At 48.0% G+C, this 288,358-nt stretch overlaps 1 protein-coding gene across 1 annotated transcript; it reads left to right on the top strand.

Annotated features, from left to right (window-relative positions):
- Positions 1-104,699: 104,699 nt before the first annotated feature.
- Positions 104,700-262,261, top strand: RASGEF1A (RasGEF domain family member 1A). The gene is given in 14 exon segments (XM_060241033.1): positions 104,700-104,817; positions 200,413-200,592; positions 223,892-224,020; positions 232,311-232,448; positions 240,466-240,483; positions 240,485-240,688; positions 241,989-242,063; positions 246,380-246,472; positions 250,079-250,181; positions 250,847-250,926; positions 255,782-255,973; positions 257,749-257,872; positions 261,367-261,439; positions 262,092-262,261. Coding segments are annotated over 14 exon segments (1,476 nt in total). The 5' UTR covers positions 104,700-104,775; the 3' UTR covers positions 262,117-262,261.
- The last annotated feature ends 26,097 nt before the right edge of the window (positions 262,262-288,358 follow it).

Raw genomic sequence — 288,358 nt, 5'->3', positions numbered from 1 at the left:
AGGTAAAGGAGACTGTGACCGCTCTGAGATTCAAAGTATAGAGCGGGATATAAATCCAATATCTTATTCTCCTTCCTTCCTTCCTGTTTTGTGTCTCTCAAACATCTGTTTATTCTACGTGGCTCCTACATTAAAGAAGTTAGACCATGCCTAAGAGTAAGAAGTTGGCAACCTGTACCATGGCCCAGTGGTTGAGCATCTGCTTTGCTTGCAGTAGAGTCCAAGTTCAGGCCTTGACATCTCCAGTTAAAAGGATAAGGCAACTGGTGATGCGCGTGTGTAGGCAATATAGACCTTGACAAACCAGTGATCTGCCTCAGCACGAGGCAGCTACAGTTGTTCGTGCCTCTCAACTCTTTTTCTGTTCTACTCTGTGTGCAGATAACCTTAAAGACTCTTTGGAAGTCACGCCTTTAGCAACGCTGGCCTCCTCGGCTGAGTGTCAGAAGTGTGCAGATTCCCTCAGGATGCGTGGGGGTTACTGCCAATGTTCCCTCCAAGCTGAGTTAGTGTGAGCCAGCTCACCGTTTTTAGCCTCCAGCTCACACAATTTTGTCTCAGCTCAGGAAAAAGGGCCCTAGAGCAAACTAAGTGATGCAGGAGCTCACCACTTTAATGCCAGTAGCTCACAGAGCAGAATTTTTGCTCACAAGACTCCGCAGCTGAGAGGGAGCATGGGTTGCTGCACGTCTGAATCAGTCCTTAGCAAATGCCGTCGTCCACCACCACTCCCTACCCAGAATTCACATCACAGAATGTACTGAACCCACCTTCAAATGAGCGTCAGTTCTAAAGCTCTCATTCAGGCAGGGGCCTCAAAGAGTACAACTCGAGGGAGCAGAACTGACAATGTCCCTAGAAATCAAAGAAAGGGCTGAGAAGGCAAGAGCAAAAGCGACCGGCAGGACGGCAGTGAGAGACAATCCAAAGCTGTAAAAGAGCTTCTTTAAGCAGACGTGTGTGAGAATAGACCCTAAGTCCACGTTTTGTTAATAAGAACCTCAACATGGCGGAAACGGTGTCATCACATCAGGGAGGTCGCACCAGGGACATGCTAGGATTTGCAGTAAAATTCTACGGTACCATAGAGGTTTTACCGCAAGTCCTAGAGCATCCCTGGCACAAAATCCCTGGCGCCTTAATGTCACTTTTGGGTAATGTCATCACGCCAAGGACTGCATGCGGCAACGGGCTCTTTGGGGGCAAGGATCCCCCCAGTAGCCTGCTCCCTGCCATTGGGTTAGGGACCTCCAGGCTAGGGGATACCTTACCCCCCCGGTGGAAGTTCGGCAGCTCTAATCTTCTCACTTCACCAGATATTGCTCTATAGGGGAAACGTTTTAGGGGGAGGGATGCAAACGAAACTTGCAGATGGAACTTTGCAAGCTCTACTTAAAAGGGGGCGGGGAGGGTAAGATGAAATCTGAGCACACCAGTTGGGGGAAGTAGGGAAGAAGTGTTGCCAAAGTACTGCAACCAAAGCGACAGTTGTTGGTCGGTTTTGATAAGCGTTCCAGTCACAAAGAGCCGTGCATGCTGTCACGTTCTCAGGGTGCAGGCAGGCAGGAGTCCAAAGCCAGTCCAAGGTCAAAGTCCAAAAAGTCAAGCAGGAGCCAAGTCACCAATGCGGAATCACAAACCGGAATCAGAAGTCAATGTCCAAAAGCCACAAGGTCAGGGTGCCAAGGAAATCAAGCAGGTCAGGATCAGGAAGGAGCGTGGATACAAGCTGGAGAATAGACTTGCTGCTTCCACAAGATTACCAGGTCCTGGGTGGGAGCTATATGGGAGTCTCAATCAGCCTGTTCCCTGGGTGGCAGTGACTCTGCTAGAACTCAGGGCTGAGAGATCTGAAGCACCGGCGTGCCTCATGTCTTCGCTCTGAAAGTTCTTTCCGAAGCCTGCTTCGAGCTCTTGAGATGGGAGGAGGAGAGCTTGAAGGAGATTGATCATCAACAGCTGACACTGGTGCCTGGAGAGTGATTGATGGGCCAGCTGCTTTTTGTTCAGTTGAGAAACTGGCTGGCAACTCTTCCAGGTTGGTTAACCCTTCCAGCTCTTCCTTGTCAGGGCTCATGGCACATGCATAAAGGTGGGTGTTAACCGTAGCCGCTGCAAAACAACCATTACACCATGTTCTTGTGCAGTGAACCAGCAAACGTCTATACTTTCACAAAATTTCAGGGAAGGGGGAGGACATAAAGCCACCTTCTTTTGTCTGCACCTTCCGTATCTATTCCTCTCCCCAGACACAAAAGATCCACTCACAGTTTCCACATCCCTGTAACATTTTGACCCTCCACTGGTTGCCCTCTATATTTTAGCTGACAATGCACGTCAGACTTTTTATGATTTGCCTCCTATCTGAGACCAGACTGATTTCAGTGGTGCAGTCTGACCTCAAAACAGACCAAACATATTTTCCAGGTATTTTTAGAGACCAAAAAGCAGTCACATAAAGCTACTTGTTATTCTGGATTCTGCTAAGAGCTTCCATTTTTTAAGGAGGATTTTAAATTTCCCAGATGATCGGAGCCAGGGGTCGTTTTGTAAAAAAAGAGATGCCGGCACTCATTAGCACAACTCCTGAACACAACTCGTTTGCATATGTCACACACCCCTGGCATCACCAGAAGGTGGGCTAAATTATATCCGCTCAGCATATACCTTAAAATGCTTCTTGAATTAGAATTGTCATCAAAAAATCTTACTCCCGCCCAGTGTTCCCTTGGAGCTGCAGAGTCTCGTGAGCAAAAATTCTACTTTGTGAGCTATTGATCAATCAATCAATCAATTTTTATTTGTATCCCGCCCCCCCGCCGAAGCAGGCTCAGAGCAGCTAACAACATAATCAATACATTAGTTTAACAAGGTATTTAAACATACTGTTTATACACATACAGTAGTTGTGAGCTACTGGCATTAAAATTGTGAGCTTCTGCCTAAATGATTGAGCTCTGGAGTCATTTGTCCTGAGCTAAGACAAAATGTATGCGCTGGAGGCTAAAAATCTATGCACTGGCTCATGCTAGCTCAGCTTCGAGGGAACCCTGCTCCCATCATACTTTTTAAATTGCTTTCTCCTCTGTGGCCACAGGGGCAGGAGGAAGAATTCCATCTGTCTGCTTTAGATGTTTTGGTTCTTTTCCCTTTTCTGTGGAGAAAATATTAGAAAGTTTGTCAAATCTTAAGAGTTCAGCAACATTCTCACAGGAGTTTGAACCATGGAGCCCAGAAATAAGGGTGCTTTTTTTCTTTAAGAAAGAAAGAGCCCAATAAAATTTAGAGGTTCTGGAGCTCTGCTCCTGTGAGCTCCTGCCCAAAATGAGGCCTGATTGGAGCTGTCTTTAAACATACAGGGAGGGAGATTTTGGATCTCAGATTGTAGAAAGATATCATACATATTTACTCACCATGAACACACATGAATGAACACCATGAACACCATGAATTTGCCAAATACTGAATCAGACCCTCAGTCCATCAGACTCAGCACTGTCTACTGAGACTGGCAGTGGCTCTCCAGGGTCTTTGTCTGAAGTCTTTCACATCACCTGCCAGTTTGGTGTAGTGGTTAAGTGCGCGGACTCTTATCTGGGAGAACCGGGTTTGATTCTCCACTCCTCAACTTGCACCTGCTGGAATGGCCTTGGGTCAGCCATAGCTCTGGCAGAGGTTGTCCTTGAAAGGGCAGCTTCTGGGAGAGCTCTCTCAGCCTCACCCATATCACAGGGTGTCTGTTGTGGGAGAAGGAGATAAAGAAGATGGTACGCTGCTCTGAGACTCTGATTCAAAGAGAAGGGTGGGGTATAAATCTGTGCTCTTCTTCTTCTGCTACCTATTACTTTTGACTGGAGATGCTGCGGATTGAACCTGCTGGGACCTTCTGCATGCCAAGCAGATACTCCATTCCACTGAGCCATAGTCCCTCCATATGGATCAAAAAATCTTGACAATGGTACCCAGGGCTAAACAATATATTGAGGGAGGCTATCCCTCCCCATTCTAATCTGCATGGCTCAGGCCAGCCTGATCTCATCAATTCCTGACAGCTAAGCAGGGTCAGCCCTGGTTAGGGTTGCCAAGTCCAGTTCAAGAAATATCTGGGGACTTTGGGGTGGAGCCAGGAGACCTTGGAGGTGGGGGCAGGAGACATTGGGGGCAGAGCCAGGAACAAGGTTGTGACAAGCATAATGGAACTCCAAAGGGAGTTCTGGCCATCACATTGAAAGGGGCCGCATACCTTTTAAATGACTTCCCAGAGAGAGCCAGTTTGGTGTAGTAGTTAAGTGTGCGGACTCTTATCTGGGAGAACCGGTTTGATTCCCCCCTCCTCCACTTGCAGCTGCTGGCATGGTCTTGGGTCAGCCATAGCTCTGGCAGAGGTTGCCCTTGAAAGGGCAGCTGTTGTGAGAGTCCTCTCAGCCCCACCCACCTCACAGGGTGTCTGTTGTGGGGGGAGAAGATAAAGGAGATTGTGAGCCGCTCTGAGACTCTTGAGTGGAGGGCGGGATATAAATCCAATATCTTCTTCTACCTCACAGGGTGTCTGTTGTGGGGGAGGGAGATAAAGAAGATTGTGAGCCGCTCTGAGACTCTTGAGTGGAGGGAGGGATATAAATCCAATATCTTCTTCTACCTCACAGGGTGTCTGTTGTGGGGGAGGGAGATAAAGGAGATTGTGAGCCGCTCTGAGACTCTTGAGTGGAGGGCGGGATATAAATCCAATATCTTCTTCTACCTCACAGGGTGTCTGTTGTGGGGGAGGGAGATAAAGGAGATTGTGAGCCGCTCTGAGACTCTTGAGTGGAGGGCGGGATATAAATCCAATGTCTTCTTTAGTGTCTTCTAACATGCGATCGAAAGCCAAGAAAATGTGTGACAAATGCATACAGGGCTGCCAAGTCCAATTCAAGAAATCCCTGGGGACTTTGGGAGCGGAGCCAGGAGACATTGGGGGTGGGGCCATAAGCAAAGTTGTGACAAGCACAAGTGAACTCCAAAGGGAGTTCTGGCCATCACATTTAAAGGAACCGCGCACCTTTTAAATGCCTTCCATACGTTAGACATAATGAAGGACAGGGGCACCTACTTTGGGGGCTCCTAGAATTGGACCCCCTGCTTCAATCTTTTTGAAACTCAAAGGGTATTTCGGAGGAGAGGTGCCAGATGCTATTTTTGCAAATTTAGTGCCTCTACCTAAAAAAAAAAAAAAAAACCAGCCCCTGCAAAGTCCCAGATACCCAAAGCTTAATTCTCCATTATACCCTATGGAAATTGGTCTCCATAGGGAATAATGGAGTGCCTGGTGAGCATTTCTCCCATCCCCCTCTTTCTGATGACCCTGAAGCGGGGGAGGGCCTCCAAACAATCCCCCACCCCGCCTGAAGGAAATTGACCATACTGGATGGAAGCGATGGCAAGCGACAGCATTTAAATTGTAAACTGTGTTTTGGAAGCTCGTACAAGCAAGTGCGAATCATGCAGGGCTTTTTTTCGAGCAGGAACGCGCAGGAACGGACTTCCAGCTGGCTTCCTGTCAGGGGGTGGGGCTTAATACCGTTGGAATAGTCACCTGCACCCATCTGACAAGAATGCACGGACAATTATTTGTTTTCAAGTGGCTTTGGGTGAGGGGGCTGGCATTCCTTTCGCCGTATCATTTGTAAATATTTGGCTATTGAGTATTGGGGAGCTATTTTGGAACTTTATAAATTTGTAGTCAATTTGCTTATAATTCCGGAGGCTGGTTTTCGCAGAGGTTAACGTAACCTTTCTTTCTGCTCTGTCTGCGTTGCTCTTTGCTGGTTGCTCACCTGGGGATTGGCAACCCTAGCCCTGGTTAGTGCTTGGATGGGAGACCTCCAAGGAAGTCCAGGGTTTCTGTACAGAGGCAGATGATGGCCAGCCACCTCATAAGAACATAAGAGAAGCCATGTTGGATTAGGCCAATGGCCCATCCGGTCCAGCACTCTGTGTCATTCAGCGACCAAAGAAACCAGGTGCCATCAGGAGGTCCATCAGTGAGGCCAGGACATTAGAAGTCCTCCCACTGTGGCCTCCCAAGCACCAAGAAGATAGAGCATCACTGCCCCTGACATAAGAACATAAGAGAAGCCATATTGGATCAGGCCAATGGTCCAACACTCTGTGTCACACAGTGGCTTATATATGTGTGTGTGTACACACACACACACACACATATATATATACTGTGGCTAACAGCCACTGATGGACCTCTGCTCCATATTTTTATCCAATCCCCTCTTGAAGCTGGCTATGCTTGTAGCCGCCACCACCTCCTGCGGCTGTGAATTCCACATGTTAATCACCCTTTGGGTGAAGAAGTACTTCCTTTTATCAGTTCTAACCCGACTGCTCAGGAATTTCATTGAATGCTCACGAGTTCTTGTATTGTGAGAAAGGGAGAAAAGGACTTCTTTCTCTACTTTCTCCATCCCATGCATAATCTTGTAAACCTCTATCATGTCACCCCGCAGTCGATATTTCTCCAAGCTAAAGAGCCCCAAGCGTTTCAACCTTTCTTCGAAGGGAAAGTGTTCAAAACCTTTAATCATTCTAGTTGCCCTTTTCTGCTAGCCTCTTGCCTTGGAAACCCTGGGTTGGCCAGGTCAGCTGCAACTGTTCAGGTTCTGAGTTAGGGATAATGGTGATCAACATCATATCATTGTTTTAAAACGCAATTCTATTTTATTTTTAGCATATGTGGCCAAGGGTGGAATTCTAGCAGGAGCTCTTTTGCATATAGGGTTGCCAAGTTCAATGCAAGAAATATCTGGGGACTTTGGGGGTGGAGCCAGGAGCAAGGTTGTGACAAGCATCATTGAACTCCAAAAGGAGTTCTGGCCATCACAGTTAAAGGGACCGCACACCTTTTAAATGCCTTCCCTTCCATTGGAAATCATGAAGGACAGGGACGCCTTCCTTGGAGGCTCATAGACTTGAATTCCCTGGCCCAATCTTTTTGAAACTTGGAGGGTCTTTTGGGGAGAGGCACTGCCCCCAGAGCCCCAGATACCAGTGAATCAATTCTTCATTACCCTATGGGAATCAGTCTCCATAAGAAATAATGGAGTGCCCAGCAGCCATTTCCCTCCCCCCGCTGCTTTCTGAAGACCCTGAAGCAGGGGGAGGGCTCCAAACCAGGGGATCCCCTGCCCCCCATCTGGGGATTGGCAACCCTATTTGCATATTAGGCCACACACTCCTGATGTAGCCAATCCTCCAAGAGCTTACAAGGTTCTTTTTTGTAAGCTCTTGGAGGATTGGCTACCACAGGGGTGTATGGCCTAATACGCAAAGGAGCGCCTGCTAGAATTCCACCCCTGCACGTGGCTTTGAATACTTGGAGATGGAGAAGTCGCTAACAAATTTATGTGTACAATTTGCTTCTTGGGAAGATGTATCAACGGGAGCCGACATAAAAAGCACACACATAGGAAACCGAGTTATGTGGGAGGCTTTGGACTTGTGCTCCTGGCTGGGGAATAAAAGGAGGATATTCAAGTCCCTTGTAGGATGCAAACGTTCGACAGCCCCATGAAAAGAGCACCATCCCCCCCACCCCCTTGGGGATGCGTGGAAAATAAAAGGGTGGGAAATAAAAGGCTCTTGCAGGGCCAACGAACAGGATTCAGCATGGCAAGGCAGGCAGAAACCTTGACAAGTGAGCAAAAGGCCCCCGGATATTGTTCCAGCTCAAAGATGACTGCTTGATGAATCAGAACTGCAGGTCTGTCTGTAAGGTCCACAGAACTGCCGGTTGCCTATAACATGCGATCGAAAGCCAAGAAAATGTGTGACAAATGCATACCGGGCTGCCAAGTCCAATTCAAGAAATATCTGGGGACTTTGGGAGCGGAGCCAGGAGACATCGGGGGTGGGGCCATAAGCAAAGTTGTGACAAGCACAAGTGAACTCCAAAGGGAGTTCTGGCCTTCACATTTAAAGGAACCGTACACCTTTTAAATGCCCTCCCTATGTTAGAAATAATGAAGGATAGGGGCACCTTCTTTTGGGGCTCATAGAATTGGACCCCCTGGTCCAATCGTTTTGAAACGCGGAGAGCATTTTGAGAAGGGTCACCAGATGCTATGCTGAAAGTCTGATGCTTCTACCTCAAAAAAACAACCCCTCCAGAGCCCCAGATACCCCCAGATCAATTCTCTATTATACCCTATGGGAATCGATTTCCATAGGGAATAACGAAGTGCCCAGCAGACATTTCCCTCCCCCCCCCCGCCTTCTGACGACTCTGAAGCGAGGGAGGGCATCTCTACTCACCAGTTGCTGAATTTCCAACTTCTTTAAAGTAACACGGAGCAACCAAAGGTTCAAGCTTACCTTTCCTATGCAAAGGACCTCTGAAAAGATTGTGCAGCCAATGGAAAGTCTGGACTGTTTTCACAGCCACTGGGAGCAGCCTTGTTGTTCTGCCTACTCCCCCTGCCCCCCTTCAACCTTAAAGACACAAACACACCATCCCAAGAGGAAGCCTTTCCAACTGCAGACTGGAGCCTCCGGAGGTGGAAAGGGACATGGGGGCTGTGGGAGCAGGGCTTCCCCCCGCTGGTCAGCTGACCGGGGGCGGGAAGGAGCCTGGGAAAGTGGAAGAACCCCTGCTGGGACCTGGGGATTGGCAAGTCTAAATGCATACCAGGAACCATAAAACGAGAAAAACCATACCAAGCAACCATAAAAATATTCCTCTACAAGAGGGGATTGAGTGCTAAACGAGGGGGCTTTGGATAAATAGCTGGAGGAGGAGGATGATAGGTCACATTTTTTACCTCTTCCAGGGTCTCTTTAACGTGATATTAAAGATATATCATGTTAGAGGCAGATGCAAGTCCAGCAGCACCTTAAAGACCAATGAGATTTCCAGGGTGTAAGCTGCCTCATATGCTAGTATCTTATGAAGGGAATATTCAGGGCTTTTTTTGTAGCAGGAACTCCTTTGCTAGGCAGTGAGGAGAGCTAGGTGAGAATAGGAACCACTGAGGAGGAGGAGGGTGTAGTGACAGCCACAGGAATAAACAACTTTAAAGGAGGATTTGATAGACTCATGGAGGAGAAATCTATCAATGGCTACTTGTCCTGGTGACTGAGGAGGACCTCCACATTCAATGACACTAATCCTCTGAATCCCAGAGCCAGGAGGCAACATCAGAGGAAAGTCTCAGCCTCTCTGCCCTGTTGTAGGCCATCCAGACGAACTGGTTAGCCACCGTGTGAGACAGGATGCTGGACTAGATGGACCACTGTGCTGATCCAGCAGGACTCTTCTGATGTTCTTCTGAAGGCTGGGCCTCCATGCCCTGTTGTTTGCCCTCCAGAGGAACTGGTTGGCCACTGTGTGAGACAGGATGCTGGACTAGATGGACCACTGTGCTGATCCAGCAGGACTCTTCTGATGTTCTTCTGAAGGCTGGGCCTCCATGCCCTGTTGTTTGCCCTCCAGAGGAACTGGTTGGCCACTGTGTGAGACAGGATGCTGGACTAGATGGACCACTGTGCTGATCCAGCTGGACTCTTCTGATGTTCTTCTGAAGGCGTGGGCCTCCATGCCCTGTTGTTGGCCATCCAGACGAACTGGTTGGCCACTGTGTGAGATAGGATGCTGGACTAGATGGACCACTGTGCTGATCCAGCAGGACTCTTTTGATGTTCTTCTGAAGGCCTGGGCCTACATGCCCTTTTGTTGGCCCTCCAGAGGAACTGGTTAGCCACTGTGTGAAAGAGGAGACTGGACTAGGTGGACCAATGGTCCGACCCAGTGAGGCTCTTCTGATGTTTTTATGAAGGCCTGGGCCTCTATGCCCTGTTGATGGCCCTCCAGACAAACTGGTTGGCCACTGTGTGAGACAGGAGGCTGGACTAGGTAGACCAATGGTCTGACCCAGTGAGGCTTTTTTGATGTTCTTATGAAGGCCTTGGCCTCCATGCCCTGTTGTTGACCCTCCAGAGGAACTGGTTGGCCACTGTGTGAAACAGAATGCTGGGCTAGATGGACCCTCCCTGGTCTGATCCAACAGTGTGTCAAGACCCCACACTTCCAGTTACCAACACAGTCCGTGGTTCAACAAGAGTTATTTATTGGAACACTGAAAGTGCAAGGCAGGATGGTCCTTGTGAAAACTGACAATGGCAGGAACTCATCCCTTCATATACCTTAGGTTAACCATCACATTTCAAAGCTAAAGGTGCCGAGCTGCTCAACCTTTCCATTCCCATGCCCATTCTCAGGCGCAGACGTACTTCTTGGGAACCAGATGATGACCTTGGTCTCCCCAGAAGCTTGTGCTTGTAACAGAAAAGAGACAGTGCTAGCAAGCAGGGAGGAGATGCAAGCAAGGGAAAGGGACGAGATTACCACAATACATTCAGCAAAATAAACAGTGGCAAGAGACCCCCTTGACACATGGCTGCTCTCATCAGCAGAAGGCCTCGGCTTCTATGCCGCGTTGTCGGCCCACCATAATAACTGGTTGACCGCCGTGTAAGGCAGGAGGCTGGACTAGGTGGATTATTGGTCGGATCCGACAGAGATCTTCTTTTGTTCTTAAAATGACAGTATTTTTCTTTGAAATAATCCACCAGTCCTTGGGTTCCAGACAAGGTTGTCAATTCTGGGATGAGAAATACCTGGATATTTGGGGAGGGAGGAGCCTGTGGATGACAGGGTTTAGGGAAGGGAGAAAATGCAATGCCATCATTACATAGAAGTCACCATCCCAAGTGACCATTTCCTCCAGGGGAACTGATCTTTGCATTTTGGAACTCAGTTGTGATCCTGGGAGATCTCCAGCCACCTCCTGGAGCTTGGCAACTGGTGAGATGCAGCACAATCCATCTCCTGAAAGAGCCAGTCTCTCCTCTGTGCTTTTTAGAAGTCTAAATCTTGAGGGTACATTTCATTTTAACCATGTTGTGGGTCAGGGAACTAAGAATAACATGTCCTTAATCAGCAAAGTTGCAACATGCTTTCATGACTGGATAAATGAAATAAATTCTTTTTGCTCCAGATTCCTCGCTCACAGATGTTAGAACATCTTGAGTTCCAATACACCCACACTTTGCACACTTTGTTCAGTTTCAGCTTTTCTGTTATGCCCTAAAAGAATCCCACAGGAGAGAATGAAGAAGCGGAACTCTTCAAAAAGATCTCCGTGCAGTTTTTGTCTGTTAACGATACCTGTGACACTAATTCAGGTGGGCAGCCGTGTCAGTCTGAAGCAGCAGAATAAAGTTGGAGGCCTGTGGTACCTAGAAGAGCAAGAAGTGTGTGTGCGCACGAAGGCGTATGCCTTGAATAAAACGTTGTTGGTCTTAAAGAGAGCCAGTTTGGTGTAGTGGTTAAGTGTTTGGACTTTTATCCGGGAGAACTGGGTTTGATTCCCCACTCCTCCACTTACAGCTGCAGGAATGGCCTTGGGTCAGCCCAAAGCAAAGGTTGTCCTTGAAAGGGCAGCTGCTGTAAGAGCTCTCCTAGCCCCACCTACCCCACAGGGTGTCTGTTGTGGGGGGAGAAGATATAAGAGATTGTAAGGTGCTCTGAGTCTCTGATTCAGAAAGGGGTGGGGTATAAATCTGCAGTCTTCTTCTTCTTCTTTTTCTTCAAGGGGCCCCTGGATTTGAACCCTGTTCTGTGTAGGGTTGCCAGGTCCAATTCAAGAAAAATCTAGGGACTTTGAGGGTGGAGCCAGGAAACTTTGGGGGTGGAGCCAGGAGACTTTGGGGGTGGAGCCAGGAGACATTGGGAGTGGAGCCAGAAGCATGGTTGTGACAATCATAACTGAACTTCAAAGGGAGTTGTGGCCATCACATTTAAAGGGACTGCACACCTTTTCAGTGCCTTCTCTTCACTGGAAATAATGAAGGATGGGGGCACCTTCTTTTGGAGCTCATAGAGCCCCCTAGTCTAAACGTGGTCTGATCCAGCAGGGATCTTTTTATATCCATATGACTTCCTAAGTTGGAAAGGCCACGTGGCTTCAGTGTCTTGAAAACAATCTGAGAATGAAAGAACCATTAGTGCTGTGAGGTCAGATTTTGAGGTGGAAGTCTGGGGCCCCAGCTCATGACTCACCAGACAGAGGCCAAATGGAGGCTGTTGGAGACGCTTGACATAAAAGACCAATTGTAGGAACTCCAGTATTGGTTTCCCCTACTTTAGGGTTGGAGGGAGTAGTGTCTTTGTGACATCAAGCAAGAATCTTGTGACATCAGTGGCTGTTCCACCAATCCCTAGCCACAATCTGGAATTGATTTGCATGCCTAGCAACCAGCACAGCTGGGGAAAGGAGCAAGGAGATATCATCAAGGTGACTGCTGATGTCATAAAAGCAAGGCTTCCCCCCTGACTTGGCCACAGGACTAGGTTAGCCCTAGATGAGGACTCAGGAGAGGCAAAGAGGAAGCAGGACCCAGATGTACAGGATTCCCATAAAGCAAAAAGGTGAGAAGAAGAGGTCATGGTGACTAAAGGGTGGCGACAACTAGCCATGGTGACTATTCAGTCTCTGAATCTGAGTGCCAGAAGGCAACATCAGGGGCAGACCATGGCCACCATGTCATGTTGTTGGCCCTCCAGGGGAACTGACTGGCCACTGCATGAGACAGGCTGGACTAGATGAACCACTGGTCTTATCCAGCAGGGCTCTCCTGATGTTCTTATGAAGGCCTCAGCCTCCAGGCCCTGTTGTTTGCCCTCCAGAGGAAATGGTTGGCCACTGTGTGAGACAGGAGGCTGAACTAGATGGACCACTGGTCTGATCCAGCAGGGCTCTCCTGATGTTCTTATGAAGGCCTCAGACTCCATGCCCTGTTTGTAGGCTTCCCAATCCCCAGGTCCCAGCGGGGGATCCCCTGGTTTTACAGGCTTCCCCCCTCCCCCAGCCAGCTGGCTGGCAGGGGAAGCCCCACCCCCACAGCCATTATGCACCTCCATGAACGATTCTCATAGGGAATGATGGGGAATTGATCCGCGGGTGTCAGGGGCTCTGGGGGGGCTGTTTTTTGAGGTAGAGGTGCCAAATTTTCTGTATAGCATTTAGTGCCTCTCCCCAAAATACCTCCCAAGTTTCAAAAGGATTGGACCAGGGGGTCCAATTCTATGAGCCCCAAAAGAAGGTGCCCCTATCCTTCATTATTTTCTATGGAAGGAAGGCATTCTAAAAGGTGTGCTGTCACTTTAAATGTGATGGCCAGAACTCCCTTGGAATTCAATTATGCTTGTCACACCCTTGCTCCTGGCTCCACCCCAATGTCTCCTGGCTCCAACCCCAAAGTCCCCAGATATTTCTTGAATTGGACTTGGCAACCCTAGTTGTTTGCCCTCCAGAGGAACTGGTTGGCCACTGTGTGAGACAGGAGGCTGGACTAGATGGACCACTGGTCTGATCCAGCAGCGCTCTTCTGATGTTCTTATGAAGGCCTCAACCTCTGTGCCCTGTTGTTGGCCCTCCAGAGGAACTGGTTGGCCACTGTGTGAGACAGGAGGCTGAACTGGATGGACCACTGGTCTGATCCAGCAGGGCTCTTCTGATGTTCTTATGAAGGCCTCAGCCTCCAGGCTCTGTTGTTTGCCCTCCAGAGGAACTGGTTGGCCACTGTGTGACGGTTGTAAACAATTAATACACAATGGAATCAAACCAGCATTCAATTCTAAAGACATCTTTAGAATTGAATGCTGGCTTGGTTCCATTGTGTATTAATTTGTACTGGATGGGAAAACTGGAATAACAGGAAGATAGTAAATATAATTCCTGGAAGCCACTACATGAGATTAATCAGAAAGGCACACTTAGGAGCTAAGTGTAAATTAATTCGACATTTGAATTTACTTGATTGAAGCCCATGCCACTGTGGAAGATTGAAATAATTGAAACAAAGTAAATAAAACCTGGGATCTTCGTATAGACTTTTAGGCTGAGACACAATGCAGCGTGGGACTCATCATTAATATATTGCCTAGTGTCAGTTTTTTTTTTTCTTCTTTTTCTAATTGGCCACTGTGTGAGACAGGAGGCTGGACTAGATGGATCATTGCTCTGATTCAGCAGGGCTTTTCTGAGGTTCTTACCAGATGAAAGCCTCAGCTTCTATGCCATGTTGGCCACTGCATGAGACAGAATGCTGGATTAGATGGACCGTTGGTCTGATCCAGCAGGGCTCTCCTTATGTTCCTTGACAAAGGGAGCTTTGACTCTCAAAAGCTTATACACTGGAAATCTCGTTGTCCCTAAGGCACTGCTGGACTCTGATGTAGCCATTCTGCTGCAAAACAAAATGGCTACCCTCTAAAGCTGGAAATCAATGATAAGAGTTTGGGAGTGATCCGGGATGCCTTACTTTCTAAGGAGGCCCAGGGCACTGCAGCTGCTGGGTCTGCCTTCTGCCATCTGCGACAGATCAGGCAGCTAGCACCATATCTATCACCCCAAGTCCTGGCCACAGTGACCCATGCAACGGTCACTTCCAGACTAGATTACTTTAACTCTGTCTACACTGGCTTGCCCTTGAAACAGATCCGGAAACTGCAGCGGGTGCAGAATGTGGCTGCTCGCCTGCTGACTGCACGGGTGAGCATACAGCCGATGCTCCGCAGACTGCATTGGCTGCCTATAGAGTACCGGATCCGTTTCAAGGTGTTAGTTTTGACTTTTAAAGCCTTACGCGGCCTGGGACCGACATACCTGCGGGACCGTCTCTTCCCGTATATGCCCCGGAGGTTGCTTCATTCAGCCTCCCAAGATAGGCTGACCGACCCTGGCCCAAGGGACGCCCATCTTGCCACTACCAGGGCCAGGTTCTTCTCAGCCCTCGCCCCAACCTGGTGGAATCAGCTCCCTATGGAGATCCGGGCTCTACCTGGCTTGCTGGCCTTTCGTAGGGCCTGTAAAACGGAGCTGTTCCGCCAGGCTTTCAGGTGAGGTGGCAGGCATCAATCCATTAGATCGGTTGGCCTTCCCTACTCTACTATCCTACTGCGCTGATTTGCTGAACTGTCCTGCTGTACCGTCTTATTATATTGTCCTGCTGGACTATCCTGTTGTACCAGATATTGTAATTGGTTTTTATTGTCATGCTGTTGTGATTTTATTATTTATGCTGTACTCCGCTCTGAGCCCCTATGGGGGAATGGGCGGAATATAAATAAACAAATAATAATTAATAATAATAATAATAATAATAAATTTATCCTGCTAATGAAGCAACAGAGGCTGGTCTGACTCAGCAATGGAGGGTCCAACTCTGTACATGTTGCAAATGTGAATTTTCAATCTACAGCAGAAATGGGGGACTTGCTAGGTTCCGTTATTCCGATTCCACGCACAGAGACTCTCCAAACACTCTGTGGACATCTTACTTTGACAAGGCGAGACTGACAGCCAGAGCTCTCCAGCGGCTGTTTCCCGGAGACATGCAAAGAGATTAGAAGGTTATCTGAGCGCCGTCCTTAGAGGGTCTGGTGTAATGCTTGCTTTTCCTCTCCAAACTGTCAGTTTACAAGGGTGCAAGCAGATAATTAAGTGAGCCGAGAGTGTTCAGCTTTTGAAAAGCAAAATGTCAATACACTCCACTTGGCTGAGCAAATGTGGCTACGCTTAGGTTAGGTTCAAAGTTGTCCCTCCGCAAGAGGAGTGGCCCAACTTCTAATGAAGAAACGGATGTCAAGTTTCTCATCCGTCTGTCATTCCTTCCAGCACAACCCATCAAATCTTAAACAAAAGCTGCATAAAGAATGGGAGATTAGCAGGGCTTTTTGTGTAGCAGGAACTCCTCTGCCTATTAGGCCACACACCCCTGATGCAGCCAGTCCTCCAAGAACTGACAATAGGCCCTGTAAGCAGAGCCCTGTAAACTCCAGGAGGATTGGCTACATCAGGGGTGCCTGGCCTAATATGCAAATGAGTTCCTGCTGGAGTTTTTTCTACAAAAAGCCCTGTGTGGAACAATGGTGAGGTCAGGGGGTGTGGCCTAATATGCAAATGAGTTCCTGCTGGGCTTTTCCTGCAAGAGGATGCCCTGCAGCTCAGCATCTACCTTCAAATGCTGCTTGAATTAGAATTGTCGTCAGAAAATCTTAACTCCCATCATACTTTATAAATGACTTTCTCCTCTGTGGTCACAGTGGCATGAGGAAGATTTCCATTTGTCTGCTTTCTATGTTTTGGTTATTTTCCCTTTTGTGTGTGTGTGTGGGAGGGAGGAATATTAGAAATTTTATCAGATCTTAAGAAGATGATGAAGAAGAAGATATTGGATTTATATCCCGCCCTCCACTCCAAAGAGTCTCAGAGCGGCTCACAATCTCCTTTACCTTCCTCCCCCACAACAGATACCCTGTGAGGTGGGTGGGGCTGGAGAGGGCCCTCACAGCAGCTGCCCTTTCAAGGACAACCTCTGCTTGAGCTATGGCTGACCAAAGGCCATTCCAGCAGGTGCAAGTGGAGGAGTGGGGAATCAAACCCGGTTCTCTCAGATAAGAGTCCACACACTTAACCACTACACCAAACTGGCTCTTAGAGTTCAGCAAAATTCTCACAGGGCCCCTGAACAATGGAGCCCAGAAGCAAGTATGGGGAAGGAGGGGTAAGAAAGAAAGAGCACAATAACATTTAGAGCAGGGGTGCCAAACTCATTTGTTATGAAGGCTGGATCTGATATAAATGAGACCTGGTTGAGCCGAGCCGTTTTGGACTGGGCCGTGTGTGTACCTATTTAAGATTAGGTAGCAGAGATATAAAGTTTATAAAGGACACAGACAGGTCTTAAAGGTGCTTTCTTTGTGTCTTTCCCAAGGGATCCAAAGAAATGGGCAAAGGAAGCTCTGGCTCTTTCCTTCCTTTCCTAGGGGACCAGGAGGGGGGAAAGTCTTAGCAAATAGAAGGAAGAAGAGGCTTGGCTCAGTTGCTCTACTGTGCAATTGAGAGAGCCTGGCAAAGCAAGCTCTCCCTCCTCCTCCTTCCTCCCCAAGGGAGGAGCCTCAGCCAACGGAGAAAATAGCTCTGTAGCTCCTGTGGAATTAAACAAGCCTTGCAAAGCATGCTGTCATGCAGAAGGAAGCAAAATGACAGCCAGTTGCTCGGGGGCCTGATAGGAGCCCTCTGGGGGCCGGATTCAGCCCCTGGGCCACATGTTTGACACCCCTGATTTAGTGGTTCTGGAGCTCCGCTCTTGTGAGCTCCTGCCCAACATGAGACCTGATTCGAGGGGATCCCCGGGTCCCACTTGGAGATGGGCACCCCTAGGAGCGAATTTTTGACATGACGGAGAATGCAAGCATGGTGTCTTCTGGCTGCGTTCCGAAGAGATACAGCCAAGGAAATATACACCAGGGAAGATGGCACGTCTCATGTTTCCCCTCGCCTTAAACCGACCAATCTCTAATAGCAAAGCAGAGGCATAACAAACGGCAACCGTTCTTGCAATAAAATACATCAGAGCAGAATACAGCCGGCAAAGCATTTATGCTGCGCTCCGTGATAAATCTCCGTCTAATGAACATTTTCCAGGCCAATACATTTAACCTTCCAGCACTCACAGGATGCAAGAAGACAGATAGAGAAAAGCCGCAAAGACTATGAATGTTTTTTAAAAAAATGAAAATAGACAAATAATGAACAAAAGAATCTTGGAGATTTCATGTCCTTTGTGATTTAGTAAGACTGGTTATCTGAAAACATCTGCATAGATGACAGGTACAGGGATTAGCAATTTAAAGCTAGAAACTGTTTATAATATGTCACTTTTGATTTCGCTGTGTGAAAGCTATTGCCATATACCTCCACTGGAAATGCATGTGCAATTTCTTCTGCGTTATAGCTTGGAAGAGGAATTCCATTCCTCCTTGTTATAAATCTGCCACTGGATGGGTAGTAGATCACTGTAATACAAGGATTCCTTGCCTCGAGCTAGCAGTAGACGCTCTTTGAACTCAAAGACTGGCCTTATTATAAGAAGAGCCCTGATGGACCAGACCAGTGGTCCATCTAGTCCAGCCTCCTGTCTCACACAGTGGCCAACCAGTTCCTCTGGAGGGCCAACAACAGGGCATGGAGGCTAAGGCCTTCATAACAACTCAAGAAGACCCTGCTGGACCAGATCAGTGGTCCATCTAGTCCAGCCTCTGGAGTCCTGTCTCACATAGTGATAGGGTTGCCAAGTCCAATTCAAGAAATATCTGGGGACTTTGGGGGTGGAGCCAGGAGACATTAGGGGTGGAGCCAAGATCAAGGCTGTGACAAGCATAATTGAACTCCAAAGGAAGTTCTGGCCATCACATTGAAAGGGATGGCACACCTTTTCAATTTCTTCCTTCCATAGGAAATCATGAAGGATAGGGGCACCTTCTTTTGGGGCTCATAGAATTGGGCCCCCTGGTCCAATCTTTTCGAAACTTGGAGGGTATTTTGGGGAGAGGCACTAGATGCTATACTGAAAGCTTGGTGCCTCTACCCCAAAAAACAATCCCCCAGAGCCCCAGATACCCGCGGATCAATTCTCCAAGATTTTCTATGGGAATAAATCTCCATAGGGAATAATAGAGTTCCCAGTAGACATATCCCTCCCCCCGCTTTCTGACGACCCTGAAGGGGGGGGCCCTCCAAACCGGGGGATCCCCTGCCCCCACCTGGGGATTGGCAACCCTACATAGTGACCAAACAGTGTTCCTCTGGAGGGCCAACAACAGGGCATAGAGGTTGAGGCCTTCATAAGAACATAAGAAAACCTGCTGGATCAGACCAGTGGTCCATCTAGTCCAGCCTCCTGTCTCACACAGTGACCAACCAGTGTTCCCCTAGAGGGCCAACAACAGGGCAGAGAGGCTGAGGCCTTAGTCTGATAAGAACATAAGAAGAGCCCTGCTGAATCAGACTAATGGTCTATCTAATGGACGAATGGTCTATCTGTTCCAGAACTCAAGGCAACTTACTGTTCAAATGAAAATAAAAACAACTATACAAAATCATTGAAAGTCACAGTTTAACTCCAAACTATGTCCACCAATAAATAAAACTAAATCAAATGCAGTCCTAAATAAAACTGTCTTTATCTGTATCCTGAAGATCAAGTGAGGGGGGCAGGTGCACCTCCCTGGGGAATTTTTTCCATAATTGTGGGAGCTGCCACCAAAAAGCCCTCTCTTGTGTGCAGGCTTGGCCTGAGGGCGCATGGTGCCCCAGGCATCCTGGATGCCCACTGCCCCCTCGTGCCGCACCCCCTGCCATGGCACCTCCCCTTCCCTCCCACCCTCCCAATTTTAACGCCCAAGGAACTGGTGGCGAAGTGCCAGCTCCCGGGGCTCTTTCAAGTTGCCCCCCTCCCCCGCCGATCAGCTGATTGGCAGGAAAAGCAGTGGGGAGGCCGTCATCTCCTATGCCAGCCTTCCTGCGCTCTCGGGTCCTTTGGCGCTGGGGCAGCAGCAGCAGGGTAAAGCAGCAAGCCGCTGAAAAAGCAGCCGCCGCTGCTTCCTCCCCACTTCCTTCCCATGCAATCTGGGGAGGAAGCGGTGGCCGCTTCCTCCCCAGATTGCATGGGAGGGAAGTGGGGAGGAAGCAGCGGCAGCTGCTTTTTCAGCAGCTTGCTGCTTTCCCCCACTACCACCACCCCAGTGCCGAAGGTCCTGAGAGTGCGGGCTTTCTCCCTGTGGCTTTTCCTGCTGATCATCTGATTGGGGGGGGGGTGACTTGAAAGAACCCCAGGAGCTGGCGCTTCACTGCCAGTTCCTCGGGCATTAAAAATTGGGAGGGATGGAGACAGAGGCAACTAGGGATTTTCCCAGGGGGTGGGGGCCGATTTTGGCACCCCAGCCCTGCCAGCACCCTTGGCAAATGCCTAGCTTGCCTAGTGGGCGAGCCGGCCCTGTTTGCGTGCCCACAAGACAAGCTTCTCTGATTGGTCTGAGGGGGGCTCTGCTTGTGATCTTAATAATAATAATAATAATAATAAATTTTTATTTATACCCCGCCCTCCCCGCCGAAGCAGGCTCAGACTCATCTTAATTCCCTGAAAGAAGAGTTTTGTGACAGATTGAATCCTGATGACCCTGATCTAATTTTTACAGCTACCATGCATGATACCTATAAATCTAAAGCGACATTTCCTTCCCCATCTGCAGATGGCTTAGGGCCACACCGACAGTAAAAAGATTTTCCTGCAAACTTGGGGTATGCGTTGGGGAGGCTGAAAAAAACTGAAATGTTTTTAAAAGCACGTGGGGGGAGGGGTTAAATTTCCCCCAGAGTAAAAAAAAAAAAAGCATTGTATGCGCACGCACAGACAACACACATACCAGAGTGACATCCGCACCGGGAACATCGCACAACAATGGTCTGGTATTTTGAGGAAACTCTATGATTTTGTGTAGTGGTTAAGTGCGCAGGTTCTTATCTGGCAGAACAGGGTTGGATTCCCCACTCCTCCACTTGCAGCTGCTGGAATGGCCTTGGGTCAGCCATAGCTGTTGTAGGAGTTGTCCTTGAAAGGGCAGCTTCTGTCACAGCTCTCTCAGCCCCACCTACCTCACAGGGTGTCTGTTGTGGGGGGGGGGGAGGTAGAGGAGATTGTAAGCCGCTCAGAGTCTCTGATTTAGAGAGAAAGGCAGGGTATAAATCTGCAGTCTTCTTCTTCTTCCTTCTTCAAAGCTGGCAGGGCCTACTCCGGGAGCTGCTCTGGATCTGGCCACGGTGGATGCCAGAAGCCACTCCAGGCTCAGAGCAGCCCTGAGACACCAACACTGCTAGGATTGCCAAGTCTGACTCCAGAAATATCTGGGGCAAAGGTGTGACAAGCACGATTGAAATCCAAATGGAGTTCTGGCTATCACATTTAAAGGGACCATGCTCCTTTTAAATGCCTTCCTTCCATAGGAAATAATGGAGGGTAGGGGCACCTTCTTTGGGGGCTCATAGAATTGGACTCCCTGGTCCAGTCTTTTTGAAACTTGGCATGTGTTTCGAGGTGAGGCACCAGATGTTATGCTGAAATTTGGTGCCTCTACCTCAAAAAATAATCCCACTGGAGACCCAGATACTCATGGATCAATTCTCCATTATACCCTATGGGAATCGATATGCACTTGCACTCAGTGTATGCTGCAGGCATCACTCCACACTCTGAATATCCAGCACAAAATCCAGTTCCCAACTTTTCTTCTCTGATGGGTGATGTTGTCAGATAGCACTAGAAGACTGCAAACTCGCTGTGTTTCTTTCAAAAAATAGGCGGCAACACGAATCCCAGGTTGCCTTCATGTTTCTGTGATCCTTCTTCTTGGCCGCAACTAAGTTTTTAACCAGTGCTTCTTAAAGTCCTTACTCCGGCTTTACACAGCTCTCGGTCTAGGGTTGCCAATCCCCAGTTGGGGGCAGGGGATCCCCCAGTTTGGAGACCCTCCCCCTGCTTCAGGGTTGTCAGAAAGCGGGGGGAGGGGAGGGAAATGTCTGCTGGGAACTCTGTTATTCCCTATGGAGATTTATTCCCATAGAAAATCATGGAGAATTGATCCGTGGGTATCTGGGGCTCTGGGAGGGCTGTTTTTGGGGGTAGAGGCACCAAATTTTCAGTATAGCATCTAGTGCCTCACCCCAAAATACCCCCCAAGTTTCAAAAAGATTGGACCAGGGGGTCCAATTCTATGAGCCCCAAAAGAAGGTGCCCCTATCCATTATTTCCTGTGAAAGGAAGGAATTGAAAAGGTGCGCCATCCCTTTCAATGTGATGGCCAGAACTCCCTTTGGAGTCCAATTATGCTTGACACAGCCTTGATCTTGGCCCCACCCCTAAGTCTCCTGGCTCCACCCCCAAACTCTCCTGGCTCCACCCCCAAAGTCCCCAGATATTTCTTGAATTGGACTTGGCAACCCTATCATCGTAGCACTATAGTGTAAGTGCATGGGACTGTAACTTTAAGAACTTTGATAAGAATTTTATGTTTCAAATACAATGATATGAATGACGAACGTGATATGAGAAGCATAATATGCTCTTTTGATGTGTTCTATGAATATACTAGAATCGGATGTGATTTAAGTGATCTTTAAGACTTTTTCACCAGTTATCAGTGTTGTTCGATTCATCTGCGGGGGTTTCCTGTGTGTGTGTACACACTTGGGGACTGGCAACGCTAAACACTGCTGTGGCTAGTTTCCACAGTGGGTGGTGAAACTTGGAGCTGGGCTGGACTGGGCTAAGTTGTGTGTGGGGGGGGGGTGGAGACAGGATTCCCCGCCCCATGAGTCTCACGGGCCCCCACTCATTTTAGTTTATCCCTTTAATGTACTTGTACCATACTTTTATTTTGTGAGCTTTCTGTGAGTTTGGAATTGCATTCGTGCCCATATTGCGACTTACGGAGTGCCTGCAATGGACGACCAGCTTGCGACTGTCTAACAAGCCATTGTGCTTTATGGACTATGCCGCTGAGAATACTAGTGGGAACAACGAGCTTCCTTGCCTTATGTTCCTCCAGCACCGCAGCAGTTGCGTTTCCGTTTTGAGGCCTTGGGCGAGGAACGAAGCAATGCGCATGTAAAATATTACCCTCGTGACTGGCGCCGTAGAAGCGCTCGATCACACATTATACGAGGCCGTCGCTTCGGGAAAGAAATCATGTTATTGAAAAGATGAGCAATGAATGACGGCTCACCTTACCCGTGAGTCTTAAAGAGGCTATAATTGCAGTGCTTCCCCTATAACTGCGACTGTAGTTAGCGTATGCGTCGCATTGTGCTTTCTTAGCAAAACAGATGATTTGCAAAGCTCTTTAGCGGGCAAAAAGAAAAGGAAAGGAAAGGAAATCGCTAGCTGAGCTCCAGGAAACTCAATCAAACGCCAGTTCGGGTCACAACCTGTCTGCAAGTTGCAAGGTTTGACAGACCATTTACTTGCTTTCAAACAGTTTGGGCATGATACTTCAAATTAAAAGAGAGCCAGTGTAGTATAGTGGTTAGAAATAACGGTCCCTCTATGTTGTGGAGTCTTGTGAGCAAAAATTCTACTTTGTGAGCTACAGGTATTAAAGTTGTGAGCTACTGCATCAATTAGTTTGCTCTGCGGCCATTTTTCCTCAGCTGATGTAGCCAATCCTCCAAGAGCTTACAGGGCTCTTAGTACAGGGCCTACTGGAAGCTCCAGGAGGACTGGCTACATCAGGGGTGTGTGGACCAATATGCAAAGGAGTTCCTGTGACAAAAAACACCCTAGTCCTCACTACTTGTTTTAAGTGACTCACCCAGGAAGTTTCTCAGTGGAGTGAGAATTTGAACCCAGCTCTCCTGGATCAGAAGACAGCCCCGTGGTGCAGAGTGTTAAAGCTGCAGTACTGCAGTCCTAAGCTCTCCTCACGACCTGAGTTTGATCCCAGCAGGAGCTCACAAGAGCAGAGCTCCGGAACCTCTAAAATTTATTGTGCTCTTTCTTTCTTAACCCCCCCTTCAAAAAAAAATATTCTTGCTTCCTGACTCCATTGTTCAAACCCCCTGTGAGAATTTTGCTGAACTCTAAGATTGGACAAAGAGCCCCATGCCGCAGAGAGGTAAAGCTGCAGTCCTAAGCTCTACTCATGACCTGAGTTCGATCCTGGAAGAAGCTGGGTTCAGGTAGCCGGCTCAAGGTTGACTCAGCCTTCCATCCTTCCAAGGTCGGTCCAATGAGTCCCCAGTTTGCTGGGCGGGAAGTGTAGATGACTGGGGAAGGCAATGGCAAACCACCCCGTAAAAAGTCTGCCGTGAAAATGTTGTGAAAGCAATGTCACCCCAGAGTCAGAAACGACTGGTGCTTGCACAGGAAACCTTTCCTTTCCTCCTGGATCAGAGTCCAGCACCCTAACTGCTGCTGCATGGTAACCTGGCAACACGAACAAAAGACCAATGAGATATTCCCAGAGAAGACTCAGCAGGCCAAGGAGGATGGTGGCTGGAGAGCTCCTGGGATTATAACTGATCTCCAGGCAACAGAGATCAGTTCATCTGGAGAACACGGACACTTTGGAAGGGGGGGTGCTGGCGTTCTCCCCTTCCTGCTATTACACTTGCTCAGACGATCAAGATTAGTTCCCCTGGAGAAAATGTCTGCTCTGGAGGATGGACTGTATGGCGCATTGTTCTCTGCTGAAGTCCCTCCCCCTCTCCAAGCCTGTCCTCCCCAGGCCCTGCCCCCAAAATCTCCACGTATTTCCCAACCTGGAGCTGGCAGCCCTAGGGCAAAGGAGCCCTAGGACAAAGGAGCTGGCAGCCCCAGAGCACTCCTCCACTTGCAGCTGCTGGAATGGTCTTTGGTCAGCCAAAGCTCTTGTAGAAGTTGTCCTTGAAAGGGCAGCTGCTGTAAGAGCTCTCTCAGCCCCACCTGGAATCACAGTGAGAATCATAGAGTTGGAAGGAGCCATACAGACCATCTTGAAGATGGTGATCATATCACCTCTCAGCCACCTCGTCTCCAGGCTAAACATCCCCAGCTCCTTCAACCTTTCCTCATAGGAATTTGTCTCCAGATCCCTCTTCTTCTTCTTCTTCTTCTTCTTCTTCTTCTTCTTCTTCTTCTTCTTCTTCTTCTTCTTCTTCTTCTTCTTCTTCTAACTCTAATCCTTCTTCTAATTCATCTTCTTCAACTGTCAACACATTCTTGGGGTTATCCGGTCGGGGCCCGCTCACTTCAAACATTATTCTTTGGGGCTGCAGCTTTTTGTCACAAAGGCTTGGCTTGAAGAAATCAGAGTAGCGCTCGACCTTGGGGGAGGGGGGCTGTCCTCAAACAGGAGCATAAAGCTCCGAGCGCAAGTTACGGCCTTAGCGCCCTCTCTTCTATATTTGTGATCGCCTTATAAAAATTATACGGCACCAACATATCACCGCGTCCAGCTGCCAATGCTGCAATTTCCCCAAAATATGGGGCTGGCTTCTTCCCATTTGAGGAGCTTTAGTCCCAAAGTGCTTGTACAGGAGGAGTTGTAAACTATACATGCGCTGAGCGACAGGGGTTGGGATTTGTTAGTGTCGCATCCAAAGCCTGTCTCCAGAAAGGGGCATGGACAGGTCCAAAGATTACTAGCAGATTACAGTGGGTTTTGGAATCATAGAGTTGAAAGGAGCCGTACAGACCATCTAGTTCAATCACCTGCTCCATGCGGGATCAGCCTAAAGCAAGGGTGGCCAAACTTGCTTAATGTAAGAGCTACAGAGAATACACGTCAGAGGTTTGAGAGCCACAAGACATAAACGGCAGATGTTTGAGACCTGCAAAGGAAAGAAAGGAGGGAGGAAGGAAGGAAAATAGATGGAGGAAAGAGGAAGAGGTGGAAAGAAAGCAACTTTAATTTTAAATGCATTCTCCAAGCTGCTGGCTGGCTCGGTTTGGAGAAGTGACATAGAGAGAAATGCCTTCTCCAAGTCAGCCAATGGGGCGGTGGGGGCTTTGAGAGCCACGCAAGATGTGTGAAAGAGCCACATGTGGCTCCCGAGCCGCAGTTTGGTCACCCCTGGCCTAAAGTATCTCAGCTGAAAACATTCCTCCTTCCCTGTGGCTTAGAGAGGGAGATAAAGCCCTTTCCCCTGGTCTAGTGTTGCCAATCTCCTCGTGGCACTCAAAGATCTCCTGCCAGCTCCCTTGGAGGATGGTTTCTAAGGGTATAGCCGGTGGAAGCACAGACCTGGAGAGGCTGAGCGGGGGTGGCACAGCTTGCAGGTGCTCGGGACCACGCCGCCTGCCACTGCCGTGTTCACACTCACTCCCGCAGGCACAGAGGCGGGGGCGGGCCAGAGGTCTAGGGTGCCAGAAACCCTTGCGCCTGCCCCGCTCCTACCAAAGGGCCCCAGAACAGGGTTTGTAAAAGAGGACGCATTTTAGGAGGTACCTCCCTCTCACAAGTTCACCACGACTGTGAGGACTGTACTAAAGAGGGCATGCTGAGGAGCCTTCCGGAACGCCGGAGCCCCAGTTGCTGCGGCGACGTTGTCAACAGAGAAGCGCTCTCAGAACAGAAGTTGGCTTGGCAGTTGAGGAGGGGAAAGGAGGCTATGCTGGACAGGTGCCTCTGAGGCTTGTCAGAAGAAATTGAGATGAAGGCCCCAATCCTGGAACTGCCACAGAAGGAACAGAGAGGTGGCATTTGGGTAAGTACATGGCGAGAGACAAACAAAGAGGGAAGAAAAAACCTAACCCCAAATCTGTTATTAAGAACCTAAAAGGTTAATACACAATAACGGCCAAAAATTGAAAGCAGAATCTAAAATGAAATCATAACCAAAAATATGTGCATAAGAACGTAAGGGAAGCCATGTTGGATCAGGCCAACGGCCCATCCAGTCCAACACTCTGTGTCACATAGTGGCAAAAAATTTTATATATACACACACACTGTGGCTAATAGCCACTGATGGACCTGTGCTCCATATTTTTATCTAAACCCCTCCTGAAGGTGGCTATACTTGTGGCCGCCACCACCTCCTGTGGCAGTGAATTACACATGTTAATCACCCTTTGGGTGAAGAAGTACTTCCTTTTATCCGTTTTAACCTTTCTGCTCAGCAATTTCATCGAATGCCCACGAGTTCTTGTATTGTGAGAAAGGGAGAAAAGTACTTCTTTCTCTACTTTCTCCATCCCATGCATTATCTTGTAAACCTCTATCCTGTCACCCTGCAGTCGACGTTTCTCCAAGCTAAAGAGTCCCAAGCGTTTCAACCTTTCTTCATAGGGAAAGTGCTCCAGCCCTTTAATCATTCTAGTTGCCCTTTTCTGGACTTTCTCCAATGCTATAATATCCTTTTTGAGGTGTGGCGACCAGAACTGCACACAGTACTCCAAATGAGACCGCACCATCGATTTATACAGGGGCATTATGATACTGGCTGATTTGTTTTCAATTCCCTTCCTAATAATTCCCAGCATGGCGTTGGCCTTTTTTATTGCAAACGCACACTGTCTTGACATTTTCAGTGAGTTATCTACCACGACCCCAAGATCTCTCTCTTGGTCAGTCTCTGCCAGTTCACACCCCATCAACTTGTATTTGTAGCTGGGATTCTTGGCCCCAATGTGCATTACTTTGCACTTGGCCACATTGAGCCGCATCTGCCACGTTGACGCCCACTCACCCAGCCTCAACAGATCCCATTTATTAAAAGAATGTTAAAAGCATATAGGGGCCCATCATGAGCCTCCTTGCTAAGTAAAATCATACAACCGCAATGGGAAAACCACTTGACCTGATGCGTTTCGATGTGCAATGGTCTTCTTCAGAAGTCCGACAAATAGATACACATACAGGCTCATATTACAAAACACAATAAATCGAAAAAAAATCAGTGCTGGGCCAAAAAGAAAGTCGTTTCTGTAATAAAGGAAGAAAAAATGGAATTGGTAAAAATGATTTCTACCACATTATTAAATAAGGATACTACAGAATTGAGTAGTTTCTTGGCGGGGAGGGTGGGGTATAAATCGAATTAAACATTAAACATTAGTTACTTACAATAAACTTTCTGTAATAGATATATGTATTTTGGACTATGATTTTATTTTAGATTCTGCTTTTACTTTTTGGCCCTTTTGTTGTTGTTGTCGCACAGTCAAGTCTGACTCTTTGGGACCCCATGGACAAATTCATGCCATGCCCTCCTGTCTTCCACCATCCTCTGAAGTCTGCTCAAATTCGTGTTTGTTACATCAGTAATGCTGTCCAGCCATCTCATCTTCTGCCGTCCCCTTCTTCTTTTGCCTTCTGCCTTTCCCAGCCTCGGGGTCTTCTCCAGTGAGGATTCCCTTCTCATTTGGTGGCCAAAGTATTTGAGCTTCAGCTTTAGCATCTGACCTTCCAGGGAACGGTCTGGGTTGATTTCCCTTAGGACTGACTGACTGGATCTTCTTGCTGTCCAAGGGACTCTCAAGAGTCTTCTCCAGTGAGTTCTCCCTTCTCATTGGGTGGTCAAAGTATCTGAGCTTCAGCTTCAGCATCTGACCTTCCAGGGAACAGTCTGGGTTGATTTCCCTTAGGACTGACGGACTGGATCTTCTTGCAGTCCAAGGGACTCTCGAAAGTCTTCTCCAGCACCGCACTTACTGGCTCTTACAGTATATTAACTTTTTAAGTCTATGTCGAGGCCACTTTAAAGATGGACTCACCTTCACTGCAGCTTCATATATTTGTTCAAAATCAATTTCTGCTTCGAGGACAGATGCAGATATCTGACTTTATGCCAATAAGAGCATAGAAATATGTAGGCTGTTTCCAGAAAGAGCAAAAACGGGAGTGACTGAATCAAAATACCTGGTTACAAGAATGCCCAGTTTTCAAAAAGATACTGCTGAGATGTACATTATATGTTCTAGGGAGGCCAGCCTCCAGATGTGTAAAGACAGCACGGCCGAAGTTATAGTGACCAAATAACGAAGAATGTATTGAAACAAAATCATACAAATATGCTCCACAGAAGACTAATTAGCAATAACGATTCCCCAAAAGTTTCGCAGTTCCATTCTATTGGGGAGGGACGGTGGCTCAGCGGTAGAGCATCTGCTTGGTAAGCAGAAGGTCCCAGGTCCAATCCCCGGCATCTCCAACTAAAAAGGGTCCAGGCAAGTAGGTGTGAAGAACCTCAGCTTGAGACCCTGGAGAGCCGCTGCCAGTCTGAGAAGGCAATACTGACTTTGATGGACCAAGTGTCTGTTTCAGTATAAGGCAACTTCATATGTTCATCAAAGGAGTCCCGATGAGCAGGAGGTCGACTGGATTATTCCTCCTTCGAATCCTCTTCTAGCACAGGGGGCTCCAACCACATCTCTCAACCAAAGGCAAAAGCTCAGAAAAAATACCAGCGTTTCTGATGCAGCAATACATTGCAAAAAGTTGCAAAACCCACAGGATTCTTTTTCAGTGCGTCCAAAGACTGCACGTAGAATTCCCAATGGACAAAAAAAAAATGGGACAGAAAGCCTCCAGTAAGATTTCAAAATGGCACTAAACTCCAAAAAGCTCCTTGAGAGATGTGGTTGGAGATAACCCTGTGCTAGAAGAGGATTCGAAGCAAAAAATAATCACGTCGACCTCCTGTTCATTGGGTCTCCGTCTCTTTTGATGGAACTGTGAAACTTTTGGGGAATTGTTATTGCTATTTAGTCTTCTATGGAACATATTTGTATGATTTTGTTTCGATACAGTCTTAGTTATTTGGTCAGTATAACATTGGAGAAATACAAAGAAAGCACCTTTAAGACCAACAAGTGCTAATATTTTAAGCATGTGGGTTTTTAAAAATCTTTAATTGTATTTGTCTGTGTCCCTCTATTGGAAATAGACTTATTTTTAGAATTTGGAAATCCTTTAGAGAAACTTTTATGTAGATTTGCCACCACTATTATTGTTTTTCACTCTACTTAAAAAAAAAAAAAAAAACCTTGTAAGAACATTATTCAGTAGCTAGATTTTATTTTTTTTCCTTGTTTTGTTTTGGTTTTTTTCCTTTTTGAAAGAAAGTAATTTAGGGAGGGAGAAGGCCCAGCCAGGATATAAACAAGAGCGACTTAATCCAGCTGTAGCTGAAAGAAGCTCTGTCAAAGGATGCCTGGATTAAAGGATCACCATTACAACAGAGATAAGCATTACTCTCTTTTACATTCGCTTTACATAAAAAGATGTCCCTATTTATTAAAAAGAGAGAATCCAGCCACAGCTAAATCCTTCCAAGTGACTTGATTTCACTGGCAAAAGTTTCACCTTCCCGTCAAAATTAAGGGAACTTGACGTAGATTGTGCCAAAACACTATATTTTGAAAGGGGGGGGGCAGGGAGCAAGTGAGAGCCAGTTTGGTGTAGTGGTTAAGTGTGCGGACTCTTATCTGGGAGAATGGGGTTTGATTCCCCACTCCTCCGCTTGCCCCTGCTAGCATGGCCTTGGGTCAGGCATAGCTCTGGCAGAGGTTGTCCTTGAAAGGGCAGCTACTGTGAGAGTCCTCTCAGCCCCACCCACCTCACAGGGTGTCTGTTGTGGGGGAGGAAGGTAAAGGAGATTGTGAGCCGCTCTGAGACTCTTCGGAGTGCAGGGCGGGATATAAATCCAATATCTTCAGTGGAATGGAACCAACAAACGTTACAAAAAGCGAAAGTAACATTTCAGGAGGGATAAAAATCTCCCCCACGGAGAGACTACACAGAGTGTGTATTTAAAAGTCTTACCATTTTTTAATTACTCAGTGAGGAGCTGATTTAATTTCCCTAAGCTACTCTTTAGCAGAAGCTAGCATTATGAATGTGTGTTAATAAACTAGGATCAGAGAACGAAATTAACCTTGACAGACTTCAATTGCATGCAGCATTCCTGGTGGGCTCGTGGATGTTCCTGCAGTGTGGCCTAGCAGTTAGAGCATAAGGCTTAAGAGAGAGTCGCCGGCTGTTGGCTGGGAAATACTTCTGAGATTTTGGAGGTGGAGTTTGAGGAGGCTGTGGTTTGGGGAGAGAAGGGACTTCAGTGAGGTGTGATGCCTAGGGTTGCCAATGCCAATCCCCAGGTGGGCTAGGAGATAACTGTGCTTGAGTAATACTAATATCACTAGCAATTAAACTGGTTCAATATACTTGTGGAGAGCCAGTTTGGTGTAGTGGTTAAGTGTGCGGATTCTTATCTGGGAGAACCGGGTTTGATTCCCCACTCCTCCACTTGCACCTGCTAGCATGGCCTTGGGTCAGCCGTAGCTCTGGCAGAGGTTGTCCTTGAAAGAGCAGCTGCTGTGAGAGCCCTCTCAGCCCCACCCACCTCACAGGGTGTCTGTTGTGTGTGAACTGGCAGAGACTGACCAAGAGAGAGATCTTGGGGTCGTGGTAGATAATTCACTGAAAATGTCAAGGCAGTGTGCGTTTGCAATAAAAAAGGCCAACGCCATGCTGGGAATTATTAGGAAGGGAATTGAAAACAAATCAGCCAGTATCATAATGCCCCTGTATAAATCGATGGTGCGGTCTCATTTGGAGTACTGTGTGCAGTTCTGGTCGCCGCACCTCAAAAAGGATATTATAGCATTGGAGAAAGTTCAGAAAAGGGCAACTAGAATGATTAAAGGGCTGGAACACCTACCCTATGAAGAAAGGTTGAAACGCTTAGGGCTCTTTAGCTTGGAGAAACGTCGACTGAGGGGTGACATGATAGAGGTTTACAAGATAATGCATGGGATGGAGAAAGTAGAGAAAGAAGTACTTTTCTCCCTTTCTCACAATACGAGAACTCGTGGGCATTCGATGAAATTGCTGAGGAGACAGGTTAAAACGGATAAAAGGAAGTACTTCTTCACCCAAAGGGTGATTAACATGTGGAATTCACTGCCACAGGAGGTGGTGGCGGCCACAAGCATGGCCACCTTCAAGAGGGGGTTAGATAAAAATATGGAGCATTTTGGACTGGATGGGCCATTGGCCTGATCTAACATGGCTTCTCTTATGTTCTTATGTTCTTATGAGGAAGGGAAAGGAGATTGTGAGCCGCTCTGAGACTCTTTGGAGTGGAGGGCGGGATATAAATCCAATTTCTTCTTCTTCTAAGTAACCAATTATATCATAGAGTCAAGCAATTGCTAATACTTCTTTATGAACATACATCAGATGACTGAACAAGATGTACAAAACAAACAATTTCTATACATCCGCTCATAAACAAAGAGAGAGCACCAACAATGCTATTTGTAAGTAATTGACCAGCAACTTGGTGTCTAGTTATTGGAGCATTGGTTCCGGGCTTGAATTACTATCTTGCGGCTACGGCCGCTTAAGAGAACCGTTACCTTGGATATTGGCATGCATTTTGAATGTATTGAGTTGTGGTTCCAGAAAAGGTACTAATTTTTGTCAAATGAAGAGTTGCCATCATTAGAACATAAGAGAAGCCATGTTGAATCAGGCCAATGGCCCATCCAGTCCAACACTCTGTGTCACACAGTGGCCAATACACACACACACACTGTGGCTAATAGCCACTGATGGACCTCTGCTCCATATTTTTATCCAATCCCCTCTTAAAGCTGGCTATGCTTATAGCCGCCGCCACCTCCTGTGGCAGTGAATTCCACACGTTAATCACCCTTTGGGTAAAGAACTACTTCCTTTTATCCATTTGAACCTGACTGCTCAGCAATTTCATTGAATGCCCATGAGTTCTCGTATTGTGAGAAAGGAAGAAAAGTACTTCTTTCTCTACCTTCTCTATCCCGTGCATAATCTTGTAAACCTCTATCATGTCACCCTGCAGGCGACGTTTCTCCAAGCTAAAGAGCACCAAGCGTTTTAACCTTTCTTCATAAGGAAAGTGTTCCAAATCTTTAATCATTCTAGTTGCCCTTTTCTGCACTTTTTCCAATGCTATAATATCCTTTTGAAGGTGTGGTGACCAGAATTGCACACAGTACTCCAAATGAGACCGCACCATCGATTTATACAGGGGCATTATGATACTGGTTAATTTGTTTTCAATTCCCTTCCTAATAATTCCCAGCATGGCGTTGGCCTTTTTTATTGCAATCGCCTTTAACGGAAACACGACTTTAACTGAATCGCATCACAGTACTACAAATTCTGGATTTATAGACTCTGGCACCTTGACAGAATGCGGACCTTTTGGTCTGTCTTAGTCAGTGGCCCATATAGTTTTCTTTATGAGCGGATGTATATAAATTGTTTATTTTGTACATCTTGTTCAGTCATCTGATGTATGTTCATAAAGAAGTATTAGCAATTGCTTGACTCTATGATATAATCGGTTACTTAGAAGTATATTGAACCAGTTTAATTGCTAGTGATATTAGTATTACTCAAGCACGGTTATCTCCTCGTCTGCAATCTTCTGTGTTTCCCCCCGTTTTGTTTTGTCTAAATCCCCAGGTGGGGGCAGAGGATCCCCTGGTTTGGAGGCCCTCCCACCCCCGCTTCAGGGTCACTAGAAAGCAGAGGGAGGAGAAGGAAATGGCTGCTGGGAACTCTATTATTCCCTATGGAGACTTATTCTCATAGGAAATAATGGAGAATTGATCTGTGGGTATCTGGGGCTCTGGGGGGCGGGTTGTGTTTTGAGGTAGAAGCACCAGGTTTCTAGTATAGCAGCCAGTGCCTCCCCCCAAAACACCCACCCAGGTTTCAAAAAGATTGGACCAGGGGGTCCAATTCTATGAGCCACAGAAAAAGGTGCCCCTATCCTTCATTATTTCCTATGGAAGGAAGGCATTTAGAAAGCTATGCGGTCCCTTTAAATGTGATGGCCAAAACTCCCTTTGGAGTTCAGTTATGTTTGTCACACCCTTGCTCCTGACTCCACCCCCAAAGTCCCCAGATATTTCTTGAATTGGACTTGGCAACCATAATGATGCCATAGAGCCCACCGGGGCTTTTTTGTAGCAGGAGCTCCTTTGCATATTAGGCCACACCCCCTTGATGTAGCCAATCTTCCTGGAGATGACAGGGCTCTTCGTACAGGGCCTGCTGTAAGCTCCAGGAAGATTGGCTCCATCAGGGTTGTGTGGCCTAATATGCAAAGAAGTTCCTGCTACTAAAAAAAGCCCTGGAGGCCACCTGCCATAGCAGCCATTTTCTCCGGGGGAACTGATCTCTGTCACTTAGAATCATAGAGTTGGAAGGGACCTACATGATCATCTAGTCCAACCCCCTGCACAATGGAGGAAACTCACAAACACCTCCCCCTAAATTCACAGGATCCTCGTCGCTGTCAGATGGCCATCTAGCCTCTGTTGAAAAACCTCCAAGGAAGGAGAGCCCACCACCTCCCAAGGAGGAAGCCTGTTCCACTGAGGAACCGCTCTAACGGTCAGGAGGTTCTTTCTAAGAACTTCCTGGCGATCAGTCGTAATCCCTGGAGATCTTCAGCTACCACCTGGAGGTTGGCAACCCAAGCTAGGATCTGTAGTTTCAAATCCCCACCATCATGGAAGCACGCTGAGGCACTTCGGACCGAACACACCCTCTTCAGGGTCCCAGCCCCCAAGTCCTGGCAGAGGTTTCATTCGCTTTGAGGGTCTTCGGCTCACCGCGGGCCAGCTGGCCAGCAGGGAAAACCCCACCCCCAAACAGGGATGTCATTATGCAGCATCCCCAGGGCAATGATACCACTTCTGCATGACAACAGCCAGTTTGGTGTAGTGGTTAAGTGTGCGAACTCTTATCAGAGAGAATCAGGTTTGATTCCCCACTCCTCCACTTGCAGCCACTGGAATGGCCTTGGGTCAGCGATAGCTCTCGCAGAGCTGTCCTTGAAAGGGCAGCTTCTGGGAGAGCTCTCTCAGCCTCACAGGGTGTTTGTTGTGGGGGAGGAAGATACAGGAGGTTGTGAGCCACTCTGAGATTCCGAGTTTAGGGTGGGATATAAATCCAATATCATCGTCATCATCACCATCATCGTCATGATGTTGGAGTCATCACGTGCAACATCCCACCCAACCAGGGAACTGCCCCCCCCCCTCAAAATCTCCCCACCATTACCAAGAGGGGACCTGATAACAGTTGCCAAGTACGACCCAGGAAATATCTGGGGACTTCAGCTGAGAAGCCAGGAGACTTTGGGGGTGGAGCCAGAATACTTGGAGTGGAGCTAGGAGCAAGGGAGTGATAAACACAACTGAACTCCAAAGGGAGTTCTGGCCATTATGTTTAATGGGAACATACTCCTTTTAAATGGGGTATCAACAGAATGGGCTGTATCAATAGAAGTATAGTGTCTAGACCACATGATGTGGTGGTATTGCTTGACTCTGCTCTGGTAAGATCTCACCTAGAGTACTGTGTTCAGTTTTGGGCACCACATTTTAAGAAGGATATAGACAAGCTGGAACGGGTCCAGAGGAGGGCGACCAAGATGGTGAGGGATCCGGAGACCAAGTTCTCTGAGGAAAGGTTGAAGGAGCTGGGGATGTTTAGCCTGGAGAGGAGGTGGCTGAGAGGTGATAGGATCACCATCTTCAAGTACTTGAAGGGTTGTCATACAGAGGATGGTGTGGAATTGTTTTCTGTGGCCCCGGAAGGTAGGACCAGAACCAATGGGCTGAAATTAAATCAACAGAGCTTCCGGCTCAACATTAGGAAGAACTTCCTGACGGTTAGAACGGTTTCTCAGTGGAACAGGCTTCCTCGGGAGGTGGTGGGCTCTCCTTCCTTGGAGGTTTTTAAACAGGGGCTAGATGGCCATCTGACAGCAATGAGGATCCTGTGAATTTAGGGGGAGGTGTTTGTGAGTTTCCTGCATTGTGCAGGGGGTTGGACTACATGACCCTGGAGGTCCCTTCCAACTCTATGATTCTAAATGCCTTCCATTGGAAGTAATGGAGGATAATAATGGGGGCACCTTCTTTTGTGGCTTATAGAATTGCACCCCCTGAAAGTTTGGTACCTCTGCCTCAAAAAACAATCCCCCCAGAGCCCCAGATGCCCATGGATTGATTCTCCATTATACCCTGGGGAGACCAGTCTCCCTAGGGGATAACTGAGCGCCTAGAGGCCATTCAAACCCTGTCCCCACCCCTGAAGTGGAGGGAGGGCCTCAAAACCAGGGGATCTCCTGCCCCCAACTGGGGATTGGCCATCCTAGGACCTGGCAACCCTAAACCCTCTCAGTCTAGCCTGCTTCGTGGGGCTGTTGTGAAGGTAAAATGAAGATAAAACTATTGCAAACCCCTTGGCTCACCATGGTGGATTGGGGTGGGGTGGGGTACAATACAAATGAAGGAAATAAATGTGTTTCATATTTAAGAACATAAGAACATAAGAGAAGCCATGTTAGATCAGGCCAATGGCCCATCCAGTCCAACATTCTGTGTCACACAGCAGCCAAATATATATATACATATATACATACATATATATATATATATATATATATATATATATATATACACACACACACACACACACACACACACACACACTGTGGCTAATAGCCACTGATGGACCTCTGCTCCATATTTTTATCTAACCCCTTCTTGAAGGTGGCTATGCTTGTGGACGCCACCACCTCCTGTGGCAGTGAATTCCACATGTTAATCACCCTTTGGGTGAAGAAGTACTTCCTTTTATCCGTTTTAACCTGTCTGCTCAGCAATTTCATCGAATGCCCACGAGTTCTTGTATTGTGAGAAAGGGAGAAAAGTACTTCTTTCTCTACTTTCTCCATCCCATGCATTATCTTGTAAACTTCTATCATGTCACCCCTCAGTCGACGTTTCTCCAAGCTAAAGAGCCCTAAGCGTTTCAACCTTTCTTCATAGGGAAGGTGTTCCAGCCCTTTAATCATTTTAGTTGCCCTTTTCTGAACTTTCTCCAATGCTATAATATCCTTTTTGAGGTGCGGCGACCAGAACTGCACACAGTACTCCAAATGACACCGCACCATCGATTTATACAGAGGCATTATGATACTGGCTGATTTGTTTTCAATTCCCTTCCTAATAATTCCCAGCATGGCGTTGGCCTTTTTTATTGCAAACGCACACTGTCTTGACATTTTCAGTGAATTATCTACCATGACCCCAAGATCTCTCTCTTGGTCTGTCTCTGCCAGTTCACACCCCATCAACTTGTATTTGTAGCTGGGATTCTTGGCCCCAATGTGCATTACTTTGCACTTGGCCACATTGAACCGCATCTGCCACGTTGACATATTTAGAGTTGCCAACCTCTAAGTGCTGGGAAGAAGAAGGAGGAGGAGGAATTATATCCCGCCCTTCTCTCTGAATTAGAGTCTCAGAGCGGTTTACAATCTGTATTATCTCCTTCCCCCCCCCCCCAACAGACACCGTGAGGTAGGTGGGGCTGAGAGAGCTCTCCCAGCAGCTGCCCTATCAAGGACAACCTCTGCCAGAGCTCTGGCTGACCCAAGGCCATTCCAGCAGCTGCAAGTGGAGGAGTGGGGAATCAAACCCGGTTCTTCCAAATAAGAGTCCACGCACTTAACCACTACACCAGACTGGCTCTCCCAGAGATCTCCTGGGATTTCAATCAGGGCCAGTGGAAGGCCATGTGTTGAGAGGGAGGGAATAAAGTGAGAGAGAGAGGAAGGGCCAGAGGGCGGATTCCGAGTTAAGACAAAGAGGCAGCCCATTCAAGGAGATAACACCTGTGCATACTTACAGCGATGCAGTGCACCCCCCCCCACACACCAATATCCCAGAAAGGTGAGTTGCTCACTTCAACCCTGAGGTCCCTCTCTTCCCCAAACCCCACCCTCTTCAGGTTCTACGGCTAAATCCAGAGCCGGCGTGTCCACTAGGCAACATTTGGCAGTTCCCTCGAGTGCCGGCTCTTGGGGGGAGGCGCAAGGCTCAGCTTCCCCCGCCCTGCTTTGCAAGAAGCCTCGGCTTTCCCTGTCTCTGGCCTGCTTGATGACATCACTTCAATTTCCGGCCGGGGGGGGGGGGGCGCTGCCTTTAGCGATAGAACCCCTAGCGCTGGCCCTCCCTAAATCTCCAGGGGTTTCTCTGCTATGGGGTTGGCAAACCGAAGAGGCAAGCTGGGAGACCAGCCCTGAAGTTTAGCAATAAGCAACTAGCGAAGCTAAAAGGCAAACAACGCTGAGGGGGATAAATCCCAGTAGGCAGCCGTGTTGGTCTGAAGCAATAGAACAAAGCAGGAGACAAGCGCACCTTTAAGACCAACGAAGTTTTATTCAGAATGTAAACTTTTGTATGCTCTTAAGCAGACTTCATCAGACAAAATGGGAATGGCAAGCAGCAATTCTTAATATAAGTGGGCAGTGAGTTGGCACATAGAATCATGGGAATGCTTTTAGCAGATTAAAAGAACCACAAATAGGGATCGGTGTTTGTTAGTGTTAGGACAAGGCAGGGCTGAAAAAACACTGGAGGGTGATAAAAAGCAGACTGCTGTTGTAGGCGCGAAGTGCCATAAATCTAGGTAACACTCCGGCTTTGTTAGTTTAAATAGAGGGCATGGCTTCTCAAGAGGTTATAACATCCATTATAGTTTGCCATTAGAAAAAAAGGAAGACATTAAAATACAGTGGAGATGGGGAGCTATTCATAAGTTGAGACTCAGCTGCAGGGTTATATAGGGCAGGGGTCCCCAACCCCTCCGCCGTGGACCGGTACCGATCCGTGGCCTGCTTGCAACCGTTGTATAGTTATTTTATTATATATTACAATGTAGTAATTTAGTAATTATGTAATAATGTAGTAATTTCATTATATATTACATTGTCCCTCCTACAGTGATAAGAAGACATTGGATGTATATCCTGCCCTCCACTCCGAATCCCAAAGCAGCTCACAATCTCCTTTATCTTCTCCCCCCACTGACACCTTGTGAGGTAGGTGGGGCTGAGAGAGCTCTCCCAGAAGCTGCCCTTTCAAGGACAACCTCTGCCAGAGCTATGGCTGACCCAAGGCCATTCCAGCATCTGCAAGTGGAGGAGTGGGGAATCAAACCCAGTTCTCCCAGATAAGAGTCCGTGCACTCAACCACCTCACCAAAATAAAGTGCACAATCATATCATCCCAAAACCATTGCCCCACCCCAGTCCGTGGAAAAATTGCCTTCCACAAAACCAGTCCCTGGTGCCGAAAAGGTTGAGGACCGCTGACATAGGGAACTGACAGCGCCTCCTATCCATAGACAGGGCAAAGCCCCTGATCCTGCCAGTATCTAAAAAACCCTGAGCCTGGTGGGAAGCTGCAGGTCCTGGGGCGGGTGGAGAAAGAATCCCACCGAATAAACTACTCCCGGCTCAGCTCGCGGGGCAGATGGAACGTTGCCCTGTCCACCGCGCCATCCCATTAGGAAACAGCTGTTCAGAGGCTCGCTCAGCCTGCGGGGCTGGGGAGAGCAACTTCTGCCAAGATTTGCTTGGCTAAGAAAAAAGAAATGATTTCTATATTTATCGAACGGCAGCAGATGTTGCCGAGGAGAGGGTGCTGCATCAAAGTGTCACGGCGGCAGGCCCCCGGTGGCCTCTCCGCGGAAGGCTCGGAGTTGTCGCGCTCGCGGCTCGAAAGTGAAAGGCCTCGTCCGGCCGTCCAAGTTCCCCAAATTCTCAGAATACTCCTGGCGTTGGAAGCATCGTACTTGGAAATCCTTTCACAGCACATAAATGCTTCAGCTGCTCCTGTTTACCAAGGACAATTCTGGGATGATGTCACTATTGATTTACTTCCTTTGTAACCCGTCGTTCTCTGCAGTGCTCTGAACCTGTATAGTTTGGATTTGTTGTTGTTCGGTTGCACAGTCGAGTCCAACTCTTTGCGACCCCATGGACCAAGTCACGCCAGGCTCTCCTGTCTTCCACCATCTTCCGAAGTCTGCTCAAATTCGTGCCAGTTACAGCAGTAACGCTGTCCAGTCATCTCCTCTTTTGCCGTCCCCTTCTTCTTTTGCCTTCTGTCTTTCCCAGTATCAGGATCTTCTCCAGGGAGTGCTCCCTTCTCATTGGGTGGCCAAAGTCTTTGAGCTTCAGCATCTGACCTTCCAGGGAACAGTCAGGGTTGATTTCCCTTAGGACTGTCTGATTGGATCTTCTTGCAGTCCAAGGGACTCTCAAGATTCTTCTCCAGCACCACAGCTCAAAAGCATCTATTCTTCTGCGCTCGGCCTTCCTTATGGTCCAGCCCTCACAGCCATACATTACTACTGGGAATACCATCGCTTTGACTATACGGACTTTTGTTGGCAGGGTGATGTCTCTACTTTTTATTATACTGCTCAGGTTTGCCATAGCTGTCCTCCCAAAGAGCAAACGCCTTTTAATTTCATGGTTTTAATTTCATACTTGGGATTAGCCTGATCTAATTAGATCATAGAAGCTAAACAGGGTTGCTCCTGGTTAGTATTTGGATGGGAGACCACCGAGGAAGTCCAGGGATGCTGTGCATAGAAGGCAATGGCAAGCCACCTCTGAATGTCTTTTGTCTTGACCTGGATGGCCCAGGTTAGCCCAATTTCGGAAGCTAATAGGGTTGCGATTCAAAAAATATCTCGGAACTTTGGGGTGGAGCCAGAAGACATCGGGGGGTGGAGCCAGGTTGTGACAAGCATAATTGAACTCCAAAGGGGGTTCTGACCACCACATTGAAAGGGACAGCACACCTTTTAAATGCCTTCCCTCCACTGGAAATAATGAAGGATAGGGGCACCTTCTTTGGGGGCTTGTAACATTAGACCCCCTGGTCCAATCCTTTTGAAAACTGGAAGGTGTTTTGAAGAAAGATACCAGATGCTGTGCTGTAAATTTGGTGCCTCTGCGGGCAGGGGGGGGGGGGCTTGCTTTGGGGGCCAGACACACTGAGGCCAGGCCTGACGACTTGACATTATTCTCCCCACTGGGGTCTCAAAGTGGCTTGAGGTTGATAATGTGAGGGGGAAGCGTTGCAGAATTGGAGAAGTGTCGATTAAATGAGCAAGCTGTAGCTGAGATAAAGCAACTGGGCAAAACAGGAAGTAAGACTGGTATTGCCTGTCGCACTATAGAGGCTACTGCTGGTTCTCACTTTATCAGTGTTGGAAATACTGTTGAACTTGAATATAGAATGTTTCCACACTTGTGTGAAGTTGTATTGCTTAGAAAATAAATCAAGATGAATGGAAGTTTAAATCGTTTCATTGGACGTTACAACTTTGAGAGAGTGGTAATTGGAGCCTCTTGTACACGGAACAGCTGCTTGTTCTCAAGGACCACTCTGGTAAGGGTCTGGCTGGGAAGGCCCAGATCATCCACCTGACCGCTGTATCTTCCCTATCAGCAAGTATCTTTTAACCATGACCAAAGAGACGTGAGAACCCAGGCAGTAGAACAACAGGTTTATTATAAGTGCTCAAGAAGAAGGTTCACCACTCCTTGGGTGAGGGAACCCTTCTGACCGCAGCCTCGCCAGAGAGAACATACTTCCCTCTCTAGCCAGGCCCATTTATTCTTTCTTCCCAGGCCCCACCCACCTGATCTTCACTGGACAAGTTTTCCCTTCTAAATCTTTGCCACCTGACCAGAGGGACAGAAGGGATCCTGGGGGATATAGGCCCTGTAGCTACTCTGATACAGGCTTCCCTGGAGTCTGTAGGCCTCACGAGGCCTAGGATCGTGACATGCAGAGAGAGTGTGGCTTGCCCGGTAAGCTAGGGATGCCACCTCCAGGTCAATTTTATTTTTTTTAATGATGATCATAGCAAGCAGTTCAGATACAGGTTGTTATCCAGCACCATGCTTTACTGGACAACAAGTACACCATGCTTTACTGGACACACACATAGTTTGCCAAGTCCCTCCACCACTGCAGTAGGGACTGTTCTCTCATGCATGCAAAGTGTGCGCGGCATGATGATATCACCTGGAAGTGGCATTATCGCACTGGGGACATCGCACCAGGGATGCTCTAGGACTTATGATATAACTCTATGGTACCATAGACTTGCCGCTCCCCAGTTGGGAGTGGTTTTGTGGGCTCCTGCCTGCTGCCAACCAATTGGCTGGTGGAAGGAAATCCCCCCTCCAACAGCAGAGTCACACAATGTGCCTATGTCACCTGGAAGTAACATGGGCATGCCAGAGGTGACATTCTAGTTTTTTTGGAAAATCTCTATGCCTTGAGGGTGATTTTACCATAGAGTTTTGCCCAAAAACCAGAGGATCCTCCTGTCAACTTGTGTATATCACTTTTAGGTGACATAGGCACAGTGCGCGATGTCACTTCCAGTGATGTCAGCAGGACAAGGAGAACACTTCTGGCTCCCAGAATGTCCCTCCTACTCATCCCTGCCAGTGTCTCAAATGGACCTGGCAACCCTAGCACAAGGAAAGGTGTTGCTATGCACCATGGAAACCCTGGGCACCATGTTAGCATAGGCATAAAGTACGCGGAGGCTGGGGGGCTCCAGCCCCCCCACCACCGGGATTTTCCCACCGGGGCTAAGCCCTCGCTGGGCAATCAACACAGGACCTGGGGCTTCAAAGCCATGAATGGATTTTACCTCTGAGCTTCAAAGTCAGTGAATGACTTTATGAATGACTTAATGACTTTACAACCCAAGCTTAGCTCCTTAGAAATGCTAATTGAGCTTCTGCTTTTCTTGCCTTGAAAGTCTCATGAGGTGGAAAAGATGATGAACCAATCAGCCTTGGACAGGGCAGCAATTGTCAAGATAATTGTCAAGATTCAGCAGCAATTGTCAAGATAATAGTGACACTCCTTCCCCCTCCACTTTTAATGCACCAACAGTCAGACTGCAGGCTCTCTTTGGTGGACAGTGTTCCCTCTAAGCTGAGTTAGTGTGAGCTAGCTCACAGATTTTTATCCTCCAGCTCACACATTTTTGTCTTAGCTCAGGAAAAATTGCCCTAGAGCACAATAATTTATGCAGGAGCTCACGACTTTAATGCCAGTAGCTCACAAAGTTTTTGCTCACAAGACTCTGCAGCTTAGAGGGAACATTGTTGGTGAATTCAAAATACTTGTTTGGTTCCAATTTACATTTGGGGGGAAAGTGAGATTGAGTGTGGTCATGAAGATCAAAAGCCTTTAAGAACAAAATCTGAGGCCAGTGGCACCTTTAAGAACCAACCAAGTTGTATTCTGGGCATCAGCTTTTGCGTGCATGTACACTATTTCATTTAGATTGCACACACACACTTGTTTTATCTGGCATGAGCCTTTTTTTTTGCTATTAATCATTGATCTTATTTATTGTTTTGCTGCTGTTGGTTTTATGATGTGAGCCATCCTGAGCCCATTTTGTGGGTAGGGCAGGATATGTGGAATATATGAAATGAAATGAAAGTTTGATTTCTGAGTATGTGAAAACTGAATGATTTAGGTGTCAAGCCCCGATATCAGCAGCAGCTGTAAACTGTAGCATATACTGAACCCAACATATAGTCAGTGACAGCCAGTTTGGTGCAGTAGTTAAGTGCACGGACTCTTATCTGGGAGAACCGGGTTTGATTCCCCACTCCTCCACTTGCACCTGCTGGAATGGCCTTGGGTCAATCATCATTTTTGTAGGAGTTGTCCTTGAAAGGGCAGCTGCTGTAAGAGCTCTCTTAGCCCAACCTACCTCACAGGGTGTATGTTGGGGAGGGGGGGTGGTAAAGAAGATTGCCCTTCAAGGTCATCAGAAAACAGTGGGGGGAAGGGAAATGTTCCCCTAAAGCTTTTCTATATTGCCTTTTACTGTCAAATTTGTGACCACTAGTTTGTCCTATGCACATGATATGTATATTTGCAGATCTTAAAGTGACTATTCTAAAAGTGAATTTCAAAAACAGGACACAGCAAGAGGCCTCTGAGATACCACTATAACCACTGGCCAACTCCCACCTTTTCCTGGGTTTTGCCCGCTCCATGGGCATTGTTGGGGGGGGGGGGGCGTGCTCCCTAAATTTATGGAGAGGGAGCTTCTCCATAAATTCATAGGTAGTGATAATGGAGGCCCCTCCCTGTGATGTCACTGGCTCCTCCCTATGATGTCACCGGATCAAACATCTCTGGCAGGGCCCCAGCCCCGCCCCCCCCCCCGGGAAATTGAAAAGTCTACGGCCCTGCGTGTTAGGGGTCCCTGCCCCAGGAGAACTGATCACTGGAGTTTAAACATCAGCTGCAATTCTGGGAGATCTCCAGGCCCCATCTAGGGCTGGCAACCCTAGCTATGGCTCCTCCCCCTAAGAGGATCCAGCCTTATTAAACTAAGATCATGGCATCCGGCTCCATCACACCTTGGCAAATAGAAGGGAAGTAGTGACATGGAAGTAGTGATAGACTTTACATTTCTGGGATCCAAATTCACTGCAGGTGGTGACTGTAGCCAAGAAATTAAAAGGAGAGTTAGCTCCTTTGGAGGACAGCTATGGCGAACCTTTGCGGTATAATAAAATATATACATCAATCTGCCAATGAAAGCCCATATAACCAAAGCGATGGTATTCCCAGTAGTAATGTATGGCGATGAGAGCTGGACCATAAGGAAGGCCGAGCGCAGAAGAATAGATGTTTTGAGCTGTGGTGCTGGAGAAGACTCTTGAGAGTCCCTTGGACTGCAAGAAGATCAACTCAGTCAGTCCTAAGGGGAATCAACCCAGACTGTTCCCTGGAAGGTCAGATGTTGAAGCTGAAGCTCAAATCCTTTGGCCACCAAATGAGAAGGGAGCACTCCTTGGAGAAGATCCTGATGCTAGGAAAGACAGAAGGCAAAAGAAGAAGGGGACGGCAAAAGAGGAGACGGCTGGACAGCGTTACTGATGTAATTTGAGCAGACTTCGGAGGATTGTGGAAGACAGGAGGGCCTGGCGTGACTTGGTCCGTGGGGTCGCAAAGAGTCAGACAAGACTTTGCGACTGAACAACAACAACAACAAGCTCTTGGAGGATTGGCTACATCAGGGGTGTGTGGCTTAATGTGCAAAGGAGTTCCTGCTACAAAAAAAGCCCGGATCACATTTTTAAGTTCCAGCAGCTTCAGTCTCATTTTGTTAATGCAGGTTCTGCTTTAACAGAAGGTTTGCACAATCTGTTGAATGGACATCGTGGTAAAAAAACACATCTCTCCCAGCCTTTGAAAATACCTATAAATGTTTTCATGTGCTATTAAGCACAGGGGACTGCTGAATGATTTTCACTTGCTTTTTGCTTAAATAAAGAGAAAGAAAGCTGTTCTCCGCAGGAATTGGCTGGAGTCATTCTGCGCTCTTGCCATGGCAACTTGGAGAACGTCGGAGCATTTTGGAGTAAGACAATGCCACGCCATTTAGAAAATAATGTTTTGAGCACACTTCATTTGTTCTTCTGTTTTTCTTCCCCTGTTGAAAACTGAATGAAGCATTTACGAAGCTCTTTGATAAAGCGGGAAGAGAGGGGAGGAGAACAAAATAGACACACAAGGCTTTCACAGAAGGTCATGCAAAATAATACAATAAAAAAGCATTACAGACATGCAAGCCTATATTCTTAAATCTGATGAAAGAAAAGAACCTTGGAAAAAATATTTCAACGATGATTCTACTACTTAAGAACCTAAGAGGACACAAGAGAAGCCATGTTGGATCAGAGCAATGAATGGCCCATCCAATCCAACACTCTGTGTCACACAGTGGCCCAAACCCAGATGCCATCAGGAGGTCCACCTGTGAGGCAGGAGCTCCAGAAGCCCTACCACTGTTGCCCCAAAGTACCAAGAATACAGAGCATCACTGCCCCAGACATAAGAACATAACAGAAGCCACATTAGATCATGCCAATGGCCCATCCAATCCAACACTCTGTGTCTCACAGTGACCCAAACCCAGGTGCCATCAGGAGGTCCACCAGGAGGGCCAGAACTCCAGAAGCCCTCCCACCTCCCCCCCCCCAAGCAGCAAGAATACAGAGCACCACTGCCCCAGACCTAGTGTTCCACCTATACCTTGTGGGTAAATAGCCACTGATGGACCTCTGCTCCATATGTTTAGCCCTCTTGAAGCTGTCTACGCTTGTAGCTGCCACCCAGGGCCGTAGCCAGGATTTTAGAAGTCAGGAGGCTTTTTAAAAAGGCAGGGGGCACCCTTTCCCATCCACTGTGGGGCTTCCTTCCTGCTTCTCAGAAGCTTTCTAGGCTAGGAGCAAAGCTGGAGGCTCTGAATGTGGCCAAGTCCAGGCAGCCAACCCTAAAACTTTGAAGTCGATAAGGGACTTGCGTGCAAGCAGAAGGGTTTCCTTCCACCTCCCTCTCCCCACCCAAGCACTTTGCAGCCAGCAGCTCCATCCTTCCCCGCTCCCTGGCCCATGCCATGTTGGCTTCCTCCCCCTTCCCCCTCTCCACCTGCTGCTTTTAACCGCTGCAGTGCCCTGTGCCCTGCTCAGCTCTCCCAGCTCTGGCTGCCACTGATGATGCTTTGCTGGCTCAGCCATGGCAAAAAAAGAAAAGAAAAGAAAAAAGCAGGCTGCGACCCCGGAGGGCCCCCCTGCGGTTCAGGGGGCCCTGCGTGGAAGTCAGGGGGTCAGTGCCCTCACAGCACCCCACCCCGGCCACAGGCCTGCTAACACCACCTCCTGCAGCAGTGAATTCCATGTGTCAAGCCCCGAGATTCCTAATAATGAAGTCCTTTGTTTTCTTTCAAATAGAATTTAGGAATTCAAAGGTGCTACAAGGAACAGGGTCCTTGGAAAGACTGAGATACCAGAGGTTACATGCTTGCTATATAGGGTTGCCAAGTTCAATTCAAGAAATAGCTGGGGACTTTGGGGGTGGGGCCAGGAGACTTTGGGGGTGGGGCCAGGAACAAGGCTGTGACAAGCATCATTGAACTCCAAAGGGAATTCTGGCCATCACATTTAATGGGATGATGCTCCTTTTCAATGTCTTCCCTCCATTGGAAATAATGAAGGACAGGGGCACCTTCTTTGGGGGCTCATAGAATTGGACCCCCTGGTCCAAACTTTTTGAAACCTGGAGGGTATTTCGAAGAGGGGCACCGGATGCTATGCTGAAAATATGATGCCTCTACCACAAAAAACAGTTCCCCCAAATACCCGCAGATCAATTCACCATTATACCCTACGGGCATCGGTCTCGATAGGAAATCATGGAGCGTTTAGCAGACACTTCCCCCTCCCGCCCCCTCCCCGCTTCCTGATGACCCTGAAATGGGGGGAGGGCCTCCAAACCAAGGGATCCCCTGCCCCCACCTGGGGATTGGCAACCCTCTTGCTATATAGGGTATCATAAACCATTACAAAAAGACACTTCATTTGAATCTAAGGTTCAAAGGATACAGCAGCAGCGATCATTTTCACTGCAAAAGCATTCTCACACTGCGTCGCGAACTGATAAGGGAGCATGCAAATTTTAGGGAGTGTATCCTTGAAACGCAGCAGGCCCTTTGCAATACCATAAATGTTCTTCTGCCAGATGGTGATGCCTCCGTGTTCTCTAGGTTGTAAATAATAGGGGAAGGCCAGAGTATTAACCTGACATTTGCTCAACCACCTTTTAAGAAAATAATCGAGCTTGACAAGTTAGTAACTTTAAATTGGGGTGGGTCCTTGGGAGCCCCTGGAATGGGTCCTTGGGAGCCCCTGGAATGACAGCTCATCTCCAGACTACAGAGATCAGTTCCCCTGGAGAAAATGGCCGCTTTGGACAGTGCTTGCCGTAGCTCGAGTCCTCTCTGAATCTCCTGGAGTTTCCCAACCTGAATCTGGCAACCCCACTTTTCCCAAACCCCGAGGGTGGCCAGGGGGGACCTGGCGACCCGACTTCACATGCTCTAGTTGCCACCATTTTCTGTCACCGCCAGTGTGGTACGGTGGCTGCAGTGTTGGGCTAGTACCTGAGAGACCCAGTCTTGAATCCCCTGCTCTGCCATAGCTTGCTAGGTGACCTAGGGTTGGCAGCTTCAGGCTGGAAAAAACCTGGAGAGTTTGGGGGTGGAGCCCGAGGAGGGCGGGGCTTGCAGATGGCGGGACTTCAAGGCAGTATGATGTCATCAAGTCCACCCTCCAAAGCAGCCAATTTCTCCAGGGGAACTGATCTCTGGAGAGCCAGTCTGGTGTAGGAGAGCCAGTCTGGTGTAGTGGTTAAATGTGCGGACTCTTATCTGGGAGAACCGGGTTTGATTCCCCACTCCTCCACTTGCACCTGCTGGAATGGCCTTGGGTCAGCCATAGCTCTGGCAGAGGTTGAAAGGGCAGCTGCTGTGAGAGCCCTCTCCAGCCCCACCCACCTCACAGGGTGGCTGTTGGGAGGGGAGGTAAAGGAGATTGTGAGCCGCTCTGAGACTCTTCGGAGTGGAGGGCGGGATATAAATCCAATGTCTTCATCTACCTCACAGGGTATCTGTTGTGGGGGAGGAAGGGAAAGGAGATTGTGAGCCGCTCTGAGACTCTTCGGAGTGGAGGGCGGGATATAAATCCAATATCTTCATCTACCTCACAGGGTGTCTGTTGTGCGGGAGGAAGGGAAAGGAGATTGTGAGCCGCTCTGAGACTCTTCGGAGTGGAGGGCGGGATATAAATCCAATCTCTTCATCTACCTCACAGGGTGTCTGTTGTGGGGGAGGAAGGGAAAGGAGATTGTGAGCCGCTCTGAGACTCTTCGGAGTGGAGGGCGGGATATAAATCCAATCTCTTCATCTACCTCACAGGGTGTATGTTGTGGGGGAGGAAGGTAAAGGAGATTGTGAGCTGCTCTGAGACTCTTCGGAGTGGAGGGCAGGATATAAATCCAATATCTTCATCTACCTCACAGGGTGTCTGTTGTGGGGGAGGAAGGGAAAGGAGATTTTGAGCCACTCTGAGACTCTTCGGAGTGGAGGGCGGGATATAAATCCAATATCTTCTTCTTCATCTTCTCCGTCACCTGGAAATCATATATAATCCCAGGAGATCTCCAGCTACCACCAGGAGATTAGCTACCCTAGCACACAATAGGTTTGGAGGCCCACCCACTGCTTCGGGGTCATCAGAAAGTCAGGGGGAAGGGAAATGTCTGCTGGGTGCTCCATTATTCCCTATGGAGACCAATTTCCATAGGGAATAATGGAGAATCCGTGGGAATTTGGGGTTCTGAGCGGGCTATTTTTTGAGTTAGATGCACCAAATTTTCGGCATAGCATCCAGTTCCTCTCCCCCAAATAACCTCAAAGTTTCAAAAAGATTGGACCAGGGGGTCCAATTCTATGAGCCCCGAAAGAAGGTGCCCCTGTCCTTCATTATTTTCAATGGAGGGAAGTGCATTTAAAAGGTGTGCGGTCCCTTTAAATGTGATGGACAGAACTCCCTTTGAAGTTCAATTTTGCTTGTCACACTCTTGCTCCTGGTTCCACCCATAATGTCTCCTGGCTCCACCCCTAAGTCTCCAGATATTTCTTGAATTGGACTTGGCAACTCTAGCACACTCTCACAAGCCTAACTTTCCTCATGGGATCATAGAGTTGGAAGGGACCTACATGATCATCTAGTCCAATCCCCTGCACAATGGAGGAAACCCACAAATACCTACCCCAAATTCTCAGGATCTCCGTCGCTGTCAGATGGCCATCTAGCCCCTGTTGAAAAACCTCCAAGGAAGGAGAGCCCACCACGTCCCGAGGAAGCCTGTTCCACGGAGGAACCGCTCTAACGATCAGGAAGTTCTTCCTAATGTTGAGCCGGAAACTCTTCTGATTTAATTTCACCCATTGTTTCTGGTCCTACCTTCTGGGGCCACAACAGATTACTGTGAGGATAAAATGGAGGAGAGGAGGAGGATGTAAATCACTTGGGTTCTCATTGAGGGAAAGGTGGGCAATAAATGAAGGAAATATATAAAGAAATCTTGGGACAAGGGGGGAGGGAGGAGGGTCTCTAGATGCCTTTGTAGTGCAATGCGCTCCCCTGGACTCTAGAAGTCAAGTCTGAGTGTGAAGGGTCATCTTTGTCTTTAGGTCACAGGGTCGGTTCCAGGGTTGGAAAGTGCTCTGCAAGATCCCGTCTGTAGGTGCAAGACACCGATGTGCTGATTGAGGCCCAACATAAATAGCAGCATGGCAGCATCAACTGGTGTGAGTAGGGCTGCCAATCTCCAGGTGGGGGCAGGGGATCCCCCGGTTTGGAGGCCCTCCCCCCACCCCACTTCAGGATCATCAGAAAGTGTGTGGGGGGATATCTGCTGGCCACTCCATTATCCCCTATGGAGACCAACTCCCATAGGGTATCCTGGAGACTTGATTTGCGGGTATCTGGGGCTCTGGAGGGGCTGTATTTTTTAGATAGATGCACCAGATTTCCAGCATAGCATCCGGTGCCTCTCTTCAAAACACCCCCCCCCCCCAGTTTCAAAAAGAGTGGACCAGGGGGTCCAATTCTAGGAGCCCCCAAAGAAGGTGCCCCTATCCTTCATTATTTCCAATGGAGGGAAGGCATTTAAAGGTGTGCAGTCCCTTTAAATGTGATGGCCAGAACTCCCTTTGGCGTTCAGTCATGCTTGTCACACCCTTGCTCCTGGCTCCATCTCAATATCTCCTGGCTCCACTCCCAAAGTCCCCAGATATTTCTTGAATCGGACCGGGCAACCGTATCAGAAACTCTCTGGCTAGAACTTCCTGTAAGTACCCGAGACCTTCTTTTGCTTTTTTAATGTTTCTCCCCAGGATCATCACGTCTATTGCCCCAGTTTTCTCCCACAGATCGGTTGAGCATCAGTGCACAAGGCTGCAATTCACTGGCGGTCTCCTGCCAGGTGAAGGCAAGTTGTCTGTGGCTGAGGAACCTCTGACAATTCTTGAACTGTGCAGGCACGGTTCTAGGATGAAAAAGTCGGTTTTGTCTCTCCGGACAAAGAAAGAAACCTGCCCTTGATCTCTCTGAACCTCCTTCGGGACCAAAAGGAGAGAGAAACAAAGGAAGGTATGGGCAACGTGCTCTGCACAAAGGGCCCAGATGACAAAGTTCCTGAGGAGACATTTATCAGAGGGGGGGGAAACACTAGGACAGCCTCTTAACTATAGTAAGGAACAGGTTGAAGTAGAGGGAAAGATGTGTCTGAGAGGCAGAGCTGGGCACAATGGGGCAGGCAGGATGAAAGAACCACAGAAGGAACTACGGAGAGTATATCAGAGGGGAGGAACCGGAGGGAAAAGTAGCAAGCAAGTTTTTCGGCAGTACAGTAATTTTCTTTTCTACGTGGATCTTCAGAACGGGGGTAGCCTCGTTCTAGAAACGCTTGGCTTCAGGTAATTTTAAACTTGCTTCATTTTTTTTAAAAAAGACACCCTGGCTCAAAGCCATTGTCTGTGAATAAGAGATAGGAATGACAAAATCGAGCCGCAGTTGTATAAAAAGCGGGGAAGTGTAGGATGCCTGTGTGACTCAGCAAGGAAAAACTGGATTGGGCGCTCTGAGGTTACAAAGAAAATCTCGCATGAGCTGATGACGTTCCCGTTGGGTGGTTAGGCCATATTTGGCACCCAGCAGGAGCTTTAGAGACAAGAGCATGGGGGCCTGATAGGGTTGCCAAACGCCAGGTGGCACCTGGAGATCTCTGCTGTTATAATAGGTCTCCAAACAACCATGATCTGAGGGAAAATGGCCGCTTTAGTGGGTGGGCTGTATGGCATTGTATAATACAGGGTCCTTTCTCTTCCCAAACCTTGTCATCCCCAGGTTCCACCCCGAAACTCTCAATATATTTCCCAACCCTGAGCTGGCAACTCCATGCCGACATTGCATGTGCCATGATCTCACTTCCAGGGGAAACATTGCTCTAGAGAACACCTTAGAGCTTCTTGTAATACCTAGGGTGATGTGACTTCACTTCCAGATTCCACCCCCCCTACCCCCCCCCCCCAGAAGTTAGATTGCCAGCCCCCAGATGGGAAACAACATACATATGAACATATGAAGCTGCCTTATACTGAATCAGACCCTGGGTCCATCAAAGTCAGTCTTGTCTACTTAGACTGGCAGCGGCTCTCCAGGGTCTCAAGCTGAGGTTTTTCACGCCTACTTGCCTGGACCCTTTTTAGTTGGAGATGCTGGGGATTGAACCTGGGACCTTCTGCTTACCAAGCAGATGCTCTACCATTGAGCCACCGTCCCTCCCTGTGTGACCGTACAATGAGAGAGGTCACACAGGAAACCAACAACACAAACCCAAAGGTTACTGTGACCAAAATTACTAAAATGCATACAGTATTTATTACGATGACAGGCAAACCATAGAAATATTATTCACACAAAGAAATTCTCAGTCCAATCCTTCTGAATACAGTTCGCAGTACTCCTGTAAAATCCACCGTCACAGTACTCCTGTAGAATTCGCAGTATTCCTGAAGATATCAATGTATCCCCTACATGTAGTAATGTTCCATCTCCAGAAATCCCATGAAAATATAATGTGTGCAACAGGACAGCCGGTATTCCTGTCTCAACCCTGCTTTTCCTTCGGCACGGGATTACAATATTATTTTCATAACATCCTTAAAGATACAAACTCAATACATAAGCTGATGTTGGACAATGTGTCTCTTCCTACATGCTTCCCACAGGCAAAATGCTCAGTTGGCTCAACGCTGCTGCACACAGTATATCTTCATGGGATTTCTGGAGATGTATGGGATGCATTGGTATCTTCAGGAATACTGTGAATTCTACAGGAGTACTGTGAACTGTATTCAGAAGGACTGGACTGAGAATTTCTTCATGTGAATAATATTTCTATGGTTTGCCTGTCCTTATTGTAATAAATATTGTATGTATTTTAGTAATTTTGGTAACAGAGTGGTCAAGCTGCAGTGCTGCAGTCAGAGCCCTCTGCTCACGACCCGAGTTCGATCCCAGCAGAAGCTGGTTCAGGTAGCCAGCTCCAGGTTGACGCAGCCTTCCATCCTTCCAAGGTCAGTCAAATGAGGACCCAGCTTGCTGGGGGGGAAGTAGATGACTGGGGAAGGCAATGGCAAACCACCCCGTAAAAAGTCTGCCATGAAAACGTTGTGAAAGCAGGGAAAGGAAAGGTCCCCTGTGCAAGCATCAGTCATTTCCGACTCTGGGGTGATGCTGCTTTCACAATGTTTTCACAGACCTTTTTACGGGGTGGTTTGTCATTGCTTTCCCCGGTCATCTACACTTTCCCCCCAGCAAGCTGGGTACTCATTTTACCGACCTCGGAAGGATGGAAGGCTGAGTCAACCTGGAGCTGGCTACCTGAACCAGCTTCTGCTGGAATCAAACTCAGGTCGTGAGCAGAGGGCTCCAACTGCAGTACTGCAGCTTTACCACTCTGCACCAGTGTTACCTCAAAGTCGAAAACGACTGATGCTTGCACAGGGGACTATCTTTTTTGTTAACCGTTGGGGTTATGTTGTTGGTGGGAGCCTCCCAGGTGGAAGCAGGAGATCCCCTGATTTTGTGGGAAGCCAAAGCCCTGCCCCCAACAGCTATGACCCCGGGGCAATGTCCCCAGTGTGATGACATCTCATTGTGACATTGCAGCAGTGCTCTAGTATTTGGCCCAAAACTCTTAAGGTTACACGCTGCAAATAATTTCGCCACTGTCCAGTGACATAGCTTGGGCTTTTTCACTCCCGGTAATCCCGCTCATCACACACACATGCCAGTTGCTCGGAGCAAGGTTCCCTTTCCCCCACCCCAGGCAGGAGTTCCCCTGATTTTGGGTTCTCCAACCCGCTGCCACAGAACTGGCTGGCAGGGGGAGCCCTGTCCCTGAAGAATGCTGATGTGCCCAACATGCCCAATGTGATGACATCCCCCGGAAGTGACATAATTGCGTCAGGATGCTCTAGCATTTGGGAGAAAAACTTTACGGTTATCATAGAGGTTTTTCTCCCAAATGATAGAGCATCCCCACGTGATGATGTCACGTCTGGGTCATGTCATCATCGTGTGTGTGCTTCGCGCAGGCACAGAGCATCACAGAGAAGAAGACTATTGTCCCCTGCTGGCGGCCAGGAGAGACCTGGAAACCTTAGCCAGGAGAGACCTGGCAACTCTACAACCAGGTGTCTCACGCTGCTCTTTCCTATGTGAAGACAACAATTTCTTTGTAGGAGCGTAGACAGGAAGGCTTTTGCAGTAGATTTAAACCGATTTCCTGTACTTGGACACCTCAGGCATTGAGAACCGAGCTGCTCTGATTGGAACGCGCCATCCTGGATGGTGTTTTGAACATGATGGACTAGAAAGTAAACCAATACTGGCTTTGTGTCTTTTTTCAAGATATGGTATTCACAATAGGCCAGCACGGCTTCGGTCTCTAGCGGACCGCATTGCAAGCAGCGGTGTTGTACAGCCTAGCTATATTCAGGCCATCCATAAACTCAGAGGGGAAGATGTATTACGATGTGTGTGCTTGGGTAGCGTCCAACTCCTATTCATCTTTGCGAAGATCAGTCTCTTTCACTTTCAAAACGCTTGGCTTGCACGTCGAGCGGAGCTGAAATCAGCCCCACAAGCTGCTGGCAGTGAACAGGAGCATCAAAGGCTCTGAAAGCAAACTGCTTAGAAACTTTAAAAGGTAGTCCCTTGTGCAAGCACCAGTCGTTTCCGACTCTGGGGTGACGTCGCATCACAACGTTTTCACGGCAGACTTTTTACGGGGTGGTTTGCCATTGCCTTGCCCAGTCCTCTACACTTTCCACCCAGCAAGCTGGGGACTCCTTTTACTGACCTCGGAAGGATGGAAGGCTGAGTCAACCTTGAGCCGGCTACCTGAACCCAGCTTCCACCGGGATCGAACTCAGGTCGTGAGCAGAGAGCTCGGACTGCAGTACTGCAGCTTTAACACTCTGCATCGCGGAGCTCCTGGGGCTTAGAAACTTACCACCCCCAGAAGCCTTTTTGTCTATGTAGGGGTGTCAAACTCATTTGTTACAAGGGCTGGATCTGACATAAATGAGACTTTGTTGGGCCGGGCCGTGTGTGTCCCTATGTAAGATTAGGTAGCACAGATATAAACTTTGTAAAGGACACAGACAAACACAATTAAATATTTTTTAAAAAAAACCACTTAAAGAGCACTTGGTTTTAAATGTGCTTTCTTTGTATTTTTCCCATGAGATCCAGGGAACTGGGCAAAGGAAGCTCTGGCTCTTTCCTTCCTTCCCCAGGGGACTGGTGGGGGAGGAGCCTCAGCCAATAAAAGGAAGAGAGGCTTGACTCAGTAGTTCTGCTATGTGATTGAGAGCGCCTAGGAAAACGAACTCCGCCTCTTCCCCCCGTCCAAAAGGGAGAAGCCTCAGCCAAAGGAGTAAATAGAGGTTTTGCTCTGTAGCTTTTAAAATGTATGTTTTTAAAGGGGCATCTTCTTCCCCCCTTCTAAAGTGTTGAAGCAGAAGCCCAGTTTTGAAGAGGACAACTAACCGCTGAAGAGTTGAGCTCTCTCTGTCTTCTTGCATGGCTCCAAGGCAAAGTGAAGCAGCATAATCCAACAATTTGTACTTAGAGTTATCTTGTCCATTAGAGGTCTGAGCAGGACTTTGTAAAACCATCCATTCCTGTTAAACCATGGAGAGAAGAGAAGGGAATTATCTCTCACCGGATGCTCTTTCTTCAGCCTTTCTCATTCCCACAGCATACATTCTGCCCAATATTGTCACTGAACAACTGTATGGCAGCTTTTAAACAGCATTCTTTTGTTGGCAGAGCACAAGCGTTTTCCAAAGAACATCTGCTTTTGCTCTTAATTTGCCATGCTTCTTTTTTAACGTCTCCAACATGCGGGCCCCATTTGTTTCTCCTAATCTGACTAGAAGAAATTATATATCTATAGATATAGATTTTTAAAATAAAAAATAAAAACAACAACATGCTAAATGAGAGACACAAGTCAGTAATGTACCGTGGCAGCTTTGTTGATGCTTTCAGCCATGGTAATTTATGACTTCGGAACGCTCTCATTAGGGGGAGGGCTGGCTTTGCATATGTGCGTTTTAAGGATATTTGTTATGCTTTGCCACAACCGTATGGCTCTGGGATTTAATGAGTCAGTGGCAAGATTTCCAAGCAAAGCAGCCAGTAAGACAAGGGGTGTAAAGTTTCACCCAGATACTATCATAAGTACGGTTGCCAGGTCCATTTCAAGAAATATCTCGGGGCTTTGGGAGCGGAGCCAGAAGACACTGGAATAGAGCCAGCAGGAATGTTGTGACAAGCATCACGGAACTCCAAAGGTTAAAACGCTTGGGGCTCTTTAGCTTGGAGAAATGTCGACTGCGGGGTGACATGATAGAGGTTTACCAGATGATGCATGGGATGGAGAAAGCAGAGAAAGAAGTACTTTTCTCTCTTTCTCACAATACAAGAACTCGTGGGCATTCAATGAAATTGCTGAGCAGTCGGGTTAGAACAGATAAAAGGAAGTACTTCTTCACCCAAAGGGTGATTAACATGTGGAACTCACTGCCACAGGAGGTGGTGGCAGCTACAAGCATAGCCAGCTTCAAGAGGGGATTGGATAAAAATATGGAGCAGAGGTCCATCAGTGGCTATTAGCCACAGTGTGTGTGTGTGTGTGTGTGTGTATTGGCCACTGTGTGATGCAGAGTGTTGGACTGGAGGGGCCATTGGCCTGATCCAACATGGCTTCTCTTATGTTCTTATGCTCTTAAAGGGAGTTCTGGCCTCTTCCAGCAATAGGGGGCTCCAACCACATCTCTCAACCGAAGGCAAAAGCTCAGAAAAAATATCAAGGTGTTTCTGATACATCAAAAAATTGCAAAACCCACAAGATTCTTTTTTCCAAAGGCTGCATATGGAATTCCCAGTGGACAAATGGGACAGAAAGTCTCCAGTAAGATTTCAAAATGGCGCTAAACTCCAAAAGTCCGTTGGGAATTCTATGTGCGGTCTTTGGACGTGCTGAAAAAGAATCTTGTGGGTTTTGCAACTTTTTGCAACTTATTGACGCATCAGAAACACCTTGATATTTTTTTCTGAGCTTTTGCCTTCGGTTGAGAGATGTGGTTGGAGCCTTCTGTGCTAGAAGAGGAGTTGAAACAGGAATAATCAAGTCGACCCCCTTTTCATCGGGACTCCTTTGATGGACCTGTGAAACTTTGGTGGAATTGTTATTGCTATTTAGTCTTCTGTGGAACATATTTGTATGATTTTGTTTCAATACATTCGTAGTTATTTGGTCACTATCACTTGGGTTGAGCTGTCTTTATCCTACCTCTCTCCCTTTACCACTACCTGGAGGCTGGCCACCCCGCCAGAGGTGAGTGAGGGCAAAACAACTAGAAGGCTTGCCCTCGTCTCAGTGAGGATAACGCTCGTCGATTGGCAGCTTCTCCTTTCAGCGTATAATTAAGTGAATTCAAGGAATTTCCAGAGGATCATTATGCACTGGCAGTTTCACAAAGTTGCAGAATTATGCATGCCGTAAATGCCTGTCAGAAACCATTTTGCATTAAGCTCGTATTTCCCCCCAATTCTCATTAGGATATAAGCACATAGAAAATGTCAGGTAATGATCTTGTTACCTGCTTCAAGAAAGGGGCAGGGTACATAAGGTTAATCTTGTACTTTGGCACAACGGCTGGATTCACCAGAAATAATGAGAATTATTTTTTTTTGTGTTACACTTTGAAGTTGATTTTTAATAGCTGCCTGAAATGCTTGAAATGACACCATCAGCCAGGGAATAATCGGTTTATCTACAAGACAGACAGCTGGGCACAGGATGCCTTCCATTTAACTGTCGCATCTTCCGTCCTTTGTTCAAGAAGTTGCCCCTTGAGGACGAAATGGCCTCCATATCTTTGCTCAATCCAACTCTCGCCTCCCAAGGACGCTCACATGTTTCTTCGTCCATCTCTATCATGGAGATTTTACATGAGCAAAGAAATAGAGAGCTGCTCTTTCGACAGAGGCAAAACGGTGGGCCTTGAGAGAAAAGGTGGTTTCTAAAGATACAAATCAAAATCATGTTTTCTAGGCCTCCAGATTAAAGTTGGTGCAGGAATTCGGCTGTCCATAGGGTTGCCAATCCCCAGGTGGGGGCAGGGGATTCCCCTGTTTTGGAGGCCTCGCCCCCCGCTCGCTTCAGGGTCATCAGTGGGGAGGGAGGAAAATTGATCTGTGGGTATCTGGGAGATAGGGGGGGCTGTTTTTTGCAGTAGAGGCACCAAATTTCCGGCATAGCATCCTGTATCTCTCTTCAAAACACCCTCCAAGTTTCAAAACGATTGGACCAGGGGGTCTAATTCTATGAGCCCCTAAAGAAGGTGCCACTATCCTTCATTATTTCCAATGGAGGAAAGGCATTGAAAAGGTATGTGGTCCCTTTAAATGTGATGGCCAGAACTCCCTTTGGAGTTCAATTATGCTTGTCACAACCTAGCTTCTGGCTCAACCCCCAAACTCTCCTGGCTCCACCCTCAAAGTCTCTTGGCTGCACCCCCAAAGTCCCCAGATATTTCTTGAATTGGACTTGGCTGTCCACTAGAATTGATTAATGCTCATCTGATAATAAGGTCGTTCCAAGATTCAGCACCTTTTCCTCAAAAATGACTTTTGAAACTGAAGGACTCGCTATCCAGGTGGGACCTGGAGCTTACAGGGCTCTTCGTACAGAGCCTACTGTCAGCTCCAGGAGGATTGGCTTCATCAGGAGGGGTGTTGCCTAATATGCAAAGGAGTTTCTGCTACAAAGAAAGCCCTGTTGAAATGTAACCCTACGTGGTCAATGGACTTGGAAAGATGTCACTCTGCTTAGGTTTGCACTGTTAGGCAGTGAAGCGTTTGCCAGGACAGAGCTAAGGTAGTGAAAAGTTTCATCACTCAAACGAGGGAGGTCGATTTTATAACCAGAGGGACAAGTCTAGAAGAAGAAGACTGCAGATTTATACCCTGTCCTTCTCTCTGAATCAGAGACTCAGAGCGGCTTACAATCTCCTATATCTTCTCCCCCACAACAGACCCCCTGTGAGGTGGGTGGGGCTGAGAGAGCTCTGACAGGAACTGCCCTTTCAAGGACAACTCTGCCAGAGCTATGGCTGACCCAAGGCCATTCCAGCAGCTGCAAGTGGAGGAGTGGGGAATCACACCCAGTTCTCCCAGATAAGAGTCCACACACTTAACCACTACACCAAACTGGCTCTACACCAAACTGATAATTTTTTAAAACTACCGTTAAGAAATCAACCAGCTTCTTCAGTGTAAAATTTTAGGAACGGAGCAATAGCGCAGCAATAATGCTCCAAGACGACGCAGTGATCCCATGAGATTATCTCCCATTTCCATGAAATAAATTGGTGCAAGTTGGTGCAGCCGGTGGGAAAACGCTCAGCATTAACAGCTGAACGGAACATTAGGAGAGAATTGGCAAGATCAGTATTCATTATCTAGGTTTCCGTATAACGTTCAGACTGCACCAGATGTTGGAACAAGGTAACTTGAGAAATAAGCCTGAAGACACCCTTAACTCCAGAGAGTCTTTCAGATTATTATTATTATTATTATTTTTTGCTGCCTTTGCTTATTCAAAAGCATGTTGTAAGCCGCCCTGAGTCTGCTTGCGGAGAGGGCGGGATATAAATGGAAAGTAATAAATAAATAAATAATAAAAAACTGGGCCGCATTTAACAGTGAAATCTAACTCTTAACGTTAGCCTCTGAAGGATAGACAAACCACGTTTGGCAGAGACCGGAGTTTGATAATTTTGTAAGATCCGCAGGCAATCCAAAGCAAACAGCGCTGGAATGGTGGCAAAGTACAGAGAGCTCTGCTTGTCTTGCAAAGCATGGATCTGGTATTTTTGGGAGCAACGAAGGATGTGTGCCCCTCTCCTTCCAGCTTTGAAAATTTCACCAATTTTTCTGTTGTATTAACAGAAGTCTAGTGTCCAGATCACGTGAAGTGATGGTATCGCTTTACTCTGCTCTAGCAAGACCTCACCTGGAGTCTTGTGTTCAGTTTTGGGCACCACATTTTAAGAAGGATATAGACAAGCTGGAACGGGTCCAGAGGAGGGCAACGAAGATGGTGAGGGGTCTGGAGACCAAGTCCTATGAAGAAAGGTTGAGGGAGCTGGGCATGTTTAGCCTGGAGAGAAGGCAGCTGAGAGGTGATATGATCACTGAGGTGTTATGATCAGCTGAGAGGTGATATGATTCAAGTTCCTGAAGGGCTGTCCTATAGAGGATGGGGTGGAATTGTTTTCTGTGGCCCCAGAAGGTAGGACCAGAACCAATGGGTTGAAATTAAATCGAATGAGTTTCCGGCTCAGCATTAGGAAGAACTTTCTGACAATTAGAGCGGTTCCTCAGTGGAACAGGCGTCCCCAGATATTTCTTGAATTGGACCCGGCAACCCAAAAGCAGATTCAGGTTTCGAGCAATCCAGTTTGGGGATGCTCTTTGGGGTACATCTTTGCCTTGATTTTCAAAGCATGCCTTACCAGCGTGAGCTCACCGTTGTCATTTCCCCCTGCTCCACTGCATTCTTTAGAATATGCTTCAGCGCCACTGCTAAATTAATCAATATTAAATCAGCAAACTTGCCTTTTTTTCTTCTTCTTCTCAGCCGGACGTTATTGTAGCAATCTTGTTTTCCTTCGGGTTCCGCTTGTTTATCGCACCGAGTTATTGTCACCGTAAAAGCAACATTGACTCTGCATGATTGAGAATGGCTGTTAAGAAGGAACCGAACTGGCGAGCTCGTGATGAGCCGAATAAAAGAGTATAGAAACTAATCAAAAGCAGCATTAAAAACCCATTTATGCAGTAATCACTTTTACCTTTAGCGGGTACTGCTGCCGCTCTCTGCAGAGACTCTGATTTACATTCTGTTTAGCAAAAACAAATATGAACCCCTAATCTGCTAGCAAAAAGGTAACGAAGATTAAATCTTACCTCTCTTTATTGAACTTTCCCCACACAGCGATCAAACTCGAAGCAAAGCAAAGGGATGGTGGCTCAGTGGTAGAGCATCTGCTTGGTAAGCAGAAGGTCCCAGGTTCAGTCCCCAGCATCTTCATCTAAAATAGGCATGAAAAACCTCAGCTGGAGACCCTGGAGAGCAACTGCCAGTCTGAGTAGACAATACTGACTTTGATGGACCAAAGGTCTGATTCACTATAAGGCGGCTTCATATGTTCATATGGCTAAGGGGAGGAATGGTGGCTCAGTGGTAGAGCATCTGCTTGGTAAACAGAAGGTCCCAGGTTCAACCCCCAGCGTCTCCAACTAAAAAGGGTCCAGGCAAATAGGCGTGAAAAACCTCAGCTGGAGATCCTGGAGAGCCGCTGCCAGTCTGAGAAGACAATACTGACTTTGATGGACCGAGGGTCTGATTCAGTATAAGGCAGCTTCATATGTCCATATATGACTGGCTTGACTACTGGCCAAATGGTTGTCCTCCATTGGGAGGGACGGTAGCTCAGTGGTAGAGCATCTGCTTGGTAAGCAGAAGGTCCCAGGTTCAACCCCCAGCATCTCCAACTAAAAAGGGTCCAGGCAAATAGGCATTAAAAACCTCCGCTTGAGACCCTGGAGAGCCGCTGCCAGTTTGAGTAGACAACACTGACTTTGATGGACCCAGGGTCTGATTCAATAGAAGACAGCTTCATACCTATGGAACCGCCTCTCCCTGTATGAGCCCTATAGGTCTTTATGATCAGCAACCCAACAACTTCTGGTGATACCCGGCTCCAGAGACATCCATCTGGCCCCTTCCTGGTGGAATGAGCTCTCCCTGGAGATCCGGGCCCTTTGGGATGTACTTCAATTCTGCAGGGGCTGTAAAACAGGGCTCTTTCGCCAGGCTTTCAGCTGAGGCAGTGAGCATCACTTATTACCGGCCTCCCCTCCTCATTCCATCCCAGGGCTATAAGACCTGCTGGACCTGGACAAGAGGCCATGTCTGTGAGGCAGAACCTGCCATTTTAGTACCTATTGCTCTCTGTAATTTTAGATTTTATATATTTTAAATTGGGGGGGGGCGGGGTTTACTGTTGATTGTTTTTACGATGTAACCCGCCCTGAGCCTGTTCTATGGGAAGGATGGGCTAAAAATTGAATAAAATAAATTTAAAAATGAATATGTTCAAAGGGTGAGAATTGATCAACGGCATCCTTGTTTCTAGGGTTGCCAGCCTCCAGATGGGGCCTGGAGATCTCCTGCTTTTACAACTGATCTCCAGATGGCAGATATCAGTTCCCCGGGAGGAAATGGCTGCTTCAAAGGTGGACTCTGTGGGTGTTTTTACACTAACAGTTTGTGACTGTCTATCATTACATTGGAAACTCACCGTTTACATTACCTAATGTTCTCACAACTGTTTTGCATCGTTGCTGCCCGAAGCATCTACATTTGTTTCGGTGAGATGAGTTCCGGTGCTGCTGCTGCAACATTTTTCTCAAAACTAGTTTTGCTCCGGTCATTCCTCTACAAGCGTTTCAAACTTGTATTGTAGAAGTTTTCATGCTTTTTAAAAGACTCCTCCAAAAGCCACAAGGTGCAGTAATTTGCATGAGAACTGACAGCACTTGAAATTTTTACATACCATTGCTTGCCTCATCTTGTAATTTAAATTTGTATCATTTTTGCGGTGTTGGGTTTCAAACAATTTTATTAGTAACATATGGTGATAAATTTCAATTTCTTACATCATTAATAATTACTTTTTTTAATCTATCCCATATATTACTTTCTACCCACCCCTCCCCCCGTTACTTGATCCCCGCTGGTGTTATATACTTAAAATCTTAATATTAAAGGTACCCTTGATTAATAAGAACCAAAATTAATATCCTCCTCCCTCTTGTACTTAGTCATTATCAAAAATTGTCCAATGTCCTTTTATTTTCCACTCTTTTTCTACGTATCTTCTGAACTTTTTCCACTCCATCTGAAATACTTCTAAATTATAGTCTCTTAAGGTTCTTGTTAACTTGTCCATTTCACTCCATGTCATAACTTTTACAATCCAATCCCATTTCTCTGGTATTTTTTTTTTGCTTCCACAATTGCACATACAATGTCCTAGCAGCTGAGAGCAAGTACCAGATTAAAATTCTATCTTCTTTTGGAATTTTTTCCATTTGTAATCCCAACAGAAAAGTCTCTGCAGCTATGTTAAATTCGTATCCCAAGATTTTAGAAATCTCTTGTTGAATCATCTGCCAATACTTTTTCGCTCTTTCACAAGTCCACCACATATGGTAGAAAGAACCTTCATGTTTTTTACATTTCCAACATCTATCTGGCATCTTATTGTTCATCTTTGCCAACTTTTTAGGAGTCATATACCATCTGTACATCATCTTAAAACAGTTTTCTTTAATACTTTGACATGTTGCGAGTTTCATAGAGTTCTTCCACAAATATTCCCATGTGTCCATCTGTATTTCTTTATTTACATTAATTGCCCACTTAATCATTTGAGATTTCACTACTTCATCATCCGTAGACCATTGTAAAAGTAACTTATAGATTTTCGAAATTAATTTTTCATTATCTCCAAGCAGAACTTTTTACACCGTTTTTGCTGTGTTGACACAATTTCCAAGCAATCGTATACATTTAACTAAGCACTGGTATTCCGTCTGCCCTGATCAGAGACACACACACACACCCCAAATTGAAATGCTTTCAGCAGGAAATAGAGAAGTTTGGCTATGCAAAATGAGCACAGCAAATCCACCAACGTAAAAGGAAAATAATTAAAGCGGAACAGTGGCAGGTGATTTGAAGACTCTAAAACTCTGGATCAAACTGAATGTAAAAACACCCAGGGGTAGAAAGTGTGTGTGCCTTTTGGAAACTGAATATGTCTTAGTTTGACGTCATTATTGTGAGTTTCCAGAATGGCTCTTGGATGAAACTTGTACCTTTGGGGCCTTTATTTTGGGAGATTGGATCAACCACATGTTGTGAAATTGACTGTGATTGAATTTCCAGGGGAAGCCTTTTGAATAAACCTTTTGCATTCTCCATGGAATTTTCTTGAAAATTATTGTGGAATCCATTCCCTCATGAAATATAGTTCCTGTGTATTTGGGGTATCTTTATAAATTATTTGGACACTTTATTCTATAGTTGTTCATTCATTTTGTTTTTGCACAGTGGTTTTGCTTTAATCCCCCATTGGGGGCAGGGGATCTCCCAGTTTGGAGGCCCTCCCCCCTTTTCAGGGTCATCAGAAAGCAGGGGGGCGGGAAACATCTGCTGGGCATTCCATTATTCCCTACGGAGACTGATTCCCATAGGGTATAATGGACAATTGATATGTAGATATCTGGGGCTCTGGGGGGGGGCCTGTTTTTTGACATAGCATCCAGAGCTGCTCCACAAAACATCCTCCAAGTTTCGAAAAGATTGGACCGGGGGGGTCCAATTCTATGTGCCCCCAAAGAAGGTGCCCCTGTCCTGAATTATTCCAAATGGAGGGAAGGCATTTAAAAGGTGTGTGGTCCCTTTAAATGTGATAGCCGGAACTCCCTTTGGGGTTCAATGGTGCTTGCCACACCCTTGCTCCTGGCTCCACCCCCAAAGTCCCCAGATATTTCTTGTGTCAGACTTGGCAACCCTACTACACACACACACACACATACACACACAATATACACACCATATATAATTTAAACAAAAACATTGATCTATTATGTCTCTTTCATGATATCAACTTATCTTGTTTTGCAGTCAAATATTTTTTCTTTAAGAAAACACAATAAATTTATCTGGCATTCCCACATGCCAGAAATTTAGCCATACTTGTCAGACATTGGAACTTACCTGTTTAAATGTGCCTTAGACTGTTCATGTCCCCTTGCCCTAACTAACTCCATTTTGAATGACTCCCATGGGAATGCCTTGCATAGCACTAACAAATGCAACAGGGCTTTGAAGATAGTGAGCCTCAAGGTAACCAGCAGGGTTCCCTCCTTGAGAAAGAGATAAGGAGGCCTAAGAACTGGCTATTGCCTCCTGAAAGTGTGAGAATGGTTTTATGGTTTAGCTTTTGATGTTAGAGTTTAAAATAGCACGCTCTGCTTTGAATTGTATCACTCTCAACTCGTCCCTGTCCAAGACAACTAGTTCTCAAATAAATGGATTAAGCCGCTACAAACTATGGTCCGTTTTACTTTGAAGTTCCAAGTCTGACAATACTATTCCAGATATCCATCAGGATTCAGGGCTCTATATTTTTCTCCATTCCCTTTCTAGAACTAACACATTCTGGTAAAGCCAAGTCACCACAGTGCGGGAACATTTCCTGATGTTCCTTTTTGTTGTGGTGGTGCTGTTTGCAGAGAACACCAGAGAACTTTGAAATCTGCATCACATTTAAACATCTGTTTCTAAATGCTGTGGGGGGTTTTGTTTTGACACGGGGGGAAGAAAAAGGCGTTCTGTGAAGGGCATGTGACTCATAACCACAGCGTTCATCCACAGACACTCACACGGGGAGCTCTCGAGTGAGAAAGGAGCCTCACATTCTTCTCGGTCAGAGGTTCTCCGTTTATCCCTGGGCAGCAGGAAGGTAAAACAGAACATCTAGGTCAGGGGTGTCAAACTCATTTGTTATGAGTGCCGGATCTGACATAAATGAGTCCTTGTTGGACCGGGCCATGTGTGTACCTATTTAAGATTAGGTAGCAGAGATATAAACTTTATAAAGGACACAGACAAGCACAAATATATATTTTTTAAAACTCAAAACATGCTTAAACCGTTAGCGCTCATTTGTCTTAAGGATGCTTTCTTTGTTTCTCTCCTGTGGGATCCAGGGAACTGGACAAAGGAAGCTCTGGCTCTTTCCTTCCTTCCCCAGGGGACTGGGGGTGGGGAGGAACCTCAGCCAATAAAAGGAAGAGAGGCTTGGCTCAGTAGCTCTGCTGTGTGATTGAGAGAACATGTTATCAAAGATTTCAGGTTTTCACGGCTGGTAACATCATTAGGGTTTGTAGAATCTTTCGGGCTCAAGTGCCGTGTTCTACTGGAGAAAGTTTTCTTCCAGAGAGAACATGGCAAAGCAAGCTCTCCCTCCTCCATTCCCCCCCCAAAGAAGAAGAAGAAGAAGATATTGGATTTATATCCCGCCCTCCACTCCGAAGAGTCTCAGAGCGGCTCACAATCTCCTTTACCTTCCTCCCCCACAACAGGCACCTTGTGAGGTGGGTGGGGCTGGAGAGGGCTCTCACAGCAGCTGCCCTTTCAAGGACAACTTCTGCCAGAGCTATGGCTGACCCAAGGCCATTCCAGCAGGTGCAAGTGGAGGAGTGGGGAATCAAACCCGGTTCTCCCAGATAAGAGTCCACACACTTAACCACTACACCAAACCGGCTCTCAGTTTGGTGCCTCAGCCAATGGAGAAAACAGAGGTTTTGCTATGTAGCTCCTGTGCAATTAAGCAAGCCTTGCAAAGCAAGCTGTCATGCAGAAGGGAGCAAGAGAGAGGGAGAAGGAGAAGGAAGCAGGTGACAGCCAGTTGCTCGGGGGCCTGATAGGAGCCCTTCAGGGGCCTGATTCGGTCCCTGAACTGCATGTTTGACACCCCTGATCTAGGCTGTCAGCCTTTTCATTGTGTCACCTTGTGAAGAAACAAGGCCTCACAGAGGCTAGGGTTGCCAAGTCCAATTCAAGACATATCTGGGGAATTTGGGGGTGGAAAGAGGAGACTTTAGGGGTGGAGCCAGGAGACATTGGGTTGGATCCAGGAGCAAGGTTGTGACAAGCATAATTGAACTCCAAAGGGAGTTCTGGCCATCACATTCAAAGGGACCACGCGCCTTTTAAATGCCTTCCCTCCATTGGAAAGAATGAAGGATAGGGGCACCTTCCTTTGGGGCTCATATTATTGGACCCCCTGGTCCAATCTTTTTGAAACTTGGGGGATGTTTTGAGGAGAGGCACTGGATGCTTTGCTGAAAATGTGGTGCTTCTACCTCAAAAAAACAGCTCCTCCAGAGCCCCAGATACCCACAGATCAGTTCTCCATTATTCCCTAAGGGAACTGGTCTCCATAGGGTATTATGGATTCCCCAGCAGATATTTCCCTTCCCCCCCACCACTTACTGATGACCCTGAAGTGGCGGGAGGGCCTCCAAACTGGGGGATCCCCTGCCCCTACCTGGGGATTGGCAACCCTAATAGAGGCATATGGAGGAGCTCAGATGATAGGACCTAAATTCTTGCCCCTGGACCAGTCGTCATGGGCCTATTGGAAGTCTGCGCAAAACTCCACTAGGTGGCGCCATTCTTATTGTGCTGAGGGCTTTTGAGATAAAGACCGCTGCTTTCACTCTACTCAGGATCCTCCTCAGGTTTATTCTGCCCCCAGATGTGATAGGCAAAACTTCCTCGCCCTCCAAAGAGGAATCCTGGCCCATTGTGACTTGACAAGTGACCCTCGGGAGTCTTCTGCTGATACTGCCGAGCAGGTAGATCCAGGTGGGCAGCCATGTTGGTCTCAAGCCATAGAACAGGGGTGGCCAACAGTAGCTCTCCAGATGTTTTTTGCTTACAACTCCCATCAGCCCCAGCCAGCATGGCCATGCTGGCTGGGGCTGATGGGAATCGTAGGCAAAAAACATCTGGAGAGCTACCGTTGGCCACCCCTGCCGTAGAACAAAGTTGGTGTCCAGTTGCACCTTTAAGATCAGCAAAGTTTTGTTCAGAATGTAATGCCAAGTATCCCCAGATAAGGGCTCCTAGCAGACCTCGTTTTGGGCAGGAGCTCACAGGAGAACTCTGGAACCTCTAAATTGTATTATGCTCTTTCTTTCTTAACCCCCTCCCCCCCCCCCAAAGAAAACCTTGCTTATGGACTCCACTGTTCAAACCCCCTGTGAGAATTTTGCTGAACTCTAAGACTGACGAACAATGGAACTACGGTCTAGATTGAGAAAAACACCGTTACAAAAACCGCGTCCTCAAATTATGCACTCAGTTGAATTCCACTTCTTTATCACTTGTGTTATTTACATTCCACAACTCTGTTTAGCACAGCTCCAACATAAATGATGATGTGGTATAAATCATTTATGTTTGAGTTGTGTTCCTCAAACTCTAAGACCGGACAAACTTTCTAATATTTCCCCCCACAAAAAAATGGGGAAAGAACCAAAGCGTACAAAGTAGACAGATGGAAATCTTCCTCATGCCACTGTGGTCGCACAGGAGAAAGTCATTTTAAAAGCATGATGGGAGTCAGGTTTTATGATGACAGTTCTAATTCAAGAAGCATTCGAAGGTAGATGCTGAGCAGACATAATTTAGCACACCTTCCGGTGACGTCAGGGGTGTGTGGCATATGCAAAGGAGTTATGCAAAGGAGTTGTGCTAATGAGCTCCGGCACCTCTTTTTCTACAAAACGACCCCTGGCTCCTGGAATTACAACTGATCTCCAAGTGACATTTCCCCCCTGGAGAAAATGGCTCTTTTTGGAGGTGGGCTCTATGGCATTAGGCCCCCATTGAAGTCCCTCCCCTCCCCAAACCCCGCCCTTCTATGGCTCCGCCCCCAAACATACCTGGTGCCAGGGCTTTTTTTTAGCAGGAACGCACAGGAACACCGTCCTGGCTGGCTTGGTGTCGGAAGGTGTGGCCTAATATGGAAATGAGTGCCTGCCAAGCTTTTCCTACAAACAATGGTAATATCAAAGGGTGTGGCCTGATATGCAAATGAGTTCCTGCTGGGCTTTTTCTACCCAACAAGGCCTGCCTGGTGCCAAGTCTGCTTCTTGGCCACAGGTAGTGTCACTGGGGTAGATTTCTGGCCTCTTTGCCCAGCCACTCGCAATTTGTGGTTCCCAATACATGTGTTGTGTTTCCCCCTGCCTGGGGTTCCCAAGTCCCCTGCAGCCTCCAGCACAGTGATGACGCTTGCAAGTGACATCATCACGCTGTACCATAGAGGTTTCCCTCCGAAATTGCGATAGCGTCCGGGGAAACCATAGAGTTTTCCCGGAAGCTCCTAGAGCGACTGGCGTGCGATGGTGGCGGCACGATGATATCACTTCACGTCAGGGGAGGATCCCCCCACCCACCCACCCCCGCTGGCCCAATGCGGGCCAGCGGGTTGGGAACTTCTGGGATGGGGAAAACCCCACCCAGCCTGGGAACTTGGCAGCTCTACCACCCACCCCAGTTTCTTTGTGTTTACATTGGGCTGATCCAACAATGCCATCAGTCTATGCACAACAGCACCCAAGGGACTAATAGCAAGTCACAGCCTCCCCACAGAGAACGTCTTGGTTGGATCTCTAAGCTGAATGGCTTAGGTTTGCCAGCCTCCAGGTGGAACCTGGAGATGTCCTGTAATTCCACCTGATCTCCAGACTACAGTTCCCCTGGAGAATATGGCTCCTTTGGAGGGTGGACCCTGTGGCATTCTACCCCATTGAGGTCTCCCCCATCCCCAAACAACATCTCTCCAGTATCCAAGCCTAAAATATCCAGGAATTTCCCAATATAAAGTCAGCAACCCTAGAATTACATAACCAGCAGAGTCAAATGGGAAGATCCCAGAGAAGAGCCAGTTTGGTGTAGTGGCACAGACTCTTATCTGGGAAACCAGGTTTGATTCCCCACTTCTCTACTTTCAGCTGCTGGAATGGCCTTGGGTCAACCATAGCTCTTGCACAGTTGTTCTTGAAAGGGCAGCTTCTGGGAGAGCTCTCTCAGCCCCACCTCCCCTCACAAGGTGTGGGGGAGGAAGATAAAGGAGATTGTGAGCCGCTCTGAGACTCTGCATGACGGTTGGGGTATAAATCCGCAGTATCATCCTCTTCTTCTTCTATGCAGTGAAGATGGAGAAGAGCATAATTCTATGTTCATCCACGTGCAGTGACTCAAAGTTGTTCAGAAAGGAGTCTCACATTCTTCTCCCCTCATTCAGAGAAGGTAGACCATCTGTTCAGTTTGACTGGAGAGTTTTCCTGACACATCTCAGCTTTTTTATGTATTACGTTTTCATGGATCTTTAGTCGCGCTCAGAGTCCTACAAGTCCAACCGCCATATCATTAAAATATATCACGAGAACCGGCAGCAAGTCCATCTCTAAGAAAACAGATGAGGAGTAAAAGATTCCAAATGCGTTTATGCGATGGACCCTGAAACCACAGAGAAGTAGCAGAAGACATTAATGGACTTTTAAAATGACATTTCCAAGACTGAAGGGCCCAAGGTTTTGGAATTCATCAAACAGCAAATCTAACACAAGAGCTTGTGAGTGGTTTAGCGGTTCTGTCAAACTCACCAATCCCAATCCAGCCCTACAGAACTAGTGATTCTGGGTTGGGGAAGGACATTCCTTATCACCAAGGTCTGACTGGGCCATGAGATGAAGACACACTTCCTTATACACCTTCGCATCAGTCATAATGCAGGGACCCTCTGCTTTTTTTGTAGCAGGAACTCCTTTACATATTAGGTCACACACCCCTGATGTACCCAATCCTACAAGAGCTTACAGGGTTCTTCTTATAGGGCCTACTGGAAGCTCCAGAAGGATTGGCTACATCAGGGGTGTGTGGCCTAAGATGCAAAGGAGTTCCTTCTACAACCCCCCCCCCCCCAGTGATCATCCAGGTAATGAACTCTCAGTGATTTAACATATCAGGTGATTTCTAGATGGTACCTAACCCCTGCTCAGCTCTCGCACTCGATCCCTGACCTGCCCCCCCACATTGTTGGTTCAAGTTTTGTTTCTGGGGCAACCTTTTTTCATGCTTGGTGGTCTTGCCCTGTGATTACCAATCCAATGCATGGTTATAGGATGGGGGAGACTTGTCTTAGCAGTAGTATGTGTAAAAAGGATCTAGGGGTCTTAGTGGATCATACACTGAACATGACTCAACAGTGTGATGCGCTGGCTAAAAAAGCAAATACAATTTTGGGCTGTATCAGCAGAAGTATAGTGCCCAGATCACGTGATGTGATGGTATTGCTTTACTCTGCTCTGGTAAGACCTCACCTGGAGTATTGTGTTCAGTTTGGGGCACCACATTTTAAGAAGGATATAGACAAGCTGGAATGGGTCCAGAGGAGGGCAATGAAGATGGTGAGGGGTCTGGAGACCAAGTCCTATGAAGAAAGGTTGAAGGAGTTGGGCATGTTTAGCCTGGAGAGGAGGCGGCTGAGGGGTGATATGATCACCATCAAGTACTTGAAGGGCTGTCATATAGAGGATGGTGTGGAATTGATTTCTGTGGCCCCGGAAGGTAGGACCAGAACCAATGGGTTGAAATTAAATCAAAAGAGTTTCCGGCTCAACATTAGGAAGAACTTCCTGACCATTAGAGTGATTCCTCAGTGGAACAGGCTTCCTCGGGAGGTGGTGGGCTCTCCTTCCTTGGAGGTTTTTCAACAGAGGCTAGATGGCCATCTGACAGCAATGAAGATCCTGTGAATTTAGGGGGAGGTGTTTGTGAGTTTCCTGCATTGTGCAGGGGGTTGGACTAGATGACCCTAGAGGTCCCTTCCGACTCTATGATTCTGTGATTCTACCATGTTTTTGGAAACAGGTGATTAAGGAAATTTTCAAGATCACAAATGTTAAGATTCCATTTTCTCCAAGTTTGATTCTTCTAAACCTATGAGAATCTGGTTCTGCCTCAAAACAAGATAGAGAACTTATAATGAATTTACTTACAGCAGCTAAAGCGATCATCGCTTGTAAATGGAACAATGTGCACTCTTCTAATAGTCAGACTTGGTATCTCAAAGTTTGGGATTATTTTACTATTGATAAGATCACTGATGAGGTGTAGCCACGTGCTCTAGAACACCTCAATATAAGTCTGGAATGGAAAAGTGGTCGCCTTTTTTAAGAATTCCTTTTGCTAATGATTTCATTTCGTTTTAATTTTTTGCGTTATCGATGTGTGGAATTTAAGTTGTATCGTATTTTGAAGCTTTATGATTTTATGTAAACTGTTTGAATTTTCAATAAAGAAAATTTTGAGATTTTTTTTTTAAAAAAAACCTCTCCGTGAAGGATGCAGGAATACACCAGTTGTTTCTTTTTGTACACTGTTGTTGCCAAACTCACCTTCCCTGCCCTGGGTTTTTAATTGTTGTCTTTAGGTCTTTGTATGTATTTTATCTTTGGTTACCATTTTGTTGTTGTTCAGTCACACGCTCGAGTCCGACTCTTTGCGACCCCCTGGACAAAGTCACGCCAGGCCCTCCTTTCTTCCACCATCCTCCGACGTCTGCTCAAATGGTTACCATTAAACAGCACTGATTTGACTGGGATATTTGAACATATTCATGAACATATGAAGCTGCCTTCTAGCAAATCAGACCCCCCTGGGTCCATCAAAGTCAGTCTTGTCTTCTCAGACTGGCAGCGGCTCTCCAGGGTCTCAAGCTGAGGTTTTCCACACCTATTTGCCTGGACCCTTTTTTGGAGATGCCAGGGATTGAACCTGGGACCTTCTGCCTCCCAAGCAGATGCTCTACCTCTGAGCCACCGTCCCTGGTTACTATATAGCAGAGTTTGCCCCGTCATAGAATCCCGATACTGAATTCAGTGCATAAATCTCCCAAAAATATATATTGCAAAAAACATAAACCCACGTTTATTCACCTAGATCCAGTTCATCTTCAGATTGCAGTCAAAAGAAGAGAAAGAAGCGTAATCTAAAGACCGCATGGCTGCCCACCTGGGTCTAAAGAGTACTTTACCCAGGGCTTTTTTTTGGTAGAAAAAGCCCAGTGTGAGCTCATTTGCATATCAGGCCACACCCCCGAGCATCACCATTGTTTCACACAAGCCTTTTTGTGGGAAAAGCCCAGCAGGAACTAATTTGCATATTAGGCCACACCCATTGACACCAAGCCAGCCAGAACTGCCTTCAGCTTCAAAAAAGCCCTGACTTTACCTGTCACAAAGGGCCAGGATGTCCAGTATCGTGTGTGGGGGAGTTATGACAGCATTGTATTGACAGGAGGGACCTGCAGAGACACGTGTCTCCATGGAAGGACATGTGCAGAGGGGGAGAGGATAAAGCAAGAGAGAGGAGGGGTCAGAGGGCGGCTTCCAGGTTAAGACTAAGAGCAGCATCTCATTCGAGGGGATGACACCTACTTGCATAGAGAGATGTAGTGTCCCCCAATGTCCCCCATGCTGAGTTGCTCACACCGATTTTTTTTTTTAACCAAACCTTGCTGTTTTCTTAACCCTGCTATTTTCTTAGCAGTGAGTCCATGGTCCTGGATAAAGCGTGCATCAGAATTGGACTGACAGTTGAAACTAGAAAGAGAGTCTTGCAGACATACTTCTGATGGCTTAAAGTACCTCGCTGTTCGAAGAATCCAGGGGTATTTCCCAGATGATTAAAAACAAAAAGGACGCAAAATTCCTGCATGGCAGCTCCCTTGGAGGTGTTTTCCACATGGGGGCATGACTGTGTGGCTTCCCTGTAGCTTTTGTGGTTGACAATACAACACAGCGGCTTCCATGCAGTGGCCACTTCCCTAACATTCCCCTATACCAGGGGTGGCCAACAGTAGCTCTCCAGATGTTTTTTGCCTACAACTCCCATCAGCCCCAGCCAGCATGGCCAATAGCTGGGTCTGATGGGAGTTGGAGGCAAAAAACATCTGGAGTGCTACCATTGGCCACCCCTGCCCTATACACATACACTGGCCACCAGAAGGCTTTTTTATTTTAATGCAATTATATTGTTATGACATTATAATAGTTTGCCTATCAGGTTCCTAAATTCCTAGCTTTCATGTTAAAAAAAAAAGCACCTAGCTCTTTTCATTGTGGAGATATAAAGGGAAAGGGATATCTCTTTAATAAAAGGGGGACAGAGACTTGGGGTTTTTTTTAAGGAAGCTGAAAATTCAGAGGACTAGAAAGGAGGGGTGTTAAGTCATTATAATGATATGACAACCGATTTGTTTTCTTACAAAGTTTCTTGTTACAGCAGGAAATGGTTGCTTTGGGAGACAGAAACAGGGAAAATGGCACTGAGCACGCCCAGGACAATCTTAACTTTCCCAGCCAGTTTTGCTGTGGCTTTGCCAAAATGTTGCCACACAACAAGTCTGGAAAGATCACGGGAAAGAGAAGGAAGTGCAGAGAAGCACTGTCATGCCAAGAAGAAGCTGGAAAATCTCTTGCAACCTGAGAGCAGAATGCAAATGCCATTAAAAAAAATAGCCCACATAAAAAAGAAGAAGTTGATTATATTGGATTTATATCCCACCCTATACTCGGAATCTCAGAGCGGCTTACAACCTCCTTTATCTTCTTCCCCCATAACAGACACCCTGTGAGGCGGGTGGGGCTGAGAGAGCTCTCACAGCAGCTGCCTTCTCAAGGACAACTCCTGCGAGAGCTCTGGCTGACCCAAGGCCATTCCAGCAGCTGCAAGTGAAAGAGGGGGGAATCAAACACGGTTCTTCCAGGTAAGAGTCCATGCACTTTGACACTACACCAAACTGGCTCTCTTCCAGGCCTGAAGCCACAGGGGGGAGGCCTATGGAGGCACTGCCCCCCGGCTTCCAGGCAGGGCCCCTTGACTTTCAAGGGGCCTCCGGCACACAGTCTTCTTTTTTCATTTTCTTCTTGCCATGGCTGAGCCAGCAAAGTGTCACGAGTGGCAGCCAGAGCCAGGAGAGCTGAGCAGGGCGCAGTGCAGTGCCGCAGCAAAAGGAGCAGGTGGAGAGGAGGGAGGCAGAGGAAGCCAGGTAGAATGGGATGGGAGGGGGGGGAAAGATGGAGCTGCTGGCTGCAAAGTGCCAGGGTGGGAGAGAGCAAGGTGGAAGGAGCACGCCTCCCCCCCCTGCTAGCACGCAAGGTGCAGTTCCTTTTTCAATCCAAAATTTTCGGGTTGGCTGCCTGAATTTGGCCACATTCAGAGCCTCCAGTTTTTGCCCCGACCCCAGAAAGCTTCTGAGAAGCAGCAAGCCCTGCAGTGGATGGGAAAGGGGGCCCCCTGACTTTTTAAAAAGCCCCCCAACCTGTAAAATCCTGGCTACAGCCCTGCTCTCTTCTCATTTGAAGCTAGGCTTGCCAGTCCCCTCGACCACCCCCAGTGGGGGATGGAGAGTTAGGATTGCCAATACCAGGTCCAGAAACCCCTGGAGATTTAGGGGTGGATCTCAGGGAGGACAAGGACCTCAGTGAGGTATAGGTTGCCAAGTCCAATTCAAGAAATATCTGGGGACTTTGGGGGTGGAGCCAGGAGACATTAGGGGTGAAGCCAAGATCAAGGCTGTGACAAGCATCATTGAACTCCAAAGGGAGTTCTGGCCATCACATTTAAAGGGACGGCACACCTTTTCAATTCCTTCCTTAGGAAATAATGAAGGATAGGGGCACCTTCTTTTGGGGCTTATAGAATTGGACCCCCTGGTCCAATCTTTTTGAAACTTGGGGGGTATTTTGGGGAGAGACACTAGATGCTATACTGAAAATTTGGTGCTTCTACCTCAAAAAACAGCCCCCCCAAAGCCCCAGATACTCGTGGATCAATTCTCCATGATTTTCTATGGGGATAAATCTCCATAGGGAATAACAGAGTTCCCAGCAGACATTTCCCTCCCCTCCCCCCGCTTTCTGACGACCCTGAAGCGGGGGGAGGGTCTCCAAACCGGGGGATCCCCTGCCCCCACCTGGGGATTGGCAACCCTCGTGAGGTACAATGTCAGAGAGTCCACCCTGTAAACCAGTCGTTTTCTCCAGGGGAACTGATCTTGGTAGTCTGGAGATGAGCTGTAAGACCAGGGGATCCCCAAGTGCCATCTGGAGGCTGGCACCCCTATTTGAAGCACTAGGCAATGTTTCCAAGAAACTTGATCATTGCTCTTAACTGGGGTTGATCCGAAGCGACTCATAGCCAGATGCCGCCTCCACAAAATTGCAGTCGATATCTGAATCGCTAGACTGAAACCAATACAGAGGGAGGGCTTATTTATCATCATCTAAGCCTCATAAGAAAAAAAATGAGACCCTATGGAGGTGCAGAAAGAACGGTATCAGCGTGAAACAGGATGCTATTAATGAGAGTTGGAGGAAGAACTATGGGTCTCTCTCCACCGTTCAGTCCGCATTCCAAAGTGACAAATGACCATTTGTACACAGAAACATGCCTGCTGAATCTCTTTGAAGCCATGAGAATTTCAGAATGTTCTCAATGAAGGTCTTCACAAATCCTGCAACACAAAATTTCGTTCTAAAGAATGAATGGTTGCGAACCTGGATGCCATCCATTCCACTCAATATCCATCACTGGATAAACACCGATGAGGGGCCCTCCGGATTTGACTTGCCACATAAAGTATGGAAGACAGCTAAGAGAATATGAGCAGGCTTTGACAGCTGTGCAGACCTGTTGTTTAAATGCGGCAATATGCCAGGACCCAAATGCGATCGGGGTGCAGCCCTGCAGACTGTTTTCCATCTGCCACAGGAACGTGAGCATTGTGCTTTCCAGGGAGATGTGTTGGAGCTCTTTGAACTCTCCCCAGCTATAACTGAGTGGATTGAAGAAGACGACACTGGATTTGTACCCCACCCTCCACTCTGAATCGCAGAGTCTCAGAGCGACTCACAATCTCCTCTACCTTCCTCCCCCACAACAAACACCCTGTGAAGTGGATGGAGCTGAGAGAGTTGGGTGGGGCTGAGAGAGTTCTCCTAGAAGCTGCCCTTTCAAGGACAACTCTGCGAGAGCTATGGCTGACCCAAGGCCATTCCAGCAGCTGCAAGTGGAGGAGTGGGGAATCAAACCCGGTTCTCCCAGAAAAGAGTCTGCACACTTAACCAATTACACCAAACTAGCATCTAGAGTATAGATATTACCGTTTAGGGGGATTTCCCAATCGGTCTAGATACCAGTTTTATCACCTTGATTAAAGAAGAAGAAGAAAACTGTAGATTTATACGCAGCCCGTCTCTCTGAATCAGAGTCTCAGAGCGGCTCACAATCTCCTTTATCTTCTTCCCCCACAACAGGCACTCTGTGAGGTGGGTGGAGCTGAGAGAGCTTTCCCAGAAGCTGCCCTTTCAAGGACAACTGCAAGAGCTATGGCTAACCAAAGGCCATTCCAGCAGTTGCAAGTGAAGGAGTGGGGAATCAAACTGGGATCTCCCAGATAAGAGTCCGCACACTTAACCACTACACCAAACTATATTATTATATATTTCCTATGTGTAGCTCTGACATACAATAAATAAATACCAGGGCTGACCCTGCGTAGCAGCAAAGATCTAACAAAAGTGGGCTAGACTGACCCTCTTGGTTAGGAGTGAGTAGAGTTAATGTCCTTCCACTGGGTTTAGAAGAGAGTTCCAGATTACACAGCTAGACTCCCCACAACGTTCTTCTCACTGAAGTTAATGACAAAAATAGCATAACTCCAGAAAGCTGTCAATGGATGGCCAGTCTGTGACATCAGAAACCACAAAAGGGAAGTCTGAACAGCCAGAAAAATGACAGCCAGAGTAGTTCCCCCATTTCTTTGTTTTGGGCCCCATTTCAGTTTTGGGCACCACATTTTAAGAAGGATGTAGACAAGCGGGAACGGGTCCAGAGGAGGGCGACAAAGATGGTGAGGGGTCTGGAGACCAAGTCCTATGAGGAAAGGTTGAAGGAGCTGGGGATGTTAAGCCTAGAGAGGAGGCAGCTGAGAGGTGATATGATCACCATCTTCAAGTACTTGAAGGGCTGTCATATAGAGGATGGTGGGGAATTGTTTTCTGTGGCCCCAGAAGGTAGGACCAGAACCAATGGGTTGAAATTAAATCATAAGAGTTTCCAGCTCAGCATTAGGAAGAACTTCCTGGCCGTTAGAGCGGTTCTTCAGTGGAACAGGCTTCCTTGGGAGGTGGTGGGCTCTCCTTCTTGGAGGTTTTTAAACAGAAGCTAGATGGCCATCTGACAGCAATGAAGATCCTGTGAATTTAGGGGGAGGTGTTTGTGAATTTAGGGGGAGGTGTTTGTGAGTTTCCTGCATTGAGCAGGGGGTTGGACTAGACGACCCTGGAGGTCCCTTCCAACTCTATGATTCTTTGCAGGATATCAATTTTATAATAAATGGGCCAACGAGTAAGCAACTGGAAACCCTTAATGCACAATCGTCTAACTTCCCTTTCAACATATCCTAGCTGTTGCTTCACTGCAGAGCGGCTACCATGCTTAGGTACAGCCCAAATAACCACACCAGTTTGAACACCAGTATGTTGGTTCATTGAGAGTACAGTCAGAGTCATGGATGGGTTAGGTTCCAAACTGATATGACCCCAATGACCCGGCAGTGAGTGAGGATGAATGGTGAAATGTTTTGGAATCCGTTTTGCCTGGAAGGAAGAATTGCATGCGAAGCGGCCCATGTGTTGCAACGTCACTGCAACCGCAGGAACCGGCCAAGACTCCTGAATGACACAAGCAAAGTTCTCGTGGCGAGGAAGAGTCCCAACAAGAAAATTAGAGCTGTGGAAATTTCTGCCTGGCTACCCCGTAATTACTGAATGTAGGTCTGTTGCATATACACACCACCCAACACAAATTGGTATTTGTCCTCTATCCTACCTTTGAGTGAACACATTCAAGATGGCTAAGGAAAATCGCAGTTACATCAAGACGCCCTCTTTGAAGCCATGAGAGATGGAATCCGCAGACAAAGAAGAAGAAGACTGCAGATTAGGGTTGCCAAGTCCAATTTAAGAAATATCTGGGGACTTTAGGGGTGGAGCCAGGAGACTTTGGGGGTGGGGCCAGGAGATATAAGGGGGGGAGCCAAGATCAAGGCTGTGACAAGCATCATTGAACTCCAAAGGGAGTTCTGGCCCTCACATTTAAAGGGACGGCACACCTTTTCAATGCCTTCCTTCCATAGGAAATAATGAAGGATAGGGGCACCTTCTTTTGGAGCTCATAGAATTGGACCCCATGGTCCAATAGTTTTGAAACTTGGGGGGTATTTTGGGGAGAGAGACTAGATGCTATATGGAAAATTTGGTGCCTCTACCTCAAAAAACGGCCCCCTAGAGCCGCAGATACCCACAGATCAATTCTCCATTATTTTCTATGGGAATAAATCTCCATAGGGAGTAATAGAGTTCCCAGCAAACATTTCCCTCCCCTTCCCCTGCTTTCTGACGACCCTAAAGTGAGGGGGGGCCCCTCCAAACCGGGGGATCCCCTGCCCCCACCTGGGGATTGGCAACCCTACTGCAGATTTATACCCCGCCCTTCTCTCTGAATCAGAGACTCAGAGCAGCTTACAATATCCTGTATCTTCTCCCCCCACAACAGGCACCCTGTGAGGTGGGTGGGGCTGGAGAGGGCGCTCACAGCAGCTGCCCTTTCAAGGACAACTTCTACAGGAGCTATGGCTGACCCAAGGCCATTCCAGCAGCTGCAAGTGGAGGATTGGGGAATCAAAGCCGGTTCTCCCAGATAAGAGAGCTATGGCTGACCCAAGGCCATTCCAGCAGCTGCAAGTGGAGGAGTGGGGAATCAAACCCGGTTCTCCCAGATAAGAGAGCTCTGGCTGACCCAAGGCCATTCCAGCAGCTGCAAGTGGAGGAGTGGGGAATCAAAGCCGGTTCTCCCAGATAAGAGAGCTATGGCTGACCCAAGGCCATTCCAGCAGCTGCAAGTGGAGGAGTGGGGAATCAAAGCCGGTTCTCCCAGATAAGAGAGCTATGGCTGGCCCAAGGCCATTCCAGCAGCTGCAAGTGGAGGAGTGGGGAATCAAACCCGGTTCTCCCAGATAAGAGAGCTCTGGCTGACCCAAGGCCATTCCAGCAGCTGCAAGTGGAGGAGTGGGGAATCAAACCCGGTTCTCCCAGATAAGAGAGCTCTGGCTGACCCAAGGCCATCCCAGCAGCTGCAAGTGGAGGATTGGGGAATCAAACACGGTTCTCCCAGATAAGAGTCCACACACTTAACCACTACGCCAAATTGGTTCTCCAGGAGTTCTCCACCTACCACCCGGAGAACAGCAGAGCTTGTTACAGCATTTTCATACACATAAACACACACACACACACTAGGCTTCCCAAGTCCCTGCCAGGGGTGAGGGTTTCCTCAATTTGGGAGCCTCCAACCCCCCCTGCCCCATAACAGGGCAGTGGGGGAGCCCTGCCCCAAAGAGCTCCAACATTCCTGGCATGATGACATCACCCTCAAGTGCTGTTATCGCACCAGGCACATCATGTGCATGACACTCTAGCAATTAGGTAAAAAAACCTCTATGGTGCCATAGAGTTTTTACTCACGTGCTAGAGCGTCGCACGCACAACGTGACCAGCAGGGCTCTTATTGTAGAAAAAGCCCAGCAGGGATTCATTTGCATAATAGGCCACACCCCTTGACATCACCATTGATTCACACAGGGCTCTTTTTGTAGAAAAAGCCCAGCAAGAACTCATTTGCATATTAGGCCGCACCCCCTGATACCAAGCAGTTGGAACTGCAATCCTGTGCATTCCTGCTCCAAAAAACCCCCTGGTGCCCAGCATGATAACGCCACTTCCAGGTGATGTCATCATGCCACATGGGCTTTGTGCATGCAAAAACAATCCCCGTCCTGGAGTCAGGTAAGACTTGACAACCCTACACACACACACACACACACACACACCATACATCACACGGTTGTCAACCTCCAGGTGGTGGCTGAAGATCTCCTGCTATTACATCTGTTCTCCAGGAGACAGAAATCAATTCCCCTGGAGAAATGGCTGCTTTGGAATGTGGACTCTGTGGCATTGTCCCCCATTGAAGTCCCTCCCTTCCACAAACCCTGCCCACTTTAGCCTCTGCCTCCAAACCCTCCAGGTATTTCTCAACCCAGAACTCAACGATTTATTCATATAATAAAATCTCTACGATGTACCTGAAGCCCCAGAGGATATCCACAGAGTAGGGTTGCCAATCCCCAGGTGGGGGCAGGGGATCCCTGGGTTTGGAGGCCCAACCCCTGCTTCAGGGTCATCCGAAAAGGAGGGGGAGGGAAATGTCTGCTGGGCACTCTGTTATTCCTTACGGAGACAGATTTATGTCTTCTGTGGCCCCAGAAGGTCGGACCAGAACCAGTAGGTTGAAATTAAATCAAAAGAGTTTCCGGCTCAACATTAGGAAGAACTTCCTGACTGTTAGAGTGGTTCCTCAGTGGAACAGGCTTCCTCGGGAGGTTGTGGACTCTCCTTCCTTGGAGGTTTTTCAAAAGAGGCTAGATGGCCATCTGACAGCAATGAAGATCCTGTGAATTTAGGGGGAGATGTTTGTGAGTTTCCTGCATTGTGCAGAGGGTTGGGCTAGATGACCCTGAAGGTCCCTGCCAACTCTATGATTCTATAATTCTCATAGGGTATAATGGAGAATTGCTCTGTGGATATCTGGGGCTCTGGATGGTGGTGTCTATTTTTTGAGATAGAGCCACCAAATTTGCAGCTTAGTATCTGGTGCCTCTCCACAAAACACCCCCAAGTTTCAAACAGATTGGACTGGGCGGGTCTAATTCTATGAGCCCCAAAAGAAGATGCTCCTATCCTTCATTATTTTCAATGGAGAGAAGTTGTGCGGTCCCTTTAAAGGGTGTGTGCAGTCCCTTTAAATGTGATGACCAGAACTCCCTTCGGAGTTCAATTGTGCTTGCCACACCCTTGCTTCTGGCTCCACCTCAAGGTCTCCTGGCTCCACCCCCACAGTCCCCAGATATTTCTTGAGTCATACTTGGCAACCCCACCACAGAGGCATTCTATCTGAGCCTTCGGGAAAGGAAAGAAGGGCAAATGAGGGCAATTTTTTAATTCAGAAAAAAAAGATGCCAGAACTCTCAAGAGCGAAATGAAGGAAACACACACAAGTGCCCCTCATGAACTTTTAAAGATTTTTTTTAATTATTGGATTTATATCCCACCCTCTACTCCGAAGAGTCTCAGAGCAGCTCACAATCTCCTTTACCTTCCTCCCTCACAACAGACACCCTGTGAGGTGGGTGGGGCTGAGAGGGCTCTCACAGCAGCTGCCCTTTCAAGGACAACCTCTGCCAGAGCGATGGCTGACCCAAGGCCAGGCTAGCAGGTGCAAGTGGAAGAGTGGGGAATCAAACCCGGTTCTCCCAGATAAGAGTCCACACACTTAACCACTACACCAAACTGGCTCTCCCAGTTTGATAATTTTGTTCCCACAAAGGGATTTCGGAATTCCGTTCTGCCACGTTACCCTAGAAAAAAAGCCCGGTAGAAATCTAAGAAAAAGGTAAAGGTAGTCCCCTGTGCAAGCACCAGTCGTATCTGACTCTGGGGTGACGTCACATCATGACGTTTTCATGGCAGATTTTTTAACAGGGTGGTTTGCCATTGCCTTCCCCAGTTCTCCACAGTTTCCCCCCAGCAAGCTGGGTCCTCATTTTTCCATCCTCGAAAGGATGAAAGGCTGAGTCAACCTCGAGCCGGCTACCTGAAACCAGCTTCCACCGGGATCGAACTCCGGTCACGAACAGAGCTTGGACCGTAATGCTGCAGCTTTACCACTCTGCGCCGCGGGGCTGCTTGAAATCTAATGCATCAGTTTAAAAATATTATCTTTATTTTTTAAAAAAAGCCAACACCCTGGTACCAGTTAATTTCCGGCCAATTAACTGCCCTGCTTGCTTTCCCAAGCATCGGACCAATGGGAGGTCATCCATTCAGCAGTTAGTTTCAAAAACTGCGATTGCCTTGTTAAAACAGAGGGCCGAGACGTTTCCACAGTACCACAAGCCTCTACGTGAACTGCCGGCAAACAGACCTGGCTGCCCAGTGACTCTGATTAATTGGGAGAAAGGGTTTCCAAAAGAACCTTCTTTTGGGAGTTTTCTTTGAGCTTTGCCAAAAAAAAAAGCCTCAGCACGCCCTCCGAGAGGCACTCGAAGTAACTCGAATCCCCAGGAAAGGAAACAGTGAAGAATCAATGGCGGAATCTGCATTACAATGCAGGAGATGTGATCCACTTCCCAAGACTTGTTGGTGAAAAGGTCAGATCAAAGATGCGGAGCTGGAAGGAGGGAGAGAGAGAGGGCAGTGCTTCTACAGCTGCTAATAAATTTGTCTCGGCAAATTAACTCTCCGAATCGTGATTGTAGGACTAAAAGGCAGTCTACGAGTACAAAAAAAAAAAAAATGGGCAGGGGGGGGGAGAGAAACGTGCACTTTACAGTTAACTAATTAATTAAAATCCCATTTGAAAACCCTCAGTGCCGGCGGTGTCAAACTTATTTGTTATGAGGGCCGAATCTGAGATATATGAGACCTTGCCCAGCCAGGCCATATTGGGCTGGGCCGAGCCATGTTGGACATGTCTGCACCTATTTAAGAGTAGACTGTACAGCCATACATTTGATAAAGGACACAGTCAAACACGATTAAATGTTGTTGTGTTTTTTTAAAAAAAAAAATCCAAACATTAGCACATTTTAAAGGTGCTTTCTTTGTATTTCTCCCAGGGGATCCAGGGAACTGGGCAAAGGAAGCTCTGGCTCTTTCCTTCCTTCCCCAGGGGACTGGGGGGGGGGGGAGGAGCCTCAGCCAATAGAAGGAAGAGAGGCTTAACTCAGTGGCTCTGCTGTGTGATTAAGAGAGCCTGGCAAAGCAAGCTATCCCACCTCCCCTTCCTCCCCAAGGGAGAAGCCTCCACCAATGGAGAAAATAGCGGTTTTGCTCTGTACTTCCTGTGCGACTGAGCAAGCCTTGCGAAGCAAGCTGTTACTCAGAAGGAAGCAAGAGAGAGGGAGAAGGAAGCAGATGACAGCCAGTTGCTCGGGGGCCTGAGAGGAGCCCTCCGGAGGCCTGATTTAGCCCCTGGACTGCATGTTTGACACCCCTGCTCTATACTTAACATGAGTAAGGGGTCAGGGCTGTTTGGAATCAAGCCCCTCTCCAGGTGGGATTGGGGAGGATTTAAGGCAGGGTCTCAAACGTGTGGCCTGAGGGCCGAATCAGGCCCCTGGAGGGCTCCTATCAGACCTGCAAGCAACTCACTATCGCCTACTTCCTTCTCTCTCTTTTGTGTCCTTCTGCATCACAGCTTGCTTTTGCCGGGCTTCCTCAATCACACAGGAGCTACAGAGCAAAGCCTCTATTTTCTCCATTGGCAGACCAGCACACAAAGCAACTAAAGCTAATAATACCCAGCCATTTCATTGTTTCCCCCTGGGTCTTAGGCTCAAAGCATTGACCATGAGATTTCTGTAATGAGTGTCAATGAATCAAAAGTAGGTTTGCAACTTATAGGCACACACACCTGAACAGCATACTCAAGATTGCTACAGCACAGACATCGCCTCCAGATTTTGATGCAGTAATTCAGAGCAAGAGGTGTCAGGTATCAGAATGTAAAATAAACACATACTACAAGAATGCTAATCTTTTAAGCATACTTTAAGTTTTTTGTAGAAAACTTTAATTGCGTTTGCGTCCTTTATAAAGTTTACATCTCCACTACTTGGCATTACATTTTATGACACACCTGGCCTGGCCCCAAAAAGGTCTCATTTACGTTGGATCCGGCCCTCATAACAAATGAGTTCAACACCCCTGATTTGAGGGCTCTTGAAATGGGGGTCAGCAGTTTGGAGAACAAGTTGGAATCCATGCAGGACGAGAGGCTGGCATCTGAGAGGAGCGGAGAGGTGTCGCTTCTCCGGGTCTAACCCTGTATTGGAGGAAAGATTGGTGGGAACTGTTTGGGGGAGCACGCTGCTTGAGGTGACACAATGTGGTAAAGCTGCAGTCCTGTAGTATGAGCTCCCTGCTCATGACCTGAGTTCGATCCTGGCGGAAGCTGAGTTCAGGTAGCCAGCTAGAGGTTGATTCAGCCTTCCATCCTTCCGAGGTCGGTCAAATGAGTACCCAGCTTGCTGGGGGGAGAGTGTAGATGACTGGGGAAGGCAATGGCAAACCACCTCGTAAAAAAGTCTGCCGTGAAAATGTTGTGAAAGCAATGTCACCCCAGAGTCGGAAATGACTGGTGCTTGCACAGGGGACTACCTTGACCTTTTATACTCTGAATCTCAGAGTCTCAGAGCGGTCACAATTTCCTTTACCTTCCCCCCCCCCCCCACACACACACACACAACAGACACCCTGTGAGGTGGGTGGGGCTGAGAGAGCTCTCCCAGCAGCTGCCCTTTCAAGGACAACCTCTGCCAGAGCTCTGGCTGACCCAAGGCCATTCCAGCAGGTGCGAGTGGAGGAGAGGGTGAATCAAACCCGGTTGTCCCAGATAAGAGTCTGCGCACTTAACCATACACCACACTGGCTCTCCAGGTGCCGCTTGCTCTTTTCCACAAGAGGATCGTGCCACTGAGTTGCTGCCGATGTGCAGCAACCCTGTGTAGCTTTCAAGGCAAGAGATGTGTAGAGATCACTTGCCTGCTTCTGCGTAGCGACCCTGGACTTCCTGGGTGATCTCCCATCCAAGGACTAGCCAAGGTTGACTCTGCTGAGCTTCTGATTTGACCAGATCAGGCTGGCTAGTCTGGACCCTCCAGGTAGGATTGCCAAGTGCCCCCTAACTGTTGGCAGGGGATGGGGGGGGGGGTTGCCGAATCCTGGTTGGAAACTCCTGGGGATTCGGGGATGAAGCTTGGGGAGAACAGGGACCTCAGGGGGGTAAAATGCCGTAAAGCCCCCCCTCCAAAGGGATTCGCTAACGGGGAAAGGGAGGCATAAGGGAAGTAGCGCAAGTGGGAAAGATGCAGGGGGAAAAAACAAGTGGAAGAGAGCCAGTCTGGTGTTATGGTTAAGATCTCATCGAATCATAGCATTGGAAGGGACCTCCAGGGTCATCTAGTCCAACCCCCTGCACAATGCAGGAAACTCATCAACACCTCCCCCTAAATCAGGGGTGTCAAACTTGCAGTTCAGGAGCCGAATTGGGCCCCCGGAGGGCTCCTATCAGGCCCCCAAGCAACTGGCTGTCATCTGCTTCCTTCTCCCTCTCTCTTGCTTCCTTCTGCATCACAATTTGCTTCTCAAGTCTTGCGTAATTGCACAGGAGCTACAGAGCAAAACCTCTATTTTCTCCATTGGCTGAGGAAGATGGGGGGGGAGGAATAGCTTGCTTTGCCAGACTCTCTCAATTGCACAGTAGAGCTACTCAACCAAGCCTCTCTCCCTTCTATTGGCTGAGGCTCCTCCCCACCCCAGTCCCCTGGGGAAGGAAGGAAAGAGCCAGAGCTTCCTTTGCCCAGTTCCCTGGATCCCATGGGAGAAGTACAAAGAAAGCATCTTTAAGACCAATGAGTGCTAACTTTTTAAGCATGTTTTAAGGGGTTTTTAAAAATTGTTTGTCTTTGTTCTTTATAAAATTTGTATTTCTGCTACCTGAACACATGGCCCAACCCGACATGGCCCAGCCCAACAAGGTCTCATTTATGTCAGATCTGGCCCTCATAACAAATGAGTTCGACACGCCTGCCCTAAATTCACAGGCTCTTCATTGCTGTGAACTGTAATCTGGAGAACGGGGTTTAATTCCCCGCTCTTCCACATGCAGCCAGCTGGGTGACCTTGGGTCAGTCATGATTCTCTCCGAGCTGTTCCCTCAAGAGCAGTTCTCTCAGAGCTCTCAGCCCCACCTACCTCAAGGGGTCTTCGGACGCTAGCCCGACCCTCTCGACCACTGAAGCACACTGGCTCTCTTCCACTTATTTTTCTGTAACTTTCCCACCTGCGCGCCTTTTGTCAGACCTCCCCCTTTCCCTTTCAGAGAATCCAGACAATCTCCTGCTTCCTCCTAGAAGCTTCCGGAATGACACATCCGCAGATCCAGGTCTTGGGACAAATGTTCCATTTGTTCCGTGAAAAGGCCTACCTGGGCAAGTGGGGAAATGTCCTATACAGGGGTGGTTTTGTAGGAAAATAGGTGGTGGAGCTCACTAGCGTATGCCACCCTCCCACCAGGCAAAAGCAACCCGATGCAAGTAAAGAGAGCCCCGGGCGAGAGAGGCCGTCTTGGGCTGGCTAGAGATCTAGCCAGCCCAAGCAGGCCTTGCTCACCTGGGGCTCTCCTGGGCTGCCCCTGCCCCAGTCAAAAGGCCAGCAAGCCAGCCACCGCCCAAAATCACATCAGAAGTGGAGAAAGGGTGGCGTGAACTTCTCCATGGGTTAATGATGGCTGCTGGAGGTGTGGCAAAGCCCCTGGTGGCTGGCTGGCTGCCCGCTCTCCTAATTAGGGTTGCCAAGTCCAATTTAAGAAATATCTGGGGACTTTGGGGTGGAGCCAGGAGACATTGGGGGCAGAGCCAAGAGCAAGGGTGTGACAAGCATAATTGAACTTCAAGGGAGTTCTGGCCATCACATTTAAGGGGACTGCACAAATTTTTAAATGCCTTCCTTCCATAGGAAATAATGAAGGATAGGGGCACCTTCTTTTGGGGCTCATAGAATTGGACCCCCTGGTCCAATCTTTTTGAAACTTGGGAGGTATTTTGGGGAGAGGCACTAGATGCTATACTGAAAATTTGGTGCCTCTATCTCAAAAAACAGCCCCCCCCCCCAGAGCCCCCGATACCCATGGATCAATTCCCCATCATTCCCTATGGGCATGGAGGTACATGATGGCTCTGGGGGCGGGGCTTCCCCCGCTGGCCAGCTGCCTGGGGGAGGGGGGAAGCCTGTAAAACCGGGGCATCCCCCTCTGGGCCCTGGGGATTGGGAAGCCTACTCCTAATCCAGGGATTGTTACGCAGCTGAACCTACTATTCAATGGACAAGGTAGGCGGGGAGGAAGAAGGGGAGCCCTCAGAAAGTTTCAGGAGCTGTGCTCCTGTGAGCTCCTGCTGAATCTGAGGCCTGCCTGCAGCCGATGAACAGCAAGCCACATCTGCTAAGCCGGAGATAGTGGAAGGCACTTCACAACTCTGACAAGCAACATCTCTGCAGCGCTGCAGCGAGTGTCACATGAGAAAGCCGCCATGCACACAGTAGGGGGAACTTGGAGAGTGCTTCGCGTGGTTACTGTTGCTAGGGAAACCACTCCCTTGGTATCCAGGCACTCGGTACGGGTGACTCACTCTGTCTCTCAGAGCCCCAGTCTAGAAGTGGGGGAGTGTGGGTTGAGCATACAGCAGAGGGGAAAGGGTCTAATACAGCGGGCCCCAACCTTTTTTGGCACCAGGGATCGGTTTTGTGGAAGACAATTTTTCCAGGGACGGAGGGGGGGAGGGGGCAATGATTTGGGGATGATACAATTGTGCACTTTATTTCTATTAGTTTGGCATGGTGGTTAAGTGTGCGGACTCTTATCTTGGGAGAACCGGATTTGATTCCCCACTCCTCCGCTTGCAGCTGCTGGAATGGCCTTGGGTCAGCCATAGCTCTCACAGGAGTTGTCCTTGAAAGGGCAGCTTCTGGGAGTGCTCTCTCAGCCCCACCCACCTCACAGGGTGTCTGCTGTGGGAGTGGAAGGGAAAGGAGATTGTGAGCCGCTCGGAGAGTCTGAAATTTGGAGTGGAGGGCAGGATATAAAGCCAGTGTCTTCTTCTTAATTTTTAGTATTACTACATTGATATATATAATGAAATGATTGTACAACCCCCAGCTCGGTTGCTAACAAGCCACAGTTGGGGACCCCTGGTCTAATACTGTTGGAGGAGAAAGCTGTTTGGCTAGCAGGTAAGGGTGCCGGCCTGGAATGACCGCTGCTCTCCGGACTACAGAGATCAGTTCCCCTGGAGCAAATGGCAGCTTTGGAGGGTGGACTCTGTGGCCTTGGACCCCACTTAGGTCCTTGTCCTCCCCAGGTTCCGTCCCCAAATCCCCAAGAGTTTCCCAAGCTGGATCTGACAACTCTATGCACCTCCTGCCAGTGGCCCGGGGTGGGGGGAAACCCAGCTACCCTCCTCCCAGGGCTTCAGGTGAAGGCTTAGGTGCTTGTTGTTGCTTATTAAACCTTGACCAATGTTGCACTAGGGCTTGTTCTGGGTGGAGAGCCCTTTTGCTCCTGGTGCTTCTCTCCATTTTCGCACAAGCTGCCTGTCACGGTCTCAGGGCGCAGGCGGGCAGCAGTCCAAAGCCAGTCCAAGGTCAAAGTCCAGGAAGTCAAGCAGGAGCCAAGTCACCAATCCAAAAATCACAAACCAGAATCAGAAGTCCGTGTCCAAAAGCCAAAGGGTCAGGGTGTCAAGGAATTCGAACAGGTCAGGATCAGGAAGGAGCGTGGATGCAAGCCAGAGAATCGGCTCGTTGCTTCCATGAGGTTACCAGGTCCTGGGTGGGAGCTATATGGGAGCCTCAATCAGCCTGCTCCCTGGGTGGCAGCGACTCTGCTAGAGATCTGAAGCATTGGCGTGCCTCATGTCTTGGCTTTGAAAGTTCTTTCCGGAGCCTGCTTCGAACTCTTGAGATGGGAAGGGGAAAGCTTGGAGGAGATTGATCGTCAACAGCTGACACTGGTGCCTGGAATGTGGGGAGAATGATTGATTGGCCAGCTGCTGATTGTTCAGCTGAGGAACTGGCTGGCAACTCTTCCAGGTCTGTTAACACTTTCAGCTCCCCCTCGTCAGGGCTCGTGACACTGCCCTGGAGCTGAGGATTGGTGTGCTGCTTTTCTGCAGCAAGCGAGATCCTCTTACAAGTGGTTTCTGTTTGCCCTGGAAAAGCTGCGGGCCAGCTCAGGGGCAGCTTGTGCGAAAACAGAGAGTGTGTGATCCCTTTAAATTTGATGGCCAGAACTCCCTTTGGAGTTCAGTTGTGCTTGTCACACCCTTGCTTCTGGCTCCACCTCCAGTGTCTCCTGGCTCCACCCCCAAAGTCCCCAGATATTTCTTGAATTGGACTTGGCAACCCTACCAGTTTTTCATGTGTACTATACAGACTGTCAAGACAGAATTATGTGGGAAGAAGAGAGAAAGGGTGAGAAGTTCCTGAACATCACATGACTTTGCACCGTGTGGGAAGAAGAAAGAAAGGGAGAGAAGTTTCTGTACATCACATGACTTGGTTCTCTGCTGAACTTCTGCTGCATTCCGTTGGTCCCAAGCGATCCAACCATGTGATTGGTATCTTGGTTGCATGAAAAGCAAACGTAATTCCCAAAGTACCTAAGGACTAGTTCACAAATTGCACAGCCTGCCTTGAGTCCCTATGGGAAAAGGTGGAGTATAAATAATATAAATATATAAATAAATTGTTCAGAACTGTCTTGAACTGAGCAATTATCTTTGCATATTGCAAGTATCAGTGAGGCTGGCTCTTATGCATTCAGTCCATTGGGAGGACTTTTCTACCTCCGTTTTCTACCTGGAGGAGATCTCTACTTCCTTTAGCCACCCTACCCCTCATTCCTTGTCTGATGAAGTGTGCTTAGTGTCAGAACTGGGAACTTTCCTATATGCTGAACAATGTGTTATTAGCCTAACTGGCTCCATATTGGAAATGTCTACTAACCCTGTATCTTTGCATTTCAAACAAATACTAACCACTGAAGGGTGACCGATAGCCTCTGGGAACCATCTGCAGGTGGCCTTTGAAGCTAACAGGCCAGAGAAGAACAGCGGGGTTCCTTCCTCCACGTTTGGAGATAAGGAGGCCTGGGAACAGACAACTGTCTCTCTGGGTGTGAGAAAGGGTTTTATTGTTTCTGTTACCAATGCATAAGAATGTGCCGATAGCCTTGAAGGCTATCAGAGTCAACCTGCTTCTTTCCTGGATACTAGTTCTCAATAAACGTCTTAACTTAACTTAAAGTTGCTACTAACACTGGTGTGAATTCCTGTCCCTGATACTAACAAAGGCAACCTCCCTTTGAAGATAAAATGCCTCAGGGAAGGGCGGTTGGGCCGTCCCTGTGAGAATAGGAACCACAACGAGATAAGAGAAAACAACCGTGTGAAATGTATCACTCCATTGTGGGAATGTAGATTTGTTTAGAAACCTTTGATGTACAACTCGTTTAAATATCTATGCTTCTAGGGGAAAGTATCAGTTCCAATCTTGCTGCACTCAGAAACTGTGAACTATCAAATAAAGTCCTAACATTGTAACAAATGGAGTCTGCTTAATTTGAAGTTCCATTGTCTGACAAGGACTCTGGATCATGGTTCTGAACTTGAACTTAGGGCCACTAAGCAGAATGCCACCCAGTGGCTTTATAACCTGCTTTCAGAGCATATCTGCATGACAAACATAAGACCGATTTCCCACTCGCCTTGTTTTGGTCTCGTTGCTCCTTTCCCCTGCGGGCCTGCTGCTGGATTTCGCACAAGCTGCCCCGAGCCGGTGAGTTGCCCCGTCCCTTTCAAGTTCCCTCCACGGCAGACAGAAACTGGTTTTCAGAGGAGCCTGCCTGCTGTGGAGGGAACTTGAAGAGAGACGGAGCAACTCGCTAGTCCGGGACAGTTTGCGCGAAATCTAGCAGCAGCCCCGCGGAGAAGAGGAGAGTGAGAGCAGCGTAGGTTTAGTGGGAAATCGATTTTATATGAGTTTGTCAGGGATTGTCCAAAGAATCCCGGGAAATATGATAAGGGCCCACACATTCTCATCTGGCTATCCCTATCTCCCCTAACCACCCAACCCCTAAAGCTCCCCGGATTCCTTGGAGAAAGACAGTTTAAGGCTATGAAGTAGTTGTTGGTGTTTATTGTATTTCTGTGGTTATTTTATTTTTAAAATCTATGTTATCCACACTGTTGGTGGCCACTTATCGGGGAGAAAAGGAGATACATCAATATTCTAAACCATGAATAAATATTCTGCCTGGGAATTTTCCCACGCTCACTGGAGAGGACAACGTACAACTAAGCAGTGACATCATATCTCCCCGCCCCCTGGAGATATTGTTTATTGCCTTCATGTAGAATGGTAAAGCTGCACTACTGCAGTCAAACTCTCTGCTCATGACCTGAGTTCGATCCTGGCAGAAGCTGGGTTCAGGTAGCCAGCTCAGGTTGACTCAGCCTTCCATCCTTCCAAGGTCGATAAAATGAGAACCCAGCTTGCTGGGGGGAAAGTGTAGATGACTGGGGAAGGCAATGGCAAACCACCCTGTGAAAAGTCTGCTGTGAAAATGTTGTGAAAGCAACATCACCCCAGAGTCGGAATCGACTGGTGCTTGCACTGCCTTTACCTTTTTAGTTTTAATTAAGAGCCACTCTGGACTCTCTGCATTTCACTTTTGCTTGCTAGACACTGAAGTCTCATTTAACGCTATACACTAACAATGGCAATAGCATTTTCCTGACAAGAGCAGTTCCATAATAATTACTAGGGGGTTGCCAATCCCCAGGTGGGGGCAGGGGAGCCCTCAGTTTGGAGGCCCTCCCCCACTTCAGGGTCATCAGAAAGCAGGGGGAGGGGAGGGAAATATCTGCTGAGCACTCCATTATTCCCTATGGAGACTGATTCCCATAGGGTATAATGGATCTAGGGGGGACTGTTTTTTGAGGTAGAGGCACCACATTTTCAGCATAACATCCAGTGCCTCTCCCCAAAGTACTCTCCAAGTTTCAAAAGGATTAGAGCAGGGGGGTCCAATTCTATGAGCCCCCAAAGGAGATGCCCCTATCCTTCATTATTTACAATGGGAAGGCATTTAAAAGGTGTGCGGTCCCTTGAAATGTGATGGCCGGAACTCCCTTTGGAGTTCAATTATGCTTGTCACAATCTTGCTCCTGGCTCCACCCCCAAAGTCTCCTGGCTCCACCCCCAGTGTCCCCAGATATTTCTGGAATGGGACTTGGCAACCCTAATTATTACCGTATCGGTTCTGTGTAAACAAAACATGGCTGTGAAGTCCACAAAATGGTTGGGTGAACAAAACAAGGGCTGTACAGATCACCATGAAATCCCCTTTTAGAGAGTATTAGTTAAGAACGAGATAGCCGCGTTTGGTGAAAAAACTTGGTTGCTGCCCATCACTGGGAAGTCCTGTCTCGGAGGCCTCAAAACAGAACTGTGAATTTCTTTTTTTAGCTGCTTCCCGTTTCTAGAATTGTATCTTCGGAAAGCCCATGACGTTAGCCTTACACTCACAGAAGAGGGTAGAGTTACTTAGACCCAATCTCTTTTCAGAATCTAGAACTAGTGAAGAGTGGAAACCAGGAAGCTAAGCTGCAAGCTCAACCAAACCTCGCCCTGACCACACACTTACAAGATAGGCAAAATCACTCTCACCCTTGGTTCTTCACATGCAATATGGGGAGAAATAATGCTAGCACGCTTAACAGTGTGGTGATCACAAAATTAATGTACTCGGAGCACTCTGAACATTGGTAAGAAGCCATATAAAAGCTATCGTCATCGTCATTTGAACAACACTGATTATCATGTTGATTTGGCCCTCAGAATTTGATGTCGTGGTTAAGTGTGCGGACTCTTATCTGGGAGAACCAGGTTCGATTCCCCACTCCTCCACTTGCAGCTGCTGGAATGGCCTTGGGTCAGGCTTAGCTCTGGCAGAATTGTCCTTGAAAGGGCAGCTGCTGTGAGAGCCCTCTCAGCCCACCCACCTCAAAGGGTGTCTGTTGTGGGGGGAGAAGATATAGGAGATTGTGAGCCGCTCTGAGTCTTTGATTCAGAGAGAAGGGCAGGGCATAAATCTGTGGTCTTCTTCTTTTTCAGTCTTCTTCAGTCTTTTCAGTGTAGTTTTGTTTCCACAGTGATTAATTTTGCTCTGAATCTGTCAGGGCTCAAACAGAGAGAGAAAGATTATTCTGGGCATAAAATGCAAACTGCAGGCTTGTGTGGTCTCCGTTTGCCTTGGGGCTATTCTGGCAAAGGTTTAACCCTTGTATCTACACGGAATTTCACTTTTCATAACCAGGTTCCCTGCTTTGTTCTTAGCATTTTTAAAGGAAAAGAACGTGTCGTTTGTTCTTCTCTTCATTAAAGTGTGACTGGAATAATACAAGGGTTGGTTTTGACGCACAAAACTGGAAACTGAAGGGTTAAACTCCTTCCTTCCCTGCATAGCCCCAAGACAAAATGAGGCAGCACAAGCCTGTATATTACATTTTTTTAAAAAACGAACCCAGGTATATAACTTCCCCTCCCCCTCTTTTTGAATTCAGGTCTGGAACCGAACTCCAAAATCACCACCGAACCCTAATGAACTGTTTTCAGAGGATCACAGCTGTTTCAAGCTGATTCATTTAGAAATACCTACAGCTGACAAACCGCAAACAATACAGTGTGATGCTGACAACCAGGGGTAGAATTCTAGTAGGCGCTCCTTTGCGTATGAGGCCATACACCCCTGAAGTAGCCAATCCTCCTGGAGCTTACAAGGCTCTTTTCTGTAAGCTCCAGGAGGATTGGCTACATCAGAGGAGTGTGGCCTCATACGCAAAGGAGCTCCTACTAGACAACTGTCAATTCACTGGAATCAGGAGCTGAAGCCAGGAGTGACCCTTCTGGATAACAACACTGTGGTGTAGCTTAAAGGGAATGTGTTCGTTGATCTATACATCCATACACAATGCTATCTACTTAATAAATCCATGCCCTATAAAAATAGACCATTAGCTTCACTCCAGTGCAGGGGTTTTTTTGAAGAAAAAGCCTAGCGGGGACTTATTTGCATATTAGGCCAGCCGGAACTGTGTTCCTGCTCAAAAAAAGCCCCACTCTAGTCTATAAGAAACAATTTCCACATCAGCTTTTGCCACAGTCAGGGGTGGAATTCTAACAGGAGCTCCTTTGCATGTTAAGCCACACACCCCTGATGTAGCCAGTCTCCCAAGAGCTTACAAGGCTCTTTTTCGTAAGCTCTGGGAGGATTGGCTACCTCAGGGGTGTGTGGCCTAATATGCAAAGGAGCTCCTGCTAGAATTCCACCCCTGGCCACAGTAATTGAAGTTCTAGGGCAATGGGAAAAAGTAGGGTGAGCAACACCAACATGGTTTGGGGAGCCGCAGACACATGGGAAATTATTGTCAGCATCTGCTAGGATTTTCCGTATTTATCTACTTAATTAATAATCTGCCTTTATCCCCCATGGAAATGCAAATTAACTGATATTGTTCTCTTATCCTCCATCTTATCCTTGTAATAACCCTGTGTAGTAGGGTAGACTGAGGGTATATTTATGTCTGGCCCAACAGGTGAGCTTCCATGGCAGACTGGTGATTAAAACTTGGGCCTCCCAGACCATAATCTGAAGCTCTAACCACTAGACCACACTGGCATTCAAAGAGCAGCTGCTGTTGCACAGTAGTAAGTAGCCAGGCCTCAGTCACCCAATGAGCTTCCATGGCAGAGCAAGTCTACAAACCCAGATCTCCCAGATCCACTCTAACCAGTACAGTGCTGTGGTCCTACTGGTGCTACGGGGGGAGGGAAAAAATGTAAATTTGCATCATCTGCGCTGTGCCATCTCTTCCAGGGAAAACCTGGAAGTGATGTCAGGTCACTCTAGGAATTGCTGGGAATTCTATGGTTTTACCAGAAAGTGATATCGTGACACAGATACTCACCCCCAAAGCTCCTGCCAGTTTCCTGGCAGAACCTAGCAACCATACTTACAGCTTTTTTGCCGAATTTGAGTTCTACAAAATAGCATTTGCAACTCCTCGGTGCCAAAGAAAGGGACTGGGACATGGGTATAAAAATATCCTTTAACTAGCTATCAACGGCATATGAGGCATAGATAAGGCTATATTCTGTATCATTAATTTTACGTTTGGAGACCAATGGCAAAGCGAGCGCTGCTGCAGTTACCTCTTGGAGGCTAATTACGCTTGTCGGTGCAAATAGCAGGCTTCGGGAACAAAAGCTCAGGACGTTGTGTTGTCTCTGTGGCCCGGCTGACTGTTCCTTTGTTTTTAAGAGAATGGATCTGAAGAGCTCATCTGAAGGCTGCAACCCCAGAGTTTCTGAAGGCCACCAGAATCCCAGAGGCTGTTCAGATCAAGTCACAAATGCCTACTCTGAGTAATTGAGTACTTGCTACATCTTTGCATTGAGAATTATGACTTGCAGGGGTTATAAATGCTGGGATTCTTGGGAGAGCCAGAAAACAAGATGCTGATCTACAGTCAGACTTGCTGGTTCTTCTCGATTAGGGTTGCTAAGTCCCCCACATCCTTTGGCAGGGGACTGTTTTTGTGCACTCGTTGCACTCGTGGCATGATGATGTCACCTGTGAGTGATGTCATCATGCTGGCGACGTCGCATGTCGGCCACTCTAGGCATTTCCGGGAAAACTCTATGGTTTTCCTGGACACTCTAGCATTTGGGAGGTAAAAACTCTATGGTACCTATTGGACCATAGAGTTTTCCCTCCCCAAATGCTAGAGCATCTGGGAAAACCATAGAGATTCCTTCCTTCCTTCCTTCTCTCAAACATCTGATGTTCATGTCTTGCAGCTCTCAAAAACCTGAAGTTTATTCTAAACGGCTCTTGCATTGAGCAAGTTTGGCCACCCCTGATACAGGGGTGGCAGCAGGCTTGTAGTAGGATACCTGACACAGGCTGTCTCCTCAACCATCTATACAACACACACAAATAAACACTACAAGCAGCTCATTTTCCTTGATGAAGGGCACAAACCTGGGATGGATCCTACCCCTATCCCACTCCTCCACTAAGCAAGGCCTGAAACTATCCTGCAACCCGAGGAGTTTTCTTCCAATCTGAAGGGCTCTTCTATTGGAGAAGAGCCACTTAAACTGGAGGAAGATTCTTTAGGCTGGAGGAAGGCTCCTCAGAGGATGGCCAGATCCCACTCCATTCTTTGACTTGGTTTGCACCAACACTGTTTACTTTTTAGGATCTATTTCTGCCCAGAAACTCCTGGAGCATCAGATGACAGTATCAGGACCCAAAGTAATTCTCTTTGGGTATAGGGCTGAATATCTCACCTGTCTAACGGCCACCTGGCAACGCAGAGCCTATTCGCTAGCTAGGTTCAATGTGCTTGGAAGATTCCATAAAACTCCCTATGCCAACAGATTGTGCTCTTGTGCGTGTCCGGAGATAGAAACTTTAGAACATGTGTTCCTAAACTGTACTTTTTAATCTGACCTGCGCTCCATACTCATTGACCCCTGTCTGGGTGAGCAAACAGTGAAGCCCAACAAATATAAAATTGTCTTCCTGTTGTCAACTCGGGACCAACTGCTAATTGAAACTGCTGCAGAATTTTTATATTTAGCATCTAGAAGGTGCTTAATGTATTTGCAAATTGCCATTTGATGGATTGGTTCCTTGTCATATGAACATATGAAGCTGCCTTCTACTGAATCAGACCCTCGGTCCATCAAAGTCAGTCTTGTCTACTCAGACTGGCAGCGGCTCTCCAGGGTCTCCAGCTGAGGTTTTTCACGTCTATTTGCCTGGACCTTTTTCAGTTGGAGATGCCGGGGATTGAACCTGGGACCTTCTGCTTACCAAGCAGATGCTCTACCACTGAGCCACCGCCGCTCCCTATCATGCCAATAAATGTTCGATATCATGCCAGTAAAGGTTATTGTGTTGTATTGTAAATATTGGGACCCATTTAACCCACAAGGCTCATGTGAGTGAGTCATCAAATGAAACCTCTGCCGTGAGATTGCCACGAGAATATCAAACCCTACACTTAACACAATGAAGACCGACGCTGTCCTTGTGCTATGGGAGAGGTGGAGTCGATGACTCATATGTTTTTTCGATGCCCTTTCCACCAGGTACAGAGGGATAGGTTTGTTTCCCCGTTTGTAGTTAAACCAATGGCAGACGCGGACGAGGCATGTTTGGAGAAACTTTTGGTGGATGCAAGTCCAACTATCTCTAGACAGATAGCCAAATTTTGCCATTATCTCGTGAAGTTCCATACTAAGAAACAAGAAACTGCATGTCTTGTATGATCTCTTGGAATTTTAGTTTATAAATGTTTTTATATACTCTGATTTAAAGGATTTATATAAAATTGGAACTGACTTGAATTTTAAAATTGGTTCAATTATATTTTAGTTATCTTGGATTGTATAGGTGGGGAAATGTTTATGTATTTTATTGTATTTTATGTTTTTTTAGGAGGGTATTTTATACTATCTTAGGTATTTTAGGAGGGTTTTATATGATGTGTTATAGTTTTTATATCGGTCTATGACTGTAATAAAGTTCATTCATTCATTCAATGTTCACTGATTGTCTTTTAGGACAGGAAGAAGTCACGTATGCCCTCTTTAGATCCAAGTCGTGAAGTGGACTTCCGATGCTATTAAAAACAAGGTCTTCCAAAGTTGGGCAAGTTAAGGCGAGAGCAGGGGGAAGAGAGAGCCCTCTCCACAGCTACAGGAAGGACCTACTCGGTTCCTACCCTTCTGGGAAATTCCTAGAGCGATTGAGTAAAAATGTAACCGAAGAGAGGGAAGAGGGGAACTGCGAACGGCAAAATATTGTCATTATAAGCATAGATTTTTAACTCTCAACCAAGACAAATCTGAGGATACTCAAATCCAGATACTGGAGCCATGCAGGGCCGGCTCTGCCGCTGTGACTCATGTGACTCTGTGACATTATCAGTGGGGGAGGGGGGGTGCCAGAAGTTAACCTTGCCTAGGGTGCCGGACAGTCTAGGGCTGGCCCTGGAGCTATGAAAAATACCTCACTGGGATGTAATGCAATTCAGTTCAATTCAATTCAAAGACCTTTATTGGCATATCTACAATCAAAAACAAATAAAGCATTGTAACATACCAATAAGGTCTAGGGAGGATTAAGTACATTTAAAAGCAGTACTGTTGGCAATTTTTAAAAATGCCTAAGAAAATTGGCAGCATATAAAACGTTGAGCTGAGGGAATCAGATCTAGGATTCCATATAAATAAGTAAAGGACGTTGCTATCTAAAATTTTGAATTTTAAGAACTTCTATTTGCTGTTGTTCAATCGCACAGTCGAGTCTGACTCTTTGCGACCCCCTGGACAAAGTCACGCCAGGCCCTCCTGTTTCCACCATCCTCCAAAGTCTGCTCAAATCCGTGTTTGTTACATCAGTAACGCTGTCCAGCCATCTCTTCTTTTGCCATCCCCTTCTTCTTTTGCCTTCTGTCTTTCCCAGCATCAGGATCTTCTCCAGTGAGTGCTCCCTTCTCATTGGGTGGCCAAAGGATTTGAGCTTCAGCTTCAGCATCTGACCTTCCAGGGGACAGAAATTTGTTGACAGCATTAGTGATCTCAGGGACGAAATCATTTAAAAGAAATTGACATTTTGACTTAGTATTCAGTTACTTTTTTGAATAGAGCCAAGTTAAGAGCAGTTTTTGACGGGGTAACTCATACAGAGGACATTCCACAATTACGTACTCTATTGTGTCCAGACAGTTAAGACTTACAAGGATATAGCCGTTCTTGTCTTGGGATCTGATGGTATCTGCAATAGAGCATTCTAGAGGGGAATGCGTTAACCCTTGCCAAAAGAAAGACTCTGTGTTGAAGAGCAATATTAAGATTATAAAAATATTGGGGCATTTTCGCAAAGTCATTAGTGAGACCAAGAATATCAGGAGAACAGATATTGGGGTTGGGTGGGGAATAGCTTTTGCTGCTCAATGTTAAGTAATCATTCTTTGATTAATTTAGAAATATAAGATTCCTCCGATAATGATAAATCATCGAGAGGGATACCAAACTGGATGTATTACATTGACACAGTAATACAGTAACGATTGTCAATAGAATTTCACAATGCTGCCTATATTAATTAGAGGTATTTTAGACGTTTTAGATTTTGTATAACTGAATTTAATAACTGAATGTGGGTTTTTTAATAATATTAGGCATGTGATTTCTTTTATTATTTTTTTACTTTTTAGTAACGGTCAATGGCCATATACAATACAATAAACTAGCAACTATCAAAAATACCTCCTGATGACAGAAAAATCTGCCTCACATCTGAAAAATCCAGGTTTTCAGAAAAATCTGAAGTCTACTCTAGGGGAGAGATGGTGGCTCAGTAGTAGAGCATCTGCTTGGTAAGCAGAAGGTCCCAGGTTCAAACCCCGGCATCTCCAACTAAAAAGGGTCCAGGCAAGTAGTCATGAAAAACCTCAGCTTGAGACCCTGGAGTAGACAATACTGACTTTGATGGACCGAGGGTCTGATTCGGTATAAGGCAGCTTCATATGTTCACATAACTATTGTGTGGAATTCATAAGGAGAGGATATAGGGGTTGCTAAGAGGAGGGGGAAAGGAAATGGTGTGGGATGGGGGATCCAGGGAAGGATGAAGTGCCCCCCGCAAGTCTCTGCAGGTTCCCTACCATGCAAATGGACTTTACCCAGCAGCTGGCAGCATACAACTGGACTACAGTTTTCCCAGGGAGAGGCTGCGAGTGGGGTGGGAGGAAGGAAAGCTGGAGACCAGGTGTCAGATAAAGGAGGTTGGCTAGTGAGTGGGAAGGTGAGAAGGAAGCAGGAAAAGGGGAAAGGCTATGAGGGTTTTCAGAGAAGGGAGAGAGAAAATAGGACAGGAGGGGGAAATGGGATACTGCTCGCAAGTTCTTGTGGACAAGAACAAGTTCCCTGCTTGTTTAATCTATTTTTGTCTTGATCCACATGTTCTTGCATGTAGCCCTGTGATAAATGTTGCCTCACACAAGGATTTCTATGCACTTGGCCAGCAAGCAGCAGGCTGATGAAATGCAGAAAAGGGGGGGGGGAGTTCCAAGGGGTTGCCTTCCTGGCCAACCCAAACCAAGAAAAAAAAACCCTAAACCCACTAGAAATTTTCTCACCTAGCGTCACTTCCCACTTATTCAAAATAAGCACCATTTACTTTTATTCGTGACCATTTGTTCCACTACATAAAATTCTCCAGGGCTTCCCCTCCCTGTTGAAAGCCACTGTGGCCTGCTTTTGTCATATGTGCGATGAGGAAATGGTTCGGCTAAAAGGAGAAACGGGCTGTCTTTGAATTTCCAAAATATTCTCTGGTTCTTGTTGTCACGTTTACTTCGCTCAGCACTGCCCGTTGGCGTGCTGTCAGCAATCTGGCAAAACCGTACCACGTTTGCAACAAAACGGTCACATTCAAACCCTGTTCCCCCAGGGCCATTTCATAACCATGCTGCAGAGTTGGATGTGACCTGAACCACCACACAAGCACTAATTTAAAGATTTGGGTGGGTAGCAATGTTCCCTCAGCTGCAGCGTCTTGTGAGCGAAAATTCTACTTTGCGAGCTACTGGCATTAAAGTTGTGAACTACTGGCATTAAACTTGGGAGCTCCTGCATCAATTATTGTGCACGGGGGTCAGCCTTCCTGAGCTAAGAGAAAAGTGTGTGAGCAGCAGGCTAAAAATCTGTGAGCTGGCTCACACTAACTCAGCTTAGAGGGAACGCTGGCGGGCAGCCGTGGCAGTCTGAAGCGACTGAACAAAGTTTGAGTCCAGTGGCACCTTCTAAGACTCAACAAACTTTAATTCTTTGTGTGCATACCTACTTCTTCAGGTACATAGAAACAAAACGTTCGGGAGGGGGCAGCGGTGTTAGTCACCAGGAAGGGCTAGTTAGCGTCAAGATGCATAAGTGAATGATAAGTACAGCCAGCGGTCGTTTTGTAAAAAGATAGGTGGCGAAGCTCATTAGCATAACTTATTAGCATATGCCACCGCCACCCCACCGCCAAAAGCAACCTAATGCAAGAAAGGAGAGCCCCGGGCGAGCGAGGCCTGCTTGGGCTGGCTAGAGATCCAGCCAGGCCAAGCTCACCTGGGGCTCTCCTGGGCCACCGCTGCCCCCCCCCCAGTCAAAAGACCAGCAAGCCACCAGCCACCCAAAATCACATCGGAAGTGGAGAAAGGGTGGTGTGGGCTTCTTCAGGGGTTAATGAGGGCTGCTGGGGGTGTGGCAAAGCCCCTGGTGGCTGGCTGGCTGCCTGCTCTCCTAATCCAGGGATTGTTATGCAGCTGCACCTACTATTCAGTGGACAAGGTAGGTGGGGAGGAGGAGGGGGAACCCTCAGAAAGGTTCAGGAGCTGTGCTCCTGTGAGCTCCTGCTGAATCTGAGGCCTGAATACAGTTAAAATGGGATTAAAACAGTTGGTAAAACCTGTGAATAACAGCAGATTATCATACAGATAATCGGGGGGGGGGGGGTTGTGTCAGGAACTCCTTTGCATATGAGGCCACACACCCTGATGCAGCCAATCCTCCAAAAAGTTACAGTAGGCCCTGTACGAAGAGCCCTGTAAGCACTTGGAGGTTTGGCTACATCAGGGGTGTGTGGCCTCATATGCAAAGGAGCTCCTGCTACAAAAACCCCTCCCTGCAGATAATAAAAGAGTTAACAGATCTATGTTGGTCTGAAGCAACAGAACAAAGTTAGAATCCAGTGGCACCTTTTGTAGAAAAATCCAGTGGTCGTTTTGTAGAAAAATAGGTGGTGGAACTCATTAGCATAACTCATTAACATATCCCTCCAACAGCCAAAAGCAAGAAAGGAGAAGCCAGGCCTCGCTTACCTGGGGCTCTCCTTGGCTGCCTGCCCCCCCCTGTCAAAAGGCCAGCAAACCACCCACTCCCCAAAATCACATCAGAAATGGAGAAAGGGTGTTATGGGCTTGTCCAGGAGTTAATGAGGGCTGCTGGGGGTATGTTAAAGTCCCTGGTGGCTGGCTGGCTGCCCGCTCTCCTTATCCAGGGATTGTTATGCAGCTGCAGCTCCTATTCAATGGACAAGGCAGGTGGGGAGGAGGAGGGGGAACCCTCAGAAAGGTTCAGAAGTTGCGCTCCGGTGAGCTCCTGCTGTGAAAACATTGTGATATGACGTCGCCCCAGAGATGGAAAAGACCGGTGCTTGCACAGGGGACCTTTACCTTTAAGCTATACTAAAATCTAGATCCACTAACTTAGACTGTGATCACACACTAAATAATGCACTTTCAATCCACTTTCAATGCACTTTCCAACTAGATCTTGCCAGTTCACACAGTAAAATCCAGTTGGAAAGTGCATCGAAAGTGGATTGAAAGGGCATTATATAGTGAGTGTGATCGCAGCCAGAGTCATTAAATGATAGTCAGAAGCAGGGGTCATTTTGTAGAAAAACAGGTGGTGGAGTTCATTAGCATAATTTATTAGCATATGCTGCCCTCCCCACCAAAAGCAACCCAACACAATAAAGGAGAGCCCTGGGCGTGCAAGGCCTGCTTGGGCTGGCTAGAGATCCAGCCAGCCCAAGCAGGCCTCGCTTGCCTGGGGCTCTATTGGGCTGCCCTCCCCCCAGTCAAAAGGCCAGCAAGCCACCCACTGCCCAAAATCACACAAGAAGTGGAGAAAGGGTGGCGTGGGCTTCTCCAGGGGTTAATGAGGGCTGCTGGGGACGTGGCAAAGGCCCTGGTGGCTGGCTGGCTGGCTGCTCTCCTAATCCAGGGATTGTTATACAGCTGCACCTCCTGTTCAATGGCCAAGGTAGGTGGGGAGGAGGAGGGGGAACCCTCAGAAAGGTTCAGAAGTTGCGCTCCAGTGAGCTCCTGCTGAATTCAAGGCCTGGAGACCAACAAAGTTTGATTCAAGGTATGAGCTTTCGTGTGCAGGCACACTTCCGCCGATATCTGGGGAAAGGTGCCACTGGACTCTGTCTTTGTTCAAAAGAGTTAACAAGCAGATGGGAGAACAAAGTTTGAGTCCAGTGGCACCCTTAAGACAAACAGAGTTTCATTCTGGGTATAAGCTTTCCTCTGCACACGCACTTCTTCAGATACAGTGGAACAGACTTCACCAACCATTATATATAGGCGGTGGGGTTAGTTGACTCCAACTAACACACACACTTATATTGCAGGGCTTTTTTTTTTAGCAGGAACGCACAGGAACAGAGTTCCAGCTGGCTTAGTGTCAGGGGTTGTGGCCTAACATGCAAATTAATCCCCGGTGGGCTTTTTCTACAAAAAGCCCTGCATGAAACCATGTCGCTGTCAGGGGGTGTGACCTAATATGCAAATGAATTCCTGCTGGGCTTTTTCTACCAAAAAAGCCCTGCTCATATGTAATGTTTGGCAAAGTTTGCTTCAGTGTATCTGAAGAAGTGTGCATGCACACAAAAGCTTCTCCACAGAATTTAACTTTATCGGTCGTGAAGGTTCCACTGCACTCAAACTTTGTTCTATTAATTTAAAGAAAACCCTAAGTGTATATTCACCTTTAAGACTGTAAAAATCCATGGGATGGTGTGATGGACCGGAAAAAAAAGAAAAAGGAAAGCATTCACCATTCAGAGCTTTTAATTAGACAGCAGCTAACAGAAGGTCTGAGGGCAGTGGAAAGTTTTATTTTATTTCATTTTATTTATATCCCGCCCTCCCCGCCGAAGCAGGCTCAGCTTGAACAGACCCAGCTTGAGGTAGTGGTTCAAGGCAGCAGACTCTAATCTGGAGAACTGAGTTTGATTCGACACTCCTCCTCCACATGGAACCTGCTGGGTGACCTTGGGTCAGTCACTCTTCTCTCAGGCCTCTGACAGCCCCCCCCCCCTGCCTCAGAGGGTGTCTGTTGTGGGGAGAGGACGGGAAGGTGGCTGTAAGCTGCTCCGAGATTCCTTTGAGTAGTGAAGAGTGGGGTATAAAACCAATTCTTCTTCTTCTTCTTCAAAATCAACATTTTATTGTATTTTTGCAACAGAAACATAAAATAAAACAATATAGTATGGTACAATAGTTATAAATTAATGGTAGGACCGCGGCACAGAGTGGTAAAGCTGCAGTCCTGCTGTCCTAAGCTCTGCTCACGATCTGAGTTCAATCCCCGGTGGAAGCTGGGTTTTCAGGTAGCCGGCTTGAGGTTGACTCAGCCTCCCATCCTTCCGAGGTCGGTAAAATGAGTACCCAGCTTGCTGGGGGGAAAGTGTAGATGACTGGGGAAGGCCATGGCAAACCACCCCGTTAAAAAAAAGTCTGCCGCGAAAACATCATGATGCAACGTCGCCCCAGAGTCAGAAACGACTGGTGCTTGCACAGGGGACTTCCTTTACCTTTAATAAAAAATACAGCATTTTAATTTATATATGTCTGTTTTAAACATATACTGGAAATTTTCAATATTTAGTTGTTTCAAACACTTTCAATAAAAAGCCTATAGTCTAAGGAATTTAAAATCTGATAAGTTTACAATACAGAGTTTTCTTCCTCCTCCTCCTCCTCCTCCTCCTCTTCTTCTTCTCATTGCATACTCGGGCAGGCATTTCCACATTATAATCACTCACTGTTTAAAGAAATATTTAATTTTGTCCATCCTGACAAAACTAGACCACTAAGCGCTTGCCAGTTAATGCTATTGTGAAATCCCTAGTTTGGAATGTCAACAGGGTGACCAAATAATTATTTTATTTATTTGTTTCTTTTTTGAAAGGAGGAGGAGGACCGATTGATGACAAGACCCACAGAGTGAAATAGCTCCAAGCTCACCTGCTGGGAAGGTCTGGATGGCCGAACCACCGTGTAATGCCACTGGAAAGAAATGTAAAGTAAGTCCTGTTTTTTCCGGATCTCATCTTAGGTCTTTTTGACAGAGGTGCTTCCCCTCACTTTCACTGTGCATGTCCGTTGGGTTTTCTTTGCTGTTCCGCATGGATTTTTCTCCCTTCAGTGCTCAGTTCGCTTTCTGGTCACTGTTCCCCCAGGTTTTCTGAGAGTGCTTTTGTGCCTATTTCCCCCTTGTTTCACTTCCCAGCCAAAGTTAATTCAAAACATAAGATGTCTTCAGATTCCAGAGTTTCCTCTAAGATAAGAATATAAGAACACAAGAGAAGCCATGTTGGATCAAGCCAATGGCCCATTCAGTCCAACACTCTGTCACACAGTAGCCAAAAACCCAGGTGCCATCAGGAGGTCCACTAGTGGGGCCAGGACGCCAAAAGCCCTCCCACTGTTGCCCCCCCAAGCACCAAGAATACAGAGCATCATTGCCCCAGACAGAGAGTTCCATCTATGCCCTGTGGCTAATAGCCACTGATGGACCTCTGCTCCATATGTTTATCTAATCCCCTCTTGAAGCTGTCTATGCTTGTAGCCGCCATCACCTCCTATAGCAGTGATTTCTAGGGGGTGCTGGTGCACAAAATGTTAGCTGGCAGTGCAGGGGTGTTTAGCTCAGCCTACTAGAAGGCATTTTCTCCTCCATGGGAAATAATGGAGGATGCGGGGATCCGCTTTCTGGGGCCCATAGAATTCGACCTCCTACTCCATTCTTTTTGAAACTTTGGGAGGGGGAGTTTCAGGCAGGCACCAGTAGCTACGCAGTAAATTTGGTGCCTGTCAGAACTTGTAACTGTTATGTATGCTGAGCTTGGTAGTGTTAGCATAACCGACTCCATATTGGAACTGTCTACTAATCCCCTGCCTTTGCGCCAGTGCCTACTAACCAAACGCTTTGCATTTCAAACAAACTGTAACCACTGAAGGGTGACAGATAGCCTCTGGGAAACATCTGCAGGTGTCCTTTGAAGCTAGCCTGCCAGAGCATCACAGCAGGGCTCCTTCCTCCTCCACGGAGATAAGGGACCCTGGGAACAGACAACTGTCTCCCAGAGTGTGAGAAATGGTTTTATTGTTTCTGTTACAACTGCATAAAGTATGTATCAATAGCTGAGCCCATTATCAGAGTCAACTTCTGCCTCCTTGAACATGGTTCTCAATAAACGTCTTATACTTTTGAAACAAAGTAATGAGTCTTATTTGAAGTTCTTCAAGTTCTGACAGTGCATCTGCCTCAAAAAACAGTCCTCACAGGGCCCCGGATACTCTAAGATCCATTTTCCATTGTAGTCTAGTGACTATAATGGTCCCCACAGGCTATAACAGAGCTGGGGGGGGGAATCAATTTTTTGCACTCCCCTATTATGTTTTTCAGTATGATTTGTAAGCTTCCTTAAGTCACAGGGGAAAGTGGGATATAAATATTTGATTTAAAAAGTCGTTTGTGCAGGTTGATAATATTTAAGTAACTTCCTGTTTGTTAGGTTAGGAGTGGTTCTGACAGAGATTGTTCCAGAAGAAGACCATAGATTTATACCCCGCCCTTCTCTCTGAATCCTTGCAATTCCACTGTCAATGGGTTTTACCATGCATTCTGTAGAGTCAACATGTTTCCCCATAATATGAGATTGTGTGACTCTTTCCCATATTTCGCCGTGGCCAATAACACAGCAGAGAATCCCCGGGGCTCCACAATATGGAAAATGGGGCTTTGCAGCTGCTTGTCAGTTTCAGAAAAAATCTGGTCAGTTTCAACAGTGGGTTCTGCCCCTTCACCTGCATTTCTTTCTGTTCCCTTTCATTCAGTGAACTAACAATAAATCCATGTGCAAAACCTCCGCCGTGAGGATTTAAATGGAAAGTGCCTGCTGTTTGCTACTGAGCTAATGTGATAGAACGATTGCATAAATTGCCTTATACTGAATCAGACCCTGGGTCCGTCAAAGTCAGTCTTGTCTACTCAGACTGGCAGCGGCTCTCCAGGGTCTCAAGCTGAGGTTTTTCACGCCTATTTGCCTGGACCCTTTTTCGTTGGAGATGCCAGGGATTGAACCTGGGACCTTCTGCTTACCAAGCAGATGCTCTACCACTGAGCCACCGTCCCTTTCAATTAAACAGAGATTAATTGACATGGAGATTCAAGACCATAGAAGTTTCGCTTCTGGGCATTGCTCTCCTTTTAGTGGTTCACTTACAGAGTATTTTTCTTGTTTGACTGACCCCATATTCAAGGGGCGTTTATGTTAGCCATTTTAATGTGCTTCCTTCTGCCGTGTTATTCGGGAGGTTTAAAAAAATACCATTCCTTGATAGGCTGTGTCCCTGTGGGCTGAAGGAAACTGAAGGAACAGACCATGTACTTTTATCCTGTAGATTCTATTGTGATTTAAGTGCATCTTATCTGGATCCTATATTGCAGTCCCTGGAGGGTAAATCTGATGAAAGCAAGATAGTAAGCTTACTAGCCTCGAATAAGGCTGAAACCATCGAAGTGGTGGCAAACTTCCTTTACTGTGCTTATAAGAGGAGAAGCCTGTTTAGAATGTTTAATTAACCACCTTTTTTCTCCCTGCTTCCTTGATTTGATACCGGTTGCTGTTATGCCAATAAAGGTTCTGTGACTGCATAAAAAAAAACTTTGGACACCATCCCTCACATGTCGCGAGCAGTGTTCCCTCTAAGCTGAGTCAGTGTGAGCGAGCTCACACTTTTTAAAACCTCCGGCTCATGCAGTTTTGTCCTAGCTCATGAAAAACAGCTCCGGAGCAAACGAATGGATGCAACAGCTCACCACTTTAATGCCAGCAGCTCGTGAAGCAGAATTTTTGCTCACAAGACTCCACAGCTTAGAGAGAACGTCACAAGCGATGGTCCGCCCTGATTTAGAAAAGCGGGCATTTTAAATTGTAGCTCCCGAATAAATACACCAGAGAAAAAAGAATGGTGCATAAGTGTCAAGTCCTTGTTTTTCTGTATCTGTTACGTGTAACCTGAGAAATGTATGCTTAGACTGCTAGAGAAACTAAAGTTATCTATTTGTCTCCTCATGGTGGGCCCTATGTCCGTACCACATGCTTTGTAGTGAATGAACATAAGAACATAAGAGAAGCCATGTTGGATCAGGCCAACGGCCCATCCAGTCCAACACTCTGTGTCACATAAGAACATAAGAGAAGCCATGTTGGATCAGGCCAACGGCCCATCCAGTCCAACACTCTGTATCACATAAGAACATAAGAGAAGCCATGTTGGATCAGGCCAACGGCCCATCCAGTCCAACACTCTGTGTCACAGAAGAACATAAGAGAAGCCATGTTGGATCAGGCCAATGGCCCATCCAGTCCAACACTCTGTGTCACACAGTGGCAAAAAAATTTATATACACACATACACTGTGGCTAATAGCCACTGATGGACCTGTGCTCCATATATTTATCTAAACCCTTCTTGAAGGTGGCTATACTTGTGGCCGCCGCCACCTCCTGTGGCAGTGAATTCCACATGTTAATCACCCTTTGGGTGAAGAAGTACTTCCTTTTATTCGTTTTAACCTGATTGCTCAGCAATTTCATTGAATGCCCACGAGTTCTTGTATTGTGAGAAAGGGAGAAAAGTACTTCTTTCTCTACTTTCTCCATCCCATGCATTATCTTATAAACCTCTATCATGTCACCCCGCAGTCAACGTTTCTCCAAGCTAAAGAGTCCCAAGCGTTTCAACCTTTCTTCATAGGGAAAGTGCTCCAGCCCTTTAATCATTCTAGTTGCCCTTCTCTGGACTTTCTCCAATGCTATAATATCCTTTTTGAGGTGCGGCGACCAGAACTGCACACGGTACTCCAAATGAGACCGCAGCATCGATTTATACAGGGGCATTATGATACTGGCTGATTTGTTTTCAATTCCCTTCCTAATAATTCCCAGCATGGCGTTGGCCTTTTTTATTGCAGACGCACACTGTCTTGACATTTTCAGTGAGTTATCTACCATGTGTGATTTGCAGCCACTGAGTTTAAGCTAATTTCACGCCCTGATTTAGAGCACCCTTTTAACGGTCTATACAAGGGCATATAATCTACGCACCACTGCTGTACTTTATAATAATAATAATAAATTTTATTTATATCCCGCCCTCCCCGCCTAGGCGGCTCAGGGCGGCTAACAACAATTCTTACATTAACATAAATGGATAAAACTTTAAATTTAACAATTAAAAAAAAATTAAACATATAAAAACCAGTTAGTTAAGTTAAAATACATAATTCAAATCACATTAAATGTGTCTGGCAGCAATAACTGTTCTGGCGCTGGTTCTGCCAGTTTAAATAGTTCCATGATCGTATTATAGATGGCGGTTCTTTGTTCTTAGCAACTCAGCAGTCAATATCACTATAGGCTTGCCTGAAAAGGGCAGTCTTGCAGGCCCTGCGGAACTGGTCAAGGTTCCGCAGGGCCCGCACTTCCTCCGGAAGCTGGTTCCACAGTGCAGGAGCCGTGGCTGAAAAGGCCCGTGTTCTAGGGTTTTGGAGTTTGACCTCTCTCGGCCCAAGGATGGTCATTTTATTTTTACCCACTGACCTCAGTGCCCTCTGGGGCTCATATGGGGAGAGACGGTCCCTTAGGTAGGCTGGTCCTCGGCCATATAGGGCTTTAAAGGTAATAACCAACACTTTGTACTGGACTCGGTAGGTGACTGGCAGCCAGTGCAGTCTGCGCAGCCCCGGCTGTATGTGCTCCCATTTCGAGAGCCCCAATAGTAGCCTGGCCGACGCGTACTTCAGTTTCAACACTTGGCTGCATGTCAGTGTATCCGTTTACCTGCCTTACAATAAATGCATAGCCATTAAAATGGAGAGTCGTCATTCTTGCAGGAGTACCAGGACTTGACCATAAGGTTGGCATAGAATCCAAAGTCAAAATTAAAGGCTTGCCGCTCTGAGAAGCTGCAGTATAAGAGAGTGGGTTCTATGCAGTGATGAGTCGAGGTAGCAGTGACAAACAGCTCTTTGTCAAGTACAGCAGCATGGTAGGTGGCTGCACTACAAGACTGATGAACCGGCCAACGGGGCCAAAACTGTATACAGCTCTGGGTTCCCACACCAGCATGCCATTGGATCATTCAAACTGGCCGGGGCCCTGGGATTGGTGCAAGGCAGTAGGAATTTGGATCCAGCTGCCCATTGTTCCCAGTTCTCCAAGCTCCGTTCGTATGGCTCTAATGAGCCTGGCAGGAATATCCAATTAAGTCCTTATATACTTTCGTTCACATACGTAACATGCAGTAAGATGTGTGTGTGTGTGTGTGTGTGTGTGTGTGTGTAATCTGCCTTAGAATGCATTGGGGATTGTTTTCATCTTTGCTTTCACTCCAAGCGAGGCATCAGGCTAGCGACTGCAGCTAAAGCAGGAAAGCAAAAATCACACAGATCTTAAATTTCGACAAGTTCCCCACATTTGTGACTGGAATACAAAATGTCACTAAACATGGGATCTGTTCATTTCAGCTTGGCTCCGTCTTTGGGGGTTTTCAGTCTAACCAAGATGAAACTACTATGCCAATAAACTCGAGTGTTTCTTGTTCCAGTAAAACACCAACCAGCCCACAGATGTTAGCAAGGCTCAAGCTGTAAGATGTAATGCTGAAAGCAAAGAAATGCCCGTTATTTTTGTATTGCATTTGCACATAACTGAAATTTCAATAGAGGTATTTTTTTCACAATCTCACACTTCTTTCCTAACAACTTTAATACAAATAGAGAGCCATACTAAATAGTTCTGCTACATGCTAAATTTTGCTCAGCATCGCCTATTCCCAAGATCCCCAGAGGATCTCTCTGACAGGTTCTTCTTCTTCTGTTCGAATTTTAATTCTTCCTATTCTTTTTCCAGTTCTTCTTCTTAATTCTAATTCTTCTTCTTCAAATTTAATTTTAATTCTTCTTCCAAGTCTTCTTCTTCTTCTTCTCGCTCTTCTCCCTCGTCTCCTTCTTCCAGTTCTTTCTTCCAGTTCTTTCTTTCTTTCTTTCTTTCTTTCTTTCTTTCTTTCTTTCTTTCTTTCTTTCTTCTTTCTTTCTTTCTTTCTTTCTTTCTTTCTTTCTTTCTTTCTTTCTTTCTTCTTCTTTCTTTCTTTCCTTCCTTTCCTTCCTTCCTTCCTTCCTTCCTTCCTTCCTTCCTTCCTTCCTTCCTTCCTTCCTTCTTCCTTTCTTTCTTTCTTTCTTTCTTTCTTTCTTTCTTTCTTTCTTTCTTTCTTTCTTTCTTTCTTTCTTTCTTTCTTTCTTTCTTTCCCAAACCCCAAATAGTCTCAAAGGAGCAAGCCACCTGTTGCTCAACTAGGGTTGCCAACGCCCACTTGGGAAATACCAGGAGAGTTTGGGGATAGAACCTGTGGAGAGTAGGATTTCGAAACGGAAGGGACCTCAGCGGGGTACAGTGCCATAGAGCTCACCCTCAAAAGCAGCCATTTCTCTAGGGGAGCTGATCTCTGTATTCCAGCGATGAGCTTTAATTCTAGGAGGTTTCCAGCCACCACTGGGGGTTGGTGATCTTATGTCCTATTGACTAAAAACATCTTCTCCCACTAAAACTTAACGATTAATAAACTAAAGAGCCAGTCTGGTGTAGTGGTTAAGCATGCGGACTCTTATCTGGGAGAACCGGGTTTGATTCCCCCTTCCTCCACTTGCACCTGCTAGAATGGCCTCGGGTCAGCCATAGCTCTGGCAGAGGTTGTCCTTGAAAGGGCAGCTGCTGCGAGAGCCCTCTCAGCCCCACCCACCTCACAGGTGTCTGTTGTGGGGGAGGAAGGGAAAGGCGATTGTGAGCCGCTCTGAGACTCTTCGGAGTGGAGGACGGGATATAAATCCAATATCTAAAGTTTGGAGCTCACCATTAATCTGAATGTTTAAGGCTGTAATTAACTTGCATTAAAATGTCAGCTGTGGGGGCCATCACACGCACTGAATTTGGCAGGGAGTAGAATTCAAAAAGATTACCCTGTGGGGCAGAGTGGTCAAGCTGCAGTCCTGCAGTCGGAGCTCTCTGCTCATGACCTGAGTTCGATCCCGGCGGAAGCTGGGTTCAGGTAGCCAGCTCCAGGTTGACTCAGCCTTCCATCCTTCGAGGTCTGTAAAATGAGTCCCCAGCTTGCTGGGGGGGGGGGGGTGTAGATGACTGGGGAAGGCAATGGCGAACCACCCCGTAAAAAGTCTGCTGTGAAAATGTTGTGAAAGCAACATCACCCCAGAGTCGGAAACGACTGGTGCTTGCACAGGGGACTACCTTGACCTTTTTAGAATTCAGAGACAATGCTATGCTATCAAATAACGATACCGTGGTGAAAAATTAAAAAGGGGTTTGAGTGTCATAAGAGCCCTGTGGTGCAGAGTGTTAAAGCTGCAGTGCCACAGTCCTAAGCTCTGCTCATGACCTGAGTTTGATCCCCGGCGGAAGCTGGGTTTTCAGGTAGCCGGCTCGAGGTTGACTCAGCCTTCCATCCTTCTGAGGCTGGTCAAACGAGTACTCAGCTTGCTTGGGGGGAAGTGTAGATAACTGGGGAAGGCAATGGCAAACCACCCCATAAAAAGTCTGCCGTGAAAACATTGCAAAAGCAACATCACCCCAGAGCTGGAAACGACTGGTGCTTGCACATGGGACCTTTCCTTTTTTTCCTTGTGCCATGCTGTATGGGGTGTCCCACTTAAATTGCTTGCTGAAGCTCCGCACCAGACATCAAGAAACATTTGTTCAACATCTTCTTTGTGGCAGAATTTCAGACCTTTGAAAACTGCCATTACGACTCTCCTGAAATCTTCTCTGTCTGCTTTAAACACACCCAGACGTACCGGGCTTCCTCTCCTGTGGGTTCCAAACCTTTAATCAGTGCTGTGCTCTGAATCTTTTCCAACGTATTGGTTTCCTTCAAACGTAGCAAACAAAACTGTTCACACAACTCTAGCCAAGACCCACCAAACCAGCCTTAAAGAAGAGTTTGGGAGGGGACTGAGGGATCTTGTTTCCTTCTTGGCTTTCTCATTTCTTTTCCTATTTCCTTCATTCTCTCTTTAGATCCTCCTAGTTCAACACCAGGCTAACCCGATCTCATCAGATTTCAGAAGCTAAGCATGGGCCCTAGCAAGAATATGGATGGGAGACCTCCAAAGAATAACAGTGATGATGCAATAGCAAACCACATCTTAACCTCTCTTGCCTTGTAAACCCCACAGGGTCGCCATAAGTCAGCTGTGTCTTGACTGCATTTTCCTGTACAAGCTCCATTTCCCCTCACCTTTTAACAAAATCTACAAGCAGTGTGAGTCTAGCGATACAAGACTATTGCTAGTCTCAGATCACTGAATTGTAAAAACTCAAACAACATGGGGGGGGGTGTTAAAAGGAGTTGTGTAAGGTTTAGCTCCCTGCAGGTATTGACTTGAAAGGCAGATGGAAGAGGAGGCAAGAGGCAACCTCCCAAGTGCAAAAAAAAAAAAAATGGTTAAAGGATTTCAGTGCTGCATTCAAACAAAATAAAGGAGGGATCAATAGCACAGAATGAAATTGACATGAGATGTAAAGACAGAGAGAGAGCAAATGGGATGGGAAGTAGAACTTTGAGAACAGTTCAACCTCTATCTAAACACCAAGTCCTACTTTCATGTTCATTTCAGTATAGAACCAGGTGCAATACTTGCAGGTTGTAATTCTGGGAGATCGCCAACTATTATCCGGGCACCTGTATGGACATAAATAAGATGGGATGCTTAATACAGGAATACAGAATGAATTCTACTCGGGACTACCCTCATCTCATCGGATCCTGAAAGCTAAGCAGGGTTGGCCCTAGCTAATATTCAGATGGGAGACAGACTAACGTGGCTACCCATCTTGATCTGTCACCTGCATTAAAAAGTAAGAGTATGATCCAGTGAGGATTGCCACCTGTCACTCTGGGACTATATTCAATATAAGCAAACGTCTCTTCTTTTGGGAAGAGTTAACTTTTTTGAAAGACAGGTTAACAGTAGCATGAAGATTCGTGTCAGATCTGGCTCACCTGGGGATGGCCAGTTCTTTATACCCTTCCAGGGCCATTACATAGCCCACCAAAAGTACTAGCTCAAAGCCCACAAAAAGCAATACAAAATCGTTCTCACCCAGCTTCCAGTTATTAGACCTGGGGTGGCCAAACTTGCTCAATGTAAGAGCCACGTCGAATAAATGTCAGATGTTTGAGAGCCAGGAAGGAAGGAAGGAAGGAAGGAGATGATGATGATGAAATAGATAGATAGATAGATAGATAGATAGATAGATAGATAGATAGATAGATAGATAGATAGATAGATAGATAGATAGATAGATAGATAGATAGATAGATAGATAGATAGATAGACGGACGGACGGATGGATGGATGGATGGATGGATGGATGGATGGATGGATGGAGATAGAAAGATGGAGCGAGGGAGCAGTGGAAAGAAAACTTTAGCTTTAAATGCATTCTGCAAGCCACCAGCTGTTTGGGTGAAATGATATAAAGAGACAAATGCCTTCTACAATCTGACTGGCAGGGTGTTGGGGGCTTCAGGAACCACACAATAAGTGTGAAAGAGCCACATGCGGTTCCTGAGCCACAGTTTCGCCACTCCTGCCTTAGACAATGGACAGTTCAAGCAGTCTCTGCAAGGAGATAACACAGCCTTGAGAAACAGGCGCTAGTGTACACCGCAGGGAAGGACAGGTACTTATGATGTTACTGAAAGGATAGCAAAGCAGGCTCAGCCACACTCCCGCAATGTTCCCAGAGCAAAGTAAAACAGTACCTAAGCATGTGTAATACTGTACAGAGCAGGCTTCAGATTCAACAGGAGCTCACAGGAGCACAGCTCCTGAACCTTTTTGAGGGCTCCCCCTCTTCCTCCCCACCTACCTTGTCCATTGAATAGCAGGTGCAGCTGCATAACAATCCCTGGATTAGGAGAGCGGGCAGGCAGCCAGCCATGCCCCCAGCAGCCCTCATTAACCCCTGGAGAAGTCCACTTCTGATGTGATTTTGGGCTGTGGGTGGCTTTCTGGCCTTTTGACTGGGAGGGAGGGGGTGGCCCAGGGGAGCCCCAGGCAAACAAGGCCTGCTTGGGCTGACTGGATCTCTAGCCAGCCCAAGCAGGCCTCACTCGCCCAGGGCTCTCCTTTCTTGCATCGGGTTGCTTTTGGCTGGGGCGGCATATGTTAATGAGTTATACTAATGAGCTCTGCCACCTATTTTTCTACAAAACGACTCCTGGTCCAGAGCATTGAAGAAAACGGCAAGGGCACTTAACACCAGCCTCCAGGTGGGGCCTGGAGATCTCCCGCTATTACAAGTGCTCTTTAGACAACAGAGAGCTGGAGAAAATGGCCGCTTTGGCAGGTGGACTCTGTGGGGTTGTCCCTGCTGAGCTTCCTGCCCTCCTCAATCTCCCCCTTCCCCAAGGTCAAACCCTCCCCCCCAAAAAACACACATTTCCCAGCATTTTCCAAACCAGAGATGAAGCCCTAGATCTAGCCAGAGCTAAGTATCTTTAAATCCATTGGATTCAAACATTGCAAGTCCCCTGGGTTCTGACTTCCACTGAAATCAATAAAGCTTAATAGCGCTTATCATCGTATTGTTTGGGAAGGGATGGTGGCTCAGTGGTAGAGCACCTGCTTGGTAAGCAGAAGGTCCCAGGTTCAATCCCCGGCATCTCCAACTAAAGAGAGTCCAGGCAAGTAGGCGTGAAAACCCTCAGCTTGAGACCCTGGAGAGCTGCTGCCAGTCTGAGTAGACAATACTGACTCTAAGAACATAAGAGAAGCCATGTTGGATCAGGTCAATGGCCCATCCAGTCCAACACTCTGTGTCACATAAGAACGTAAGAGAAGCCAAGCTGGATCAGGCCAATGGCCCATCCAGTCTGTGGGAATTTAGTTTAAGTGCAGAGAATGTGCAGTAATGTAGATTTAAGTGCAGAGAAGACGTTAAGAGCAGAGAGAGAGAAAAGTGTGTGGACAGAATGTTTTGCAGACAAACTTGATTTATGGTACCAGAGAAACATGCTGGTTTGAGAGATTTGCGCAGGTGTAATTTGTGGTCACGTTGACCTGATACGGTGGATAATTGGCTGGAGCAAGTGGAATGTTATGAGGTCATGAAATAAATAAAAAGTGGCCATCGGTATTGCGCAGCAGAGAATAAAGAGTTTTATGAATTATGAGAAACTGCTAGCAACTCTGATGAACTTTAGAAACTGATCCAGGCGCCTCACTGTGTGTGTCTCTGTGTGTGTGTGTTTTCATTGTGGTGTAAATCTTACTTTTCTCGCCGGTGTGTGGGCTGGACCCACGGCACAGTCCAACACTCTGTGTCACATAAGAACGTAAGAGAAGCCATGTTGGATCAGGTCAATGGCCCATCCAGTCCAACACTCTGTGTCACATAAGAACGTAAGAGAAGCCATGCTGGATCAGGCCGATGGCCCATCCAGTCCAACACTCTGTCACATAAGAACGTAAGAGAAGTCATGTTGGATCAGGTCAATGGCCCATCCAGTCCAACACTCTGTGTCACATAAGAACGTAAGAGAAGTCATGCTGGATTAGGCCAATGGCCCATCCAGTCCAACACACTGTGTCACATAAGAACGTAAGAGAAGTCATGGCTGGGTGGCTCAGACTGAGCGGGCTGAGGCTAAATCCAGCGAAGACAGAGGTCCTTTGCTTGGGTCGTCGGGGCCCAGGGAGGGAAATCCCCCTGCCAGCTTTTGACGGTGCGCCGCTGATAGCGGCGAACAGGGTCAAAAGCCTGGGGGTACTATTGGAGTCCTCCTTAATGATGGAGGCTCAGATAGCAGCCACTGCCAAGTCCGCATTTTTCCATCTTAGGCGGGCAAGTCAGTTGGCCCCCTTCCTGGAGCGCGACGATCTAGCAACAGTGATCCACGCCACGGTCACCTCGAGGTTGGACTACTGCAATGCTCTCTACATGGGACTGCCTTTGTGTTGAACTCGAAAGCTGCAGCTAGTGCAGAATGCCGCGGCCCGGCTGCTGCTAGGGCTCCCAAGAAGGGAGCACATCCGGCCTGGGCTCCGGGACCTGCACTGGCTGCCAATAGCTTACCGAGTCCGATACAAGGTGCTGGTTATTACCTTTAAAGCCCTATATGGCCTAGGACCTGCCTACCTGAAGGACCGTCTCTCCCTACATGTTCCCCAGAGAGTACTGAGATCGGGAACTAAAAACCTCCTGGTTATCCCCGGGCTAAAAGAAGCCCGTTTAAAATCTACCAGGGACCGGGCCTTTTCTGTTATGGCCCCTTCCTGGTGGAACCAGCTGCCAGAAGAGGTGAGGGCCCTGCGGGACCTTGCTCAGTTCCGCAGGGCCTGTAAGACAACCGTCTTCCGGCTGGCCTATGACTAACTGGCACAAGAAACTAAGTGTGGTTTTACTAGACTTCTGCTGTCTTTAATGTTTTAAATGTTTTAACTATTTTAACGGTTTAAATGTTTAAACCCTATTTATCTTAGATTCTATGTTGTAATCCGCCCTGAGCCACTCGTTGGGAAGGGCGGGATATAAATCATAAAATAAATAAATAAATGTTGGATCAGGCCAGTGGCCCATCCAGTCCAACGCTCTGTGTCACATAAGAACATAAGAGAAGCCCTGTTGGATCAGGCCAATGGCCCATCCAGTCCAACACTCTGTGTCACATAAGAACATAAGAGAAGCCATGTTGGATCAGGCCAATGGCCCATCCAGTCCAACACTCTGTGTCACATAAGAACATAAGAGAAGCCCTGTTGGATCAGGCCAGTGGCCCATCCAGTCCAACACTCTGTGTCACATAAGAACATAAGAGAAGCCATGTTGGATCAGGCCAGTGGCCCATCCAGTCCAACACTCTGTGTCACATAAGAACATAAGAGAAGCCATGTTGGATCAGGCCAATGGCCCATCCAGTCCAACACTCTGTGTCACATAAGAACATAAGAGAAGCCATGTTGGATCAGGCCAGTGGCCCATCCAGTCCAACACTCTGTGTCACATAAGAACATAAGAGAAGCCATGTTGGATCAGGCCAGTGGCCCATCCAGTCCAACACTCTGTGTCACATAAGAACATAAGAGAAGCCATGTTGGATCAGGCCAGTGGCCCATCCAGTCCAACACTCTGTGTCACATAAGAACATAAGAGAAGCCATGTTGGATCAGGCCAATGGCCCATCCAGTCCAACACTCTGTGTCACATAAGAACATAAGAGAAGCCATGTTGGATCAGGCCAATGGCCCATCCAGTCCAACACTCTGTGTCACATAAGAACATAAGAGAAGCCATGTTGGATCAGGCCAGTGGCCCCTCCAGTCCAACACTCTGTGTCACATAAGAACATAAGAGAAGCCATGTTGGATCAGGTCAATGGCCCATCCAGTCCAACACTCTGTGTCACATAGTGGCCAAAAAACCTCCCAAGTGTTATCTGGAGGTTCACAAATGTGGCTAGAAGCCTTTCCACTTTGCCCCTCCCCCCAAGCACCAAGAATACAGAGCATCACTGTCCCAGACAGTTCCAATAATATGCTGTGGCTCACAGGCACTGATGGACCTCTGCTCTGGACTTTGATGGACCGAGGGTCTGATTCAGTAAGGAAGCTTCATGTGTTCGTAAGTTTTCCTTTCAGTTTGCAATTGCAAAAAGGGTGATCTTCAGGGTTCCTCAAGGCCACAAGTTGCAGCACATGAGCCTTACGTAGGGGAAACCTGTGGGCGTCACAGTTTCCTCCTGCGCATGACTCACTCCCAGTAACTTCACTACAGTATAAATAGAAAAAAAAACCCACAGGGACTCCTAAATAGCACCTTTCTCTAACATTCTCAGACTTGATATTAAAACACAAAGGCTCCACATGGATTAATGAACAAAGATACGTTTCATGAGACCCAGGTAAGACTGCATAAATATGTCCCACCTTACTTTATATTTCCCTGTGAGGACTTTTACCCAGAGCCCTAGAATCACTAACCCTTCCTCCACTCATACCACGTTCAGCATGCTGTTATTTTGATGCGGAGGGAACTGTGACTGTCCTGGGGAATAACTGGAGACCAAGTGGGATATTCTGCTTCGGACAAATCTGATTAAAAGCTGGACGGTCTTTCAAGCTATAGGTCTCGGTTGAGTGGACTTTGCCTGTGAAATTATCGTTTTACCAGCTGCTAAGAATGCCCCGTGGCACAGAGTGGTAAAGCTGCAGTACTGCAGTCCTAAGCTCTGCTCATGACCTGAGTTTGATCCTGGCAGAAGTTGGGTTCAGATAGCCAGCTCAAGGTTGATTCAGCCTTCCATCCTTCAGAGGTCGGTCAAATGAGCACACAGCTTGCTGGGGCGGAAGCGTAGATGACTGGGGAAGGCCATGGCAAACCACCCCGTAAAAAAGTCTGCCGTGAAAACGTTGTGATGTGACGTCACCCCAGAGTTGGAAACCATTGGTGCTTGCACAGGGGACTACCTTTTTTAAAAAGAGCCATGTGGTGCAGAGTGGTAAAGCTGCAGTACTGCAGTTCTAAGCTCTGCTCACGACCTGAGTTCGATCCCGGCGGAAGCTGGGTTCAGGTAGCCGGCTCAAGGTTGACTCAGCCTTCCATCCTTCCGAGGGTGGTAAAATGAGTCCCCAGCTTCCTGGGGGGAAAGTGTAGATGACTAGGGAAGGCAATGGCAAACTACCCCCGTAAAAAGTCTGCCATGAAAACATTGTGAAAGCCACGTCATCCCAGAGTCAGAAATGACTGGTGCTTGCACAGGGGACGGCCTTTTACCTTTAAGAATGGCTCCTGTCGACAAGTCAAACTATTGCCCAGTGTATCGCTTGGTGGAAACAAGCAGGGCCTCTATACACTTTTCCATTCAATGCCTAAAAGTGAAAATGTCAAAAATGTGAAACTGCAAATGCTGCCATTATTGCTTGAGTGAATGCCGCATGGATAGGGTTGCCAACTCTGGGTGGGGAAATACCTGGAGATTTGGGGGTGGAGCCTGGGGAGGTGAGGTTTGGGGAAGGGATGGACCTCAGTAGGGTATAATGACATAGAGTTATCCAGGGTTTTTTTTGTAACAGAAACTCCTTTGCATATTAGGCTACACCCCCCCCCCCGATGTAGGAAATCCTCCAAGTGCTTACAGAGGACTGGCTACGTTAGGGGGATGTAGCCTAATATGCAAAGGAGTTCCTGCTTAAGCACATAAGCGAAGCCATGTTGGATCAGGCCAATGCTCCGTCCAGTCCAACACTCTGTGTCACACAGTGGTCAAAACATAGGTGCCATCAGGAGGTCCATCAGTGGGGCCAGGACACTAGAAGTCCTCACACTGTTGCCCCTCCCAAGCACCAAGAAGACAGAGCATCACTTGCTTACAAAAAAAGCCCTGGAATAGACCCTCCAAAGCAGCCAGGAGAGCTAAATTGCAATAATGGGAGATCTCCAGGTCCTACCTGGTGGTTGGCAGCCCTACTCTGATGCCCTTTTAAGTGTACCCAGGTTTGCCCAGCATAATGTGTGAAATGGCTGGTCTGGAAGAAGTGGATCAGGCTGGAATGAAAGTTTGACAGTGCAGAAGATTTGGGGCAGCAGCTTTCGTATTCGGAATTCTGAATGCTTTGGAGCCAGCCAGGGTTTCCCCCCCCCCTCTCACTTAATCAACCCCCACTTTAGTACAGCCTCCATCCAACATGGCTTTTGTACATACAGGTCCCATGATCCTAGGGGTTGGCAAGTCTGACTCAAGAAATACCTGGGGACTTTGGGGGTGGAGCCAGGAGCAAGAGTGTGGCAAGCACCATTGAACTCCAAAGGGAGTATATGCTAGGTACCGGAAGACACCACAAATACCTAACAAAGAAGAATCTGTGCAAAAAGTGTTGGAAATAGCTGAAATGGACTTTCTCTCAACCAAAATTGTTTGCAACAAAGTTAAATCAATGCAAAGAGGTTTGATTGGTTGAACATGCAGAAATAGTAGTAATAAAGGAGAGGCGTGATGGAAGAGAAGTTTTCATGAAACTGATTCATAGGGAGGGGCGGTGGCTCAGTGGTAGAGCATCTGCTTGGGAAGCAGAAGGTCCCAGGTTCAATCCCTGGCATCTCCAAAAAAGGGTCCAGGCAAATAGGTGTGAAAAAACTCAGCTTGAGACCCTGGAGAGCCGCTGCCCGTCTGAGAAGACAAGACTGACTTTGATGGACCGAGGGTCTGATTCAGTAGAAGGCAGCTTCATATATTCATAAGTTCAACTGATAGATGAACTTAGAAGAACCAAAGTTCTCTTCCCCCAAAATGTTCGTTTATGTGTATTTTTCATTTATTGTTTTTGTTTTTGCATTGTTATAACATTTGTGTTATTGTTATTGTTGTTGTTTTTATGTTGTTTATTATGTAAAAAATAAAAATATGATGAGCCAGGAGCAAGGTTGTGACAAACATCATTGAACTCCAAAGGGAGGTCTGGCCATCACATTTAAAGGGACCATACTCCTTTTAAATGCCTTCCCTCCATTTGGTATAATGAAGGATAGGGGCACCTTCTTTGGAGGCTCCTAGAATTGAACCCCGGGTCCAATCTTTTTGAAACTTGGGGATTATTTTGAGGAGAGGCACCAGATGCTGTGCTGAAACTTTGGTGCCTCTACCTCAAAACACAACTCCTCTAGAGCCCCAGATACCTGTGGATCAATTCTCCATTATACTTTATGGGAATCATTCTCCATAGGGAATAATGGAGTGCCCAGCAGACATTTCCCTCCCCCCCCTGCTTTCTGATGACCCTGAAGCATGGAGAAGGCCTCCAAACCGTGGGATCCCCTGCCCCCACCTGGGGATTGGCAACCCTACATGATCCCAGCGCAACTTTTTCAGTGGTCTTTTCCTTCTTTCTCCAGCAGAAAAGACGGCAAAATCCAACCCCTTGCTGCTGGAATTCTCCCCGGAGATCAGCAAAGGGCTTGGGGTAAACATTTGTTTTCGGTCGTCTACCAGTCCATGTTGACCTTGATTAGGTCAAGTGCCTTGGTGTGCTATTCCACCCCCACACACACACCTCCCCGACTGTATTATTTTGGAAATTGTGTTGTGCTGTCTGACGGATGGTTAGGGTTTGAATGGGGGGAAAAATGCTTTGAATGGGCATGCTTTGAATGGGAAACAAAGTCCTCTGCACTTAAGAGGCCCGGGAGACCTCATGACCTCCCCAGAATCCTGTTGAAATGATTTATTGCTCTTTATGTCTCTCCGCTGTTTAGACTGGAACCTGCTATTTCCATTTGTTATGAGCAAGAGCAAAAATATAGCATTTTGCCTCTTTCCTTAAATGTCACTTACGTGAGTCCGAAAATATCATGGCCCGAGGCTCTTTGGGGATCACCAATACCCTGAGGCGGGGGCAGGGGCGGGAAAGCATTTTGCGAAGCGGAATTGTGATGCGGATTCTTAGCGGCTGAAGCCTTGCTTACGTAGACCAGCAAAACTGTTCCGTCCCTTGTAGCTGTTTGCAGAGTTCATGCCGACTATGACTTACCCCTTAAGTGGTAGGGTTTCCAGTCTCCTGCTGTGGGGGGTGGGGTTTCCCCCTATTTTGAGGCCTCCAACCTGTTGGGGCAGAGCTGGCTGATGGGGGATCTCCACCTCCAAAGAGCTCCGTTGGTGCCCGATGTGCCCAGAGTGATGACATCACCTGGAAGTGACATCATCACACTGGGCAAATCATGTGGGGGACACTCTAGCATTTGGGAAAAACTCGATGGCACCATAGAGTTTTTAACCCAAATGCTAGAGCAGGGTTTCCCAAACTTTTCCCCCTGTGGCCTGGATTTTTTTCCCATGGTCCGGGTGGAGGATGTTCAGGGAGCGATACAGAGACTGTGCGCTGGCCAGGAGCTTTCCCCATCCCTCTCTGAGGTTTCTGAACATCAGAGAGGGACGGGGGAGGGCTTCTGGCCAGCACGAAGCCTCACTTTCCCCGCCCCTCTCTGATGTTTCTGAACACCAGAGAGGGGCAAGGGAGGGCTTCTGGTCAGTGCGCAGTCTCAGTATTGCTCCCTGAGCATCCTCTGGGCGGAGGACGCTCAGGGAGCGATACAGAGACTGTGCACTGGCCAGGAGCTTTCCCCGCCCCTCTCTGATGTTTCTGAACATCAGAGAGGGATGGGGGAGGGCTTCTGGCCAGCATTCAGTCTCTGTAGGGCTCTCTGGAGGACACTCAGAGAGTGCTACAGTCGACGGTGGCAGCGTGGGGGGCAAGGGCTGCAGCATGGCATCAAAGATAAATAGAAAGGGGGGCTGGAGCACAAGAGGGGAGGGGGCAGTCGGGCTGCCCCTGGCAACCCAGCATTGAGGCTTGCGTGGCCCGGTGCCGGGTTGTGACCTTGCAGATGGGAATCGTTGTGCTAGAGTGTCGCCCTTGTGATCTGCCTAGCGCAATGGCATCACTTCCCAGTGAAGTCATCACGCCACGCATACGAGGGACTTCGCCCAGTTAAGATCTGGCAACCCTATAAAGAGGACAGGTCATTTTGACATAAGGTTTTCAACCTCCAGGTGGTAGCTGGAGATCTCCTGCTATTGTAACTGATCTCCGGGTGACACAGATCAGTTCCCCTTCGGAGAGCGGACTCTATGACATCACACCCCACTGAAGTCTCTCCCCTTCCCAAACCCCACCCTCTTTAGAGAGCCAGTTAGGTGTAGTGGCTAAGTGCGCGGACTCTTATCTGGGAGAACCGGGTTTGATTCCCCACTCCTCCACTTGCAGCTGCTGGAATCGCCTTGGGTCAGCCATAGCTCTCGCAGGAGTTGTCCTTGAAAGGGCAGCTGCTGTGAGAGCCCTCTCAGCCCCACCCACCTCACAGGGTGTCTGTTGTTGGGGAGGAAGATAAAGGAGATTGTAAGCCGCTCAGAGTCTCTGATTCAGAGAGACGGGCAGGGTATAAATCTGCAGTCTTCTTCTTCTTCCATCCTCAGAAGCTCCAGGTATTTCCCAAGCTAGAGCTGGCAACCCTATCTTGATGCCCCATTTAGCTGTCAAATATTAGCCACATTTTGCAGCCAACTCCACCAGGCTCCATAGGAACCCAGCCTTTGGACACCTCCCCCCCCAGTTAAGGAACCCGAATCAACCCTTTCCAAAAGTCTTTCAAATGAAGATGCACAAGTTTGCTTGCTCTGGGTTTACAAGATTATAGTTTACAAGATTGTGCACGGGATAGAGAAGGTAGAGAAAGAATACAAGAACTCGTGGACATTCAATGAAGTTGCTGAGCAGTCGGGTTAGAACTGATAAAAGGAAGTCCTTCTTCACCCTAAGGATGATTAACACATGGAATTCACTGCCACAGGGGGTGGCAGCGGCTACAAGCATAGACGGCTTCAAGAGGGGAATGGATAAACATATGGAGCAGGGGTCCATCAGGGGCTATTAGTCACAAGGTATTGTTGGAACTCTCTGTCTGGGGCAGTATTCTTGGTGCTGGGGGGAGGGGTGCACAGTGGGAAGGCTTCTAGTGTCCTGGCCCCACTGGTGGACCTCCTGATGGCACCTGAGCTTTTTGGCCACTGTGTGACACAGAATGTTGGACTGGATGGGCCACTGGCCTGAGCCAACATGGCTTCTCTTATGTTCTTACCATACCGTCTACCCTCCAAAGAAGCCCAGAGATCTGTGCTTCCAGAGATCCTTGGTCTTTCCAGGAGATCTCCAGGTCCCACTTGGCTGGTAGCTTCACCTCATTGGCTCCTCAGCCAAGCACATATACCAAAAATGTATATGGCTGCCAGAAGCCCAAGTGGGACCTGGTGATCCCCCAGCATTCCAGCTCATCTCCAGACATTTTTGGTATATGAAACCATAGGAGCCCCTCGGCACAGAGTGGTAAAGCTGCAGTACTGCAGTCGGAGCCCTCTGCTCATGACCTGAGTTCGATCCCGGCAGAAACTGGATTCAGGTAGCCGGCTCAAGCTTGTCTCAGCCTTCCATCCTTCCGAGGTCGGTCAAATGGGTACCCAACTTGCTGGGGGGAAAGTGTAGCTGACTGGGGAAGGCAATGGCAAACTACCCTGTAAAAAAGTCTGCCGTGAAAATGTCATGATGTGACATCGTCCTGTGGGTCAGCAACAACTCGGTGCTTGCACAAGGGACTGCCTTTACCTTTACTCCAGAAAGAAGGGCTGAGGGGGGTCTTCTTTTTAAGCACTCGAGGAAGAGAGGGGACCCAGGGTCAGGGAAGAGGGTCTTCCTCTAGGAAGGAAAAAGTGGTTCTCCAAGAATGTTGGTGAGATGAAACCATCCAAAGTCACCACCTGGAGTCCCCATCTCCTAGAGCTCGGATGCAGCAGAAAGCACATCCAAGAGGGATGACTGGACAAACCATCAGTAGTGGTTTTTTTTAAATGTTGGTAAGGATGCTGTTTGAAATGCAACAAATTCCGAGGCTCCTCTTGCCTTAATGAAACCAACACCAACAAGTCTCTGGGGCATACCCTGGGTCCCCTCCCCTGTACAATCAATCAACACCGGATCCATTAGCAAATGTAGTCAAGGACGGTGCTGAAGCTGCAGATTGACTGGGCTGCTTTGATGAGGTTTGTCACTCGACCAATTAGGGGAGAGGCCTCTTCTTTGGCCTCCCAATGAACCTGCTAGGCTCCCCAGGGAAATTCCAGAGAGTGGAGGCAAACCTGGACCTTATGACCACGAAGAGAAGATTTGTAGCTTCTGGGGCTGCAGGAGACGCTGTACTAAGAGGAATGTGGATTTGTCAATTGCATGGCTGCATTTGCTTAATGCCATTGGTATGAAGGCTAGAAATAGACAGGGGAAACTTGTGGCCGCCTCTAGAAACTGTGACCAAGTGGTGTGCATTTTCTCAATTGCACAGCAAAGTTACTGAGCCAAGGCTCTCTTCCTTCTATTGGCTTAGGCTCTTGTCACCCCCACAGTCCCCTGGGGAAGGAAGGAAAGAGCCAGAGCTTCCTTTGTCCAGTTCCCTGAATTCCATGAGAAAAATACAAAGAAAGACCAACGAGTGCTAATGTTTTAAGCATGTTTTAAGTAAATATCCCCCTCCCCAAAGAGTTCTGCCAGAGCCCAAAGTGCTTCGAGTGATGACATCATCTGGAAGTGACATCATCCCACCAGGCACATCACGTGGAGGACACTCTGGCATTTGGGTAAAAACTCTATGGCACCATAGTGTTTCTAACCCAAATACTAGAGCACCCCCATGTGATATGCCTAGCACAATGGCATCGCTTCCCAGTGATCTCTGCTATCTAATCTTAAATACATGGCCTGGCCCAACCCAACATGGCCTGGTCCAACAAAGTCTCATTTATGTCAGATCCGGCCCACATCACAAATGAGTTTGACACCCCTGGTCTAGGGCCCTGAGTGGGTGTTGATGGACTAGTGGTCTGATCTGAAACAACTTCATTGGGGAGGAGCTGTGGTTCAGTAGAAGAGCATCTCTTTGGCAGGCAGAACATCTCAGGTTCAGTCCCCAGCACTTCCAGTTAAAAGGACCAGGTGGACCTGGCAGCATTCAGGCAGAGGTCTTCTGCCTCACTTATGGCCTGGACCATAGGTGAGGCAGAAGACCTCTGCCACTGCCCATCTAAGCAGACTCTGCTGACCTTAATGGACTGATTGATTCAGTACAAGGCAGCTCCATGTAGGGGGGGGGGGAGGGAGACACGCCCCCAAAAGATACTTTCTTTATTTTTAAAAGAGAGGCAGCAAGTGAGTGATCTTGTCCAGGGGTAGAATTCTAGCAGGAACTCCTTTGCATATTAGGCCACACCTCCCTGATGTAGGCAATCCTCCATGAGCTTACAAGGCTCTTTTTTTTGTAAGCCCTTGGAGGATTGGCTACATCAAGGGGTTGTGGCCTAATATGAAAAGGAGCTCCTGCTAGAATCCCACCCCTGGACAAGATCACTCACTCGAGATCCTTTGGGTCACAGCTGGCTTGTCACTTAGGCGGAGGGCTTCTTCCACAGAGTATTTCAAGCCCTCCTTGCTTTTTTCACTGTTTGAAGAGCAGAGATCTCCTCCTACTGATTTTGTTCTGGGCCTTTCTGGATAACGAGATGCGGACTGTGGGCACAAACCGCGAGGCAGAAGGAGACATTAGCAGAAGGGCCCACGGTGTCGTAGCCCCCTTCCCCCTCCACCCACCCACGCAACACCCACTCATCCCCCATCAAGAAGAGACATGGGGGTGGGGGGTTGTTTTGCTGTTGTGTGACTTCCCCTTTTCTTTCTTGAGAAAGAGACGCCGGCGATTCAGCAGTAAGTGTTAGTGTCTTCATGCAAAGCAAACGGCAGTACCCTGGCAGAGTGGCTTATGACCAGACAGCAAACGAAGCAGTAGTGTGGGAACCATAAGGCCCCAGGGCTTCCTTCCCCCTCTCTCTTGCTTCTTTCTGTGTCACAGCTTGCTTTGCCAGTCCTGCTCAATTGCACAGGAGTTGCAGAGCACAGCCTCTGTTTTCCCCACTGGCTGAGGCTCTTCTCTTGGGGAGGAAGGGGGAGGGAGCGAGAGCTTGCTTTGGCCTTGTCTAGATCCAATGAAAAGACTAGGCTACAATAAAAGGGGCTTCCAGCTATTGCAGACCGACATCTAGGGTTGCTAATCCCCAGGTGGGGGCAGGAGATCCCCCGGTTTGGAGGTCCTCCCCCCCCTTCAGGGTCATCAGAAAGCGGGGGGAAGGGAGGATAATGTCTGCTGGGAACTCCATGATTCCCTAGGGAGACTTATTCCCATAGAAAATAATGGAGAATTGATTCGCTGGTATCTGGGGCTCTGGAAGGGCTGTTTTGTGAGGTAGAGGCACCAAATTTTCAGTGTAGAATCCATTGCCTCTCCCCCAAATACCCCCCAGGTTTCAAAAAGATTGGACCAGGGGGTCCAATTCTATGAACCCCAAAAGAAGGTGCCCCTATCCTTCATGATTTCCTATGGAAGGAAGGCATTTAAAAGGTGTGCAGTCCCTTTAAATGTGATGGCCAGAACTCCATTTGGAGTTCAATTATTCTTGTCACACCCTTGCTCTTGGCTCCACCCCAATGTCTCCTGGCTCCACCCCCAAAGTCCCCAGATATTTCTTGAATTGGACTTGGCAACCCTACCGACATCTGGAACCAACTTCAGCCTTGGATCTCCTTACGGGTTCTGATATCCCAGTGAAAGGGATTCATGGTGGCCATAAACAATTTACATGAAATCGGATTCCACTGGTTTCAATAAAATTTACTTTCACATCATGTGTTATATGAAGGTTCCAGTCCAAAGAAGTGTTTTCGAGGGAGAGAGAGAGAGACAAAATAGATTGGTTAAACTGTGCTGAAAATCCTCTTTGAAAATCGAGTATGTAACCAAAGTAGGAAGGATGCCAGCCTCCAGGTGGGGCCTGGGGATCCTCCAGAATGACAGCTCCTTTCCAGACTACAGAGATCAGTTCCCCTGGACAAAAGGGCTGCTTTGCACTCTACGGGGGAGAGAGTATGGAATTGTGTCCCAATGCAGTCTATCCCCTTCCCAAACCTCCCATCCCCTAGGCTCCCACCCCCAAATCTCCAGGCATTTACTAGTCCAGAGCCGGTGATCTTATGATGTGCCATCAAGTGGCTTCCAGCTAAGGTTGCCAACCTCCAGGTGAAGCCTGGAGGTCTCCCATTTCTACAGTTGCTCTCCAGACAGCAGAGATTACTTCCCCCTGGGGAAAATGACTGTTTTGCAGGGTAAATTCTCTGGCATTGTGCCCTCCTAAGATTAGGGTTGCCAAGTCCCCACTGGATGCTGGTGGGGGACTTTTTTTGTGCATGCATGGCATGTTGACGTCACCCAGAAGTGACATATCACGCCAGGCATGTCATGTGGGAGATGCTCTAGGAAATCACGGAAAACTCTATGGTTTCATGCAGGGACGCTCTAGCAAGCTGGAGGAAAACTCTATGGTGCCATAGAGTTTCCTCCAAAATTGCTAGTGTCCTCACATGAAACCATAGATTTTTCAGTGATTTCATAGAGTGTCCCCACACAATGTGCCCAGCGCGATATGTCACTTCCAGGTAACATCATTGTATTGTGTGTGCTGGGTAGCAGCGGGACTCTTCAGGGGGTGGGGATCCCCCCGGCAGCCTCCTCCCTGCTGGCAGGTTGTGGCCCACCACACTGGGAGATCCCCCACCCCCAGTGGGAACTTGGCAGCCCTACGTAAGGTCACTGTCCTTCTTTGGCTCCATCCCCAAATCTCCAGGAGTTTCCCAACATGGAACTGGCAACTGTACCCCTCTTTGATGACCAGTGGCCGGTGGGACCTGGTGACCCTACTAAGTCTCAATATTCTTTCAGGGTGGATTTCTATAAATTCAGCTGTGATTTTGGTTTTCTTGGAGAATGATGACAATACTTAATTCAGCCCCTTTTCGCAGAAATAGAATGGATGCCCCAGTTTCTGATAATTTTGTCATTTGCTTTTCTAAGCAGACATTCGGTGCTTCTAATACTCTCTGCATTTTCTCAGTTTGTCTGCCTCTGTTTCCATTTGTTGTATCTGAAAAGCGCATCCCTCAATTTAAGCTACTAGACTGTTTTTGGTGGGGGCTTTTTGGCCATGGGGGAAGCGATCATAGCCGCCCAATGCAGCTTTCCCAGCCTATCAGTCACCCGGAATTGAGTTTGGGAAGAAACAAAGCATTTTGGTTCTTAGGGGCTCGACTCGGAACTCTTGAGTTGTTTGTTTCTTCTCCTCTTTGTTGCCACAAGGGATTAGAGACGGAAAGGGGGATGACATTTTGAAAAACGATGGTGCACTTGAGTGTTTTCTTAAAGGGTTCGCGGCAGGTGGAGAGACGGAAAACGTGTCAGCTTAATCGCTTAAGGCCAGGTGTGAGGCACAGACAATGTGATATGGGGAGCAGAGTGCCAGAATGGGATTTGGGTTCAGACTCCCACTCCGCTGTGAGGTGTTCATGTGTCAGTCACTCTCTGTCAGACTAAACTATTCCACAGTGTTGTTGTTGTGTGTTAGTTGCCGTCAAGTTGCTTCCGGCTTATGGCGATGCTCAGGCCTCATTTTGTGCCAAACCTCTAAATTTTATTGTGCTCTTTTATTTCTTAATCCCTCCCCAATACTTGCTTCTGGGCTCCATTGTTCAGCCCCCCCTGTGAGAATTTTGCTGAACTCTAAGTTTTGACAAACTTGCTAATATTTCCCCCCCACAAAAAAATGGGAAAATAACTAAAACATATAAAGCACACAGATGGAAATCTTCCTCATGTCCCAGTGGCCACAGAGGAGAAAGTAATTTTAAAAGGATGATGGGAGTGAGGTTTTATTCTGACAATTCTAATTCAAGAAGCATTTTAAGGTAGATGGTGAGCTGATATAATTTAGTGCACCTTCTGGTGATGTCAGGGGTGTGTGGCAGTTGCAAATGAGTTATGCAGACGAGCTGTGCTAATGAGCTCCAGCACCTCTTTTTCTAGTGTAATGTCTGTGAGGGGGGATAAACTGGCACCAGTCAGGAGTTCTATGTGTGCTTGAAGAGTGATCGGAAGTAGCCGAGAAGAGAATTTTGAGTAGCCAGAGAACAGGGCTATTTGATTGGTATGGAGGGGCATTCTTAGTGTCCAGAAGGCACTACCTGCCTGAAATAGAAATCTGTGGGATTCCGAAGCCTGCCTGTTTGTTGTTTTTAAAAATCTTCTGCCAGATACAGATTTTACCTCAGCCTGATAAAATCTCGGCATCCGGTATTTTATTATTTGCCAACCATCTGCTGCCAATTATTTGCCTTTTGTTATCCTAATAAATCATTTTCGGGTTTTTGAATTTTAAAACCGTCTGGTGCCTAATTTTGAGAGGTCTGACAGGATTTCTGTGAGGGAAGGTAACTGGGGAAAAATTTAAAGAGGTCGCCCTCCCAAGCACTGACTGGTCCCTCGCAATGACCAAAATATAATGGTCTCATTTTAGCTTCTAAGGAGAGTTCAGGTCTGATTGGGTCTAAAACCCAATTATGTGGCTTTACGGCAGGGCTTTTTATTTTGAGCACGAAAGCACAGGAACGCAGTTGGTGTCAGGGGGTGTGGCCTAATATTCAAATGAGCTCCTGCTGGGCTTTTTCTACAAAAAAGCCCTACGTGAAACAATGGCGGCACCAAGGGGTGTGGCCTAATATGCAAATGAATTCCTGCTGGGCTCTTTCTACCAAAAAAAGCCCTGGAAAGTACTACATCAATCCTAAGCATTCTCATTGGAGCCGTTAAGCCTATTAATTATATGGAACAATTGACATTTTTTTAAGATCACAAAATTCTATCACACTTTTAGTCCACTTTGTAAAGCTTAGGGTGTCTTATATAGTCCCCCCTCACTCCCACTGCGTTTTACCCTCTCAAGAACCCTGTGCGGTAAGGTTAAATGTATGAGTTTCCTGGCGGGTTTTATGGCAGAAAAGAGATTTGAACTCGGGTGCGCAGAAGAGAGAGAGAGAGAAAGGGCCATCTTTGATTTTTATGATGCTCTGCTGTAACTCTGTGTTTACGGGACATCTGCCCAACGGCTGTAAAGTCAAAGCACATCCCTGAATCAATTACTGTAGTTCTCTTTCCCCTTTGCGCTGAAGTCTTAAATATTGCCTGTCAGGTTCTTCATTAGTATATAAGCTCACAACAGAAGCTAGAATTACCTATTAAAATGAGAGAGGGCTGTGGGGTTGGAGAGGGAAGAGCCATCTTATAAGCAAGTCTCTGACTGTTACAAGCATCCAAAGTGGTAACAGGAGTTGAACTGTTAAAGAAGCAGGGTATTCTCACTAAACCAAACTGGCTACTAAAGTAGTGGGGATGGTTATAAAGGGAAAATGGCCAGGTAGTTATATATAGTCAGTGCCGGATTAAACCCTGTGGAGGCCCCTAGGCAGTCAAAATTTTGGGGGCCCCCTTGCAAATTATCTCAGAGCGCCCACCCCACCACTTGTGGCCCCCACTGCAGCCTGCGGGCACTTTCCCAAAAGCCCCTTTTACTAAGCTGCAGGGGAGAGGCAGAGAGAGGCAAACTTGGCAACAACGCCAGCAGCAGCCACACCAGGCAAGTCGGGCAAAAAGTGGCTCAGTTGCTGGCTGAGTGTGCAGGCTTGGAGCAGTGTTCCCTCTAAGCTGAGTTAGCGTGAGCTAGCTCACAGATTTTTAGCCTCCAGTTCACACATTTTTGTCTTACCTCTGGAAGGATGACCCCGGCGCAAACTAATTGATGCAGTAGCTCACAACTTTAATGCCAGGAGCTCACAAAGTAGAATTTTTGCTCACAAGACTGCAGCTTAGAAGGAACATTGGCTGGGAGGGCTGCAAACAGGGTAAAAACCAGGGGGGGAGGGGGGAAGCCAGCCTGGGGCCCCTAAAGGCATAGTCCTACTTGGACTAATTGTTAATCTTCCCTGTATATAGTATTTGATTATTTTGTACCCCACCTTTCCCTTCCAATGAAAATTCAAAGTGGCTTATATTGTTCTCCCCTCTTCCATTTTATCCTCACAACGATCCTTTGAAGTAGGTGAGGCTGAGTGTGTCACTGGCCCAAGGTCACCCAGCAAGCTTCCATGGCAAAGTGAGGATTCGAATACAGGATTCCCAGATCCTAGTGCAACATGCTAATCAATTCACCACACTGGTAAATAAGCTCTTGGAGGATTGGCTACATCAGGAGGGTGTGGCCTAATCTGCAAAGGATCTCCTGCTAGAATTACACCCCAGTGATAACCATTGTTCTGGCATGGTATTTTAAATGCTGGAAATCACTAGTGTGTGTGTGTCTTCAAGGCAAAGCTACTCAGGGCAACGAAGATGTCGAGTCCAAATTAACTGTGTGATGGCTCTTTGAAGCAGGACTTACCGAGATCTCACCACTTGTTGCTTTTCCGCTGGACTCTAAACTCAAACGACAAGATTCCTACGTTTAAGGGCTACCTGGCTCTATTTCCATATTCATCAACCGGTCAACACCTAAAGAGGTTAATTCTTTTTTAAAAGTATACTGTTCCTCCTAGCAGATTTGTTTAAAAAAACCAACACTTTTTGCACTCTACTCTCTCCTTTTGCGCATGCTTTTCCTGCAAAAGGGGTTCCCTTTCATCTGCCGTTCCCATGACAGCAGACTCATATGTCAGCCGCACTTAGCATCTCTGGCCAGTGTGGCCCTCCCTGATTAATGCCTCGACCCCTCGACCTGTTAACCTGCACAATAACAAACCATAAGGAAAAAAATGTCCACAGCAATCGTGCTTCAAATTGGCCTTTCCCTCCCAGGCATGTTAAGTCTTAAGGAAGGAGAGAGGAGATGTAGAAGACATACGGTCACCCTCTAGCCCCACCTCGCCTCAGTCCATTAGAGAGGCAGGAAGGATTCTTTCCAATCTCTCACCTGAACCGTTTGTCAATGCAAAGCAGAACCAGATAGATTGCTGAACGGGCTAGGAGGATGGGTTTTTCATCCAAAACCCCGGCTCTCTAGAGGCTGAAGACAGACAATTCTTTTCAAAGCAGTTGAAACAGCACGGGGTGGGGAGGTGGGGGGGGGGGATACACATTTCTTTTGTCGCATTGTCACCTGCAGTCAAGCATCCACACAACCAGCTTGCTGGGCAGGAAAGGGGGATTTTACTTTATTGGGTGGTTTCACACAGGAGATCATGCGAGCACATCTGCCCTCCGAGCGGCACCCGTTCTCACCCCATCTCCAGACGCCTCCTATCCGCATCAAAAAGCTACCTGGATTTTCCCGGTAACATCCCCCTGAATCTAGGGTTGCCGAGTCCAATTCAAGAAATATCTGGAGGCTTTGGGGGTGGAGCCAGGAGACTTTGGGGGTGGGGGCAGGAGACATTGGGGGTGGAGTCATGAGCAAGGTTGGAACAAGTTCAATTGAATTCTAAAGGGAGTTCTGGCCATCACATTGAAAGGGACGGCACACCTTTTCAATGCCTTCCCTCCATTAGAAATAATGAAGGATAGGGGCACCTTCTTTGGGGGCTCATAGAATTGACCCCCCTGGTCCAATCCTTTTGAAACTTGGAGGGTATTTTGAAGAAAGGCATCAGATGCTTTGCTGTAAATTTGGTGCCTCTACCTCAAAAAACAGACCCCCAGAGCCCCAGATACCCTCGGATCAATTCCCCATTATTCCCTACGGGAATTGTTCCATAGAGTGCCCAGTAGACATTTCCCCCCCCCCTGCTTTCTAAAGCTTTCTAAAGCGAGGGGAGGGCCTCCAAACCAGGGAATCCCCTGCCCTCTCCTTCTCTCTCACACACACACTTACTGGGTCCGGTTCCTCCACAACTTTACTTCCTCTGAAAATGAAAGCAAAACAAACGGAGGGTCTGTTCTCTGATGAAACTGCTGCTGACCCTTCCCCATGGAGCACTTCCTGTTTCCTGCTCAACTTTAAAGGCACACATTTTAAAAACTGACCTGTTTGCAGATTTCTAAAACTGCCAGAGCTCTAGAGGTGTGGCCTAATATGCAAAGGAGCTCCTGCTAGAATCCCACCTCTGTTTGAGTCAATATGGAAACGGGGACCTGGCTCCGGTTCTCTACCTAATCCAGTACAAGATCTGAGCAGTTTTTCTCTCTAAAACAGCAAAGTGCCCATGTGAACTCTATATTCTTAAAGAATGCCAATGCAGAGAGATGTAAATAAAGACAAGCTGGAACGGGTCCAGAGGAGGGCGACGAAGATGGTGAGGGGTCTGGAGACCAAGTCCTATGAAGAAAGGTTGAAGGAGCTGGGCATGTTTAGCCTGGAGAGGAGGCGGCTGAGAGGTGATATGATCACCGTCTTCAAGTCTTTGAAGGGCTGTCATCTAGAGCAGGGGTGGCCAACGGTAGCTCTCCAGATGTTTTTTGCCTACAACTCCCATCAACCCCAGCCAGCATGGCCAATGGCTGGGGCTGATGGGAGTTATAGGCAAAAAAAATCTGGAGAGCTACTGTTGGCCACCCCTGATATAGAGAGTGGTGTGGAATTGTTTTCTGTGACCCCGGAAGGTAGGACCAGAACCAACGGGTTGAAATTAAATCAAAACAGTTTCCGGCTCAACATTAGGAAGAACTTCCTGACCGTTAGAGCGGTTCCTCAGTGGAACAGGAGGTGGTGGGCTCTCCTTCCTTGGAGGTTTTTAAACAGAGGCTAGATGGCCATCTGACAGCGATGACGATCCTGTGAATTTGGGGTGGGTATTTGTGGGTTTCCTGCGTTGTGCAAAGGGTTGGACTAGATGACCCTGGAGGTCCCTTTCAACTCTATGATTCTAGGATTCTATTCTATGGCTCTGTTTCTGTGATACACAGAATTGGCAGGAAAAAGGGGAGAAGAACCCCCCCCCCCCAAAAAAAATATATATATATACCCTCTCTTGTCTTAGAAAATGGAAATAGAAATGCCTGCTTTAAATAACCTTCCTCGCTTCACCCACCTGCTGCACGGAACTATTCGAGCGTGTTTCTGGACCTCCGGTTCAGGGAGACTGGCTTTTGACTCAGTGCAAATAGGCGTCCTCTGGGGCTTTCGTTATGCCTGTTAGGTTCCCTCTTTGTGAAAAAGCAGAGAGAGAAATATTACAGAAGCTTGAAATTGGGCCTCCCCAAGGGAGAAATACAGAGTTCAGAAGAAAGCAAAACGGTTTAGGGTTGCCAATCTCCAGGCGGGGGCAGGGGATCCCCTGGTTTGAAGGCTTGCTTCAGGGTCAGCAGAAAGTGGGATGGGGGGGGAATGTCTGTGGGGCACTCATTATTCCCTATGGAGACCGATTCCCATAGGGAATGATGGAGAATTGATCTGTGGGTATCTGGGGCTCTGGGAGGGCTGTTTTTTAAGGTAGAGACACCAAATTTGCCACATAGCATCCGATGCCTCTCTTCAAAAGACCCTCCAAGTTTCAAAATGATTTGAATCATGGGATCCAATTCTATGAGCCCCCAAAGAAGGTGCCCCTATCCTTCATTATTTCCAAAGAAGGGAAGGCATTTAAAAGGTGCGCAGTCCCTTTAAATGTGATGGCCAGCAACTCTCTCTGGAGTTCAATGATGCTTGTCACAACCTTGCTCCAGGCTCCATCCTCAATGTCTCCTGGCTTCACCCCCAAAGTCTCCTGGCTCCATCCCCAAAGTCTCCAGCTATTTCTTGAATTGGACTTGGCAACCCTAAAACAGTTATAGAACTAGAAGTTTTCAACCTCAGTGCAGGACATGAAAAATCTGAGATCCACAAAAGCATCTGGCCCAAGTAGGGTTGCCAGCCTCCAGGTGGAGCCTGGAGCTCTGAAATAACCACTAGTCTCCAGACGACAGAGATCAGCTTCCCTGCAGAAAATGGCTGCTTTGAAGGGTGGACTCTGTGGCATTACACCAGGGGTGGCCAAACTGCGACTTGGGCGGCTCTCACAGCTCCCACTGCCCTGTCAGCTGGCTTGGAGAATGCATTGGTTTCTTTATATCACTTCTCCAAGCTAAGTCAGCCAGTGGCTTGGAAAATGCATTTAAAGTTAAAGTCGCTCTCTTTCCACCTCTCTCTCCCCATCTATTTTCCTTCCTTCCATGGCTAAAAAGGCAAATGCCATATTGGACTGTATCAACGTATAGTGTCCAGATCACGTGATGTGATGGTATCGCTTTACTCTGCTCTGGTAAGACCTCACCTGGAGTCTTGTGTTCAGTTTCGGGCAGCACATTTTAAGAAGGATATAGACAAGCTGGAATGGGTCCAGAGGAAGGCAATGAAGATGGTAAGGGGTCTGGAGACCAAGTCCTATGAAGAAAGGTTGAAGGAGCTGGGCATGTTTAGCCTGGAGAGGAGGAGGCTGAGAGGTGATATGATCACCTTCTTCAAGTACTTGAAGGGCTGTCACATAGAGGATGGTGTGGAGTTGTTTTCTGTGGCCCCAGACGGTAGAACCAGAACCAGTGGGTTGAGATTAAATCAAAAGAGTTTCCGGCTCAACATTAGGAAGAACTTCCTGACAGAGCGATTCCTCAGTGGAACAGGCTTCCTCGGGAGGTGGTGGGCTCTCCTTCCTTGGAGGTTTTTCAACAGAGGCTAGATGGCCATCTGACAGCAATGAAGATCCTGTGAATTTAGGGGGAGGTGTTCGTGAGTTTCCTCCATTGTGCAGGGGGTGGGACTAGATGACCCTGGGGGTCCCTTCCAACTCTGTGATTCTATGACTCTTGTCTTGTGGTTCTCAAACATCTGACATTTCTTCTGTGTGGCTGTTATGTTAAGCAAGTCTGGCCACCCCTGCATTATACCTGATGAGGTCTCTCCCCTCTCCAAACTCCCATCCTCCCAACCCCAAAGGATCTCTTTAAGAAACCACTTCCAAACAAAGCTGGAACCGAGAAAGATAACAGAGATTTATTTACACTTCATCTCCCGTGGCATCCTAAAAACTGTGAAAGAGTAGCCCAGCTAAGCGGGCCAAGTCCGACTCCTCCGCGCACCAGGAGAGAGAATTGGATACCATTTCAGGAAGGAGCCAGTGCAAAGAACCGCTGAGAATCTGCCGCTCTCAGCCAGAGCCATCTCTTCCCGCTGTTCTGCCTAATCAGTCGCCATAGAAACCAGAGACAACAAGTAGCATCAAGCCCTCAACAGCCGCATGGATCTTCGTTCAGGGGTGGTGTTTTTTCCCTCCCCCCATTCCCCTTGCCTACACTGTGTTTATGTTATAAATATCACGTTTGCATTGCTCCGCCAAAGAGCAGGGGAGGAATATGAGGGGTAAACCGCATAATAGTTTTGTGAGATATGCTATGCTGAGAGAGAGTAGCCCTGTTTATGAGTTACAGTGAACGCACATACGATCATGTAGGGGTCATTTTGTAGGAAAAGAGATGTCGGAGCACATTAGCACAACTCATTTGCGTAATATTTGCATATGCACCCCCCCCCCTAACATTTGCACACCCCCTAACATTTGCACACCCCCTGACATTTGCACACCCCCTGACATCACCGGAAGGTGGGCTAAATTATATCAGCTCAGCATCTACCTTAAAATGCTTCTTAAATTCGAGTTGTCATAATCAATCCTTACTCCCATCCAATGTTGCCTCTAAGCTGCAGTCTTGTGAGGAAAAATTCCACTTGGTGAGCTACTGGCATGAAAGTTGTGAGCTACTGCATCAATTTGTGTGCTCTGGGTGAGCTGGAGGCTACAGAGCGGTGAGCTAGGTCATGCTAACTCAGCTTAGAGCAGGGGTGTCAAACTAATTTGTTATGAGGGCCGGATCTGAGATAAATGAGACCCTGTTGGGCCAGGCCATGTCGGGCTGGGACATGTGTGTACCTATTTAAGATTAGGTAGCAAAGATATGATTTTTATAAAGAACATAGGCAAACACAAATATTTTTAAAAAAACTTAAAACATGCTTAAACGTTAGCATTCATTGGTCTTAAAGATGCTTTCTTTGCATTTCTCTCAGGGGATCCAGGGAACTCGGCAAAGGAAGCTCTGGCTCTTTCCTGCTTTCCCCAGGGAACCGAGAGGGGGAGGAGCCACAGCCAATAGAAGGAAGAGAGGCTTGGCTCAGTATCTCTGCTGTGCAATTGAGAGAGCCTGGCAAAGCAAACTATTCCGTCCCCCCTTCCTCTCCAAGGGAGGAGCCTCAGCCAATAGAGAAAACAGAGACTTTGTTCTGTAGCTCCTGTGCGATTGAGCAAGTCTTGCAAAGCAAGCTGTTATGCAGAAGGAAGCAAGGGAGAGGGAGAAGGAAGCTGATTGCAGCCAGTTGCTCAGGGGCCTGATAGGAGTGCTCCAGGGGCCTGATTTGGCCTCTGAACTGCATGTTTGACACCCCTGGTTTAGAGGGGACACTGCTACCATCATACTTTTTAAATGGCTTTCTCCTCTGCGGCCACAGTGGCATGACGAAGAATTCCATCTGTCTGCTTGAGATGTTGTGGGTATTTTCCCTTCTTTTTTTTGTGGGAAAAAATATTTGAAAGTTTGTCCAATCTTCGAGTTCAGCAAAATTCTTACAGGGGGTTTGAACAATGCAGTCCAGCAGCAAGTATCGGAGTGGTGGGGGGTTTAAGAAAGAAAGAGCGCAATAAAATGTGGAGGTTCTGGAGCTCTGCTCCTGTGAGCTCCTGCCTCAAATGAGGCCTACAATGGACTTGATTTTTCTTGATATATCATAACAATTTTGGGAGGGATGCCAAGCTGAGAGACAGTCCCTGGGACGCTTTCACACCTATGAAACGATGCACTTTCGATCCGCTTTCCACGCACTTTGCAACTGGCGTTTCCTGTGTGATCTGGCAAAATTAGGGTTGCCAATCCCCAGATGGGGGCAGGGGATTCCCCAGTTTGGAGGCCCTCCCCCTGCTTCAGGGTCGTCAGAAAGCAGGGGGAGGGGAGGGAAATGTCTGCTGGGCACTCTCTTATTCCCTACAGAGATTTATTCCCATCGAAAATCATGGAGAATTGATCCACGGGTATCTGGGGCTCTGGGGGGGCTGTTTTTTGAGGTAGAGGCAGCAAATTTTCAGTACAGCATCTAGTGCCTCTCCCCAAAATATCCCCCAAGTTTCAAAATGATTGGACCAGGGGGTCCAATTTTATGAGCCCCAAAAGAAGGTGCCCCTATCCTTCATTATTTCCTATGGAAGAAAGGCATTGAAAAGGTGTGCCGTCCCTTTAAATGTGAGGGCCAGAACTCCCTTTGGAGTTCAATTATGCTTGTCACAGCCTTGATCTTGGCTTCACCCCTAATGTCTCCTGGCTCCACCCCCAAAGTCTCCTGGCTCCACCCCCAAAGTCCTGAGATATTTCTTGAATTGGACTTGGCAACCCTAGCAGGCACCACGGGAAGTGTCAGCAGGCCCCACGGTGCCCAGGGGCACCATGTTTGGGTCCCCTGGATTAGGCCATTGTTAAGTATGCAGTAGGCACATGTCCTCAGGGAAATCAACCCAGACTGTTCCCTGAAAGGTCAGATGCTGAAGCTGAAGCTCCAATACTTTGGCCACCCAATGAGAAGGTAGCACTCCCTGGAGAAGACCCTGATGCTGGGAAAGATAGAAGGCCAAAGAAGAAGGGGACGGCAAAAGAGGAGACGGCTGGACAGCGTTACTGATGTAACAAACACGAATTTGAGCAGGCTTTGGAGGATGGTGGAAGACAGGAGGGCCTGGCGTGACTTGGTCCATGGGGTCGCAAAGAGTCAGACTCGATTGTGCGACTGAACAACAACAAAAGATACATGGCCTCTCATCCAATTCAGCCAAGCTTTCCTTATATGAACTAGGATCTAACTAGACCTCCTGTCTGTTACATTTAGAGCAGGGGTAGGGAATGTCCATCCCGAGGGCCGTTTATAGCCCTCAAGACCACTTGGTCTGGCCCTTGGGGATTGCTGGGCCAAGCCGAGCCACAGAGTGGCCTTCCTGGGGCCTGGCTGGCTGGTGAGGATCGTGAGGTGCAGCCACACTGTGCAGCAGCCTCCCCGGGGGGGGGGGGCAGCTGGCCGGCAGGGATCGTGAGACCCAGCCGCACAGCGGCCTCCCTGGGGCCTGACTGGCCAACCAGGATGGCTGCGGGGCCCGGAAAAGTCACTATCACACTTCAGCTAAGTTTTCCTCTCATTTCTTTATTTCCCTTTCTTCTCCCTTTTCTTTCCCTTTCTTTTCCATTTCTTCCCCACATCTGTTTATTTCCCTTTATTCTCCTTCCTTCCCCCTTTCTTTATTTTCCTTTATTACCCAGCTACCACCAGTTCAGTTTGCAATTTATTATCCCAGAGGGTGTGGCCTAATATGCTAATGAATGGGTGACCTAATATGCTAATATTAGGGGATGTGGTCTAATATGCTAATGAGTTCCTGCTGGGCTTTTTCTACCAAAAAAATTTGCCTAGGGTGGTGGGTCATGTGTGTGTGTGTGCCAAATTAGGCTCTCCCCACATGACTTCAAATCGAAAAACAATAATTTGCATTAATTTTGCCGGCCTGAATCGTTCTCCCTCGAGGGAGCACTGTTTTTTTAAGCTGATAATTTTGTATGGCCCACGAATGATGCTATAAATATTCAAATTGGCAGAAAAAAGGTTCCCTACCTCTGATTTAGAGAAACCAGGCTGCTACACACCCCCTCTCCAAACCATCCTTATTACAGTTTGGCCTCTTTTTGACGTACCCAGGGTGGTGAGATTGGCAAAATACCTTGCAGCCTCCTCATAGCTGAAGCTTTGGAACATTCTACGTCTTTCCTGTGGTTACCTGAAAACCGCCATCGGCATGCAACCTTCACTTGTCTTTATCTCGCCTTAGCACAGGCTGGGGAATTTTCCAGCGAAAGTTGCAGCAGGCATGATAACTAAGCTGCAAAAAACAAAAAAGTACGTTTGCTATGTTTGGGGTTTGGAGGCAGTGTGAGAATTGCTGCCGGCAAGGCAGGGCATGAGACAACCACCTCCAGCTGATGGTCTCAGACAGAGACCCACATGAGGCTTGAGAGAGGTGACATACCATATAATTAAAGCTCTAGCGTGCCATTGCTTTTCTTTACTTCTCTTCCAAAAATGTGATTGTTGAAGCAGGCTCAGTTTAAGAACATAAGAGAAGCCATGTTGGATCAGGCCAATTGCCCATCCAGTCCAACACTCTGTGTCACACAGTGGCCAATATGTGTGTGTGTGTACACACACACACATATACATACATATACACACACATATGTATATATACTGTGGCTAATAGCCACTGATGGACCTCTGCTCCATGTTTTTATCCAATCCCCTCTTAAAGCTGGCTATGCTTGTAGCCGCCACCACCTCCTGTGGCAGTGAATTCCATATGTTAATCACCCTTTGGGTGAAGAAGTACTTCCTTTTATCCATTTTAACCTGACTGCTCAGCAATTTCATCGAATGCCCACAAGTTCTTGTATTGTGAGAAAGGGAGAAAAGAACTTCTTTCTCTACTTTCTCCATCCCATGCACAATCTGGTAAACCTCTATCATGTCACTCTGCAGTCGACGTTTCTCCAAGCTAAAGAGCCCCAAGCGTTTTAACCTTTCTTCATAGGGAAAGTGTTCTAAACCTTTAATCATTCTTCTTGCCCCTTTCTGCACTTTTCCCAATGCTATAATATCCTTTTTGAGGTGCGGTGACCAGAATTGTACACAGTATTCCAAATGAGACAGCACCATCGATTTATACAGGGGCATTATGATACTGGCTGATTTGTTTAGAGCATCAATTTACACACTGTGGCTGTAGAGGGACAGGCAGCTGTTCCAACTAGGGTTGCCCAGTCCAATTCGAGAAATATCTGAAGACTTTGGGGGTGGAGCCAGAAGGCATTGGAGTGGAGCCAGGAGCATCATTGAACTCCAAAGGGAGTTCTGGCCATCACATTTAAAAGGACTGCACACCTTTTAAATGGCTTCCCTCAATTAGAAATAGTAAAGTATAGGGGCACCTTCTTTGGTGGTTCATAGAATTGGACCCCCTGGTCCGATCTTGTTGAAACCAGGAGGGTATTTTGGGGAGAGGCACTGGATGCTCTGCCCCCTCCCCTGCTTTCTAAGGACCCTGAAGTGGAGGAGGGCCTCCAAACTGGGAAATCCCCTGCTCCCACCTGAGGATTAAGTAAACCAAAAATGAGAACCACGGTAATGAGTAGCAAAGGAAAACCAAAGCTTCTGTGATTACCAGTCTCAAACATAAACAAATTCCAAGAAACTATCAAGATTAAAATAATATATACTGAAAATTGGCAAAAATCAAGGCACTCATTTAAACAACACAGAACAGCTTAGAAAGCCATCAGAAATAAAGTCCAACTCATAAGCAATCCAAGGGTTGGGAGCATAGGCGTAAAGTACGTGGGGGCTGGGGACTAGAGCCCCCCCACCTGGATTTTCCCAGCAGGGGCTAAACCCCATGATGGGCAACGAACATAGGAATTGGGGCTTCAAAGGCATGAATGGGATGATGAATGCCTATGTGATTTTCCCTCTGAGCTCCAAATGACTTTACAACTTCAGCTCCTTAGAAATGCTAATAGAGCTCCCGCCAGAGGCTAGGTGTCAATACCCATATTAATCAGTGTTGGTAAGCTCTAATTGTGTAAATTGTGTGAATCAATACATTGGCAGACCTGAGTGTGTTCTCACAGCACACATTCGAAAAGTGAGAAAAGTGACTATTTTTTTCATCCAGCCAGCCCATCTAGAGTGTTGAAGGACTCTTGATATTGTAAGTATTGATATCCGGCACATATCAATCCTTATAAGTTTGGTGTCTGGTGGAAAATAAAGCCTGGCTGGCTACATCAGGCTCTCTTTGGTGGATTCAAAGTACTTGCTTGGTTCCAGTTCACATTTGGGGGGAAAGTGAGATTGAGTGTGGGTGGTCATGAAGATCAGAAGCCTTTAAGAACAAAATCGTCACCTTTAAGAACCAACCAAGTTTTATTCTGGGCATCAGCTTTTGTGTGCATGTCCACTGTTTCATTTAGATTGCACACACACACTTGTTTTATCTGACATGAGCCTTTTTTTTTTTTTTTGCTATTAATCATTGATTATATTTATTGTTTTGCTGCTGTTGGTTTTATGATGTGAGCCATCCTGAGTCCATTTTGTGGGTAGGGGAGAATATGTTGAATACATGAAATGAAGTGAAAGCTTGATTTCTGGGTATAAGTGAAAACTGAATGATTTAGGTATCTTATCTGGGAGAAGCGGGTTTGATTCCCCACTCCTCCACTGGCAGCTGCTGGAATGGCCTTGGGTCAGCCATAGCTTCTTGCAGAGTTGTCCTTGAAAGAGCAGCTGCTGTAAGAGCTCTCTTAGGCCAACCTACCTCATAGGGTATATGGTTGGGGGGGAAGGGAAGGTAAAGGAGATTATGCTTCAAGGTCTTCAGAAAACAGCGGGAGGATGGGAAATGTTCCCCTAAAGCTTTCCTGTATTGCCTTTTACTGTCAAATTTGTGACCATTAGTTTGTCCTATGCACATGATATGTATATTTGCAGATCTTAAAGTGACTTTTCTAAAAGTGAATTTCAAAAACAGGACACAGCAAGAGACCTCTGAGATACCACTATAACCACTGGCCAACTCCCACCTTTTCCTGGGTTTGGCCCGGTCCATGGGCATTGTTGGGGGGGGGTGCTCCCTAAATTTATGGGGAGGGAGCTTCTCCATAAATTCATAGGTAGTGATAATGGAGGCCCCTCCCTGTGATGTCACTGGCTCCTCCCTATGATGTCACCTGATCAAATGTCTCTGGCTGGGCCCCAGCCGCTCCCCCCCCCCCGGGAAATTGAATCCGCCGCCGGTTGGGAGCCCTGTGGCAGCATATGGGCTTCTCTTGACATTACCCTCAGCTTGTGCGGCTGGGTTGGCTGTGCAAGAAGGAGTTGTGCTGAAGCACTTTCACCCACCCTGAAAGGCCAAAGTCACACAAGCCCTGTGCAACCACATGAGAACAAAGTAGCTCTTTTTAACCTACTCACAAGTCACAAGATTGGGGGTTTTTTTCTGTCCCTTCTTTGAAAGAAAGGCCAGACACACCCAAAAGACACCCCTCCCAAATCAACGCAGAAGGGAAATTACCATTTCATCCCCTCAGGCTGGATGGAGGTGGGGAGAAAAGACCGAGCAAAATTGGAGTCTCAGAAGGGGAAAAACCCTGAGAGGTGTTCCGGTTGCGTGTCAAGGGTCAAGATTTCAGAAGGCGGATAGACAGTCTTCTCATGAACGAACCGCCCACCACCACCTTGATGGATCCAGAATGTGTTGCCAATCTCCAGGAGTGGTGACTGGAGAGCTCCTGGGATTACAACTGATCTGGAGAACTGGGCTTGATTCCCCACTCCTTTGCATGCAGCCAGTCTTGGGTCCGTCACAATCTCTCACATTTCTCTCAAGAGCTCTCTCAGCTCCACCACCACAGGGTGTCTCTTGTGGGGAGAGGAAGGGAAGGAGATTGTAAACCACTCCGAGACTCTGAGTAAAGGGCAGAGTATAAATCCAACTCTTCTTCTGCTTCCAGGGTTTTGCCCAGGAAAAGCTGCCCAGCTCCTGGCTTGGCTCGAAGCCTGCAGCTTGCCAACTCCTGAGCAGGGTTCCCTCTAAGCTGAGTTAGCGTGAGCTAGCTCACAGATTTTTAGCCTCCAGCTCACACATCTTTGTCTTAGCTCCGGAAGGATGACCCCAGAGCACACTAAATTATGTAGTAGCTCACCACTTTAATACCAGTAGCTCACCAAGTAGAATTTTTGCTCGCAAGACTCTGCAGCTTAGAGGGAACATTGTTCCTGAATAAGGTTGCCAGCTCCAGGTTGGGAAATACCTGGAGATTTGAGGGGCAGAGCCTGGAGAGAGAGGGCTTTGGGGAGAGGAGGGGTTACAGTAGGGTACGGTACCATTGAGTCCACCTTCCAAAGCAGCCATTTTCTCCAGGGGACCTGATCTCTGTTGCCTGGAGGTCAGCCGTAATCCCAAGAGATCTCCAGCTACCACCTGGAGGTTGGCATATCTCTGGAACAGAATTCATCATAAGAACATAAGAGAAGCCATGTTAGATCAGGCCAATGGCCCATCCAGTCCAACATTCTGTGTCACACAGCGGCCAAATATATATATATATATATATATATATATATATATATATATATATATATATATATATATATATACACACACACACACACACACACACACACTGTGGCTAATAGCCACTGATGGACCTCTGCTCCATATTTTTATCTAACCCCTTCTTGAAGGTGGCTATGCTTGTGGACGCCACCACCTCCTGTGGCAGTGAATTCCACATGTTAATCACCCTTTGGGTGAAGAAGTACTTCCTTTTATCCGTTTTAACCTGTCTGCTCAGCAATTTCATCGAATGCCCACGAGTTCTTGTATTGTGAGAAAGGGAGAAAAGTACTTCTTTCTCTACTTTCTCCATCCCATGCATTATCTTGTAAACTTCTATCATGTCACCCCTCAGTCGACGTTTCTCCAAGCTAAAGAGCCCTAAGCGTTTCAACCTTTCTTCATAGGGAAGGTGTTCCAGCCCTTTAATCATTTTAGTTGCCCTTTTCTGAACTTTCTCCAATGCTATAATATCCTTTTTGAGGTGCGGCGACCACAACTGCACACAGTACTCCAAATGAGACCGCACCATCGATTTATACAGAGGCATTATAATACTGGCTGATTTGTTTTCAATTCCCTTCCTAATAATTCCCAGCATGGCGTTGGCCTTTTTTATTGCAAACGCACACTGTCTTGACATTTTCAGTGAATTATCTACCATGACACCAAGATCTCTCTCTTGGTCTGTCTCTGCCAGTTCACACCCCATCAACTTGTATTTGTAGCTGGGATTCGTGGCCCCAATGTGCATTACTTTGCACTTGGCCACATTGAACCGCATCAGCCAGTCTTCCTGAGAGAGAGCCAGTTTGGTGTAGTGGTTAAGTGTGCGGACTCTTATCTGGGAGAACCAGGTTTGATTCCCCACTCCTCCACTTGCAGCTGCTGGAATGGCCTTGGGTCAGCCATAGCTCTGGCAAAGGTTGTCCTTGAAAGGGCAGCTGCTGTGAGAGCCCTCTCAGCCCCACCCACCTCACAGGGTGTCTGTTGTGAGGGAAGGAGATAAAGGAGATTGTGAGCCACTCTGAGATTCGGAGTGGAGGGCAGGATATAAATCCAGTGTCATCTTCTTCCTAAGCCCTGCTTTGCTTTTGCAAATCTACAACCTGAAAGCATCAGCTATCAGTGCCTAAAAGGAGTGCAGGCTCCTTTCTATTGCCTTGGCAATATGCTCAAAACCTTAAAAAAACAACAACCAAGTGGTGGAAAACAAGTTTTTCTTTTCTTTAAAAAAAAAAATTGAGTATTGAATGACGTGATCTAAATGTTTATGCTGTTTTCATTTAAAAACACCCACCTGCTTTGTATCAAAACACCTTCAGAGAGACTTAAGGGAGGAGACATGATGCAAACAAAATGTTTATTCTCCACCCACATCCACACACCCCCTTTCAGAACCAGCACTGCATACAGGCCCAGCCCTAGACTGTCTGGCACCCTAGGCAAGGCGAACTTCTGACCAGGGGTAGAATTCTAGCAGGAGCTCTTTTGCATATTAGGCCACACACCCCTGATGTAGCCAATCCTCCAAGAGCTTACAAAAGGCAAAAGCAATTTTGGGCTGTATCGACAGAAGCAGGCCTCAGATTCAGTGGGAGCTCACAGGAGCGCAGCTCCTGAACCTTTCTGAGAGTTCCACCTCCTCCTTCTGGCAGTTCCACCTCCTTGTCCATTGAATAGTATGTGCAGCTGCATAACAATCCCTGGATGAGCTTCACCACCTATTTTTCTACAAAATGACTGCTGAACAGAAGTATAGTGTCCAGATCACGTGAAGTGATGGTATCGCTTTACTCTGCTCTGGTAAGACCTCACCTGGAGTCTTGTGTTCAGTTTTGGGCACCACATTTTAAGAAGGATCTAGACAAGCTGGAATGGGTCCAGAGGAGGGCGACAAAGATGGTGAGGGGTCTGAAGACCAAGTCCTATGAGGAAAGGTTGAAGGAGATGGGCATGTTTAGCCTGGAGAGGAGGCAGCTGAGAGGTAATATGATCACCATCTTCAAGTACTTGAAGGGCTGTCATATAGAGGATGGGGTGGAATTGTTTTCTGTGGCCCCGGAAGGTAGGACCAAAACCAGTGGGTTGAAATTAAATCAAAAGAGTTTCCGGCTGAACATTAGGAAGAACTTCCTGACCGTTAGAGCGATTCCTCAGTGGAACAGACTCCCTCGGGAGGTGGTGGGCTCTCCTTCCTTGGAGGTTTTGAAACAGAGGCTAGATGGCTATTTGACAGCAATGAAGATCCTGTGAATTTAGGGGGAGGTGTCTGTGAATTTCTTGCATTGTGCAAGGGGTTGGACTAGATGACCCTGGAGGTCCCTTCCAACTCTATGATTCTATGGTTCTATGAAAAAAGAGCCTTGTAAGCTCCTGGAGGATTGGCTGCATCAGGGGTGTGTGGCCTAATATGCAAAGGAGCTAATTACAACTGAAGCAGTGGGTGTTTTTACATTCAGTTTGATCCAGAGTTTTAGAGTCTTCAAATCGCCTGCCACTGTTCCACTTTAATTATTTTCCTTTTACATTGGTGGATTTGCTCTGCTCATTTTGTGTAGCCAAACTTCTATATTTCCTACTGAAAGCGTTTCAGTTTGGTGGGCGGGTCTCTGATCAGAGGGCAGATGGAATACCAGTGCTTAGTTACATGCATACGATTGCAACGCTGCAATCGTGTCAACGCTGCAAAAGCAATACAAATTTAAATTACAAGATGAGGCAAGCAATGATATGGAAAAATTTCAAGTGCCGTCAGTCCTCATGCAAATTACTGCACCTTGTGGCTTTTGGAGGAGTCTTTTAAAATGCACGAAAACTTCTAGAATACAAGTTTGAAACGCCTGTAGAGAAATGTCCGGAGCAAAACTAGTTTCGAGAAAAAACATTACAACAGCAGCTTCGGAACCCATCTCACTGAAACAAATGTAGATGCTTCGGGCAGCAACGATGCAAAACAGTTGTGAGAATGTTAGGTAGTGCAAAAGTTGAGTTCCCAAAGCAAACTGTCAGTGTAAAAACACCCAGTATCTTTACTGTTAAGGATTCAATGGAGAGTAGAACTGGATGCATCCCTACGTTGCGCAGGGGAATTCAAGTCTGGATAAAGGCTGTGACAAAAAGTTCTCTGTAACTTCATCCCTCAGAGTTCTTTCCCTCCCCCCCCTCCCTTTAAAAGTTATATGAGGACTGTATGGCTTTAAAGAGAGAAAACAAATCTATAAAATATAATGGCCATCGCTTTCGCGGTCGCCGAACTGCGGCTAAAAAGAAGAACAAAGAGGGTGAGCGAGGTGACGGTCTTTTGTGTTTCCAGGAAAGAGAAGGTTTGAGTGGGTGGCGAAGAGAAAGCTCTCTCGCTTCTTCCAAAGAATATGTTCCCGCGGAAGGTAATGACTTGACATTGTTAGGTCTGAAGATTGCTTCAATGGCACCTCCGCGCACGGTATTCTGGTGCGTGTAGACGGGGAGAGAGAATCCAATTTAGCGATAGACAACAAAGCAGCTTTGCGAGGAACAGCTTCAGAGCATCTGACCATGGATTTTTAGGAGAGCGTTGCTGAGCTGTAGACGTTTGGATTTTCTGTACAGAGATGACATGTGCCCAAGTTCTAGGGTTGCCAGCCTCCAGGGTTCCACTCCTCCACTTGCAGCTGCTGGAATGGCCTTGGGTCAGCCATAGCCGCTTGTAGGAGTTGTCCTTGAAAGGGCAGCTGCTGCGAGAGCCCTCTCAGCCCCACCCACCTCACAGGGTGTCTGTTGTGGGGGGAGAAGACAGAGGCGATTGTAAGCCGTTCCGTGTCTCTGATGCAGAGAGAAGGGCGGGGTATAAATCTGCAGTCTTCTTCTTTTTTTGTAGCAGGAACTCCTTTGCATATGAGGCCACACACCCCTGATGTAGCCAATGCTCCAAAGGCTTACAGCAGGCCCTGTAAGAAGAGTCCTGTACGCTCTTGGAGGATTGCCTCCTAATATGCAAAGGAGTTCCTGCTACAAAAAAAACCCCTGCCAGCCTCCAAGTGGGTCCTGGAGATTTCCTAGAAAGATAAGACTACAGAGATCAGTTCCACTGGAGGAGGAGGAGGGGGAGGAGATTGGATTTATACTCCACCCTTCACTGCCCAAAGGAGTCTCAGAGTGGTTTACAAATCTCCTTTTGGTGCAGTTTGGTGCAGAGCCAGTTTGGTGTAGTGGTTAAGTGTGCAGACTCTTATCTGGGAGAACCGAGTTTGATTTCTCACTCCTCCACTTGCAGCTGCTGGAATGACCTTGGGTCAGCCATAGCTCTGGCAGGGGTTGTCCTTGAAAGGGCAGCTGCTGGAAGAGCTCTCTCAGCCCCACCCATCTCACAGGGTGTCTGTTGGGGGTGGGGAGGAAGATAAAGGAGATTGTGAGCCGATCTGAGACTCTGAGATTCGAAGTGGAGGGCAGGATATAAATCCAATATCATCATCATCTTCTTCTTCTTCTTCTTCTCCTTCCCCTTCCCCTTCCCTCCCTCACAACAAAACCCCTGTAAAATAGACTGGGACTGAAAGAGAGTTCTAACAGAAACTGCTCTTGAGCAGAACAGCTTTGAGAGAACTTGTGGCTGATCCAAGGTCATATCAGCAGCTGCATGTGAAGAAGTGGGGAATCAGATACACTTCTCCCAGATAAGAGTCCACACACTTAACCACTACACCAAACTAGGATTGCCAAGTCTAATTCAATAAATATCTGGGGACTTTGGGGGAGGAGCTAGGAGACATTATGGGTGGAGCCAGGAGCAGGGTTGTGGCAAGCATAATTGAACTCCAGGGGAGTTCTGGCCCTCACATTTAAAGGGACTGCACACCTTTTAAATACCTTCCCTCCACTGGAAATAATGCAGGATAGGGGCACCTTCTTTTAGGGCTCATAGAATTGGACACTCTGGTCCAATCTTTTTGAAACTTAGATGGTTTTTTGAGGAGAGGCACTGGATGCTATGCTGAAAATTTGTGCCTCAATCTCAAAAAAAAACAAAAAAAACCCAGATACCAGTAGATCAATTCTCCATTATATCCTATGGGAATCAATCTCCATAGGGAATAATGGAGTGCCCAGAAGACATTTCTCCACCCCCCACCCCTTTCTGATGACCCTGAAGTGGGGGGAGGGCCTCCAAAATGAGAAACCCATGCCCCCACCTGGGGATTGTGCCACCAAAAAAGAGAATCGTGGCAAAGAAAGGCAGAGGAAAACCAAGCAAAAGCTCCCATGAAATCCAGCCTCCGATAAGTCAAAATATTCTGTACACTGTAACAAATATATAATATATTTCAATTCCACAAAGTTATAAATTCAGTCCTTTATATAGTCCAAGGAACAATTCAGTCAGAACACGAGTCCCTCCTCTTTCAACACCAGTCCCTCTGCTCAGACTTCTTCAGGGAAGTTCCGATGGAAATAATGGATGTTCAATCAGTCCAATTCATAAACAAGTGCAGCCAGCAATCCATAATGTCAAGCATGCTATTTCTAAGTGTTGTTGTATCCCTACTTTCTCCTTCTCGCTTCCCCCCCCCCCTCTCTTCCTCTCCCCTCTCTTTCAGTTGATGTATAATAAATCTCCATGCCTTAGGAGATGTAAGTAACCTTGTATTAGAAATGTAAAACGCCTCTCCCACAGGTTCTCACCAAAAGGTCTTATCAGCAAGTAGAGAATGTGTGAGAAACGGAGATGTCTACATTCCTTAGTAACCAAAGAGATAGTTGGTAACTAATAGGTATCTATTAGGTATCTATTATCAGTTAGCCTTTGAACCTCCAATGCAATTTGCATCTTTATGTTATTCTTTTGAAGTTATCTGTAACCCTGCCTTTGAAGTAACCTTTAAGATACTATGCACTATGACGATCTGTATCACTTCCAAGGTTTTAGTTCTTGGAACAAGTCATGGAGTTTCAATAAAACAAGTCTTTGGTTTAAAACAAAAGCTTGATCATTTCGAAATACCGATGCTTGACACAGCTAGTGCCCCCGTTTCGCATAAGCTTCTTCAAGCCTGAGTTTCTGCTTGCTTGGTTCTTATCTTCTATCGGGCTTTCTTCTACCTCCTTGGATAGTGTCTTCTTCCGAGATGTGTAGCTATGTACTGGTACATAGCTACACATCTTGGAAGATAAAGAAACTGACTAGTCGTGTGCATATCGTTGTGAGCGTTGGTTCCAGAAGATATGAAGTGAATTGATCGAGACGAAGGTGTACAGCCGAAACACGGCCTTTTTTAAACCTAGGGAACATGTTATCATTTCCACTTCATTATAAAGACATTGCCTCGTGATGAGTCTTCAATGTGCTGCAAAGCAGCTTTTGACATCGCAGGCAACATCAGGAGAGGTCAAAGTGCACCTACTAGGACTTTGCACTTCCTAGAGTCTTTACTCTACATGGACTCTTTCATGATGAAAACTGGCAAATGCTTTATTGTAATTTTGATTTAGGATTTTGGATATGTGCACTATATGTCATAAAAAAATAGTATGAGATATTCCTTCAATAGGGAGTTTTTAAAAAATTCTTCTTACTGAGGAACTGCAGCATATTCTTGTAAATTTCACTGAAATGGACTTTTTTTTGTAGAACACGGGTCTTCCCTGCTTCCTAACTTTACTGTGGTCATCCCCTTTGGTTTGCTAATCCCCAGGTGGGGGCAGGGGATCCCCTAGTTTGGAGGCCCACCCCCCACTTCAAGGTCATCAGAAAGCAGGGGGGGGGGGAAATGTCTGCTGGGCACTCCATTATTTCCTATGGAGACTAATTCCCATAGGGTATAATGGAAAATTGATCTGTGGGTATCTGTGGCTCAGGAGGGGCTATTTTTTTTTAGTTAGAGACACCACATTTTGAGCATAGCATCCAGTGCCTATCCTCAAAACACCCTCCAAGTTTCAAAAAGATTCAGCCAGGGGGTCCTAATCTATGAGCCCCCAAAGAAGATGCCCCCAACCTTCATTATTTCCAATGGAGAGGAGGCATTTAAAAGGGGTGCAGTCCCTTTAAATGTGAGGGCCAGAACTCCCTTTGGAGTTCAATGATGTTTGTCACAACCTTGCTCCTGGCTCCACCCCCAGTGTCTCCTGGCTCCACCCCCCAAATCCCCAGATATTTCTTGAATTGAACTTGGCCTTGCTAAGAGGTCACGGACTGGTATCTACAACACACCTGGGCTCCACAGCAGAGATGCTGAAGGGGTTTCCTGAATGCAGGAAGCTTGAAATCTGGTCGTATCATGAGCAGCATTCCCTCTAAGCTGAGTTAGCGTGAGCTAGCTCACAGATTTTTAGCCTCCAGCGCACACATTTTTGTCTCAGCTCAGGAAGGATGACCCCAGAGCACACTAATTTATGCAGGAGCTCACCACTTTAATACCAGTAGCTCACAAAGTAGAATTTTTGCTCACAAGACTCTCCAGCTTAATGGGAACAATGATCATGAATAGAGTTTTGGACTTTGGAAGACCTTTGTCAACACTGATACCATTAAAATCAACAGGATTGCGTCCTCTGCCTTTTCTAATTCTGAGTGTTGGTTGGTGGCAGATGCAAAACCCTAAATGCAACAATTCCATTATGGAACTCGTACTTGGAGGAAGGGGTGGAATTAGTTGAGCTTCAAAATACACAAAGCGACAACAAAACTAAGTGGATGATCCTTGATGCGTGAACATAGGAGTCCAATTATCACTAATTCAGATTTTCGACCCAAATCAGCGCTGTCGATGAATAATGGATTAGGTGTTTTGCAGAAACATCAACAGCAAGATAAACACGGAGGGAAGAAAGCTGGGGGCAGGGCTCTGCTTTGTACACGGGAGACAGGAAATTTGCTTAATGTGTACACACAAATTGCATTCCCCATTCTATTGGTATCTCAAACACTAGCTCAATTAACAAGCAACGTGTTACGATGCAAATCTGGGATGGACGGAAAACAACTTCCCAGCTTATTGGTGTGGAGTGTGAATGTGTGCGTCTGAAGGGCTGTCAATTCAATTCCAACTTAGGGTGACCCTATGCACTAAAAAGGTAAAGGGAGTCCCCCGTGCCCAGCCCCACGGCGCAGAGTGGTAAAGCTGAGCTCTCTGCTCATGACGTGAGTTCGATCCCGGCAGAAGCTGGGTTCAAGTAGCCGGCTCAAGGTTGACTCAGCTTTCCATCCTTCCAAAGTCGGTCAAATGAGTCCCCAGCTTGCTGGGGGGAAAGTGTAGATGACTGGGGAAGGCAATGGCAAACCACCCCATAAAAAGTCTGCCGCGAAAACGTCGTGATGTGACGTCACCCCAGAGTCGGAAACGACTGGTGCTTGCACAGGGGACTACCTTTACCTTTTTTTACTTATGACTCTGTGCAAGCACTGAGTCATTACAGACCCATGGGGTGATGTCATATCATGACATTTTCGTGGCAGACTTTTTACGGGGTGGTTTGCCATTGCCTTCCCCAGTCCAATATCTTCTTCTTCCTCCACTTGCACCTGCTAGCATGGCCTTGGGTCAGCCATAGCTCTGGCAGAGGTTGTCCTTGAAAGGGCAGCTGCCGTAAGTGCCCTCTCAGCCTCACCCACCTCACAGGGTGTCTGTTGTGGGGGGAGAAGATATAGGAGATTGTGAGCCGCTCTGAGTCTCTGATTCAGAGAGAAGGGCGGGGTATAAATCTGCAATTCTTCTTCTTTTCTTCTCCTCAGACTGGTAGCTGCATTGTGATTCCCCCCCTCCCTCTCTCTTTTATTCCTGAGTGCTTTTCCAGACCCTGTTCTTACTAGAGGTGTTTTGAGAGAGGGCACAAAGCCCCCTAATTCCTCCGCCCACCCTTCCCTAAATATACTTCCCTCAGTCAGTGCCCTTTCCTCATTATCAGAGTGGTAGTTCCTTTGTGATTTTCCCTTCTTCTCCTCCTTCTTGACCTTTTCTCCAGCTTTTCTTGTGCAGAGGTCTAGTGAGAGAGAAAACAAAGGCCCCTGGTCTCTCTGCCTACCCTTTCCTAAACATTCCCCCCTTTCCTCCTCATCGGATCTCCTTCCATGTCAACCTACCCTTTTCTTGGCATCCTTTCTGTTCCCTGCCTGCTCAGCTCCCTCAGCAGCCCTGGCTCTGGGTTCCCTTTCCCGAATCCCAGCCAGGCTCTTTGCGACATCACCGCTGGTCACCCTTTGTGTGGTCACTGTCAGCCTCCCAGCCCCCTGCCAGCGCAAATCCCTCAGCCCTCTAGATTATTATGGATCCTCTTGGCCAAACCGGCTCGATTAGAAACCAGGCCAGACTCCCGGAGGGCCAGTCAATGTAAGTTTAAAATCTGAGTTTTAGTATTGATTCTAGTATACTTGATTATTTAGCAGACCTTTTTGTAGAAGGAACTGGGACATCCATCTGTAGTGAGAGGATTTCTATTGTAGAGACCTTTCCCTTATGCTTAGCAGTGCTTAAGGAACCGAGCTTGCCTAAGATCTCATGGCCTTAGTTCTAGAGCAAGGCTTTGAGACTATGGTTGCCAACCTCCAGGTGGGGACTGGAGATCTCCCAGAATTACAGCTGGTCTCTAGACAACAGAGGTCAGTTCCCCTGGCCACTAGATACAATCAGTCTGCTTCACATCAGAGGTTGTATTTAAGAGTGGGCACCTGCTCTCCCCGTATGTTTTGGGTTCTGTGGTACATATGCCATTCCTCCAGAGACCCGGATGAGAATGTTCTCCGAATGCACCGTTGTTCGCAGGTTAATCCCGGAGAAGCCCTCAGACTCATAAGAACATAAGAGAAGCCATGTTGGATCAAGCCAGTGGCCACATTTCAAGGTCTTTTGGGACTAAGTAGCTTATAGGGAAAGACAGAAAGAAGCCTCAGTAAGCAGTAGTTTATAGGGAAAGAACACGAGCATCCAATCTTCTTTGGGCTGATGGAACGGCGCATGTTTTCGCAAGAAGGGCTACGACACAGAACAGGAAGGTGGTTCTGATTGCTCAGAACAGCCAAAAGGATGCATCTGGCTAAACTTTCCTTCGGCTTTTTTATCTGAGCTCTGGCCCCACGAGTCGAACTCAATCTTGTACTTCCACCGGTCGTTATCAGTGTAGGCCATACTAACGGAAGGCTTCCTGAAGAGACGCCTGATGGCTACTGGGAAATGCACAGTCCCCTCGGCCACAGTGACAAGATCTAGGGATCTTTCCTACCATCGGTCCTTGGGCTGAGGGGAGGGCGGTCAGCTCTTGCTCGGCTCCCACGCTACAAGAGAAGCCACTGATCAGTCTTGCATCACAACTCGAGTCGGCCGCCGTTTGCAAACCAGGAAAACGAAAATGGGTCCTCCATGGTTTTGTTTCCCAAGAAAATGGTATGAAGAAGAAGACTGCAGATTTATACCCTGCCCTTCTCTCTGAATCAGAGGCTCAGAGCAGCTTACAATCTCTTATATCTTCTCCCCCCACAACAGACACCCTGTGAGGTGGGTGGGGCTGAGAGAGCTCTCCCAGAAGCTGCCTTTTCAAGGACAACCCCTATGAGAGTTATGGCTGACCCAAGGCCATTCCAGCAGGTGCAAGTGGAGGAGCGGGGAATCAAACCCGGTTCTCCCAGATAAGAGTCCGCGCACTTAACCACTACACCAAACTGGCTCTCACAAGGACAGCTCTGCCAGAGCTATGGCTGACCCAAGGCCATTCCAGCAGGTGCATGTGGAGGAGCGGGGAATCAAACCCGGTTCTCCCGGATAAGAGTCCGCGCACTTAACCACTACACCAACCTGGCTCTCACAAGGACAGCTCTGCCAGAGCTATGGCTGACCCAAGGCCATTCCAGCAGGTGCAAGTGGAGGAGCGGGGAATCAAACCCGGTTCTCCCAGATAAGAGTCCGCGCACTTAACCACTACACCAAACTGGCTCTCACAAGGACAGCTCTGCCAGAGCTATGGCTGACCCAAGGCCATTCCAGCAGCTGCAAGTGGAGGAGCGGGGAATCAAACCCGGTTCTCCCAGATAAGAGTCCGCGCACTTAACCACTACACCAAACTGGCTCTCACAAGGACAGCTCTGCCAGAGCTATGGCTGACCCAAGGCCATTCCAGCAGCTGCAAGTGGAGGAGCGGGGAATCAAACCCGGTTCTCCCAGATAAGAGTCCGCGCACTTAACCACTACACCAAACTGGCTCTCACAAGGACAGCTCTGCCAGAGCTGTGGCTGACCCAAGGCCATTCCAGCAGGTGCATGTGGAGGAGCGGGGAATCAAACCCGGTTCTCCCAGATAAGAGTCCGCGCACTTAACCACTACACCATACTGGCTCTCTGAGATGGCTAGACAGTGGCCCTGCAAGCCCTTGGAAATTTTTCAGAATATATCAGGGTGCTAATGGCCATTGCCTTGACCTGAATGACTGAGGCTAACCCAGTTTCATCAGATACTGGAAGCTAAGTAGGATTGGCCTGGTTAGTACTTGGATGGGAGACCACCAAGGAAGACCAGGGCTGCTACACAGAGGCTAGGGTTGCCAACCCCAGTTGGGGGGCAGGGGATCCCCCCGATTCAGGGTCATCAGAAAGTGTGGGACAAGGGTGACATCAGGGGTGTGTGGCCTAATATGCAGATGAGCTCCTGCTGAGCTTTTTCTACCAAAATGCCCCGGCAACTCTAGAGTATATGGGAAAGTGAAGTAATAAAAGTTGCAGGGCAAGTCTTTTTTGTTATCTTCGTTGTAAAGCTACAGAATTCTCCCTAGGCAGACCTGTTCCCTTCTTTACCTGAAGAGGGGGCTGCTGATCACATTTAGGCTCAGGTAGCTCCTTCTGCTCTCATCCTTGGGCCACAAGGTTATGAGCAAACAGAGGGAGAAAGATAGCATGGGAACAAAACGATATATATTAGAGTTACCAGATGTACTCTTTTTTGGTGTCCATCCTCTTTCGGGCTCTTTTTTTTTTAAAAAAAAGATCTGATGAAAATGTCCTCTTTTGGAGTTGGAAGCTTAAGAATATTCCTAGGTAGTAGCAATTCTCACCGTTTCAATAGTAGGGGGGTTTGAAAAGGAGATTTGTCAGAGTGATTCCCTTGTTTGAAGTAGTAGGAATGCCAGCCTCCAGGTGGGAGCTGGGGATCCCCTGGAGTTACACCTCCTCTCCAGACTACAGAGATCAGTTCCCCTGGAGAAAACGGGTGCTTTGCAGGGTGGGCTCTATATGGTTCGGTACCCACACTGAGGGCCCTGTCCTCAGGTTCCACCCCCAAATCGCCTGGAGTTTCCCAACCTGGATCTGGCAACTAGGGCTGCCAGTCCCCTGGCGGGCAAAGCAAGAAAAACACCGCGCACCACATCTGTTGCCACTACACCTGTTGAATTACTCTTCAAAGAGGAACAGCTGGGCTATCTGCGTCTCTCAACAGAAAGACAAGAAGACAGCAGAGTTTCATACCTGGCAACATTTGAAGTTTGAGTTCATACTAAGGACTGTTTACTTGCTTTGAAGGACATTTAAGAATCACAGTGATAAAGTGGTTGAGTGAAAGAGTGTTTTGCACTTATAGTGCAACATTTGGTGCGCGGTGTTTTCCTTGCTTTGCCTAAACTCCACACCGCAAGTTTCCTTATGCGCCGAATCCCCTGGTGGGAGCAGAGGATCCCCCAGTTTGGAAGCCCTCCCCCCGCTTCAGGGTCATCAGAAAGCAGGGGGGGGAGGGAAATGTCTGCTGGGTGTTCCATCATTCCCTATGGAGACCGATTCCCACAGGATATAATGGAGAATTGATCTGTGAGTACCTGCAGTTCTAGGAGGGCTGTTTCTTGAGGCAGAGGCCCCAGATTTTCAGCATAGCATCCAGTCTCTCCTCAAAACACCCCCCCACACACACACACAAGTTTCAAAAAGATTCCAGTTCTATGAGCTCCCAAAAGAAGGTGCCCTTATCCTTCATCGTTCCGAATGAATGGAAGGCATTTAAAAGGTGTGCAGATCCTTTCAATGTGATGGCCAGAATTCCCTGCGGAGTTCAGTTGTGCTTGTCACAGCCTTGCTCCTGGCTCCACCCCGGTATCTCCTGGCTCCACCCCCAAAGAATCCAGATATTACTGGAGTCGGACTTTGCAACCCTACTGGCAACGCTGCCCCCCCCATCCTCCACCAGTGGCTGCGGGGGGGGGGGGGGAGGCAAGCCTAGTGTTGGAAAATATGTCCACTTTTTTGCTTTTCAAAATATGGTAAGTCTAATATATAGGTAAAGGCAGTCCCCTGTGCAAGCACCAGTCGTTTTTTACTTTGGGGTGATGTTGCTTTCACAATGTTTTCTCGGCAGACTTTTTACAGGGTGGTTTGCCATTGCCTTCCCCAGTCATCTCCATTTTACCGACCTTGGAAGGATGGAAGGCTGAGTCAACCTTGGGCCGGCTACTTGAATCCAGCTTCCGCCGGAATCAAACTCAGGTCATGAGCAGACAGCTCCGACTGCAGTACTGCAGCTTTACCACTCTGCATCATGGGGCTCTTGCTGCAGTATTGCACACCTAAGCTCTGCTCACGACCTGAGTTCGATCCCCGGAGGAAGCTGGATTTTCAGGTAGCCAGCTTGAGGTTAACTCAGCCTTCCATCCTTCCGAGGTTGGTAAAATGAGTACCCAGCTTGCTGGGGGTAAAGTGGAGATTACTGGGGAAGGCAATGGCAAACCACCCCGTAAACAGATCAAGAATATATATTAGGCTTACTATATATATATATATATATATATATATATATATATATATATATATATATATATATATATATATATATATTCGGAACCATTTTTGTCTCAGGAACTCCTTTGCATATTAAGCCACACAACCCTGTAAGAAGAAGCCTGTAAGCTCTTAAAGGATTGGCTACATCAGGGGTATGTGGCCTAATATGCAAAGGAGTTCCTGTGACAAAGAAAAGGTCCCGTGTATATTCACTAGTGAAATTCTAACAGATGTAATCAAATGACCAGGGAAACAAAACAGAAAGCTCCTCCCAACATATAAATTTAGCCCAGCCAAGGCAGGGTGTCCATTGTAAAAAAACCAGCTTTACTGATGTTATTGCAGAAAGGTGTCCGGTATCTGAGGAGCTGAGCCTGCAGACGGAAGCTCATACAGTGAATAAAAACTTGGTTGGTCTTCAAGGCGCCATTGGACTCAAACAAATGCAGCCACCCACCTGAATCTGGTTCTGTCCATGTACTGAGAACAAACGGCCTTCCCCGCACCTGGTGGGAGATTTTTCTGCCTGCCGAGGCTGTGGCATGACTCAGACCGGAACCCTGCCTTGGAAACCTTCTCGGGCTGAAACTGTCGAGACGATAAACACGAGGCTCACAACATGGGCAGGCTCCATTCGTTCCCTCTCATTATCGCTTTCACAAACACTGTTCTCCGGGAAAATCGAAAAGAATTAAGTGGCGTCCAGCTTCTCGTGGCGCAGACGGGTGCCCCTAATAGCCAGCCGCACAAACACGCAAATGGGCTTAGCTCGTCTTCCATTTGATGTGTGGACGCGTTTGGTTTCTTGTGACTTGGAAAGGTTTCGAAAGTAATGTGGTTGTTGAAGAAGAGTGTTATGTATTGTGCCTCATATAGTGTGCCTGCGTTACACTCAACCTAAGTCTGTCATACAGTTAGAAACTGAAGCGCTTCGTTTCCCTCCAGCATCCTAATGCCTGCATTCAGATAGGCTGTTCGTTTGAACCGGCCAATCGGGACAGGAGGCATGTAACAATCAACATGCAAATGAAGGATCCTGGAGAGACCAATAGGGTGGATTCCCACTGACTAAAGGGGGTGGGTCAGGCTGTGCCCTACTGCAGCGGTCCCCATCCTCCTCGGCACCAGGGACCGATTTTGTGGAAGACAATTTTTCCACAAACCAGGGGGCGGGGCACACGATGGTTTCGGGATGACACAATTGTGCACTTTATTTCTATTAGTTTGGTGTAGCGGTTAAGCGTGCAGACTCCGATCTGGGAGAACTGGGTTTGATTCTCCACTCCTCCACTTGCAGCTGCTGGAATGGCCTTGGGTCAGCCGTAGCTCTCACAGGAGTTGTCCTTGAAAGGGCAGCTTCTGCCAGAGCTCTCTCAGCCCCACCTACCTCGCAAGGTGTCCGTTGTGGGCGAGGAAGATAAAGGAGATTGTGAGCCGCTCTGAGATTCGGAGTGGAGGGTGGGATATAAATCCAATGTTGTCTTCTTTTTCTTCTTCCGTTGTAATATATAATGAAATAATTATACAACTCATGGCGTGGTTGCTAAGAGGCCACGGACTGGTACCGGTCCATGGACCTGGGGTTGGGGATCTCTGCCCTACTGCATAGATTGCCTGTTTTGCCTACTCGATCTTCAGTTCGGTTTTGCTCAATAAAGAGTTACGTTTGTTACCCACGGCTGAATTCACTATTTAACAAAGAGAAAGTGTATAAACTTTATTCAAAACTCTACTTCTAAAGAATAGGATCAGAACAGAAGACATCACTATTCTTTCTCAGGGCTTTTCTTTTTGTAGCAAGAACTCCTTCGCATATTAGGCCACACCCCCTGGTGTAGCCAATCCTCCTGGAGCTTACAGTAGGCCCTGTGCTAAGAGCCCTGTAAGCTCTTGGAGGATTGGCTACATTGGGGGGCGTGGCCTAATATGCAAAGGAGCTCCTGCTCCAAAAAAAAGCCCTGTTCTTTCTCCTGATTTGCCGATGGGTTTGTGTCATGGGGTCGCCAGCCCCCAGGTCCCAGCAGGGGATCCCCTGATTTCGGGGGCTTCTCCCCGATGTGGACCAGCTGGCCAGCAGGGAAAATGCCACCCATAAACAGGGACGTCACCGTGCAGCATCCCTGATGCAATGACATCGCCTGGAAGTGACATCATTCTATCGGGGATGTCACATGGGGGGACACTCTTTTTTTCCTGGGGAAACTCTATGGTTTAATAAGCCCAATTTTACCATGGGGTTTGCCCAAAAACCGAAGCATCCCTGATGTGATGGCATCAATTCTGCATTGGGGACATCCCAAATCCCCCTACCAGAGCAATGAGGGGACCTGGAAAGCCTAGTCAAGAAGTAAACTCATTCAATATCATGGGCTTTTCTTTGGTTTAGTCAGGCCACATTTTGGACAGAAGTTCACAGGAGTCTATATTTTATTGTGCTCTTTCTTTCTTACCAATCCCTTCCCCACACAAATACTTGCTTCTGAGCTCCATTGTTCAACTTTTGTGAGACTTTTTGCTGAACTCTAAGATTTGACAAACGCTCTAATATTCTTCCCCAAGAAAAAAGGGGAAATAACCCAAACATATGAAGCAGACAGATGGAAATCTTCATCATGCCATTGGGGCCACGTAGGAGAAAGTAACTTAAAAAGTATGATGGGAATAAGGTTTTATTATGACAATTCTAAGTCAAGATGTCAGGGGTGTCTGGTTTATGCAAATGTGTTATGTAAATCAGTTGTGCTAATGAGCTCTGACATCTCTTTTTCTACAAAATAGGTTTAGGGTTAGGGTTGCTGACCTCCAAGTGGCACCCGGCGAACTCTCGCTATTACGATTGATCTCCAGGTGACCAAGATCAGTTCCTCTGGAGAAAATGGCTGCCTTGGAGGATGGCTTCTGTGACATCATATCCTGCTGCTGAGGTCACTTCCTCTCTCCCCAAACCCCTCCCTCCCCTATCAACTCATTTTGTAGAAACTTCCTCAAGGTTGGGAATAGCCATAGTCCCAGAAATGCAAAGTGAATACACAGTAGGCAAGATTTGCAAAATGGCATGCATTTAGGGCCGCCAAGTCCCCAGGCCAGGCGGGGATTCTCCCACCTGAGAGGCTCCCAACCTGCCGGTCCACATTAGGCCCGCGAGTGATGTCATTGCACTGGTGACAGTGTGCGCCAGTCACTCTAGGCGTTTCCAGGAAAACTCGAAGGTTTTCCCAGACACTCTAGCCCAAGGGTGTCAAACATGCAGTTTGGGGGGCGAATAAGACCCACAGAGGTTTCCTATCAGGCCCCCGAGCAACTGGCTGTCATCTGCTTCCTTCTCCCTCTCTCTTGCTTCCTTCTGCATCCCAGCTTGCTTTGCAAGGCTTGCTTGATTGCACAGGAGCTACAGAGCAAAACCTCTGTTTTCTCAATTGACTGAGGCTCCTTCCTTGGGAAGGAAGGGGGGAGGGATAGCTTGCTTTGCCAGGCTCTCTCAATCACACAGCAGAGCTACTGAGCCAAGCCTCTCTTCTTTTTATTGGCTGAGGCTTCCCCCCGCCCCGGGCCCCTGGGGAAGGAAGAAAAGAGCCAGAGCTTCCTATGCCCAGTTTCCTGGATCCCATGGGAGAAATACAAAGAAAGCATCTTTAAGACCAATGAGTGCTAACGGTTTAAGCATGTTTTTTTGTTTTTTAAAAAATACAGTTGTCTTTGTCTATGTCCTTTATAAAAATTATATCTCTGCTATCTAATCTTAAATAGGTACACACACGTCCCAGCCCAACATGGCCTGGCTCAGTCCGACATGGCCCAGCCCAACCAGGTCTCATTTATGTCAGATCCGGCCCTCATAACAAATGAGTTCGACACCCCTGCTCTAGCATTTTGGGAGGGAAAACTGTATGGTGCAATAGATGTCGCTGGTGCGATGACATCACTCGCCATAAATAGTCGACTGCTTGTTGTTCGGACTGGCTCTTCGGGACCCTCTGGGGACCTAGGGCTGCCGAGTCCCCCTCCAAAATTGCTAGAATGTCTGGTAAAACCATAGAGTTTTCCCGAAAGCTCCTAGAGCGGACGGTGCACTAGGTCACCAATGTGATGACAATGTTTGCGAGTGATGTCATCATGCCGGCGACTCTGGGTGGGGATTTCATGGCTACAGTCACCATCTGCAGTGATCTTGGAGTCTGTGATTGGAACTCTCCAAATAATTTTGTACTTGCAAAAGAAGATTGTTATACTGCATGTTTAACATAGTTTTTGATACATGATTTTTCATTGTATTTCAAGTGCTCGTAGTGGTCTGGGATTACAAAACCATTTTCATAGAATCACAGAATCAAAGAGTTGGAAGGGACCTCCAGGGTCATCTAGTCCAACTGCCTGCACAATGCAGGAGCTCACAAATACCTCCCCCTAAATTCACAGGATCTTCATTGCTGTCAGATGGCCATCTAGCCTCTGTTTAAAAACCTCCAAGGAAGGAAAGCCCACCACCTCCTGAGGAAGCCTGTTCCACTGAGGAACCGCTCTAATAGTCAGGAAGTTCTTCCTAATGTTGAGCCGGAAACTCTTTTATTTAATTTCAACCCATTGGTTCTGGTCCTACCTTCTGGGGCCACAGAAAACAATTCTACACCATCCTCTATATGACAGTTCTTCAAGTATTTGAAGATGGTGATCATATCACCTCTCAGCCGCCTCCTTTCCAGGCTAAACATGCCCAGCTCCATCAACCTTTCTTCATAGGAATTGGTCTCCAGACCTCACCATCTTCGTCACCCTCCTCTGGACCTGTTCCAGCTTATCTATATCCTTCTTAAAATGTGGTGCCCCAAACTGAACACAATACTCCAGGTTAGGTCTTACCAGAGCAGAGTAAAGCAGTACCATCACTTCACGTGATCTGCACACCATACGTCTGTTGATACAGTCCAAAATTGGATTTGCCTTTTTAGCCACTGCATCACACTGTTGGCTCGTGTTCAGCGTACGGTCCACTAAGACCCCTTTGGTGGCTTTGTTTTGTTTGCATGCTCTGTGCATAGCCTTCTGCCCCTTCCTTTTGGTTCTCCTACCTAGGCTAGAGACTGGCAAACCTAGTTATGTGTAATTTAGTAGCAAATACTGAGCCTCACATGCTATATATTTGCATAAACTGAGGCATTCTCCGAAGGCCTCAGAGCTAACCAACTGATACTAATAGTTTGTCATTTCTTAAAGGCTGTGAAAGGTCACTTATTAAAGGGCATCGGATTAAACTTCTACGCATTCCATCCTGCCATGTCAGTCTACATACTTCTTTCGTTGGTAACACCTTCCTTGCCAATCCTCAGGCCCTGCCCTTCCAAAGCTGCTATTAAGAAGTACGCCAAGAACCAAAGCTCTAACTTTGATCCGGCCCGGGCTGAGTAAGCTTGTTTATCACTCCACCTGAATGTACTCAAAGGTCACAACCCAAAACGGAGTTGAGGCCCATTAGTTCCGGAGAGCAGAAAGTTGGCAAAAGTCAATCGCTGTACAAGGAGGCAGTGTTTTGTGTCGTAATGTTTCAGTTTGCAACAGTTTGCAAAATTAAAAACCAGGTAAAACACAGCTGTCTTTGAAACCACAGTATTAAAGAATTCTTCCAGCACATCGCCAAATTATTTTGCTCTCAAAAATATTAAATTAACCCAATTTCACCTTCTGGGATTTTGGCCAGTCTGCACAAAGGTGCTAGGATAAACAGCACATATTTGGTCTTTAAGTTTAATGTTACCAAATATTTTTTCCAAATTTGTTGACTAAAACATGCAGGGCTTTTTTTCTGAGCAGGAACAAACAGGAAAGCAGTTTCGGCTGGCTTGGCGTCAGGGGGTGTGGCCTAATATGCGAAGGAGTCCCTGCTGGGCCTTTTCTACAAAAAAGCCCTGTGTGAAACAATGGTGACATCAAGGGGTGTGGCCTAATATGCAAAGGAGTTGCTGCTGGGCTTTTTCTACAAAAATATCCCTGTGTGAAAGAATGGTGAGATTAGGGGGTGTGGCTTAATATGCAAAGGAGTTCCTGCTGGGCCTTTTCTACAAAAAAGCCCTGTGTGAAACAATGGTGAGATCAGGGGGTGTGGCCTAATAAGCAAAGGAGTTCTCACTGGGCTTTTTCTACAAAAAAAGCCCTGTCAGGTGGTATCTGCAGCAGAGTCCCCCCGCAACAATGGCAAAAGCCAGGTCACGCTTGCCGCTGTTGGCTGCTTGACAATTGCAGAAAAAGTTTGCAAAAGTTTGGTTCGCAGTGCGGTACTGAACATGTTGAAAGGGGCCAAAGGTTTCTGCTCCACACCTCTCGACCACTCCCTACGTAACCGGGTGAGCCTTAGGATATCTTCGCCTCACGTGCTCGTGAAGCATGCTGAGTATGAACATTCCAAGCGTGCTTCCCTTTATAGACAGGCTGGGCTGCCTGTTGCATAAGCAAGACAGACAATGCATCGTGTCACCTCCTCCGCTGTTTTATTTTCTGATCGCTCCGTTCCAGAGTTTAGCGAGGCATCTGACAGTGTTCGAGATGTACAGACTCCAGAACCCGAAGATCTGCGGCAGTAGAAGATACTGGTGTCCGCAGATGTTCCACCTTCTGTTAGCTACAACGAAACAGCTTTAATACTGAATCAGTCCAGTGAGGTTGATATTGTCTACTCAGATTTCCAATGGTTCTCCAGCGTCTCAGGCAGAGTTCTTTTGCATCACCTACTGCCTGGTCCTTTTTAACTGGAGATGTCAGGGATTGAATCTGGAGCCTTCTACATGCCAAGCAGATGCTCTACCACTGAGCCACAGCCCCACTTCCTGGCTCTCCAGGGTCTCATGCTGAGGTCTTTCCCATCACCTCTTGCTTGCTCCTTTTTAACTGGAGATGCTGGGGATTGAACCTGGGACCTTCTGCGTGGAAAGCAGAGGCTCTTCCACTGAACCACAGCTCCTCCCCAATGAAGCTGCTTTAGATCAGACCACTAGTCTAGCAAGGTCAATTCTGTCTAAGACTGGCAGCGGCTCTCCAGGGTCTCAGGCGGAGGTCTTTCCCATCACCTCCTGCCTGGTCCTTTTTAACTGGAGATGCCGGGGATTGAACCTGGAGCCTTCCACATGCCAAGCAGATGCTCTACCACTGAGCCACAGCCCCACTTCCTGGCTCTCCAGAGTCTCAGGCTGAGGTCTTACCCATCACCTCCTGCCTGGTCCTTTTTAACTGGAGATGCTGGGGATTGAACCTGGAGCGTTCCACATGCCAAGCAGATGCTCTACCACTGAGCCACAGCCCCACTTCCTGGCTCTCCAGAGTCTCAGGCTGAGGTCTTTCCCATCACCTCCTGCCTGGTCCTTTTTAACTGGAGATGCCGGGGATTGAACCTGGAGCCTTCCACATGCCAAGCAGATGCTCTACCACTGAGCCACAGCCCCACTTCCTGGCTCTCCAGAGTCTCAGGCTGAGGTCTTTCCCATCACCTCCTGCCTGGTCCTTTTTAACTGGAGATGCCGGGGATTGAACCTGGAGCCTTCCACATGCCAAGCAGATGCTCTACCACTGAGCCACAGCCCCACTTCCTGGCTCTCCAGAGTCTCAGGCTGAGGTCTTTCCCATCATCACCTGCCTGGTCCTTTTAACTGGAGCTGCTAGGGATTGAACCTGGGACCATCTGCATGCAAAATGGTGACTCGGCAACAACAACAAAAGTGAAGTGGCTACAAGGTTGCCAACCTCCAGATGGGGAGATTTCCTGGGACTGCAACTGATCTCCAGACCACAAGAGATCAGTTCCTGTGGAGAAAATGGCTGGTTTGGAATGGTGTACTCTATGGCATTACACTGAGGTCCCTACCTTCCCCGAACCCAACCCTCCAGCCTCCACTTCCAAATCTCCAAGAACATTAAGCAGCTACCATGTTGAAACTCTCATCCAAAGCCACATGTAAACGAAGCAAGCAATTTGCTTGCTATAAGATAGTGGGTTCAATGCAAGGATGAGCACAGTTGCAGTGATCATCGCTCTATATTGAGTTACAGCATGGCAATGGCTGAACTAAGAAGACTGCTTAACTGGGCCGATGGGGCCAACTATATACAGTTCAAGGGTCCCGCACAAGGATGCCATTGGACCATTCAAACCAGCAGGGGGCCTGTGATTGGAGCAGGGCAGCAGGGATTTGGATCCTGATGCCCATTGTTCCTGAGTCCCCAAGCTTGGTCCTACAGACTCCAATGAGCCAGGCAGGAACACTAGTGAAACAAAACAGTCCACATATCATTCTCCCTTCTTTCAGGCCTCACGTCTACCAAACCTGAAGGTGCCATGGCTCAGTGGTAGAGCATCTGCTTGGCATGCAGAAGGTCCCAGGTTCAATCCCCGGCACCTCCAGTTAAAAGGGATCAGGCAGTTTTTTTGTTGTTCAGTCGCACAGTCGAGTCCAACTCTTTGTGACCCCATGGACACCTTGGCAAATAGAAGGGGAAGACGTGGAAGTAGTGACAGACTTCACATTTCTGCGATCCAAGATCACTGCAGATGGTGACTGTAGCCATGAAATTAAAAGACGTTTGCTCCTTGGGAGGACAGCTATGGCGAACCTGGGCAGTATAATAAAAAGTAGAGACATCACCCTGCCAACAAAAGTCCGTATAGTCAAAGTGATGGTATTCCCAGTAGTAATGTATGGCGGTGAGAGCTGGACCAAAAGGAAGGCCGGGCGCAGAAGAATAGATGCTTTTGAGCTGCGGTGCTGGAGAAGACTCTTGAGAGTCCCTTGGACTGCAAGAAGATCAACTCAGTCATTCCTCAGGGAAATCAGCCCTGACTGTTCCCTGGAAGGTCAGATGCTGAAGCTGAAGCTCAAAGACTTTGGCCACCAAGTGAGAAGGAAGAAGACCTTGATGCTGGGAAAGACAGAAGGCCAAAGAAGAAGGGGACGGCAAAAGAGGAGATGGCTAGACAGCGTTACTGATGTAACAAACACGAATTTGAGCGGACTTCGGAGGATGGAGGAAGACAGAAGGGCCTGGCGTGACTTGGTCCATGGGGTCGCAGTAGGTGATGTGAAAGGCCTGAGACCCTGGAAAGCCACTGTTGGTCCAAGCAGACGATGCTCACACCCGCAAAATGTGTCTGATTCAGTATAAGGCAGCGTCGTGTGCGTTTGAGCCTATTTGTTTTCCAAAGCAGCCCTTAAAAAGCATGCCCATGTGCAATTTTTATGAACTCATGCTTTGCAAGGCAAGTCTACGTGTAAACATGCCCTCCAATTACTAGAAGAACTTAATAAACGGATGTAAATGCCGCATGTCGGAGCAACTCCCCTTTGTAATTAAAGCCGCAGCTTAGGTTGAAAGAATGTAAATTGCTGCTTCTGTAATTACTCGTTCCACTCCTGTGGAATTCAGGAATGCCATTTATAGTAGCACCTTCCAGTCAATCAGCTGAACAGCCATCATCCGTCTCTCAAGATTATGTCGCATTCTTGAAACCATCCCGGTTCACCCTTTTCTGTTTATTCCTAAAAAAAATGCTTAGTATACGGAAACAAGGACTAAAACTGCTAAGCAGGATAAAATGGGTTGAGAAATCTCTCTTCCCCATCTTGTGTGCGTGTTTGTCAAAGTGTCTGCTGTTTGAGGTAGAAAAGAACAAGAGTCCAGTGGCACCCTATAGACCAGGGGTGGCCAAACTTGCTTAACATAAGAGACGCATAGAATAATGTCAGGTATTTGACAGCTGCAAGACATGAACATCTTTATTAAAACTCTTTATACTTTCGTTGCACAAGAAAATAATATTACGTATGTATGCACTTTACAACATGATGGTGCTAGAAGGAGACGTTTCAAAAACAAAAGCCGGGAATAACAGCCCCCATAAAACCAGCATAGGGAAAGATTAGGGAATTGTTTTTTGGCTCCAGGAGGAGAAGGAAACACACATGTACCCTATAAATCACTGACCACTTTTTGCATCATTATGCATTTCTCTTTGCCCTGACACCAAGATTAGTAAATACAGCTCCTCCAAGAACTGTGAAACTACAAAGGGGAACCCTGCACCACCCTCTTTAATTCCATGCCTCCTTCCAGTGGCTCCCTCAGCTCTTGCACTTTCTTTCCCCTCTTTAGGTCTCCAGGGCCACCTCTGTGGTGGAGGAGAAGAGCTTGCAAGTCTGCCTATTTCTCCCTCCTTCCCTGCTTCACACATGGCGGAAATAGTTGCCTACCTATGGGTCAGAGCTCAGAGGCTGACTGAGGTCCCAATGCTAACCATGCTTACTTAAGAGCAAGTCTGGGTTAAGTTCCTCCTCGACCTCTGGGAGCCCCACGTTATGTATGAAAGAGCAGTATGTGGCTCCCAAGCCACAGTTTGGCCACCCCTGTTATAGACTAACAAAATTAGTGGCAGGGTATAAGGTTGCTGAGTCCCTCCGCCGCTGTGGCGGGGGACTTCTCTCTCATGCACTTCATGTGCACGGCATGATGTCACCACCCAGAGGTGACATCATCATGCTGGACATGTCATGCTGGGGATGCTCTAGGATTTGCGGTAAAAACTCTATGGTTCCACAGAGTTTTGCCACAAATCCTAGAGCGTCCCTGATGCAACGTGCCCGGCGTGGTGATCTCCACTTCCAGTGACATCTCCCAGATCTCCCAGAATTACATCCCATGGTGATGGGTCTCTTGGGGGCGGAGATCCCCCGGCAGCCTGCTCCATGCCAGCGGTTTGGGGCCCCCCAAACCGGGGGACCGCTGGCAGGAACTCGGCAGCCCTAGCAGGACAGGAGCCTTCATGGATCACTGCTGACTTCTTCAGCTACAGCTAGGATGTGAGTCTGTCTGTCTATACCAGGGGTGGCCAAACTTGCTTAACGTAAGAGCCGCATAGAATGAACTATGTGTTTGAGAGCCGCAAGACACGAATGGAAGATGTTTGAGAGCCGCAAAGCAGGCAGGCAGGCAACTTCAAATGCATTCTCCAAGCTGGTGGCTTGGAGAAGTGATTTAAAGAGAGCACTGTCTTCTCCAAGTCGACCGATTGATGGGGGGGGGCTTCAAGAGCCACACAATAGGTGTGGAAGAGCCACATGGGGCTCCTGAGCCACAGTTCGGCCACCCCTGGTCTATACATTGGGAAGAGGAGTGATTTCAGATGCGGAATGACATCAGCAGGGAAATGACAGTAGCAGGTGAATAACAATAGCAGGCGTGATCGGAGCAGGTGCGATATGCAGAGAAAGGGGTTCAGTATAGAGTCCTCCTTCCAGTGTGGCCATTTCCCTCAGGTGATCTCCATCGATTAGAGATCGACCGTAATCCCAGGTGATCTCCAGCTATCACTTAGAGATCGGCAACCATATTCCAGGCTCAAAACTGGCAACTCTGACTGCCGCCCAAGGCACACTGAATGAAGCGGAGCTTTAGAATTTATTTCATTTATTTCATTTATATCTCGCCCTCCCCGCCGAAGGCAGGCTCAGGGCGGCTCACAAATTAAGGGTCGCACAATCATATTAGGGTGACCACAAAGACAAGGCTCTGCCTTCAATACATGCTCGGAGAACCCGACTGTGGGATTATTTCCTACTAAGTAAAATCTCAATTTATAGTGCTGACAGAACGTACTCAAGAAAAATTTACTGCGTTCTGGTTCCAAACAGTGGAATATCTCACCAAACATAATATTCTCCCCAAAAAAAACGTCTTTATCATGATGTGCTCTATTTCTAATATGTTCTGGGCTCACTTTCTCTCCTCTGGTCCGAATACAAAAACTGCGAGCTCTAATTAGTTGAGTTTGATGAACTGGATTTCTTAATCGAATATTGGGACAGTTGTTTGTGCATTCCGACAGTAGAATCAGTCAATAGATGTATTTTCACTGGATGCTCTTCAGTATAATTGTATGACTGCTCTTTGGTTCTCTATTTTATGGATTACTCTTTCTTTTGCTTGATTTTTTTAAAAAATTGTTTATTATATCCTCACTAAGGCTGCATTCTTTGAGATGATAGATTACAGTGCTCTTTATTGTAAACTGAAAATCTGTTGTTAAAAATCTGATTAATTAAAAAAAATAGTGTGACCAAATAAGATAAGACAGCAATGAAAAACATAAAAACCAATTTCTAAAACATCGACATGTGAAAATATCATGGTTTCAGACAGCGATTAAATTCTAGTGATGGTTAGTTGTTCTAAGAGGTCCCAAGATCACCGCAGTGTGATGAGGTAAACGGTTGGTAGTATTTTTATGGGCCAGTCCTGATGCTGCAGGTGTGTCCATCATGAAACTGCATAGTGGAAGAGTGTCGTTTTGCAGGCCCTGCGGAACTGTAAGAGCTCTTGCAGGGCCCTGACCTCCTCCGGGAACTCATTCCACTAGCTAGGGGCAGCCACGGAAAAGGCCCCGGCTCTCATTGATTTGAGCTTCACTTCTCTGATGCTGGGAACTGTCAGAAGGTTTTGAAACCCGGACCGAAGTGCTCGCTGGGGCATGTGCAGGGAAAGGCGGTCCCTAAGGTAGCAGGTCCCTGGCCAGAATCATAGAATAATAGAGTTGGAAGGGACCCAAGCTATGTTCCATCTAAGCTGCAGAGTCTTGTGAGCAAAAATTCTACTTTGTGAGCTACTGGCATTCAAGTTGTGAGCTCCTGCATAAATTAGGGTGCTCTGGGGGCATTTTTCCTGCGCTAAGTCAAAAATGTGTGAGCTGGAGGCTAAAAATCTGTGAGCTAGCTCACACTAACTCAGCTTAGAGGGACACACTGGATCCAAGGGTCATCTAGTCCAACTCCCTGCACAATGCAGGAAATCCACAAATAATAAAGGTAAAGGTGCAAGTATACCTCCCCTTAAATTCACAGGATCAGCATTGCTGTCAGATGGCCGTCTAGCCTCTGTTTAAAAACCTCCAAGGAAGGAGAGCCCACCACCTCCCGAGAAAGTCTGTTCCACTGAGGAACCGCTCTAATGGTCAGGAAGTTCTTCCTAATGTTGAGCCGGAAGTAAGTGCAGATAGCCTGCTAGGACGAGTTCAGATAAACGAGGCAAGAATTAGGAGACAATAAATAAATTTAAAACAATTTTAGCAGCTGGAAGATGACGAGATGGAGAGCCAACAGTATGTTATATAACAGCTTTACTGATTTGGTCCCAAATATTATTTTGCCCTTTAGGAGAGATCAGAGATAACAGCTTTAAAAAAAAAACCCAAAACTTAGAAGTATATAGATAAAATTACAGGTTATGGTGTTATAAACAGCAGACTGGCTTTGGACCAGAGTGCACCGAGTTCAAATCCCAGCTCAGCCATAAAATTCACTGTTTGATTTGGGGCCGGACAGCCACACAACCAAGCCTCCTTCCCAGAGTTACTGAGAAGACAGCCTAGCCCATAACCCTGACATTTTGTGACCCAGAGGTCCTTGGAGAAAGGGCAGGCGAGTTGTGAGAAGTACACTGTACAAACAAAGCACGTTGTGGGGGAAGGAACAACCTTAACTCTTGTTTTCCTGCCAATTGGCCCGAGAACAAGCCAAACAAAGAAACCAGCTTGGCAACTCCATTAGTCACATATCATCTCTTCTAGATGCCCAACAAGCTCTCTGTTTTTTGTGGTTTCAGGGTTTTTTTTTTAAAAAGGTGGGGAGAGAGAGAGAAAAGGCACAGGGTTGCCAACCTCCAGGGAGTTGGAGGGAGAACAACAGCTCCGTGCAAAATATGCCTCTTATCCAATTATCTATTCTTAAGAGTTCAATAAAGAATGCTTTCTCCAAAAATATTGATAATCCAATTTCTTTTACTGGTAGCAAAAATATATGGAAACATCCAGATTTGCACAATGCATGCAGAGGATACGGAAACACAAATTCCAAGTAGCAAAATCAGCTTACAGGCATAACCAGCCTGTGTTCCTGTTTCGCATTACTGCTTCATCCAAGCTACAGTTTTGTGCCACTATTTTGCTTTACTCTTCACACTAATGCTCAATCCTCATCACATTTACATCAACGATGGCTGGAATTTGTGTTGAAGTATCCTCTGCATACACTGTGCAAATGCAGACATTGCCATATATTTTTGCTAGCAGTAAAAGAATAGGGATTTTCAATATTTTTGGAGAAAGCATTCTTCATCGAACTCTTAAAAAGGTAAAGGGAGTCCCCTGGCGCAAGCACTAGTCGTTTCCGACTCTGGGGTGATGTTGCATCACAACGTTTTCACGGCAGACTTTTTAACGGAGTGGTTTGCCATTGCCTTCCCAAGTCCTCTATGCTTTCCGCCCCAGCAAGCTGGTTACTCATTTTACTGACCTCGGAAGGAGGGAAGACTGAGTCAACCTTCAGCCGGCTACCTGAACCCAGCTTCCGCCGGAATCGAACGCAGGTCGTGAGCAGAGCTTAGGACTGCAGTACTGCAGCTTTAACACTCTGTGCCACGGGCTCTTTAAAGGAAAGGTCCCCTGTGCGAGAACCAGTCGTTTCTGACTCTGGGGTGTCGTTGCTTTCACAACGTTTTCACGGCAGACTTTTTACGGGGTGGTTTGCCACTGCCTTCCCCAGTCCTCTACACTTTCCCCCCAGCAAGCTGAGGACACATTTTACTGACCTCAGAAGGGTGGAAGGCTGAGTCAACCTGGAGCCGGCTACCTGAAAACCCAGCTTCCACTGGGGATCGAACTCAGGTCATGAGCAGAACTTAGGACTGCAGGACTGCAGCTTTAACACTCTGCACCATTGGATAAGAGGCACAGAGCTGTTGTTCGTGTCACTTTTTTCTGTTGCTTAACCTCCAGGTGGTAGTTGGAGATCCCCTGGAATTGCAGCTCATTTCCAGGTGACAAAGATAAGTCCTCCTGGAGAAAATGGCTCCTTTTGGAGAGCGCTCCGTTGTATCCCACCTTGGCGCATTCCCTTCCCTCCCCAAACCCCGCCCACCCCAGGCCCCACCCTCCCAAATCTCCAGGACTTTCCCAATCTAGAGCTAGCAACTCTGTAGAACACCCTCAAAATTAAAGTCAGACTGTTTCTGGCAATTTAGAGCTTTCAATGCGACCCTATGCAGATTGAATCCGGGCAATGCGCCCTTTCTCAATAGGCATAGATTAGACCAGGGGTGTCGAACTCATTCATTATGAGGACCGGATCAGACCTAAATTAGGCCTTGTCGGGCCGGGCCATGTTGGGTTGGGCCAGGTGTGTACCTATTTAAGAATAGGTAGCTGATATATAAACTTTATAAAGGACACAGACAAACACAATGAAAGATTTTTAAAAAACCCTTCAAATAAAACATGCTTAAAACATTAGCACTCGTTGGTCTTAAAGGTGCTTTCTTTGTATTTCTCCCACTGGGATCCAGGGAACTGGGCAAAGGAAGCGTTGACTTTTCCCCTCCCTCCCCAGGGGACCAGGAGGGGGAGGAGCCTCGGCCAATGGAGAAAACAGAGGCTTTGCTCTGTAGCTCCTGTGCAATTGAGCAAGCTTGGCAAAGCAAGCTGTGATGCAGAAGGAAGCAAGAGAGAAGAAGAAGGAAGCAGATGACAGTCAGTTGCTTGAGGGGGGCTGATAAAAGCCCTCCAGGGGCCTGGTTTGGCTCCTGAACCGCATGTTTGACACCCCTGGATTAGGGGTGTCAAATGACTCTGCAAAGGATTAGAAAAAAGTTTTTTTTGTTTTTAGCAGGGCGACCCACCAGGATCCATCTGCACAGTATTGGAGTTTTTGGCAAGGCTTTTTTTGTAGCAGGAACTCCTTTGCATATTAGGCCACAATCCCCTGATGTAGCCGATCCTCCTGGAGCTTACAGTGGGCCCTGTACGAAGAGCCCTAGAACCTCTTGGAGGATTGGCTACATCAGGGGCGTGTGGCCTAATATGCAAAGGAGTTCCTGCTACCAAAAAAGCCCTGGTTTTTGGACATACACTCCACTTCTCCGTTGCAAAGATTTTCTTTTCTCAAGTATTCCCATTTCCCATCTCTCAAATGCTTATCAGTACAGTAGGGTGGCCAGGGGTCATTTTGTAGGAAAATAGGTGGTGGAGCTCATTAGCATAACTCATTAGCATATGCTGCCCCCCCAACAGCCAAAAGCAACCCAACACAAGAAAGAAGAGCCCCAGTCTAGTGAGGCCTGCTTGGACTGGCTAGAGATCCAGCCAGCCCAAGCAGGCCTCACTCACCCAGTGTCAAGTCTGCTATGGGTTACTCAATATCTGTATTAAGGTTGGGTCTGAAGTGAAGGAGTCTGGGTACTTTACAGTGTACACCGGGGGCTGCTAGCTCACTCTCCTGCCCCCTCTCTAGAAATGCCTTTGTTGTGTAACCTGCTTTGAAATGCTAACCTGTGAACAAGATAGTGGCGCCTTCCCAGCCTTGTTCTCTGTGGGGAGTATGGGGTGTCAAGACTTCGGTCTGGGAACGAAAGAAGTAGCATCCTAGTGTGAAGATGTGTTGCATAGATTGCCCCCCGTAGGAATCCTTTAGATTCATACTTTAAATACTGGATTAGTGCATATGCGTTTCAGTCCTTCAATCTCTGCCATGGTCCACAGTTCTGATTACAATAAACTTGCTACTTTATCAAGAGACTCGTTATTGAATTCAGCCGACTTGACATTTTGAAGGACTCCCTATCTTGGAGTTCAACCTTTCCGGCAACTGAAAAGGCGATGTCCGAACAGTCTCCGGAGAATGGAGGATTCCCAACCAGAGTGGAGGGGGCCGAGACACCCTGGCACATCCATACTGCCAGAAGGACCGCGGCCTCCCCTCCACAGTTTCAGCTGGTGGCGACCCCACGGCAATACCAGCCAAGAACCTCCACTATGCTGATGGATCAAGCCCCGGTCCGTCGGGAGGCGATCATGACCCGCCACACCAAGCGGGTCCAACTGGCCGAGGCCGCCGCCGTCCACCCGGGCGAGGCGAGCGAAGGCGCCAGCGCCGCGGGGGCGCAGGACCTCGAGAGTGGAAGCGAAGGGGCCGAGTGCGGAGCGGAGGACGGAGGGGCGAGCCCCAAGGACCAGACCGATGAGGAGTACGAGACGTTTCGCGCGATGGTCCGCAGGGAGATCGACGGGGCGGTGAGAGACCTAAAGGACCAGATGCAGACCCTGACCGCGCAGCTGGGCAGAGCGCTGGGGGTGACCGGGGCTCGCCAGCAACAGCCAGCCCCGGCGGGTCCGCGGGGACCCCCGGCTCGACAGGGTCCCGCCGCTCCTCCACCCGGAGCGGCCCCGCAAGCCCCAGCGGCGCCCCCCCCTGCCCCGGTCAGACAAAGAGACCGGGGGGGGGGCCGGGAGCTGGACGCCACGTTCGACGGGGACCCGGAGGAAGTGAACTACTTCGCGATCCAAGCAAACAGCTACATGCACTACTGGGGGGACTCATTCCCCGATGAGATGAGCCGCGTGGACTACCTCGGGTCGAAGCTACGGGGCGCAGCGAAGAAGTGGTATGTGAGCCTATGCGAAACCAACAGCCCGGTCCTCCATTTCGTAAACACTTTCGTGCAGGCCCTGCTGACCCAGTACGAGGACCCCCTGCAAGAAACCCGAGCGCTGGCGGCGCTGCGGAATATGAAGCAAGGGGCCCGATCCATCCGGGAGTACGCGGCCGACTTCCAGGCCAACGCCGCCCGGGCTCGGAACTGGAACGAGGTGATGAAGATCGAGCACTTCACCAATGGGCTGAACCCGAGCATCCTGGATAGAGCGCTCACGCAAGCCCGCCCCGATACCCTGGTGGGGTGGATTCAGCTGGCGGGGGAGGTGGAGACCAACCTGAAACGAGTGGCGATGCTGCGCCAAGCACTGGCCGCCGGCAGGGGAACGCCGAAAGCAAGCCCCGGGAAGGCTGGGCCACCTAAAGTCAAGAAGCAGGCGGTGGCTGCCCCGGGGGGGCCCCGACGTTGTTTTCGGTGTGGGGACCCCAACCATCTAGCCTCCGGCTGCCCCCAGCCAGCCACCGGGGCCGCCCCACCGCAGGGAGCCACCCGCCCGGGCACCTCCGGCCCCAAGAAAACCACCGGCCGCCCTAAGGACGCGGCGAAGAGCAGCGCGCTCCTGGTGCAAGACGACCTACAAGAGGAGGAGGTGCGTCTGTCAGAGGAGCTGGCCGAGCTGGCGTGGGAAGAGGAGCCGGCGGGAAACGACGCCGACCTGCTTTGAACGGTGCCAACCAGCAGGTCGACCGAGAGGAGGCACCGCTCACGGTGAGACCCACGGGAAGGTTGTACTTTATAGTGGTCAAATTGTTAACCCAAAGCTAAAAAGGTTCCTACAGATCCGGGCCCTCATAGACTCGGGCTGTAATAGAGAGCTGATTTCCCCCAAGGTGGTGGAGGCTCTGGGATTGAAACGCTTACAACTGCCCCACCCCATGCACTTTGAACAGATGGATGAGTCAGTAATGGGGGGGGAACCCTGCACGCAAGAGACTGAGCCGTGCCCCCTGGGGATTGAGGATCACTGGGACTCAGAGACGTTTGTGATCGCGCCCGCCTGCGGCTACCCCGTGGTCCTGGGAGTGGGGTGGTTGGAAAAGCACGAGCCCCTCATCCGCTGGAGAGCCCAGACCATCAGATTTCCCGACCCAAGTTGCAACCAGCACCTTTGGCAGGCAGCATGGGGGCCACGAGCGCCAGCCGCTCGGGAGAGGGCGTGCGTCCTGGTGGAAGAGGTGCACCATGTCCCGGACGCCTACCGCGACCTGATGGAGGTATTTAGTGAGCGGGAGGCCAACCAACTACCCCCCCACAGGAGCACAGACTGTGCGATAGAACTAATCCCCGGGGAAAGCCTTCCCAGGGCCAAGCTCTACCAAATGGGGTGGGCTGAGAAGAAGGAGCTGCGAAAATTCCTAGACTTGAACTTGAAAAGGGGGTTCATCAGACCCGCGACGGCCCCCCACGCGGCCCCCGTGTTGTTTAGAAAGAAGAAGGACCACAGTCTTAGGCTTTGCACGGATTTTCGTGGGATTAACGCGATTTCCATGTCAAACGCCTACCCCATCCCCCTCATCAAAGATTTGCTAAGCACGGTGGCGGGGGGGAAGATTTTCACAAAGCTTGACCTGCGGGACGCGTACTTCTGAGTGCGCATCAAGGAGGGGGATGAGTGGAAAACGGCGTTCAACACCCCGATGGGGCAATTTGAATATTTAGTCATGCCGTTTGGATTGCAAGGGGCACCGGGGGTGTTCATGAATTTCATAAATGATGTATTGCGGGAATTTCTGTACAAGGGGGTGGTGGTGTACCTTGATGACATCATTATTTATTCGCAAGACGAACAATCCCATGTGAAACTAGTGAGGGAAGTGCTGGCCACCCTGCTGAAGCACCAGCTCTACGCCAAGCTGTCTAAATGCGAGTTCCACCGCACGGAACTAGACTATTTGGGCTTCCGGGTGTCTGGGGACGGGCTGGCCATGGATCCAGCCAAAGTTCAGGCAGTTCTAGAGTGGGCCCCCCCGAGGACACGTAGACAGCTCCAAAGTTTCCTCGGATTCTCCAATTTCTATAGGACATTCATTGAGGGGTTCGCCCAGATCGCTCTGCCCCTAACAGACCTCCTGAAGACGAAGGGGAAGGGGGAGGAGGCAAAGCGACCAGGGGCCAGGCTGAATTGGACACCGACTTGTCAGGCGGCTTTCGACCGGCTTAAACAACTGTTCACAAGCGAGCCGGTCTTAAGCCACCCAGATGAACAGAAGGGGTTTGTGGTCCAATGCGACGCCTCCGACGTCGCCGTAGGAGCCATTCTCATGCAGAGGGATGAGGAGGGGAAGCTGAGACCCTGCGCTTACATTTCGCGAAAGTTCTCGGAGGAGCAGAGGAACTGGTCAGTGTGGGACAAAGAGGCTTTCGCTGTCATGTTTGCACTGAAAACTTGGAGGTCCTGGTTGGAGGGAGCCAGGGTGCCCTTTGAGATATGGACGGACCACAAAAATCTAGAGGCACTAACAGGGAAAAGAAAATTGAGTGAAAAGCAAATCAGGTGGGCGGGCTTCTTCTCCAGATTCGACTTCACCCTGAAACACATCCCGGGGACCCGCAATTTCCTAGCAGACGCCCTGTCCAGGCTCCCACAGCATGAGAGCCAGAGAGAGGAAGTGGTAGATTCCCTGATCCCCCCCACACAAGTGGCGGCTATGGTCACTACCCGCTCGCAGAGGAAAAAGGAATTGAGCGGGCTAAGCAAAGAACGAATCACCCTAGAGGCCGAACGGGAGGGAGGTGGGCGGCCGGAGGGGTTGCAGAAAAGAAAAGACGCTCTTTGGTACAAGGGGGAGAAACTGTACATCCCGGAAATATTAAGGAAAGAAATTCTCCAACTATGTCACTGCTCCAAATTAGCTGGGCACTTCGGCTATGTAAAAACCTTGCACTTGGTGCACCGGCAGTTCTGGTGGCCGTCCCTAAAGAAGGATGTGTCGGACTTTGTAGCTGGTTGCCCGGTGTGTGTGATGGCAAAAAGGAGGGGGGGGAACCCCCGGGACTCCTACAGCCTCTGGAAACAGCAAAACGGCCATGGGCCATGGTGTCCATGGACTTCATAGTCGAGCTACCCCCCTCCCGGGGGAAAACAGTCATACTGGTGGTGGTGGACACGTTTTCAAAACAAGCCCACTTCATCCCCTGCAGCCAATTACCCACGGCCAAGAAACTAGCGACTTTATTTTTCGACCACGTGGCCAAACATCACTCCATCCCTGACAAGGTCATAAGTGACAGGGGGCCTCAGTTCGTTGCCACCTTCTGGCGGGAGTTTTGTAAGTTACTAGGGATGGAACAGGGGCTAAGTTCTGCCTATCACCCCCAGACGGACGGACAGACTGAGAGAGTGAACGGGGTGCTAGAGCAGTACCTATGGTGCTTTGTGAGCCTACGCCAGTCGGACTGGGTGGACCTCCTCCCCTTCGCTGAATACGCTTACAACAACAGCGCTCACAGTTCCACAAAAGCATCTCCCTTTGCAACAGTGTTCGGGTATGAGGGAAAGCCGATTCCCATGCTGCCAGGGGGGGAGGGATTGACGGGCTCAAGTTTCGAGCAATGGTGGCAAGGTCCCAGCCAATGTTGGCCAGCCATTCAAGAAAACCTGAAGCTGGCCAAGGAGGCGTATAAGAAACAGTACGATAAAAGCCATGTGCCAGTCTGGGACTTGAAGGTGGGGGACTCCGTGTACCTGTCAACAAAAAACCTGCCTCTGGCACAACCGTCTAGGAAATTGGCTTTTAAGTTCTTAGGGCCATTCAAAATCAAGCGGGTAATCAACCCGGTGACAGTAGAGTTAGACCTCCCCCCTGCTCTTGGTAAAGTCCACCCTGTTTTTCATTGCAGCCTACTGCGCAGATCTCCGGGGCCGTCCAAATGGCATTCACAAGATTCACCAACCCTCCCCTCGAAGGGGGAGTGCCGGAGCCTCTCGGGGCCCGAGTTCCGGAGCCATAAATGTGACTCGCCCTCCTTGCAAGGCCGCCCGGCGGGAGGGGGATCCTAGGGGGGGCAGTATGTCAAGTCTGCTATGGGTTACTCAATATCTGTATTAAGGTTGGGTCTGAAGTGAAGGAGTCTGGGTACTTTACAGTGTACACCGGGGGCTGCTAGCTCACTCTCCTGCCCCCTCTCTAGAAATGCCTTTGTTGTGTAACCTGCTTTGAAATGCTAACCTGTGAACAAGATAGTGGCGCCTTCCCAGCCTTGTTCTCTGTGGGGAGTATGGGGTGTCAAGACTTCGGTCTGGGAACGAAAGAAGTAGCATCCTAGTGTGAAGATGTGTTGCATAGATTGCCCCCCGTAGGAATCCTTTAGATTCATACTTTAAATACTGGATTAGTGCATATGCGTTTCAGTCCTTCAATCTCTGCCATGGTCCACAGTTCTGATTACAATAAACTTGCTACTTTATCAAGAGACTCGTTATTGAATTCAGCCGACTTGACACCCAGGGCTCTCCTTGCCCACCCCCCACTCCCAGTCAAAAGGCCAACAAGCCACCCTCCACCCAAAATCACATAAGAAGTGGAGAAAGGGTGGTGGCGGCTTCTCCAGGGGTTAATGAGGGCTGCTGGGGGCGTGGCAAAGCCCCTGGTAGCTGACCGGCTGCCTTCTCTCCTAATCCAGGGTAGGGTTGCCAAGTCCTCTTCATCCCCTGGCGGGCAACATTCGCACATGCGACGTGCCCAAGAGGAAATGACGTCACCCAGAAGTGATGTCAGCAAAATGGCGGTGCGCATGCGGGGTCACTCTAGGTGTTTCAGGGAAAACACTATGGTTTTCCCGGATGCTCTAGCCATTTGGGAGGTTAAAACTCTATGGTACCTATTGTCACTTCCGGGTGACGTCATCGCGCCAGCGACACAGGGGGAGGTTCCCCCACATTGGACCGGCGGGTTGAGAACCTCCTGGGTGGGAGATTCCCCGCCCGGACCGGGGACTTGGCAGCCCTAATCCAGGGATTGTTATGCAGCTGCACCTCCTATTCAATGGACAAGGTAGGTAGGTGAGGAGAAGGGGGAAACCTCAGAAAGGTTCAGGAGCTGGGCTCCTGTGAGCTCCTGCTGAAGGGTGGCCAACTTCATTTTAGGAAATTCTGGGAGATTTAGAGGCGGCGCTTGAGGAAGGTGGGGTTTGGGGAGGGGAGTGGCTTCAGAGGGCTATAATGCCCCAGAGTCCACCCTTCAAAGCAGCCATTTCCTCCGGGGAACCGATCACTGTAGCCTGGAGGTCAGTTATAATTCCAGAAGATCTCCGGCCTTACCTGAAGGTTAGTAATTCTGTGGGGATGATAACACTGAACTCTTTTACAGGGCTATTAAGAAGGTTACTGAGATTATAAAGCATAAACCACACATACCCGATTACGTATATATATGCTAAGTATTGCTAACAAGAAGCCCAAGCTATTCATTAAGAGCTAGAAGTCTTTGATGTCGCAAACGTTTCTCCTTGTGCGTGCGGCTTTGTTACAGTTCCCGTGCCAATCTTCAGGAACCGACTTGTGCTAGCTCATGCTTTTGGTGCTCATGTGCCAAAGTGATGTGGGCTTCCTGGAAAAATTAGATCCATAGAACCTCCCAGAAAACGATATGTCGCCTAAACAAAGCGTGAACTGATTTAGCATGTCTAATTTGACCGATAAGCATTTTTTAAACCTTGTGTTAATTCTGTGTCCTGTTAGAGGAAGGTATACGGGGCCTTTTTTGAAGCAAAAGCCCAGCAAGAACTCATTTGCATATTAGGCCACACACCCCTGAGGGCAAGCCAGCCGGAACTGCGTTCCTGTGCGTTCCTGCTCAAAAAAGAGAGAGAGAGAGAGAGCCCTGAAGGTATACATGGACTGAAATATTTTATTGGGGGGGAGAATCAAATATGATTTAAGTGTTGTACTCAATCCAATTCAAAGTTATGGTGGAAATGCATTTTACTGGAATATTTTTTGTAAAACTTTCATAAGATAATATGGCATGGACTTGTCATGTTGCTTAAATTCAGGAGACAAAACCAAAGGCACCTCATGGTTTTGACCCACTGATTTTGATATACTTGAAGAACTGTACATGCCATAGCATGTAGCATGGTTCTCCACTCATGTATCTCAAAGTAGGGTTGCCAACCTCCAGCTGATGTCTGAAGGTCTCTTGGAGGGGATTGGATAAACACATGGAGCAGAAGTCCATCAGTGGCTATTAGCCACAGCGTATTGATGGAATTATCTGCCTGGGGCAGTGATGCTCTGTAGTCTTGGTGCTTGGGGAGGCACAGTGGAAGGGTTTCTAAGTGTCCTGGCCCCACTGATGAACCTCCTGTTGACACTTGGGGGTTTTTGGCCACTGTGTGACACGGAGTGTTGGACTGGATGGGCCATTGGTCTGATCTAACATGGCTTCTCTTATGTTCTTATGTCTGGGGCAGTGATGCTCTGTATTCTTGGTGTTTGGGAGGGTAACAGTGTGAGGACTTCTAGTGTCCTGTCTCCACTGATGGACCTCCTGATGGCGCCTGGTGTTTTTGGCCACTGTGTGACACAGAGTATTGGATTGGATGGGCCATTGGACTGATCCAACATGGCTTCTCTTATGTGCTTATGTCTGGGGCAGTAATGCTCTGTATTTTTGGTGTTTCGGGCGGGGGGGCAGTGGGAAGTGCCCTGGCCCCACTGATGAACCTCCTGATGGCGCCTGTGTTTTTCTGGCCCCTGTGTGACACAGAGTGTTGGACTGGATGGGCCATTGGCCTGATCCAACATGGCTTCTCTTATATTCTTATGGAGTTGTAATTCATCTCCAGACTCCAGGGATCAGTTTAACCTGCAGAAACCGGCAGCTTCAGATGGTAGATGCTATGACACAACGCCCCTGATAGCCTCCCTGCCTTCCCTAAACATGTCCCACTCTAGTCTCCATATCTAGAACTGGCAACCCTATTCAATAGATTCATAAACCCATAGCATTGGAAGGACCTCGAGGGTCATCTAGTCCAGGAAAAGGAAAGGAAAGGTCCCCTGTGCAAGCACCAGTTGTTTCCGACTCTGGGGTGACGTTGACCGTTTTCACACACAGCTTACCTCACAGTCACAATCCTGTTCCCTCCGCAGCATCTGGTCGGATTTCCCACCATCTGCACCGAAGTTACAGGAAGTGCCGCAGCTTTTGCGTAGCAAACGTAAACCGCTAAAACCCAGTTTACGTTTGCTACGCAAAAGCCGCAGCACTTCCTGTAACTCCGGCACAGATGGTGGGAAATCCAACCAGACGCTGCGGAGGGAACAGGATTGTGACTGCGAGGTAAGCTGTGTGCGAAAAGGGTAGTTGCTTTCACAACGTTTTCACAGCAGACTTTTTACAGAGTGGTTTGCCATTGCCTTCCCCAGTCATCTACACTTTCCACCCAGCAAGCTGGGAAGTCATTTTACCAACCTCGGAAGGATGGAAGGCTGAGTCAACCTCGAGCCGGCTACCTGAAAACCCCGCTTCCGCTGGGGATCAAACACAGGTCGTGTGCAGAGCTTAGGACTGCAGTACTGCAGCTTTAACACTCTGCTCCAGGGGGCATCTAGTCCAACCACCTGTATAATGCAGGAAACTCACAAATACCTCTCCCCACCACACACACACGCTCGGCGACACCTGCTGCATGCCCAGAAGATGGTAAAAAAAACACCCATAATAAACTCTTCAGGATTCCTGGCAAACTGGTCTGGAGAAGATTGCTGTCTGACTCCAAAGTGGTGGTCAGCATTTTCTGGACGTGTAAGAAAGGGCCACGAGAACTAAGCATCGATGCAACCCTTCCTACACCATAAATCAACAGTGATTATTTGAGGGGCAGGAGGTCAAATAAAAAACAAAATTCAACCTTTAAAAAGAATATGTTTGAACATATGAAGCTGCCTTCTACTGAATCAGACCCTCGGCCCATCAAAGTCAATATTGTCTGCTCAGACTGGCACCGGCTCTCCAGGGTCTCAAGCTGAGGTTTTTCACGCCTACTTCCCTGGACCCTTTTGAGTTGGAGATACCGGGGATTGAACCTGGGACCTTCTACTTACCAAGCAGATGCTCTGCCACTGAGCCACCATTCCTCTCCTTAGACATATGAACATATGAAGCCACCTTATACTGAATCAGACCTTTGGTCCATCAAAGTCAGTATTGTCTACTCAGACTGGCAGCGGCTCTCCAGGGTCTTAAGCTGAGGTTTTTCACGCCTACTTGCCTGGACCCTTTTTAGTTGTAGATGTCGGGGATTGAACCTGGGACCTTCTGCTTACCAAGCAGATGCTCTACCACTGAGCCACCGTCCTCTTATATGATGGAAAAGATAACGTAATCAGCAGTCAGGCAAATTCGTATCTTGATTTTTATTTGGATTATTGTCTGTATTTTGGTTTCATCTTCCCATCTCTGGTTTAAAAGTAAAGGTAGTCCCGTGTGCAAGCACTGAGTCATTACCAACCCATAGGTAGATGTCACATCATGACGTTTTCTTGGGCGCCTACAAGTCAGCAAACTAGCCTGCAACTTCAGAACTTTTTGAGGATTAAATCCCACTGAATACAATTGAATTTAAAGTAGGTCAGTTTAGGATTCCTCCTGTATTCTCACACACAATTTCTAGGGAAATCATGTGGGAAAAAATAATAATTATAACTTGGAATCAGCTAAGCTTGCCTAATGTTATGTTGCTAATGACTTCTATTCTTTGTAATTAATTTTAAGAAATGATTTTAAGAAATGATTAATCTTTAGAAATGGGATTTTTTCTCCAAAGGAAAAATAAAGCACCAAACATCTCTGGTTCATGCTGATGAATAGAGACTGAGTTTGGTTTACGTTCGCTATTACGTTTTTGCAGTGTTAATCATCTCTTCCTTTTGCAGAAAGTGTTCTTGTGGCTTTTATTAAGTACTTAGAAATTGTAATTGTCTTCAAAAACCGAGTACATTAAAATAAACATTTCTAGAAATTGCTCTTTGAGATTAATGGTCTCGGCCATCATACCTAAAGAAAGTCTACTGTGAATGCCCATTGAAAGGAATGAGACTTGAACAGGAAGTCAGTAGGGATGCCAACTTCCAGGTGGGACCTGGAGATCTCTTGGAATTACCGCTCATCTCCAGACTATAAAAATCAGTTCCCCTGGAGAAAATGGATGCTTTAGAGGGTGGACTTTCTGGCATTGTACCCAAGGCTTCTTTTGTAGAAAAAGCCCAGCAGGAACTCATTTGCATATTAGACCACAACCCCTGATGTCACCATTGTTTTGAATAGGGCTTTTTGTAGAAAAATCCCAGCCGGAACTCAATTGCATATTAAAGTTAGGGTTAGGCCATACTTCTGACCCCAAGTCAGCCATAACTGCATTCCTGTGCGTTCCTGTTAAAAAAAAAAACCCTGATTGTACCCACACTGAGGGAGGGCCCTGTCCTCCTCAGGCTCCATCCCCAAATCTCCAGGAGTTTCCCAAACTGGATCTGGCAACCCTACCTCCGCGACCCCCAGCAGTGGAATTCTAGCAGAAACTCCTTTGCATATTAGGCCACACACCCCTGATGTAGCCAATCCTCCAAGAGCTTGCAAGGCTCTTTTTTGTAAGCTCTTGAGGGATTGGCTACATCAGGAGGGTGTGGCCTAATATGCAAAGAAGCTCCTGCTAGAATTCCACCCCTGGCCACCCCCCACGAGTGGCCAGTTGGGACCAGGCAAACCTATAACAGAAGAGAGTTTTCAGGATGGCCCACTTCCAGTTGTTAGAATTGGCGTTCTAAACTCCCTAAACTTATTCCTGAATAAACTCCTAAAGGACTGGGCTTCACATTCCACTGAAGAAATGCTGGCACTGAACTTAAGTGAATCACGCTTAAGTCCCATTGATTTCACTGGAGCTTAGCAGCCACGGATGAACTTCTGCATGGCATCCTATCTGTACTCGGAGAGTCTCTACTTCGTTCTCCCACAACCGCCATATGAATGATCTTCTGGCTATTTCAACATTGCGCTGAGCAGGAGGGTTTGTGGGGAGGGATCTCATTTACCTGGGGAGGATGTTTCAAAATCATGGGGCTGCCATTAAAACGGCCCTCTTCCATGTATCCACCAGATGAGCTTCTGTGATTGGTGGGTCGGGAGAGCCATTCCCTGTGATCTTAATTCCTGGGTGGGAGAAGATGGTCCCTCAGTACATGTTGTGTATGCGGACCAAAGTGAAGACTACTATGTGTTCCTGCCTGGCTTATTAAAGCCTTAAGGACTGTGTGTTCAACATTCAACAGCCAGTTTCCTTATCACTACCCTTCCAGGAAGCCCCACCAAACAATGGGCACATCTACAAACCAATTGCCCTTTCATCATACCCCCTCCAGCCTAGAAATAGCAGCTCTCCAGCAGCCCTGGCCCCACTCAATGCACAGCAGCCAAGAAGGTCTGAGCGCCTGCTCCGGCTGCAACGCCACTGAGGATGTTCTCCGCAGCTGAGAACAAAACGTCTGGAAGGAAAACTTTCTCCAGTAGAACACGGCACTTGATCCCGAAAGATTCTACAAACCCTAATGATGTTACCAGCCGTGAAAACCTGAAATCTTTGATACCTTAAGGACTGTGCTTGGGGACTCAGGAACAATGGGCAGCAGGATCCAAATGTCTGTTGCCCTGCTCCAATCACGAGCCCCTGGACAGTTTGAATGGTCCAATGGCAAGCTATCACGGGAGCCTTGAAGGGTATATAAGTTGGCCCCATTCTCCAGTATTGGAGTGCAGCCCTATACTATACTGCGCTGAAATAAAGAGCAACGATCACCACCGCCTCGCCTCTTCCTTGCGTCGAACCCACTATATTATAGTACAGGAGTAGAAGAATTCTTCAGTGAACAGTGACTTAAAAAAAATATTTCATGCCTTGCCGTGAATTTCGTTAGCCTTTGAGGTGCTTCTCAACTCTTGCTCTCTTCTACTGCTACAGACGGACTAACACGGCCGCCCTGTCTTAATCTGTCCTTAGTGCATAAGACAGAGATGGGAAGAGGAGCAAGAAAAGCCAATAAAATGAAGCATCATAGAATCTTAGAGTTGGACCTCCAGGGTCATCTAGTCCAATGCAGGGTCATCTAGTCTTGCACAATGCAGGAAACTCACAAACACCTCCCCCTAAATTCACAGGATCTTCATCGCTGTCAGATGGCCATCGAGCCTCTGTTGAAAAACCTCCAAGGAAGGAGAGCCCACCATCTCCCCAGGAAGCCTGTTCCACTGAAGAATCGCTCTTACGGTCAGGAAGTTCTTCCTAATGTCGAGCCAGAAACTCTTTTGGGGATGCTTGCTTTCAGCTGAGCATGAAACACAGCTTCAGTTATCAGAACAGGGACACCTTTTCCTTCCACAACGGTATTGCGTTGAAATGCCACGGAGGCAATGTAGTGGTAGTTTGCATTCTATTCACAGAGGATCTGTCCCTTCCCTTACTTAAATTGTAAGCTCCTTGGAGGCGAGGAACTGGTCCAGGGTTTGCTCTCCAGAAGCTTCACACATGCCACAAGCTCTGATGGCGTTGGACAAATAGATCACCCACGTGGGGAAAAGTCACCAGCCACAAAGTCACTCTGCGGTTTCGCGTGCATGCCAAAGACACTGTTTTCAAGCTGGGCTCTGAGAAACAGCTTCAGTCAGCCATCTGTTTCCAGCAACAAGGAACCAGTTGGGAGCAACAAGGTCAGTTTCATGGAAAGGGGATGGGTCACTCTGGGATATTGTTGTTGTTTCTATTAAGGAAATATTCCCCCCCGCCAACACCCCTGGCACGCTCTGTTCTTTGCAAGCAAGACCATTTTGAAGACTTAGTCATCACTGCTTCCCTGGGCTTCAAGGAAGAAAGAAGAGGGGGGTGGGAAACTGAGTGTCCCCTGCGCCTCTAACCTGTGGCAGCGCTTTCTTGCAAAGGAAAAGCAAGCGGGTGGGCTCTTCCTGCTTAAAGCTGGCACACCCCGCGCACAAAAGGCGGCGGCTGCGAACTTCCCCAAATGCTCCTTTTGAAACCAGACGAGCTCTCTCTCAGCCAACGGGCGCTCGAGCCAGGGACTGACGTCACAGCCAGTCTGGGAAGCTCCCAGCCTCGCTGGGGCTTTTTTTTTTTTCTTGCTCCGATGAACCGGAGTTGTTTGTTTAGATCCGAGCTGGCGGGAAAAGGAGCTGCAGCCCGAGCGAGCTTCTCTCTCTCTCCTCTCAAGCGGCAATGCCCGGCTAGGAAGGGGAGCCCTTCTCCGAAGCTGCCGGGAACCCCGCGCCACCGCCACCCCCAGCTTATGTACATCCTCCAGAAAACAATGAGGGTAAGGAAAAGTCCTCTGTTCTGTCTGTCTGCTAGAATCGGTTAGGGACGTTTTTGTTGCCTTGTGCTTCCAAGGGAGACAGAGTAAACTCGCAGCGCTTCTCTGCTGTGATATAGCCGCAGCCCTGGCTTTGGGTAGCACTCTTCTAGTGTGATGTAGCTGGAGCCCTGGCTTCGGGTGGCGCTTCTCTGGTGTGGTATAGCTGGAGCCCTGGCTTCAGGTGGCGCTTCTCTGGAGTGACATAGCTGGAGCCCCGGCTTCAGGTGGCGCTTCTCTGGAGTGATATAGCTGGAACCCTGGCTTCGGGTGGCGCTTCTCTGGTGTGATATAGCTAGAGTCCTGGCTTCGGTTGGCGCTTCTCTTGAGTGATATAGCTGGAACCCTGGCTTCGGGTGGCGCTTCTCTGGTGTGCTATAGCTGGAGTCCTGGCTTCGGTTGGCGCTTCTCTGGAGTGATATAGCTGGAACCCTGGCTTCGGGTGGCGCTTCTCTGGTGTGCTATAGCTGGAGTCCTGGTTTCGGGTGGCGCTTCTCTGGTGTGATATAGCTGGAGTCCTGGCTTCGGGTGGCACTTCTCTGGTGTGATATAGCTGGAACCCCCGGCTTCAGGTGGCGCTTCTCTGATGTTATATAGCCACGTCTCAGGTTAATGCGAGGTTTAAGAACCTGGGCTGGCTTGCAGATATAGATCGACGCTTCCATTCTGTTGCGGGGAAACGATGGTTGGCATTGAGAGCTGGCAGAGTGCTTCTTCGTTCTGTCAAAATAAATTCTTTTGCAGGGGTAACAGGAGCTTTTAAATCCCCTCCCCTCTGTTTTTATACAGATTTTTCTTAAGGGACCCATATAATAATGCAGTTTGTTGGATTTAGCAGTCGGCTGCAGGGGGAGAAATATAATCAGAGCGGCTTCAGGAGGGTACATGAGCTGGTGTGTGTGTGTGTGGGGGGGGGTTATCTCGAATTTGTTGCTCTCTCAAAATAAGATATCAGCCCTTTGCATTTTCTTCTGCAGCATTCCAGCTTTTGCTAGGAGACAGACGGAATAAGCCCTGGAGATTTTCAGCCTTGACCCCGGAAAAGCTGGGGCCGATTTTTAAAGAACCCACTCTTGGTAGACTAAGGCAAAAAAAGGAGAAAAAAACACCTTTGGGCAAGTGACACAGTGGAGGCACCGTGGCAGGTCCTAGGTAACTTCCAATAAAATCATGGCACCTGTAGAGAGGTCATTGAAAACTGAGCTCTCTCCAACCAACGGAGTGAAATAGTTATGTCATATTATGCGTTTGTACAGGGGAGAGGGGAGAAGAGCCATGGAACTGGGACATTTTGGGGTAAGGCTCGGTCCTGCCCTCCTCACTCATTCTGATCTCCCCCCCAGGCGCTACTTAAAGAGGGCAAGCTTTAAGGGTTTGGGGTTTTTTGCTCATGCTACTCTGCAAAGTGCCCACCCCAGTGGTTTTGAAGCCACAAGCGCAACAGCTGTATTAGTGAGAGACCGGGAAAATTCCCGTTCAAATCTCCATCTGACCACAACGCCAGTTGGGCAGGTTTGGGCATGGCATTGTCGGTAGTAAGGATTATTGCTATATGGGATGAACTTTGTATACACTTTCCTGAGTTGCTCAAGGAAAGGCAAGACAGACATAAATACAGGAAGCTGAAGAGAAATGTTGAAGGGATACGCACAGGTACCGGATCACAGCAGATGTTAATCATTCTTCTCGCTGGTGACTTTACAGGGGGATTTTTTTTCCCCCTGGACATAAAGAGATCTGACCAACTTTGGCAAAGGAGAAAATGGTTTTCATTGCCGAGTTCCTAATGGTGGTGGCGGGGAAACCCTGATCACACAGAGGTTGATCTTCGCCGTAGAGTGCAAACGCAGGACACAGGGGGACTGTACGGACAATTCACACTGAGTCATGTGACTGCAAGAATATTTTGTTCCCATTATATTAGCAGTCGGCAGTCTGTTGTACGGCACTCGGACCTTGAACCTAACTGCTCACCCCCTTGTCCTGGCTTGCTGGGACAAGATTTTGTTTTCGACACTTCCATCCGCAGAAAAAGCAAATAATAAGTACAGGGAATGTTTAAAAAGCAATGGTTAGAGTTCTAGCAAGTGCTCTAGCTGCCCTAATAGCCCAACCTAGTCTGATCTCATCAGAGTTGGAAAGCTAAGGAGGGTCAGTCATGGCCAGGACTTGGACAGGAGACCTGCGGTTGCTGTGCAGAAGCAAGCAATAGCCAACCATCTCTGCTCCCCTCTTGCTTGAAACCTCTTGAAGGGTCACCCTAAGTCAGTTGATGGCAATTAATTTAAGAAGCCTGGATAGGCCTGACTAGTCCAATGCCCAACATCAGATGTCTTTGCTTGAAGAAGAAGAAGATATTGGATTTATATCCCGCCCTCCACTCTGAAGAGTCTCAAACCGGCTCACAATCTCCTTTACCTTCCTCCCCCACAACAGACACCCTGTGAGGTGGGTGGGGCTGGAGAGGGCTCTCACAGCAGCTGCCCTTTCAAGGACAACCTCTGCCAGAGCTATGGCTGACCCAAGGCCATGCTAGCTGGTGCAAGCAGAGGAAGAAGAAGAAGATATTGGATTTATATCCCGCCCTCCACTCTGAAGAGTCTCAGAGCGGCTCACAATCTCCTTTACCTTCCTCCCCCACAACAGACACCCTGTGGGGTGGGTGGGGCTGGAGAGGGCTCTCACAGCAGCTGCCTTTTCAAGGACAACCTCTGCCAGAGCTATGGCTGACCCAAGGCCATGCCAGCAGGTGCAAGTGGAGGAGCGGGGAATTGAACCCGGTTCTCCAAGATAAGAGTCCGCACACTTAACCACTGCACCAAACTGGCTCTCCTAGAGAACAGCTGTCAGTCTGAGTAGACAATACATACTTTGGTGGACCAATGGGCTGATTCAGTATAAGGCAGCTTCATGTGTTGGCCACATTTAGGACTTGGATGGGAGGCCACTAAGGAAGACTGGAGTTGCTATGCAGAAGAAGGGAATGGCCCATCACCTCTTGCCTCGAAGACCCTAAGGAGTCGCTGTGAGTCTGTTGCAACTCGATGGCCCACATTATTCAACAACTACTCTGTTGGATCCAAACCAAGGTCCTTCCAGTCTGCCATTTTCTCTCCAACAGCCTTCCCACTGGTTGCACCTGGGCAAGAGAGCCAGTGAGGTGCACTGGTCAAGTAGGATCTGGGAGAGCCAGAATCGAATCCCCACTCATGCCATGGGAGCTCCCCTTTGGACAGTCACGCTCGCTCAGCCTAACCTTCCTTGCAGGGTTGCGCTGAGGATAAAATGGAGAGGAGAATGCTGGGAAGAAAGGTGGAGTAAAAAGTAAATTAAAATTTAAAAAATAAATAAATAGGACCTGGAATTCGGAGATATGCTGCCTCTAAACATGGAGGTGGCAGTTAAAATGGCTACAGCCAGGCCTCATTTTGGGCAGGAGCTCACAGGAGCTGAGCTCCAGAACTTCTAAATTTTATTGTGCTCTTTCTCCCCCCCCCCCCCCCGCTCCAAATAATTGCTTCTGGGCTCCATTGTTCAAACTCCATGTGAGAAATTTGCTGAACTCCAAGAGCTGACAGACTTTCTAATATTTCCCACACACACACACACACATACACACACACAAACAATGGGAAAATAACCAAAACATACAAAGCAGACAGATGGGAATCTTTCTCATGCCACTGTGGCCACAGAGGAAAAAGTAATTTGAAAAGTATGATGGGAGCAAGGTTTTCTGATGACAATTCTAATTCAAGGACCATTTTAAGACAGATGCTGAGCTGATCTAATTTAGAACACCTGTCAGTGATGTCAGGGGTGTGTGGCATATGCAAAGGAGTTGTGCCAATGAGCTCGGGCACCTCTTTTTCTGTGAAAGGACCCCTGGCTACAGCCATTCATAGACCCGCGGTCTAAGTTGTCTCACTGACTGGCCCTCACCGCACCGCGTGGCAGTGAATCTCATACGTGAAGCCGCTCAGTGCGCAAAGCCGTACGTTCATCCGTTCTGAACCTGCTTCCAAGACTGACGCTAAGTTGTGGTGTAAGAAAAGGAGAGAGAAACGGATCATTTCCCCCTTCTGCAGTTTGGAGAATGCATCTAGATGAGCAGCTGGGTGGTATGCACTGTCCGTTTGTGGCTCTTTAAAAACCACCCCGCCACCTACCTTAAAAGGAAGAAACAGAGAGAACTTGCATAAGAGAAAAGAGCCAGGTCTCTCTGTCTCTCCCTCCCCTCCCAAAGGCACGGCCCCTTTGTCAAGATGTCATGCGAGCTCCCCAAGTGATACCTTGTGACTGCACATGGGTGAAATTCCACGGGGCATCACAAAGGAAGCCCTATTTTTTGTTGTTGTTTTGCACGGAATGGGCCGTGTTTCATTTCTCAATTACCCACCAATTAGGCGCTGTACATTTTGTTTCCTCTCCCCATTCAAGATGAGTCACTTCAAAACGCTGGGGGGTGCGGAACGACAGTGGGCCGGAACTGTGGGAGGGGAGGCTGCTGTTTACTATTAAGGGCATTCCACGTTCTGGCTTGGAAACAGCTGGGGCAGGATGTATTTAGGATCTTGGAAGAGCTATTTAATGGGCAAGTTAACTGGTATGGAAGGGTCTGCTGGGGGCCGGGCTCAAGCAAGCTTTCCGAATGTCGCCGTAAATGCTAAGGATGATTTTGTAAGAGCTTTCCTTAAAAGGGAACTTAACATTTTGGCTCTTGTTTTATATAGCAAGAGCCCCGTGGCGCAGAGTGGTAAAGCTGCAGTACTGCAGTCGGAGCCCTCTGCTCATGACCGGAAGTCAATCCCAGCGGAAGCTGGTTCAGGTAGCCGGCTCCAAGTTGACTCAGCCTTCCAAGGTTGGTCAAATGAGTCCCCAGCTTGCTGGGTGGGGGGAATGTAAAAAGACTGGGGAAGGCAATGGCAAACCACCCTGCAAAAAGTCTGCCGTGAAAACCCTGTGAAAGCGACGTCACCCCAGAGTCGGAAACGACTGGGGCTTGCACAGGGGACCTTTCCTTTACCTTTTACTTTTATATAGCAAAATCACTGCAATTGGCAGGAAGAATAGAAAGAAACAGAGCAGGCTTGGGCATACAGCTTAGTCTTGCCCATAGGGTTGCCAATCCTCAGGTGAGGGCAGGGGATCCCCCAGTTTGGAGGCTCTCCCCCAGCCTCAGGGTTATCAGAAAGGGTAGTGTCTGTTGGGCACTCGATTATACCCTGTGGAGACCAATTCCTATAGGGTATAATGGAGAACTGATCCGTGTGGGCTGTTTTGGGGGGCTCTAGGGGGCTGTTTTTTTGAAATAGAGGCACCAAATTTTCAGCATAGCATCTGGTGTCTCTGCATAAAACAGGCCCCAAGTATCATAAAGACCGGACCAGGGGGTCCAATTCTATGAGCTCAAAGAGAAGTGGCATTTAAAAGGTGCACGAATGGAAGGCATTTAAAAGGAGGAAGGAGAGAAGTTATTTAACGGAGGGAAGACATTTAAAAGGTCAAGTCGAGTTAAGTTAGCCTTTATTGGCATAAAATATATAGAGAGATACATATATCAGAGCAAATTGGTTAAAAAGAAGATAAAATGGAACGATTGCATACATATACATCAGGAAAAGCATAAACATAAACTATTTCTATGAGATCCTCTGGCGTGCCTTTAAAACAGAATAAAGAAACTTAGCCACTTCCTCAGTGACACTAGATGAAGTATCGTTCAAAAGATTATAGACCTTAAGTGCATCAGATCAATCAACCATGCTAATTAAAAGAGGATGCAAATACTTGTGACGAAGAGCTGTATACAAACTACAATACAGAAGAATATGAGTAACTGACTCCACACATTTTTGCTTACAGAGACAGTCTCTGACTGAGTAGGCTGTCTTGTTAAATCTGCCATAAAGAATGGCGGAGGGCATGGCGTTGCATCTGGCAAGGGAAAAAGCTCTACGCTGCTGTGGCATCTGCAAGAGGGATAGATATGAGGCCATTTCCCCAGTACTGAGAGATCTCAAAACTAAGTGGGGAACAAGTTTTCTTAGCCAGACTGTACAGGTCTTGGCGCTCAGTATCTAGCAACCTGTTTTTAATTTGTTGGACTGCGGTGGTGAAGGACGGCATGGACAACAGTTCTAGGGATAAACCCATTGCTTTGATTTTTCTCTCAATACGTGCTGACCAATTTGACAAATTAAATTCAGAGAGCATTTGAGAGATATAGTTCCCCGGTTCAGAGTTGTAGTGCAAGTGTAGCCAGAATTTGAAGGTCATGAGCCATGCACTAGTAACCATTAAAGACATGCCCGTTTCTAAGCAGATAACTGCATACGGGACACATTTTGGCATGCCCAGAATTTTACGCAAGAATTTGGATTGGACACGTTCGATAGCACATTCATAAGATCCAATCCAGATTGGGATGCCATACAGAAGTTGTGAAATCACTCTGGCTTTGAATATTTTTATGGCAGCTGGCACAAATTGGTTACCTCTGCCATAAAAAAAAAGTGAGCTATGGCAGATGCACTGATGTTAGCTGTCTTTACTGAATTCTTGCGATGGGTAGGCCAAGTCACATTATATTGAAAATAAACACCTAAGTATTTAAAATAGTTGACTTGCTCTATCTCTTTACCATCAGTAACCCATTTGTAAAGTCTCCACTTTTTTGAGAAAACTAAGATTTTGGACTTCTCATAATTGAGCCGGAGCTTATTACTAGTAAAATACAGAACACAACGGGACAACAGATGTCTTAAGCCCGCTCTAGAGCAGGACAACAGCACAGGTCCCTTTAAACGTGATGGCCAGAACTCCCTTCGGAATTCAATTGTGCTTGTCACACCCTTGCTCCTGGCTCCAGATATTTCTTGATTCGGACCTGGCAACCCTAGCCCAGAAGGGGACTGGATTCCCGCCTCAAGGGCTGTCCCAATTTGAGCCACCCAAGCAACCAGGGATGCCAACCTCGAGGTGGCACCTGGAGATCTCCCACTATTACAGTTGATCTCCAGGTGGCCAAGATCAGCTCCCCTGGAAAAAATGGCTGCTTGGAAGGGGGGACTCTGTGGCATTGGACCACGCTGAGGTTCCTTCCCAGGCTCCACCCCCAAATCTCCAGGTATTGCCCAACCCAGAGCTGGCAACCTGGGGGGGGGGGCAACACACTGAGAAGAGTGTGGAATTCTCAGGGCTTTTTTGTGTAGCAGGAGCTCCTTTGCCTATTAGGCCACACACCCCTGAGGCAGCTACTCCTCCTGGAGCTGACAGGGCTCTTAGTCCAGGGCCTACTGTAAGCTCCAGGAGGATTGGCTACCTCAGGGGTGGGTGGCCTAATAGGCAAAGGAGTTCCTGTTATTAAAAAAAAGAAGATAGAAGAAGAAGATATTGGATATATATCTCGCCCTCCACTCCGAAGAGTCTCAGAGCGGCTCACAATCTCCTTTACCTTCCTCCCCCACAACAGACACCCTGTGAAGTGGGTGGGGCTAAAAGAGCTCTTACAGCAGCTGCCCTTTCAAGGACAACCTCTGCCAGGGCTATGGCTAACCCAAGGCCATTCCAGCAGGTGCAAGTGGAGGAGTGGGGAATCAAACCCGGTTCTCCCAGAAAAGAGTCCGCGCACTTAACCACTACACCAAACTGGCTCTCAAAGCCCTGGGCATTCCTACATCCATGATACCAAACATTTTAATAGCCTCATAGAGGGTTGACACAAGTGATCCAACAATGTTATTTGCCAACAGAAGTTGTAGTTAGGGCCACGGCGGCCATGAAGGAAGAGAACTCGTGTCACCTCAGCGGGCTGGTGCTTCCTTTCAGCAGCCAATCTTCCTCGTACGCAGCTTGATAACCTTCAGTGCTCAAAGTAGTAAACAAGATCTGCTGAGAAACCGTACGGAGGGGACCCGACACCTCATCTCTCTGACATTCATGTTTAGCCATCACTGGGATTGAAGCAACTCATAGCGACTCATTTGTCATCGCCCACCATGCAAATTTGCTTTGAGGTGGCACGTATTTGCAGTCATCCACTTGACACATACCGGCGTTTGATGGCTGGAGGAGGGGGAGAGAACGGGCCCCATTTACAGGGTCAAGAGCCCCGTACAGTGCTCTTCCATGAGACGAAGCAGGAAGAGAACACGCACACAAAAATGATGCCAGGTTGTGTTTACACTCACCGTGACAGAAACACCGCTTAAGCGGTAAGATGAGCAGGCAGCCTGGCTCACGTGGCATTCTTTGGTTCTAATCTGTCTCCCGTTGCCCGTGCCCAGAGAGAATTTGCCAGACTCGGTCTCCTGCTCTCTTCGCCCAACTGTCATTTCTCCCCGTGAGCCTTCGCTGGTGTTGATGTTGTCACCCTAGCAACGGGGGGCTCTCGGTGTTCCAGAAGCCAACCGTCTCAACAGAAGGCCCTCTCTGAGGCAGATGGCATGCCAGGCCCGCCACAGACGCATCTTCAGCTAGTTCTAGAACCATCCATGCGTCAAAGCCCAGAACAGACAAGCTGCATTGTTGTCAAAGTGTCTGAAAAAGTGTGCCTGCAGACGAAAGCTGGTCCCCAGAATAAAATTTGATTAGTCTTAAAGGTGCCACAGGACTCAAACGTTGTTCTGCTGCTTCAGACCAACACGGCAGCCCACCAAAATTGAAGGTCTACTTCAGTCTGAGCGAAATAGAATTGGTTTCCTTTAGGGCTCTCCCATGAATGGCTCGACTGGGTCCTCTTGGAAACGCTTTCTCTCCCGTAGGGCTGCCCAGTGTCCCCTGGATGCCGAAGGGGGATTAGAGTTGCCAATCCCCAGGTGGGGGCAGGGGATCCCCCGGTTTGGAGGCCCTCCCCCCACTTCAGGGTCATCAGAAAGCGGGAGGGGGGAGGGAAATGTCTGCTGGGAACTCCATTATTCCCTATGAAGTTTGATTCCCAAATAATGAAGAATTGATCTGTGGGTATCTGGAGCTTTGGAGAGGCTGTTTTTTCAGGTAGAGGCACCAGATTTTCAGCAAAGCATCCAGTGCCTCTCCCCAAAACACCCTCCAAGTTTCAAAAAATATTGGACCAGGGGGTCCAATTCCATGAGCCCCCAAAGAAGGTGCCCCTATCCTTCATCATTTCCAATGGAGGGAAAGCATTTAAAAGGTGCTTGGTCCCTTTCAATGTGATGGCCAGCACTCCCTTTGGAGTTCAGTTATGCTTGTCACAACCATGCTCCTGGCTCCACCCCCAGAGTCACCTGGCTCCACCCCCAAAGTCTCCTGGCTCCACCCCCAAAGTCCTCAGATATCTTCCGAATTGGACTTGGCAACCCTTAGGGAGATGGAAAGCCGACATCACCAGATCCAGGTTGGGAAACTCCTGGAGGTTTGGGGGTGGAGCCTGGGGAGACCAGGGACCTCAGGGGGGTGCAGCGCCATAGAGTCCCCCCTCCAAAGCATCCATCTTCTCCAGGGGGAAGGATCTCTGTTGTTTGGAGATAAGCTGCGATTCCAAGGATCCCCAGGTCCTACCTGGAGGCTGGCATCCCTGAGTCCCACGTTACAATTGTCGCACCTCAGATCTCGCCGCTTTTTTAAAATCGGTGGGAGTGCAGAGGGGCTACTTCACATGGAGCTTTGCTGTCATTGCAGTTGACCTCTCTCCTGAGTGAGACCCCGCAGAGAGACATCGCTCCATCCACCCAGGGTTGCCAGCCTCCAAGTGGGGCCTTGAGATTGCCCAGAATTACACGATCTCTAGACTATGGCGATCCTTTCCCCTGGGGAAAATGGATTCTGCTGCATTAAACCCCTCAGAGGTCTCTCCCCTCTACAAACCTCGCCCGGCCCAAACTCCACCCCAAATCCCCAGAAACTTCCAAACCGGGAGTTGGCAACCCTACAATCCATCAGTTTAAAATGTTTTGTGGTGGCTAAAAAGGGCAAATGCAATTTTGGGCTGTATCAACAGAAGTCTAGTGTCTAGATCACGTGAAGTGATGGTATCGCTTTACTCTGCTCTGGTAAGGCCTCGCCTGGAGTATTATGTTCAGTTTTGGGCACCGCATTTTAAGGATATAGACAAGCTGGAGCAGATCCATAGGAGGGCAGCAAAGATGGTGAGGGGTCTGGAGGCCAAGTCCTACGAAGAAAGGTTGAAGGAGTTGGGCATATTTAGCCTGGAGAGGAGGCAGCTGAGAGATGATATGATCACCATCTTGAAGTACCCGAAGAGCTATCATATAGAGGATGGTGTGGAATTGTTTTCTGTGGCCCTGGAAGGTAGGGCCAGAACCAATGGGTTGAAATTAAATCAAAAGAGTTTCCGGCTCAACCTTAGGAAAAACTTCCTGACTGTTAGAACGGTTTCTCAGTGGAACAGGTTTCCTCAGGAGGTGGTGGGCTCTCCTTCCTTGGAGGTTTTTAAACAGAGGCTAGATGGCCATCTGACAGCAATGAAGATCCTGTGAATTCAGGGGTGTCAAGCCCCGATATTCCAAATAATGAATTCCCACATTATTGTGGGAATTTGTGTGAGTTTCCTGCATTGTGCAGAGCGTTGGACTAGATGACCCTGGAGGTCCCTTCCAACTCTATGATTATATGATTCTAAAAGCAAACTGTTCTGTCAAACTCTTAAATTGGCATTTAATCTGTATGCTTTAACCGAGTATTTAGCTGCCTCTGTGTGTGTGTAAGAGAGAGGGAGAGAGTGTGAGAAAGGGATTATTATTTACAGTCGTGATTTTATTTTTAAAGGGATTATTATTTACAGTTGTGATTTTATTTTTACCCTTGCATGCTGTTCTATCCACTGCAATGAAAAGAAGACAGTGAAGAAGTTTTTCGAGCACAGACAGTATATCTAAAGCTCAGATATTTCTTCCCCTAGTTACGTCGGTTGTTTCCAAACCCTTTATTTGAGGAGCAAAAGTCACCCTCCTAGCATGCAGTATAAGATGAGGAATGTGTGACTTAAAAAAAAGATACCATATCCGCTGATGGAAATTCGGGATCCAAATCACCCTCTTTTTAATGGCAATAAATAAATATGCAGTGTATTATATATACATATCTTGTATCTTGCACTTAATAGGGCTTAGCTGGGTTTTTTTAAAAAAAAACTGGGAAAGGCATTTGGTGCCATTTTGGCTGGGCCTAATAAAAGACACTCTGTGGATTGCATTTGGCTTTTGAAAGGCACAAAGAATCCTGTTTAAAAAAAGGCATTTTGAAGGACTTACGTCCATCCTCTTCTTTCCTCCTTTTGCAGGAAACTATGCCCCAGACGCCAATATTTTCCAGCATGCTCGGTTCTGGATGCAGCGGCCAAGTCCAGCCAGACACGGGAGAGAGGAGCGGCGATCCCACTTATCAAGATGGGAGTCTCGTCTCTGGATCGCTGGAGGCCTTGATTGAGCGCTTGGTGCCCACCGCAGACTACTATCCAGATGTAAGTCAATGGTTAAGAGTCTTGAACATATGAAGCTGCCTTCTACTGAATCAGACCCTCCTGGATCCCTCAAAGTCAGTCTTGTCTATTCAGACTGGCAGCGGCTCTCCAGGGTCTCCAGCTGAGGTTTTTCACGCCTACTTGCCTGGACCCTTTTTAGTTGGAGATGCCGGGGATCGAACCTGGGACCTTCTGCTTACCAAGCAGATGCTCTACCACTGAGCCACCGTCCCTCCTTGACTTATCTTTTGCCCAAGGCATCAGCAGTTGCTGTATGGTGGAACTTCACACACTTGCATTTGAGAGAAACCCTTCCTGCTTTCCTAGGGTTCCCAGCTCCAGGTGGATAAACACCTGGAGATTTGGGGGGAGAGGGGTGGAGCCTGAGAAGGATGGAGTTTGGGGGGGAGGGGCTTCAGTGGGGTACACTGCCATAGAGTCCACCTTCCTTTTTCTCCAGGGGAACTGATCTCTGTCATCTGGAGATCCCAGGGATCCCCAGCCATCACCTGGAGATTGGCAACTCTGCCTAGGCTTGCTGCCTCTGGGTGAGGCCTGGAGATCTCCTGGAATAATTTCTGGGTGAGGCCTGGAGATCTTCTGGAGATCAGTTCCCCTGGAGAAAATGGCAGCTTTGATGGGTGGATTCTGTGGCATTAGAGCCAGTCTGGTGTCGTGGTTAAGGGCGCTGACTGTAATCTGGGAGAACCGGGTTGGATTCCCCACTCCTCCACACACGCCTGCTGAGTGCCCTTGGGTCAGTCACAGTTCTTGAAAGAGCTCCTCTCTTAGCAGCAGTTCTCAGAAGAGCTCTCTCAGCCCCACCTAACCTCACAGGGTGCCTGTTGTGGAGAGGGGAAAGGAAATGAGATTGTAAACCCTGGTCATTGGCTATAACTTTGTTAGCTTATGCTGAAGGTGCTCCTACCTGGATCTGCTTGGGGGGGGGGGGAAGATACCAGTTCAAATCCCTGCTCAGTCACAAAGGAAACCTTAGGCCAGCTCACCTACTTCGCAGGGTTGTTGTGTGGATAAATAATGCAACTTTGAGCTCCTTGGAGGCAAATCATGTTAAAAGTGCGATTAAAAAAAAAAACTTAGATGGCATTGGGGGAAATGGCCGCTTTGGAAGGTGGACTCTATGGAATTTTTATCTCAGTTGACGCCCCTCCCCACCCCCCATCCTCAGACTCCACCCCCCAAGTCTCCAGGTATTTCTCAGTCTGGAGTTGGCAACCCCGGATGAAATGTTCAACCTGCAGATGTGTTGCAGCTGGATTTTGTTTTGTTTGACTAAATGCACCTTTCTGATGGCACCAAAGTGTACGCACTGAGGTGTCTAACGTTCTTTGGAGCAGGGCTTTTGGGGCACAAAAAGGCCAGCAGGAACTCATTTGCATATTAGGCCACACACCCCTGACATCGCCCTTGTTTCACATAGGGCTTTTCTGTAGAAAAAGCCCAGCAGGGACTCATTTACATGTTAGGCCACACCCCCAGACACCAGGCCAGCCAGAACTGTGTTCCTGCGCATTCCTGCTAAAAAAATAAAATCCCTGCTTTGGCATATGCCAACCCTCAGACCCCAAAGTGCTCCGTTTATGCCGTCTGTGCAATGAGCATCTAATCTCCCATCCCTTAAATTAAACAAATGTTATTTTCATCTGAGATATGTCAGAGAGTATGCACTCCGGTGCTGGGATAAAGATCGGCATTTGAGTTAAGCCCCTCGATTTGCATGCTACTCCAAGTCTTATTTAACACGGCACCTGCTAATTATGGACCGGAGGGGGGGGGGTGCGAAAAGAATTGTCTGGTAATGCGAGCGGGCACACGGTCCGTCTTGGCACAAGCCCTCATTTTAGAATGAAGTGACATCACCCTTAAAAATTTCATCCACGCCAGTCATCCCCCTCCCCCAAACAATCCGATAATACAGTCGCTGCCGCCGCTAACGTTGGAAGCGGCCGAATGTCAAAAATATGCTTGGCTTTTGTGATGCAAAGGCGAGAGAGTTCTTAGAACTCTGCCTGCCTCTCATACAAATTATGCTCCATTGTAATTGCAGTGCATTTGGGAGACAGAGAGTTCTTAAGGATTTGCAGACCTCAAAAGGTAACCCATTAGTGTGGGGCTGCTAAATCCATTTCCTTCTGTTCCTTCATGAGGCTTTTTTTTTGTAAAAAAAAATGTACATGAACACCACAGGAACAGTTTGTTCTTTCCTTCAAAATACTCAATGGGCCACATTAGCACCACCATCCAGAACGACTAGAACTAGAAGAGTTGGATTTAAACCCCGCCCTTCACTCGGAGTCTCAGAGAAGCTTACAATCTCCTTCCCTTCCCCTTCCCACAACAGACACCCTGTGAGGTGGGTGGGGCTGAAAGAGCTCTTGAGAGAACCACTCAGAGAGAACTGTGACTGGTCCCAGGTCGCTCCGGCAGGCTTTATGGAGAAAAGGCAAGGTTCCTTGGAGAATTGTAATAAGAACATAAGAGAAACCATGTTGAATCAGGCCAATGGCCCATCCAGTCAAACTCTCTGTGTCCCACAGTGGCCAAAAAAACCAGGCGCCATCAAGAGGTCCACCAGTAGAGCTAGAAGCCCTCCCACTGTGCCCCCCCCCCAGCACAAATACAGAGCATCACTGCCCCAGACATAAGAGAAGCGATGTTGGATCAAGCCAATGGCCCATCCAGTCCAACGCTCTGTGTCACACAGTGGCCAAAAACCGAGGTGCCATAAGGAGGTCCATCAGTGGGGACAGGACACTAAAAGCCCTCCCACTGTGCCCCCCCCCCAGCACCAAGAATACAGAGCATCACTGCCTCAGACATAAAGACATAAGAGAAGCCATGTTGGATCAGGCCAATGGTCCATCCAGTTCAACACTCTGTGTCACATAAGAACATAAGAGAAGCCATGTTGGATCAGGCCAATGGTCCATCCAGTTCAACACTCTGTGTCACACAGTGGCCAAAAACCCAGGTGCCATCAAGAGGTCCACCAGAGGGGCTGGAAGCCCTCCCACTGTGCCCCCCCCCCAGCACAAGAATACAGAGCATCACTGCCCCAGACAGAGAGTTCCAACAATAAGCTGTGGCTAACAGCCACTGACGGACCTCTGCTCCATATGCTTATCCATTCCCCTCTTGGAGCCGCCACCACCTCCTGTGGCAGTGAATTCCACACGTTAACCACCCTTTGGGTGAAGAAGGACTTCCTTTTATCCGTTCTAACCCGACTGCTCGGCAATTCCATTGGATGCCCACGAGTTCTTGTATTGTGAGAAAGGGAGAAAAGGACTTCTTTCTCCACCTTCTCCATCCCTATAGAAATATTGTCCTGTCTCTCTCTTCCGCCACCCCCACTCAGGCATCCCCATGCCCCCGAGCTTCAGTACCTTTTTCTGACAATCTGCCCCTCCAGCCCCCTCCCGTCCTGGCTGCGCTTGCCCCAGAGAGAAAACCAATGTTTTTTGTTTGCTCCTCTTGGCACCAAGCCTGTCTAATCGCTACTCACAACATACACACTGAACACACACACACATTTTCTTCCTGGGCAGGACATTTGTTATGGCCACAGACCAGGAGAAAGATAAAATTCCGTTCAGGTCAGTCAGACTGCGGCCAACGGGTCACAGTGTTGATTTCGCTGTGGAGAATCCTCCAGAGGAATCCCTGCACCTGCTAGAGACACTGCTGTGGAGAAACCTCTGGAGATCTGGGGGCAGAGCCTGGAAAGAGGAGTGGGAGAGCCCCCCCATCCGACACTGCCATTTTTGGAAGGAGAACTGGAGCTCAGCTGCAGTCTGGAGAATAGGGTTGCCAAGTTCCTGGGGCAGGGTACCCCCGCCCAGGAGGTTCCTAACCCGCCGGCCCGCATTGGGCCAGCAGGGGAAATCCTCCCCCAATGTCGTGTGCCGGCCGCTCTAGGAACTTCTGGGGAAACTCTGTGGTTTTCCCGGATGCTCTAGCAATTTGGGAGGGAAAACTCTGTGGTGCAATATCTACCAGAGAGTTTTCCCTCCCAAATTGCTAGAGCGTCCAGGGGAAACCATAGAGTTTTCCTGGCAACTCGTAGAGTGGCTGGCGCACGACATCGCTGGTGTGATGACGTCACAGCCGATGAAAAAATTAAAGCAGGGGTGTCAAATATGCAGCCCAGGGGCTGAATCAGGCCCTCTGAGGTCTCCTATTAGGCCCCCGAGTAACTGGCTGGCATCTGCTTCCTTCTCCCTCTCTTGTGCTTCCTTCTGCATAACAGCTTTGTTTGCAAGGCTTGCTCAGTCGCACAGGAGCTAAAGAACAAAGTCTCTATTTTCTCCGTTGGCTGAGGCTTCTGCCTTGGGGAGGAAGGAAGGAGGGAGAGCTTGCTTTGCCAGGCTCTCTCAATCACACAGCAGAGCTACTGAGCCAAGCCTCTCTTTCTTCTATAGGCTGAGGTTCCTGGTCCCCTGGAGAAGGAAGCCGCCCTGAGCCCGCCTCGGTGGGGAGGGCGGGATATAAATTGAATAAATAAAGGAAGGAGCTTAAATAAAGAAAGAGCTTCCTTTGCCCAGTTCCCTGGATCCCATGGGAGAGATACAAAGAAAGCACCTTTAAGACCAAGGAGTGCTAATGTTTTAAGCATGTTCTATTTTAAGTTTTTTTAAAAAAAAAAATCTTTAATCATGTTTGTCCGCGTTCTTTATAAAGCTTATATCTCTGCTACCTAATCTTAAATAGGTCCACATACGCCCCGGCCCGACATGACTCGGCCAGCAAGGTCTCATTTATGTCAGATCCGGCCCTCACAACAAATGAGTTTGACAGCCCTGAATTAAAGTTTCTTTCTAAGCGTCACAAGAGCTTCTCCTCTTTCCCTCGCTGTGTGGGAGCACAGAAGCAGCAAGACACCTTCACGGGGGAGAAGTTTGTTTTTATTATTATTGTAAAGTTGCGCGGAGCTCCATGCCGACTTGTTGGTCCGCAGAGGTTTGTTTAGCGCGGAGGGAAAGCTGAAGTGTTCACAAGACGGCTCTCTGGAGGCGAAGGAATGGAATGTCCTCAGCCTCCCGTCGCATTGCAAGCAAACATTTCAGCAAACATTCAAACAAAAAAAAAATGTTCCAGATTGAACAGAACTGGCTGGAGTGGGGGGGGGGGGATTCTCTTCATTCCCCAGAAGATATCACCGCATTCTTGGCCTTTAAGTAGCAGCGCTTATTTTAGTCTCTCACTCACTCTCTGCTCCCCCTCTCTGTAATGGAAGAGGTCTCTTAGCAACACATTTCAGCGCTATAGGAATCCCCCTCGTTTTCCCTTCTTTCGGTGCACCAAAACTCCATTTTTTGTGTGGCATCGACAGCTTTTCTAAGAGGTGTATAGGCATTCCCCACCCCCACCCCCGCCATATTCTTCTCAGCTATCGACAACGAAATCAATATAGAATAATTTTTGACCTGCAAATTCAACATTTCCCCCTTTTGTTTCCATATAATTTTTTTCCTGATGGGGCAGATAGTAAATACGGGTGGTCTGGGAAAAGACGCCTCAAGGCGGGTGAGAGAGAAAGAGAAAGAAATCTTTTTGCAGGGTTGCTGGACTCCAGGTGGGGCCTGGAGATCTCCCCAAATTACGGCTGATCTCCAGGCCATGGAAATCAGTTCCCCCAGAGAAAATGGCTGCTTGGGAGGGTGGACTTTATGGAACAGTACCCCACGGAGGTCCCTACCCTCCCCAAACCCTGCCCTCCTTGGGATGCCAGCCTCCAGATGGGACCTGGAGATCCCCTGAACTTATAGCTCATCTTCAGACTACAGAGATCAGTTCCCCTGAAGAAAATGACTGCTTTGGAAGGTTGCCTTGTACCCTACAGAGGTCTCCGTCCTCCCCAGGCTCCATCCTCAAATCTCCAGGAATTTCCCAACCTGGATCTGGCAACCCGACCCCCATACCCCATGGATGACCGGGGGGAGGGCGGGACTTGGCAATCCTATGCTCCCCAAGTAGGGTTGCCAAGTCCAATTCAAGAAATATCTGGGGACTTTGGGGGTGGAGCCAGGAGACATTAAGGGTGGAGCCCAGATCAAGGCTGTGACAAGCGTAATTGATCTCCAAAGGGAGTTCTGGCCATCACATTTAAAGGGACCGCACACCTTTTAAAATGCTGCCTTCCATAGGAAATAATGAAGGATAAGGGCCCCTTCTTTTGGGGCTCATAAAATTGGATCGCCTGGTCCAATCCTTTTGAAACTTGGGGGGTATTTCGGGGAGAGGCACTGGATACTATACTGAAACTTTGGTGCCTCTACCTCAAAACACAGTCCCCCCAGGGCCCCAGATACCGCAGATTAATTCTCCATCATTTCCTATGGGAGTAAGTCTCCATAGGGAATAATAAAGTTCTCAGCAGACATTTCCCTCCCCTCCCCCTGCTTTCTGATGCCCCTGAAGCGGGGGGAGGGCCTCCAAACCGGGGGATCCCCTGCCCCCACCTGGGGATTACAAAAATCAAAGGTACATAACCCACCATGAAAACCAGCTTCTATTATCAAATTATACAAGGTCAACAAAAACAAACACACTCATATACAAATTCCACCGTCATAAATTACAAAACAACCATAACTTTTAGTCCTTAATAGAAAGGGAAGCATTAGCACCTAAAGTCCTCCTTTTTATCCTATGGTAAAACTTCCCATCTCATTCCATGAAATCCTGGTGTAGTACTCCAGATGTTTAATGTCTGTCCATAGATGCAGCCAATAATCCAAATTTCCAAGGACAAGGTCATGCTGAACCCTTTTTTTGCGTGAGCTTCTTCAAGCTGCAGTAAGCCTCTTCAAGCTGCAATAATCCTAAATGACATAAATAATATGCAATAATACTAGGGTTGCCAAGTCCAATTCAAGAAATATCTGGGGACTTTGGGGGTGGAGCCAGGAGACATCGGGGCAGAGCCAGGAACAAGGGTGTGACAAGCATAATTGAACTCCAAGGGAGTTCTGGCCATCACATTTAAAGGGACCGCACACCTTTTTAAATGTCATCCTTCCATAGGAAATAATGAAGGACAGGGGCACCTTCTTTGGGGGCTCATAGAATTGGATTCCATGGTCCAATCGTTTTGAAACTTGGGGGATACTTTGGGGAGAGTCACTAGATACTATACTGAAAATTTGGTGCCTCTACTGCAAAAAACAGCACCCCCAGAGCCCCCGAAACCTTCAGATCAATTCCCCATTATACCCTATGAGAATCGATCTCCACATAGAGAATAATGAAGTGCTCAGCAGACTCCCCCCCCCCCCCCCATTTCTGGCAACACTGAAGGGGGACTGGCCTCTCTACTCACGAGTTGCTGCCAACTTCTTCAAAGTAACACAGACACCCCATCCCAAGAGGAAGCCTTTCAATCAGCGACTGAAGCCTCTGGAGGTAGAAACGCACATGGTCCTCTGGGGGCGGAGCTCCCCCCCCTCCGCCGGCCAGACTCCCCGAGGAGACGCCACCCAGCCGGAGAGGACACAAGGACTATGAGTCCCAGCATGCACCTCGTGAAGGGAGGCCAGCGGTGGGCGGGTCTTTGTGACCCGGAGGAAGGAAGAAGACTGAAGCCTGCGAGGGAGGGAGGCAGCCAGGGAAAGAGACACGGCGCCGTTTTTCCACCCTCACCCCCGCTTCCAGATTTTTGGAGAGCGGGGGAGGAGGCTGCTAATCCAGGGGTCTCCCAGCAGGGCGGGGGGGTTGGGAAGCCTAAATAATACAATAAAACCATGTGCACATAAGCCATAAAAACATTTTAAACCCTGAATAAAATCAACAAACCTCTTAGCAATTTCTCTTACGTATTAGGGCAAACAGCCAGCATGTTTGAAGGAACACCTACAAGGCGCTACAGTGAGTCATGCTAAATGGCTTATATGCAGCAGGTGCAACAATTCAAAATGTTCCTTAAAGCTACAGAGTACCCAGCTGCAGTAATGCTGAAAACTTATTATAACAATGTCCAAAGCACATGCCAACAATATTTTTAATAAACAGTATATTTATAAAAAAACATGCTAAATCTCAATCACTATTTCAACCACGAGGAAACATTGTCCCTAATTTAAAAATCATGCGCATTTCCTGCTGATGTAACCATCTGCTACAATCCATCCTACCTTGCAAATGCGTTGGAAATTTAAGAAGTACACAAAAACGTAAAGAGTCAGGATCACCTGGGGATTGGCAACCCTATCCCCAAGGCTTTGCCCCTAGATCTCCAGCAATTTCCCAACCTGTACCTGGCAATCCTATAAATAAAGCAGTTGACGTGCTTTTTATTTGAGGGCTGAATCACACCGGGCACCTCACCTTGTAGTCACTGTGGCTCACCATTACACAGTTTTCTAATATCCGGCCGGTCCCTTCCCACCCTTAATTTAGACCCGTGTCTGTGAGCCCTCTCCTCCGCTGCCTCCTCTAAAATGACAGCCCTGCAAATGCTTCAAGAGAACAATCATGTCCCTCAACCCCCTCCAGTTTGGTGTAGTGGTTAAGTGCGCAGGCTCTTATCTGGGAGAGCCGGGTTTGATTCCCCACTCCTCCACTTGCAGCTGCTGGAATGGCCTTGGGTCAGCCATAGTTCTCTTATCTGGGAGAGCCGGGTTTGATCCCCCACTCCTCCACTTGCACCTGCTGGAATGGCCTTGGGTCAGCCAGAGCTCTCTTATCTGGGAGAGCCGGGTTTGATTCCCCACTCCTCCACTTGCAGCTGCTGGAATGGCCTTGGGTCAGCCAGAGCTCTCTTATCTGGGAGAGCCGGGTTTGATTCCCCACTCCTCCACTTGCAGCTGCTGGAATGGCCTTGGGTCAGCCAGAGCTCTCTTATCTGGGAGAGCCGGGTTTGATTCCCCACTCCTCCACTTGCAGCTGCTGGAATGGCCTTGGGTCAGCCAGAGCTCTCTTATCTGGGAGAGCCGGGTTTGATCCCCCACTCCTCCACTTGCAGCTGCTGGAATGGCTTTGGGTCAGCCATAGCTCTCTTATCTGGGAGAGCCGGGTTTGATCCCCCACTCCTCCACTTGCAGCTGCTGGAATGGCCTTGGGTCAGCCATAGCTCTCTTATCTGGGAGAACCGGGTTTGATTCCCCACTCCTCCACTTGCACCTGCTGGAATGGCCTTGGGTCAGCCAGAGCTCTCTTATCTGGGAGAGCCGGGTTTGATTCCCCACTCCTCCACTTGCAGCTGCTGGGATGGCCTTGGGTCAGCCAGAGCTCTCTTATCTGGGAGAACCGGGTTTGATTCCCCACTCCTCCACTTGCACCTGCTGGAATGGCCTTGGGTCAGCCAGAGCTCTCTTATCTGGGAGAGCCGGGTTTGATTCCCCACTCCTCCACTTGCAGCTGCTGGAATGGCCTTGGGTCAGCCAGAGCTCTCTTATCTGGGAGAGCCGGGTTTGATTCCCCACTCCTCCACTTGCACCTGCTGGAATGGCCTTGGGTCAGCCAGAGCTCTCTTATCTGGGAGAGCCGGGTTTGATTCCCCACTCCTCCACTTGCACCTGCTGGAATGGCCTTGGGTCAGCCAGAGCTCTCTTATCTGGGAGAGCCGGGTTTGATTCCCCACTCCTCCACTTGCAGCTGCTAGGATGGCCTTGGGTCAGCCAGAGCTCTCATAGCCATCAGGAACTCATTTGCATAGTCCACAACCCCTGACATCACCATTGTTTCACACAGGACTTTTTGTGGGAAAAGTCCAACAAGAGCTCATTTGCCTAGTAGGCCACACCCCCCTGTCACCAAGCCAGCCAGAACTGCGTTCCTGTGCGTTCCTGCTCAAAAAAAAAGAAAGAAAGAAAGCCCTGCTCGGTTACCGTATCCGGGTTTTAGATTTTTGGCGAATATGTCTATTTTTTTTTTTTTTACTTGGGCGTACATTGGAGACTTATTGTTTTTAAAGCTCTAGAAGATCCAACTGCCACCTACAAGCTGGTTATACAACCCAGGAACATCCATCTGTGAGGCTGCTGGTGCAGCTTGTGTTCTCAAGGGAATGCTAGCAGAAGAATGCGGCCTCTCTATATATACATTCGACTATTAAAAGGGCAAACAGAGCCGAACCCACGTGCAGCTGCCAAGGCATTTTTGTGCAGGCTGCCACTTCTCGTTGCCATTTTTTTTTGGACAAGAAAAGAGCCCATTTCTAGCTCACACGGCCGCAGAGATTAGCCCTGAGAAAGTGATGGCTGCCTTTCTGAGGGGATCGAATGAATTAGCCCCTGTTCTTCAAAAGGGAGCCCAAATTGTCCTCACTCTCGCTTATTGTCCGCCCATCGAAGTGGTTTGGATCCTGTCTCGATTTTGACCCTTTTCAATGGTTAACGATGTGCAGGAAGTGGACATCGCAAACTTGCAGTGAATTGGGAGAGGAAGTGGAACGCGACTAAATTCAGCGGGAGGTGGTGTGACGGGGTGTCAAGTTGCAACAGACTGATGGCAACCCAGTAGGGTTTTCTAGGCAAGAGATGGACAGAGCTGGTTTGCCATTACCTGCTCCTCCAGAGGGACCCTGAACTTCCTTGGTGGGCTCCCATCACAAGAAGCTGCCTAATACTCAGAACTTTTTTTGTAGCAGGAACTCCTTTGCATATTAGGCCACACACCCCTGCTGTATCCTATCCTCCAAGAGCTTACAGAGCTCTTAGTACAGGGATAAACATGGAGCAGAGGTGGCTATTGGCCACAGCATATTGATGAAACTCTCTGTCTGGGGCAGTGATGGTCTGTATTCTTGGTGCTTGGGGGGGGGGGGCAACAGTAAAAGGGCTTCTAGTGTCCTGGTCTCACTGGTGGACCTCCTGATGGCACCTGGGTGTTTTGGCCGCTGTGTGACAGAGTGTTGGGCTGGATGAGCCATTGGCCTGATCCAGCATGGCTTCTCTTATGTTCTTAGGGCCTATTGTAAACTCCAGGAGGATTGGCTACATCAAGGGTGCGTGACCTAATATGCAAAGGAGTTCCTGCTACAAAAAAAAAGGCCTGGTTTAATCCAACAAATGTGTCTGTCTCGGTATTCCGACTATTATTCTCTCCCACGCTCAGGGCTTTTCTTTTTGTAGCAGGAACTCCTTAGCATATTAGGCCACACCCCACTGATGTAGCCAATCCTTCAAGAGCTTACAGAGCTCTTATTCCAGGACCTACTAGAAGCTCCTGGAGGAATGACTACCTCAGGGGCGTGTGGCCTAATATGCAAAGGAGTTCCTGCTTAAAAAAAAAAGACCTGCTAATACTGAATCCGACCCATGGTCCATCACAGTCCGTACTGACTGCTCAGACTAGTATCCCCCTGATACCTGGGAGGGCAATTTAGACAGCTTTGCCCTGGAGCCTTACAAAACAAAAAAACGTTCCAACAGTTGCCATGCCAACACCCAAATAGCCGAGGCAGCCCGAAAGATATGCCTACTCACTGCAAAACAGAACATTGTGCCAGTGTTGCCTACGGACATGCTGATACATCTCTTTAGGAATGTGGTGTTGAATTCTTGCATTTAATACCTGGAATAAAGAATCCAACATTTCTCTGGAATAGGGATAGAGAACAGATGGCTTGAGTTTTCAGCACAGGTGTCTGGTCATGCAGTGTGCGACTTTTAATCTTTAGCAGGGCGTTTTTTTTTGTAGCGGGAACTCCTTTGCATATTAGGCCGCACCCACCCCCACCCCCCCACCCCCGATGGAGCTTACAGTAGACCCTGTAAGAAGAGCCCTGTAAGCTCTTGGAGGATTGACTACATCAGGGGTGTGTGGCTTAATAGGCAAAGGAGTTCCTGCTACAACCCCCCCCCCCCCCGATCTTTAAGGAATGAAGCATGTTTTGGTGAGCAAATCAGGAGTGAGCAAGCTGCTCGCCGCATGATCGAGACCGCGTGGCTCGTGTCAGAGGGAACCCAGCCAGAGGAGCTGGTTTCACGGGCCTGCAATTAACGTGGTTGGAATGTCTTTTTCACCAACTGGCGTTGTTGTCGAGTGCGTTTGACAACACGCACGCAATGCGGTGAGAGAACACTTTGAACGTACAGTAGGGGTGCCAACCTACAGGCGATGACTGGCTATCTTCTGGGATTACAAGTGATCTCCAGGCAACAGAGACTCATTCCCCTGGAGAAAATGGCTGCTTTGGGACTCTGTGGTGCAATATCCCTAGGCTTCCCAATCCCCAGGTCCCAGCGGGGGATCCCCTGGTTTTACAGGCTTCCCCCCTCCCCCTGCCAGTTGCCATGCCCTGATTGCTTGCCTCGTCAGTGTCTGTCAGGTGGTTAGCCAGAGGAGCATAACGATTAGAAGTGTGTATGGAGAAGGCATGGCGGGGGGATCCAGTTGAAGAGAAGTAATCATCAATTTTTGTCTGCTTCCTTGCTGGTAAGGATGAGGAATCCTCTCCACCCCTAGCCTTTTTAAGGCCACCCATAGGAGGTTCGGAATAAGTCGTTCTCCTGTTTTCCTAACTTTATGCCCTCAGGAATAGACTTAGTCCTCTGAACCGGCAGTTCACAGCTGCAGTTCTCATTGGAGGCAGAGATAAAAAAATATCTTTTGCTCCAAGAAAGAGTTGCCATCTTAAAGAGACAAATGCCTTCTCCAAGTCAACTGATTGGTGGGAGGGCTTTAAGAGCCACACAATATGTGTGAAAGAGCCACAGTTTGGCCCCCTCTGTACTAGACCCTTGCCCTTTTCTCCTGTTACAGACGAACACGGCTACCTGTCTTGATCTATCCTTAGTACAGCATGTCTGCAGAGGGAGGGTGATAAGGGGACAGAAATGAACCATTTAGGGCTTACAAATGCAGAATTATACCTCCTGTCACCGTCAGCAGTGTCATGGGGACAAACTGTCACATCGAGCTCTGGCGTCTGGGTGCAAACAGGCAGATCAGAAGATGACTCTTTTCCTGTCTGGGCCCAAAGGTTGTGACTAATTGTTACTTGAAACCCTGCAGTTAAAAATAATAATAATGATGATGATTGGACAGGCCGGCTTGCCAAATGGGTTCATCGTGAATTACTGGCTGTTCTCAAATATATGGAAAGGAAATTGAACAAAGGACATATGCGCAAAAACAAAGCAAATGTTTCCAAATAGGCAAGAGAGATAGTCCCCACCGCCACTGCCCCATGGCTTAAAAACGAGAGTTGCCAATCCCCAGGTGGGGACAGAGGATCCCCCTGGTCAGGCTCATCAGAAAGTGGGGTGGGGCGAGGCGATTGTCTGCTGCACACTCCACTGTTTCCTATGGAGACTGATTCCCATAAGATATAATGGGAAATTGATCCATGGGTCTCTGGGGCTCTGTCTTTTGAGGTAGAGGCACCTAATTTTCAGCATGGCATCCAATGCCTCTCCTCAAAACACCCTCCAAGTTTCAGAAGGATTGGATCAGGGGGTCCCATTCTATAAGCCCCAAAAGAAGGTGCCCCTACCTTTCATTATTCCAAATGGAGGGAAGTCATGTTAAAGGTGTGCGGTCCCTTTAAGTGTGACGGCTGGAACTCCCTTTGGAGATCAATGATGCTTGTCACAACCTTGCTCCTGGCTCCACCCCCAATGTGTCCTGGCTCCACCCCCAAAGTCCCCCGATATTTCTTGAGTCAGACTTGGCAACCCTATTGAAAACGGACCTCTGAAACTGGTAAATTCACCATGATCAGAATTAAGATTAAGTAGGTATTGCTAGCGTATTTAATCCATGACAACGGATTTTGACAGCAGCCCAGGAGTTCACTTTCCGGTCCTTGAGCTTAACTCTTTGTCTCCCCTTCCACTGAAATCTTTCAGCCTTTTGTCCGCTGAAACGATCTGTGGTGGCTAGTTATGGCCAGGGCTTTTTTTTTTTTGGTAGAAGAAGCCCGGTAGGGACTCATTTACCTATTAAGCCACACCCCCGACATCACCATTGTTTCACAAGGGCTTTTTTGGGTAGAAGAGGCCCAACAGGAACTCATTTGCATAATAGGCCACACCCTCGATGCCAAGCCAGCCGGAACTGCGTCCCTGTGCATTCGTGCTCAAGAAAAGCCCAGAAATGTGAAGCCATGGGGAGGGGGGATGACTGCTCTCAGCCGCAGCGTCTCAACAGCTCTCCCACGGTGGGCGTTCACACCACAGTGGCAGCAGCTGACATTTCTTTCACTAGTTATTCTGCTATTTAGAGTCCACCGCACTCTCTGAGAGTCGTCAGATTATATACTGTGCATCGAGTACAATCAACGGGATGGGATGTCCAACGAACAGTAGTAAACAGGGTTTGGACTCCAGAAGTCAGAAAGCAAACAGAAATCTCTAACAGAACTGAAACAAAGCGCGAGCTCTGAAACATGCTGGGTTCAATGGCACGATTCCTTTGAAGCGTGGTGTTGGAGAAGAGCTTTGCAGACCCGGTGGGACTGCCAAAAAAGGCACAGTGGCTTCTAGATCAAATCAAGTCTGAGCTCTTCCTAGAAGCTAAAATTATTAATGGTAAAGGCAGTCCCCTGCAGTTACACCTCATCCAATCACGCCTGCTTTTCTCATTCACCTGCGATTGCCATCGACCTGCTGTTGTCATTTGGCATCTGAAATCCTTCCGTTCTCCAAGACATAAGGACAGATGGACTCACATTCGAGCTATCTCTGAAGTGAACCGTGACTCACAAGAGCTCCTACCCTGCCAGAAGTTTTGCTAGTCTTTCAGTCGCTACTAGACCAGGGGTGGCCAAACGTGCTTAATATAAGAGCCGTATAGAATAAACATCAGATGTTTGAGAGCTGCAAGACATGGACATTATATATTTGAGAACCACCAGTTGTTTCTGACTCTGGGGTGACGTTGCTTTCACAGCGTTTTCACGGCAGACTTTTTACGGGGTGGTTTGCCATTGCCTTCCCCGGTCATCTACACTATCCCCCCATCAAGCTGGGTACTCATTTCACCAACCTCGGAAGGAAGGCTGAGTCAACCTGGAGCCAGCTACCTGAACCAGCTTCTGCTGGAATCGAACTCAGGTCGTGAGCAGAGGGCTCCAACTGCAGCTTTACCACTCGAAACCACGGGGATGATTAAGCTGAGGCTATCATAGAGTCGTAGAATCACAGAGCTGGAAGGGTCCATAAAGGACATCTAATCCAATGCAGGTCACACTATAAAAAGTTCTTTGGTCACACTATGACAAGTTCAGAAAACCAGTGGGGGATGGGGGGGCTTACGGAGAGCTGGGAGCAGGGTTCCCTCTAAACTGAGTTAGCGTGAGCGAGCTCACAGATGTTTAGCCTCCAGCTCACACGTTTTTGTCTTAGCCTGGCCACAGAGGAGGGCTGGGCTGACTGGGGAGAGGCTGCTGCTGCTGGGGCAGTCCGGGGGGCTGAAGTCCTGGCCTGTCCCCACAGAGACCATCCCCTGGCCCTTGTGGCCTCAGAGGCCTGGTCACAGAGGAGGGATGGGCTGACTGGGGAGAGGCTGCTGCTGGGGGAGGCAGAGGGGCTGAAGTCCTGGCCTGTCCCCACAGAGACCATCCCCTGAACCTTGTGGTCTCAGAGGCCTGGTCACAGAGGAGGGCTGGGCTGACTGGGGAGAGGCTGCTGCTGGGGGAGGCAGAGGGGCTGAAGTCCTGGCCTGTCCCCACAGAGACCATCCCCTGAACCTTGTGGTCTCAGAGGCCTGGTCACAGAGGAGGGCTGGGCTGACTGGGGAGAGGCTGCTGCTGGGGGAGGCAGAGGGGCTGAAGTCCTGGCCTGTCCCCACAGAGACCGTCCCCTGGCCCTTGTGGCCTCAGAGGCGTGGTCACAGAGGAGGGCTGGGCTGACTGGGGAGAGGCTGCTGCTGGGGGAGGCAGAGGGGCTGAAGTCCTGGCCTGTCCCCCCAGAGACCATCCCCTGAACCTTGTGGTCTCAGAGGCCTGGTCACAGAGGAGGGCTGGGCTGACAGGGGAGAGGCTGCTGCTGGGGGAGGCAGAGGGGCTGAAGTCCTGGCCTGTCCCCCCAGAGACCATCCCCTGGCCCTTGTGGCCTCAGAGGCCTGGTCACAGAGGAGGGCTGGGCTGATGGGGGAGAGGCTTCTGCTGCTAGGGGAGGCAGGGGGGCTGGAGTCCTGGCCTGTCCCCACAGAGACCACCCCCTGGCCCTTGTGGCCTCAGAGGCTGGTCACAGAGGAGGGCTGGGCTGACGGGGGAGAGGCTGCTGCTGGGGGAGGCAGGGGGGCTGGAGTCCTGGCTTGTCCTCACAGAGACCATCCCCTGGCCCTTGTGGCGTCAGAGGCCTGGTCATAAGGGAGGGCTGGGCTGACTGGGGAGAGGCTGCAGCTGCTGGGGGAGGCAGGGGGGCTGAAGTCCTGGCCTGTCCCCCCAGAGACCATCCCCTGGCCCTTGTGGCCTCGGAGGCCTGGTCACAGAGCAGGGCTGGGCTGACTGGGGAGAGGCTGCTGCTGCTGGGGGAGTCCGGGGGGCTGAAGTCCTGGCCTGTCCCCACAGAGACCATCCCCTGGACCTTGTGGTCTCAGAGGCCTGGTCACAGAGGAGGGCTGGGCTGACTGGGGAGAGGCTGCTGCTAGGGGAGGCAGGGGGGCTGAAGTCCTGGCCTGTCCCCACAGAGACTGTTCCCTGGCCCTTGTGGCCTCAGAGGCCTGGTCATAGAGCAGGGCTGGGCTGACTGGGGAGAGGCTGCTGCTGCTGGGGGAGTCCGGGGGGCTGAAGTCCTGGCCTGTCCCCACAGAGACCATCCCCTGGCCCTTGTGGCCTCAGAGGCCTGGTCACAGAGGAAGACTGGGCTGACTGGGGAGAGGCTGCTGCTGCTTCTGCGTAGGGTAGCCAGCCTCCAGGCGGGGCCTGGAGATCTCCCACTTTCCCAACTCATCTCCAGCTGGCAAAGATCAGCTCCCCTGGGGAAAATGGCTGTTTGGAAGGGGTGGCTTTATGGCGTTGTACCATGCTGAGGCCCCTCCCCAAACCCCACCCTCTCCTGAATCCACCCCCAAATTCTCCAGGTATTTTCCCACACAGACCTTGCATACAATTGGCAACTCCTGGAAACAGATGCACTTATGGAAATAGGATCCTGGCTATAAAAAAGGAGTATAGATTAATTGGACCTAAATCAAGGGACAAAAAAACCCCTCTCCAGCCACAACGTTAAAAGAAAATTTGGCATAGCTGATTTGGCTGCTGAACTAAAAGGGTGTTCTTAGCCTCATGGAATCAAGTATTCAAAACCTCTAACTTCATGCTAATGTTGTATCTGTAATGATCTCCATACGCTCCCCTCCCCTTTTGCCGTGATGAGTTCCAGCTCTCCAATAAATGCTGTTGTATCTGCAGCTAATATAACAGCGCTCAAGTTAGCTTTAGAGTTTGGTAATTCTCTCGTAAATTCTACATTCCGATGATGGATTATCTCTTCTAGGCATTAAAATATCATGCATGATGGCCTTTTCTATAAACATAAATCATCGCGTATTTCATCAAGTTAGCAGTGCACCTACTGGTAATGAGAGAGAGAAAGAAATATTACAGTCTTTTTTGGAGATTTAAGGAGGTCGTCTAGTTTCATACAATTCTGAATTGCTACTAAAAAGCAGAGAGCAGCAATAGCCAATATGTCCATTGAACATACAAGTCAAGTGCCGCAAACGGCGTATTTTCAAAAAGGAGCATTTCAGTAGCCATATTTGGGTGCTATCAAGTAACAATTTTTTTATTAAATTAAATTAAATTAAAGCAATACAGCTTTATTAAAAGAATCAACACCAAACTATACATATCTTTCTTCATATACCAAACATTGGCAAATGTAAGAGTAAAGTACAGAGTACATTTCCAAAATCTCAAACAAAATGAATATTATCAATTCTGGTGACCATATAAATTAGAGTTACCAAGTCCAACCCCAGAAATATCTGGGGACTTTGGGGGTGGAGCCAGGAGACTTTGGGGGTGGAGCCAGGAGACACTGGGGTGGAGCTAGGGGGAGGGGGGGAAACGGTGCCGGGGAGCGTGGCGAGCCGCCTGGTCTCGGAGCGGGCAAGGCCGCCGTGCTCCACTCCGCCTCTGGGGTGGAATCGGAGGGGGGGGGGGTGGAGGCAGGCCAGGGGCGTGGCGAGCCATGAGTCTGGGTCCTAGAAGGGCCAGGATTCGCGGCTCGCCATGCTCCTGGCCTGCCTCGCCCTCCCCTGTGCTGCTGCTGCCTCTTGGCTGCTCCTCCGAGATGGGATCAGCCTGGGCCCATCTCGGAGGAGCAGCTGCGGTGGGCGGGGAGGGGGCGGCAGTGGTGCGGCGGCCTCGCCCGCTCTGGGATGGGGCGGCTCGCCATGCTCCCTGGCGCCGTTCTCCCCCCCCCCCCCGCTTCCATTTTTGGGGGGAGTGGGGGAAGAGGGTGGAAATCCTGGGGTCCCCCGCCAGGGGGAGAGGGTTGGGAAGCCTAATATAAATAGTGTTAGGTGCCCTCATAAAACACACACAAAAAAAGAGACAAACAAACACAACTTAAAAAGAAAGGGGGGAAGGGGGTTAAGGAGAGAGGGGAATAGGAATGAAATGGCAAAGGAGATCGGTGCACTGCTAGTAGAGAAAGATAGTCCGTAGATGATATCAAACCACATTGAACTGGACAGCCCATATTCCATGAAAGGAAAGGTTCCCACTTGCGGAAAAAAAAAAAGAATAGGCTTGAGGGGTGTCAGAAACAAGTTAATTGTCAGTTATTTTGTCTAGGAAGAAATATTCCCATAACTTCAATAGCCACGTTTTAGTCAAAGGTGAATCAGGTGTCTTCCATTTAATAGCAATAGGATGTTCAGCTGCTGTAGACATAATCGAGAGCAACTCCTTTTGAGGCTTTGTGAGCTACAGATTTCCCCGTAGATTCAGTAGAAGAGCTTGTGGCAAGGAAGGCACCTGAATACCTGTAATCTGCTGCATGTGCTGTAGAACTGTTTGCCAAAACGTTTTTACAGCTGGACAAGTCCACCAGTTGTGCAGATAGGCTATCAAGTAACAATTGACTCACAGTAACCCCATCACCATGCGGGTTTTCCAGGCAAGAGAAAAACAGAGGTGGTTTGCCATTGCTTGCCTCTGCATAGCAATCCGGGACTTCCTTGGTGGTCTCCCATCCAAATACTAGCCATGGTTGAGCCTCCTTGACTCCCAAGTTCGGACAGTGTCAAGCCAAGCTGAGACTACGAGGCTGCATTCTTTGATTTTACTCATTTCTAAATTACTCATGGCTGTTTTAACCCATTCTTAAACTAAAGCTTAGAGGTACCAATAGGGTTGCCAATCCCCAGGTGGGGGCAGGGGATCCCCCGGTTTGGAGGCCCTCCCCCCACTTCAGGGTCATCGGAAAGCAGGGGGAGGGGAGGGAAATGTCTGCTGGGAACTCTGTTATTCCCTATGGTGATTTATTCCCATAGAAAATAATGAAGAATTGATCCGCAGGTATATGGGGCTCTGGGAAGCTGTTTTTTGAGGCAGAGGCACCAAATTTTCAGTACAGCATCTAGTACCTCTCCCCAAAATATCCCCCAAGTTTCAAAATGATTGGACCAGGGGGTCCAATTCTATGAGCCCCAAAAGAAGATGCCCCTATCCTTCATTATTTCCTATGGAAGGAAGGCATTGAAAAGGTGTGCTGTCCATTTAAATGTGATGGCCAGAACTCCCTTTGGAGTTCAATTATGCTTGTCACACCCTTGATTTTGGCTCCACCCCTAATGTCTCCTGGCTCCACCCCCAGAGTCTCCTGGCTCGACCCCCAAAGTCCCCAGATATTTCTTAAATTGGACTTGGCAACCCTAGGTACCAAAAAACAAACAAACAAACAAAAAAACGCAACAGGTCAGTACGAGTTTCCCTGTTTCACTCAGAGCTTCCACGAGCTTCACATTCAAGAAAAGGCATTTCTTCCGATCCAAACTTCCCATTCTTTAAAGAATGGGAAATTTGGATCTGAAGAAATGCCTTGAATCGAATGTGAAGCTCATGGAAGCTCTGAGTGAAACAGGGAAACTCGTACTGCCTTGTTGTGTTCTCCAATTGCCTTGTTGCAATGGACCACTCCACTTGTTTCTGTGGGAAGATTTGGAGCGTTGGACTCTGTTGGAAAACTGACCTTATACCAGCCTGGACCGCCAAATTGAAGAAACTTGTTGCATTGACTGCTAGTTGGAAACTTTGGGTTCAGGCGTTGTTTTTACATTGTCACTTTCACTTTGTGTGATTAATTTCACCTTCTTTAGAATACATTTATATTGTTTATCAGTCTTTTTCAATGTGTTATATGTTTTGAGGCTGGTTTTCGCGGAGGCTTGTAGCCTTTTCCCTGCTCTATTTCCCACAATTCTGTTTGGTTGCTAAATCCCCAGGTGGGGGCAGGGGATCCCCTGTTTTAGAGGCCCTTCCCCCACTTCAGGGTCACCAGAAAGCAGGGAGGGAGGGAAATATCTGCTGGGCACTCCATTATTCCCTATATGGACCAATTCCTATAGGGTAAAATGGAAAATTGATCCATGAGTATCTGGGGCTCTGGGGAGCTGTGTTTTGAAGTAGAGGCACCAAATTTTCATCATAGCATACAGTGCCTCTCCTCAAAACACCGCCCAAATTTCAAAAAGATTGGACCAGGGGGCCCAATTCTATGAGCCCTCAAAGAAGGTGCCCCTATCCATTATTTCCAGTGGAGGGAAGGCACTTAAAAGCTGTGCGGTCCCTATAAATGTGACGGCCAGAACTCCTGTCGGAATTCAATTATGCTTGTCACAACCTTGTTCCTGGCTCCACCCCCAATGTCTCCTGGCTCCACCCCCAAAGTCCTGAGATATTTCTTGAATGGGACTTGGCAACACCACCTGCCCCAGACTGTATCAGTCTTTAAGGTGCGATTGGACGTTTGCTCTTTTCTGCTTTATATTTTTGTACAGTCGACCTGTAAATTAGTCTAATTATTTGCGCCACATCGATGGCCTAAATAAAAAGGAAATCAGCAACAACAACAACTCTCAAAGTTTAGGGAAATTCTCCTGCCTGATTCTTATTAGCTTAAGGCAACCAGGGAAAAGAGCTGTTTGCATTACAGAGCACATTTTTTAAAAGCACATGATTAATTTCCTCTTTGTTCTTAGAAGCAAGCAAAAAAAAAAAAACTATGCAAAAAGCTTTCAGCAGTCAAACATCTCTGTAGCACCAGTAACAAAACTGAGAGGACCATACGCCCTATATCTTTCAACCCTAGGCGGAAACAAAAGTGCGGCGGAAACAAAAGTGCATTCAATTAATCCACTATGGGGTCCAAGAGACCTCAAGGTAAGTCATAGAAATTTTTTTTAAAAAAAGAAACCCTTCAATGTGCATGACATACCAACTGCAAAGAAGTAAAGCTATACTTCATTAAATATTTCCCTTTGGCAATCCAGAGATTCAGCCTGCAGGGAGAAAATACAGTTTTACCCTATATACCAATTTCAGTTTCCCTTTCAGTGCCATGGGGGTAAACTTGACCCCAGCACCTTCAGTTAACATATTACCATTTACAAATATTACCGGGGGGGGGGGGCAGAAATGAAACTCCACAGTAGGGTTGCCAAGTCCAATTCAAGAAATATCTGGGGACTTTGGGGGTGGAGCCAGGAGACTGGGGGTGGAGCCAGGAGACTTTGGGGGCGGAGCCAGGAGCAAGGGTGCGACAAGCATAATTGAACTCCAAGGGAGTTCTGGCCATCACATTTAAAGGGACAGCACACCTTTTTAAATGTCTTCCTTCCATAGCAAATAATGAAAGATTTGGGCACCTTCTTTTGGGACTCATAGAATTGAACCCCCTGGCCCAATCATTTTGAAACTTGGGGGGGGGGGGGTACTTTGGGAAGAGGCACTAAATACTATACTGCAAATTTGGTGCCTCTATCTCAAAAAACAGCTCCCCCAGAGCCTCCAAAACCTCCAGATCAATTCCCCATTATAACCTATGAGAATCAATCTCCACATAGGGAATAATGAAGTGCTCAGCAGACGTTTCCCTCCCCCCCCACTCCGTTTCTGGTGACTCTGAAGCGAGGGATTGGCCTCTCTACTCACAAGTTGCTGCCAACTTCTTCAAAGTAACACAGACACCCCATTCCAAGAGGAAGCCTTTCCAATCGGAGACTGAAGCCTCCAGAGGTGGAAAGTCACATGGCGGCTGTGGGGGTGGGGCTTCCCTCAGCCGGCCAGCTGACTGGGGGCGGGAAGAAGCCTGGGAAAGCAGCAGAACCCCTGCTGGGACCTGGAGATTGGCAAGCCTACTCCACAGGCCAACTAGCTTAACTAGACACAGAGCACGGATCTAAGGTGCCCACCAACACCTTTCCAGGTGCCCACCAAGTGTTAGAACATGGGCGGAGGCACGTGGGGCTTTTGTCAAGCAAGTCTTCTGATTGGCTATGCAGATTTTTTTAAAAAAAATATTGCTTGGGCAGCAACTGCTACCACAGCACAAGGATCTTCACTGTGCGACTGAACGTAAACTACGGCAGCCATTTTGTGGTGGCCATTTTGTGACTGCACTCATCATGCTTTGTCAGAATTCCAAAAAATGTCCACTGTCTCAAAAATGTTGGGGAATCCCTGACACGGAACCCCACCCCTAAACAGGAGCATCATTGTGCGACATCCCCGATATGATGACATCGCCTGGAAGTGATGCCAGGGCATAGGGGGATATCACACATGGACACTCTGGAATTTTGGGCAAGACTCTACGGGTGGAGGGTGAATTTGCCATAGAGTTTCACACAAAAACCAGAGTGTCGCCCCAGAGATTGCTGATGTGATGATGTCACTTCCCCTGAATAAAACTTTGTTGGTCTTAAAGGTGCCACTGGACTCAAACTTTGTTCTGCCGCTTTAAATCAGGGGTGGTCAAACTTGCTAAATGTAAGAGCCACATAGAATAAATGTCAGGTGTTTGAGAGCCATAAGGCATGAACATCAGAGAGAGCCGGTATATAGATTGGGGGAGGGAGGTGGGAGAGGTGGAAAGAAAGCAACTTTGATTTTAAATGCATTCCCCAAGATGCCAGCCAACGGACTGGTGGGGACTTCGAGAGCCATATAATGTGTGTGAAAGAACCACATGAGGCTCCCGAGCCAGAATTTGGCCACCCTTGCTTTAGACCAACACAGCAACCCACTTGGATCAGTTTTGGTGGACGCTGCTTTTAATCTCATCCTTCTGTGCACCCTGGAAAAGTATTGTCCCTGGGAGAAGGATCCACTGCTCATCTCACTCTTTCCCCTCTCCTCTCTGTCTTTCCAACGCAGAGGACATACATCTTCACTTTTCTCCTGAGCTCCCGAGTCTTCATTCATCCTCATGAGCTCCTGGCGAAAGTGGGTCAGATCTGCCTTAAACAGAAGCAACAACTGGAGACTGGAGTCGAGGTGGACAAGGTAGGGGATGGATACGGCTTATTGCTGGTTTAAAGCGTCAATGTGGTTCCTTTTAACCAGGGCGTTCTTTTTGCAGCAGGAACTCCTTTGCATCTTGGGCCACACACCCCTGATGTAAACAGTCCTTCAATAGCTTGCAGGGCTCTTCTTACAGGGTCTGCTGTAAGCTCCAGGAGGATTGGCTACATATCAGGGGTGTGTGGCCTAAAATGCAAAAGAGTTCCTGCTACTACAAAAAAGCCCTGCTCATAACCCAGTCTGTGAAATCTATGTAAGTTAATAGAGGAGAGGGGGATGTGATTCAGTTGTAGACTCTACTTGGCATCAAGAAGGTCAAATATCCAATCCCAGTCAAAAGAACCAGGCGGTAGTGGAAAAGCCTGGAGAGAAGCGTGGCCACTGCCAGCTCTTTGAATAGCCAACACCGCATTTGATGGACCAAGGATTTCATTCAGTACCAAGCCAGCATCAGGTATGTTCATGTGTTGCTAGACGGATTCCAGCAAGCGGACATAAAGGCTTCATGGGCATAATTCAGTGTGACAACTTATAATAATAATAAAATAATCAAATTTTATTTATATCCCGCCCTCCCCGCCTAAGCAGGCTCAGGGCGGCTAACAACATCCATAAAATACAATACAATAAATATACAAGTCTTTAAAATAACATTATCCAAAACAATTCTAAATTCACATTTAACATGATTTGACAGAACAGTGATGTTCCTGGCGCTATTTCTGTCAGTTTCCGTAATAGCGAGGATCCCTGGGCAAATTTTTGGCGGGTCCATTTATTTAGCGATCATAAATCAGCTGTCTGTAAAAGCCGACCTAAAAAGGATGGTCTTGCAGGCCCTGCGGAATTGGTCAAGACTCCGCAGGGCCCGCACCTCTTCCGGGAGCTGGTTCCATAGGGATGGAGCTGCGATGGAAAAGGTCCGTGCACGGGTGTTCTGCAGTTTGGCCTCTTTTGGCCCAGGGATAGTCAGCTTGTTCTTCCCTGCTGACCTCAGTGCTCTCTGGGGCTCGTATGGGGAAAGACGGTCCCTCAGGTAGGCAGATCCTCGGCCATATACTCTGCAACTTGCACATGCTCTGGTAGTAGTTAAGAAGGGGAAGGTAACCTGCCAGTTGCACTTGCCGTTAGTGAGAGACCGAGAGCTCCAAAAGTGTCTCAGTGCAGTGGAGTCAGCCCCGCCAGTGGTTTCTCCCAGCACTGCTGCGGCAACAAGACCAGGGGGGCTTTTCCTGAGCAGGAACGCAGTTCCTTCTGGCTCAGCATCAGGGGGTGTGACCTAATGTGCAGATTGAATGCCTGCTGTGCTTTTCCCACAAAAAAGCCCTATGTGAAACAACGGCGCCGCCAGGGGTGTGGCCTAATATGAAATGAGCTCCTGCTGGGCTTTTTCTACAAAAAAAAAAAAAACTCTGAGATTTGAGACCGTGTCCCGGTCTGCCCCGGGATCAGTTCAATGGCACAGTCCGTGTCCCTATGGAGCAGGAGTTCATCGGCTCCCTATTCACTAAGCACCCCCCCCCTTAAGTCTCGATATGCCTTAGGGATCGTCTGGACTTCCTCCATTGTCAGGCAAACCTTCTAATTTCAGGGTGGCGGATTATGTCCCTCGTGCACCACAAGTCAATCAAGGCTTTCACCTGTATGAACCTCTTGAGTCTGCTGTTTAACAAAATTACTGGCACAAAATATAGCGACCCCGTTACTCTCACCCTGAGTGGTGCCGGTTCGTCAGCGACCTGTTGATTGGCACCATTCAGAGCAGGTCGTCCTCGTTTCCCGCCGGCTCATCCTCCCAGGACATCTCACTCAGCTCATCGATGAAGATGGTCTCCTCGCCAGGCATCGAGCTTGCAGCCGCACTGCTCTTCACCGCATCCTTAGGGTGGCTGGTCTGCTTCTTTGGAGTTGGACTGCTTGCCTTGGTGGTGGTTGACGTTGGCCTAGGGGGGTTAGGGCAGCCACTGGCCAAGTGGTTCGGGTCCCTGCAACGGAAACACTTGTGGGTCGCCGAGGACTTCCCTGCTCCTCCCCCCACCTGGGTCTTCTTCGCCTCCGTCTTCACCCCTGGTTTCTGGTCACGGCCCATCTTGCCATTCTGCTGCTGGCGCTGCATGGCCACTCTCTTCATGTTGGTCTCTACCTCTCCCGCCAGCTGTATCCACCCCACCAGGGTGGTTGGCCTCACTTGCTGCAGGGCTCGATCCAGGACACTAGCATTCAGTCCCCGGGTGAAATGCTTGATCTTCATCAGCTCACTCCACCCCCTCACTTTAGCCGCGTTGGTGCGGAACTCGGCCACATACTCACGGATCAATTTAGAGCCTTGTTGTATGTCCCTCAGGGCGGCCAATGCGCGGGTCTCCTGTAGGGGGTCCTCATACTGGGCCAGTAATGCTTGGACGAAAGTGGCCACATCGTCCAGTTCCGGGCTCATGGCCTCGTACAAACTCACATACCATCACTTAGCGGCCCCCTTCAACTTTGATCCCAGATAGTCCACACGGCTAAATTTGTCAGGGAAGGTGTTTCCCCAATAATGCATGTAGCTATTGGCCTGGATCGTGAAGTACTCCACCTCTTCAAAGGTGGCCTCCAACCCTCAGCCACTTTCTCGAGGGGCCGGGGGTGCCGCCGGTTGCACCCGGGGCAGTATTGTCGAGGGTCTAGTTGCAGGCAGTTGCGGGGCTCTTCTCGGGTCAGTCATCCTCATAATACAGTCAACTTGCCTGTTGAGTTCTCCGGCCATCATGGTGGTCATTGCTTGCATCTCATCCCGCAACCCCTTGGTGACCTCTTCGACTTCCTTTCTTACCATCGACCGGAATTCTCGAGCAATCTCGTTTTCCTCCTCCCTCGGGGTGACCAAGAGTTGTTGAATATGGAGAGGGGAGCCCTTCCCAGCGATTCTTCGGGTGTCCAGCACGTGCCATGGTGGTGTTGGTGCTCTTCCCCCCCCCCGCCTCAAGTTCTGGAAGTTCACTGCTCACTGGAATCTTTTCAGCCATTCGATTATAAAGTTGCCAGGGCGGTTAAACTTTTTATAGGATCACTCTCAAAATGTCAAGCATGCGGTTTCAATGACGAGTCAAGTTTGATACAAAACTACGTTTATTGATAGACCGATACTTTCAGTGTAACAGATTCTTGGGTGCAGTCAGATGTAGCATTAGTGGCGACACAGCTCTGTCTGGCTGATGGATTAAATGTGTTTGTTCAGACATCCACATCTGGCAATCGAGCATCATCCAGGGTCATCCTGGCTTGCTACGCCTGAATGGCGCATTAATTTGACAGCACAAAAAGTCCGGCCCTTTTTCAAAACAGCGGCACAAAATCGGCTTTTTCATGTTTGGACAGCTCACGTGCAATACTGCCTCCCACCTTTTAAAAAAAAAAAAGCCTCAGCAGACATGCGCATTGCCAGATCATCCGGGAATCTGAGGTGACGCTTCTGCCTCTCTAATCAACACAGGATCGGAGGGGGGGGGGACGTTATCCCACTATTCAGAACAGGAAAAAATCTTTTTTTTTCAATGTGGAGAATTTCCAGATATCATTGTCACTGCCAATTTCTAGAAAAGTAATTCCTGGCAGTTCCTTGGTTTGAATCGGCAACATTAATTCCAGAAACTTTCCCCCTTCCCTTCTGCCTCTGAAGCAACATTTGATTTCCCAGCTCCAAATAGTTGGGCGCATGTTCAATGGACCCCGCCCCCCCCCCCCCCCCCCAGAAATCACCATCTGATTACGCATGCTCCAAGAAAAGAACGTGATAGTATTTGATGTCTGATCACACAACAACAGAATGAATCACATTCTTGGATGCTTGTCTGAACTGCCCTGCATCGAATCAATATTCAGCGGTTCAGATTTGAGTGCTACACACCTGCTTTTAATGGTACGTGTGACTGCACCCCTTGAGAGCGATGCTAAAGATACATTGATACAATACTTTTAAGGCATACTTCAAAAGGATTCCAAAAGGTGGGGGCGAGGGATGCGCTCTCACACATAAACTATCATAAATGTCTACATTCTTATCGTGTTATCAGGACTCCGTCCTTGCTTTCCCCAGATGTGTCACACTCCCTAACAGGAATGTATGGGAAGGTGCTGATTACTCTTTCTCAAGTTAGTTTAGTTTCTCTCTACTTCTACTTTGCAAGCAATAAAGTAAAAAGGGGCAGGGGGGAAGAATAACAGAGTTAACAGACCTTGGTCAAGCCTTGATGCCTTTTAGCAATTCCTTTCTGGAGCCCTGTGGTGCAGAGTGGTAAAGCTACAGTACTGCAGTCCGAGCTGCCTGCTCACAACCTGAATTTGATCCTGGGGGAAGCTGGGTTCAGGTAGCCAGCTCCAGGTTGACTCAACTTTCCATCCTTCCGAGGTCAGTAAAATGAGTCCCCAGCTTGCTGCTGGGGGGGGGGGAAGTGTAGACGATTGGGGAAGGCAAGGGCAAACCACCACGTAAAAAGTCTGCCATGAAAACATCGTGATGCAGCATCACCCCAGAGTCGGAAATGATTGGTGCTTTTTCTGGAATTACAACTCAAGCGGTAGAATTATAAATTCACCTCCTACGCAGCTTGCTAAGTCTCCTGTAGACTGCGCTTTAGCGAGCTCTTAAAAATCAATAAGAAGCTTCTGGGTTATTAAACAAAATGCTGCACAGTGAGACGAGAGTCTCCTTTCTTTGTGCAAAGTATTCCCTTAGAGGGGACGCTCTGCCAAGGGACCTTCCTCTTTCCCTTGCAGGGGAGCTACCTGTTGGATTGGAATCCCCTAGAGCCATGCAAATTTCCTGCCCAAAGCGGAAACCACAGAAGGAAAGGACCCTTCCCAGAGTCCGGGTGGAGGAACTGTGGGGCGGGGAGGAAACTTTGGCTTCGGCCAACATAAAAACAATAAAGGAAATTGCTTCTGCCGTGAGCGTCTTAAAGAGCGCCGTTTCCGCTCCTGCTCAAAGCAAAAATTAAAGTGTTTCCCCTTGCTGTGAACGAGATCCTAATTAAATGTCATTTAAAATACCCAGGGAAGGAAGGGAGAGGAATGGCTGTATCAGCAACAGGGCCATTAGAAGAACCGAATAACATCCTTGGCGACTGAAGAACACTTCGGAAGTCCTCACCTACCGAAGCCACGGGTGGAGCGACAGTGACTCACTAATAAAAGCAGGGCCATTCCCATTTCTCTTCAATCACGCCCTGCTGGAAATTGCTGCTGCTTCCTCTGTTCTGACTGCTGAAATTAGATGCAGCCAGCCATTAGCATGGACAAATCCATCCTGGGGCGGCGGCGGGGGGGGGAATGCTTCTGTTTCTGGTATATGGGATGTGCTGGAATGTAGGAATCAGGGCTTTTTTTTTTGTAGGAGGAACTCCTTTGCCTATTATGCCACACACACCCTGATGCAGGCAATCCTCCAAGAGCTTGCAGAGATCTTAATACAGGGCCTACAGGAAGCTCCAGGAGGATTGGCTAGAGCAGGGGGTGTTAGGGCTACCAAGCCCCCAGTCCGGGTGGGAGTTCCCCCACCCAGGAGGTTCCCAACTCACCGGCTCACATTGGGCTGGTGGGGGAAACCTCCCCCTATGTCGCCAGCACGATGATGTCACCCGGAAGTGACGTCATTGCACCAGTGCACAGCAGCCGCTGTAGGCATTTCCGGGAAAACTCTATGGTTTTCCCGGATGCTCTAGCCATTTGGGAGAGAAAACTCTATGGTACAATAGGTACCATAGAGCTTTTCCCCTCCCAAATGGCTAGAGCGTCTGGGAAAACCATAGAGTTTTCCCAGAAATGCCTAGAGCTGCCACGTGACATCATTGCGTCACGCGCATGCCTTGCTGGTGCGCAAAAGTCCCCCACTCTGGGATGCACAGGACTTGGCAACCCTAGGGGGTGTGGCCTAATATGCAAAGGAGCTCCTGCTACAAAGAAAGCCCTGGAATAGCATTATGACATGGGCACGGAATCGAGAACAGGTTCGGAACGTAGGGACGAGGCCACTGCTAGGCGTTGGCCAGGATTGTATCACTGAGATGAGATGAAATAGTTTGCTTCCATTCTCAGTTTGCTTCTGAGGCCCAGGGGGCGACTCAGGTGGGGAACCAACCTCCAAGTAGGACCTGGAGAACTCTAGGAGCTGCGGCTGATCTCCAGACAACAGGAATCAGCCTCTGGAGAAAATGTCTGAATGGGAAGGTGGACTCTCTGGCTTTATACCTGCTGAGGTCCCTCCCCATACCTCGTCCTCTACTAGGGCTGCCAATCCCCAGGTGTGGTCAGGGGATCCCCTGGTTTGGAGGCCCTCCCCCCACTTCAGGGTCATCAGAAAGTGGGGGGAGGGAGGGAAATGTCTGCTGGGCACTCCATTATTCCCTAAGGCACTAATTCTCATAGGGTATAATGGAGAATTGATCCGCAGTTATCTGGAACTCTGGGGGGATGTTTTTGAGGTAGAGGCACCAAATTTACAGCATAGCATCCGATGCCTCTCCTTAAAACACCCTCCAAGTTTCAAAAAGATTGGACCAGGGGGTCCACTTCTGTGAGCCCCAAATAAAGATGCCCTTATCCGTCATTATTTCCAAGGGAAGGAAGGCAATTAAAAGGTGTGTGGACCCTTTAAATGTGATGGCCAGAACTCCCTTTGGAGTTCCATCACGCTTGTCGCAACCTGGCTCTACCCCTACATCTCCTGGCTCCACCCCCAAAGTCTCCTGGCTCCACCTCCAGAGTCCCCGGCTATTTCTTGACATGGACCTGGCAACCCTATCCGCTGCAGGCCCACCCTCAAATCTCCAGGACTTTCCCAACCCAGAGTTGGCCACCCTAAATTCCGGAGTGCTAGTAGTGAACTTTAAAATCCTAAACGGCCTTTGGCCAAGACATTCAAGAGATGATTTCTTCCTCTGAAGGCACCCTGACGTTCATGGAGGGATAGTTGAACGTTGGGAGATTTCAGGCTTATTTTGGTGTGACACTGCCCCTTTAGAAGCCTGCCTTGCTGAGAGTCTTGCAAGCCTTTAAAAAAACATCCCATGTCTTCCTTTTGCGGGTTTTCGGAGTAAATTGAGCAACTTGTTTTCCAGCTTCTTTGTGATTTTGTTCCGGGTGTATTTTCACATGAGTACCATTGGTGGCAGACACCCTCCAAGCAGAGGTGTTTCCCGATTTCTAGCAGGCAAGAGGGAACGCTTCTTCCACAGCGTCTCCAGAGCTGAATGTGCATCATCCAAAAAGCAATGAAAATATTGTTTTTCCTCCCGAAACGTTGCTTTGGTATGCAAATCTACGCAGAACTGATTAACCGAGCAACAGAAACATCTGTAATTGTGCGACGGTTTGCATTTGTGTCAGCGTTCTGTCAAGCCACTTGACAGAGCATTGGAAGATACAAAACCAAAGAAGTACGAGCGAGAGGTTTTTACACCCCGTTGATGGTATGGGGAAAGAACGACACATTTGACTCAGAGTGCTCCACTGTGATACGGTTGGCTCTAAAACCAGCAACAAATCAAATTAGAGGAGCGCACGTGTCACACCGCAAGTGACCAGGAAGGGCCTTCTACTGGCTGCCGCCACTATGGTTAGGGTCTGTCTAGGAGAGTGCCCAGAGCACCCATCCAACCCCTGTATCTTCCTTATTAGCAAGTATCTATTAACCGTAACCAAAGAGACGTAAGGAAACAGCAGCTTAACAGCAAGAAGTTTATTATAAGTGATCTAGAACAAGAAGTGGGTACAATCATAGAATCATAGAGCTGGAAGCAATGTTCCCTCTAAGCTGCAGAGTCTTGTGAGCAAAAATTCTACTTTGTGTGCTACTGGCATTAAAGTTGTGAGCTACTGTATAAATTACGGTATTGTGCTCTGGGGTCATCCTTCCTGAGCTCAGACAAAGAATTATTGAATTGGAGGCTAAAAAGAAGGTGCCCCTATCCTTCATTATTTCCAATGGAGGGAAGGCATTTATGTGATGTGATGTGATGGCAAGAACTCCCTTTGGAGTTCAGTTCTGCTCATCACAACCTCTCTCCTGGCTCCACCCCCAAAGTCCCCTGATATTTCTTGAATTGGACCCGGCAATCCTACTGCGCAAGGCCAGGCAAGGTTGTAACCTGGTGCGACGACTTTTAACTTACTGATTCAAAAGGCTGTGTTTGGGGGAAGGAAGGGTACTTGAAGTGCTGTGAGGTTTCCCAGAGAACTTGGAGTCTAGGAAGGTCTCCGGGGCCCTGGTTAACCGCTCCGTGTTCTTTCCTAGGCCAAGCTCAAGTCCTTTGCTGCCAAGATCATCCAGCTTCTCAAGGAATGGACCGAAACCTTCCCCTATGACTTCCAAGATGAGAAATCGATGAAAGAGCTGAAGGAAATTGCTCACCGGATCACGCAGTGCGATGAGGTAGGGAGACGCACGCAGGTGAAAGAACCACCACCACCACCCTAGAATTTATCTTGTCAGGTGGAGAGCATTTATTGGAGATAGGTTTCCTAGGCAACCACAAGTCATGGTTGCTGAAGCTGGGAGCACCATAGCTTGTCTTTGGGAGGTACCCTGGGAGCACGAGCATTTCCCTCTCCACTTTGCTGAGTCCCCAAACTGTTTTCAAGATGCACTGGCACAGAAAATTTCTTCTCTGCCACCGCTGCTCAGGGTGTCTCACTGCCCCTGGCGAACGATGGCTGACGGGGGAATTCCCTCAGCTCTGAAATCTCATGGAGGCTTTGATCCTAGGGAAAGATGTCCTTGACTAGCTTCTGTGGGGCCAGTTTCAACCCAAACCGAAGTATCATAGGTGAGCTGAAAGGGAATTATTAGGAACACGTGAGATAGGGCTGCCAGAAGTGACGCCATCGCACCGTCAGCCACTCTAGCCATTTCTAGGGAAACTCTGTGGTTTTCCCAGATGCTCTAGCCATTTGGGAGGGAAAACTCTATGATACAAGAGGAGAATGCAGGGGACTTGGCAACCCTAATAAGAGAAAATGAGAGAAGCCCTGTTGGATCAGGCCAATGGCCCATCCAGTCCAACAGTCTGTCACACAGTGGCCAAAAAACCAGGTGCCATCAGGAGGTCCATCAGTGGGGCCAGGACACTAGAAGCCCTCCCACTGTTGCCCCACCCCCCCCAAGCACCAAGAATACAGAGCATCACTTGCCCCAGACAAAGAGTTCCAACAATGCACTGCGGCTAACAGCCGCTGATGGACCTCTGCTCCATATGTTGATCCAATCCCCTCTTGAATCTGTCTATGCTTGTATTGATTTTAGGGTTGCCAGCTCTGGATTGTAAAATCCCTGGAGAACTTTTTTTTTTTTGGGGGGGGGGGTGGAACCCAGGGAGGGCAGGGTTTGGGGAGGGGAGGGACCTCATAGTCTTATAATGCCATAGAGCAGGGGTGTCAAACATGCTGTTCGGGGGCCGAATCAGGCCCCCCAGAGTGCTCCTATCAGGCCCCCAAACAACTGACTGTTATCTGCTTCCTTCTCCCTATATCTTGCTTCCTTCTGCATAACAGCTTGCTTTGCAAGGCTTGCTCAATCGCACAGGAGCTACATAGCAAGGCCTCTATTTTCTCCATTGGCTGAGGCGCCTCCCTAGGGGAGGAAGGGGGGTGAGGAATAGCTTGCTTTGCCAGGCTCTCTCAATTGCACAGCAGAGCTACTGAGCCAGAGCTTCCTTTGCCCAGTTCCCTGGATCCCATGGGAGAAATACAAAGAAAGCATTTTTAAGACCAATGACTGCTACCGTTTTAAGCACGTTTTAAGTTTTTTTTAAAAAATATATATATTCATGTTTGTCTGTGTTCTTTATAAAAATTTGTATCTCTGCTACGCAATTTTAAATAGCATGGCTTGGTCCAACCTGACATGGCCCGGCCCAACAAAGTCTCATTTATGTCAGATCCGGCCCTCATAACTAATGAGTTCGACACCCCTGCCCTAGAGTCCACCTTCCAAAGAAGTCAGTTTCTCCGGGGGAGCTGATCTCTGCCAGCTGGAGGTCAGTTGTAAAAACCGGAGATCTCCAGGCCCCACCTGGAGGCTGGCAACCCTGGGGGGCTTTCATGAGTTGGAGCTCTTTAAGACACCTTTTTACCAGGGTGCCAAGTGTCTGCTGTTGGACTTGCAGACTCCAGCACTTAATGCTACCTTCAGAAAGCTCAAATAAACAAGGGAGCTTCCTGCTACGTTGTTCACGCCAGCCTAAACTTGCTTATGACTCAGCTGACCTCTTCCTGCTACATGCTGTGAAGTCTGCAGCCCCAGGAATGGGCAGGGGAGGGAAAGGACCCCAGCGATTGGGTGTGGGTGTTTTCAGGCCCAAAGGCTGGAGAGCAGCAGCAGATGCTTAGATGTTGAAGGTGTTGCCAAGGGAGGCCTGCCCAGTTTCTGTCTGGCAGCAGTGCTGTTTACTGGCACGCTAGGGTGCCAAGACTGTTTTGGCCAAAAACAAGAGGATGCGAAGAAGATGATTTGGTTACGTTTCCAACAGGGCGCGTGCGCATGCAGGCGCAAACCCTACCGAAAAAGAAATCATTTTAAACAGGTCTCGGATTCAGCGGGAGCTCACAGGAGCACAGCTCCTGAACTTTTCTGAGAGTTCCACCTCCTCCTTCCCACCTTGTCCATTGAATAGGATGTGCAGCTGCATAACAATCCCTGGATGAGCTCCACCACCTCTTTTTCTACAAAACGACCCCTGGTTTTAAATGTTCTTTAGTGGTCAACTCTAAGGATTTGGAGGGGTTTTTCCCGAGCTGGAGGAAATGCCCCCACCTCCCTGGAGAAAAAAAAAAAACATGATTGAGGGTTGGAGCACCTTCTTGAGAGCCAGTGTAGTGTAGTGGTTAAGTGCGTGGACTTCTATCTGGGAGAACCTGGTTTGATTCCCCCACTCCTCCACTTGCAACTGCTGGAATGGCCTTGGGTCAGCCATAACTCTCGGAGGAATTGTCCTTGAAAGGGCAGCTGCTGTGAGAGCCCTCTCAGCCCCACCCACCTCACAGGGTGTCTGTTGTGGGCGGGGCGGGGGGGAAGGTAAAAGGAAATTGTGACCATTCTGAGACTCTGAGATTCAGAGTATAGGGCGGGATATTAATCCAATATCTTCTTCATCTTCTATGAGGAAGGGCTGAAGAGTTTGGAATTTTTCAGTTGAGAAAAGAGACAGCAGGGGTGGGGGTCATGAGACAGGTTTATACAATTATGTGCGGGGTGGAGAGAGTTGACAAACAGAATTTTTCCTCTGTCTCCCAAAATACTAAAACTCAAGGACATCCAGTGAAGCAGTAATTTCAGAAAGCCTAGGGGCTTATACAATTATGTAACTGAAATGATGCGTACATGTTTGCCGATGCATGTGTATAAGAAAAAAGTTTAAAAAAAATCTATTTTTTAAAAAAATGTAACAATGTATGCTCATTTCTGGAGCAAATCACTCTCTGCATTAAAAAATATGTTCTTTGGCCCATCCTGAACCTTCTGCCTATCAAAGATGTCCTTGAGTTCTAGTATTTTGGGAGACAGTGAAAAAGTTATTTGTCCTCTCTCTCCCCCACCATGCATTATCATGTCCTCCGAGTTGTAAGTGTGCAGTCGCGCAAGGCTGTGAACCAGTTAATTGCTTGGAAAATTCCATCTTTATGAAAACTGCATTTTTAAAGACACATTTTCCAAACCCACAGTATCAGTTTTTCACAAGAAGACTGTAGACATGGAGAAAATATCCCACATCCCTAAGTAGCAGCAGCATTTTGCATCAAGACATGGGCTGTACCACTGGTGCAGTTCGGCAGGGGAAATAACTTTTTAAACTGCCCCTATGTTTTTTTTTTAAAAAGGAGCCCCGTGGCGCCGAGTGGTAAGCTGCAGTACTGCAGTCCAAACTCTGCTGGGTTAGAATGGATAAAAGGAAGTGCTTCTTCACCCCAAGGGTGATGAACACATGGAATTCACTGACACAGGAAGTGGTGACGTTTGCAAGCATAGATAGCTTCAAGAGGGGATCAGATAAACATATAGAGCAGAGGTCCATCAGTGGCTATTAGCCACAAGATATAGATGAAACTCTCTGGGGCAAGTGATGCTCTGTATTCTTGGTGCTTGGGGGGGAGCAACAGTGGGAGGGCTACTAGTGTCCTGGCCCCACTGGTGGACCTCCTGATGGCACCTGTTTTTTATGGCCACTGTGTGACACAGAGTGTTGGACTGGATGGGCCATTGACCTGATCCAACATGGCTTCTCTTATGTTCTTATGTGACACAGAGCGTTGGACTAGATGGGCCACTGGCCTGATCCAATATGGCTTCTCTTATGTTCTTATGTGACACAGATTGCTGGACTGGATGGGCCATTGGCCTGATCCAACAGGGCTTCTCTTATGTTCTTATGTACTCTCATCAAAATTTTGCTCTCTGCCAATGGAAGAATACAACTTTATTATTTTACTTCCTTGACCAATATTACAGATGAAAGTGAGACACACACAAAAATGTTTCATCTGGCACTGTTCCACTTGTCACTTTTGGAGGAGCTCAGATCTCTGTGCTTCAGTAGCATACCAAACAGCATAGCAGATAAAAAGAAAGAAAAATATTTTGCTGCTGCCCCGATCTGTTCTGAGATGTTAGCAGACCTGCGCTAGAAGTCATCACGCTGACATTATTTATTTGGCCTGGAGATACTATAAGGTGGCAGGGAATTTTGCTTGCGTAAGCAAAGATGTTAGGCAAGCCAGAGATCACAGAAGGCAGGTGGAAACGGCGCCCAGGTGCATCGGCTAAGAAGTTTTTGTCAGTCTCTGCTCGGTGAGGAATGCCAAAGGAAGATCAAGGGGTGCGGCATACCCACACGAGCAGCGTGACTCCTCGCACCAGGGTTCATGACTTGGCGTTTGAGGTCAACCCTGAGCAGTGTATCAAGTTGACATTAGAGCAACAAGTAGGATCGGTGCCGACTCATGCAGTTGTGACCCTGTCAGGCCTCCTTATTTATTTAAAACATTTTCATGCCGCCTTGCCATCTGATCAAGGCTGTGCATGCAGAAGGGCTTGAACAATCACAAACGACATTTAGAATGCTCCAGGCATGAGGTGGTTTGTCATTGCCTGCCTCTGCATAGCAGGCTCAGGTCTTCCTTGGCGGTCTCCCAGCCAAATACTGACACCAGGTCCCACCCTGCTTAGCTTCTCAGATCAGGTCACAAGAACGTAAGAGAAGCCATGTTGGATCAGGCCAATGGCCCTTCCAGTTCAATACTCTGTGTCACATAAGAACATAAGAGAAGCCATGTTGGATCAGGCCAATGGCCCATCCAGTCCAACACTCTGTGTCACATAAGAACATAAGAGAAGCCATGTTGGATCAGGCCAATGGCCCATCCAGTCCAACACTCTGTGTCACACATAAGAACATAAGAGAAGCCCTGTTGGATCAGGCCAATGGCCCATGCAGTCCAACACTCTGTGTCACATAAGAACATAAGAGAAGCCCTGTTGGATCAGGCCAATGGCCCATCCAGTCCAACACTCTGTGTCACATAAGAACATAAGAGAAGCCCTGTTGGATCAGGCCAATGGCCCATCCAGTCCAACACTCTGTGTCACATAAGAACATAAGAGAAGCCCTGTTGGATCAGGCCAATGGCCCATGCAGTCCAACACTCTGTGTCACATAAGAACATAAGAGAAGCCCTGTTGGATCAGGCCAATGGCCCATGCAGTCCAACACTCTGTGTCACATAAGAACATAAGAGAAGCCCTGTTGGATCAGGCCAATGGCCCATCCAGTCCAACACTCTGTGTCACATAAGAACATAAGAGAAGCCCTGTTGGATCAGGCCAATGGCCCATGCAGTCCAACACTCTGTGTCACATAAGAACATAAGAGAAGCCCTGTTGGATCAGGCCAATGGCCCATCCAGTCCAACACTCTGTGTCACATAAGAACATAAGAGAAGCCATGTTGGATCAGGCCAATGGCCCATCCAGTTCAACACTCTGTGTCACATAAGAACATAAGAGAAGCCATGTTGGATCAGGCCAATGGCCCACCCAGTCCAACACTCTGTGTCACATAAGAACATAAGAGAAGCCCTGTTGGATCAGGCCAATGGCCCATCCAGTCCAACACTCTGTGTCACATAAGAACATAAGAGAAGCCATGTTGGATCAGGCCAGTGGCCCATCCAGTCCAACACTCTGTGTCACATAAGAACATAAGAGAAGCCATGTTGGATCAGGCCAATGGCCCTTCCGGTTCAATACTCTGCATCACATAAGAGAAGCCATGTTGGATCAGGCCAATGGCCCTTCCGGTTCAATACTCTGCATCACATAAGAGAAGCCATGTTGGATCAGGCCAATGGCCCTTCCGGTTCAATACTCTGCATCACATAAGAGAAGCCATGTTGGATCAGGCCAATGGCCCCTCCAGTCCAACACTCTGTGTCACATAAGAACATAAGAGAAGCCCTGTTGGATCAGGCCAATGGCCCATGCAGTCCAACACTCTGTGTCACATAAGAACATAAGAGAAGCCCTGTTGGATCAGGCCAATGGCCCATGCAGTCCAACACTCTGTGTCACATAAGAACATAAGAGAAGCCCTGTTGGATCAGGCCAATGGCCCATCCAGTCCAACACTCTGTGTCACATAAGAACATAAGAGAAGCCCTGTTGGATCAGGCCAATGGCCCATGCAGTCCAACACTCTGTGTCACATAAGAACATAAGAGAAGCCCTGTTGGATCAGGCCAATGGCCCATCCAGTCCAACACTCTGTGTCACATAAGAACATAAGAGAAGCCATGTTGGATCAGGCCAATGGCCCATCCAGTTCAACACTCTGTGTCACATAAGAACATAAGAGAAGCCATGTTGGATCAGGCCAATGGCCCACCCAGTCCAACACTCTGTGTCACATAAGAACATAAGAGAAGCCCTGTTGGATCAGGCCAATGGCCCATCCAGTCCAACACTCTGTGTCACATAAGAACATAAGAGAAGCCATGTTGGATCAGGCCAGTGGCCCATCCAGTCCAACACTCTGTGTCACATAAGAACATAAGAGAAGCCATGTTGGATCAGGCCAATGGCCCTTCCGGTTCAATACTCTGCATCACATAAGAGAAGCCATGTTGGATCAGGCCAATGGCCCTTCCGGTTCAATACTCTGCATCACATAAGAGAAGCCATGTTGGATCAGGCCAATGGCCCTTCCGGTTCAATACTCTGCATCACATAAGAGAAGCCATGTTGGATCAGGCCAATGGCCCCTCCAGTCCAACACTCTGTGTCACATAAGAACATAAGAGAAGCCATGTTGGATCAGGCCAATGGCCCATCCAGTTCAATACTCTGCATCACATAAGAGAAGCCCTGTTGGATCAGGCCAATGGCCCCTCCAGTCCAACACTCTGTGTCACATAAGAACATAAGAGAAGCCCTGTTGGATCAGGCCAAGGCTCATCCAGTCCAACACTCTGTGTCACATAAGAACATAAGAGAAGCCCTGTTGGATCAGGCCAATGGCCCATCCAGTCCAACACTCTGTATCACATAAGAACAAAAGAGAAGCCCTGTTGGATCAGGCCAATGGCCCATCCAGCCAACACGCTGTGTCACATAAGAACATAAGAGAAGCCATGTTGGACCAGGCCAGTGGCCCATCCAGTTCAATACCCTGTGTCACACGGTGGCCAAAAAACCAGGTGCCATCAGGAGGTCCACCAGTGGAGCCAGGACACTAGAAGCCCTCCCACTGTTGCCCCTCCTCCCAAGCACCAAGAATACAGAGCACCACTGCCCCAGACAGAGAGTTCTACGCTGTGGCTAATAGCCACTGATGGACCTCTGCTCCATAGGGTGATCCAATCCCCTCTTGAAGCTGGCTATGCTTGTAGCCGCCACCACCTCCTGTGGCAGTGAATTCCATAATTTATTGAGCCAGTACCCGCTGGGTGTTGCAAGGAAACAAACTGCCCTTTGTTTTGGGCAGGTGCTTAAAATAAACTGTTGTGCCTAGGCAATCTAGAATGCTTAATGATCATATCCACAAAAGTTCATCAACATTTGGGGCAAAAATATAAGGCATATATATGAAGTTACTCTATCCTGCTCTGAAATTCCTCAAAACGAATGTTTGCACTTGCTGAGCAATCTCAAATTTTCTACAATTTTTTTTGTAGCAGGAACTCCTTTGCATATTAGGCCGCACCCATCTGATGTAGCCAGTCCTCCAGGAGCTTACAGCAGGCCCTGTACGAAGAGCCCTTTAAGCTCTTAGAAGATTGGCTATATCAGGGGTATGTGGCCTAATATGCAAAGGAGTCCCTCCTACAAAAAAGCCTTGAATTTATTAAAGCACCCAAACAAATCAAACCAAAACCACTACCTATTTTTTTTAATGCATCAGGAAAATGGAACTGTCAAGAAAAATCATCAGCCAGATGACCCAGAATCTGCTGGTGACCCTCTCCGCCCGCAACCAGTACCAGGAGATCCGAGAGAAGTTCCGTCAGCCCGTGACCGACAAAGGCGCCATCTTGAAAACGAAGCCACAGTCATCGCAAAAGGACATCCTGAGTGTGTGCTGTGATCCGTTGGTTCTCGCTCAGCAGCTGACGCACATTGAACTGGTGAGTGGGCCCCTTCTCTTATGCTCGAGTCGAAGACGTGGTGGCAAACAATGCTTTGGCTCCTTTGAGTTGCACCCCAATCTCTGAGAAAAAGAAGCCCTAGAACTTCAGAAGGTAAAGGAGAAAGGAGCCACAGCAGCTACAGAGATAACGTTGCCAGATCTGCATTCCAAGGTGCTCACGGAGCATTCCAAAGTGCTCACAGGCTCAAACGTTTGGGGAAAGCAAAGGAAAGGTCCCCTGTGCAAGCACCAGTCATTTCTAACTCTGGGGTGACGTTGCTTTTACAACATTTTCGTGGCAGACTTTTTACGGGGTGGTTTGCCATTGCCTTCCCCAGTCATCGACACTTCCCTCCCAGCAAGCTGGGGACTCATTTGACTGACCTCAGAAGGATGGAAGGCTGAGTCAACCTGGAGCCGGCTGCCTGAAAACCCAGCTTCCGCCAGGGATCGAACTCGGGTCATGAGAAGAGCTTAGGACTGCAGTACTGCAGCTTTACCACTCTGTGCCATGGGGCTCTGTAAAGTTTGGGGACCCCTGCACTATATCAAGGAAGCTTTTACCCACCTGTCTACCTCCTGGTTAGCAACTGGCAATCCATTTTGGCCCATTCCTGCCCTTTCCACAAACAGGGACTGAAACAGTTGCAGGAATCAGGCATGGCAGTACAAAAGCGGCTACAGAAACAAGTCATAAGAGAAAGAGCGGTGGGGGGGGGGGTTGGTAGCAGGAACTCATTTGCATATTAGGTCACACATCTCTGATATAGCCAATCCTCCTGGAGTTTACAGTAGGCCCACTGGAAGGACTCGAATTCCTCATTAAAAGAGTGAAAGGACACCCAATTTCTCTTCTACTAGTTTAAATAGCTGGTATTAAGGGGGCAATGTGCCAATCCACAAGGAGCCCCATGGCACAGAGTTGGTAAATCTGCAGTACTGCAGTCAGTACTCTCTGCTCATGACCTGAGTTTGATCCCGGTGGAAGCTGGGTTCAGGTAGCCGGCTCAAGGTTGACTCAGCCTTCCATCCTTCCGAGGTCGGTCAAATGAGGACCCAGCTCGCTGGGGGGAAAGTGTAGAGGACTGGGGAAGGCAAGGGCAAACCACCCCGTAAAAAGTCTGCTGTGAAAACATAATGCGACATCATCTCAGAGTCGGAAACGGACTGGTGCTTGCACAGGGGACTACCTTTACTTTCTTGTGCATATCCACAGCCCTGCTGACCCCCCCGCCCCCCCCCCAAATAAATCTTCAAAGTTGTAACCTTCACTATCTTTTCTGTCTTGTTCTGTTCAGGAGAGAGTGAGCAACATTTACCCCGAGGATCTCATGCAAATCGTCAGCCATGTGGACTCCCTGGATAATCACAAGGTGCGTATCAAGCGGGATGAATGGAATGCGGACAGGGCCCAGACAGGGCCACAGGTAAAAAACACACCTGTGCGCAAGGCATCTATGGACTTGCAAAGCACAAGGAATACCTTTCTAGACCCCAAACGTACTCTACGGCTATACTAGATTAGCTGCAGGGGCTTCCTTCAAGGAATCAGAGAAATTATTGTTTGGCAAGTGTGTGGAAAATTGTGTTACCGTACACTGCCAAGAATTCCTCACTGCAGTTTTTTAGATTCCCTGTAGAAAGAGAACAGTTGTTAAACCGGTTGATGTCTGTCGTTTACGGGTTTCCACAGTAGGGAAAGGGAGGGGAACGCCCTAAAACTGGCTCAAAGTCCAGAAATTAACCAGTGCTGACTGGCGCTAAGCCTATCAATTTTCAACTCCTTACCTTTTTTTTTATAGCCCTTTAAACAAAATTTGTGTGATGCTTGCATGGCGGAAAGCGCCATCACCCTGCTGGAATGCAGATTTTGGGGGAGGTTATGAAGGATTACTATATAAGCCTTTATTCAGTCAATTGTTCCTCCCGCCCCCCAAATACTCCAGAAACCCCTGGCTCTTTTGCTCAGTGATGAGGATCCTAAGAGTACTCAAGCATTGCAAAATATGGCTCAGTGCTTTTAAGCCCTTGCATCAAAAAATTAATAAGCATCTTCTGCTACTCAAGATTCATGAATCAATGAATTTTGAGGGGAAGGGGGGGGAAAGGAGAGGGGAGGAAAGGAGGGGAGAGGGAGTGGAGAGGAAAGGAAAGGAGAGGGGAAGGGAGGAGAGGGGAGAAGAAAAAAGGGGAGAGGGGAGAAAAGAAGGGGAGAGGGGGAGGAGAGGAAAGGAAAGGAGGGGAGAGGAGAGGAGAGGAAAGGAAAGAGAAGGAAAGGAAAGAAAGGAAAGGAAAGGAAAGGAAAGGAAAGGGAAAAGGGAGATGAGAGGAAGGAGAGGGGAAAGGAGGGGAGAGGAGAGGAAAGGGGAGAGGAGGGAAAGAAAGGAAAGCAGGGGAGAGGAGAGGAAAGGAGAGGGGAGGGGAGGGAAGGGAAAGAGAGGAGAGGGGAGGAAAGGAGGGGAGAGGAGAGGGGAAGAAAGAAGGGGAGAGGAGAGAAAAGGAGAGGGGAGGGAAAGAGAGGAGAGGGGAGGAAAGGAGGGGAGAGGGGAGGAGAAGAAAGGAAAAGCCATCAAGTTTCAGCCAACTTATAGCTACCCCAAGGGGTTTCCAAGGCAAAGGTGGTTTTCTGCCTCTGTGTCATGTCCTCTAGTATTCCTTCGTGGTCTCCAATCCAAATACTGACTTGGACCAACCCTGCTTAGCTTCTGAGACTAGATGAGATTGGGCTAGCCAGGTCAGGGCAGGTGAACAAAGGTGGTTTGCCGTTGCTTGCCTCTGGAAAGTGACCCTGGGCTTCCTTGGTGGTCTCCCATCGAAGCAGTAGCCAGGGCTGACCCTGCTCAGCGTCTGAGATCTGACAAGATGGCACTTAGCATTTTAGAGGCTTCAAAATAGGCTCACTAATCCTTGCATTGAGCCTAGAACTTCCCTTTTACTGTGTGGGTGTTGCCGAGAGCGAGCACCACGCAAGACAGCGGTCGTAGAAGACCCGAGTTCGAATCCCCACCCTGCCCTGGAAGCTCACTGGGCGGCCTTCAGCCAGTCACGCACAGTCAGCCTAACGCACCTCACAGGATAAAATGGAGAGGAGGGCGACGTAAGCTGCTTCGGAGTCCCTCGCTGGGGAGAAAGATGAAGTAAATAAGTGTGCAGATAAACAGAAGCTGTCCAAGGTCACTTTGTGAAGAGAAGATCCAGGTGGGCAGCCGTGTTGGTCTGAAGCAGTAGAACAAAGTGGGAGTCAAGTGGCACCTTTAAGACTAACAAAGTTTTATTCAGAATGTAAGTTTTCGTGTGTTCTAAAAAATCGTTGGTCTTAAAGGTGACGCTTGTCTCCTACTTTGTTCTTTTGTGAGATAAGGTTTGCATGGGGGGGGGGCTGCTCTCAGCTCCGTCTCTCCGTCACTGTGCCACACAAGCTCTCAAGTGTTTTTTTCTTTTCAAATCTTGAATTCGCTGCCGGCCTCCTGTGTCAATTAGCTGGCTTTCCCCGAGCTCCTACAACCAGGAAGCTGAATGGCCACAAAAGAATGAATGACTTAAATATTGAATGCCGCCTGTCAAGTTATTTACTCTCCTGAGAATGGAATGCAAAGAAGTCCGAGATTGTAGCCCGCAGGCTTTAGCCGCTTAATTCGGGAATGTTTTTTCGAGCTTCCTGAACTGGAAAACAACAGAGCTGTGATGACATGGGAGAGAGAGAGAGATGCATATTACGTCCCTGCCTAAGCCAATTGCACTAACTTCTTGCTAGCTACTAGGGTTGCCAAGTCCAATTCAAGAAATATCTGGGGACTCTGGGGGTGGAGCCAGGAGACTTTGGGGGAGGAGCCAGGAGCAAGGTTGTGGCAAGCATCATTAAACTCCAACGGGAGTTCTGGCCATCACATTTAAAGGGACCGCACACCTGTTAAATGCCTTCCTTCCATAGGAAATAATGATCTTCTTTTGGGGCTCATAAAATTGGACCCTTTGGTCCAATCCTTTTGAAACCTGGGGGGTATTTTGGGGAGAGGCACTGGATGTTACACTGAAAATTTGGTGCCTCTATCTTAAAAAGCAACCCACCCAGAGCCCCAGATACCCATGGATCAATTCTCTATTATTTCCTATGGGAATAAGTCTCCATAGGGAATAATAGAGTTCCCAGCAGACATTTCCCTCCCTCCCCCCACTTTCTGATGCCCCTGAAACAGGGGGAGGGCCTCCAAACCAGGGGATCCCCTGCCTCCACCTGGGAATTGGCAACCCTACTAGCTGCCTTGCATCTTTACCCAAAGGCTCGGCTTCCAGAATGCCAGACCAGAAGAGCTCTTTTTTCATGCTTTATGAGGCCTGAACGTCAGGGAACCACCCAAAAAATTCCTTTCGCCAAGTCCTGCGATAGCCCCTGGCATCTCGCCCTTTGTCCCTTTGCTTTGCGCGACCGGGCAGATGCTCTCCCAGCTGTGCGTGGGGTTACTTCCCCCGCAACCAGCTCCCCGGAGGCTGAAAGAACACATCGAAAGGGTGCCCTGAGCAGGCAGTTTTCTTCTCTGCAACTTAGCAATTATGGAACTCGGAGGTCAAGGAAACCGGCTCCGGGGCTGGGATTGTCTAGACATAACAACTCGAAAAGATTAAATACCATAATTCACACAAGTGCTTATTATTTTGAACTTTAGTTCTTGCCAGCCCCTTCAGCTCCTCCGGCATCCTTGATTTTTAGCCTCCCTTCAAGGTGAAAGGCAATTGCAGGTTCCTGGTTGCTATTTGCCAGGGGGGACTGAAAGATTGCACAGGCATGCATTGTGAAGACACGGCGACAACAATAATGGAGGTCCACGCACAGAACCAGCATTGCATAGTGACTATAGCAGGGATGTCAAACATGTGGCCCTGGGGGCCAAGTCAGGCCCTTGGAGGGCTCCTATCAGGTCCCTGAGCAACTGGCTGTCATCTGCTTCCTTCTCCCTCTCTCTTGCTTCCTTCTGCATCACAGCTTGCTTTGCAAGGCTTGCCCAATCACACAGGAGCTACAGAACAAAACCTCTATTTTCTCCATTGGCTGAGGCTCCTTCCTTGGGGAGGAAGGGAGAGCTTGCCTTGCCAGGCTCTCTCAGTTGCATAGCAGAGCTACTGAGCCAAGCCTCTCTTCCTTCGATTGGCTGAGGCTCCTCCCCCTGCTGGTCCCCTGGGGAAGGAAGGAAAGAACCAGAGCTTCTTTTGCCCAGTTCCCTGGATCCCATGGGAGAGATACAAAGAAAGCACCTTTAAGACCAATGAGTGCTAATGTTTTAAGCATGTTTTATTTTAAGTTTTAAAATATTGAATTGTGCTTGTCTGCATCCGTTATAAAGTTTATATATCTCTACTACCTGGCATTACATTTTATGACATTCATGGCCCAGCCCAATAAGGTCACATTTATGTCGGATCCGGCCCTCATAACAACCGAGTTTGACACACCTGGTCTAAGGAACAGCATTTCTCGGGAGCAAGCACACCAAGTAGAAAGAGCCCAGCAGGAATTCATTTGCATATTAGGCCACATCCCCTGATGTCACCATTGTTTTTCATAGAAAAAGCCCAGCAGGAGCTCATTTGTATATTAGGCCACACCTCCTGTCAGCAAGCCGGCTGGAGCAGCGTTCCTGTATGTTCCTGCTTAAAAACAAAAAGCACTCACACCTTGCTGTTTCTTTTCCAGTGCCGAGGCGACGTCACCAAGACCTACAACCTGGAAGCCTACGACAACTGGTTCAATTGCCTCAGCATGCTGGTGGCCACGGAGATCTGTAAGGCAAGTGTTGGCTTTATGTCCATCAACTTCCGCTAGGAGTTTTGCACTCCTGTTCTTCCACAGTGAAGGAGATTCCATCCGGCTCTTCGTCAAGGGCCAAGATCATCAATTCATATGGCTCCATTCCATGCCTTGTTGGTATAGTCACATGGGGCAAGTGATGCTCTGTATTCTTGGTGCTAGGGAGGGACAACAGTGTGAGGACTTCAAGTGTCTTGGCCCCACTGATGGACCTCCTGATGGCACCTGGTTTCTTTGGCCACTGTGTGACACAGAGTGTTGGACTGGATGGGCCATTGGCCTGATCCAACAGGGCTTCTCTTATGTTCTTATGTGACAGAGTGTTGGACTGGATGAGCCTTGGCCTGATCCAACAGGGCTTCTCTTATGTTCTTATGTGACACAGAGTGTTGGACTGGATGAGCCTTGGCCTGATCCAACAGGGCTTCTCTTATGTTCTTATGTGACACAGAGTGTTGGACTGGATGAGCCTTGGCCTGATCCAACAGGGCTTCTTTTATGTTCTTATGTGACACAGAGTGTTGGACTGGCTGGGCCATTGGCCTGATCCAACATGGTTTCTGTGATGTTCTTATGGGACCACACCACCATGGGAGCCCTGTAGGGGATGGCAACCTTTTTACATCGCAAAGCCCCAAGTGATATCATTCTGTGACCTCGAAGAGATTGGAAACCTGTGCTGAAAATCACAAAAGGAAATTCAACATTCTGCAGTGAGACGAAAAACATCAAGCCCGTAGGTACAGGAAGGGGTTGCTTGACCACTAGCTGCATTCTTAGAAAAGGATCTCAAGATGACGGTTGCTCAGGAGCCAGAAGTGTGATGGAGAGCCAGCTTGGTGTAGCGGTTAAGTGCACGGACTCTTATCCGGGAGAACCGGGCTTGATTCCCCACTCCTCCACTTGCAGCTACTGGAATGGCCTTGAGTCAGCCATAGCTCTGGCAGAGTTGTCCTTGAAAGGGCAGCTTCCGTGAGACCCCTCTGAGCCCCACCCACCTCACAGGATGTCTGTTGTGGGGGAGGAAGGTAAAGGAGATTGTGAGCCGCTCTGGGACTCTTCGGAGTGGAGGGCGGGATATAAATCCAATATCTTCATCCACCTCACAGGGTGTCTGTTGTGGGAGAGGAAGGTAAAGGAGACTGTGAGCTGCTCTGAGACTCTTCGGAGTGGAGGGCGGGATATAAATCCAATATCTTCATCTACCTCACAGGGTGTCTGTTGTGGGGGAGGAAGGGAAAGGAGATTGTGAGCCGCTCTGAGACTCTTCGGAGTGGAGGGCGGGATATAAATCCAATATCTTCATCTACCTCACAGGGTGTCTGTTGTGGGGGAGGAAGGTAAAGGAGATGGTGAGCCGCTCTGAGACTCTAAGTGGAGGGCAGGATATAAATCCAATATCTTCTTCTTCTTCTTCTAATGTGATTTTCAACCCCAATCGCAGATATTTCGTACCCACGTCATGAGTAGTAGTTATGTACTTTACACTGGTCAGAACCGGTTGGGAACGCTTTGTCCAGTTTGGGGCACTGGACAGGCTCACCGGAGGGCAACCAAGATATCTAGAGCTTTGTAACAAGACCTGCGTGGAAATCTGGAAGGAAACAAGTACGGTTAAAAAAGTCTTACAAAAGACAAGATTGCGCTCTCCAGCCGCCTCAAAGGCAAGGAAGAGGGTGGGAGCTCCTGGGCCAGGGGCTGAAACAAGATCTAACACAGACAGATCAAGACGGGGAGCTTCAGGGCTCATTTTGTAGCAGGAGCTCCTTTGCATACTAGGCCACACACACCCCGACGTAGCGAATCCTCCTGGAGCTTACAGTAGGCCCTGTAAGCTCCTGCAAGCAGACATTTTCCTCCCTCCCGCCCACTTTCTGATGAACCTGAAATGGGGGGAGGGTCTCCAAACGGGGGGATCCCCTGCCCCCACCTGGGGACCACAGCACCCTAATATATATGTACCCCCTCTCTCTCTCTCCCTCCTATAAACGCTGGTTTATAAACAGCTGGCTTTTGCAGCCTGCATCTTGGTAGCTATGGAAACCAGAGCTGCTTCCCTCCTCCACAGCGTGTCTTCTAGCACTTTCTGTTCCTGAGAGACTAGCTGGTGCGGAATGGGGGCTGTTCCCGTCCCCCACCGCTGGTCACAGATCTGAGACTCATGGACCATCGTTTCCAAAGGCTTAGATTTCTCATGGCAGGCCATCCAAAGGAGACTTGTAACAAGAGCTCTGTCAGCTCCTGGAGGATTGGCTTCATCAGGGGTGTGTGGCCTAATATGCAAAGGAGTCCCTGCTACAAGAAAAAGCCCTGCATTTAGCCAATTTTTAGATCATTTTTTCCCTGCCCCTGGCAGCACATACATTCTCCCTCCCCACCACCTCATGTTACAACAGCCCTGTGAGGTTGGCTAGGTCGAGAGGGACTGGCCAAAGGTGGTCTTGTGAAAGGTCAGGGGGCTAGACTTTGTCCAAGGAGACACGATCAGCCCTGAAGCTCATTGGTCGGTCCTGATCACAGCCCACCTCATGTATCTCTCAGGCTGCTCGGAATGATAAAACAACCCTCAGCTTCTTGGGGAAAGAGGAGAAATTTAATAAGATGATAAAAATGACAGGTTACGGGCCAACAACATGTAACTGTTTTGTTAAGAAGACGACCACAGATTTATATCCTGCCCTTCTTTCTGAATTAGCGTCTCAGAGCGGCTTACAATCTCCTTTATCTTCCTCCTCGCAACAGACACCCTGTGAGGTAGGTGGGGCTGAGAGAGCTCTCTCAGAAGCTGCCTTTTCAAGGACAACTCTGCAAGAGCTATGGCTGACCCAAGGCCATTCCAGCAGCTGCAAGTGGAGGAGTGGGGAATCAAACCCGGTTCTCCCAGATCAGAGTCCACGCACTTAACCACTACACCAAACTGGCTCTTCAAGCAAGGAAACCAAGCCAGTTCTTCAGTTGAATATTCTATAACGTTTCGATCAACACGGTGACCCACCTGAACCTATCTTGGAGGTTAGAGTGGCAGACGAGGACCTGAGAGACGCAGGTTTAAATCCCTCACTCTGACATGGATGTTTGCTGGGCAAACTTGGGCCAGTTGCATGCTTTCAGCCTACCCTATCTCACAAGATTGTTGTGAAGATAAAATGGAGGAGAGGAGGATGTTGTAAGCTGCCTTGGGTCCCCGTTGGGAAGAAAGGTGGGGTACAATAAAGTAAATCATAAGATCCCTGATGGGGGAAAAAAATGGTCTCCGCTCTACAGTTCACTTTCTTCACAAGCCAATCACCTCTGGAAAACATACTTGGTGCCAGGGCTTTTGGGGTAGAAAAAGCCCAGCAGGAACTCATTTGCATATTAGGCCACACCCAGTGATACCAAGCCATTCGGAACTGTGTTCTGGTGTGATCCTGCTCCAAAAAAAAGGCCCCGGTTCCTCCTGAAAAGAGTTCTCTCATAGCAGAACAGAAGCACCAATACCTTTCCAAAGAAATGCTCTCCTAAGTTGAGGGTGGTTACATTTCTCTCATTTTGCAAGATTTTGCTAAATCACGTCCTTTCCCCCCCCCTTTCCTAAAATTGCAGGTGGTGAAGAAAAAGCAGCGGACGAGAATAGTGGAGTTTTTTATCGACGTCGCGAGGGAGTGCTTCAACATCGGCAACTTTAACTCCATGATGGCCATTATCTGTGAGTACTCTCTGGCAGGCCTGCTAGCCAGCACCTAAGGGGTGGGAGCGCTGCAGAAATGGGAGCTTCTGGATGGCTAGATGGCAGCGCTGGATTAAACCCTGTGGAGGCCTCTAGGCAGTCGAAATCTTGGGGGGCCCCTCACAAATTATCTCAGAGTCTGAGCACCCACCCCACCGCCTACGGCCCCCACTGCCCCTGCAGGCACCTTCTTAAAAGCCCCTTTGACTAAGCTGCAGGGCAGAGGCAGAGAGGGGCAAAATTCTCAGCCTCTCAGCCGCCTCCTCTCCAAGCTAAACGTGCCCAGCTCCTTCAGCCTTTCCTCATAGGACTTGGTCTCCAGACCCCTCACCATATTCGTCGCCCTCCTCTGGACTTGTTCCAGCTTCTTAAAAAGGTGGTGCCCAAAACTGAACACAGAAATTCACTTCCTGCACGCTAGATCTGGGGTCGTTAGCTACTACAAAACAAGGGAAATGGTTTCACCCTTGAGGGTACTGCAGGCTACTCTGTATCTCATACAACAGGAAAGACCATTTTTCTGTAAAATGTCTTCCGTGAGAAGGTGTTCATTTAGCATCACTAGACACGCCTTTAAAAACCACGCAGGAATATTTGAGATTGTTTGTAAATTTTCCCCTTTGTTTTCCCTCTCTGCTTTACAGCGGGTATGAACTTGAGCCCTGTGGCGCGGCTAAAGAAAACCTGGTCCAAAGTAAAAACAGCCAAATTTGATGTTTTGGAGGTAAATATTTTGTATCTTGCTATGCATTGCTACAACACCGGGTATGGATGTTGTGTGTGCATGTGTAGATCATAGATGGCTAGACAGACATTCAGACTCATGTATAGGGTTACCATATTTTGAAAAGAAGAGGACATCTTTCCTGGCTACTTCAAACCAGTGATCACTCGGACAGTTCTCATTTTCAATCCCCCTACTTTCTAAACTGTGATAATTGCTAACTAGGAATCTTCCTAATTTTCCAGTCTCACAGGAGGACATTTAAAAAAAAGGGTCCCAAAAGACGAACACCAAAAAAAGAGAACATGTCCTCTAAAATGAGAACATCTGGCAGCCCTAATGTTATTTATATACAGGGCTTTTCTTGTAGCAGGAACTCCTTTGCATATTAGGCCACACCTCCCTGATGTAGCCAGTCCTCCTGGAGCTTACAATAGGCCCTGTACGAAGAGCCCTGTAAGCTCTTGAAGGATTGGCTACATCAGGGCTGTGTGGTCAAACATGCAAAGGAGTTCCTGCTACCAAAAAAAGCCCTGTTTTTTGTATATATATATATATATATATATGTGTTGCATTTGTGTTTGTATTTGAATCCTTCATATGCATGAAATCGTTACAGTCTGTTTTTTCCTGCCTATATTGGGAGAGTGGGAGCAGAAAAGAAATACGTGCAAGGGGACCAAAAGTCATTAAGAAGCCACCGAAACCTACATACAAATAAGTCATTCCGCTTTAAGCTGTTCAATGCACTAATTAAAAAAACAAAAAACATTTGAATCTCAGAAGGGTTTTTGTTTATCCGTCAGCCGACCCAGCAGAACTCTGGAAGGCTTCCTTTTTTTCTGAGCGACTGAGTGTAGGAGGGCCTTGGCATTCTCCCCTTCAGTAATAGCTACTTATTGGATGATTACTTCCACAAAACCAGAAGCTGAACATTCAGGGGTGGGAGCCAGAATGTCCCTGAAAGAGACCGGGGACCTCACAGTCCGTGCCCCACCTTCGCCTCAGGCCCCACAATTTCTTCTCACAGATGAGGATTCATATGGGAGCCCCGTGGCGCAGAGTGTTAAAGCTGCAGTACTGCAATCCTAAGCTCTGCTCACGACCTGAGTTCTATCCTTGGTGGAAGCTGGGTTTTCAGGTAGCCGGCTCAAGGTTGACTCAGCCTGCCTTCCTTCTGAGGTCGGTCAAATGAGGACCCAGCTTACTGGGGGGAAAGTGTAGATGACTGGGGAAGGCAACGGCAAACCACCCTGTAAAAAGTCTGCCGTGAAAACGTTGTGAAAGCAACGTCACCCCAGAGTTGGAAACGACTGGTGGTTGCACAGGGGACCTTTCCTTTTCCTTTCTCTTCATTTTTAATTAAAGTCTGCCATCTGGTGGAGAAAGACCGCCCACATTTAACAACTGCAGTAAACAGCAAGAGAAGGGAATCACCTTGACCGTATTTTATTTCCCCAGTGAAGATCCAAAGTGACTCACATCAGCGGTTTTCAACCTTTTGACACTTGGAGACCGGTGACAACAGGAGAATTATTTCGGGGACCGCTAGGGCAGAAATAGAAACCATAAAATACAACTGAAATCTTCAGAGAGCAACATTTAATTCAAAGAAAGCAAGTGCGAAACCTTCTGTTGCTCCTTTGCAGGAATACTTGATAACCGTGGCTGCAGTGTTGTGTCCAAGAGACGAAGCGCTACATTGACATGCATTCGGTTTCCCTGTTTGTTTTTTATCAGTGAGAGGGGCTGAAAAAACCTCCACCTCCCTCCGGCTGCCCCATTCCAGCGGCTTCAGCAGGAGGGAGAGGGGGAGAGTCTCACATGGGGTGGGGAGATGCCATTCTGATGCCTTCCTTTCATGGACCGGAAGGAATTTCTGGCAGACCAATACTGGTCCATGGACCAGTGGTTGAAAAACCACTGACTCACCTCCATTAATGGTCTGGGACCCACGTTATCTTCAGGACCGCCACTCCTGGTATAACCCCTGAAGAGCTTTGCGGTCTGCAGATAAGAACTTACTGGTGGTCCCTTGCTTGGGAGATTTCTGGATGTCCCTCAACAAGAGCCAGGGCGTTTTCTGCCCTGGCTCCAACCTGGTGGAACTTTCTGCCAAAGTAACATCATGTAATGCAACCGCAGGGGTGGAATTCTAGCAGGAGCTCCTTTGCATATTAGGCCACACACCCCTGATGTAGCCAATCCTCCGAGAACTTACAGGGCTCTTAGTACAGGGCCCTTCTATAAGCTCTTGAAGGATTGGCTACATCAGAGGGTGTGGCCTAATATGCAAAGGAGCTCCTGCTAGAATTCCACCTCTGTGCAATCCCATGGGACTTCTAAGGCAGAGATGTTCTGTTAGGTGCTTGGTTGTGAGCAGCGATGGTTTCCATCTGTCTGGCACTCCCATTTCTCTGGCTTCCCCCCACCACCACCACCTCCCATGGGGCAGTAAAAGTCAGAAGCTCAGAATCATCTATCTAGGCCAAGTGCTCTGTTTTATTCCATTCAGATTGTGAATTTTTCTTATAAATGTGTTTTTTAATCATTGTTCAGTACTCTGAGCGCTATTTTTTTTTTTTACAGGAGAGGGTGGTCTAAGAATTAAATAAATAAATAAATAAATAAATAAATAAGTACTACCATCCGGTGCTTTCTTTTATAGCAGGGACTCCTTTGCCTATTAAGCCATACACCCCTGATGTAGCCAATCCTGTAAGAAGAGCCCTGTGAGCTCTTGGAGGATTGGTTACATCAGGGAGGTGTGGCCTAATAGGCCCAGGAGTCCCTGCTACAAAAAAAGCCCAGCTATTGTCTCCTCCATATTATCCTCACCTGTGAGGTAGGCTAGGCTGAGAGTGTATGACTGGTTGCAAAGTCACCCAGCGAGGTTCCGCGCTGCAAGTGAGATTTGAACCTGGATCTCCCAGATACAAGTCTGACACTCTTTCGAGTATAAACAATTTTTATTAGTAACATATGGTAGTAGAACTATATCTACAACTTATAAAAAGCTTAAGATAAAAAAAACCATCATTCTACCCCACATCTTACTTTTCTCCCACCCCTCCCCCCAATAATTGACCCCCGCCAGTGTTATTTTTTTTTTTAAAAAAAACAGATATTAAAGGTACCTTTAACTATCAAGAAAAAACAAAAATTGATTAAGAAAAAGATCCCCCCTTCAAAAGTTATATTCTTGTCTTAAAGGTCTTAATCTTCAAAAATTGTCCCATGTCCTTTTATTTTCCACTCTTTTTCTACATATCTTCTGAATTTCTTCCACTCCCGATTAAAAAGTTCTAAATCGCAGTCTCTTAGTTTTCTTGTTAGCTTGTCCATTTCACTCCATGACATAACTTTTATAGTCCAGTCCCATTTTTCTGGTATTTTTTCTTGCTTCCACAACTGCGCATACAATGTCCTAGCAGCTGAGAGCAAGTACCATATTAAAGTTCTATCTTCTTTTGGACAAGTCTGACACTCTTAACCATTATACCACACTGGTTCTCCTGCAACCATTTTGCACCAATGCAGAATGAAGGCAATTGTGCAGGACTGCCTTTGTGATTGATGCAGGAAGCACTGCCCACATTCTTAGCTGCCCTCAGCAATAGTATCATGTAGCCAGATTTGATTAGCTATGTAGTACCATGACACCACTAGAGTTGCCAACTGGCAACTCGCAGGAGATGGAGGGGACAGCGATCCGGGGAAACGGCATCGTCGTGCAACATCACTTCCAGCCATGTAACCGGAATTGACATCACCTCATTGGGCAACGCTCTAGGGTTTCTCAAAAACACTATGGTAAAAACCATAGAGATTGGGAACACCCCTAGAACATCACATGGCACAGCAATATCACTTCTGGGTTCCGAGCTGAAAGTGACATCATGGCATTGCATGATGCCATTTCCCCACCACCACCACCACCACCAGTTCATCTTCATTGAATACTGGTAGCGGACATCTGGTAAGAACATAAGAGAAGCCATGTTGGATCAGGCCAGTGGCCCATCCAGCCAAAATTCTGTGTCACGAAGTGGTCAAAACCCAGGTGCCATCAGGAGGTCCACCAGTGGGGGCAGAATTTCAGAAGCCCTCCCACTGCTGCCCCCCCTCCCAAGCACCCAGAATACAGAGCATTGCTGCCCCAGACATAAGAACATAAGAGAAGCCCTGTGGGATGAAGAAGAAGAAGAAGATATTGGATTTATATCCCGCCCTCCACTCCGAAGAGTCTCAGAGCGGCTCACAATCTCCTTTACCTTCCTCCCCCACAACAGACGCCCTGTGAGGTGGGTGGGGCTGGAGAGGGCTCTCACAGCAGCTGCCCTTTCAAGGGATCAGGCCAATGGCCCAGCCAGTCCAACACTCTGTGTCTCATAAGAACATAAGAGAAGCCCTGTTGGATCAGGTCAATGGCCCATCCAGTCCAACACTCTGTGTTTCATAAGAACATAAGAGAAGCCATGTTGAATCAGGCCAATGGCCCATCCAGTCCAACACTCTGTGTCACATAAGAACATAAGCGAAGCCATGTTGGATCAGGCCAATGGCCCATCCAGTCCAACACTCTGTCCCATAAGAACTTAAGAGAAGCCATGTTGGATCAGGCCAATGGCCCATCCAGTCCAACACTCTGTGTCACACGGGGCCAAAAAACCCAGGTGCCATCAGGAGGTCCACCAGTGGGGGCAGAATTCCAGAAGCCTTCTCGCTGTTGCGCCAAGAATACAGGGCACCTCTGCCCCATCATGGTTGCTGCACAGCTGCCATCACTCTGGGTATGCTTGCACGAGCGTCCTGACAACAAATTGATTTTCCTCTTTTTTTTTAAATTCCGTAGCATCACATGGACCCCTCCAGCAACTTCTGCAACTATCGAACCGCCCTGCAGGGAGCTGCTCAGAGATCCCAGACGGCTCACAGCAGCCGGGAGAAAATCGTCATCCCCGTCTTCAACCTCTTCATCAAGGACATCTACTTCCTGCACAAGATCCACACCAACCACTTACCCAACGGCCAGGTCAACTTCAAAGTAAGCGAGGGTTCCTCGCAGAGTGACGCCAGGTTGCCACTAAGCCCTGGGCATGGCAGGCATTCAGAACGTGCACATGCCTCTCCGAGCCAAACGGGAGGAAGTGGCAGTCTTGACTTCGCAGCTTGTTAAAGCTGGTCAATCAATATCAATATCGCACCTTTCTTGGCATAACTTAACGCCAGTCCGTTTGCCTTGTGTGCTTTCGAGCTGGGTGTGTCCCCCTGATCGTGTGGGGCTTGTCACAAGCTAGAGCAGTCAGCTTATTAAAAGGATGGCTCTGAGCAGCATCTTAAAGTCAGATCCGGTGGCGGTGGAAAGGGCTGGCGAGTTGCGGCCAAAGGGTTTTGAAGGCAAGAAATGTTCAGAGGTGGTTTGGCATTTCCTGCCTCTGCATAGCAACCTTGGCTGAACTTCCGTGGTGGTCTCCCCGCTAGGGCTTTGTTTTTGAGCAGGGATGCACAGTTCCAGCTGACTTGCAATCAGGGGGTATGGCCTAATATGCAAATGAGTTTTGGCTGGGTTTTTTCTATTAAAAAAAGCCCTGAGTGAAACAATGGTGGCATCAGAGGGTGTGGCCTAATATACAAATGAGTTCCAGCTGGGCTTCTTCCACAAAAAAAGCCGCGTGAAACAATGGTGGCATCAGGGGGTGTGGCCTAATATACAAATTAGTTCCTGCTGTTTTTTCTGCAAAAAAGCCCTGAGTGAAACAATGGTGGCATCCAGGGGTGTGATATAATATGCAAATGAGCTCCTGCTGGGCTTTTTCTGCCAAAAAAGCACTGTGTGAAACAATGGTGGCATCAGGATGGCCTAATATGCAAATAAGTTCCCACTGGGTTTTTTCCTGCAAAAAAAGCTCTGTGTGAAACAATGGTGGTGTCAGGGTATGTGGCCTAATATGCAAATGAGTTCCCACTGGGGTTTTTCCTGCAAAAAAAAAGCCGTGTGAAACAATGGTGGTGTCAGGGGGTGTGGCCTAACACGCAAATGAGTTCTAGGGTTGCCAAGTCCAATTTAAGAAATATCTGGAGACTTTGGGGGTGGAGCCAGGAGACATTGGGGTGGAGCCAAGATCAAGGCTGTGACAAGCACAACTGAACTCCAAGGGAGTTCTGGCCATCACATTTAAAGGGACTGCACATCTTTTTAAATGCCTTCCTTCCATAGGAAATAATGAAGGATAGGGGCACCTTCTTTTGGGGCTCACAGAATTGAATCCCCTGGTCCAATCTTTTTGAAACTTGGGAGGTATTTTGGGGAGAGGCACTAGATGCTATACGGAAAATTTGGTGCCTCTATCTCAAAAAACAGCCCCCTCAGAGCACCTGATACCCATGGCTCAATTCCCCACCATTCCCTATGGGAATCGTTCATGGAGGTGCATGATGGCTGTGGGGGTTGGGCTTCCCCCGCTGGCCAGTTGGCTGGGGGAGGGGGGAAGCCTGTAAAACCAGGGGATCCCCCTCTGGGACCTGGGGATTGGGAAGCCTAATGAGTTCCCACTGGGCCGCTTCTACCAAAAAAGCCCTGCTCCCATCCAAATACTGACCAGGATTGACCCCACTTAGCTTCTGAGGTCTGACGAGAAAGGGTTAATCTGGGCCATGCTGATCAGCTTATCCCTCAGGTACATGCCTGGGGGAGGGACTTTCCTGAGCTGCCAGCCCTATGATCCAACCTGAGGAAAGCGGGATTGATCAAACAGTTAGTGGGTGGCGAAATAAAGGAGTGAAATTTTTACAACCCCCCTCTCTCTCTCTCTCATACAGAAGTTCTGGGAAATCTCAAGGCAAATTCATGACTTCATGACGTGGAAGCAGGTCGAATGCCCTTTCGAGAAGGATAAGAAAATCCAGAGTTATCTACTCACGGCACCTATTTATAGCGAGGAAGGTAAGACCCCGTTCCTGGGCAGTCACCCCCAAATATGACCCCATTTTAGGGTTGCCAAGTCCAATTCAAGAAATATCTGGGGACTTTGGGGGTGGAGCCAGGAGACATTAGGGGTGAAGCCAAGATCAAGGCTGTGACAAGCATCATTGAACTCCAAGGGAGTTCTGGCCATCACATTTAAAGGGACCACACACCTTTTAAATGCCTTTATTCCATAGGAAATAATGAAGGATAGGGGCACCTTCTTTTGGGGCTCATAGAATTGGACCCCCTGGTCCAATCTTTTTGAAACTTGGGAGGTATTTTGAAGAGAGGCACTAGATGCTATACTGAAAATTTGGTGCATCTATCTCAAAAAACAGGCCCCCCCAGAGCCCCCGATATCCATGGATCAATTCCTCATCATTCCCTATGGGAATCGTTCATGGAGGTGCATGATGTCTCTGGGGGAGGGGGGAAGCCTGAAAAACTGGGGGATCCCCCTCTGGCACCTGGGGATTGGGAAGCCTACCCCATTTCCCACTCCCACGCCTTCCAGCCCCTTCTCTGGGTTGCCACCCCTGTGCATGTTACTAATGTGGGAGAAAACACGGAAGAGCAACGGAGCACTCATAGCAGCACCAGTGGATCAGGTTTTGTATGCTCCTCCCAGAACAATTAAAGCAGAAACACCACAAAAATATTCCAGTAGTTTGAAGGTTCCCAGCAGGGCTTTTTTTGTACCAGGACCTCCTTTGCATATTAGGCCACACACCCCTGATGTAGCCAGTCCTCCTGGAGCTTCCAGTAGGCCCTGTAAGCTCTGGGAGGACTGGCTACATCAGGGAGCCATGGCCTAATACGCAAAGGAGCTCCTGGTACAAAAAAAGCCCTGTTAGGCCACACACCCCTGATGTAGCCTGTCCTCCTGGAGCTTACAGAAGGCCCTGTAAGAAGAGCCCTGTGAGCTCTGGGAGGACTGGCTACATCAGGGGGGCATGGCCTAATACGCAAAGGCGTTCCAGGTACAAAAGAAGCCCTGTTAGGCCATACACCCCTGATGTAGCCAGTCCTCCTGAAGCTTACAGTAGGCCCTGTAAGAAGAGCCCTGTGAGCTCTGCGAGGACTGGCTACATTAGGGTTGCCAATCCCCAGGTGAGGGCAGGAGATCCCCTGGTTTGGACGCCCTCCCCCCGCTTCAGGGTTGTCAGAAAGCGGGGGGAGGGGAGGGAAATGTCTGCTGGGTTCTCTTATTCCCTATGGAGATTTATTCCCATAGAAAATAATGGAGAATTGACCTGTGGGTATCTGGGGCTCTGGGGGGGGGGCTGTCTTTTGAGGTAGAGGCACCAAATTTTCCGTACAGCATCTAGCACCTCTCCCCAAAATATCCCCCAAGTTTCAAAATGGTTGGACCAAGCGGTCCAATTCTATGAGCCCCAAAAGGTGCCCCTATCCTTCATTATTTCCTATGGAAGGAAGACATTTTAAAAGGTGTGCCATCCCTTTAAATGTGATGGCCAGAACTCCCTTTGGAGTTCAATTATGCTTGTCACAGCCTTGATCTTGGCTCCACCCCTAATGTCTCCTGGCTCCACCCCTAAAGTCCCCAGATATTTCTTAAATTGGACTTGGCAACCCTAGGCTACATCAGGGGTGCTTTTTATCACCTTCCAGTGTTTTTTTCATAAGAACATAAGAACAGCCATGTTGGATCAGGCCAACGGCCCATCAAGTCCAACACTCTGTGTCACACAGTGGCAAAAAATTTTATATACACACATACACTGTGGCTAATAGCCACTGATGGACCTGTGCTCCATATTTTTATCTAAACCCTTCTTGAAGGTGGCTATACTTGTGGCCGCCACCACCTCCTGTGGCAGTGAATTCCACATGTTAATCATCCTTTGGGTGAAGAAGTACTTCCTTTTATCCGTTTTAACCTGTCTGCTCAGCAATTTCATCAAATTTCAGCCCTTTCATTTCATCAGCAATTTCAGCCCTGCTTTGTCCTAACACTAACAAACATAGATCCCTATTTGTGATTCTTTGAATCCGCTAAAAACATTCCCATGATTCCACACTGCCCACTTATATTAAGAATTGCTGCTGCCATTCCCATTTTGTCCGATGAAGTCTGCTTAAGAGCATACGAAAGCTTCCATTCTGAATATAAAAGGTGAACTTGTCTGCTGCTTTGTTTTATAGGCTAAAATGGCACAACTGTGTCCGGTCATCCTTTCTTTGTCCAAACCTTAACAATGAGCTCTATCTGGTGCATGTTCTTAAATCACATGTTTCTGTCAAGAAACAGAGTGGGGTGCATGTCTCTTCCTTCCATATTTTATCTCACAAACAGGGCTAGCCCAGCCACTAGGCAAACTAGGTGATTGTCTAGAGTGCCAGCCTTCTGGGGGTGATGAATCAGGCAGCCCCATCTGACTTATTGATGTTATCAGAGTGTGGGGGGGGGAGGGGCTGCCAGGGTGCCAGACAGTCTAGGGCCCGCTCTGCTCGCAAAGTAGTTAGAGACGTCAAACCTCTGGAAATCTTGAAGCTGGGGAGGGGGGGCATGCAATTTCTCCTGCATTTTGGGGAGAGGGGGCAAATCTTGGAGAAATCTAAATACGTTCTACATTTTCTTTCTTTTCAAACGTGGTCTTTTTACTGTTTCAACAACCTAAGATACGTATTTTATCAATTCAGGTGGGGCAGCTGTGTTGGTCTGAAGCAGCAGAACAAAATTTGAGCACAGTGGCACCTTTAAGACCAACACAGTTTTATTCGTACGAATAAAGGTGCCACTGGACTCAAATTTTGTTCTGCACATTTTATTACACTCTACATATAACGTCATAGAGTCCTGCGGCGCAGAGTGGTAAAGCTGCAGTACTGCAGTCCTAAGCTCTGCTCGCGACCTGAGTTTGATCCCGGCGAAAGCTGGGTTCTGGTAGCCGGCTCGAGGTTGACTCAGCCTTCCATCCTTCCGAGGTCGGTCAAATGAGGACCCAGCTTGCTGGGGGGGGAAGTGTAGATGACTGGGGAAGGCAATGGCAAACCACCCCGTAAAAAGTCTGCTGTGAAAACGTTGTGAAAGCAACGTCACCCCAGAGTCGGAAACAACTGGTGCTTGCACAGGGGACTACCTTTACCTTTTTTTACATATAACATTGTATTGTTTGTCATGTTAATGGAATTATACATGCTGTGGGTATCTATAAGCAAAAGCGTAAATCTACCCAATACTTCATAAAGCTACTAACCACTGAGCCCTCTGCTAGCACATATATTTTAGGTGTTTTTCCCCCAATCTGGATCTGGCAACCATACACCCCCATATCCCCTGCCAACAGCTGGGGGGACCAAGCAACCCTATCCTATACCTACATCCTACCACTGCACCCTATGTGATACTTGGAGCAAAACTGGAATGGCATGGAGATCTGGCTTCTGGGTGGTCGTCTTTGTAAAAAGAAAGCTGTTCAATGTCTGTTTTGATTTCCTCCCTTCAGCTTTGTTTATCGCCTCCTTTGAAAGCGAAGGTCCAGAAAACCATATGGAGAAAGACAGCTGGAAGACGCTCAGGTAACTCAAATGCTTTCTTTTGACCTCTCGTTTCTCTACACGGACTGATCGATTGCAGATACTGTGAAGCTGACAAAAGACAACCCAAGAGCAATAAGGCACTACAAGTAGATAGTAGAATGCTGAATTGCACCATATTAGCATCAGATTCCAGAGGCTGGGTTGAAGTAACACATGCCACACCGTAGAAAACTCCCCCAGAAGATCAGCACCCTAGACAGTCACCTAGATTGCCTAGTCGCAACAATTAATAAGAATTTGCTCTCCCCCGAGCCTCATATCCACCTGCAGGAGTGACATGCCATCTTCTGCTGACCCTACCTGCCATGGATTGCCTATTTGTGACTTTGGGCATGCCAAGAGTCACCTTGGACACTTGGTTGCTTCTCCACATTCCCTGTTCCTCCTGCCCACAAGCAAGCATGCATAGTAATAAAATTCACTCATAAGAGTATAACAGAAGCTATGATTAATTTGGAAGACGGACACAAAGCCCAGATATCCACTAAGGGGCAGCAGGAACAAACCCCAAGTATTGTCATGATCAACTCGGTGACTTTCATGTAACTACCTTCTTTGAATTAAGGGGATACAGTTTATCATTGGCCCGAGAGACGGTTCACTGATTGGGTCTTTTTTGTTCCCCCTTTAGGACAACTCTGCTCAACAGAGCCTGAGCCTTTGGACTTTTGCTCTGGATTCTAAAGCACACACTACGAACATTCGTTTTTAAATCCCGAATGACTCGGTTTGAGACGAGGAAGACCTCACTGGCTGGGGTCTCTTTTGTACATAAACACCTTTTGACTCGCAAAAAGAAAATACGTGCTCGATATTTCACATCAATGAAGGCACTTAAAAATTGAAGGATTTTTTTTAAAAGAAAAAACTATTTAAAAAAAATTAAGGGCCGGGCCCTATTCTCAGAGATGACATGGATTGTGGGGGGCGGTGTCCGTGGAGACGTCTTACTCGAATGGCATCCAGATCTTTATTTTTGTGTTTGACTCCTTCCACCTAATACATGCACCCTCTCAAATGGACTCAACACACTTACAAGTTCAAGCCCTCCACGCCGCCTTGATTCGCCCTTGGAAGATAAATGGAGGCTGATGAGCTCGGAATCAGCAAGGCTTCTGCATACCGAAAGAGGTACAAGATCATCCCCCCCTGGGATTAACATGAACCAGTATAGCTTGCCTCGCACAGAACCCTTGTCAAATGGGGACACCCAATTTGGGCCCTCTGAGATTTGGTTTCTCCTGTTCCCTTGTCCCCCACAAAATACAGAGGTGGAGGATTCCCAGCCACAGTTGCTTCCTTGCTGCAAATGATGTTTTTGCTCATTTTATTTTAAAAACCCTCATCCCACAATGTGTTAATTTGCAGTCTCACGAGATTCTTTGTTGTTTTCTCTTGCGAGGAGTTAACCCTGCTCTTTTGATATAGACCCTTAAGTGGAGATCACACAAGAGATTCGGCCCAACCTAGCCATGCCTCCTCTCAGGGTTTAATGTGCACGATCACATGCACGCATCTGCCCCCCCCCCCCCGAGTCCTGCCTGTCCTTGCTTTGTTTTAGGATGGACTGGGACCTGATTAAATAGCTGCCGAGAACTTCCTGGTAGCAAATCTCTAAAGCGCATGCAGGGTTATGTTTCCTGGCTGCCTGAACAGTCGAGGCGTGCGATGCACCTGCCCCACTTGCACACGAGCAGTCTGAATGCTCCTCTTGCGTGTGTGTGGCCTGTGCCTCTCCTGGTAGCAGGGCGGGGGCTGTGTGGTTGCCATGGCATGGATCAAAGAGAATCAGCTTTTTCAAAGCCGGGATACCACCGCCCCAAATTCTCAGTGTGATCCTACTCTTAGTGTTGTGACTATCCCGTATTTATTTCAGTTCTTTTTCTTTGGAGGCTTTCTAGTACTTTATGTTTGAAGAGTGCTGTGTGTCTGAAGAGCTTTCCAGTATTCTGTGTCTTAGTAGGGTTTCCAACTCTGGGTTGGAAAATTCCTGGAGACCTGGGGAGAAGAGGAACTTCAGTGGGGTATAATGCCATAGACTCCACCCTCCAAAGCAGCCATTTTCTCAAGGGGAACTAATTTATGTCATTTGGCAATCAGTTATAACTCCAGGAGATCTCCAGGCCCTGAAGGTCGGTAACCCATAGATATATGGCTGTAGAATCAAGTGGTATGCTAGATTGATGGGCAGTGATTTGCTGTATAAGATACAAAAACCATGTAACGGGGAGAAGTCTAGCCCACCCCTTCCTCCTTTACATTCGAACTTTACACATATTCTCATGGGGAGCATTCAAAAATGTGACCTTGTACCTCTTTAGGCCACGGATAACCAGTCCGGTCCGAGCTTTACCCAAGTGATTTTGGCAACAATCTCTGTCGGCCCTGGGATGCAAGGAAATGCTTCGGCCCCGGGACTCCTCGTCTCCTTTAGCCTGGCCTTAAAACCACAGCAGCTGGAAAGCTGCTTCCTTTGAACATCCGAGAATAGTGCCTTACAAGGTACTGGAATCGTTTAGCGTACCTTCTTCTACAAATCCGGTTGGAAGCAAGCAAAATAAAAATATGGATGTCTTTTTTTTTTTTTAACAAAAGGGAAGAAAACCAGCGACATCTTTGTATATAAACTGAAAGAGAACAGCACACAAACAAGAGTATACCTGTCTACATAATAATGGTGCAGCAACACTTCTTTTTGTTACGAGGGTTGGCAAGGTGAAACGGGAAAATAGCTAGATCTCTCTTTTCTCCCCTGTCCCCACTTTTACTGCTTCTGAGAACATGTTGAGTTTACATTTGCATTTTGTTTATCAGGGATTTTTGAAGCTGGGATGGGGGAGAGCCAGATGTACAGTCCTCACAATCTCATTGAAACGGGCAATGGTGCATTCGTCTTTTACAAACTCGCTTCTGGATAGTTTTGAGCAGCAGTCTTGGGGACCCGCCTTGAGTGGGAAGGTGGCATCAAAAACGGTTTAAATAAATAATAAATTCTGATATTAGTTGCAAGAGATGGACTGTAAAGAACCCCGCTAATATTTAAAGGTGGCAATTTTAAAAGGAGGGTTTTTTTGCAGGTTGAAGACAATGCCTTCATATAAAAAAGGATAATGCATCTGAGAAACTCTCATTGGTGGGCACATTAACTATCATCAGAGTTATTGGTTCCAAGTTATTGATTCGTGAACACTCAATAAGAGAAAACAGAATCCCCCCCCCCCCCCCGATCATATTACTGATACCTGTAATCATAACATCGAATGAATCCACCCTTCATTATCCAACTTCTGTTGAAATTTTGAACCTTGTCACCAAACTGTTTGGGTGGAAGCGATTGCCAGAGGTCCCTTGAGCAATTCACAATACTTCTAACCAATGTTCCCTCTAAGCTGCAGAGTCTTGTGAGCAAAAATTCTACTTTGTGAGCTACTGGCATTAAAGTTGTGAGCTATTGCATAAAGTATTGTGCTCTGGGGCCACCCTTTCCGAGCTAAGACAAAAATGTGTGAGCTGGAGGCTAAAAATCTGTGAGCTAGATCACGCGAACTCAGCTTAGAGGGAACACTGCTTCTAGCATGATTCCAGCTGTACAAGCCACAGTGCCAAGCTGGCGAGCATTTCAGAGCCTTCCACATTAACTTTTCCACATCACTTTGGAAAGTGTTTTTTAATTGCTGCAAAAATCTTGACTTGTTGCTATTTTAATTCATTCTCTCTTGGAACTACCCTATTATCATCCTGTTGGCTCTTTTGAAAACATTGTTTGGTTCACCCGTGCATGGGCCATCACTTGATTACTTAGGGCAGGGGTGTCAAACTCATTTGTTATGAGGGCCGAATCTGACATAAATGAGACCTTGAGGGGCCAGACCATGTTGGGTTGGGCCATGTGTGTACCTATTTAAGATTAGGTAGCAGAGATAAAAATTTTATAAAGAACACAGACAAACACAAATATATATATATATATTTTAACACTTAAAACATGCTTAAAACTTTAGTGCTCTTTGGTCTTAAGGATGCTTTCTTTGTATTTCTCCCATGTGATCGAGGGAACTGGGCAAAGGAAGCTCCGGCTCTCTCTTTCCTTCCCAGGGGATTGAGGGGGGGGGAGCCTCAGCCAATGGAGAAAATAGAGGTTTTGCTCAGTAGCTCCTGAGCAACTGAGCAAGCCTTGCAAAGTAAGCTGTTATGCAGAAGGAAGCAAGAGAGAGGGAGAAGGAAGCAGATGACAGCCAGTTGCTCGGGGGCATGATTCGGCCCCCGAACTGCATGTTTGACACCCCTGACTTAGGGTTTTTCCGCATCCTAGTGGTCAATTCTCTCTAGTGGTCAATTCAATATTGCATTGCTTTATATCTGCAGGGAGATATGCTGGACATAAAGTGATGTAATATCAAAGTGACCACTAGAGACATCAAACACATGCAGGACAGGAACACTCCCCCCACCCCCCAAAGCAACAGGAACACACAAGTGAAGAAAATGAGAATACAGGAAGGCCCTTAAGCAGCAGCTGCATGTCTGAACAGACTTTGTCAAAAATTATTGTATTTGAAGTGTTCACAGGTAATCAGGTTTATAACTATGCACAGGTAAGGAAAGGTCCCCTGCGCAAGCACCAGTCGTTTCCGACTCTGGGGTGACGTTGCTTCACAACGTTTTCATGGCAGACTTTTTATGGGGTGGTTTGCCATTGCCTTTCCCAGTCTTCTACACTTTCCTCCCAGCAAGCTGGGGACTCATTTTACCGACCTTGGAAGGCTGAGTCAACCTGGAGCCAGCTACCTGAAAACCCAGCTTCTGCCGGGGATCGAACTCAGGTCGTGAGCAGAGCTTAGGACTGCAGTTCTGCAGCTTTAACACTGCACCACAGGGCTCTTTGATATATATATATATATATATATATATAAAACCAGCCCATAATAGCCAAGCTGTCCTTTCAGAACAATACATGTTTTGTAGAACTGGCATTAGATGAAGCCAATTTTAAATAGATTTTGTCAAAAGTCAGAAAGGAAGAGGGAACAATCCCAAAAAATACATATGAAGCTGACTTATACCAAACCAGACCCTTTGTCCATTAAAGTCTCTCCAGGGTCTTGGGCAGAGAACTTGGGCTGGGTCCTTTTAATTGGAGATGTCAGATATCGAACCTGGGACCTTCTGTATGCCGAAAAAGCAGATGCTTGACCACTGAGCCACAGCCCCTCCTCAACTACAATTGGGAGAATATTCTACCGTTAATGAAACTAGTCAATTTTAACTTCTTTCTCATTGTTCTTGAGGTTATGGCTAATTCACGGATGAGGACCTTAATGAAGCTTCAGATTTCTCATTTGCCTGGAAAAGCAAATAGCAAAGAAAACAACATAGCCTCACACCAAACATTAGATTTAAAATAATCCTTTCTTAAACGAGGGGATAATTTTCTATCATGATGCCCCTACTCTCTTCCTGACGGCAATTACAGCAAGGCTCCCAAGCGGACCGTTAACATAATGTGGCATTTGCAAGATTATTGTCTGTTAGACAACACTTTTCAATGTACGTCCGAAGAAACCCAATTGATCCATCCCATTCTTGTTCAATATGCGATGATCTCAGAAGATGCCTATCCATTTTTTTTTAAAAAAGTTCAGCCAAACCATGTTGCTGCTGCCAGTTTTATATATATATATATTATATATATATAAGACCAGGGCAAAGCAAGATCAACAGATGCAAGGGAACCAATTAATACCAGCTGAAAGCAGAAATACCGTGTATTAGTAGAATGAAAGCCCCCTACAATGATAGATATAGAATTAGTGGCTTTTATCATTTGTGACCTGCTGCTATTTTCCTGTGCTGAAGTATTGATTTTTTTCAGCCCTGGAGTAGAGTTAAGAGACTATTTATACTGTATTATTACAGTGGGTTTTTTGCACTTTCAGAGACGTCCTAGCTAGCAAACGTTGTCGAACACTATGAAAGGGATTGTATTATCAGCTTTGTTAATGTATTTGAAAATTTACGAAAGGGATGCTTTAAATTTCAGAGATATATATATATTTGAAACGCAATTCTGGAACACTTTTTTTTGTGTACGCGTATCGAAGAAGAAAAAAAACAAGCTTTCACACGAACGTGCCCCTCCCGTGGTCAATCGGTTTTAGTATATACTTGAAATTGTGCCATTTCTACATGGCTTCCTAGTCTTATTTTTTTGCTTTTCCTTTGTTGGATACATTCCTTCAATGTTTGTGTTTCGTTCTTTGGAGCTGAAATCGCTACATATAAAAGCTGTACCATAAAGCAGGATATTCTGTGTCTGACTGGATGTGCTTGCGTTTAATAAAATCAAAATTGCTTCAACCCGGCTACGTCTGCTTTGCCATACCTTTCCCCTGTGACAGATACGTGATCGTAAAGCCAGGGTTTTCTAAATCTAATTTCCCCCCAAAATATGAAGCAAGCAAGGAGGTGACAGAACTGAGTTAAAGAGCTTTGAATGGCAAACACCCACACTGGGACAACCAGAGGGCAGGCCAAAGAAGACGACGACTGCAGATTTATACCCCGCACTTCTCTCTGAGTCAGAGACTCAGAGCGGCTTACAATCTCCTATATTTTCTCCCCCCACAACAGACACCCTGTGAGGTGGGTGAGGCTGAGAGGGCTCTCAGAGCAGCTGCCCTTTCAAGGACAACTCCTGTGAGAGCTATGGCTGACCCCAGGCCATTCCAGCAGCTGTAAGCGGAGGAGTGGGAAATCAAACCCGGTTCTCCCAGATAAGAGTCCGCACACTTAACCACTACACTAAGGAAAGGAAAGGTCCTTTGTGCAAGCACCAGTCGTTTCCGACTCTGGGGTGACGTTGCTTTTGCAACGTTTTCATGGCAGACTTTCTAAGGGGTGGTTTGCCATTGCAGCTCAAGATGGCTAAAGGTAAAGGTAGTCCCCTGTGCAGCACCAGTCGTTTCTGACTCTGGGGTGACATTGCTTTCACGTTTTCACGGCAGACTTTTTACGGGGTGGTTTGCCATTGCCTTCCCCAGTCATCTACACTTTCCCCCCAGCAAGCTGGGTACTCATTTCACCAACCTCAGAAGGATGGAAGGCTGAGTCAACCTCGAGCCAGCTACCTGAACCCAGCTTCCACTGGGATCGCACTCAGGTCGTGAGCAGACGGCTCTGACTGCAGTACTGCAGTTTTACCACTCTGCACCACGAGGCTAACAACAATGTAAACTAACATGATTAAAGCAATAGAAGAAAGCAGTAGACAAGTGCACCTTTAAGACCTTTAAAGCAAATTAAATTCCATATAGAAGTTCGCAGAAAGGTAGAATAACATAATTTGAAACCAATACATACAACAATAAAAGCAGTATAAATTTCCAAAAATATCAGTATCGAAAAGTGGAAGCCCCACAAGAATCTGAAGGCGAGAGGGAAGAAGGAACCAGAGCTGAACGAGACTGGCCGATATAAACACCAACAGGTGAAAGGCTGTCAAAAAAGTTGTTTTACATGCCCCATCGAGCTTAATTAGATCCTGCAGATACAAATCTCCTCCAACAAGGCATTTCCACAAATACGGGGTGACCAGAATCTTTTTCCTGGAGGAATGAGGCAGAAAACAGTTCGGAACCTCTTCATGGAAACAAAATTCTCCAAAAATGTTCACCTCTGTGTTTCTCCATTTCCCTCTTGAGAGTTCCAACACCTTTTTCCAGAAAAAAAAGCCCTGGAGCCGATGTTCCCTCTAAGCTGAGTTAGTGTGAGCTAGCTCTCAGTTTTTTAGCCTCCAGCTCACACATTTTTATCTCAGCTCAGGAAAAATGGCCCTAGAAGAAACTAAGTGATGCAGGAGCTCACAACTTCAATTCCAGTCACTCACAAAGTAGAATTTTTGCTCACAAGACCCCACAGCTTAGAAGGAGCATTGCCCTGGAGGTGACCATGGGAAAAACTCTAGCCCGGTGGAAGAAACCTGAGCTAATCAGGAGCCAGGTACCACCAACAAGCCACAAGAAGACATGAAGAATACCGGCAAGCTTAACACGATGGCTGTAAGATACCGGCTTTTCTAATCGAGACTTAGATTTAGATATCCAGATTTAGATCCTTGCCCTCATCCAAGCAACCCAGTGCTGTCGTCAATACCGCAAGAGGCAGCACCCAGGGGCCCCCTCCATCGTCTCTCGACCCACCTCCCCGAGAGAGCACCCCCCCCCCCGCTACCAACAACCACCATCAGGCAAAGTTCCCATCGTTTCTGGGCACTGATCTCTTTGAAGACGATGCTACTCAATCACTTGTTCAAGATTATCTTTTTGAAATTAGTTTCCGGCAGGTGGCCATGCTGGTCCGCAATATAGGAGTGAGATTCGAGTCCAGTAACTATCAGTGAGATTTCCGTGGCATAAAGCATTCGAGAATCAAAATACCTTTTGTCAGGTACAAAGGGGATTGCCATCCCTACTTGTATCTGATGAAGGAAGCTTTCGAAGGCCCATGCCCAAGAAATCTCAGTGGTCTTGCGGGTGCTGCTGGACTTGAATCTTGCCCTTTTCTGGAACCGAAGAGTGTGCTGTTTTAATGGCACCTGGCCGCTTGCAACCCGAAAGCAGCAGGGCACTGCTAAAACACCGCGCTCTCCAAAGAGTGCGGTGTTTTAGTAGAACCCGGCCATTTTCAGGTTGAAAGCAGCTGAACAGTCATGGAAAGGCGCTGCTCATCTGCTTTCATCCCGAAAGCAGCCGGGTGCCACTAAAACGGTGCGCTCCTTGAAGAACGCGGTGTTTTAGCCGCACCCAGCTGCTTTGGGGTTGAAAGCGGCCGAGCAGTGCCTTTCCATGAAGGTGCCGCTTGTCCGCTTTCATCCTGAAAGTGGCAGGGTGCCGCTAAAATGCTTTGCTCTTCAGAGGCTTCAAAAGAGCCGGGTCACCTGCACAATGATGTCACTTTGTGACATCACAGTACGCGTGCGTGCTATGCACACGTGCAAATATGACTGGAGAGGGGCATGGCACAGGGGTCTGCTGGGAGTGGCAGAACCCCTAGTACCCGGCCTGGTGGGGGGGCAGTGAAAGCTGCCTGTTGGGGCCTCTGAGAATCTGGGGCAGCAGTCCAAATTCTCCCATTGAGGGCTTTTTTTGTAGTAGGAGCTCCTTTGCATATTAGGTCACACGCCCCTGATATAACCAATCCTCCAAGAGCTTACAGAGCTCTTCGTACAGGGCCTACTGTAAGCTCCAGGAGGATTGGCTACATCAGGGGGTGTGGCCTAATATGCAAAGGAGATCCTGTTACAAAAAAAAGCCCTGGTCCCATTCTCCAGCAAGTCCTTGTGGGTAAATGTAAGCTGGCCATCCTTATTTTGTCCGCTCATCCTTAAGAACAGGTTCTTTCCCCTCTGAGCAGAAGCACATTTTTCTAACACCAAGAGTGGGCAAGACACTCCTAACTGATGAAGTGTTGGAGAAATGACTCACCAGGCCTGGACAACAGGAGGCGCTATGTCACTCTAAGGGTTTATAGGTGTTATCTCCTTAAATGGGATGCCTCTCTTTGTCTTAACTGGGGAGCTGCCCTCTGATCCCTTGTCTGTCTCCCTTTGCCCTGTCCCTCTCTCACATGGCCTTCCATGGAGACACATGTCCCTGCTGGTCCCTCCTGTAGAGAAAAAGCCCACATACTCCCATGCATATGATACCGGACAAGCTGGCCATTTGTGATAGGGAAAGGACTCTTTAGATTAGGCTTCAATCTCTCCTTTCAACTGAAACCTGAATGGGAACTAAATCTACTTGAATGAATGTAAGTTTGGTTTTTTTGCAATATACTTCTTGGAGAATTTGTTTACTGCACTCATCATCACACTTCTGTGGCTGAGCAAAACTCTGCTAGATGAACCAAATCTCTCATTAAACAGCATCTCAAGAGCGAGATAATCCCCAAAGCAGAATCTTCCAGCACAGAAAACTCAGCAGGAATGTTCTGTTTTCTAGTCTGCTATTTCACTCTCTGTTAGAAATTATTCTTCCCCAGGGTAACAGATACACAAAGAAATAGTGAGGAGCTAGAACTTCTGGCTGCCAGACATTCTTAGGATCTCCTGGCTATACTACACACACTATGAAATTAAACAGGGACAACAGTAGAAACAGCTAACAAATACAAACTACTGATATGAATAAAGATATGTAATCAGATATGAAGAGCAAAAAATCATTATAGTCTTTCACACACATATATATTCCATGAATCAGGGATGTCAAACACGCAGCCTGGGGGCCGAATCAAGCCCCCGGAAAGCTCCTATCAAGCCCCTGAGCAACTGGCTGTCATCTGTTTCTTTCTCCCTCTCTTGCTTCCTTCTGCACCCTAGCTTGCTTTGCCAGGCTTGCTCAATCGCACAGGAGCTACAGAGCAAAGCCTTTATTTTCTCTATTGGCTGAGGCTCCTCCCTTAAGAGGAAGAGGAGAGATAAAGCTTGCTTTGCCAGGCTCTCTCAGTCACCCAGCAGAGCTACTGTGCCAAGCTTCTCTTCCTTCTATTGGCTGAGGCTCCTGGTTTCCTGGGGAAGGAAGGAAAGAGCCAGAGCTTCCTTTGCCCACTTCCGTGGATCCCATGGAAGAAATACACAGAAAGCACCTTTAAGACCAACAAGTGCTAATGTTTTAAGCATATTTTAAGTTCTTTAAAAAAATATATTTGTGTTTGTCTGTATGCTTTATAAGAACATAAGAGAAGCCATGTTAGATCAGGCCAATGGCCCATCCAGTCCAACACTCTGTGTCACACAGTGGCAAAAAATTTATATATATATACACACACACACAAACTGGCTAATAGCCACTGATGGACCTCTGCTCCATATTTTTATCTAAACCCCTCTTGAAGGTGGCTATGCTTGTGGCCGCCACCACCTCCTGTGGCAGTGAATTCCACATGTTAATCACCCTTTGGGTGAAGAAGTACTTCCTTTTATCCGTTTTAACCTGTCTGCTCAGCAATTTCATCGAATGCCCACGAGTTCTTGTATTGTGAGAAAGGGAGAAAAGTACTTCTTTCTCTATATTCTCCATCCCATGCATTATCTTGTAAACCTCTATCATGTCACCCCGCAGTCAACGTTTCTCCAAGCTAAAGAGTCCCAAGCGTTTCAACCTTTCTTCATAGGGAAAGTGCACACAATACTCCAAATGAGACCGCAGCATCGATTTATACAGGGGCATTATGATACTGGCTGATTTGTTTTCAATTCCCTTCCTAATAATTCCCAGCATGGCGTTGGCCTTTTTTACTGCAAACGCACACTGTCTTGACATTTTCAGTGAGTTATTTACCACGACCCCAAGATCTCTCTCTTGGTCAGTCTCTGCCAGTTCACACCCCATCAACTTGTATTTGTAGCTGGGATTCTTGACCCCAATGTGCATTACTTTGCATTTGGCCACATTGAACTGCATCTGCCACGTTGATGCCCATTCACCCAGCCTCAACAGATCCCTTTGGAGTTCCTCACAATCCTCTCTGGTTCTCACCACCCTGAACAATTTAGTGTCACCCGCAAACTTGGCCACTTCACTGCTCACTCCCAACTCTAAATCATTTATGAACAAGTTAAAGAGCATGGGACCCAATACCAAGCCCTGCGGCACCCCACTGCTTACCGTCCTCCACTGCGAAGACTGCCCATTTATACTCACTCTCTGCTTCCTATTACTCAGCCAGTTTTTTGATCCACAAGAGGACCTGTCCTTTTACTCCATGACTCTCAAGCTTTCTATGGAGCCTTTGATGAGGAACTTTATCAAAAGCTTTCTGGAAGTCAAGGTAAACAATATCTATTGGGTCTCCTTTGTCCACATGTTTGTTCACGCCCTCAAAGAAATGTAACAGGTTAGTGAGGCAAGATCTTCCCTTACAGAACCTATGCTGAGTCTTCCTCAATAACCTGTGTCCATCAATGTGCCTACTCATTCTGTCGATAATGCTTTCTACCAACTTTCCCGGTACTGAAGTCAGACTTGACTGGCCTGTAATTTCCCGGATCTCCTCTGGAACCCTTTTTAAAGATGGGGGTGACATTTGCTACCTTCCAGTCCTCGGGAACGGAGGCAGATTTCAATGAAAGATTACAGATTTTTGTTAGAGGATCCACAAGTTCAACTTTGAGTTCTTTCAGAACTCTTGGATGTATGCCATCCGGACCCAGTGACTTATTAATTTTTAATTTGTCTATCAGTTGTAGGACCTCCTCTTTTGTCACCTCAATCTGACTCAGGTCTTTCAACACCCCTTCCAAAATTACTGGTTCTGGGGCGGGCAAAAAGTTCTCATCTTCCACAGTGAAGACGGAGGCAAAAAATGCATTCAGCTTCTCAGCCATTTCCATATCCTCAGTAATCCTTTTACCCCATGGTCATCCAAGGACCCCACTGCCTCCCTGGCTGGTTTCCTACTTCTAATATATTTGAAGAAATTTTTATTGTTGGTCTTTATGTTTTTTGCAATATGCTCCTCATAGTCCGTTTTTGCCTGCCTGATCACAATCTTGCATTTGATTTGCCACAGCCTGTGTTCCCTTTTACTAATCTCACTTGGACTGGTTTTCCACCGCTTAAAGGAGTCCTTCTTACCTTTTACAGCTTCCATTACTTTGTTTGTTAACCATGCAGGCCTTTTCTTATGCCTGTTTGTGCCTTTCCTAACTTGTGGTATGTATTTTATCTGAGCTTCTAGGATTGTAGTTTTAAATAGTCTCCAAGCTTCCCCAAGGCTTTCCTTTCAGTTTCCTCCTCACATGTCTCCTCATCTCAGTGAATTTACCCCTTTTAAAGTTAAACGTGGTTGTGGCGGTCTTTTTGGGCAACTCCCTATTTATACAAACGGTGAAATCAATAACATTATGGTCACTGTTCCCAAGCGGCGCAATCACTTTTACATCACTCACCAAGTCTTGGGCATTACTTAGGATCAAATCCAGGATCGCCCCACCCCTGGTAGGTTCTGAGACCATCTGCTCCATAGCACAGTCATTGAGAGCATCAAGAAACTCAATCTCTTTCTCTCGACCAGAACACATTGACCCAATCAATCTGTGGGTAGTTAAAATCACCTATTACGACACAGTTTTTACGTTTAACCGCTATCTTTAAGCCTTCCATCATATTATAATCGTCCTCTCTCTTTTGATCTGGTGGGCGATAACAAACTCCCATAGTTAAATTTCCTTTTGGGCCTTCTATTTCGACCCACAGCATTTCTAAAAGTGAATCTAATTCTCTGATCTCAGTCTTACTGGACTGTATATCCTCTCTGACATACAGAGCCACCCCACCTCCAACCCTTCCCTCCTTATCCTTCCGATATAACATATCCAGGAATCACTGTGTCCCACTGATTCTCCTCATTCCACCAAGTTTCTGAAATTCCCACAATGTCTATGTTTTCTCCCAACACTAAACATTCCAATTCACCAATTTTACTTCGAACACTTCCAGCATTTGCATACACACATCTATAATTTCCCAGGCAAGCTAGGCCCGCCACCTTCCTCCTGCTGCGAGACTCTGGCAGACAGTCCATACTGTTTGTCACCATCACAGTGGACAACTCTGATCCGTTACCCGGTAGAAAAATAGCAGCCAACCCTTCATCTCTTTGAGACGAGTCCTCCCGAACCAGAGACATTTCATCTCCTGTCGGCTTTCCCCCAAAATTTAGTTTAAAAACTGTTCTGCCACCGTTTTGATTTTAAGCGCCAGCAGCCTGGTTCCATCCGGGGACAAGTGGAGACCGTCTCTTTTGTACAGCTCCCGCTTGTTCCAGAAAGCATCCCAGTGCCTAACAAACTTAAACCCTTCCTCCTTACACAATCATCTCATCCACACATTGAGACTTCTAATTTGTGCCTATCTCTCCTGCCCTGCACGTGGAACAGGTAGCACTTCTGAGAAGGCTACCTTGGAGGTCCTGGCCTTAAGTCTCCTGCCTAACAGCCTAAATTTTTCCTCCAGGACCTCACGACTGCATTTCTCCACATCGTTGGTGCCAACATGCACCACGACCACAAGCTCCTCCCTAGCACTGTCTATCAGCCTATCTACTACATGCGTAATGTCCGCTACCTTCGCACCAGGCAGGCAAGTCACCATACGGTCAGTACGCGGTTTCGCCACCCAGCTGTCTACTTGCCTAAGGATCGAATCACCAACTACCAAAAACCCCCCTCCCCCCCCTGCCCAGGGATGGTTCCTTGGCGCGAAAGGATTCCCGCTTACCAACTGAAGAAGAGGTCCCTTCTGAGAGTGCATTCCCCTTATCCTCAGCACGGTGCCCTGTTCCCTCTTGACCCTCACGCTCTCTGGCAGCAACGGGGCTGCTACGTTCAGAGCGGGGCTCATCTAATACGCCCCCGAGAGTTTTCCCCAAGTGCCTAACTGACCGTCTCTGCTTCTCCAGGGCAGTCACCTCGGCCTCAAGGGTACAAACTCGTTCCCTGAGGACCAGGAGCTCCTTGCATTGAGCACACACCCAAGACTTCTGTCCTTTGGGCAGATAGTCGTACATGTGACACTCAGTGCAAAACACTGGAAAGCCCCCAACCCCCTGCTGGCATTCTATCTTCATGATATATATATATCAATCAAACAGCATTTAAAGAGGGCTGTATATTATATATATATATATATATATATATATATATATATATATATATATATATATATATATATATATATATATATATATATATATAAAATATACATCCCTCTTTAAATGCTGTTTGTTTATGTGGCTCCCCTTCTGGAGGGTCAACTTACCTTATTGGGAGAACAAGGTAATCAGGGATCTGGGTTCCTGGTCCTTAGGGAGCCCCTAGGCGAAGAGCCACAGGCCAAGAGCCCTTTAGCTTTAGCTTAAAATGCAAAGAGGGTGGAGCAGAAGCACTCCTAAGCAATCAGCAGCAATCACTCTCAATCTCTTTCACCTTTAGCCCACTCAACCAAACAAAGAGCAAACAAAGAGCAAACAAAAAGCAGTTCCCCAGCTATCACAGCTCCGAATTTTAGGCAGCCCCACAAACCTCAGAATGAAGTCTTTCAAAACTCAGACATTCTCAGCAACTTCTCCAGCTGTCTCAGCTATCAGAGCTGCTCTGCTCTGTTCTGCTCCTCTCAGACCTCTGTGAGATGTGCTCAGCCTTTGGCAAGGCGCAGCTTAAAATGCCAAAGTTTATAAAGTTTATATCTCTGCTACCTGGCATTACGTTTTATGACACATTTGGCCTGGCCCAACAAAGTCTCATTTATGTCAGATCCGGCCCTCATAATAGATGAGTTTGACACCCCTGCCATAAATGATTCCAATAAACAGTGTTTCATACAAGGAGCCTTTCAAAGTCGCACCTTCTTTAGGAGCTCTCAGAGACTTGAATATTCCAAAAGTCCCCAGTGACCTTTATAGCAAATCGAAGTCCTCCATACCGCAATTATTAATCCTGTTAGATGCGTCTTACCACATCAACTACGGTCACTGTGGACAAAATGCCAAGCTAGCCAGCTGGATGTAGAAACAAGGGTAGAGATAAATGGTTAACTAAAATTTAGTAGGTGTGCCTTTTCATAAACAGGATGCTTACATGGCCACCACTGTCAAAGTTAGCTGGAGTTGGCAACTATGCCTCGGGATTCAGCTCGTTTCGAAATGTCTTCTTTATCAAAGCCAATAGGCTATTTAGATCAAATCCTAGTTAAGTTGGAACTAATAACAACACATATGGGTCACAAAACAAAAACTGAATAGCAATGACTTAACTGTGCCTTCAGTCTATTATGACCGCAGCTTACATCAAAGCTCACCAACTCCTCTCTATGGCAACGGGTCCTCAAACACATTTCTCATCACATCGGTTAATAACTGCTAGTCAATCCTAAATTCTTTCATAGTGGCTATCAATTATTAATAAAGGTATAGTACCTAAAAGTGTAGATGTCAAGATTTTTTTAAAATTAAAGAGCCAAAACAATTATTACAGCTATTAATCATAAAGCTGATTCCATTAAGTACAGGAAAAGGAAAGGCCCCCTGTGCGAGCACCAGTCGTTTCCGACTCTGGGTTGACGCTGCTTTTACAACGTTTTCATGGCAGACCTTTTTACGGGGTGGTTTGCCATTGCCTTCCCCGGTCATTACACTTTCCCCCCAGCGAGCTGGGGACTCATTTTACCGACCTCAGAAGGATGGAAGGCTGAGTCAACCTGAGCTGGTTACCTGAATCCAGCTTCTGCTGGAATCGAACTCAGGTCGTGAGCAGAGGGCTCTGACTGTAGTACTGCAGCTTGACCACTCTGCGCCACGGGGCTGGTTTTAAATACAGATGTTCCTATAAAAAGGATGAAAAGTCTAATGACTGATTCAAGCCGTTAGGCTCATAAGCTTGTAGAGCAGGGGTGGCCAACGGTAGCTCTCCAGATTTTTTTTTGCCTACAACTCCCATCAGCCCCAGCCAGCATGATGGGAGTTGTAGGCAAAAACATCTGGAGAGCTACCGTTGGCCACCCCTATTGCAGAATATGAATCCAGTACGCCCCCTGCCATAACATCAGTTTTGTTGTAGGGTTGGGGATGCCATTTCTAGATCACACAAAAAGATAGATCTTCTTTAAGACAAGCCACCAGCTGGAGCCTGAAGATAGCCTGGAATTAAACGAACACACAATGGAGATCAGTTCTTTTTGAGAAACGGTTGCTTTGGAGGTCGGACTCTCTGGCATAATAACAAGCTAAGATCCCTCCTCTCCCCAAACCCCGCTTCACCTCCAAATCTCCAGGAATCTCCCGACCCAGATCTGGCAACCCTAGGAAAACCAGAAGTGTCCACTAACTTGGAAAGGGAGGGCCTCGTCCATGAAGCCATCCGTTTGTTACCCTAGCAACACCGCTTCTGTTTGAACGTCAGGGTTCCGTAAGAGGAGAAGTTCCCACCAGTAATCAGTTTCAGACTGTCTGCAAGAGGCCACCTGGCAACGGCCCACCTGATTGGGCCGAGGGCTGCTCCTGTGCCCACAGTGACCATAGCCAGTGGCAGGACTCATCAGGGTACAGGGAAGTGGGACTGGGGGCATGAAGGGGTGGCCAGGGAGGCCTCAGGGAAAAGGCCGCAAGACTCTGAGTGAGCTTGGGTGGGACGTTCACAGGTTGCTGGACCCAGGTGGTTTCAATCTCAGTAAAGCAGCAGGAAGCGGAGGAGGGCGGAGCTCGTGGGCACTCAATGAAATTGCTGAGCAGTCGAGTTAGAACGGAAAGAAGGAAGCACCTCTTCACCCAAAGGATGATTAACACATGGAACTCACTGCCACAGGAGGTGGCGGCTGCAAGCATAGCCCGCTTCAAGAGGGGATTGGATAAACATACGGAGCAGAGGTCCATCAGTGGCTATTAGCCACAGCGTACTGTTGGAACTGTCTGTCTGGGGCAGTGATGCTCTGTATTCTTGGTGCTTGGGAGGGGCACAGGGGGAGGGCTTGGGTATCTTGGCCCCACTGATGGACCTCCTGTTGGCGACTGGGTTTTTTGGCCACTGTGTGACACAGAGTGTTGGACTGGATGGGTCCCTGGCCAGATCCAACATGGCTTCTCTTATATTCTTATGTCTCGGGCAGTGATTCTCTGTATTCTTGGTGCTTGGGGGGGGGACACACAGTGGGAGAGCTTCTAGTGTGCTGGCCCCACTGGTGGACCTCCTGATGGCACCTGGGTTTTTTGGCCACTTTGTGACACAGAGTGTTGGACTGGATGGGCCATTGGCCAGATCCAACATGACTTCTCTTATGTTCTTATGTCTGGGGCAATGACGCTCTGTATTCTTGGTGCTTTGGGGTGGGGGGGGACACAGTGGGAGAGCTTCTAGTGTACTGGCCCCACTGGTGGACCTCCTGATGGCACCTGTTTTTTTTGGCTACTGTGTGACACAAGGGTGTAGGACTGGATGGGCCATTGGCCTGATCCAACGTGGCTTCTCTTATGTTCTTATGAGCCCCAAGACCAGGTGTGGGGCTGAGGTCATAAAATGGGAAGAAACGGAGATGAGAGGGGCCTGGTTGGGGGAAACAGGGTCCAGGAGCAAAGACAGGGGAAAGGCAAGTCGGCGAAAGCCAAAGAGAGAGAAGGGAGGCCTCGCGGAAGTTTCCAGGCAAGGAGGCAGCTTGAAAGCCCTTGCCATGACTTGCGACTCTGAGGCAAGTGAAGCTGATTGTATCTTCAGGCATTTGGGATGAGGTACTTTTCAGCCGAGAGCTTGCGCAAGGCAGCAGTGACTGACTGGTGTGGCTTTCAAGGGCCTGGTATCCCTGCCCTGGATGGCCAGCCTAGCCTGATCTTGTTCGACCTTAGAAGCTAAGCAGGCCCAGCCCTGACTAACGTGTGAGCTGAAGAACAAGGAATACCCAGGGCTGCTACACAGAGGCCGGCAGTGGCAAAGTGCCCCTGAACATCTCTTGTCTGAAAAATCTCAGCTGCCACAAGTCAGCTGCAACTTCCCAAAAGAAAATCTGTTTTAGAATCTGACACAGCATCTGTGTATAAAGTTATAACCTGGTACTATGTTTTAAAGGTCAAGGTAGTCCCCTGTGCAAGCACCAGTTGTTTCTGGGGTGACGTTGCTTTAACAACGTTTTCCCGGCAGACTTTTTACGGGGTGGTTTGCCATTGCCTTCCTCAGTCATCTACACTTTCCCCCCCAGCAAGCTGGGGACTCATTTGACCGACCTCGGAAGGATGGAAGGCTGAGTCAACCTCGAGCCGGCTATCTGAACCTGGCCTCCGCCAGGATCGAACTCAGGTCATGAACAGAGCTTAGGACTGCAGCTTTACCACTCTGCACCACGGGGCTCTTGGTACTATGAACATATGAAGCTGCCTTATACTGAATCAGACCCTCTTTGGTCCATCAAAGTCAGTATTGTCTACTTAGACTGGCAGCCGCTCTCCAGGGTCTCAAGCAGAGGTTTTCACATCTATTTGCCTGGACCCTTTTTAGTTGGAGATGCCGGGGATTGAACCTGGGACCTTCTGCTTACCAAGCAGATGCTCTTCCACTGAGCCACCGTCCCTCCCCAATGTTTTATTCAGCTTCAAATTTGGGTGCAACGAAAGTTCCTATCAGGAGGGAGGTATCAGAGAGTTCCCTCTAATTACAAGAATTTAAAGTACACCTAAAGCGAACGTCGAACTGGCGGGCCTGCCCAGGATTGCTGCAAGACTGAAAATCGCCAGGCAACACTGAGAACTTGTCAAGTGTTTCAAATGCAACACATTAGATTTGGATTAGCAGGCACAACAGATCTGAATAGGAACTGGAACCATACAACCACTTGAGTTTTTCAAAGGCTAACCTAGACGTTAAAAAGGAAATGGAATGGCAAGGGCCTTAATATCATATAAACCTCATGGCCTCAGTTGGAATCTACATGAACGCATGAAGCTGATTTATAGTTGATCAGACCATTGGTTGATTGAGATCAATATTGTCTACTCCAGGGGTGTCAAACATGTAGTTCAGGGGCTGAATTAGGCCCCCGGAGGGCTCCTATCAGCAACTGGCTGTCACTTGCTTCCTTCTCCCTATATCTTGCTTTCTTCTGTGTAACAGCTTGCTTTACAAGGCTTGCTGAATTGCACAGGAGCTACAGAGCAAAACCTCTATTTTCTCCATTGGCTGAGGCTCCTGCCTTGGGGAGGAAGGGGGGAGGAATAGCTTGCTTTGCCAGGCTCTCTCAATTGCACAGTAGAGCTACTGAGCCAAGCCTCTCTTCCTTCTATTGGCTGAGGCTCCTCCCCCCCAGTCCCCTGGGGAAGGAAGGAAAGAGCCAGAGCTTCCTTTGCCCAGTTCCCTGGATCCCATGGGAGAAATACAAAGAAAGCATCTTAAAGACCAACGAGTGCTAACTTTTTAAGCATGTTTTAAGGTTTTTAATTGTTTGTCTGTTCTTTATAAAATCTGTATCTCTGCTACCTAAATAGGTACACACATGGCCCAACCCGACATGGCCCAGCCCAACGTCGCATTTATGTCAGATCCGGCCCTCATAACAAATGAGTTCGACACCCCTGGTCTACTCAGACCAGCAGCAGCTCTCCAAGGTCTCGGGCAAACGTCTTTCACATTATCTCCTGCCTGGTTCTTTTAACTGGAGATGCCGGGGATTGAACAGTGACAAAATGAACTAGCGAGTGTGAGTTCAATTCATCTCTCCTATCCTTCCCTGCCGGCAGAAATTGCAGAAGCCTTACATTCTGGATATTCATTTGCTGATAAATAGTGACAGAAATCTACACTCTTATCCCCGCACGCCGTGTAATTTGCTTTTGATTAACGCCGAACAACACAGCGCCTTGTTCTCCTTCCGCCTCAAATGAGACAGGACAGGTCAAAGACCCGGCGCATCAAAGCTGTGATTAATCCCACATTAAAACACAGCAGGGATGGCAAATGAGATCCTCTGTAGCAAATACCATTTCAGGAACTTCTGCTTCCAACCACATCCGTCACAAGGAAACCCAATTTACTTAGGAATCTCAGTCTCTTTAATGAGAGATTAACGAACTGCAGGATTTTTACTCAGCCGCAAAAGCCCCGCAGGAGGGGCACCCGTAATAAAAACATAGCAAAGTCAAGGTCAAGCATTACAATATTAAAGCAGATAGGCCCTGAGCCATTCATAGAATCACAGAGTTGGAAGGGACCTCCAGGGTCATCTAGTCCAACCCCCTGCACAATGCAGAAAACGCATAAATACCTCCCCCCCTAAATTCACAGGAAGAGCCCCATGACGCAAAGTGATAAAACTGCAGTACTGCAGATGGAGCCCTCTGCTCACGACCTGAGTTCAATCCCAGCGAAAGCTGGTCCAGGTAGCCGGCTCCAGGTTGACTAAACCTTCCATCCTTCCGAGGTCGGTAAAATGAGTACCCAGCTTGCTGGGGGGGGGGGGAAGTGTAGTTGACTGGGGAAGGCAATGGCAAACCACCCCGTAAAAAGTTTGCCATGAAAATGTTGTGAAAGCAGCGTCACCCCAGAGTCGAAAAAGACTGGTGCTTGCACAGGGGACTACCTTTACTTTAAATTCACAGGATCTTCATTGCTGTCAGATGGCAATCTTGCCTCTGTTTAAAAACCTCCAAGGAAAGAGAGCCCACCACCTCCCAAGGAAGCCTGTTCCACTGAGGAAGTACTTGAAGATGATGATCATATCACCTCTCAGCCACCTCCTCTCCAGGCTAAACATACCCAGCTCCTTCAACCTTCCCTCATAGGACTTGGTCTCCAGACCCCTCACCATCTTCATTGCCCTCCTCTGGACCCGTTCCAGTGTGTCTATATCCGTCTTAAAATGTGGTGCCCAAACCTGAACACAATGCTCCAGGTGAGGTCTTACCAGAGCAGACTAAAGCGATACCATCACTTCACTTGATCCGGACACTAGACTTCTGTTGATACAGTCCAAAATTGCATTTGCAATCATCAAGCTCTCTGTCCTATTTAAATGCATTTGTGTGAATTGTTCTTTCATGCAAAAAATGCAAATGGCGAGGCCGGAGCTCGGGTGTTAGAGCTCTTGAAACCCTGGCTGCCACCTGCCTGTTTAGCTACCTCGAACAAAAAAATTGCAAATTGAAGACTCAGGCTTTCACTATGGGAAGAGGGAAAGCCTAACATCGGAGGGTCCTGCAGAACGTCAGCTAAATTCTATCTTACCTTACCGTTCTTGGCGAGTGGGGCCTGGCGCGGATGTGGAGGGCTGCTGAGGCAGCGGTCTGGAGTGTGGGTGTGGCCGGACGGTGAGCAGAGTCGGATGGAGCCGAGTGGAGTCGGGGGGACCTGTACGGCGAGTGGGGTGCTGGGCCGCTGACGCGGTCAGGTGCCGAGAGTGGAGTGCTGACGGGAGAGATTAGCGGCGGCGGTTGGGGTGCCTCTGACTTGGGCTCGGGCAAGGAGGAGGACTCAAAGCAACCGTCCTGTGTGCTGACGAGCACACAGGCAGAGTGGAGGTCTACGACGAGCCAGACGATCCTACAAATAGAGCTGTGGAGCCTTACTGTGCGGTGGGGAGGCACGAGAGGGGTCTCCACCCCCCCGGGCCTGCCAGGTTACGCGGGGGGGATATATCGGACTTAGGCTCGCTCGTTCACTCTATATATATCGCCCTATATCTCACTCTACATCCTGCTGTATGACCGTTGCACTTAACTCTGCACTCAACTTAGCACTTTACTCCACAATTACACCTGAGAATCTGCACTTTATCCCACTATTACATCGGAGAAATTGCGGACCCTGCTTTTATATAAATTGCAATTTGAGGAGAACTTTACATCTATGTTATAAGAAGCACAACAGCACTTCACTCTGTGATAACAACTACCTCCAACCATTTACGAACTGCCAGTATATAATTGAGCTGTTTACGGGTTTTGTTAATTAACTTATAGAGATTAGTTGGATTGATTGGTTTCAGAATAATATATTTTTTGGCAAATTAATTAAAGGTGGTTTATTGTTAGGGTAGGATTTGTATTTAATAATTAGCCAGTAGAATTAAATTAAGTATTTTAGCCAATTAATTTAAAAAGGGAGATTGTTGGTAGGGTTTTAACTGGATTGATTGACTTGAGAATTGGCAGCTGGCGGGGCGGAGTGGATTGGGGAGTTAACTAAGTGTGGTGTGCGAGTTGTGTAGTTGTAGTGGCTACGACAGAAGCAGCCACCAGCAGGAGATGATTGGCCTAAGGATTCCAGTGCTCCTGGGGAGGGGGAGGTATGACGGTGGGAACAGACACCGATACATGGGAAGGAGACCGAGACCAGATAGTGCTCGACCGCCTTCCAGTCTGCATCCCATCCCGAGGGTGACAGGTAAAGGGGCCAGGTTGAATGACTCGCCTCCATCATTGGTGTTATGCAATGCCAGGTCCATCAACAATAAGACCTCTGTCCTCCGAGAATTTTTACTCGAGCAGGACATGGACCTGGCTTGCGTGACTAAGACCTGGGTTTGGGAGGGAGACACAGTGGCTCTCTCACAAACAGCTCCCCCGAGCTACTCAAGTCTTTCACCAATCGCAGACAAGTGGGCGGGGGGGAGGAGTGGCCCTATTCATACTCCTTTAGGGCTTTCCCGGCCTCAGAGATCGAGGGTATTGAATGTGCTGGTCTGGCGTGGGAGGTTGGAGAGGGGTTGGTGATTTGGCTGGTTTACTGTCCGCCTAACGCACCAGCCAATGCCTTACTGTCCCTGATCGAGGCTGCAACAGGCTGGGCATTGGAGTACCCAAGACTGGTGATCCTGGGTGACTTCAATGTCCATGCTGATGACTCAGCCTCTAGTCAGGCGACGGACCTAGTGTCATCAATAGCGACACTAGGACTCTCTCAGCTTGTTACATCCCCCACCCACCAGGCGGGGCACGTTAGACTTGATCTTTGCGGCCGGGGTTATGGTGGACGATATAACTGCAGAAGCGGTGCCATAGTTGGACCACTTTGCCCTCAGGGCTCGTGTGGATGCTCCACTCCAAACCCGTTTTGGCGACAAGCTTATTATGGCTTGCCCACGGAGTCAGATGGACCCGGAGCGGTTCCAAATGGTTCTACGGGATCCCTGGTCCCCTGACGATTCTCTCGATGATCTGGTTGATACCTGGCACGGCCGGCTCTCCAGAGCCATTGATGAGATCACACCTCGACGCCCTCTGCGACCCCGCACTAAGCTGGCTCTGTGGTACACCCTGCAATTACGCCAGCTGAAACGAGGACTCAGACGGCTAGAGAGGCAATGGCGGCATACTCGGGACGAAGCGACTAGAACATCTTATAGAGAGTTTATGAGGTCCTATGAGATGGCAGTCAAAGCCACAAAGAAAATATACTTTGCGGCTAAGATTGCGTCTGCAAACTCGTGCCCGGCCCAGTTGTTTAGGACAATTCGGAATCTCACGGCACTGCAACAAGGCAGGCCAAATGCTAAGGAATTAGAGATAGGCTGTGAGGCTTTTGTGAAATTTTTTGCAGATAAGGTCATGTCGCTCCGCCACGACTTCCCCAACACATTAGATACAGTATGTGAACTCGAGGCCCCCATGCTGGTCTTCCGGTTTGACCCTGGATTGCTTCGACACACTCAGCTTGGAGGAAATTGACAGAATCCTCTCTACTGCACGTCCAACAACCTGTGATCTGGACCCATGTCCCTCCTGGCTAATTAAAGCTTGCCAGGGGGAGCTAAGATGTCCTATATGGGACATCATAAATAGATCCCTCTTGGAGGGCCTTTTTTCAACACCTCTGAAAGAGGCTGTGGTCTGCCCCCCCTTGAAAAAGGCTACATCAGATCCAACCGAATTGGTGCATTAACGGCCGGTCTCAAATTTGCTACTGGAGTCTTCCCTGACAATGGAAGCCCAGATAGCAGCCACTGCTAAATCTGCCTTTTTTTCATCTTAGGCAGGCGAGGCAGTTGGCTCCCTTCCTGGAGTGTGGCGACCTGGCAACAGTGATCCATGCAACGGTCACCTCGAGGTTAGACTACTGTAATGCCCCCTACATGGGGCTGCCCCTGTGCCGAACCAGGAAACTGCAGCTAGTGCAGAACGCGGCAGCCAGGCTGTTAATGGGACTCCCTAGGTGGGAACATATACAGCCTCGGCTGTGGGAACTGCACTGGCTGCCAATTGTGTACCGAGTTCGTTACAAGGTGCTGGTTATCACCTTTAAAGCCCTATATGGCTGAGGACCTGCCTACTTTAGGGACCGTCTCTCCCCATATGTTCCCCAGAGAGTACTGAGATCTAGCTCACAAAATCTGCTGAAAATCCCTGGGCCAAAGGAGGCCAAACTGAAAGCGACAAGGGAACGGGCCTTCTCGATAACAGCACCCCAATGGTGGAACCAGCTGCCAGAGGAGGAACGGGCCCTACCAGACCTTAATCAGTTCCGACAGGCTTGCAAAACCGTCCTCTGTCAGCTGGCCTTTTAAGGTGGAACCATTGCGTCATCACCATAAAAACTGTGTTTATATGTACATCAAGACTGTAGCACCATATTATGCTATATTGTGGTTTTATATTATTAATTTAAATGTTGTTTTATATGTAATTGTATTTTAATTGTTAATCGCTTTGAATTTTATTGTTGTATCATTGTACGATATACTGTGTCTTGTAAGCCACCCTGAGCCTGCTTCGGCGGGGAGGGCGGGATATAAATTAAAATTTATCATTATTATATTATTATGCACCTGTAGGCTGGGTCACAGAGTGTTCCTGGGGTGGAGGGAAAACCCTTTGTAAGCCTATGATGATGCAAAACATACCGGGCTCTTCTGCAACCTCATTTACATCGCTTGTGTTTCCCTACTGCTTGAGGTAGTTTCCTTTTCCATATGCGCATCTTCCCTCTAGTGGCCAACAGAATTCAATATTACATCACTGGGTCTGCAGCATATTTCTCTGCATTTTAAAACAACAGGGAAATATGCTGAACATACTCTGCTCTGGTAAGACCTCACCTGGAGTCTTGTGTTCAGTTTTGGGCACCACATTTTAAGAAGGATCTAGACAAGCTGGTACGGGTCCAGAGGAGGGCGACGAAGATGGTGAGGGGTCTGGAGACCAAGTCCTATGAGGAACCAAGTCTTTGAAGGGCTGTCATCTAGAGGATGGTATGGGATTGTTTTCTGTGGCCTCAGAAGGTAGGACCAGAACCAATGGGTTGAAATTAAATCAAAAGTTTCCAGCTCAACGTTAGAACGAATAAGTTCCTGACCGTTAGAATGGTTCCTCAGTGGAACAGGCTTCCTCGGGAGGTGGTGGGCTCTCCTTCCTTGGAGGTTTTTCAACAGAGGCTAGATGGCCATGTGACAGCAATGGAGATCCTGTGAATTTGGGGTTGGAATTTGTGGGTTTCCTGCATTGTGCAGGGGGTTGGACTAGATGACCCTGGTGGTCCCTTCCAAATCTATGATTCTATGATTATAGTCTATGATTCTGTTAGAAAGAACTGCCTGACAGTTAGAGCAGTTCCTCAGTGGAACAGGCTTCCTCGGGAGGTGGTGGGCTCTCCTTCCGTGGAGGTTTTTAAACAGAGGCTAGATGGCCATCTGAGAGCAATGAAGATCCTGTGAATTTAGGGGGAGGTATTTGTGAGTTTCCTGCATTGTGCAGGGGGTTGGACTGGATGACCCTGGAGGTCCCTTCCAACTCTAGGATTGTCTACAGTGATGAAACACCGCATCAACCACTATTTATTTATTACTTTCGTTTTCTATCTCGCCCTCTCCGCAAGCGGACTCAGAGAGCGGCTAACAGTCAACTCAAAAACCATTTACAGTTACAATTAAAAGCCATAAAATAACAACTGAATACATTTCATGGTGCTGCTCAATACTTCAGTGTAAGTGTGATCACAGCTTGCTTTCTTCTGACAGTGATCCAATAACGGCCATAATTCCTCATGAGTGATATCGCTCAGCAGTGCAGGATGGCAGTCCTCTCCCATTTAAGTGTTAAAGGCCTGTTGAAATGGTTCAGATTTGCAGGGCCCTTATGGCCTCCGGGAGGGCATTCCACATTTCTAGTGCTGCCACTGAGAAGGCCCTGGCCTGTGCAGAACGCAGCCTGGCCTCCCTTGGTCCGGGGATAAATAGTAGGTTTTGTGTCCCTGAACGTAGTGCTCTCTGGAGAACATATGGAGAAAGGCAGTCCCGTAGATAGCAGGCCCTTGACCATATAGGGCTTTAAAGGTCAGTACTAACATCTTGAAGCAGACTCGGAATAGGTAGCCAGTGCAGCTCTTTCGGCACTGGTTGAATGTGCTCCCATTGAGGGAGCCCCATTAACAGCCGT

Source organism: Heteronotia binoei, chromosome 6 (genome assembly GCF_032191835.1).
Source record: "Heteronotia binoei isolate CCM8104 ecotype False Entrance Well chromosome 6, APGP_CSIRO_Hbin_v1, whole genome shotgun sequence".
Classification (NCBI taxonomy): domain Eukaryota; kingdom Metazoa; phylum Chordata; class Lepidosauria; order Squamata; family Gekkonidae; genus Heteronotia; species Heteronotia binoei.
This window is presented reverse-complemented; position numbering and strand designations above follow the sequence as displayed.